At 40.0% G+C, this 288,358-nt stretch overlaps 2 protein-coding genes across 12 annotated transcripts in view; one reads left to right on the top strand and one right to left on the bottom strand.

Annotated features, from left to right (window-relative positions):
* Positions 1 to 85,898, top strand: part of LOC126161866 (DNA repair protein REV1) — a 117,357-nt gene extending 31,459 nt beyond the window's left edge. For both annotated transcript variants that reach the window (XM_049917982.1, XM_049917983.1), the window contains 9 exons: positions 2,648 to 2,768; positions 7,613 to 7,766; positions 10,120 to 10,442; positions 31,142 to 31,260; positions 31,415 to 31,982; positions 38,302 to 38,428; positions 45,413 to 45,507; positions 58,306 to 58,577; positions 85,159 to 85,898. In XM_049917982.1, coding sequence (XP_049773939.1) covers positions 2,648 to 2,768; positions 7,613 to 7,766; positions 10,120 to 10,442; positions 31,142 to 31,260; positions 31,415 to 31,982; positions 38,302 to 38,428; positions 45,413 to 45,507; positions 58,306 to 58,577; positions 85,159 to 85,321 — 1,942 coding nt within the window. In that variant the 3' untranslated portion in view covers positions 85,322 to 85,898. The remainder of the gene's footprint in view (positions 1 to 2,647; positions 2,769 to 7,612; positions 7,767 to 10,119; positions 10,443 to 31,141; positions 31,261 to 31,414; positions 31,983 to 38,301; positions 38,429 to 45,412; positions 45,508 to 58,305; positions 58,578 to 85,158) is intronic.
* Positions 85,899 to 111,763: 25,865 nt separating this feature from the next.
* Positions 111,764 to 263,164, bottom strand: LOC126161867 (GMP synthase [glutamine-hydrolyzing]). 10 transcript variants are annotated; one of them, XM_049917993.1, is made up of 16 exons: positions 263,055 to 263,119; positions 262,925 to 262,969; positions 242,420 to 242,593; positions 227,522 to 227,730; positions 223,897 to 223,991; positions 223,702 to 223,819; positions 207,633 to 207,786; positions 204,318 to 204,461; positions 204,054 to 204,219; positions 176,680 to 176,831; positions 158,619 to 158,834; positions 150,021 to 150,200; positions 138,814 to 138,939; positions 120,167 to 120,397; positions 117,729 to 117,917; positions 111,764 to 112,292 (listed from the first exon to the last, which is right to left on the bottom strand). In XM_049917993.1, the coding sequence occupies exons 4-16, from the start codon at positions 227,707 to 227,709 to the stop codon at positions 112,191 to 112,193; spliced, it is 2,061 nt and encodes a 686-aa protein (XP_049773950.1). In that variant the 5' UTR covers positions 227,710 to 227,730; positions 242,420 to 242,593; positions 262,925 to 262,969; positions 263,055 to 263,119; the 3' UTR covers positions 111,764 to 112,190. The 10 variants fall into 10 exon arrangements, with proteins under 10 accessions (XP_049773950.1, XP_049773947.1, XP_049773949.1 ...); XM_049917990.1 differs by lacking the exon at positions 242,420 to 242,593 and having other exon boundaries at positions 263,055 to 263,155; XM_049917992.1 differs by lacking the exon at positions 262,925 to 262,969 and having other exon boundaries at positions 263,055 to 263,139.
* Between the last annotated feature and the right edge of the window lie 25,194 nt (positions 263,165 to 288,358).

Raw genomic sequence — 288,358 nt, 5'->3', positions numbered from 1 at the left:
TTTTCTTATCATTCCGTACCACTCTCATCACACAGTACAGCCACTGTTCCCCAATCTCCCACGCTGCCTTCACCATTTCATGAGACATACTTCGTCCATACCGGGTGCCTTTGATATTGTCCAGAACCATTTCCATTTCTTCCTATGTCAGGTCGTCCTCCTTCCTCACCTCCCCCTCCCCCCCCCCCCCCCCACCTCCTAAGAGTTTACTTCTAGCACCTTAAGTTTCACAATTGCGAATATAGACAACCATCAACTGTATAATGGAATGGCGACAATGAAAGTTTTACCAGGCTGGGATTCGAGCCTGGATTACCTGTATATCATGAGCAATTGCTTACCATTAGGCTATCTGGTTATTACTCATGGCTAGACCCAAGTTTCCATATGTCGTGAACCATGTATCTGCAACATGCACTCTTGTATATTTCCATACATGGGAGGCTTTTAATTGAAAGTTGCTTGCCTAGTGTCGGCAGATAAATATATTGCAGAGCCTATGTTGTTCAGAAATATACAATGCAATGTTCCTTCAGGCATGCATGCATATCTGAAGGAACAGGCACTGTAGCAACTACAGCCATTATGAAATACATGAAATGTATTTGCAGTTGCGAATATGGACAACCATCAGCTGTATAATGGAATGATGTCAATGTAAATTTAAGCTGGACCGGGACTCAAATCCAGATTTCCTGTTTGTTGTGAGTGTCACCTTACCATTACAGTTTCCAAGTGTGACTCATAGCCATACCTAAGGTTCCATATGTCATCAACTATGTGTCTACAACCTGCACTTGTGCATACATTACATAAATTCCTGTACAGGAAAAACATTTTAATTGAAATTTCTTGCCCGGTGTCGGTGCATAAATACAGTATTGCAGTGCCTATGTTGTTCTGAAATACAGTGCAATGTCATATTTATCCACTGATACTTGGAAAGCGAGTTTCCATTAAAATGCTTCCCCTGTACAGGAATGTACATAATGGATATATGAGTGCAGGTGATAGACACTTGGTTGACAACATATACAAGTTTGGGTCTGACTGTGAATCATGCTCGGATAGCCTAGTGGTGAGGTGACCGCTCTCATTAAGTGGGAAATCTGGGTTTGAGTCCTGGTCTGGCACAAATTTTCATTGTCGTCATTCCATTACATAGTCGTCTGTATTTGCAACTGTGAATATGTTTTACGTACTATATAATGGCTGTAGTCATCGCAATGCTTGTTCCTTTGGACACACACGCATGTCCAAAGTAACATTGCATTGTAGTTCTGGACAACACAGGCACTGCAATATCTTATTGTATCCATCATTCTTGTCCATTCTTCCATCCACTTCTGTCTCTCCTCAGCCACTGTCTTATTTTCTTCTTTTTCTTATACTCGTCTGTTGCTATTTCCATACTTTCTTGGAACAACAATCTGATCCGCCACACACCGTCAGGTGGCTTGCGGAGTATGGATGTAGATGTAGATGTAGATGTAGATGTAGATGGTCTTGTTATTCATTCCCACTACTTCGAGTCTTGCATCCATCTTTGTCCCTCCTCCCATTGTTTTCTGCCACTTGTCCTTCCACATACAGCTACTGCAGCTTCCGCCATAGCACTTGTAAAATACTAACATGAATTATCTAAAGAAGAATGGAATGACTGCTAGAAACTAATTTGGGGGATGATCAGTCTGACTTCTGATGAAATACAGGAATACATAACCTACACATTTTCTGGGAACATAGGTTGAAGAAGGCAAATGCACATTGATAGTGTTTGTAGATTTAGGTAATGCTTCTGACAAAGTTGAATTTAAAATATTATTTGAAATTCTGAAATGAAAGATTATTTATAAGTGGTACAGAAGCAAAACTGCAGTTTTAAGAGCCAAATGACACAAAAGCTGGCAGTAACTGAGAATGGAGTGAGACAGAGCTGTAGCCTATCCCTCATGTTGTTCAGTCTGTACAGCAAGCAGTAAGGGAAACTAAGAAGAAATCTGGAAAGAGAATTAAAGCTCAGAAGTAACTGAGAAAGGAGTGAGACAGAACTGTAGCCTATCCCTCATGTTGTTCAGTCTGTACAGCAAGCAGTAAGGGAAACTAAGAAGAAATCTGGAAAGAGAATTAAAGCTCAGAAGAAAATAAAAACTTTATTTGCTGATGATACTGTAATTCACTCAAAGATGGCAAAGTAATTTAAAGATCAGCTGAACAGAATGGATAGAATCTTGAGAAATAGTAGACGATGAAGGCTTGATTGTAGTTAGATGTGTCAAGTGGACACAGGGTGCAGTATTTATGCGTATGTGAAAATACTTGCATGGGAAAGTCTAACATGGAGAGCTGCATCAGACCAGTCATCGGACTAACGACTACAGCCACATGTCTATAAAATATATGTATTGCTATTATATTTCATTTCCTTATCATTATTTTTTTAATGGTCATCCAATAGTCTCTCTCTCTCTCTCTCTCTCTCTGTGTGTGTGTGTGTGTGTGTGTGTGTGTGTGTGTGTGTGTGTGTGTGTGCACGTGCGCATGGGCGTGTGCGTGTGCGCGGAATCTATTGATACTGAAATTTGTGTCATGTTGCTGTGAGAACAGCATCATTAATTCATTGATATTATGCATCTCTTTTTTCCAGTTACACACTAAATATTGAAGCTGTGAGCTGTGATGAGATGTATGTAGACTGTACAGATATAATAAATGAGATGAATATAACACCATTGGAATTTGCAGATGTTTTGCGAAGAGAGATAAAGGTAGATCACTGTACTTAATATGTGCAAAATGCTTTGGATTAATAAAGATCATGATGTTCCCAATTTTTATAGTTACAGTGGCATAAGAAATGAGTTTTAATTAAATTTCCTTGTGTAAGTATGTTTTACATTTCTGACATGGGAGGGGAAAGAAAATTCTGAGACATGGCATGAAGTCTATAAGGTCACTTACAAATAGTGCAAGTACCTTGTGGAAGAATTTTCATTCAATATGTAACATATTAAAAACAAACATTGGTTGTTCTTTGATGTAATTACTACTGCAATACCTTCATGTGTGCTATCACATGACCATAGCTACATAGCATACTTTAGTAGTTTCAGTAGTTACTTATATGTACTATTGTGTATTTTGACATATCATCCTGAAAGGTTCTGTAAGGATTGGATATCTGGAACAAGTGAATGAATTAAGGTCCAGTCAAATTTTGCAGCTGTGGCACCTTCCAATTTCATGTAATTAATTAGTTACATTACAGATCAAACTATCAATTAGAGGGAGAAACAGTGCTCTTCCTGATACTAACGCCAATATAATTCAACTGTCTCTTCTTCCAAAATAAAACAAAGTGTTTCAATGTTGTAGGATGTTATATAAGTTTCTAATCAGATATACTCACAGAAAATTCATTTTACAGCTCATATATTTTAATTATAGCCCATTTACATTTTCTATATAAACTTTCAGTACAGTTACAAGTGATATATTATCATATTGGCTTTGTAAGTGTGCCCACCCACACAGCTTCAGATTTTGGCTTTTGCTTCTATATTAGAAGTACTTTTCAACGTTTGTAATTAGCTGATTCTATATTAGAAGTACTTTTCAACGTTTGTAATTAGCTGATGATGTGTGTTGTATTATAGGGTAGTATTGAGATGTTACTCATGTTTTGCTTATTATAAAAAAATATTAGGAAGACTAATCTCATTATATACTCACATGTTTTATATAATTATCAAGAGAAATGTGTAGAAATACTTTCCATCCCTACGTCTCTACGGTGGTTTAATGTCCACTAATTTTCACTATTTCTACATTTATTCAAGGATCCAGATGTATTTTCTACTAGTTGATGTAGTCAGAATGTAAAAAGTTCAAGAAACATGTGTGCCATTCCCCTTCCAATCTCCCTTACCCACCCCCATATTCATCCATGAGGATACTAATTGCACTAGAAACCAATATTTGCTCTGCTGTCAGATGAAGCATATTGTTCTAATGTATTTCAACATTACTTTTCCTCTCCTGTGAAATACATGCCGCAGTCTTGCCCTTGTCTGATTCCAAGCTCCACATTTTTCACTGTATTTCGTTTAGCCCATTTTGCCTTCCCTCCATTTCGTCATTATTCATTTGTCGTGCCCCATAGTCCCGTCAAAAAGGAGAAGTTTCAGGGATCTGAAATAAGTCAAAGATGGAACATATTACATACACATCCAATTTAGTTTTTATGCATTATGTTGTAAATATATCTGTAACCTCCACCCCTGATTCTTTAAAACATTGAAGTCCAATGTATAAAATGTCATATTTCCTGAACTATATGTTGTACAGTGATATAATTTTGTCGATACATTCAGGGTTACATGTGGATATTGTCTGCAAAATGTTTTTCAGATAGAGTTATTAATAAATAAGTAAGAAATTAAAACATCATACGTGATGCTGATTTTTTTCCCTTTCATTATTTTGTGTGTGTGGGGGGGGATTTACAGCAAAGAAAATATGTTTAAAGTTTATGGAAGCTGGTAAGTGCTCAATTTGTACGCTGTGTGTTAAGGTGCCTCAAGACATACCGTATTTACTCGAATCTAAACCGCACCTGAAAAATGAGACTCGAAATCAAGGAAAAAAAAATTTCCCGAATCTAAGCCGCACCTGAAATTTGAGACTCAAAATTCAAGGGGAGAGAAAAGTTTTAGGCTGCACCTCCAAATCGAAACATAAGTTGGTCCATTGTAATATGAGACACAATTTAGGTCAAATCAATGACGATACAGCTACAGTAGTTTGGTTCGAGTTGTAAGCTTAGCAGTTAAGCTTTACCAGATAGCCATTGCTTTTTCACATGCTTCATCTGGTTTGAATTGATTGCTTATTTTTCTTTGATCTGGTAAGTGCTCTTCTCTTTGTTATAGGTGTTTACGTCACTCTAAGCTGAAAATGCATTACTGTACTGTGTCATGCATTGTTTGTCGCATTCTGATAATGAGTGTTTACGGCTTGTCGCCGCTCGCAACATGGGTTGCTTTAGTGCGCGCTACCGCCGCTTACAATTTAAAAAAGAAAGAAAGAAAGAAAGAGAGGAATCGTCTCATTAGTGAAACGATAGCAAGAGACTGCTATTTGTTGTCACTTACACTGCTGCTTTCTTTGATAATGATCAACAAGAACCAAATAATAGACTGTGTATCATAGAAGATGTTCTGAATGAGAGTTTAGCGAAAATTTTTCCCCGTTTGAAAATCTTTGCAGGCGCCTCTTTAGTACATTACATTCTGCACAGAAATTAGAGTAATCTTAGATTTAAAAGTCTAGTCAATTGAGGTGCTTCTTTTCTGACTGTATCACTATTAGGCATGAGAATAATACGAATATAAAAATGACATGATATGTATTTTCCTCTGTGTCTGCTGTTGTCTCACTCTAGTTTCGTAGTTTATTAGGCAGACAGAATTTAAATGAGATAGCAGCAAACACGAAACAATACATGACAAAATGTTTATATTCGTATTATTCTTATGGTGAAGAGAATAATACATGTGATTGACAGTTCATAAAAGTTCCTATTAGCAACCATCTCTTCTCACAGGTAGGAAAAAATTCAGAATGTAGAGTTGGCCATATTGACAAACATCCCAAACAGTCTTGCCAGTCGGATTTTCGTTGTATATTGAAATGCTGCTACATTCGAAGATGAACAATACGGAATTTGTATTTACTTCATTGGATAATGTATGAAAATGCAGTGGTCAAAACTCGGGACAGAGAAAAAAGCTCGTCTTCCACCTTTTTTTTTTTTTTTAATTTATTTACTGACGCAGAGGTTTTGGCGCCAGTATTTATCTTTGTGCCTGCAAAGCATGCCTGTGTAGCGCAACATATATTTGATGGCAGAAGTTAGTTGTGGCGGCACCTACCAACATTTTTCAGAACTTCCGCTTGTTTGCACTCGATTCTAAGCTGCAGGCGGTTTTTTGGATTACAAAAACCGGAAAAAAAGTGCGGCTTAGATTCGAGTAAATATGGTAAACATAGTTTCTAACTTCTAGTTAGAATTTCGTTATTGTGGGGGTCCACAACAGCCTCCAAGTGCTAAATAAAAGGAAACATGCTCTGTAGCAGGTGATTGCCTAATTTCGATGATGTGCTATTATCAGGCACATTTGTAATATTACATATTATATATCATACAATGGAAAATCTAGGATAGAATGTAACAATATAATGAAAAGGATAGTTGCTACTAATCATACAGCAGAGGTGCTGAGTCGCAGGAAGGCACAACAAAAAAACTGTTGAAACGTTAGGTTTCAGGCAACAAGGCCTTTACTAAAAATAGACTACACACACACACACACACACACACACACACACACACACACACACACACACATATGACCAATCTCTGGCAGTGGGAGCCAGACTGTGAGTAGCAGTGCATTATGGTAGAGGCAACCATGTGGGGGTAAGGAGGAGATTGTGGTTGATGGGGGAGGGGGAGGGATAACAGTGTAGGGGTGGGGGACAGTGAAGTGCTGCTGGGAGCGTGCAGGGGTGAGGTGGAGAGTGGGCTAGCTAGGTGTAGATGAGAGGTTAGGTGGAGGGTGTGAGAGGGCAGGTGGATAGCGGAAAAGGAGAGAAGTAAAAAGACTGAGTACATTGGTGGAACAGAGGGCTGTGTAGTGCTGGAATGGGAACAGGGAAGAGGCTAGATGGGTAAGGACAAAGCCACAGAGGTGGAGGCGAGGAGGGTTACAGGAACCTAGGATGTATTACAGTGAGAGTTCCCATCTGGGCAATTCAGAAAAGCTGGTGTTGGCGGGCAGGACCCAGATGGCACAGGCTGTGAAGCCTCTCCCTGCAATATATCCTATGTTCCTGTAACCCTCCTAGCCTCAACCTTTGTTAATCATTGTTCGTACCCATCTAGCCTCTTCCCTGTTCCCATTCCAGCACTAAACAACCCTCTGTTCCACCAATGCACCCAGCCTTTTTACATCGATCCTTTTTCAATAACCCCCTCTCTCTCCTGCCCTCCCTTTAACCTCCTGTCTGCACCTAGCTGCCCTACTCTCCACCTTGTCCCTGCATGGTCCCAGCAGCACTTCACCATTCCTCTCACCTACTCTGCTATCCTATCCCCTTCCCATTACTCCATCTGGTTGCCTCTCACATAATGCGCTACTACTCACAGTCTGGCTCCAGCTGTCAGAGACTGTGGTTGTGTGTGTGTGTGTGTGTGTGTGTGTGTGTGTGTGTGTGTTTGTGTGTGTGTGTGTGTGTAAGGGGGGGGGGGGGGCAGAGCATGTCACGTGTTTGCATGTGAGAGATAGTTGCATTTGAGCGTGAACCTGTTTGTGTGTGTGTGTGTGTGTGTGTTGTCTATTTTGACAAAGGCCTTATTGACCAAAAAATTGTTAGGCAGCCTACAGCTGGACCCATGCAATGTTTTAGTCATTTAATAATACAGATTTTGTTATTAAGTGTTATGATTATATTTGTCACTGAAGATAAAAATAAAGTCAGCTAAAGAATTTCCCAATAAAATTTTTTTGTTCAATAAAGTAAGGACAGTTTATAGTATGAATGTTTGCAGGAAAAGACTGGGTGCCCAGCATCAGCAGGATTTGGTCCTAATCCATTGATGGCTCGTCTTGCAACAAAGAAAGCAAAGCCTGATGGACAGTATTTTATTGAGCCATCTCGTGTTTTGGAATTTGTGCAAGATATTAAAGTTGATGACCTACCAGGTATTTTGTTCAGAAATTCACAAGAGAAATTAAAATATAATCACTTGTTTAGAGATACTTACTGTCATGAAATTTTTGTTGCACATCCTAAAGAAATAAATTATGACAGAACGATGTTAAATGTATGCTGGAAACATTTTTGGCCCCAGTTTATTAAATCCAGTTAATTTTGAACAGGTTCCCAAGTGGAGTAAAGAAACAGAACATCCTTACAGCACTGTTGTTCTCAGAGAAACTTATCTGCAGTGACATTTTTCATTGAAAGAGACAGAAGGCTAAGGTTATTAGCTGAGTGTCATAACCTTAGTCAGGCATTCCGACTTTACTGATGGAATTCACACATTACAGTAACAACTCTGTTTATTAACCATGAACCAAACTCAGTACAGCTTCAGAAGATGAAAGTCCACACTCGAATATAACTGGAAAGTTCATCTTGATGATTTGTAGCAAGTGCCTACTATGAATATAACTGGAAAGTTCATCTTGATGATTTGTAGCAAGTGCCTACTATGAAAAAGTCCGTGATTGTCAGAAGTGGTGATGGGCCAGGAGGTACTGTACTATCAGTGGCACTGTACCTTGAGGCTGTGAGCTTGTGGGCCATTGATATGCAGGTCCAGATGCAGGAGCGACTGATGATGCCGGTGAAGGCATGAGGCAATGCGCTCTGATGGGTAGCAGCAGCAGGCATTGTGGTCTGAAACGTATACCCGAGGGCTGAGCAGTGCTCTAAGTACCCATCAGTGGAGGAATACAGGTGCACTGTCATGTGGACGCATGGCTGTGCAGATGCTGATAGGTGCCTTTGACTGCAGTGCTGATTACTGCAACCTGCGTGGCACATATCGATGCAGTTTGCACCCCCTGATGCTGTTTCGGCTGCAATAGGCTTGGCAGTAAACAGCACAGTGAATCTTCTTTGACAAACAACTTCCTAACATAAAGCAGGGACCGTACCTGGCCTGCAAAGCACATCTGTGAATGTGGTGGCTGAATATGTAGGGGCCCAGCCCTGCATGTACTACACTAAGTCCAACTCTGCCCTTTTATACTATGTTTTCCTATCAGAGAAAGTGAAAATGCCCTACGCCTTCAGACTAGGCCTTCACAACATGTTAAAAAAAGTGTACTGCTTGTATTACATCTCAGACTCCTAAATGTGATTGAAAGAAAGTAAACCATATTTCACAACTGTGCGTGTGTGGGTGAAAAACCTGAAACATCCAATATTGTGTGACTGCAGCGTTAACATTAAGTCAGAGGCTGTCACTACAGCCAGATAAATGTGGTCTGTATCAACTTGAGATGCAACAATCATGCAAATCTTGTTGAGAAAGTAGATTCTGTGCTGGTATTCATATAAAAATTGTATGTGGTCTCTGTATTATGTTGTACATATAAGGTCAATACATACAAAATAATGGAGATACTGAACTGTGAACAGCTGGAAAAAGCTCAACTTTAATACAATCCTTCATCTAAACTTTTAAAATACACACACACACACACACACACACACACACACACACACACACACACACACAAAAGTTAGGAATCATAGACAGATACGATTTCCATTTTTGTTTGAAGTTAAAAATGGAAACATCTCAAATCAAAACCATAAGCTTGAAGGCTATAGATCCAAAGAAAGCCACTCCAATCAATTTTTGTATCAGTCAGATATTGTGTTGGTTTCTGGAAGTGTAATATGAGTGAAAGCAGCTAGTAGTGTGTCATTAATCATTCTGGTATGAATTGCTAAACTGTTCTCTGTACCCTGATACCAATTGGCTTGTTTAAATCTCATCAACCCCACACAGATGCTCTAAATTATGGAGATGATAAATGGTTCTTCAATACATATTCTGTTCTCCACATCCAAATGTGCTTGACTGCATCACATCTTTCACATTACATTACTCCAGTATGTTCTTTTACACCAACAATAGTCATGAGCATATTAGATTGAGGTGAAAGGGATTTTGAAAAATTTGCGTTCATGTGACCATGGTAACTAGTATTTTAAAGCACAACTGCAACTTTATGGTAGGCTGTAGGTAACCTTGGAATCTCCACAACAACAGACAATAATTATATTAATTTAATTAAAATAGTTGCCTCCACATATTACTTCCATCAATTTCATATTTAAATTTTATAGATTGATAGATTGTTTGTCCAATGACAGGAATTTACACAAGGGTGGAGGGGGGGGGGGGGGGGGGTAGGGTGTCACAGAAGCCCACTGCTTTTATTTATTAAAAAAATACATTTTTCTATAGCTTTTTTCTCTGAAGAAGTACGAACAGCCTTTTATTATTTTCATTACTCCTATGTTCATTTTTTACAGGTGTGGGATACACACTTTCACACAGACTCCGTGCAATGGGAATCAGAACGTGTGGTGATCTCCAGACACAGTCTTTAGCAAATTTGAAGTCAGAATTTGGTGTTAAAACAGGAGAAACACTTTATAACCATTGCAGAGGTATTGACAACAGAGGATTGGATACTGAACATAAACGCAAATCTGTTTCGGCAGAAGTCAACTATGGCATTCGATTTACAAAACTAGAAGAGGCAGAAAAATTTCTGAAGCAGTTGTCCAATGAAGTAGCAATACGGCTTCAGAACACTGGGATGAAGGGAAGATGTGTCACACTTAAACTTTTGGTATGTATGAAGCAACGGCATTTGTAAGTTGCATGTTGATCTCGCATATTGTTCATACTTTTTGTAACACAAACCTTATTTATTATTTGTATTTTATGTGTGGTTTTCCATAAGCATCATGTTTGTTGATGAGTCGTGTTAGTAAAAATATTATTTTTTTTCCTGCCTTGGCATCCAGAAGTGTAGCAAGGGGGTGCAAGAGGTGCTGTGTGCACTGACTGCCAGATCCATGTGGGTGTTGAAACTTAATAGCTTCTATGGCATGAATTGAAAAATTTTTTCTCATCATTTCACTCCTAACACTTATGAGAGTGGTCGCGGCGGAGGTTCGAGTCCTCCCTCGGGCATGGGTGTATGTGTTTGTTCTTAGGATAATTTAGGTTAAGTAGTGTGTAAGCTTAGGGACTGATGACCTTAGCAGTTAAGTCCCATAAGATTTCACACACATTTGAACATTTTTGAACTTATGAGAGTGTGTGAGAGACTGGAGAGCATATTGACTGGACATCCATGCTTGCATTATACAGTGTGTAAACAAAAACAGTGTATTTTCTTTTAGAGTTTACATGTGTGGAATACTGTCAGTCATTTTTGTCTTATTATTTAACATTAAACTGCCATTATTGGGCATCTTATGTGGCACAAGTGTTGGCTTTCTTCTATTACTGTGCATGACCAGACGCAAGTGTTTTCTTCGGCAGTATACACCGTACAGAAAATCAAATGAAATACTTATTCATTTGTATGTAAGTAAATGAAATTATTTATGAAAATGTTTTATATATCTTTAGGAATAGAGAGATGACTCACTGGAAAGCAGAAGCAGTGCATTGTCTGTAGATACACAAAGGGAAGGTGCAGACCTTTGCTTTACTAGCTTTTGGAATAAAATTCCTTTCTCAAGCTGTAGGAGAAAAAAAAAAAAACACACACACACACACACACACACACACACACACACACACACACACACACCTGTCTATGAGCACAATGTTGGGAGACAAGTGTGCAAGCAGTGCGCGCAGTGCTTCTGCCATCTGGTGAGTCATCTCTTTATTCCTAAATAATGCGTTGTTCTCAACCAGAATTTTCAGTGCATTATTTTATAATTCTTTTATATTATTTTATATGTCTTCTTGCCTTAGTTATATGTCTTCTTGCCTTAGTTGTTTCTTGATGCAAAATTACATTGTGATGATGATTATGAATCTGTGGGATTTCCCACGCACTTCCAATGTCAGTGTCGAGACAGGTATTCCAAAATCACCAGACCAAATTGACATGGAAGGCAATGTCATGAAATTGTCTCAATGTGAGAGTGAATTTGTAGATGATGAAAAAAACTGACAGAAGTAGCAAAGTGAAGAACCAGTTAGAGAGGAGAATCACAAAGAAACTGAGGATATCAAACAAAATATCGAAAATCTTATAGTTACCTGTAATATAAACAAAAATAGATTGGAGGACAGTGCACCAGATGGAGGTGTGAATTAAGAAGGAATAAGTGAAAGTAGTAGTGATATTTTGTTCTGTTACATCTGTCAGTGGCATTTTCCTGTTCCAAAATGTGTAAGACTTGACTTAATTTAAATAAGGAATGAAGCATTTCAAAACAAATGTGGACACTTTTTTCTGTTAACAGACAAGGCAGTAAGGATAAGACTGAAGGTGCTAACTGACAGTTGATATCTGCTTGGTTCTGTATCAATCAACCATATGTTGAGAAAATTCTAAAGCCCTAGATGGGATACTCAACTAAAAACCAGAGTTGATAATGTTTTTGCTGTAGGCTCTTTAGCTCAGATGCAAGTTTGAATAATATCTAAATTTGCTGCTGATTTTGAAGCTTGGCGGAAACTTAGTCTGAAAGTTTACAACTATGAAATCTCACAGAATCATCAAGCTTGTTTTGAAAATTGGAAAACATTAAGAATGAGTTTAATTGCCAATAGACCAACTGATCATGTTACCCAGACACCATCTAAAACAGAAAAAAGAAAATGGAGATACATTTTCAAAAGCCTGATAAACGCCACTACATTTTTGGCTGAACTAAATCTTCCATTTGTGGTTATTGAAAGCATTTGCTGGTAGAAAACAAAAGAAATTTTCTGCTGCTGATTAGACTGTTATCTAAATATGACACTGGAATAAGAAAACACTTGACCAAACTAAAACAGTGCACCCAGGCACAGTGAGGCCAAATATTTACAAGTTTTTATCCCTCACTATACAAAATGAATTTGTCTCACTGCTGGGCAGAATTGTCAAGGAAAAGATTTTAAATAATATAAAGCATTTGAGGTGTTTTTGTATAACCTTTGACAGCACTCCGAACATCTCGCTCATAAATCAAATTAGTGAAATCATATGCTGCGTTGAGATGCAAAAAAGTAGAAGTAAAGGAGTAATTTTTACGTTAATCCAGCAAACTGAGAAGAAAGCTGTTTATTTCATGGAAGATATTTTACAAGTTATTGAACGGGATGGTTTGGATATGACAATGTGCCGAGCACAAGGATACAACAACACTTCTACAGCGGCTGGAGTGCATTCAGGAGTTCAAGCAAAAATTTATGAACTTGATCCTAAGGTGTTGTTCGTACCCTGTAAACCACTGATTCAATCTGTGTGGATTATATGCTGTTGCAGAAGTTTCATTATGTGTAACCTTTTCCAGAACCTTAAAATGTGTGTACTGGTTTTTACTCAAGTTCTACCCCCAGATGGACAATTTTTCCAAAAAACATTGAAGTTACAGTTAAGAGACTGTCAGATAAATTATGGAGTGCTCGCTGCGAAGTTGTTAAATTTGTGTTTCGGTGCATTAAGTTGTTAAATGTGTGTTTCGGTGCATTAAAAAGGTTATTGATGCTGCTGAGATACTGTCTCATTCTTCGGAAAGCACAGAAACCAGAGGAGCTGCTCTTACTCTGTTGCTTGCATTTTATGATTTCTCATTTTTGTGTTTATGGAATACTGCCTTAGAAGAAGAACCATGCTAGAAAGTGTTTAAAGATGCTTGGCATCAGCTTCACAATGTGAATTACTTACATGAGAAGCTTAAAGCTCATTTTGAAAGACAAGAAATTATCTTGTTGATGAAGCACTTTGATTTGCGAAGGACACATGTGAAAAGATAGGCATTCTTGTGGAAAAGTAGAAATATCAGTAGAAGGCTGCTGACAAGACACAGACTTGGCATCAGCAACTGTGTACATCAGTGTCAAATTGTCCTGACATTTTTCTACAAGAAGTTAATACATGGTACAAAACTATGGAAAGTATACCTGGCCTCTTGTTGTTTCAGAGCCCAGCAACCAGATTAAAACCTCAGAAAAGGAACTTCCCATGATTATAAAATATTTGACAGTTTGATGAGATTTCGGAAGATATAGCCTTGCAGAAATTCCATGACTGAGGAGATATCTGCAAGTTGCCAAAGTTCCAAAAGAAGAATCTTTTGGTTGGACATCTTTAAGATTCTTACAGTTCGTCATTGTGAATGTACTGAATCTGTTCCCGACCTCATTATGGTGTAAGATTTTCATTAACTTTGTATTTTTTAATCAATTTTGTCAATTGAAAATAGTTGTAGCTGAAGATATCAGTTTTGAAGGCGCAATTTCAAAATTTGCCGCAGAAAAAGTTAGAAAGAAGAAATTTGAAGCTGCATGTCAAACTCATCTGTCACTAAAATAATCTTCTCTTATTTTTTCTGCTTAATTAATAATCAATTAAACTATGTTATTTATACAGGGTGTACATAAATTCCAGGAACACTTTCAATTATTTATTGCACAAGAACAAAACATTGTACAGATGTCATACATATTGCATTTTGAAGAGAAACTCTGAAAGTTTTTTTACAAACATTCAATATGTGAACCATGAGTGACCCACTAGACGTCAATATAGTAATCGAATTCTTTCCATACTCATCCCAGCATGGCATCATCGACTGTGGCAGTCGCTTCCCATATTCTCTCCCGGAGCTCTACTACATCACATGGTAGAGGCGGTACACACACCAGATCTTTAATGTGTCCCCACAGAAAAAAGTCCCACAGAGTGAGATCTGGTGATCGGAGAGGCCATTTCATGAAACAGCTGTCCTCTTCTGTAGCACGGCTGATCCATCGATGCGGCAGCTCCATGTTCAGGTATCCATGAACTTCACGATGAAAATGAGGTGGAGCCCCATTCTGCTGAAAGATGAATGGAGAGTCCGATTGCATTTGAGGCATCAGCCACTGCTGGAACACATCCAAGTAGGCATATCCAGTGACAGTGCTCTTGGCGGAGAAGAATGGCCCATACAGTTTTCGACGTGACAAGGCACAAAAAACATTTACCTTCGAGAAATGGCGCTCAAATTAAATACATTTGTGAGGGTGCTTTGAACCCCAAATTCTACAATTATGCCTGTTCACTTTCCCAGTAGTGTGAAAAGTGGCTTTGTCGCTAAAAATTAAGCGATCAACAACGCCATCCCCATCGTCATTCAGTTGTTGCAACTTTGAACAAAACTCAAAGCGTTTGTCTTTGTCATCATCATTGAGCTTCTGCACTAGCTCCAGTTTGAATGGTTTCATAGACAGCTTCTGTCGCAGGACTTTCCATACTATCATTGGAGCCATTTCAGGTTCACAGGATGCACGACGCACTGATTTCTTTGGACTCCTTGTGAATGTGTCTCGTACGCACTGAACATTCACTTCACTCACACTGGGACGTCCGCTTCTCTTTGCTGGGCACAAGCAACCTGTCATAACGAATTTGTTGTGTCAGTGGTAAATGCCCTTCCTTATCGGTGGCTTTGTACCGTACTTGGTTCTAAACACCCGTTGAACAGATGTAGCACACTTGTTTTTGTCAAACTCCAACACACAAAAAGCTCGCTCCGCAGCTGAACTCTCCTTGTTAGCAACTAGCGCTGACTATCGGCAAATTACCAAACTACGCTGTGGCAGTATACATGAAAAAAATAACTTTCAATGTTTCTCTTCTAAATGACATATGTATGATATCTGTACAATGTCAGGAGATTGTGCTTCTGTATCCACTTGTCAAAAAAGTTCCCAATCCAGAAATCGCTATGTGATCAAAAGTATCCTGACACGTAGCTGAAAAAGACTTACAAGTTCGTGGCGCCCTCCAACGGTAATGCTGGAATTCAGTATGGAGTTGGCCCACTCTTAGCCTTGATGACAGCTTCCACTCTTGCAGGCATTTATTCAGTCAGGTGCTGGAAGGTTTCTATGGGAATGGCAGCCCATTCTTCATGGAGTGCTGCACTGAGGAGAGGTATTGATGTCGGTCAGTGAGGCCTGGCATGAAGTCGGCATTCCAAAACATTCCAAAGGCGTTCTATAGGGTTCAGGTCAGGACTCTGTGCAGGCCAGTCTATTACAGGTATGTTATTGTCATGTAACCACTCCACCACAGGCCATGCATTATGAACAGGTGCTCGATTGTGTTGAAAGATGCAGTCGCCATCCCTGAATTGCTCTTCAACAATGGGAAGCAAGAAGGTGCTTAAAACATCAGTCGAGACCTGTGCTGTGATAGTGACAGGCAAAACAACAAGGAGTGCAAGCCCCCTTCATGAAAAACACAACCACTCCATAACACAACTGCCTCCGAATTTTACTGTTGGCATTACACACGCTGACAGATGACATTCACAGGGCATTCGCCATACCCACACCCTGCCATTGAATTATCACACCGTGATTTGTCAATCCACACAACATTTTTCCACTGTTCAATTGTCCAATGTTTATGACCCTTACACCAAGTGAGGCATCGTTTGGCATTTACCGGCATGATGTGTGGCTTATGAGCAGCTGCTCGACCGTGAAATCCAAGTTTCCTCACCTCTCGCCTAACTGTCATAGTACTTGCAGTGGACCCTGATGCAGTTTGGAATCCCTGTGTGATGTTCTGAATAGATGTGTGCCTATTACACTTTATGACCCTCTTCAACTGTCGGCTGTCTCTGTCAATCAACAGACGAGGTCGGCCTGTACACTTTGGTGCTGTACGTGTCCCTTCACGTTTACACTTCACTATCACATCTGAAACAGTGGACCTAGGGATGTTTAGGAGAGTGGAAATCTCCTGTACAGACATATGACACAAGTGACACCCAATCACCTGACCACATTCGAAATCTGTGAGTTCCGCGGAGCACCCCATTCTACTCTCACAAAGTCTAATGACTACTGAGGTCGCTGATATGGAGTGCCTGGCAGTAGGTGGCAGTGCAAAGCACTTAATATGAAAATTGATCACATGGTGTGTTATTTAATGTTCTTGTTGGGTTCGTGGCGAGGTGGAGGGGAGGTTAAAAAGGGACCAAAATGTTCAAAATTTGTTCAACAGCAAACTGCTTGTCGCAGAATACTGCAGATAATTTTTTTATGTTTCAGTGTTCTGTGACATTTCAGGGCCCGTGAATTCTTTTATGTGCTTAAAGAACAAAATCAGGAAAACAATGCCTGTATTGAGATCTTCTACGAATAATGGAGAAATTGAGAAGTCTACCACCTTCATTGTGACCTTAAATTCTCCAACATTGCCTGACCATTATGGTTAGGCTGTCTGTACCTAACCCTATGCGGTACTACAAATGCCAGCAGTTTGGTCACACAACGCTAATTTGCGGGGGTGAAGCGACCTGTGGGAAATGTGGAAAGGCAGCCCATGAATCTGGGATTGACTGTCCATCTCCAGCAGTCTGCGTTAACTGCTCTTGCAGCCACCCAGTCTGGAACAAAGAGACTGCCCTGTTTTTGCAGAGAAACAAAAAATTCAAGAACTAAAAGTCACCAAGCAGATCCCCTATTCTGAAGCCAAAAAGGAATATAAGGCGATGAAACCTCCTGTCTCTACCACTTCTTATCCTTCCATGGCGCAGAAACCTGTCCTAAAGTCGATGCCTCGATGCAGAGGTCTTGCAGTGTACAACCATCCACCACCAGCACTTGTACTTTCACGTGTACATGCCAAGGCAAAACGTGTAAGGATAAAGCAATCCAAGGAGGCACCACAGAAAAGACCAGCAATGTTCCGTAGTGAGTGACAAGAAGGCACACGACAAGCAGAGTGCCTCTCAATGCACCCTTTCCCCCTCATCCTCAAAGGGACTGGATACAGGTAAAGGTTCACAACGTTCGGGTCAAAAGCTGTTCTGAGCGCCATCAGACATCATTCTTTCACATCTAACTGATGAGAAGGACATCATGGATTTAGATGCCTTGGATCCAGGCAGCCCCTCCACTTCCCCCCACTCTGCATATTCTTCTCCTCCACAGTGCAAAGATAAGGGTAAATTAAAACCACATTGATGAAAAGGCTCCCATCCACTTCAGTGTAGATCACTGTGTCTCTGTCTCCAGGAGACTCATTTCCATCAATCGTACACCCCTGAACTACGAGGCTATGTACTCCACAAAAAGGACAACCTAAGTGAAGAGGAGGCATGAGTATTTTTGTCAGTACCAACAACCACTCTTTTTCTCTCCCACTTACAATGACTTTGCAAGCGGATGCTATAGTAGTGCAGGTGCATCATCTGTTGACAATATGTTCCCTTTACTTCCCCACACATTGATGAAGTGGCCCTAACCGACCTTATTACACAGCTCCATTGCCCCTTCATCCTCTGTGGTGATTTTATTGCACACAATGTGCTTTGGGGCTCTGCAACTACCTGCCCCAGAGGTAGAGCAATTGAGAGGCTTCTTGTGTCATCATGCGCATACTTGCTAAATCTGGGACAGAGCACTCATTTTTGCACAGCAACTGGTTCGTTCTCTGTCATTGATCTCTCTCTTTGCTCTTCAGCTCTTGCTCACAGTGGTCAATGGGAAGTGGTTAATAACTTGCATGGACATGATTACTTCGCAGTCTGGATTCACCTGCCAGATGGGGTGGAACCTGAAAGGAAACCATCGTGATGGGTGCTCGGTAGAGCCGACTGGATACTTTATAGTCAGTTGACAAAGTTCGAACATTGTGTGTATGTTGGGGTGTGGGTGGATCATATTGCCAAAGTGATTCACCATGCCACTGCAGCATCCATTCCACAGTCCATTGGACAATAGAAGAGGCAACCTGTTCCTTGGTGGAGTGCCGAATGCCACTCTGCAATCAGGACCAGGCGAGCGGCTCTGCATAGGTTCAAGTGTTAGCCAACTGCAGAGAATGTTTCAGCCTTCTGAGTGATGAGGGCAAAGTGTTGCCAAATTATTCGAGTGAGCAAGAAGGTATCGTGGCAACAGTTTCTGAACACCATTAATCGTTCCACCAAAAGTTCCGTTGTGTGGGAGACCATCAGGAGAATTTCTGTGAGAGGAAGCAGGTGCCCCATGACTGCTGTAATGGAGAATGGCATTCTCCAAACTAGTCTGTGAGACATTGCCCAGACTATGGCGGCATATTGTGCCACAGCTATTGCAACAGCCAATCAGGATCCAGGTTTCCAGCACCATAACGCAGTTGCTGAGAGCTGTAGTTTGGACTTCCGGTCCACCTCTGATGAAGATTACAACTGCCCATTTTCCATGTGGGAGCTGGATTCTGCGTTGTATGCGGTTCGTGACATGGTTCATGACAAGATCCATTACAGTATGCTGTGGCACCTCACAAGGCGAAAAAAACTAACTTACTTGCACGTTTTAATATCATTTGGGTGTTAGGTCACTTTCCTGACTTGTGCCATGAGGCAATTTTAATTCCTCTTTTAAAATGTGGGAAAGGTCATACATTCCCAAGTAGTTACCATAGTGTTGCCCTCACTAGCTGCATGGGGAAAAGCGGATGGTCAACTGCCACCTTGTCTGGATCTTAGAATCTGGGCAACTCATTAGTCACTTTCAGTGTGGGTTCAGGAGGTATTGCTCTACCTTTGAAAACCTTGCCCTCCTGGAGGCAGCTATATAACAGGCTTTCCTACACCAGCATCACCTAGGTATATTTTTTGACATCAAAAGGCCTACGATACTACTTGGAGGCTCCTTATCCTGGAGCAGCTTCATGAATGGGGTTTCTGTGGTTGTCTTCCCATTTTTATTCAGTCCTTTCTCTTGCCACAATATTTTAGATACCGAGTCAGTGATGTCCTGTCTGATTGCTTTGAGCAGGAAAACAGTGTCCCTCAAGGTAGCATTTTAAGTGTAACTGTCTTTGGCATAGCTATTAATAGCATTACATCCATAGTGAAAAGTCCTGTCCAGTGTTCTTTGTTTGTGAATGATTTCTCTGTGTTTTGCTCTTCTTCAAGCCTTGCAGTGACAACACTTCAGTTGCAACTAACTCTTCGACGTTTGGATGAATGGGCACAGAAGTTTATTTTTTTGTTTTCCACTGAGAAGTCTGTGTGTTCTTTTTAACCATTCTTGTTCTATTTTAAACTTTCCTGAGTTGAGGATGAGGGACACTGTCCTTACTTTTTAAAGACACAGTAAGTTTTCTGGGCCTCATATTTGACGCCTAAGCTTATGTAGTTACCACTTCTTAAGGACATGAAAAACAGTCACTTAAGGCTTTAAGTATTTTAAAATGTCTTAGCCACAGTACATAGGGAGCAGACAGGACTTGTCTGCTCTGGTTTTACAGGGCATTTGTGCAGTCTTGGCTCAATTGTGGGTGCACAGCGTATGGGTCTGCGAGACCCTGTTATTTAAAGATGTTGGACATGGTGCACCATGAAGGAATGTGGTTGTAAACTGGGGCGTTCAGAACAAGCCCCATACCCAGCCTCTGGGCACAGGCTGGTGAACTGCCACTTCACGTCAGGCGACAGCTACTTATCAGGCATATAAAACACTGTCCATACCATACACACCCACCTACCATACCATTGCTCAGCCTCCAAAAAAAGGCTTTTTTGTAATCGACAACAGGCAGTGAGGCCTTATGGCATTCGTGCATAGGATCCCCTTCTAGAGATGGGTGTGGCTGGTTGTTATGTTTTACATTGCGGTGGGAGGAGATTTCCACCGTGGCTTCTCTGGAGATCTGGACTTATTTTAGACTTGATGAATCTTAAGAAAGATCGTAAGTCAGATTTTACATTTCAGTCTGTGTTTTCTTAACATTTTAGATATGCATCACGGTTTCACAATAGTGTAGACTGCTGGCTCCAAGCAAGGGAATTCCCTTGGCTGCTCTGTCACGTTCCCCGACCATGTCTCCAGGATTCGCCTTCCTGATGAGTATACTGTTTTCTTAGCAGAGCTCCGCACTATCCTTAAGGCACTGGAGCAGATGCATCGTATTCTGTTCAAATGGTTTTTCATTTGCGCAGATTCCCTTAGTGCCTTACAATCGTTACAGAACCTGTACCCAGCTAAGGGGTTGGTCCGGCTGGTAACTGTAATTGTTCCAACAGCAGGGTAAGCAGGTGTCATTGCGCTGGGTGCCACGTCATGTAGGGATGTGGGGAAATGAGCAGGCTGATTGGGCTGCCAAGGAGGCCTGCAGAGGACAGTATGTGTCACAGTGCTCTGTCCCTTGCAGGCTGTCGTTTCTGCACTACACAGGAAGTGTATGCAGTTGTGGGATGAGGAATGGCTGGTGGTGACGACCAATAAACTGCGTTTGGTGAAGTCAACAACCCAACCATGGCGTTCCTCCTGCCAGTTGCTCAGGCAAGATGAAGTGACCCTAATGTGTCTTAGAACTGGGCACTGCCCTCTCACACATAGCTTTTTACTATGGTGAGAGGATCCCCTGTTTTGTGATGCTTGTGGCATGCACATCTCTATCCTCCATATTTTAGCGAAGTGTATTTTATATTGTGATGCAAGGGCAGACGCAAATATGAGGGGATCTGCCCTCTATTTTAACTGATGACGAGATGAGTGTGACTAAGGTTTTAAAGTTGTGTGACGTGCCTGGACTCTGATCTAAACTTTTAGGCTGGAGGATTTAGTGTGTTGCAGAGTGGCTGGCCTCTCCTTTCTTTATTCTTGTGGTCAGGCAGCCACATCCATCTGCTGTATTGTTTTAGCTCCTTTTTCTTCCTGTGTTGTTAAAGTTTTACTACTGACACAATACTTCATTCCGCGGATCTGTGCTGGTGCGCAAGTAGTTTTCCAACTTTTGTTACCTGTGTTTTTCATGCTGTTTTATCTTTATGTTTTGTGTATTTTACTGACACTCATCTCAATCTGTTTTTGCATGGGCACTAAAGACCTTGCTGTTGTGCGCCCGTGCAAACATGTCCTTGTCACATGCCATGTTGAGTAGTGGTATGAACTGGAGGGGGCAGGATTTAATGTTGGAATTAGTGTGGTTGGAGGGATTGACGATAAAGAAGTGCTTCCACTGCAGGGATTGAGAGGAGGAGAGTAGGTCTTTGACAAGTCCAGCATGGTTAAGTTTGGGTGTAGCGCTAAGGGCGAGGCCTTTGGATAGGACTGAAACTTTCGTGGAGCTGACGGTATTGTTGAAAAGGTTAACAACAATGTTAAGGGAATGTTTTGGCTCTGGATTTTTTGGAGAGTTGGTAGGAAGTTATGGGGGATGTGGCAAGTTGAAAAGGTCAGATAGCCAGGGTTTAGCTGCTGTAAGGGATGGACAAGGAGGAACACTGTGGGTACGATAGGGGTTGGATGGTAGTGCCCTGAGATGGCAGTAGTAAGTCAGCCCATGGTCATGCCCATGACCTTACCTTTATTGAGCACTACCTTTCCCAAGTCCTTCAGACTCCAAACTCACTGCCTCATTCCTCATACACCCATCTAACTTTATCCTAGAGAACTTGCCCGCGAAAGGCAAAGGTCCCGAGTTCGAGTCTCGGTCCGGCACACAGTTTTAATCTGCCAGGAAGTTTCATATCAGCGCACACTCCGGTGTAGAGTGAAAATTTCATTCTAGAAACATCCCCCAAGCTGTGGCTAAGCCATGTCTCTGCAATATCCTTTCTTCCAGGAGTGCTAGTTCTGCAAGGTTTACAGGAGAGCTTCTGTGAAGTTTGGAAGGTAGGAGACGAGGTACTGGTGGAATTAAAGCTGTGAGGACGGGCCGTGAGTTGTGCTTGGGTAGCTCAGTCGGTAGAGCACTTGCCCGCGAAAGGCAAAGGTCCCGAGTTCAAGTCTCGGTCCGGCACACAGTTTTAATCTGTCAGGAAATTTCATACCAGCGCACACTCCGCTGTAGAGTGAAAATTTCATTCTAGTAACTTTATCCTATTCCACAACTACTTCCCCTTTGAAGTGAAGGTATATGAATGAAGTGGTGTTCCATCGCACAACCAACCTCCTCAACATCTCTATGCCACTCCTAATCACAACCCCGTGCCACAAGGTTAATATCCCTGTAGAAGATCCATGCGCAAGATCTGCCCAATCCACCTACCCAGCACTTCCTATTCCACTCCTGTCACAGGTTTATCCTACCCCATCAGGGGCCGAGCCACCTGTGAAAGCAGCCATGTCATTTACCAGCTCTGCTGCAACCATTGCACAGCTTTTTATATTGGTATGACTACCAACCAGCTGCCCACCAGGATAAACTCTGCCGTCAAACTGTGGCCAAGAGCAGAGTCGACCACCCTGTGGCACAATATGCAGCTGAGAATAACATGCTTGATTTCAATGGCTGCCTGATCCATCTGGACCCTGCCCTCCACCACCAGCTTTTCTGAACTGCGCAGATGGGAGCTATCCTTAAAACACAATCTTCACTCGTGTAATTTTCCCAGCCTCAACCTACGGTAACATACTGTTCCCTCACCCTCCACCCAACAGTTTCCACCCCCCTCAGTCCTATCATCTTCTCCCCATTCTCATCTCCCAGCCTCTTTGTTTGCCACCCTCTGTTAACATGTCTCTCCCTTTCTCTCATTTCCTCAGCCCACTGCCTAACAACTTCCTAATGCTGTGCCTGTTGGCATTCTAGTCCCTGCATGCTCCATCAGACAGCGTTCATCTGTTCCCCACCCGTACATTACTATCCCTTCCCCTTTCCTCCCCCTCCAGACTTCTGCTGCCATTCCATGTGATAGATACATTCTGGCCTGAGCTGTGGAAGTTGGCAGTAATGTGTGCATGAGGTGTGGTTGCTTGTGTGTATGAATGGTGAGTGTTTCTCTGTTTCTCTTTTGCTGGTGAAGGCTGTGGCCAAAAGCTTTGTGTAAATGCTTTTAATTGTGCCTGTCTGCAACTTAACATGTTCTCTTTATGGTAAGTAGCAGTCTATCTTTTTGCACATTGTTTGCTTTATATTCAGTCATTTTGAGCTGTCAATTTACTATCCTAGATGTTTTTAGCTTTTTAAATGTATAAACTGTGTGCCGGACCAGTCCGGCACACAGTTTTAATCTGCCAGGAAGTTTCATATCAGCGCACATTCCGCTGCAGAGTGAAAATCTCATTCTGGTAATTTAGATCACTTTGCAATAAAACAATCATATGGATAGTGGATTCATGCCACAGCTGCTCTTTTGGTAGTGAGAACTCCAGGCATAAGTAAACTTTTATTATTTACTGTTTCATGCAGTTTTTACAATACTTAGAGTGTTGAGGCAGTCTTCAAATGTGTAGGAGGTATCTAGTATATCTGCATCTGTACTCCCCATATTACTGTTTGCTGTGATAGGAGGGCAGTATACCAGAATAAATGCTCCCCTTCCCCCTTGTCCTCTTTATTCCTTGTTCCTTTCCCTGTTTTTCAAAGGAAGAATAATTATTAGTATATCCGTGTATCGGCTTTTCTGCTTATGGTATAACATTTTAACAGCTTTTCCGAAGTAAAATTTTTTTTGTTAAGTTTCTCTCTCTGTGAAGTTGTGTGAGTATATTTATTCCCTAACAAATTATGCCACTATGCTTTTTCAGATTTTTTATTTAATGTAATTTCCAGAATGTTTACACCTTATGCAACTATGAACTTTTAGCTTTTTTATTTATTGGAAGTTCCAGGATGTTGACACCTTATTTTTCCCCATATTAATATTCATTCTTCCTGTTACTAAATAATCAGGACTAAGATGTGTTTCTGAGCAACCACAAATTCTTTCTTATGTACCGTACAATTTTTTGTACTCTTGCAATGCAGTGAAGACAGCTGATTGTATAAAGAGTAACTTACAGTGTATCTGGTTATATTTATAAAATTTATTATTCTTATAACTCTGCAGATATCATTTTTGCTGCTGTCACTTTTGTTGACCCACATTAGCCAACAGTGTGTGTTTCATTTTTAAAAATTCTGTATTTGTTTGACATGCAAGTTATCAAAATAGCTGTCTACTAAATGATTGATGATTTGACCCAAAAGTGGAGTTCAAAAACGAAAATAGATGAGGAATCATTGTTGTGAAGTCAGTGGCCACTTGCGATAAATATACCATGAGATGTTGCTCAGCAAAATGTGTCAAATCAGTAGAGATTATGACCTGGTGGAATATCTTCTTCAAAGAAAATGGAGAAAACCATAAGATGATTTCCTCCAATGACTTTTCAACATTTATACTAAGGACCAGTCTTTTTCTGACAGTAGAAAGAAATTAATGTGTGCTGATGACTTACATCTAACAAAACCGTGTCCAAAATTCGAAGAAGTGGAAATATACTTTGTAATGTGTGAACAACCTAACTGAATACTGAAATAGAATCAAAATAAATGGCTGAGAGCTGGAGTATTGTTTTACCACAAAATATGTGGGTGTAACCCTACACTATACATTGGCCTGCAAGAGACACTGCCTTAATACCAAGAAACAGATTTCTGCGAGAAACAACCTTGTTCACAGGTTGTCAGGAGCTACCTATGAAAGTGATTGTCCTCAAACATTGAGAACTACAGTGTCGTCCTTGTGCTACACAGGAGATGAATATCTCAGTCCTTTGTAGTATTTGTTAGCACAGGCCCAAAGGCTGATGTATTGATTGATCCCTGCAGATGGATATTTGAAATTTATACTCATTTATAAGCTTTCTTTATTATAGGTGACTCATTGTTGAAAAATGTAGCCGTTCCAAACTCCAAAAGTGACGTTCGACTATGAATTAGGATGCATCAATTACATACACACCTAAACAGCATCTTAAACTCAAGAGAGAACGTGGCAGATAAGTGTAGCAGAAACCCAAAACGTGTTTTTGTCCATATGGGAACAAATTCGCTTTGAAACAACAGCAAAGAAGAAATTGTAAACCATGCAAGGAACCTTATCCGAACGGCCAGAAGATTCTACATGAATTCCAGGATAATAATCAGTGGCATTGTGTACAGATTGGTGAGTGACAGCTATGTGCCGAGAATAAACGGCAGTATTAGAGAACAGTGCAATAAACTAGGAGTCATTTTTATTGATCTCAACAAAGTTCTAAGTGCAAAGTGTCTTGCCAAAGAAAGACAAAACTAATCCATTATCTGGCAAGAAATGTGCCAAAGTCTATAAGTAATAGTCAAAGTGGATATGTTATCCACTAGAATATAAATGGTTTAAACTGATGCTTCAAATAATAAAAGCTCCAAAACAGACGAATTGGAAATCATTCTGTCAGAATGTGCAAATATTAGAGTTGTTTGTTTAAATGAACACTGTTTTACTGAGGTCACAATTAAATTTTTTAACGAAATAGGGAACTTCAGATTAGGAAGTAGCTTTTGCAGAAGAAAAAAGTCACGTGGAGGCTGATGTATACTCCTACATAGTGGTATAAATTATGAGACCAGAAATTGTTTTAATTATTTAAATGAAGAATGTGTGTTTGAGAGCTGTTGCATGGAAGTAGTGGACTCACTAACAAAGGTTATAATAATCTCAATATACAGAATTCCAGGGACGTCAATAACAGAACTATTCTTATGTAAGCCTCAAATTAAGCTATAAGACCTTTGTAGAGAAAAAAAGTAATAGCTGCTGATTTTAATATTGATATCACATGTGATACTAGCCGCACTTCAAGATTCACTGACTTAGTAAAGAAATATGGTTTCAAATTGAATTTCTTTGAATCTAACAGAGACAACGGCCAATCAGCAACCTGTATTGGCAATGTTCTAACTAATTATATGTATGAAGATGTGTATAAATTTTGTCTAGATCTAGGTATTTCAGACATTGTGCATTGTTCGTTGAGTTGCCACAAACAGATTGGAACATTTCACGTATAAGAACCCTTATGAGCAGGAACTTTAGCAAAGAAAACTTGCTAATATTTAGTAAGAAGCTAAAAGAGAAAACAAGGTCTTTTGATCATTGTGACTCAAATGATGAAAACTTTGAGAAGTTCCTAAATAGTGTTCTTGGCGTCTTTACTGAAACATTTCCATCTAGACTCTGCAGCAATAAAATGACAAATAAATTAAAGTGGATTACCTAGGGCATACAAATTACCAGTGTAAGGAAAAGGCAACTGCACAGAGAATTAAAATATAATAAAGATATTGATTTCATTGAATATGGTAGACTGTATAAAACCATATGTAAAAGAGTCATCAAGGCAGGAAAACAACTGGCAAATAACAGGCTAATATTAAATCATAAAAGTAAGACAACAGCTGTGTGGTCAATCATCAAATTTGAGCTAGGTGTTAAATCCTGTAACCAAGAAATTTCAAAAATATTAATTCTGCCATTCCTATACATGTAAGAGGTTATTACATTTTTGTACACCAGACATGAATTATTTGAGGGAAACCATTTTTTCCATTCACATAATACTAGAAACAAAGAAAATTGTATGCTCCCCTCCCACCGCCTCAGACTGTATGCCCTGGGACCACAATACATGGGAATGAAAATTTGTAATAAATTAAAAGGGAACAAGTTGATGCAGATGAATTTAGGTCCACTTAAAAGAAAGCTGTATGAGGCACTGACACTGAAATGTTATTACTCAGTAGATGAATTCATGGAGGACACACTGGAAATTTGAGTTTGATACAATGTGTTACATATTCCAAGAAATATCGTTATACTGTTACTATTTATTGTTGTGCTATTATTTATTAGTTTAAAAATCATTGTAGCTGTATTATAAATTTTTGACGTCTCCTGTATGCAAACCAAATGGATTGCAAATGTATGTATTGAGATGAATAAAACACAATTCAATTCACAATTCTTCATTATCTAGCTGGTATAGCATGACCATATATACAGCGGAACATTACAGTTCTGTGTGAATGAACAAGGGCAACCAAGAATGAATAGGGACAGGAAAAAATAATTTTATTTTATGGTCAAAATCGGTGTTGTTGTTTGTCAGATTCAGTTTAATGTTTTTGCAAAATTCATCTTTTTTTTTTTTTTTCAAAATTTGCTGCTGTTTATTTTACCAAATTTGGTTTGTTTGTCAAATCTGATATTATTTTTTTGTCAGATCTGGGTTCTTTTTGGAAAATTCCATGATATTTTTGCCAAATTTGGTATTGTAGTTTGCCTATTTCAGTGCTGTTTTCATCCTCTCTACAAAATTTGTTACGTGAGAAGTGCACTGTCATTTTAAGATTATACAAGGACCTCAGCCTTGAGGAAATTAGAAGTCAAATGCAGTTTTAACATTCAATAACCATCACTTAATAATATTAGTAACATACCACCCCCAGTGTATAACATTTTTATGCAACAAAATTACAATTTTCGTGCTATCTCGTAAAAACCACTGATTCCATATTATTTTGCTAAAAACCCCTAATCTATTGTTTCTGCAAAATATTCCAGTCCCTAGACATGAACCGCAAAATACATGGCTACTGATAGATGGGCTGTTAGTCTTGCTAACACAGTAGTTGCAGCCAAGTTAGCAGATTACTTGGATGCTTTTCCCGCCTTTATGAGGATAGGAAATACATGTGACAGACTGGAGTAGATGATAGTAGGCAGATGTTATGGTACAGGTCTTGCATCTAGGTCTTTCACAGGGAGTTGGGAGCAGGTGTGGATAAGGACTGACAAAGATATTGATAGATGATATTGCAGAGATGGGGTGGATGATGGGTTACCATTCTGGGAAGGATTATGCATGCCTGGATATGACACAATGTTGTAATTGTAGCAGAGAATGTGATTCAGTTGCTCCAGTCCTGGGTAGTCACAAGAGATACTCCTTTGTGGCCTGTCAGGGTGTATGTGAGAGGCGATTGGCAACTGGGGAGTCAAGACATGAGATATCTGTTTTTGGAGAGGCTGTCATTCTCCATCCTTTGTTAAATATTTTTTTGTGAGACAACTGTATTCTGAATTTTAAATCTGTAATAAGTCCTCTTGTTAGATATCTTATTGATATCTAATGCTGTACTTCCAGTTCTAGTTCGTTCCTCCCACACATCTGTATTTTCTGTTCTCTTCCTTGGCTCCTTCTCGTTTAAATTTTCAAGTCTCTGCTGTTGTTACCAGTTAATATTTGATTTTCTTCCCATTTTGCCTTGTACATTTCCTGTGCTGCAGGGTCCTTGTGTTGGCCCTACATAAGCAGTGAATAGACTCATTTAAAGATGGCGACATTGCATCAGCAATTTCAATATTTCATTTTAACAACATTACTGATGTTTACACATATATGCCAGTGTATCAATAATATTGATATATTCGCATGATATACCGGTACCAGTTTTTGTAATTCTACTTCCTACAATCTCTGCTATGTGTTGGAGGTAAGTAATTACAGTATTTCACACACCCTTTCAAATAAATGTCTCAAAACATATGTTCATTAAGTACTTGTAGTATCAGATTAAAATATGAAATTTAATATAGAATATTAGAGACATTGTTAAAGTCTTAATGTCGGTAAATACCAGATATCATTTGAGACAACATCAAAAAATTAGAGGAATTCTCAAAGGAAAAACATTGAAAATTGCATTAGATCTGAGGACACGTTGAAATTCCGCAGTCTACATGAAGAAATGGTATTTGTTTCATCAAACTTTGCTAGCAGCGTTCTTGTGTACTGGCCACAGTCTTCTCCCATGCTGACTTCCATGGAGCCGGAACTATTAAAGAAAAGAGCCGTTCTTTATTAGAGTGTTTGATAGAATTATCAGGCTGATCCTGTATCATAATGGATGCAGTGAATGTGCTATTAAACTGTTTCCGCCAGTCAGTATCTGCATACTCTCCAAAATTAAGCTTTACTGCCAACTCTGAAAGCTGCTATTCAGAAGCAATGTAACATTAACTTTAAAGACACATACAAATTGCTGTGCCTGTGTTTTTGGTTCCAAGGTTCAAAATTATTTTTTGACCCAAATTTATCACTGAAAGCTCTAAATAGATTAATAACATCACTGCAGAGCTTTCTGTTTCCTAAGATCGGATCTTGGTCTGAAACTGAGAATGCAAATGATTTGTCACCTGGTGTACTCCATTTTCCTCATTGGGTGCAAAAACTGAACCCTTGACCAATATCTAGAGAAAAGAATTGATATTTTTGAAGTGTACCTGTAATGTCTTCTCTTACGCATACCATGTGTGCTGAAAATTTCAAATGTAGTAGTTCATCATTGGGATGGAAAAAATACACATATATAGTGTGTGTGTGTGTGTGTGTGTGTGTGTGTGTGTGTGTGTGTGTTTTTGTATGTATGTGTATATGTGTGTGTGTCAATACTTTGCCTCAATATATTTTCAGCATCTATGTCACACAGATGATTTATTGAAGAAGAAAATTTTTCTATTAGGTCTACAACTTTGCTTCCGCCGTTTTGCAATAGACGGCAGCAGCGGCAAATGGTGTTCAGGTGGTTGATCATGTGTGTAATACAATAAGGTTAGGCATTTGTAAACATAATGCCATAAAAATATTAGTCGATTTGTGATTGCATCATAAGGTTATTCTCGATTAAGTACGTCAACTCATGTACCCATTTCTCGCCATTTGTGAGAAGTTTTAATGTTCTGCTTTAACATGAAGAAATGTGTGGTTGTGTCTCTTAAAATGCTGGGTAAGACCAATGCTATGAACGCCTTAAGAACAGTGATTTTGATGTCGAGGACTGGCTTGGCAGTGGAAGACAGAATGTTTTCGTAGCTACTGAAACAGATGAAGACAGTCACAGGACATCATTATCGAAAGCAATTGATGCATTCGAGCCCAGCACTGAAACACAAATGGCCGCAATACAGTGATAGACATGTAAAGGTAATTTTGTAGTAGGTCAGTGCTCAACCCCCATGTCGCAAAACCCATCAAAATATACATGGAAAAGTTGAAATGAGAAGTCCTGTCCCTCCCGCCATATTCTCCATACGTTGCTCTCTCTGACTACCACCTTTTCAGTCAGTGGCATACAGTCTGTCTGATCAGCACTTCCGATCATGTGAACAAGTGCAAAATTGAATCGATTCATGGATCCCGACAAAAGACGCCCAGTTCTTCTGCCACAGGATTCATATGCTATCCGAAAGATGAGAGAATGTAGTGGCCACCGATGGGCAATACTTTGAATCATAATTTTTTGTAACTTTTTCTCAATAAAAGCCCCAAACTTCGGGAAAAACTGGCGGAAGCAAAGTTGTAGACCTAGTATATGTAGTCCCATTTCTTCCAACTCATTTCCCTCTCCTGCCACATGAAGATACCTCTATTTTCAATAGCTATCATTTTTACCACATCTTGTTTTTGCATATTTCCTCTGTTGCTGGGTAAGAAGAAGTTTCTCTTGCCTACATTATCTACTGCAGCATTCTCAAAATGAGATAGACATTTATTAGTCTTGTATCATTTCAGATTCGAGCTAATGAAGCTCCTGTTGAAACAGCGAAGTTCATGGGACACGGTGTTTGTGACCATGTAACAAGATCGTCTACAGTACCAGTTCCTGTAGATGGTGGTGATGCAATTGCCAAGTGAGTGTCTTTGTAGTGCTTCTTTTTTATTTTCGTGCTGTATACGTTGTGTGTTCAGTGCAGTTCACACAAAATATGTCTTATATGTGGTTACAGTGTGCAGTTTTCATGGGAAATTTACTTACACAATTTGAAAAATCATTATTTCTTTCAGGGAGGTATTAAATATCTTCAGACAAATTCAAGCAAAACCAAATGATCTCAGAGGTGTCGGCATACAAATATCTCGACTGCAGAAAAGCTTGGGATCTAAATCTGTTGAGATTTCTAAATTTTTAGCTCCAAAATCAACAAGTAAAAATTCTATTAATGATCGCATGAAACAAATTTCTATCAATGACAGTAAACCAAACAAGAATTTGTCAGTTGTAGGAAGTCCTAATCTTAATGAAGAAAACGTGATGCAGGAAAATCTCAAAGACTGTGTGGGTAAAAGAGCAGTGACCGATGTGCCTGGTGGTAAAATTGACACATACTTTAAAGAAAAAAGTAAAGGAAGCATTATCAGAAGCAGTCCTGAAATTTGCAGCAGTCCCTCATCAATGTTGTCCAATGTCGACAAGAACGTTCTTGCAGAGCTACCAGAAGATATTCAACAAGAAATTTTGATGTATTCAAGGCACGTAACTGACGCAAAAACAAAAGAGAAGCATCATGTTTCTCCGAAACACTCTGCAGAAGGAAAACTAAAGGATTTATCTGTGAATGAAGAGGTGTATCAGGTACATATGGAAAACAAATTTTAGTAACCTGCTTTAATTACTGCCTTAAAATATTTGGTACGCGCGCGCGCGTGTGTGTGTGTGTGTGTGTGTGTGTGTGTGTGTGTGTGTGTGTGTGTGTGTCGGAGGAGGGACTGACTGACTGTAAGAAATAAATATACTGTTATTTAATTACTTTATAGAATCCAGTCCATTAAAAGTGCAAAAAGAAAATGAGAAGCAAACATTAATATTTGTGCCATATCAAATTATTGTCAGTTCTACTGTTAACATCAACTATATGTATTTAAGATAGTATATATGTTTTCAAAATTTTTGCAACTGGATGATAACTAACTCTTAACAGTTTGATCCCATACTCACAAACATAGTGACAGTGGATAGCATTCGAATACACTGTGCTCAGACTAGTATGGTGTAGTATGTCATTGTTGAATTTTTGTGCAGTAATTTTGTATGAAGCCTAGCATATTTTATGATCAGATTTGATATTGTGTTGTCCTTTAACTAACTGTTAATGCACTGACTTTTTCTTGCTTCTGTTTATCGGACTGCAGGAATTGTTTAACAGTACAACAAATAAATAAAGAATGACAGTTGCAGGTAGTATCAAATCATTTTAAAAAATTAACTGGATTTTCAGTCAGTGCTTGCCAGAGAATGATAATAGTTTTAAATAGGAAATATTTTCAAATGTGCCTCAAAATTTAACAGAACATTAGAAAGTGTTTCCTATGTAATACTGAAATCATTTAATATCACTTACATTTCCTCAATATATGATTATGTGCTTGACATGTCATGTGGTTTGCTGGATATGCTGTGCATGTTTCAGGCTGCAAGTCTCAAGATTTGGAGTTCAGTCCTCCTGTGTTACTAGGATTTTTTCCTGTCATTTATCACTTCTTTCATCTCTGACAATAATTTGTATAAGTGCAAAATTTCAAGTTTCACCATAGTAAACTGTAGGTACTTGTATGACTGGCAGTGTGTCATTTCAGAGGTCAAAGAAAGGCAAGGGCTTACCAACTCCAATAGAGAGTGCTTAGTAAAGCACTGTGGTGTTCAAATTAGCTTTTGAGGTGAGAACAGCTTTACTGTACCTTCACCTCTTCTAGTCTAGTACACTGCTTTTGGTATAACATAATAATCTTGTTATGGATGTATGAAATTACTACCATGTTGAAAAACCCCATGTTGATGGCACAACATTAAGAGAATTGTGTGGTATTGTACAATTTGCTTTAGAATTTTGGTTTAATGAACTGACACTGATTTATCAAGATATACCCATGAAAACAAGCCTACCCTGTTATGTTCTTTATTCATTAATGCACCTCTCAATTATCTGCCATTCTCTGGAAAACTTATATATGCCTAGCGTAGAAAGAAATGGAAGTGAATTATGTTCACTAACAAACATATAATGGTGTGTTAGTTGTCATCTTGACAACATAATCATAGACTTATATAACATCAGATTTGAATTTTTTTATACAATTGTAGATAAAGACTGTTCTATTAGGACAAATAGTGAAATATCATAATGTAACTCCTATTTCCAGTAATGTTTATTATTTATTACAATGTCTTATTGGCCATTCATAGGCCTTGTCAGCATCGATCTCCAGGTACAAAATTATTTGACTTAGACATTGACCATTTTTGCAATAAATGTAACTCTGTGGAAAATGAATTTAACGTCCAACTAACACTGTTTGCAACAAAATTCAGTGTCAGTATAAATTTTTCTTGCAAATCTAATATTGTTTTTTCTGCTGAGAGAAAGAAAATTTAAATATTAACTGTGTTTTTATTTCTTGTTACTTCTTTTACCTTGTGTTTTAGATTTTAGGAAGCTTTAATTTTCGAGTACTAGTAATAGTGTTCCATAGATTTTGTGTTTGTTTTGAATACAGTCCAGAGACAGTTAGTGCTTATTTTCGTTGTTTACAACAAGAAGTGTCTAGTAACCACTGTTTAGTCAGCTGTCAGCCGCCTTTAGTAAATAAGCAGTCTAGTTAAAAGTTGATTACTTATCTCTCTACAGTAAATTATTGATTTCTTAGAATGGATAGGATGTGTGACTGCTGTGTATGGATGCAGGAAGAGCTGGCTACTGTTCGCGAACAGCTGAACATGCTGATGGCCACGTTCAGCCATCTTCAGGCTGCTGCCTCGGAGTGTAGCGGCAGAGGGGAGTCTGGTGCATCGCATGGTACATCCCAGGTGTTACATGCTTCACCCACACTCCTTGCTGTCGAGACATCTTCGCGAGTACCGGGCATGGTTGGGCCACCCTCTCCCCAAGGTGATTTGCAGGTTCAACGGCGTTCGCGTCGCACGAGGTGGAAGGCAATGTGGAGGCTGGCCATGTGGCATCGCCCGCTCTGCCTGTGAGTGGACATGTGGCCGCTCCTTCAGCAAGATCTGAGCAGGCACACAGGGGGAGGGGTTTTTTTTAGTGATTGGGAGCTCCAGTGTTAGGCGGGTGATGGAGCCCCTTAGGGAAATAGCGGAATGGTCGGGGAAGAAGGCCAGTGTTCAATCTGTCTGCTTGCCGGGAGCTCTCATCCGAGATGTGGAGGAGGCCCTGCCAGCGGCGATAGAGAGCAGTGGGTGCACCCGACTGCAAATCGTTGCTCATGTCGGCATCAGTGACTCCTGCCGTCTGGCTTCAGAGGTCATCCTCAGTTCATACAGACGGTTGGCGGAGTTGGTGAAGGCGGAAAGCCTCGCTCACCAGCTGGAATCTGAGCTGACTATTTGTAGTGTCGTTCCCAGAACCAATTACGGTCCTCTGGTTTGGAGCTGAGTGGAAGGCGTAAACCAGAAGCTCAGACGATTCTGCAGAGATCTGGGGGTGAAAATTTCTCGACCTCCGCTATCGGATAGAGAAATGTAGGGTCTCCCTGAATAGGTCAGGCGTGTACTACATGCAGGAAGCGGCTACAAGGGTAGCGGAGTACGTGTGGAGTGCACATGTGGGGTTTTTTTTAGGTTAGAGAATTCCCTCCCTAGGCCTGACAAGACACCTCCTGAGACGCGACAACGTAGCAGTAGGCAAAACGCAACAGGGAATGACAATATTAATGTGTTAATAGTAAACTGCAGGAGTGTCTATAGAAAGGTCCAGAACTGCTGTCACAATGCCCACATAGTACTTGGGATGGAAAGTTGGCTGAAACTAGATGTAAACAGTAATGAAATTCTAAACTCAGATTGGAATGTATACCGCAGAGACAGGCTGGACAGTGAAGGGGGAGGCGTGTTTATAGTGATAAAAAGTGCAATAGTGTCGAAGGAAATTGACGGAGATTGGAAGTGTGAAATAATTTGGGTGAAGGTCACGGTTAAAGCAGGTTCAAACATGGTAATTGGATGTCTCCAAAGGCCCCCTGGCTCAGCAGCTGTTGTGGCAGAACACCTGAAGGAAAATTTGGAAAATATTTCGAGTAGATTTCCCGACCATGTTATAGTTTTGGGTGGAGATTCTAATTTACCAGATATAGACTGGAAGACTCAAACGTTTATAACGGGTGGCAGGGACAAAGAATCCAGTGAAATTTGTTTAAGTGCTTTATCTGAAAACTACCTTGAGCAGTTAAACAGAGAACCAACTCATGGCGATAACATATTAGACCTTTTTGGTGACAAACAGACCCAAACTATTTGAAACAGTTAACACAGAACAGGGCATTAGCAATCATAAAGCGGTTACAGCATCGGTGATCTCAGCCGTAAATAGAAATATTAAAAAAGGTAGGAAGATTTTTCTGTTTAGCAAAAGTGACAAAAAGCAGATTTCAGAGTACTTGACAGCTCAACACAAAAGTTTTATCTCAAGTACAGATAGTGTCGAGGATCAGTGGACAAAGTTCAAAACCATTGTGCAGTATGCATTAGATTAGTATGTGCCAAGCAAGATTGTAAGAGATGGAAAAGAGCCACCGTGGTACAACAACCGAGTTAGAAAACTGCTACAGAAGCAAAGGGACCATCACAGCAAACATAAACATAGCCAAAGCCTTGCAGACAAACAAAAATTATACGAAGCGAAATGTAGTGTGAGGAGGGCTATGTGAGAGCCATTCAATGAGTTCGAAAGTAAAGGTCAATGTGCTGACTTGGCAGAAAACCCTAAGAAATTTTGGTCTAATGTCAAAACGGTAGGTGGATCAAAACAAAATGTCCATACACTCTGTGACCAAAATGGTACTGAAACAGAGGATGACAGGCTAAAGGCCAAAATACTAAATGTCTTTTTCCAAAGCCATTTCACAGAGGAAGACTGCACTGTAGTTCCTTCTCTAGATTGTCGCACAAATGACAAAATGGTAGATATCAAAATAGATGACAGAGGGGTAGAAAAACAATTAAAATCGCTCTGAAGAGGAAAGGCCGCTGGACCTGATTAGATACCAGTTCAATTTTACACAAAATACGTGAAGGAACTTGACCCCCTTCTTGCAGCGGTGTACCGTAGGTCTCTAGAAGAGTGTAGTGTTCCAAAAGATTGGAAAAGGGCACAGGTCATTCCCGTCTTCAAGAAGGGATGTCGAACAGATGTGCAAAACTATAGACCTGTATCTGTAACGTTGATCAGTTGTAGAATTTTGGGACACACATTATGTTAGAGTACAATGACTTTTCTGGAGACTAGAAATCTATTCTGTAGGAATCAGTATGGGTTTCAAAAAAGACGATCGTATGAAACCCAGCTCGCACTATTCGTCCACGAGACTCAGAGGGCCATAGACACAGGTTCCCAGGTAGATGCTGTGTTTCTTGACTTCCGCAAGGCATTTGATACAGTTCCCCACAGTCGTTTAATGAACAAAGTAAGAGCATATGGACTATCAGACCAATTTTGTAATTGGATTGAAGAGTTCCTAGATAACAGAATGCAGCATGTCATTCTCAATGGAGAGAAGTCTTCCGAAGTAAGAGTTATTTCAGGTGTGCAGCAGGGGAGTGTCACAGGACCGTTGCTGTTCACAATATATATAAATGACCTTGTGGATAACATCGGAAGTTCACTGAGGCTATTTGTGGATGATGCTGTAGTATATCGAGAGGTTGTAACAATGGAAAATTATACTGAAATGCGGGAGGATCTGCAACGAATTGGTGCATGGTGCAGAGAATGGCAATTGAATCTCAATGTAGACAAGTGTAATATGCTGCGAACACATAGAAAGAAAGATCCTTTATCATTTAGCTACAATATAGCAGGTCAGCAACTGGAAGCAGTTAATTCCATAAATTATCTGGGAGTAGGCATTAGGAGTGATTTAAAATGGAATGGCCGTATAAAATTGTCGGTAAAGCAGATGCCAGTCGGAGATTCATTGGAAGAATCTTAAGGAAATGCAGGCCAAAAACAAAGGGAGTAGGTTACAGTACACTTGTTCACCCACTGCTTGAATACTGCTCACCGGTGTGGGATCTGTACCAGATTGGGTTGATAGAAGAGATAGAGAAGATCCACTGGAGAGCAGTGTGCTTCGTTACAGGCTCATTTAGTAATCACAAAAGTGTTACGGAGATGATAGATTAATTCCAGTGGAAAACTGCAAGAGAGATGCTCAGTAGCTCGGTATGGGCTTTTGTTGAAGTTTTGAGAACATACCTCCACAGAAGAGTCAAGCAGTATATTGCTCCCTCCTACATATATCTCGCGAAAAGACCATGAGGATAAAATCAGAGAGATTCGAGCCCACACAGAGGCATACTAACAATCTTCCTTTCCACGAACAATATGAGACTGGAATAGAAGAGAGAACCGATAGAGGTACTCAAGGTACCTTCCGCCACACACCATCAGGTGGCTTGCGGAGTATGGATGTAGATGTAGATGTAGATGTAGATGAGGAGCTAAAGTGAACAATCATTTTCTGCAGACCATATCACCAGGAAAAATGCTGACTGAATTCAGATAACCCCTCTCATTTCTCTCACTCACCTATAGTGTTCTCTCTTATTTTGGGATGAAATAATTACCTCATAAGTATCATTTCTCTGCTTTTAGAATAAAAAGTTTAATTTTTTTTTAAAGTTGGTATTTTGAAACAAACAGAATATATAAAAGTGCTCCTCTGCTGAATTAAGCACTGTCTAATTAGTTTCAGCTTGTGATATTAAGGTTCAGTCCAAAAAAATAATTTCACAATCGACAAAGGATTTAAAGTATTTCAATAAAATCATTTCTAGTGCAACATGCTTGGTTTGCAAATGCACTTTATTATTGTAAGTATATGTATTTGTAATTTTTATATGTTTTTATGAGCTGTAGTGTTGTTTTTTCTCTTTTCTTCAGGTCGATCCAAATTTTCTGTCCGCTCTTCCTGATGATGTTCGCATGGAGATAGAGGAAGATTTAAAGTATCAGAAGTGTCGGCAGCAGAAAATAGACCTTGTTATCCATCCAGTTAAGGGAAATAATGGTTTGTGAAGTTCTCTGTTTTTTTTTGTAGAAGTACACCAAAATTATTCCATCCAGTTTTTTAGGTTTTTTGTAGCAAGCAAACATTTGCTCTTAAATTTTTTTCTCTTGCTTGCTGTTGTCACAGAATTGCGATGATGATGATGATGATGATGATGATGATGATGATGATGATGATGAAAATAGTAATACAATATATTTGGTGGCAGCAACTTGTTATTTTTGGGAATTTGCTGGTCATCTCATATGACATTTTGTTTATTCATCATAGTTGTTATTATGACACTGTCTCATGGTACATTTCTAAGCTTGATAAATGTGAAATGTTCAGTTATTAGAATCCATAAATGTCAAAATCTCTTCTCAAACATTTTTATGTATTTTATTTTAAAATGTTTACCCCCAGAAAAATCTTGTGTAGCAAGGAATGTAGTTAGACTATAAGAAGTACTGTTGTGTACTACTTCATACACAATGGTAAGGAGAGGTGGGCTTCAGAGTGGTGCAGCGTCTGTCATCATATTGAAGCTGGAAAGGAGCAGACATGATTAACGGACACATAATATGAACAAACAGCAATACAGTCCAGCTATCAAAAGAACCAAACACAGGCGTCATGCTGTGTGAGGCTCCTATTACTAATGCACAAGCTAACTGTCAAAGACTGGCAAATACTGAAACTGTCAAAGACTGCGACAGAGGCTGGGGTCTGTAGCTGCTGCTGGCCATCCTATATTGCAGTGGCAGCAGGCACTTGTAGTCGGAGCATTAAAGACATGGCACAGTGAGCACACACCATTGGATCCACTGGGTTCCTGCACAATCTCTTATCAGTGTTTGTCAGAAACGTGCATTTCCTTTGCCAACTGTGAGACGCCAGTGGACGGTATCAATCTATGGTACCATATCCCTCCCACCCACCCTCCAACCTCCTGACCCTCACCATGTAATGTGGATGAAAGAACAACAATGGGAGGGGCGAGGGGGGGGGGGGGGAGGTGATGGCTGGATGCAACTGGCATTGAGGAGACTGCAGCCGAAGGCTGGTGCCAAGCTGCTACCCATGCTCCAGCATATGCCCTGAGCCCTCCCAAGAACACCAGCTGAAAATTGGGCAGAGGGCATGCATCCACAATCAGAGACGGAGGTGCAAATGAAGTTTGAGGTATCTTGATGACTGCAGAGAGATTCAAGGCAGCATGTGGGAAAACCACTAAGATGAGGAGTCCATCTCCATGCGATGATGGCTGTTGAGATGGCGATGACTGTGAAAGGGTGTCAACTTGCATTGGCTCCAGGTCCAGCATCAATGGCATGGGGCCCCTTGGAGCTGGATGCAGCGAGGCCTGCGACAGGATCATGCAATTAACATGGACGAATTTGATTCTGGTGGCATCTTAGCAGTCCTCTCAGTCCCTGCAGTAAAACCATAGTATGTTCAATAAGTTCTACAATAATGCCTCACTCCCAGCGCCTCCGTTTGCCCCATGCAATCTGTAAAAGACTGATTGCATGGAGCTAAATTTTGGAAGTGGGCTGGCCAATCCAAATTGCTCCTTATTGAGATCAGGTGCTCCAGGAAGTCTTCCCTTAAAACAGCCCTTGAAGTGTGCCTGTTGCTCCATCCTGTTGGAACCACATGTCTCCTAAGTCCAGTTCTTCAAGTCATGGAAAAAAAAGATTCTCCAGCATATTCACATACCAGTCTTAATTCACTGTCACTATTACCTCATATTCTTCAAAAACCCAGGGACCAACAATCACAGCTATGGAAACTACACACTACACTGTGACTTTAGATGATGGCAGAAGCCTTTGATGCAATTCTTGGGGACTGCTGTTGACCCAGTAGCACATTTTATGTTTGTTAACTTATCCAGCCAGGTGAAAATGGGCTTCATCACTGAAAAACACAATTGCGTCCTGAGGAATGTTTTCAAGAAGAGTGCCTCATGCGTACCTCCAAGAACTAAATTCATGTTTGGAGAGTTCCTGCCCAATCACCAACTTGTACAGATGGTAATGAAGATCGTTGTGAAGAATTTGTCTCACTGAATGATTGGAAAGTCCAAGATCACATGTATGTTTGCATGCAGAATGCCATTGGTATTGCAAGATTGAAGCTCTCACTGCTGCAGTGTTCTCACATGATATGGTGGGCTAATGGACTCAAGTTCTTCATCGTATTGTACTCATCGTTTGCCTGAACATAGTGACCCATGTAATCATTTATTTCTGGTCCAGGACATGGCCCATCGCGCTACATTGAAGAAATTTTGGAAGGCGTGGGTGGACTGTGATCACAGAGCACCTGCTTGCTCCTCGCTGTTCCAATGCATGATGGTGACTAATCTGGAAGAGAATAACACTTTAGAAATACCCCTGTCAAATGAGACCACTCCCAACCCACTACGACAGCTACAGCATGAATGGCATGCATGACAAACAAGGAAGTTATGTCGCTGTATCCAGGCATTTGAGAGGGGGGGGGGGGGGGGGCGTGCGTGCGTGCCCCCTACCTCAAATGACTTCAAAACTGTGTGAATCAAAACTTCAAACATGTAACTAAATTATTTTTTAAAAAAATCTGATTCATAAAATGGGTTTTATTTCGTTTTCAGATCAGGAAGTTATGCTGCCACACCCTGTACTTTAGAACCAACAGGATGAAAGTGACAGTGGCTGTATATGCAAAAATTGAAATTAACTGGCAGATCTTGTGGGGTAACTAATACTGTGTCCAACAACTCTGTGAAAGTTGTGCCACCAGTAGTGGTAGAAAAAACACAAATTAGTACTATTGACAGCTTACAGACTGCCAACAGGAAATCTCAGAAGCTTCGTAAAGTGTAAGACAGTTTTAATAAACAGAGAATCATTGTTTGTGGAGACTGTACTGATTGAGAACAGCTAGAGTAGAGTAGTTGTCATCCAGTTTTGGACTGTTTGCCACAGAAAAGTTCCCATCAAGGACTAAAAAATGAAGTGCAACAGCCATTGACAGTTTGTTTCTAGATCCAACTACCTTAAGTGATGTAGATGTAAAAGTGGTAGTCCATGCTTTATTTGACAATCATGGTGAAACATTAACAACAACATGTGGTGACCAATTAGCATCCATATCGTAGAAGTGAAGTATAGTGTAATATAACAGAATCATGAATAATGAAATTTTCTGTCCCAGCTGTTTCAGAATTACCGTTATTTACACCAGCCAAAATCAACTGATTATTGTGTAAGAAACAGTGATTCTAAAACAATCAAGGTGTCCTTCAATAAAACCTACCAAAGTGGGACAGTTGTTAGCAGACTAGTCTTGCATTCTGGTGGACGGCAGGTCAAATACGCATCCAGCCATCCTGGTTTAGGTTTCCATGATTTCTCTACATCACTCCAGGCAAATGCCAAGATAGTTCATTTGAAAGGGCACAGCTGACTTCCTTTATCACTGTTCCCTAATCCGAAGGGACCAGTGACCTCGTTGTTTGGTCCCCTTCCCGATATCAACCAACCTTCAATAAATTTGTGGTTGTGGCACCCAAAATGAAAAGCTTACATCAACAGTGCCTCAAGCACAGTTTTTATAGAGAAATTATAGGAAGAGATTGGCTGTTTTAGAATCACTGTTTCTTACACAATAATCAGTTGATTTTGGCTGGTGTGAATAACGGTAATTCTGTAACAGCTGGGACAGAAAATTTCATTGTTCATGATTCTGTTATATTACACTATACTTAACTTCACTTCACTTCTGTGTTCTGAGTTAATCATTAAAAATGTTTACTAAAGGAATTAATTAGAGCAGCAGTTTTCTAAGGAAAGATGAGAGTTCTGATAAAGAAAATTATTTGAATGAAAATCAAACTTCAAAATCAGCATATCTGGTTTTTGCAGTCAGTTAGGAGACAAGATCTCTCGCTAGAGAAACTAGAATTATTTGTTTCAACAGATAGTAGTTCCCAGTTGATGAACCACAGATAACTTTTACATAATTTTTTACTGCATTGCATCATTCTACCTGTGGAGTGATGGGGTGTCCAACTAATTTAGAAAAAAGGGATATTAGAAGATTTACACAGAGTACAGTGTAGGTTAAAAATTTAACAGTTTCTTAAACATATTTCTACGTAACTTTTGAGTCACATTTTCCCGTAAAAGAAACAAGAGTCATGTTGAACAGAAACGAGGACAAGGATGGATAATTCTAATGATCTTGTCTATCTAATTCAGATGACAATGTGTAGTCAGGAGATGAAATTCCAATAGCACTAGTTTTGCAAATTCCTCCCATCTGTTGTTAGAAGAATGAAACACATGGCTACAAACAATAAATAAAAGACTCCGAATATAAAGCAAAAATTATTTGGAAACATATTATACAGGAAACAAAGAGGAATATATTTGGCTCAGTCATCTGAGCTACGCGAGCACAACGCTTAACATGCCCTCACAGCTTTACTTCCACTGATATCTCGTCTCCTACCATCAAAACTTCACAGAAGTTCTGCAAAATTGCAGGACTAGCACATCTTGAAGAAATGATATTGCAGAGACTTGGCTTAGCCACAGCGTAGAGAATGTTTCCAGAATGATTTCTTCACTCTGAGCATGACTCACAACCCATCCTTACAGCTTTAATTCCACCAGTACCTCATCCTACCTTCCAAATTTCACACAAGTTCTCCTGCAAAGGTTGGGTATTGGTTTATTATGCATATTCTCACTCCCTGTTATCTTTTGGAATTATCTTCTATGACAACACACTTAACATAAACAAAGTATTTTGTTCTGGAAACGTTAACAGTAAGAATATTGTTTTCAGCAAGTAACCACTGTAAGCTCTCACTGCATAGATCTGACTGCAATTCTAATGGTTAGCTATTGCATTATAGGGTAAGACACTTACTTCAGCTATGTTCACGCAAAACATTAAACTACTCCCTGACTGTACTTGGCTCTGAGCTCTATGGGACTTAACTTCTGGGGTCATCAGTCCCCCTGAACACAACAAACTACTTAAACCTAACTAACCTAAGGACATCACACACATCCATGCCCGAGGCAGGATTCAAACCTGTGACCGTCATGGTCGCACATTTCCAGACTGTAGTGCCTTGAACCGCTCGGCCACTCCGGCCGGCGACTGTACTTGTCATAAGTGTAATTATTTACTACAAAATTAATCATAGGAGATGATAATGTTCCTCTGAACTAAAAGTTCGAAACAGGCCACTCTTAAAGGGAATAGAGGACAACTTAGGATTCTACACATGGAAAAGAAAGGAAGAAAACTCAACTTGCTGATTGGGTTAGAAATATCTATGCATAAAAATAAATATGATGATGTTTTTAACTTGCAAATGAGAGATAACAGAATGAGCTTTGTCTATTTTAATTCAGATACATACTTGTATTAAGTACTTTGTTGGTCTGGAGGTTGGCAGTATTTGGAAACAAGGCAAAGCAGGTGACCAATGGTATTGCATTATGGTTCATTCAGTAACTGCACATCCAATGATACCTAGAATATAACAGCTCACCTACACCCAGACACTAGAAAAAGATTCAGCTGAACACATTTAGTGTACACAGCTAATTAAGATGACATGTCTTGGTGCATGGTTGCTGTGTGTGATGGTGCAGTTAAGGATGGAAGCAGAAGATTTTAACATAAGACGAGGACCCATAGCCCAGTATGTTTTTACTGTATTTTATGAACACTGCAATTCAGTCATTAAAGGTTTGACTACATGTGCTGATTTTTGACAACCTGACGAGAGTATTATCTGTTGTAACACAGTTTGTAATAGTGTTAAGTATGCTGAAGTGGTTAAATGCTATCAGTTACTACTGGGCTGCATGACAAGCAGTAGTGTATTGTAGAGAGGCCTCTATTGTTACATATGTCAATAACTGCTGTGTTTTCTTTTAAATGTAAATGCAAATAAATTTTAGTCTACCAATAGAAGAGAAAGGAAACTATTTACATAACTGAGAAAATAGTAGTTTTTTTCTGGGGATAGTGGCTTTCCTTCCAAATTTGCTATTTAACATGAGGTGGCATAAGAAGTATACTGATAGTGTATTGTTAATACAATGCACATATTGAATCTATAAGAGTTTCTTATCTTTTGTTAATGTGCAATTTGACTCATTCCATGTCCGTGAAGATTCACTTTTCTCGATAGGATCTACAGTATTCAATGAATGAAGAATAAATGAGTGCTAAAAGCTACTCTGTTTTGCTTCAGAGTGGAACTTGATTAGCTATGCAACTGCAACAATAGTGAATTTGTAATGTGACAAAATTGATTTATACTTTATCCTATTACTCCATATCCTTGCTTTTTGCTGTCCATTTTATTTCCCCCTTGCTATTTTTTTCCCTCATCCTATTTGTTTCCTCATTACACTTGTCCCTAGCTTCACCATAACCTATTTTTTTCTTTACACCCTTCTTTTCCTTCTGTATCTGCTCCCTCTTAATACATTTGTATCACCATAATTACATCATCTACTCTTCTCTTCCACACTGTCTTCATTCTATTATTTGCACACTTCTTAACTCTTTCTCCATTTACAACCATCGCCGCACCTCCACATCCCCTCCCACTTCTAATCTGCTATCCTATTACTCCATGTCTCCTATTTGTGTATATCTTCTCTCCATTTCTCATTTACTCTTTGTCCTTGACCACATTGTTGCTTGTCATGCCGTCTGCCTCATGCTCTCCACCCCCTTCCTTCACCAGTCTGTCATACTCTCTCTCTTTCTGGCTCCACGTAGAGTTCTTTGCATTTCCCCTGCTACTCTGTATCTTGTACACACTGATTAATTTACTGTTTCCTCCATTTAGGACTCACAGTGAACTGTTCACCAAGAATTAGTTCTTTACACTTTTTTAGCATAAACGCAGTGCATTTGAGTAGTCAGTGTATAATTAAAAACTGTACAAAATCAAGTTACAATTATTTCTTCTTGTAGATTCTGGAAAGTCAACAGACAGAGTGCTTCCAGTTCCTGATTCCATTGCGCTTGTTGAGAGGGGATTCAATGATGAAAATCAGAATACACATAATGTAAGTATTTACCTAATTTGTCATTTACATAATTCGTCTATTCATTTTTTGTGGCTATTTAATGCTGAGACAATCACACATTAAATAACATATTTATTCCAGAATGTATGTTTACTCTGCAGTGGCGTGTGCACTGATTTGAAACTTCCTGGCAGATTAAAACTGTGTGCCTAGCTGGGACTCTAACCTGGGCCCTTTGCCTTTCACAGACAAGTATTGTACTTACTGAGTTATCAAAGCATTACTCATGACCTTCCTCACAGCGAGCTGAGGTACTGACAGAAGTAAAGCTGTGAATGCTGGTTGTGAGTTGCACTTTGTTAGCTCAGTCACTAGAGTACTTGCGTGTGAAAGGCAAAGGTATGAGTCCCGGTTCGGCACACAGTTTGTCTGCCGGGAAGTTTCAAATCAGTGCACGTTCCACTGCTGAGTGAAAATTCATCCCCCAGGTTCTGGTAAAGCCATTTCTCTGTAATATCCTTTCTTCCAGTAGTGCTAATCCCAAAAAGTATGCTGGAGAACTTCTGTGAAATTTTGAAGGTAGAAGACTGAGTGAGATGGCACAGTAGTTAGCACCCTGGACTCACACTTGGGAGGACGATGGCTCAAACCCGCATCCGGCCATTGAGATTTAGGTTTTCCATGATTTCCCTATATCGCTCCAGGCAAATGTCAGGATGGTTCCTTTGAAAGGGCACACAACTGGTTTTCTTCCCCATTGTTGACACTGTCTAAGCTAGTGCTCCATCTCTGATAACTTCGGTGTCAACAGGATGTTAAACCGAATCTTCCTTCCTTTAGAAGGTAGGAGACGTACAGGCAGAAGTAAAGCTGTGATGCATGTTGTGAGTCATGCTTTGATAGCTCTGTTGACAGAGCGTATGCTCTTGGAAAAATGTCGGGTTTGAGTCCCAGTTCAGCAAACAGTTACAATTTGCCAGGAAGTTTTAAAATCTTTATTTATCACAACATGTGGTTTTCCCTCTAATTTATTATTATTATTATTATTATTATTATTATTATTTGCTCAGACTGTATTTCAGTATCAGTTTAGGTCCTCCAACATCTGAGGATATTATCATAAACCATAATTTTACCTTGGAACTCTTCCATTTGGTCCGTGTTTGCATAGAATAACAATAATATCAGAAACTGAGTCTGCCTTGATGCAAAACACTCTCTGAATTCAGTATTCCCATTATTTTTATTTGCTCAGAAAGATTTTCAATGTGCGTCCAGGTCAGGGTTGCATGTAAATGCACTCTAAATAAAAACATTTCCACAGTAATATTTGTTTTTTAAATAAAAACTGCCTTTTCCTGCTGTATTGTATTTTATTTCTTTCAGGCTTAAAGGCATGTTCTGTGGAAACTGGAATGATAAAATTTCGTTTTGATACACAATCTTTCTAGATTATAAACCAGTTCACATAATATTTTTTACATAAATAAGTGATTACTTACAGTTCTTTGGTTTCTGGCCGGCACCTTCATTTCCTCTCACTTGGTCATATGTGGGAGGTCGCACTGTAATTTCACTTATGAAAGAGAAGCATGTTTTCATATTAAGAACTTTTTTCTATGCAGTTTTCTTATTGTTTGCAATGATTGCTGTGGAGCACCATTACTCTTCTCTCACTATTTCTAGATATTTTACCGATCATTGTGATTCAAAGTCATAACTATATCTACAACTAGCATCAGAAGACTAACGAGTGCTCCACAGCAGTTAGCACAAACAGTATGAAAATTGTAAAGAAAAAAGTTTGTAATGTGAAAACATGCCCATGTTTTTCAATTGAAGCTGTAGTGCTACCTCCAGCATATGAAAAGATAAGAGGAAACACAGATGCCAGTCAAAAACACAAGGAACTGTAAGTAATCACTTATTTATGTAAAAAATAAGATGTGAACTGTGTTATAATCTACAAATATTATATATTGAAACAAAACTGTATCATCCTAGATTCTGCTGAAGATGCCTTAAAGTAGAAGGTGAAATACGTCTAGAAGAAATAAAATACATTGCAGCAAAAAGGTGATTTTTATTTAAAAGATGAATATTTCTGAGCTTGCTGTGGATGAAGGCCACACAAACTTGTCACTTCCACAGTGTTTGTCCAGATAAATCTTGTATCACAGTTTCTTGAATTTCAGATAAACATATGAACTGTTTTTGGAATGTATGTTATTAGAGACACTATTCTTTCTCAGCTGTTATCTGAAACCTGCTTTCTTTGATGTCAGACAATAAATGAACATTTTCATCTTGTTGTTGCTGACTGTCAGCTAATACAGCATGGTGATCAGCACTGCAAAGCTCTGCATCACTCAAAAAGAACAGTAACGCTCTATCACACTCTTGTAAACTTGACTTGAAACAGAAACAAATTCATGTGATGATACTAAATTAAGCTAATTTGAACACATCATCACGATCGTCAGTTTTCTGCCATATTAGCAGGTCCTTTGTGTGTCTGTTCCTTCCTGCCATCCATTGCTTCCTTCTTAATGTTGCTGTGTATGTAGCCGTCCATCATATCATCCAGAATCAAAAGTCTCTTCCTACCTCACCTTGTTTTCTCTTCTGCGTACCTCTTTAAGACATCTTTCTATAATGCTCTCCTTTTTAGGATTCCATGCCTCAGTCAGTAAAATGGAACAGTTATAGGATTGCTTTGTTGGTCCTCGGTCTGTCTGACTGTTAAGAATCCTTTTTCTGAGGAATGAGTAGATGTATTAAGTTGAAATTTACGTACTAATGTTTCCCTTGTCAGTGTAAAACTTTGAGCTTCTGAGTCATTACAATCAAAAGATACAGTTATTTATGTCACATATTTTGATGCTCACAAACTCCCTCACTGAAACCTATAGTGTCTTCCTGTTGACCTAGAATCATGAAATTTGGCAAGAAGCAAAGTTTCACAGGACATATAAAGGGAAACAGCGAAAACTGCTGATTTGTTATTACATCATACAAGAAAAGTTTTTTTTTTTCACTTGTTGCCTGAATGTACAATTGTCCATCTGTTAAATGCCCCTTTTTCTCATGAATTACAATAGCAAATCTGAAATTACACAAAACATTTAAACTTAAATTAAAACATTACCAAAAGTCTAGGAATTTTCTATACTAATGTCTTGTCAGTGTCAACCTCGATAACTGGCAAAAATAGTTGAGAGTCTCGATTCACAGGATGGACGAATCATCTATACACATATTTAAGTTTATACAGAATCCTCACGGCATGAGTCATATTAGACTTGGCCAGTTTCTTCTCTTAATATATTTGCATTACAGTTTCTTTTCCTTCTTTTTGTTGTGTTCAGTAATTGTCTTTGCTCTCCTATTGTTCTTAGGACCTCTTGATTTTTCAATCTGTCAATCTAACTTATTCTTCCCATCCTCTGCCATGTCCAAATCTCAAGAGCCTCCAGCCTTATTCTATCTTTCTTCCTCAGAGTCAATCTTCAACACCATACAACAGGACATTCAATACAAAAATCTTATTAATATTTTCCTCAAAACATTGTCCACATTGTAGCAGAATACAAAGTGTGTGAAAAAAGTAATGTGACTGATTTTTTTTTATCTACCAAAGTTTTTGTCTCCAAATGAGAATACTGTCCCCTTCATAGTAGTTCCCTTCAGCCTGTAACGTGTCACATTATTTTGAGTGTTCTCCAGAGTCCCAAAATGACATCCTTTTAAGACCTTTTTCAGTTTTGGGACAAGAAAAAGGTCACAAGGACTCAGATCAGGTGAATAATGAGGGTCTGTGGATCGACAAAAGCAAAACGAGGATAATTGAATGTAATCGAATTAAGTCGGGTGATGCTGAGGGAATTAGATTAGGAAATGAGACACTTAAAGTAGTAAAGGAGTTTTGCTATTTGGGGAGCAAAATAACTGATGATGGTTGAAGTAGAGAAGATATAAAATGTAGACTGGCAATGTCAAGGAAAGTGTTTCTGAAGAAGAGAAATTTGTTAACATCGAATATAGATTTAAGTGTCAGGAAGTCATTTCTGAAAGTATTTGTATGGAGTGTAGCCATGTATGGAAGTGAAACATGGGCAATAAATAGTTTGGACAAGAAGAAAATAGAAGCTTTCAAAATGTGGTGCTACAGAAAAATGCTGAAGATTAGATGGGTAGATCACATAACTAATGAGGAGGTATTGAATAGAATTGGAGAGAAGAGGAGTTTGTGGCACAACTTGACAAGAAGAAGGGACCGGTTGGTAGGACATGTTCTGAGGCATCAGGAGGTCACAAATTTAGCATTGGAGGGCAGCGTGGAGGGTAAAAATCGTGGAGGGAGACCAAGAGATGAGTACACTAAGCAAATTCAGAAGGATGTAGGTTGCAGTAAGTACTGGGAAATGAGGAGGCTTGCACAGGATAGAGTAGCATGGAGAGCTGCATCAAACCAGTCTCAGGACTGATGACAACAACAATGTGGATTAACAGGAATGCCTTTTGAGGTTAAAAATTCCATGTTGGAAGCAGCTGTGTGACATGGGGCATTGTCATGATGAAGCATCCATTTGTTTGCAATGTCCGATCTCATTTGATCCACCCTTTTCCTGAGACTTCCAAGGACATCTTTGTAAAACAAGTGGTTGACAGTATGTCCTGGACAAACAAATTCTTTAAGCATTATATCCCTACTGCCAAAAGAGCAACTCAGCATTTCTTTTTATCTCTCTAAGTGAGATTCATCTTCAACATGTTCTGAGCCTTCCAAAAATAATTTGTGCAGACGAAAAACTTGTAAATGTTGATGAAGAATTTTGGTAAACATTTTTGGAAAACAGTGATCAATTAATTATTATATTTTGACTTAAGTTCAGTCTTGATCACACCATTTATGTTTTAATGATATAGGTAACCGGTTTCGGTTCTTTTTACAAAACCATCATCAGACCTGTGGATAAATTTTAGGAAATACTAGAAACCAATCTTTAAATAGAATGAAAGTGTCTAATGATGTCAATATTTAACAAGATAAAATAAAATTAATTATACCCATGGCTCCCTTAGGATGGTAGGTGGAGCTCTCCTCGCTGCTACGCAGTCAACTGATGGTTATGAGTGCTGAGCACTGTTTTTATCTAAAATATAAATAAGCTGTACACATACTAACTATCTGTTAATCATACATTTAATGAATCAATTTTAGGTTATTAGTGCATTTCCTACTTTTATACTTCGACGATGGCGTCATATTATGAACGCTGATTGGCAGTTGTGAAGTAGTGTGACAGGAAGTAGGCGGAGCCTCTGCATATTTAAGCTCGTGCTTAGCACTCATAACCATTAGTTGACTGCGTAGCAGCGAGGAGAGCTCCGCCTACCATCCTAAGGGAGCCATGGGTATAATTAATTTTATTTTATCTTGTTAATTTTACTTTTGTTTTCTTTGTATTGATTTTCGTTCCATAAATCTTTCATTTAGCTTCAGTGTACCCATGTTATCCTGTAGTTCTTTTTCATCATTTGCCAGAAGGACTATGTCATCTGCAAACCTCGAACACTATGTTCTTCCTCTAACTTTTACAGCTTGTAATTTTACTGGCAATCATATTTTGTAGGTAGAACTGGGAAGGGTAAGAGACAGACCGCAGCCTTGTCTTAATTGTTTTCCTGGTTCTAACCATTTTGCACTTTCTCCTCTCACTTTCACTGACACTTTTTGATTTAAATATTATTATTATTATTATTGTTGTTGTTGTTGTTGTTGTTGTTGCTACAGGATCAAATAATGGCATATAAGGATGGAATAATGACAATATTATCAAAAGGATAGATTGCTACCCACCATATACCGGTCCGCCGCTCGTGGTCTCGCGGTAGCGTTCTCGCTTCCCGAGCACGGGGTCCTGGGTTCGATTCCCGGCGGGGTCAGGGATTTTCACCTGCCTCGAGATGACTGGGTGTTTGTGTTGTCCTCATCATTTCATCATCATCCAGGAAAGTGGCAAAATTGGACTGAGCAATGATTGGGTAACTGTACGGGCGCTGATAACCACGCAGTTGAGCGCCCCACAAACCAAACATCATCATCATCATCATCCACCATATACCGGAAATGTCAAGTGGTAAACAGCAACAACAAAAAGACTACGAAACACATTAGCTTTCAGCCAGAAGGCCTTATTATGAAATTGACACCATACACATACACACATTCATGCAAACACAGCTCCCACATACACTACCACTGCCTCTGGCTGCTGAGACCAGATTTTGAGCAACTGCACACGTTGGGAGAAGCAATTCAGGTGGTGGGGGAAGGAGGAGGTTGCAATGAGGAGGGGAAGGACAACAGGGTAGGGGTGGAGGAAGTAAAATGCCTCTTGTGGCAGCTGTACAGTAATGAGGTGGAAAGAGTTTAGATCAGCTAGGTGCAGTCGGGAGGTTAGATGGTGGGCACGGGGTAGCGGGAAAGGAGACAAGTAAAAAGACTGTGGGTGCGCTTGTGGAACAAAAGGCTGTGTAGTGCTGGTGTGGGAACAGTGAAGGAGACAGGTGGCTGAAGGACAACAACCAACGAAGACTGAGGCCAGGAGGATTATGGGAATGTAGTTCCCAGCTGAGCAATTCATCAAAGCTGGTGTTGGTAGGAAGGATCCATACAGCACAGGCTGTGAAGCAGTCATTAAAATGAAGAACGTTGTTCTGGGTAGTATGCTTGGCAACTGGGTAGTTCAGCTGTTTCTTGGCCACAATTTTTTGGTGGCCATTCATGCAGACATAAGCTTGTGGGTTGTCAAAGCCCACATAGAATGAAGTACAATGTTTGCAGCTCAGCTTGCTGCTATCTAGAGGAATCCTTGCTAATCACCCGGAATCTCAAACCCGTCATCTGGTTCAGATTCATTGATGACATCTTCGTGATCTGGATTGATGGTGAGGATGCCCTATCCACATTCCTCCAGAACCTCAACACCTTCTCCCCCATTTGCTTCACCTGGTCCTCTTCAACCCAACAAGCCACCTTCTTCGATGTTGACCTTTACTACAAAGATGGCTACATCAGTACCTCTGAAATATCAAACATACCAACCATCAGCAATACCTCCATTTCGATAGGTGACATCTACTCCATACCAAGGAGTCCCTTCCATATAGTCTAGGCGCCCATGGCCGTCACATGTGTAGTGACAAGCAGTCCCTCTTGAAATATACTGTGGGTCTCACTAAGGCCTTCACAGATCGTAATTATCCTCCCAACCTTGTACAGAAACAGATCCCCCATCCCTAATCTCTCCAGTCACCCACCACCTCCCAAAGTCCCACTGTCCTGCCACAGAGGAACATTCACCTTGTGACTGAGTTCTACCCTGGACTGGAGCAACTTAATCCCATTCTCTGCCAGGGTTTCGAATGCCATTCATCGTGCCCTGAAATTAAGAATGTGCTACCCACTATCCTGCCCACCCATCCGACAGTGGTATTCCGCCACCCACCTACACAATATCTACGTCCATCCCTACACAATCCCTGCTGCCACCTTTTTGCCTCATGGGTCATATAACTGTAATAGACCTAGATGCAAGACAAAGACCTGTCCCATGTGACCTCTCACCACTACGTAGTCCAGACTGGTCACAACCATCGCCTATCCCATCAAAGCCAGGGCTACCTATGAAACCAATCATGTGGTCTACGAGCTAAGTTGCAGCCACTGTATTTCATTCTACATGGGCATGACAACCATCAACCTGACATCCACATGAATAGCCACTGACAAACTGTGGCCTAGAAACAACTGGACCACCAGTTACTCAGCACAGTGCCCAACACAACGTTCTTCATTTTAATCACTGCTTCACAGTTTGTTGCCATTTGGATCCTTCCTGCAAACACCAGCTTTTATGAATTGCTCAGTTGGGAACTCTCCCTGAAATATATCCTACATTCTCATAACCCTTGTTGTCTCACCCTTTGGTAAGCATTGTCCTTCAACCACCTATTCCCATCCCTGTCCCCACTCCAGCACTACACAGCCTTCTATCCACCCACCCCCACACCCCCTTCCCAGCCTCCATCCAACCTAAGGACTGCACCTAGCTGCCCTATCTTCTCTCCATCTTGTGTCTGTGTGCTCCCACAAGCAGTGCTTTACCATCCTGCTATCCCTTCCCCTCCTCACCTCAGCCTCCTCTGCACCCCCACCATCCAGATTGCTTCTCCCAACATGTGCAGTCGCTCACAGTCTGACCTTGGCAGCCAGAGACATTGGTCATATGTGTGTGAGGTGTGTTTGTGTGTGTGTGTGTGTGTGTGTGTGTGTGTGTGTGTGTGTGTGTGTGTCCATACACGTTACCTATTCCAGAAGAAGACATTCTGGCCGAAAGCTAATGTGTTTAGTAGTCTCTTTGTGCCTCTCTGCAACTCACCATCTCTCTATATGGTGGGTAGCAATCTATTTTTATTCTTAGATTAATTTATACAAAGATCACTTAATAATTACATTTTGCTGTATTCCTGTTATCTTCTGACGAACTTCTCTATTCAGTGCATCCTCCTTGTGTACACTTTGATGCTCCATTATTTCATTGTATATTTTTTCAAGAAATTTGTGTCTGTTGGAGTCAAATCTGCCAACAGCTTCCACTGAAAAATTTTCTTTGGTCACTATGGCCTGGCATTCTCAAGAAATAACCATATCACTCTTCTCCAGAACCTGCAAAACTTCTCCCCCATTTTCTTCACCTCGCCCTACTCAACCCAACAAGCCACCTTCCTAGATGTTGACCTCCACCCAAAGATGGCTACATTCGTACCTCCATCCATATCAAACCAACTAACCACCAGCAATACTTCCACTTCGACAGCTGCTACCCATTCCATACCAAGAAGTCCCTTCTATACAGCCTAGCCACCTGTGGTCATCGCATCTGCAGTGACGAGCAGTCCCTCTTGAAATATACTGAGGGTCTCACTGAATCCTTCACTGACCGTAATGATCCTCCCAACCTTGTACAAAAACAGATCTCCCGTGCCTTATCTTTCCAATCTCCCACCACCTCCCAAAGTCCTACCGTCTGGTTGCAGAGGAGCATTCCCATCGTAACTCAGTACCACCCAGGAAGGGAGCAACTGAATTACATTTTCCATTGGGGTTTCGATTACCTCTCATCATGCCCTGAAACGAGGAATGTCCTGCCCACTATCCTTCCCACCCCTCCTACCGTGGTATTCTGCCGTCTACCGAACCTACACCATATACTCGTCCATCCATACACAACCCCTGCTCCCAATCCCTTCCCTCATGGCTCATACCCCTGTTATAGACGTAGATCAAAGACCTGTCCCATACATCCTCCCACCACCACCTACTCCAGTCCATTCACAAACATCACCTATCCCATCAAAGGCAGGGCTATATGTGGAACCAGTCATGTGGCTACAAGCTGGGCTGCAACCACTGTGCTGTATTCTATTAGGCATGACAACCAACAAGCTGTCTGTCTGCATGAATGACCACCAACAAACTTTGACCAAGAAACAAATGGACCACCCTGTTGCTGAACATGGTACCAAACATAATATCCTTCAGTTCAATGACTGCTTCACACCCTGTGCCATGTGGATCATACCCAACAACACCAGCTTTTCTGAATTGCGCAGGTGGGAACTTCCGTGCACTATGTCCTGCGTTCCCGTTATCATCCTGGCCTCAGCCTTCTTTACTCACTGTCCTCACCCATCCAGCCCCTTCCCTGTTCCCATTCCACTACTATACAGCCATCATTTCACCACCACACCCAGTCTTTTTATTTCTCTCCTTTTCCGATACTTCCACACCCCCCACCCACACCCCCCCGCACCACTCCTCCTCTCCACCTTTACCCTGCCCTCTGTCTAACCCTCAGCACATAACTGTCTGGTACCCCAGCCATACCATCTTTCCCCCTCCCCGCCCCAGCCTCCTCCTTACCCCCACCCAGGTGCCACTCCCATTATGCACTGGTGCTGCTGCTCGCAGTGTGGATTCAGTTGCCTGAGACTGCAGTCGTGTGTGTGTGTGTGTGTGTGTGTGTGTGTGTGTGTGTGTGTGTGTATTGTTGACGAACGCCAGTGGCTGAAAGCTTTAATTGTGAGTGTCTTTTTGTTGTGCCTATCTGCAACTCAGCATCTCCGTTATGTTGAGTAGCAACTCTTCTCATAACATTGTTACATTCCATCCTGGATTTTCCATTGTTTCATTTGAATACATAGTTAAAAATATCAGTGTTTGCTTTGCTACCTTCAATTTCAATTCCTGTCTTATTTGCTGGGGTGTGGAGACTAACTTTAGTGCCACTAACAGCCTTTATATACAACCAGAATTTCTTTGGGTTTTGTGAAAGATCATTTCACAGTTTCACCCTACAGTAGTCATTGAAGGCTTCACACATTGTTCTCATGACAGTCAAACATATTTCATTCAGCATCTCTCTATCTATAGCCCTGTGCTTTGTATTACACCTATTATGCAGTAATATCTGTTTCTACAGAAGTATCTTTCCAGTGACTGTATACCATGGAGGGTGACTCCCATTACAAACAATTGTACTGGGTACATATTTGTCTAGCGTATCAACTATTCTTTTAAGCTTGAGTCATACTTTACATTCTCATGCCCTGCCTGAAAGTTTCAAGTTCCTCATTGAGATCTGAGAGTACTGATTTTTTTTATCTAATTTGCTGAACATATATTTTTCTGCATGTTTTAGTATTTTGGTAATCATTGTTGCCACAACCGTGTCATGGTCATTGATACCAGCTTCAATGTGGACATCTTCAAAGATGTCACATCTATTTTTTGCCTTTAGATCCAATATATTTCCATTGTAAATGGGCTTTCTAACTACCTGTTCTAGGTAGGTTTCAGAGAAGGCATTTAACAATGTTTCACAGGATGTCCCGTATCGTGCCCACCACAACCAAAACTAATTTTAGCAATTAATTGTTGGATGATTAAAGTCTCTTCCACAGATGCCAGTAAGATTGGGGAAATTATGTACAAATGAACTGAGGTTTTATCCAAAGTTTTCGATTACATCAGGAGATGAGTCTGGTGGGTTATAGAAGGATCCAGTTACCATTTTATGCCCATCTCTGACACTGAGTCTTACCAACACAGTCTCAATTGCAGCTTCACTTTCTGTCTCTGTGGATTTGAATTTCTTGTCTACTGCGACAAATACACTATCTCCATTGTGATCTACAATTAAATTTCCCCCCAAAATTTCTCTGCTATCAATTTCAGGGGCCAACCAGCCTTCTGTACCTAGTATTATATGTGAGCTTCCCTGCTTTTCAGGAGCACTTCAAACTCTGGCTCTTAGTTGCTTATGCATCAGCAGTTAACTAATAGAATTTTAATACTCTCATCAAGGGGTCACTATTCATTTCAGATTTTTGGTTTTTGCTAGACTCATTTGTCATATTCATGATATAAATATTGTTGAATCGTGAACTCAAAAGTCGTCTTGTTCTGGAATGGCTTGACCATCAACAAAACTTATAAAAGCACTTGTACATCATTAATAATTATTTTCATTTCTCCACAGCTGTTCTACTATCTTCAGAGAGCCACTTCTACGTATAAACTCAACAAGATGGGTGACATACTGCAACTTTGTCTCAGCCCTTTTGTGGCATTAATGGGTCTAGATAACTTTGACTCTGTCTTAATCCATACACCATCATCTATGTACATTTCAGTAATAATCTGTAAAAGATGGCCATCCATATCTATATCGTTTATGGCTTGCCTCAGTTTTGTTTCGGAACAGTGTCATCAGCTTTTGCTAAATCTACAAAAGGCAATGTGCAACTCTTCCCTACTGCTATAAATTTCTTCAACAGACATTGTATAATAGATTATCTGTACAAGATCTATTCTGTCTAAGCCTATGCTGGCCTTCCCCTATGTGGTGGCCAACATTCTGTCATATTGTCTTATATATGATTTTGCCAAATAAGAGCCTCATCGTGCAGTTCATGCTAATGGTTTATAGCAGTTAGTTTCTCTTCTATTCACTTTCTTGAAAATGGAAGTCGTTTATGATATTCTCTGTTCTGATGGAATTACAATCTATTGACAGCAGTTGTTTGTAAGATGTATTATTATTTTCTTCAGATGATTGACCATTCTACTTTTTAGATAATGCCATATTCAGTTCCTCTGTTGTAATGGTCATATTGCAAATAGTTTCTTCAGTCAGTTAGATCATCTGTATAATGTCTGTAATTGTCCACCACACTTCTGTAGTGTGTCATCTCTTATTAAACTCTCACTTTCAATGCATTTCTGTTCCCACATCTAGTTCTTCTCTGATTTAATCCTGTTCCTTAACTCCTGATTTATTGTTTGTTAATTTTATGAATCTTGAGATGATTTGGTTGATAACCACTTTTGTATAAATGTTTCGTTTTTCCAAATCAGCTTTTTAATGTCATCTGATATTCAGGTATCTCATTATGTATAGTGAAGCCAAGACTCCTAGGAGAGTAAAACCAGATGTCAAATGCTGGTCCGCCAGGTTGGGTCATTGAGTCAGCACCCCAATAGCCATTAAAGCTTTCTCAGTTTTGAAAAAATAAAGTGAAGCCCTAGAACTTGGGATTTAAATATAATGAGTTTTTAAGGTGTCTGCTTTAATATGAATACACTGAAACATAAAATTTTACATGTTTACCTTATGTTGTTCATGCAGGAAAGATACCAGTGTTACTGGCACTGTTTATACAAGTGTCAAACTCTGTCAGAATCTTACTAAGAAATTATCTTTCTAGGTATTACTGAAGTCGGAGATGGCACAGAAAACATCCTTAGAGAAAGAAGCAGAATCAGATGAAGAAAAACAGCAGATTTCACATGAAACCAAATGGGATATTTTTGATGTTACTTTAAATGTAAATGAGCTGAGAACATTGATACGTGAATGGGTAGCCACGGAGAGAGAGCCAAAGAGTATTGATATCAGACTGTTCACAGATCTTCTTTGCCAAATGGTCAAGGAGAAAAATATAGAAACTGTGGATTTGTTGTTCAGATGTTTGTACAGGTAAGTAAATATTGCAAGGAAAAGAACATTTCTTATCAAGTTACCTAATAATGAATCAGAATGAAAGACTAATTACACCCTAATGAACAACTAACTTTGTCTCCATAAGATGCACAGAACAGTTTGATTTTGCATGCAGCTGTATTATTGTGAGACTGGCTGGAGGATTTACGACACAAAGGATCGTAAGACATATACTGATGACCCAAAACATCTAACGTTTTTTGGACGACAAGAGACAGCTTTGTATTGAGTTTCAAGGCTCACACGTCTCTCAAATCAGTTAACTTTCACATTGTGTGTAGCGAATCCTCTTCTCTGGGCAGTCAGCTACGTTGATCTCCCAAATGCTTCTTCTCCGAAGACTATAGCTGGTTAAAGGAATTTGTTAAACTACTTCTCTATTCTAGAAATAATTTGGGTACTCATAGAATACATTTCAGTTCACTCACTTTATATTTTCAACTTTCACAGACAATAACTTCTGCAAGCTAACTTATCCCTTAAACATTAGACTCATTTACACATATTCAAATAGCATACATGTGTCTTGCTTCGTTCATAGCCAAGGCATGAAGTAATTCAAAAGTCTCTAGTCTCAAGCAAGTCCAATACATGAATGAACATAGAAATCTATATTCAATTGTTTGCTAGTCTTTTTACAATCAACACAGGCACTAAAGAGCACAGAATACTACCTAAACTTTCCTTGTTCTTCTCGGCCCATACACGGAAACTCTGTGGACCGTACAGCAGGTACTTGTCTGCCACCGTTCATCTTGTTTGAAACAGTGGAAGGCCGAGTGGTTTTAGAATTTACTCTGAAATTCTCGAAGCACTACATATCCCCCCCCCCCCCCCCCCCTTAAATTGAACACACGATATTTTATACAATCATTATGTAAATTGATACACACTGTTGCAACAGTATACATAGCAACCTAGATCTTTGTACTCATTTAGAATAAACTCTAGCTAATCTTTCATTTATTCTATTCTCCCTCTATTTTGACATCAAACTCAAATATTCAAAGGCGACCTGGTAAGTTTTCCTAATATTTAGGATTCGTTAGGACTCTGTCTCAATTTCCAACCGCAAACTCCAGGTATTCATGAGATTTGAGTACTTTATTCTTTATTTGGATTCTTTATTCTGCTTCTTTATTATGCAGTGGTCTTATTATTTATAAACTTTTTGTAGTCTGGAAGAACTCTGGGCAAAATAAAAGTGTTTCCATAGACACTCATAACACATAATAATGCTAGTGAAGTATAGAGTTCAAACGTACCAGAATAATTACTACAAAATTTTGTGACTTTTGTCACGATACTCCCCTTTCCCCTCTAGAAACAGTACCTATAACTCACACACGGGTTGATCCTATGAGTACCCTTTCTCCTTCCGTTTTGGTAGGTACACCCCATTTTTAATTCCTATTTTCCTATGGTACATGTCAATCTCCTTCTTGGTGTCGCTGTCCGCACAGTATAGGTCAGCCTTTCTTAGGTCTACCTATCTGCCCTTTTCATCCAATACATGCTGGGTGCAACCCCCCCACTCCTCCCCCCTTATCCTTCTTGAGTAGGCCTTAAGTTTCATTGCCCTAGTATACACCTTTGTGTACACTATAATTAAATATTACCTGGTAAAATTAAAATCTACTTCACAGTTCACACTTGCTTTTTCATACTTCTCTTTTATACCCTAGAGTTGTCCGCAGCTCGTGGTCGTGCGGTAGCGTTCTCGCTTCCCACGCCCGGGTTCCCGGGTTCAATTCCTGGCGGGGTCAGGGATTTTCTCTGCCTCGTGATGACTGGGTGTTGTGTGATGTCCTTAGGTTAGTTAGGTTTAAGTAGTTCTAAGTTCTAGGGGACTGATGACCATAGATGTTAAGTCCCATAGTGCTCAGAGCCATACCCTAGAGTCCTCCATTATTCATCCACTTCTACGTTTCCAGTATCTACTTTATGCCCGATTACGTTATTCAATATATAATATGCTTGCTTAAGTTATAAGAGTCCCACTACCCTACAAGTCATCAGAATATTTGTTAGACTGACCTCTCTGGCTTATGTTCTCTTTCCTTATTCACGCTTCCTACTTAGGTATACTAGATGTAAAATTATCATAGTTTTTATATCCTTATGTACCTAAGCAATATAGAATCGTCATTGTTCTTATGCATATATTTCTATGTATTCATATTAATAAATAGCTACAAGATAGTTTTTCCAAGTAACTAGTCAATGTGTTTCCAATATGTTGTTGTTGTTGTTGTTGTCTTCAGTCCTGAGACTGGTTTGATGCAGCTCTCCATGCTACTCTATCCTGTGCTAGCTTCTTCATTTCCCCATACTTACTGCAACCTACATCCTTCTGAATCTGCTTAGTGTATTCATCTCTTGGTCTCCCTCCACGATTTTTACCCTCCACGCTGCCCTCCAATGCTAAATTTGTGATCTCTTGATGCCTCAGAACATGTCCTACCAGCTGGTCCCTTCTTCTTGTCAAGTTGTGCCACAAACTCCTCTTCTCTTCAGTTCTATTCAATACCTCCTCATTAGTTATGTGATCTACCCATCTAATCTTCAGCATTCTTCTGTAGCACCACATGTCGAAAGCTTCTATTCTCTTCTTGTCCAAACTAGTTATCGTCCATGTTTCACTTCCATACATGGCTACACTCCATACAAATACTTTCAGAAACGACTTCCTGACACTTAAATCTATACTCGATGTTAACAAATTTCTCTTCTTCAGAAACACTTTCCTTCCCATTGCCAGTCTACATTTTATATCCTCTCTACTTCGATCATCATCTGTTATTTTGCTCCCCAAATAGCAAAACTCCCTTACTACTTTAAGTGTCTCATTTCCTAATCTAATTCCCTCAGCATCACCCAACTTAATTCGACTACATTCCATTATCCTCGTTTTGCTTTTGTTGATGTTCATCTTATATCCTCCTTTCAAGACACTGTCCATTCCGTTCAACAGCTCTTCCAAGTCCTTTGCTGTCTCTGACAGAATTACAATGTCATCGGCAAACCTCAACGTTTTTATTTCTTCTCCGTGGACTTTAATACCTACTCCGAATTTTTCTTTTGTTTCCTTTACTGCTTGCTCAATATACAGATTGAATAACATCGGGGAGAGGCTACAACCCTGTCTCACTCCCTTCCCAACCACTGCTTCCCTTTCATGCCCCTCGACTCTTATAACTGCCATCTGGTTTCTGTACAAATTGTAAATAGCCTTTCGCTCCCTGTATTTTACCCCTGCCACCTTTAGAATTTGAAAGAGAGTATTCCAGTCAGCACTGTCAAAAGCCTTCTCTAAGTCTACAAATGCTAGAAATGTAGGTTTGCCTTTCCTTAATCTACTTTCTAAGATAAGCCGTAGGGTCAGTATTGCCTCACGTGTTCCAACATTTCTGCGGAATCCAAACTGATCTTCGCTGAGGTCGGCTTCTACGAGTTTTTCCATTCGTCTGTAAAGAATTCGCGTTAGTATTTTGCAGCTGTGACTTATTAAACTGATTGTTCGGTAATTTTCACATCTGTCAACACCTGGTTTCTTTGGGATTGGAATTATTATATTCTTCTTGGAGTCTGAGGGTATTTCGCCTGTTTCATACATCTTGCTCACCAGATGGTAGAGTTTTGTCAGAAATGGCTCTCCCAAGGCCGTCAGTAGTTCTAATGGAATGTTGTCTACTCCAGGGGCCTTGTTTCGACTCAGGTCTTTCAGTGCTCTGTCAAACTCTTCACGCAGTATCATATCTCCCATTTCATCTTCATCTACATCCTGTTCCATTTCCATAATATTGTCCTCAAGGCCCTTGTATAGACCCTCTATATACTCCTTCCACCTTTTTGCTTTCCCTTCTTGGCTTAGAACTGGGTTTGCATCTGAGCTCTTGATATTCATACAAGTGGCTCTCTTTTCTCCAAAGGTCTCTTTAATTTTCCTGTAGGCAGTATCTATCTTACCCCTAGTGAGATAAGCCCCTACATCCTTATATTTATTATCTAGCCATCCCTGCTTAGCCATTTTGTACTTCGTGTCGATCTCATTTTTGAGACGTTTGTATTCCTTTTTGCCTGCTTCACTGCGTTTTTATATTTTCTCCTTTCATCAATTAAATTCAATATTTCGTTTCCTCTATATACGTATTAATAAATATCTACATGATAGTTTTTCCAAGTAACTAGGTGATGTAGAACCATCACAATAATCAACCATAACTGCATATTTCTCTATGTGCACATTCTTTGCCCCTACAACACTTGACAGTTCTCACGCCCTTTTAATCTGTACTTTCATTGTTTGCGCCTTCGTTTTATGGTGTGTGTGTACTTGGAAATGTGTTTGTGTAGCCTGATTCTTCAGCTTACTTATATGAAATAAGTTGAAAGTTATTGGAAACCATAGAAAATAAGGAGGATTTCAGTAAGAAATGAAAAATTAGAAATGATTGCTAAGATTGAAGGAGATAAATAAGATGGCCCCAAAGACAGGAAACCCTTCCCACCCTCTTTCCCGAGGTCCCCTACTTCTCTGGTACTTGAGTGAGATGCCGGAGGAGGTATGATCTTAAACGTCTCCTGCAGAACGGACATTCTCACCTTCACCTCTGAAGTCCCCGAAGAAAAATCTTAGCAACTAGTGTTAGTCATGCTTGTACTTACACTACCCACCCCTTCCAAAACTAATACAAACCCTCCCATCCACTTCACATCTCATAAAAGGTATAAAATGGTCTATAAAAATAGAAAATTATACACTATGATAACATAGTTGTTTGGTCATTCAGTTTTACTATACTTTTATACACACATAAACTCCTCTAGATTCATTTTATGTCGTCTCGACATCACTTGATTTAAATAGTACTATCATATTATACCTTTCACTCAAATAATATTTTATTCTTTTCATTTCATGTCTAGAGATCACTGTTCATCTGTGATTATCTTATGTTTTTTGCTTTACCATCATATCCAGTTTTCTACGTACTAAAATTATAGGATTGTTTAAGAATTCAAGAATGAATTACAGAATAGTTTAAGATTTGAAGGGAAAAAATTGCACAGAAGAAACACTGAAAACAACTAGGGATCCTACGGTCGTCACTCCACACATTACCACAGAACGTTAACATCCCTGGGAGGCGTACTATTTTTTGTCTTTTACATTGTATTTTCCTTTTTCTGGTTCTGTTATAGGGTCTACTAAACCTAAAGCTTTGGGATGTACCACTGTTTGCAATCGATACGGTCACTCATACTTTTGAAAAAAATTATGTGTTTCTCTCTTCAGGGCAGAGTTCTGAAGATGCTGTTTTACTTGAACTAGGTCATTAATGTTATACCGAGGTTCGACAGTCTTCTCATTATATTTACTCATTCGTTGTTGTGCTCTTTCAAACAAGTTCTTAGAAACTATTGTTTGATGAAGTTGGTAATCAACAGTAGGTTCTTCTGACCAAGTAAAACATTTAATAAGAGGTTATCCCACAAAATGTTTTCCTATTAACCTCCAAAGGGGTTAATCTAGTTGATAAATGTGGTAATTCATTTAGAATAAGCTCAAAGGCCTTAACTTTTGTTGCCCATGACATATGTTTTTCATGGCATTATGTATGACATAATTTCCCAATTTCTTTCATAACCCTTTCACTTGGGTTGGAAGACAGATTATAGATGGAGATTAATACTTGACGAATATCTTCCCACATTAAGATTTCTTTAAAGTTGTTACTAACAAATTGTGGCCTATTATCGGAGATTAATCGTTTTGGTTTGCTCACCTCGAGAAAATATTGTTGCAAACAGTGGATCACTGTTGGTGTATTTGCTTTCTTAATAGGATACAACTTAACATACTTAGACCAACACTATGGGGACAAAAATGTACGATACTCCTTCCTTCCCTTTCGGAATTGGTCTGAAGAAATCCGCTGCTGTAAGATCTTGTAATGCCTTAGGAATGATTGGATACATTTTGTATGTAACATGAGTGTTACTGTCTTTTACTTTCTGACAGTTTTCACAAGTTCTAATTAAAGATGCTACCTTATATCCTAGCTTTTTGAAATAATAGAACTTGTTCATGTGGCTATACACTTTTTGATTCCGAAGTGTCCATACCCTGTATGGACATACCAAGCAATTTCTTCCTCCATCAACTTCGGGATGCATAAACGCCACCATCGAGATTTTATACTGTCTCTCCAAAATAAATTATTCCCTATAACCTTCCATTTGTCTGCTTGATTGGAGGTAAAGACTTTCTAATAGACATAGCATATATTTCTGTTAAGTAGAGATTATGATGGATGTTGTCGGTTATTCTTTGAGCCATTTATTGTACCCTGTTGTGTGGATATTCTACCATCATAAAATTAATTGCAAAAATTATTATGTGTCCTTCTGTACGTTTTAACTCTTTCATATCCACAGGTAATCTAGACAAAGTGTCGGGTACAATATTTTCAGAACCTTTTACATACTGTAATTTAATGTCATATTCGTGTAGGAACAACATCCACTGCATTAATGTACTATGTAATAAGCGACTACTCATTAAAAAAGATAGCGTTTGTTGATGATCCATATATACATGGATCTCTGATCCCCATACTAATGTTTGGAATTTTTTGATACTCCATATATACTGCTAATAGTTCTCTCTTTGTGGCTGTATAGTTTAATTCATGTTTGTTAAGACTTCGGCTAGCAAAAGCTATAGATTAGTGATTTTTACTTTCCATACCTGGATGGTTGTAGTGTGGGTGGTTCTACCAGTGCTTTTTTCACATTTTCACGTGAATCATTGGTCTCTTGGTCCCAAACCCACAGTATTCCCTTCCTTAATAAACATAAGAGTCTTGGATCATTCAGCTCTCGACTTTGTATATATCTTCTATAGTATCCAGCCATGCCAATGAATTCCCTCAATTGTCTTATGTTTTTAGGTGGTGGACGCCTTCTATGCATTCTGGATCTGGTGTAACCCCTTGCACCCCTACAATATGCCATAAAAACTTAAGCTCTTACTTCACAAAGTGCGATTTGGATAGTTTTACTGTAATACCTTTTGCTTTAAACCTTTTCAAGGTTTTACACAAGGTCAGGCAATGCTCTTCCCAGGTAGATGAGATTACGAGTATGTCATCCACATATATTATTAAATCCTTTAACAACTCCCTTCCTAACACCTAGTCCAGCGCACGTATAAACACGGATACTGAGATATTTAGTCCGAATGGTAACACATTAAAATGATATGATTTCCCATAAAATAGAAACGCTGTACATTTCTTTGATTCAGGGTGTAACCTAATTTGCCAGTACCCAACAGCCAGGTCCATTGTGCTAAAATATCTTGCTTTCTCAAATTTAGACAATAATTCATCAATATTAATTGGTCTGTCTCAGTCTGTCTCTCTATTTATTCAAAGTACATGCTTCTAGCACTGATCACACACCTCCTGTAGCTTTTTTACTACTACTACTACTACTACTACCAAGGGATTATTCATGACACTAGAGCTATGTTCTATTATGTTATTGTTGATCATCTTGTCAATTTCTTCCTAAACAGCCTCTTTTAGACCTACCGGTATTGGATATGGCTTACAGAAAAATGGAGCACTATCCTTGATTTTAAATTTACGTATATAACCACTAATAGTGCCAGAACGATCGGAAAATACTTCATCATATTCCATTAGAATCTTATATAAATCTAGTTTTTGTTCACCGGTTAATATTGGTGATTCATTTACTTTGCCCTGTATGTCCACTCGATATGACACATGACTTACCTGGCGACAACTGTGCTGTCGCTGTTAATTGTAGACTTTGATTCTCAGCTGTGTGTTTACCAACATAGCTGTCCGTCGCAGACTGTACACAATATTTGTAGTCGCCTTTACGGAAAATAAAGAAGATTCTCCTCAAAATTCAATATGATATTAAATTCTGATAGCCAATCTAGGCCAAACAACACATCCCTATTGATATTTTCTACTACTAACAGTGTCTGATGAAATGGGATATTCTCATTATTGCAGTTCACCTGGCTCTCATGTTTTACGACTTTGCTCTTTGTTCCAGTAATACCGACAATGTATACTCCCATTACTGGTAATATTAGTAAGTGGTGTTTACTTCGTAATGTGCTAAAGAATGCTCTAGACGTCAGTGACACCTCACTCCTGGACTCTATTAATATGTTAACTTCAAAATCTTCCACGTTTCCTAGTATTATTGGTTGTGGATTAATGTTAGTTGAGCTTGGTTCTTCCAGTAACAACCATTCTTTGGTGGGCATTTTATGTGTGAAATTAAAATACTTATAAACTAGGTCTCCTAATGTATTTCTACGACCTGGGCCCTGGCCCTGGATCCAGATCACACTATGTTTTCCTCATTAATGGTAATCACTGGTTGGTTACCGAATCAGGGTATTACGTTACCACTTTGTACTCAATTACTGCTTGGAACAAATTCTTGTGACATTCCGGGGCCTATATTCGAAGTTGGATGCTTCTTTAGGTAATTTTCGTTACCCTTATTTCGGCTACACTGTTGTACTCTAGCTAAGTTGGCCTCATGTCTCTTAAAATTAATATTACTATTATTACTACCTCTTCTGTAATTCTGATTTTCACTTTGATGTACATTTTTGTTGCGGTGTTTGTTTAAGGCATCAGATATGTCTACAAAAGACAACAGTTCTTCTACTGTTTTCCACCCACTACACAGTATATCTTTCCTGGTGTAAATGGGTAAACATCTTATTAGAATTCAAACTAACCCTTCTTCCTCCAAGGGCTTATCTAAGTACTTCACACATGTTAAATGCCAGTCGAAATACTTTCTCATCGAACCCCATGTACTGTTATAATACTTAGGACCCCACAAATTAGATATTAATTTGTCTTGGGCACTAGCTGACCAATACTTCTCCTTAAACTTTTTCTGGAAATCTGCCAAAGATGAAAAGTTCTCGATGTTGACTGTGCCCCACTCTGAAGCTTCCCCTAAAAGGTACCCTACCACAAATTCAATATTCTTTGAATCTTCCCAGTTTTTGACAAGACCTGGTTAAACCGTTTCAGAAAATGAGTAGGATGTACTTCCCCGTCTGGCTTAAACTTCGGAAACTGTCTGGATAGTCCAGAATTTGCTCGCCATTGTAAACCTGTCATCTCTTCACTAGTTAATACTATGTTTGGAGTAGTCACTCTATTATCTACTTTGTCCTGCATAAGTTTGAATTCCTTCTGCAGTTCATCTACATCCTTCTTGGTATTACTAAGTGGACTGATGACCTCAGATGTTAAGTTCCATAGTGCTTAGAGCCATATGAGTATTACCAAGTTCGAAAGATAAGATTGGAGATATGTTGTTGGAGGTTACTCTCGCGGCAACGTTACTGTCTATCATCTCTTCTACCTGTTCTTCCAGATTACGGATATTTATTATGTCTGAAGTAGCTAGTTTCTCTTTAAAATTTCTTTCCACATTGTCAACTCACATGTTAATGCCTGCAATTTGCGATTGGACTATAGGAATTAGTTTGTCCTGCTTTTGAACATTTTCCTTTAAAATGTGTAGCCTTTGTTTTACAGCATCAAATGTAACATTAAATACACTTTGAAATGATCCTAGTTTTTTGCTCAATTCAGACTCTACACTATTACATTTATCTTCAATATCAAATTCTAGTCTCTTTGCCAAATCCTGAAATTGGTTACTCTGTGTCTGACTAAAGGCAGTGAACAACTGATTGACGTGACTACTTAAAGAGCTATTTAATTCACCTTTCAAATCTATCTTAAAATTTTCCACTTTAGTGATTAAAATATCAAATTCAGTCATTTCCCATACCTTCCCGCTACTGATGAATTCCTTATTTTGTTCATCTACTTTTGCACTTAACAACAGTCTTACTTTGAATGTCCAATTTATTATTTATTTGAATATTCACTGTGTTTATTTCTGTACTTAAATTAGCACTCTGTGCATCTAGCTTTTCACTTAAAGTCACCCTTTGTGCTTCTAGTTTTTCACTTAAATTCACATTCAGTTCCCCTCTCAAGGAAGCATTTTGAGCATTTAAATTTTTACTTAGAGCAGTAATTTGAGCATTTGATTCTGTTCGTACTGAGTCTAACTTTAGACTTAGTTCTTTGATTAAATTTGCTACTTCAGCCCAGTCTTGCATTTCCTTATTCACTGTCACAGCCATGGCTGGTTGTGCTAGTTAATGTTCTTGATGCATAACTTTGTTGATTTTAGGCCTAGTAATCTTCTAAAAGAAAATTCACCACTGAGTGCAATAACCACACTAACAGTTTATCATTCAGCAGTTCCTTCAACTTTACCAAACAGTTATTGTTTTTCGCTCACCCGACATAGAGTTCTAGCTGCGTTGGTGAGTGGATGTGTAATCAACACCGGTGAGCAGCAGATGGTGCAGTCAGTGTCGGCGTGATGTACATGTGTGAAAACTGCTTACTCTCCACACACAATCTTCTTTTTCGAAAAGCTGAGAGCTTCTCTCCAGGATTTTTTTTCTCCCCCCCACACTATTACTTTCTCACGTCTTTTACTGCATTGCACTCGCTACTTTCTTCCATAGGTTTATTGGACTCAATACAATTACTGGGGACAGTTCTTGTATGCTGTTAGGCCTGGTTGCTATGGCAACACCTAATATCTTCTTCCTGTTTGTCTTGAAATTCCTGTTTTCTTTGGGTCCTGTCACTTGGGTTGCCACGTTCTAACGTTTTTTGGATGGTAAGAGACAGTGTGGTATTGAGTTGCAAGGCTCATACATCTCTCAAATCAATTAACTTTCACATTGTGTGTAGCCAATCCTCTTCTCTGGGTAATCAGCTACGTCAATCTCCCAAAAGCTTCTTCTCCGAAGACTATAGCTGGTTAAAGGAATACATTAAACTTCTCTATTCTTGAAATAATTTGGGTACTCGTAGAATACTTTTCAGCTCAATCACTTTATATTTTCAACTTTCACAGACAATAACTTCAAGCTAACTTATTCCTTAAACATTATACTCATTTACACATATACACATAGCATATATGTGTCGTACTTCTTTCGTAGCCAATACGTGAAGTAATTCAAAAGTCTCTAGTCTCAAGCAGGTCCCACTGGACTCGCATTCGGGAGGACGACGGTTCAATCCCGTGTCCGGCCATCCTGAGTTAGGTTTTCCGTGATTTCCCTAAATCGCTCCAGGCAAATGCCGGGATGGTTCCTTTGAAAGGACATGGCCGACTTCCTTCCCCATCGTTCCCTAATCCGATGAGACCGATGACCTCACTGTCTGGTCTCCTTTCCCAAAACTAACCCTCTCAAGCTGGTCCAGTTCATGATTGAACATAGAAATCTATATTCAATTGTTCATCAGTCTTTTTACAATAAACACAGACACTAAAGATCACAAAATACTACATAAAGTTTCCTTGTCCTTCTAGACCCGTACACAGAAACTCTGTGTACCGTACAGAGGGTACTTGTCTGCCGCCGTTCGGCTGCCAGGTCCATCTTTTTCTCATAACTGTTTTTTGATCTGCACATACAAATAGGCGATGCGCAGTAGGGCATATTCGTTTATCCCACTCACCTCTAAAATATCAGGTGTTTGAAACGGTGGAAGGCCGAGTGGTTCTAGAATTTACTCCGAAATTCTCGAAGCACTACAAAGATTATGAGCACTTGATTAACAGTGTGTTGGTCCACTTTTGGAAGATAATACAACAGCAATTCTGCATAGCTTAGATTCAACAATTGCTTGATAGCTTTCTAAGGTATATGGTACCAGATGACTATGCATAGGTCACTCAGTTCACCTAAATTACGGGATTGTGGTTTGTAGGCGCAAAGGTGGAAACCAGTAGCATCCCAAATATGTTCTTTCGGGTTTACATCAAGCAAATTTGGTCATGAGTTCACTACCTTGCTCCTCAAACCACTGTAGTGTGATTCAGGTCTTGTGACCTGGACAGTTATCCTCCTGGAAGTTGCCATCACTTTCAGGTAGGACATCAAGCATTGAGGAATGCCACTGTCCTACAGTAATGTTCACATAGTCCACAGCTGTCATGGTGCCCTCAGTTGCTTCCACAGGTTCCTTGAAAGCCTAGGTAAACATCTCTCATAACATAATACCGCCCGTATTAGCCTGTGTCCGTCATTCATGGATCTCTCTATATGTAGTGAAGTCAATCCTTATAGTGGAGTAAACCCTGGTGGCAAATCATGGTCTTTCAGCTGTTCGCCTGGATTATGGTATATCCAGACATGACCATTAACCTAGTTTAACAAGAAATGTGATTCATCCAAGTAGGTGACAAGTTTCCATTGGTTCATGGTCCAATCTCAATGATCCCTTGCCCAGTGCAATTGCAGTTGATGAAGTGAACAGGGGACACTTGAGACTCATGGGATGTAGAGTAGCTTGCTTGATAATGTGTACTAAATGGTGTGCTTTGAAAATTTTGTTTCTTTATCAGCATTGTACTCAGTCATCAAATCTGCCACAAATTGCTGCCTATCTTGCTTTTCAGAGTGAGCAAGCCTCCAACTTCCACATTCTGTGATGAGGCATGGGCATCCAACATCTTGTCACCTACTCATGGTATCATCATTCTTCAGCCACTTTTCATGAATGCTCATGACAGTATTACACAAACAGCCAATCAGCTTTGCCATTTCCAAGGTGCTTATACTCAGGCACCAGACTGTGACAGTTTGCCCTTTGTCGAAGTTGCTTATTGCTGTGGATTTCCCCATTTGTGACCTGTATTGTCATTAGAATGATTTCCCATTTGCTTCTTTCCCTCTTATACATTTTCCTTGCCACATCAGGTGCCCACAACACCACTAATCGGCACTCGGTTTTGAGGTGGATAATAGTCATAACGTTTCGGCTCGTCAGTATAAGATCTCAGCAGCCAGAGCATTGAAGCAAACATAGTGTCAATTATTTATTTTTAATACATGAGTTTGGGTTAGCAGAGGGAACTGCCTTGGTTAATAAATCACTGTATAATTTTCAAACGCAGTGCCAAACAATATTAAGCTGGTAGTTACCACACCTTGCAGAAATATTTTCCCACTATGAGATACAGAAGCTCTGTCCAGTACTCGTACCTCAAAGGCAACTTGTATGCTGCACAGAATTTAGAACTGGTGTATGAATTGCACTATCACATTGACATATATAATCTAAAGACACTGTATGGTACATGGTAGAGAATACTTCATACTATTATTATTGGTTGTCTGTTCTATAGCATTCAGTTGTGGCATGGAGTGAAAACTCAGAGTTATATGTTCTAATCTGCCTTTATCTCATGCTCCCTATGTACTATATACAATGGTCTAAGCAGAATTGTTGTACAGTCTTCCTGGAATACCAGTTCTCTAAATTCACGCAACTGGATTTTCTGAGAACAGTATCACCTTTCTTTCAGAGATTACCACTGAGGTCCTCTGAGTGTGTGTGTTACATTTACACCTGAATGATACTGACCTGTTACAATCCTAGCAGCACATTTTTAAATTTGTTCCGTGTTTGTAAGATTGAACTTATGTAGATTCCTTGAGAGATAGTTATTTTCCTCCATGAATGTCATAATATTTAATCTTGGAATATTCTCCAGAACTCCATAGCAATGGAAATTGGTGATATACGTCTGAAATTCAGCTCACCTGTACATTTACCCTACTTTATAAACAGGAGTCACCTGCATTCTTTTCCAGTTACAGGACACTGTTTGCCACATGAGGGGTTCTCAAGTAACTTGAGCCACAAAAAGGCCTAATTCAGCTGCAAAATGGCACAGTTTTTCAACATATTCAATTTAAAACTAACAGTTATTATTATTTTTGATCTGTCTTAATTTTTTCTCAATTCTGGGAGTACTTATTTCAATACCTCCTTGTGTGTGTGTGTGTGTGTGTGTGTGTGTGTGTGTGTGTGTGTGTGTGTGTGTGTGTGTGAGCGCGCGTGTGTGTGTGTGCGTGTGTGTGTATGTGTGTGTGTGTGTGTGTGTGTTTTTACGTGTACACATGCGCAGTCGTTCTTAGGCATGCACAGGTATCTAAGCGGGGCGGGGGGGGGGGGGGGGGGGGGGGGGTTGGTGAGTCGTCTGTTGTCTTCAGCTTCAACACCGGACTGCCTCTTAAATGCAAAATTTAAGTTAACAGTTTAACAATTGAGGTGGGCACTTGGGTTTGGATACTGGGTTAGCATTCGAGAAGTGCACAATTCAAACTCCCATCCAGCCAATGAGATCTATATTTTTGTTGGTTTCCCAAAATCTCTTGCAAATGCTCCTTCTCTTGAAAAAGCATTCTGCTAATTTCCTCCTCATTTGTGTGCTAACTGAACTTGTGTGCCACCTCAAAAGACGTTTTTGTCAATAGGACATTACACGTTAACCTTTCTTTCTTCTTTGGATCGGAACTTTCTATGATTAAATTTTCTCTGTCAATTACCTTGCATTTTCTTTCACAACAAGGGCATAATAACCTCAGTCTTCACAGCCTTCAGCGAATGTTATCATTAAACCAGAGTTGGACTCTGCTATCTGTAATAAATTGCACTCTGTACAAACACATACCTGTTTAGATAATGGCATGTTTCAGTATCACGTACAACTACGAGGGCAGTTCAATAAGTAATGCAACACATTTTTTTTCTGAAACAGGGGTTGTTTTATTCAGCATTGAAATACACCAGGTTATTCCCCAATCTTTTAGCTACACAACACTATTTTTCAACGTAATCTCCATTCAATGCTACGGCCTTACGCCAACTTGAAATGAGGGCCTGTTTGCCTGCACGGTACCATTCCACTGGTCGATGTCGGAGCCAACGTCGTACTGCATCAATAACTTCTTCATCATCCGCGTAGTGCCTCCCACGGATTGCGTCCTTCATTGGGCCAAACATATGGAAATCCGACGGTGCGAGATCGGGGCTGTAGGGTGCATGAGGAAGAACAGTCCACTGAAGTTTTGTGAGCTCCTCTCGGGTGTGAAGACTTGTGTGAGGTCTTGCGTTGTCATGAAGGAGAAGTTCGTTCAGATTTTTGTGCCTACGAACACGCTGAAGTCATTTCTTCAATTTCTGAAGAGTAGCACAATACACTTCAGAACACATCTTGAACGAGTGTGTTCGCACGCTCCGCCATTGCAGGAGTCACAGCTGTGCACGGCCGGCCCGCACGTGGGAGATCAGACAGTCTTGCTTGACCTTGCGGCGATGATGACACACGCTTTGCCCAACGACTCACCGTGCTTTTGTTCACTGCCAGATCACCGTAGACATTCTGCAAGCGCCTATGAATATCTGAGATGCCCTGGTTTTCCGCCAAAAGAAACTCGATCACTGCCCGTTGTTTGCAACGCACATCCGTTACAGACGCCATTTTAACAGCTCCGTACAGCGCTGCCACCTGTCGGAAGTCAATGAAACTATATGAGACGAAGCGGGAATGTTTGAAAATATTCCACAAGAAATTTCCGGTTTTTTTCAACCAAAATTGGCCAAGAAAAGAAATGTGTTGCATTACTTATTGAACTGCCCTCGTATAACATCATTATCTCTGGTACCTGCCAGTTTGGTGACACTTTCAAAACTTCAGATTTGTTTATAGCCAAGAGATTTAAAATATTTTTCTTGCATGTGAATTGTCATAGTAGATGCTCAAATCAGTTTACTTATAAACCATTCAGTATTACTTTTCCTATCTGATATAAGGAGAATTAATATAATCCCCAAGTTTTACCATATGATCTAAGTGTTTCTGTGCTACCAAAATTTAGCCTGTCTTCAACTCTGTAAGTGATGTATCTGGATGTGACAGCCAGTATAAACATCTGATTACTAATAAAAGCCCACCATTGCAGGTTACTCTTTTCCATATGAGTGCCCCACTTGGATTCATTTAGGACATCACTAGACTTATTGTTTCTTTTTGTTGCTATAAACCTTCACTTTCTGCGGCACCAATCTATTTTTTGATATATGTTCCATGTTTTGTTGAAAATTTCTCTGCGTTTTACATATGGTTTCAACCAATGTCAGAGCTCAGTAATATGTTACAGTCACTGTTATCAACAGGATAGGTGGGGTAGGGGAATAATAAATAACTTAGTAAGTAGTGTTATAATGTTATCAGAATACACGCATGATAATTTTTAATAATTGGTTTCTCATGTGACAGGCATTTTGATATCTCCATCTGCATTCAAAGAAAGTTTCCCACCATATCAGGTGTTTCCAGTGTATAGGCACACCTGACCTATCCAGAGCAACTCTTTTGTACCATCACCGTGAAGCACTATTTGAGGGACCACTGTAGAACCAAAACCCCTGGTGTAGACCCTCCACTTCTTTTAATAGCAAACAACACTGATTAGTTCCCAGAATGTAAATCAATGGGCGTTCTGAACTTCCAACAAATGAGGTTAGCTGTCTTCACCACATTGGCTGGTATCCATAAAGTATTCTCTCAGACACCCAATGGCATCTGTCATTGGAGCTAGTATAAACAGTGATCTGCATATGACCTGTTGCACCTGGCAGACAAACCTGCCATGATACACAGGTAGTGCACAATGCGTTCGCTCCTGTCTTGTTCCGCTTGTACATCTCTCTTCCAATGCTATTCCATTCCAGTAACTTTTGATGTGAGTTTGGTCCCCTATTTTTGACAGGTTTGAAGGTGTCAAAGGATTTCAGGACTCACATCACTCTCAAACCATGGGCACTGATGACTGCACAGTTGAGCACCCAGCAAAACCAAACATCATCACCCTCAAACCTAAGGCCAAACCTAACTTTTGCTGTGCTTGGCCTCACCCTGAGATCAGCAGTTAAGGAGGAACTGAGTCATATGACGTGTTTCCACTGATCAGCCATCCAGGGCTTATGCTCCTGAAACCATGTTTTACACTTCTTTTTGTTGCTTATTGGCACTAATGGTTTCAGTATAGCAGCGCATCCATGAATATTCACTTTATGGAGTTCTCGGCAGACAGTATTGGTAGGATTGGGGTCTCAAAGTCACTTCAACCACAGTAGTTTTGTGTTGCTTTGACACTATTCGTATTAGCGTTTGATGATCTCTGCCATTTAGTTTTTATTTGCATCCAGTATTACGTTTATACAATGAGGTCTTTCCATGTTTTGTGTAGGCTGTCATGACTGTTGAAACAGTTGCTCTTGAAACATTCAATAAGTTGGCTGTCTTGGTTACTGATGCTCCAGCTAATCGAGCTCCCACAATCTACCCTCTTCGGAACTCTGTTAGGTCTTTCATTGCATGTCAGCCTCGGCCTCTGAATGCAAATACGAAGTGTGCACTACTCATGAACAACCTGCATTGATTCTTAATCCACACTGAACATTCACTGTTCAGCGTGACAAGTGCCTTACCCGCGTTGCTGACTGTCAAACACAACCATCCCGTTACTACCACTTTTCACATTATTTTGCCTATCCCCTTTACATCTGTACTCTGCAAATCACCATGAGGTGCATGGCAGAGGCTACGTCCCATTGCAGCAGTTATTTTTGGAATGTCTCTGTGCTTGCAGTAATTATTCTAATCTTATCCTCATGATCACAATGTGAGCGATACGTGGGGGGTTGTAGTATAGTCCCAGGGTAATCATTCAAAGCTGGTTCTTCAAATTTTGTTAATCAACTTTCTCGGGTAGTTTACGTCTATCTTCAAGAGTCTTCCAGGTCAATTCCTTCAGTATCTCTGTGACACTCTCCCACAGATTAAACAAACTTGTGACCATTTGTGCTGCCCTTCTCTGTACACATCCAGTATCTCGCATTAGTCCTATCTGCTATGGGTCCCACACACTTGAGTAATATTCTAGAATGGGTCATATGAGTGATTTGTAAGTAACCTCCTTTATAGATTGGTTACACCTCCCTAGTGTTCTACCAATAAGCCAAAGTCTGCCACCTGCTTTACCCGCAACTGAGCTTGTCTGATCATTCCATTTCATATTCCTACGAAGTGTTACATCCAGGTACTTGTAGAAGCTGGTCAATTTCAACAGTGACTCATTGATATTGTAGTCATAGGTTACTTTGTTTTTTATTTTGTGAAGTGAAAAATTTTACATTTATGAATATTTAGAGCAAGTTGCCAATCTCTTACCAAGATCTGACTGAATATTTATACAGCTTCTTTCATATAGTACTTCATTATAAATAACTGCATCATCTGCAAAAAGCCTGATTACACTATTAGTATTGTTTGCAAGGCCATTAATATGCAACATGAACAGCAAAGGCACACCCAAAATTACTTATACGTCTGATGATGACTCTCCATCCAAGAAGACATCCTTACTCCAGTCACAAATTTCACTTGATACCTCATATGATCATACTTCTGACAATAAGCGTAGGTGCGGTACTAGATCAAATGCTTCTTGAAAATCAAGAAGTACTGCATCTACCTGGTTGCTTTGATCCGAAGCTTTCAGTATGCCATGTGAGAAATGTGCGAGTTGGGTTTCATATGATCGTTTTTTTTCTAAATCCATGCTGGTTGGCATTGAGGTGGTCATTCTATTCAAGATACCTCATAGTGTTTGCGCCCAGAATATGTTCAAAGAGTCTGCAACAAATCGATGCCAAATGTATTGGACGGTAGTTTTGTGGACGACATCTACTACCCTTCTTCTCGGCGGGTGTGACCTGTGCGTTTTTTCTAAGAATGGGGCATGGTTTTTTTGTTTTTTTTTAAGGGTTATCTATGATAGATTATAACTAAAAGAGGGGCTAACTCAGCATAGAGTCTGACAGGGATTCCATCAGGGCCTTGAGCTTTGTTCAATTTTAACAATTTCAGCTGTTTCTCAACACCATTGATAGTAATACTCATTTCATTCATTGTCTTGGTGGTATGAGGATTAAATTGGGGCAATTGTCCTGGGTTTTCCTTTGTAATGGTACATTTGAAAATGGAGTAAAGCATTTCAGCTTTTGCTTTGGTACCATCAATTTCAGTTCCTCTCTTTCACTTGGTAATGGACACTAACTTTGGTGCCACTAACAGCCTTTTCGTATGAGCAGAATTTCTTTGGGTTCTGTAAAAGATTATTGCACAATATTTTGCTACAGTAGCCATTGAAGGCATCGCATATTGCTCTCTTGATGGCCAAACGCGTTTCATTCAGCGTCTCTCTCTCTCTCTCTCTGTTTACACCTATTATGCACTAACATCTGTTTAACATCTGTTTCTACAGAAGTTTCTTTACAGTGAGTGTATACCACAGAGGGTGCCTCTGATTATGAACTGTTCTGCTGGGTACATATCTATCTAGTGTAGGATCAACTATTTCTCTAAACTTGAGCCATATTTCCTCTACATATTCCTGTCCCGTGCTGAAAGTTTCAAGTTTCTCATTGAGATATGACACTGCTGATTTTTATCTAGTATATTTCTTTCTGGTTGATTCAATTGTCCCTTGTACTTTGGCAATCATTGTTGCCAGAACTGTGTCATTGTTACTGATACCATTTTCAATGTGGACATCCTGAAAGAGGTCAGGTCTTTTTGTTGCCAATAGATCCAATATATTTCCATCATGAGTGGGGTTCCTGACTATCCGTTCAGAGAAGGGATTTAGTCTAGTTTCACAAGATATCTTATCACGCCAGCTACTAACAAAACTATAATTTTCCCAATTGTTGGATGACTAAAGTCTCCACCATTGATTACAGTATGATCGAGGAACTTGCATGCGTATGAACTGAGGTTTTCTCTAAAGTTTTCTGTTACATCACAAGAAGAGTATGGTGGGCAATAGAATGATACAATTACCTCTTTATGCCCACCCCTGATACCGAGTCTTACCTTACCCCACCTTCATTTCCCGTTAGCCTAGCCTTTCGATATAAACTTCACTTTTCTACAAAAATCTCACTGCTGTTAATTTCTGGTTCTATCCAGCTTCGTGTACCTAGTACCATGCAAGCTGCACTGTTTTTTCATAAGCACTTCAAATTCTGGCACTTTGTCATTAATGCTTTGGCAGTTTACTACTAGGATTTTAATACTCTCACTTGTTGGAGGTATTTCTTTCGATCTTACACTGATACTTCTGGATTTCCTAAAGCTATCGTTATCTGGATTGGATGGAGAGTTGCCTAATCTAAAAATCGCTTTTGCAAACCCCACATACAGTCAGGTACCTATGTAGCAGCCTCTGATGGATAGTGCAAACCTGAGCTATTTTGGGGGACCCTACAGTTCTCAACCCTATGGCGAACGTCCAGGAAGTCGCAGCCTAGCTTGTCACAAAACCTATGAAGTCTCTGGTTCAGTCCTTCCACTCAACTCAGAACCAAAGGGCCAAGATCAGTTCTGGGGACAATGCTGCAAATTGTGAGTTTCGTTGAAACTCCATGCACAAGGCAGATCTTCTCAACCTTCTCTCTGTCAATGGTATGACCCAAGCATGAGCTCAGAGCCCAGATGACAGCCATAGTTTGTTCCAACGTGCACCACAATCTGCAGTCGGTTGTATCCTGTTCCCTCAGTGGCTGCTGGAGTAGCCTCTTCAACATGGTGAATGAGGACCCCAAGCATACATACAGAGTGCATCTGGTGTTCTTTCCTGTCCGTTACTGCCTTTTCCCTAAGGGATCATTTGCTGTACATTTGAATTGCCCACAATGAACAGATACCTACCCTTTTGCTTTTGCCCCCTCCTGACACCGGGCAAAACAGGTTTCTCCAAAACAGGTGAAGTGAGTCCCATTGGCTCAGTTTCAGTGAAAGGTAGCCCATCAGACTTGTTGATTAAGGGGAGTGATACAACACCCTGAGTCGCCATCCATCCTGTACTGGATGCCCAGATTTACCATTGACATGCCAGTCTCAGTCAACTGGATGGGTAATGACAAATCATGTGCTTTCTGCAGAGGAGACAGAATCCACAGGAGAGGACGGTACTTGAGGTACTTTTGCTGCAGGTGTCACACGTGATTCGCAGGCACTGCCAATTTTTTGACAGTAGTCAAATCAGGGCAATTTCCAGCTGCTTACGAACATCAACCAACTTATCCAATGTTTGAGAACAGCATACACAGTGGGTTGTATTTTGGCTGGTGCAATGTATTACAAGGCACTGAAAAAGTAACTTTAAGTCCACTGATTGTCTTTTAATCTGTTGAGCTAAAAAGTTGCTAATTCCCTATAAGAACTAAATCGGGTACACAGAGATTTCTATTAAGGCAACACAAAAACATATAGGAAAAATTACTAGTGTACTAAATATTTATGTTAATTATAGTTGTTAGCAAACTCGAAAACAGAGTTAATTTACAATAAAAGCAGATAACATATAGGGCAGCTCCTCTTTTAATCGAAAACTAGATGTAATAGAATATGTTAGTTAGAAAATCTTTTGCAGTAACTGATTTGCTAAAAGTTGCTCTTGGATTATGCAAAGAAAAGTCTCAAAAATGCACGTTTGTTTGTATTGATATTCAGGGTTGATTTATTGTGTGGCTGCACTGTGACCCATAAACAGTAATTTGCTACAAAATAAGTGACATATCCAAAACACTTGTACCAGTAACTTATGAAAATATACTTTTGTAAGCATCCAAAAATTCCCAAACTAACGTATTTCTCAGGTCCAGTTGCCTTTTGTAACATTAGAGGCAAAAAGTGCAAATGAAGATGTCCCTAATGTTATAGATAAACACCTTAAATCATGGTCTAATGAACAAAATTGGCTGTGACACAATAAATATGAATCAGTACAGCTGTGGTGGTTCACAATGATTGTTAGTTTTAGCATCAATCAACTGTGGAGCTCAAAATGATAAAGGTTGTTGATAGTTTATTATTAATACACTATACAGGTTAAGTTTCTATGATTTCCTTGTCTGTAGCTCAGTCAGTAGTGGACTTGCCCAAAATAGGTAAAGGTCCTGAGTTTGAGTCCCAGTCTGGCTCACAGTTTTAATTTGCCAGGAATTTTCATACCAGTGCACAGTCTGCTGCAGAATGAAAAATTCATTCTGAATGTGTAAAAATCTTTATCTCAATAAATATCCTACAAAAGTAGCTGATTAACGAATAACTTTATTGGTTTCTACTTAATCATTCATTCTACTGTATTAACTTTGATGATAAATTATATGAAGCTACTGTAACATCTGGGAGGCAAATTTGGTGAGAAAATAACATTCTCTTTTAAAAATTTTTATTTTTTGATAAAATCTGTCTCTCTATGGTCTGAAAACTTATGGCAAAACAGATACATCCTGAAGTACGTACTGTTTCTGTTTCTCATTTTTTGTAAACAATTTCTTAGAATTTATTATTTTCAGTTTAATAACTATGTGTAGATCGTTAATGATTTTTTTCATTTTCATGCCACTGTGAGGAACCTGTCTTAAAAATCTCATCAGTCAAGTCAAATCTGATAAAAATGGTCTTATTTTATTAGAAACAAAATATGCAATGCCATTATTAATAATTTCAGAGATTTGATAAGTTACTTGTATTCTTACTATATTTTCATCTGCCAGTTCTGCTTCACCCTTCAATGCATTGAGTGTTTTCATTTTTCTATTCAGAAGACTATAGGATCACAGGTGGCCAAAGCAACAGAATATGAGACAGGTGCCATAAAATATATATATATATTTTTTAGATTTGTAAAGCAACACCAAACACATGTCAAGCACAGCCTGGTGTGTATAAACTTTTGGAAGAACTGAAATTTTAAATATGGTACTTTAAGTTCAAATATACGGACAGAATCATGCTGCTACATACACAGTTAATGAGAAAATACAAATATGATAAACTACATTTTCTTCTTGTGGTGACGATAATTAAAATTCAGCATGGAACATAAATGTGTTCAAGTCATAAACATCTCTTTCACATTATAAGACAGTCTCTAGAGCATGGGAAGATACTGTGATATTGCTGTTCTTAAACTGTCTTGAAGAAATGAAGGATTTGAGATACATCAGTTTAATCTGAATATTCCTTGGCGTTATATGGAGTTTATCCAAATAGATTGCAAATGAAGAAATTTGCATTTTTCAAGAAGGGTGTAGGTTTTCAAAAAAATAAATATGAAAATGCTCCCATATTTGAGTTTCAGGTGCCAAAAGAAAGCACTGAAGTACAAATCGTTACAGGTACTGAAAGCTGGCTAAAGCCGGAGTTAAGAAGGTTGTTCAGAAACAATATATGAAATGCAGTTGGTGGTATGGTGGTTGTTGTTAGTAGTAGTCTAACTTGTAGTGAAATTGAAGTAGATAGTTCCTGTGAGTTAGTATGGGTAGAAGTTATACTCGACAACAGGAATACATTAATAACTATTTCCTTTTACTGATCCCCAACTTAACTGATACAGTTGCTGAAAAGTTTTTTGAACGCTTGAGTCTCATTTCAAATAGGTACCCTACTCATACGGTTGTAGTTGGTGATTATTTTGATCTACCCTCAATATATTACCAAAAATACATGTTTAAAACTGGCAGTACACATGAAATGCCATTCAACATTGTACTGAATGATTTCTCTGAAAATGATTTTGAATGATTAGTTCTGGAGCGAACTTTTAGTGTAAATGGTTGCAAAAACATACTTGACCTCTTTGCAACAAATAATCCTGAGCAAAGGGGAAGCATCATGTTGGATACAGTGATTAATGACCACATGGTCATTGTAGCGGGATTGAATAGCTTAACATCTAAATCTATCAAAATTAATGCAAAATATAGCTGTTTAAAAAAGCAGATAAAAATTCACATGATGCCTTCCTAAGAGACAGTCTCCAATCTGACTATGGAAGGGTTGACAGCAATCGAGAGAGATATACCAAATAAATAAATAAGAGATGGTAGTAATCCCACATGGTACACGAAACAGGTCAGAACGCTGTTGTGGAAACAACGAGGAAAACTATACCAATATTAAAAGAATGAAAAAATCTCCAAGATAGGTGACATTTTACTGAAGCTCAAAACCCAATGCGGACTTCAATGCGAGGTGCTCTATGATAGTTTTCTAAACAGAATTCATCTCTTGAAATCTTGTATGTAAAGTACACCAGTGGCAAGACAATCAATAAATTCAGTGTGCAATAGCCATGGTAATGTTACCGATGGCTGTGCTACTCATGCAGAGCTACTAAACAGGGTTTTCAAAAATCTGAATCAAGGGCAACCTCAAGGTAGTGAAGCAGCTTAAATCACTTAGTAAAGATGAGGGCCTCCACTCCAGATAGTATACCAGTTTGGTTTGTTTCAGAGTACACTGATACAATAGCTCCATACTTAACCATCAAATACAACCACTCGCTCGGAAAAAGGTCCATACCTAAAGATTGAAAAGTTGCACAGGTCACACCAGTACCCAATAAAGAAAATAGAAGTAATCTGCTGAATTACAGACCCAGATCATTAATTCTGATTTGCAGCAGGATTCTACAACACATGAAGTGTTAAAATATTGTGAATTACCTTGAAAAAAATTATTTGTTGACAAATAGCCCACACGGATTCAGAAAATAAGTGCTATCGACAGGGGATCTCAGATTGATTTCATATTTTTAGACTTCCAGAAGGCTTTTGACACCATAACTCACAAGTGACTTCAAATCAGATTGTTTGCATATGGAGTATTATTTCAGTTGTGTTACTGGATTCATGATTATCTGTCAAAAAAGTTGTAGTTCATAGTAATTGACAGAAAGTCATTGAGTAAAACAGAAGTAATATTTTGGGACCCCCAAGGAAATGTTGTAGGCCCTCTGATGTTCCTGGTCTATATGAACGAGTTAGGAGACAACTGGAGTAGCACTCAGACTGTTTGTAGATGATGCTGTCATTTACAGTCAAAACCAATTGCAAAATGATTGAGAGAAGATACGGTGAAAAAATGGCAGTAGACTCTAAATAATGAAAAGTGTGACTTCGTCCACTAAGTTTCAGTTACACAAATCTTACGGTCATCAGTTTAACTAAATATTTACAGCTCACAGTTACAAATAACTTAAACTGTAATGCTCACGTAGATAATGGTATGGGGAAAGCAAACCAAAGACTGCATTTTATTGGCAGAACAACTAAAGAATGCATCAGTTCTACTTAAGAGACAGCTGCACTACACTTGTCTACCCTCTGTTGGAGTGTTGATGTATGGTATGGGATCCGCATCTGCTAGGATTGATGAAGGACATCGAAAAACCTCAAAAGGACAGCTTGTTTTATATTATTGCGAAAGAGGGGAGAATGTACCACAGCCACCCCAATTTGTGTATCATTAAAATAGAAGTGTGTTATTTTTTTCCCAGCAGGATCTTCTCATGAAATATCAATAATGAACTCTCTCCCCCAAATGTGAAAATATTCTGTTAGTGCCTATCAGTGTAAGGAGAAATGTTCACTGTCATGTAGTTCTATGAACCATCTCCAAGGCCTTTTAATTGTGCACCAAATAGTAATCATGTAGACATAGACATACTAGCTCTGTAACCTTACTCACTTCAGTTAATGGTAACAGTAAATCTGCAGTTTATAAGAACACACCCACTTTCCCCAATGTTACAAACCATATGGAAAGTGCATTAGCCTGCAAATTTGTGGTCAAGGAGAATGCCAAGGATTGATATTGTCACTGATGATCCACAAGGCCAGTGCTGGGTCCATTCCACCATTGTGCCGATTAAAATGGTGACCACTTGAGGTAAATCTTTGTCAAGTTAAGGAGACTAAGAAGAGATTGTGGGGCAGTTATGATCTGATGTTCAGACCATTTTTATCTGCACATTTTTAAATGCAGTATTTACGAGTGGAAAAATGCTCCCATTTAAAAGGCTGACAGAAAAATAGAGTACCAGCTGCATCATTCTGGCTTCCTCAACGCCTTTAAAAACTTTCCCACACAAACATATTTGCACTCCTTTGAACATGCAGCTCACATCTCACTCCCAAGAGCTCTCGTAACTGTAACTTGCTCACACCCATTAGTCCATTACTGTAAGTTGCTCATGCCGAGGTATGAACTCCAGAAAAATTCCATTTTTGTGTGTGGAATTTTGGAACATATGCTGTACATTAACTTGTTGCATGCATACAGATTTAGATGTGTGATAATAAGTGCACTGTCATGTGCCCTTTGCTTTCCAATCTTTGACAGGTTGTTAAGTTTTGAAAATGAAAATACTATTGATAGAGTTTCAAACAATATTCATATTGAAACTGCTTTACAGGTTAAAACTATGTAGCAAGTCAGAACTTGACCTCATAGAATTGCATTTTACAGGCAGTGTTCTTACTCAAGACAGAATAGCCCTTGTGTGCATTTAGAAAGTAGGAAAAATTCCCTAGCAGGTGGTTACTTGAGAATTGTCCAAATAGGTCACTGCATAAGAATGTTGCCCAAGCTACAGCCCAAACAAGCATGTAATTTTAAGAACTTTGATTCACGTTGATATGGTGTTTATCTTTCTTTTCAGGTGCGTATCCAGGAAAAAAAATTGCATGTGGCAAAATGCCTATCTTGGTATTCTAAAAGGCGTGCAGAAAGTAATAATAGAAATATACAAAGTGAAACTGAAATTACCAAAGGATTTTGTGTGTGAAGATGGATGCACAAACAAAAGTAATAACCTGTCTTAATGCCAGTGTGAGGGGGATAGGGGTAGGAGGAGGTGGATCCATCCAATATGTATCAATGTCCTAGTCTGAATGCTTATTTTCACCCTTTGTTTTAAATAAAGATAATCTCTTTTAAATAGAATTTGGTGGCTCATTTTTTATACAAAAACTCAGTAACTACCAATTGAAGCAGTGCTCTGTTCGTTGCTTTATTTTGAAAATGGATCATCCAACCTGATGATAAAATCTTTCATATTGAAGAGTATGACCTGACATAAAAATTCAAAATTTTTACCATTTATGACAGATTGCTACAAAAGCCTGCTGACAAAAAGACTACTCTATTTACAAAATTATACTTTTGTAAAGGAAATTATTTTCCTATATAGGTTGTTCTTTCATTTTGAAATAAATATTATGTAATGATTTGAAGATGCAGACCCTGTCTCATGTGTTTCCGTTTCAGTAGTTATAGTGTCACATTTTAAGTTGGCACTTTTTCAGTTGTACATATGGACTTCGTATTTTGGATAGTTGTGCTTGCACTCACTATGGTTAGGTGAAATTCTAATGAGAAGCACTATCATGTGTTGCTTCCCCCTTCCCCACGGATGTGTGGAATATAACATGGTGTAAGCATAACAATTTTTATTGATATTACCCAATGGGGTGAAATTTCCAAATAATGAAGTAAAGTGTTTATTTCAAAATAAAAGAACAACCTATGCAGGAAAATGATTTCCTTCAAGAATTTTACAATGGCTGTGAACCAATACAATTCATATTAATTTTAGTAAACAATAATTCTCAAAGTTGGATGAAATTTGCTGCTAGTTTAATCATTCACTTTTCTTGTCCAGTTTATCCCATGTACCAGTGATATATGTGGAATTTACTAAAAGAGAAGAAAACTTACATTTCATAGCATAATACCTCAATAAGATTCTTGATGTTTATAGTGTCATCAAACACATCGAAACGACTATTCTTTGGAAAGGGGGGAGAGAGGGGGTGAAGGAAAGGTTTTTGTAGAATAAAAATGAGAAAAATATGAAGGATTTGGACAACCAAATAGGCAGAAAAAGGTCAGAAATAAAATCTTAAAAATGATTGAGTAAGCTATTTTCAAATGCAGGCATCAAAACAAATACATGGGATCATCATTAATGAGAGATTAAAACCTAATATTTCTTCCCTTCTTTTGTAATGTCTTCCTCAAGCAGATACAGCAATAATGTGGGAAAATGGAACTAAGAATTTCAAATCACTATTAGAGCTACAGTTCATGAAAAAAAAATTATATTAAAAACTTGAATACACAGTATTAATGTTCCACAACAATATTTATTTAATATTGGAACATTAATATTATTCAAGCTTTTTATATGTTTATATTCCTCCAATAACTGATGGAATATTCCATAAATATTGCCAAAATATTACTTGTAGAAGACTGCAAAAGCAGTTCTGCACTGTCACCTAGTATATTTACTTGCAGAAAGTCGTGAATGTGAAGACTTCTTGGGAGATGAAACCCAATACTGTTATTCTTAATGTGGCAATACAATAATGCGCGGAAAAATTATCATCATTGCACATCGAAAGATCGAATGCACCTTGTGCTATTGTGGGCATGTGGAACAGCAAGGGAAATATGTAAATTGAGTTGAGCAGAGATGAATGGGGAATTATTCTAGCCACAAAATGAAAAATCTACTGACATAAGCAACTCTGGCAAAGGGCAGATTGTTATGGTCATGTGCCAGGGAACAAATGTCTCAGAAACAGCAAAGCTGTTCTTACGCTACTGTCTACCACCTATGTAAAATAGTCAAAGGATGGTGAAACCATGAGTAGGGGACAATATTTTGCGCATTCATGCCCCATCACATTATGTGGAGACTTGCCTGCTATGTAAAGGTGGTAGATGTAGATTTGGGCGGATCTGATGATGGAGTACAGTGATTGTGCAGGTACAACTGTTTTGCAGCTCATATTCAGTGCACATTGTTGAACATGGAGCTCAACAGTAGACAACCCACATGTGTTTTAATATTGGTCCAAAGAGTTTGCCAATTATGATCGCAGTGGGCGCAGAATCGTGGATCAATGAAAACATGTTGCCTAGTTGGAAGAATCCGGTTTCTTGTTACATAAGTTTGATGGTTGTGTCCAGATATGCTGTCAACCAGGCGAACAGCTGTTCGAAACATGCATCAGGCTATGAGAGACAATGTACTGTGCTTTCAGAGGATCTGCAGCAGTAATCAAAGACACACCTGTGGACTACATGAACATTATTAGAGATCACCTGCATCTCTTCATGCTAGATATCTTTTGCAGCAGTGCTGACATCATTCAGCAAGATTATTATTATTATTATCATCTTTATTATTATTATTATTATTATTATTGATTTAAGCCCACTAAGGAGCACTTATGACTAGTTCTTCTTCAATGCTCTCTCCATTCCCAATATCTCTTGAGCCCTGCTGATAATTTCTCCTTCCTCTCCTATGAAAGCAGCTTCCGGTGTTTAGGGGCTCTAGGTGGTGGGGTCCAAGACTCTACCATAGCACAAAATTTGGAACGATCTTCTACCTCAAGATCAGAGATCTCAGCCGAATCCAAGTTCTTTAGTACTTCATTAAGCCACAGGCTTCCAGTCTTGTAGCTTTCAACCAATTAGATCTTCTTGGTAAGCCTATTGTTGTTCATTCGTTGTAGGTGCCCATAGAACTTGAGCCTCCCACGTCTCACACAGGTGTTGGCTGATTCTAACTGTTGATACAATTCAGAATTAGACTTCAATCAGTGGGTTCCATCTTGAAGCAATCTCGGGCCATGAATTTTTCTGAGAATACGTCTTTCAGCTTTCTCCAGGTCATTCATTGTACATTTTCTGTTCGTCAAGAGGGTCTCTGCAGCATACAGAAACTGTGGTCTGGCAGCAGTTCTGCAATTACAGACCTTAGCATTCTTCGAAATGCACTTGTTGTACAGATGATTTGCTGCGTTGTGTTTGTTACGCCTTTCTAAGATGGAGGAGCCGCCTCTACCATTGGGGTGGATCCATTCATCAAGATAACAAAAGTGATTGACCCTCCCAATTATTCCATGTTTAGTCGTCAAATGGGTGTTGCTGGAGTGCTGGTTCTCAAAGTATTTGGTCTTGTCATACGATATTTGTAACCCTCACTTTACTGCTATCTCATGCAGGGCTTGGACAGCAATGACAGCATTTTGGTTAAGACTGCAATGTCATTTGCAAAAGTAACACACCTTCTCTCTATTCTTAGGGTCCCAGCTCCAATGGCAACTGGTTTGATTCCTAATTTCCTCAGTGTACATTCCCAGGGTTTCATGATTTTATCAAGTACCAGATTAAACAGAATGGGTGATAGACCATCACCCTGCCATACTCCCGTTTTGATGTTCTAACTCTGAGATAGTTCTCTGAACTTCATCTTAGAGGTTGTATCTGTGAGTGTCTGTTTGATGAGGCTGTGTGTGTCATAATCCACACCTCGTTCTTGGAGTAATAAGAAGAATGTTTGGCAGTTGATGGAATCATAAGCTTTCGTAAAGTCGACGAAAACCACTGTTATGTTCATAATCCTTTTTTATTTTAGTTGGAGAAAGGTTTTCAGATTGAAGATCTACTCGGTACAGGACCTCCCATGTCGAAATCCTCCTTAATATTCACCAATTGTTTGATCACATTAACTTTCTATATTGCCCAGTCAAATCTTTGAGAGCACTTTGTGTCCTATTGGCAGCAGAGAAATCCCCTGATAGTCACTGACATCGCTCGATTGCCTTTCTTATGTCAAGGGTGTATGATAACTGATTTCCAGTCATGAGGGATCCTGCCAGTCTCCCAACATTCGAGCAAGATCCTGTGTAGGGCCCCTGTGATCTTATTTCCACCTGCTTTCAGAGCTTCTGTAATGATGCCATCTTCCCCACTGCCTTGCAGTTCCTAAGATGGTTGATGGCATTACCAACTTGTATAGTTGGTGGGTTGGATGGTAGGTGGATCTCTTGAGGATCTTCAGCAGGCAGTCTTTCTGTGGGCTCTTCACAATTAAGCAATTGCTCAAAATAGTTTGCAAAAGGTTCCACGTTCTCACAGTTATTAGTGACCAGCTCCCAGGCCATATTCTTAAAGTGAAGGCATTGTGGTTTATACCCTGAGTGTTCTTCTTTGAAGGCCTGATACAAGTTTCTGGTGTTGTACATTTTAAATTCTTCACCAAACTTTTCCAGTCTTGATCAGTCATAAGATCTCTTCACATGCCTGATGGTCTTGCTTGTCAGTTTCCGCACCATTGTGAAACTCCCCCAGTCTTCTTGTCATTTAATCACTTTCCACTTCCTGCAGCGTGTGGCACAATCATCGACTGCAAGGTCACATTCAGAATTCCACCATCTATGACGCCGCTTCCTTCGACATTGTCCCAGATTATTGGGACCTCAGTGGGTTCCAGTCTTCCATTTCTTTTTGCACGATGTCAGTTTTAAAGTGTTCTTTATTCTCTGTAAGGAATTGAGGATCAATACTTGGTGGAATCGTGGTAGGAGGTACCTTACGATTGGGTAGTAGTCTGGTCTTTATTTGTGAGAAGAAATGGTCCAAGTCAACACTCCAATCTTTGCGTACTCTGACATTCATTCATGATCTCTCTCCTACTTTTTACGCTGATTGCAACATGATCAATTTGAAATGACAGCCAAGTGGTCTGGTATCTTGCCTTTCTAGGGAATACTGTGGACATGATCTTCAACTGATACAACCTACCTACACAGTTCAATTAAGTGTTTGCCATTAGCATTTGTTCGTCTATCTGCTGTGTAAGGCCCCAGTATGTCTTAGTACTGTCATTCTTTCCCCAGTTGAGCGTTGAAGTTGCTTGCTAGTAGTTTGATGTGGTAGTCGGAGATCTTACTGATCTTGTCTTCTAGCATCTGCCAAAACTTTGGACTTTTTCAGGGTTCTTCTCGATGTCATCATTAACTGAAGCACATGCATTTACAATAGAGTTGCCCTTGTCGCCGCGTCTTAGGGATAACACAGAGGTGCGTTCGCTAGATGATGTGAATCCGATGATAGAATCCACCATATCACGTCTTATTAAAAAGGCTGTTCCAAAAACACTGGAGCCATGGGTTTTCTTAGACGCCGGCTTCCTTTTAATTATCCTGTAACCTTCAGACTCAAAAGCCATACCGTCAGTGAATCTGGTTTTTTGGATACCCGTTATTGACATTTTGTGTTTATGGATATTAGTCAATTGCATGAGTTTTCCGGTCTTACAGAGGGTTTGAATTTTGATAGTTTCAAAGTGTGTAGTGGTTTTGGGGAACTCAACTTTCCCCACACGATGAGTAAGATAATTGTATGCCACAAGGCCAGAAAGCACTGGCCCACAAATTGCAGGGATTGCATGAACTGTGCAAAGATGTGTGGTGCCACATAACTGTCTCCCTTTCCAATACGTAAGTTCAAAATTTGCCTGGCTTACGGCCTTCCTCTGTAATTGTGCAAAAGCATGGCACCCTGCAAACTCACCCTCTGACTCAGCAATGCCTCACACAGCAAGGTATCAACAAATGCTTTAAAAAAAAGACATAGAAGTTCATGTGAGCTTTAAGGTGGGTTAGTGATGTGCATTGGCACCTAATTCCACCATAATTCTTCCGAATGTCAGCTTGGTCCTCTCACATATTGAATTCATGTTGTTTGCTGTTTGAAGCATCACTGAGTCTGAGGTCGTCATGTTTTTGCACGATTACAAAGGGAAGTTGTTGGCATCTTTGAGCCAAATTTCAAACTTTTGTGTCTCAATGGGAGACAGCTATGAAGTTCCAAAGAAATGATTCTTTAATTTTGTTGCACACTGAATGTTGTTGTGGTCTTCCATCCAGAGACTGGTTTGATGCAGCTCTCCATGCTACTCGATCCTGTGCGAGCCTCTTCATCTCCCCGTACTTACTGCAACGTACATCCTTCTGAATCTGTTTAGTGTATTCATCTCTTGGTCTCCCTCTACGATTTTTACCCTCCAATACTAAGTTGGTGATCCCTTGATGACTCAGAATATGCCCTACCAACGGATCCCTTCTTCTAGTCAAGTTGCGCCACCAACTTCTCTTCTCTCCAATTCTGTTCAATACCTCCTCATTACTTATGTGATCTAGCCTTCAGCATTCTTCTGTAGCACCACATTTTGAAAGCTTCCATACATGGCTACACTCCATACAAATACTTTCAGAAATGCTTTCCTTGCCAGTGCCAGTCTACATTTCATATCCACTCTACTTCGACTATCATCAGTTATTTTGCCCCCCAAACAGCAAAACTCATTTACTACATTAAACGTCTCATTTCCTAATCTAATTCAAGGCAGCATCACCCGATTTAATTCGACTACATTCCATTATCCTTGTTTTGCCTTTGTTCATGTTCATCTTATATCCTCCTTTAAAGACACTGTCCATTCCGTTCAGCTGCTCTTCCTGGTCCTTTGCTATCTCTCTCAGAATTACAATGTCATCGGCGAACCTCAAAGTTTTTAATTCCTCCTCTGAATTTTTCTTTTGTTTGCTTTACTGCTTGCTCAATATACAGATTGAATAGCATCAGGGAGAGGCTACAACCCTGTCTCACTCCCTTCCCAATCACTGCTTCCCTTTCATGCCCCTCGACTGCCATCTGGTTTCTGTACAAATTGTAAATAGCCTTTCGCTCCCTGTATTTTACCCCTGCCACCTTCAGAATTTGAAAGAGAGTATTCCAGTCAACATTGTCAAAAGCTTTCTCTAAAACTACAAATGCTAGATATGTAGGTTTGCCTTTCCTTAATCTATTTTCTAAGATAAGTTGTAGGGTCAGTACTGCCTCACATGTTCCAACATTTCTACGGAATCCAAAATGATCGTCCCCGAGGTCAGCTTCTACCAGTTTTTCCATTCGTCTGTAAAGAATTCGTGTTAGTATTTTGCAGCCGTGGCCTATTAAACTGATAGATTGGTAATTTTCACATCTGTCAACGCCTGCTTTCTTTGGGGTTGGGATTATTATATTCTTCTTGAAGTCTGAGGGTATTTTGCCTGCCTCATACATCTTGCTCACTAAATGGTAGAGTTCTGTTAGGCCTGGCTCTCCCACGGTTGTCGGTAGTTCTAATGGAATGTTGTCTATTACCGGGGCCTTGTTTCGAGTTAGGTCTTTCAGTGCTCTGTCAAACTCTTCACACAGTATCATATCTCCCATTTCATCTTTATCTACATCCTCTTCCATTTCCATAATATTGTCCTCACGTACATCATTCTTGTATAGACCCTCTATATGCTCCTTCCACCTTTCTGCTTTCCCTTCTTTGTTTAGAACTGGGTTTCCATCTGAGCTCTTGATATTCATGCAGGTGGTTCTCTTTTCTCCAAAGGTCTCCTTAATTTTCCTGTAGGTAGTATCTATCTTACCCGTAGTGATATGCGGACATCCTTACATTTGTCCTCTAGCCATCCCTGCTTAGGCATTTTGCACTTCCTATCCATCTCATTTTTGAGACGTTTGTATTCCTTTTTGCCTGCTTCATTTACTGCAATTTTGTATTTTCTCCTTTCATCAATTAAATTCAATATCTCTTCTCTTACCCAAGGATTTCTCTTAGTCCTCATCTCTTTTCCTACTTGATCCTCTGCTGCCTTCACTATTTCATCCCTCAAAGCTACCCATTCTTCTTCTACTGTGTTTCTTTCCCCCATTCTTGTCAGTTGTTCCCTTATGCTCTCCCTGAAGCTCTCTACAACCTCTGGTTCTTTCAGTTTATCCAGGTCCCATCTCCTCAAATTCCGAACTTTTTGCAGTTTCTTCAGTTTTAATCTACAGGTCATAACCAATAGATTGTGGTCTGAGTCCACATCTGCCCCCGGAAATGTCTACAGTTTAAAACCTGGTTGCTGAATCTGTGTCTTACCATTATATAATCTATCTGAGAACTTCCAGTATCTCCAGGCTGCTTCTATGTATACAACCTTCTTTTATGATTCTTGAACTAGCTATGATTAAGTTACATTCTGTGCAAAATTCTAACAGGCGGCTTCCTCTTTCATTCACACTGTATATAATCATTAGCATTCATAGATGTCGCCAATTGCAGTAAAATATTCTGTTACACATGGCTTGGTGGCAGTTTGGCACTGTCCTATGATTAAGATGGATACAGGCCTTTGCAGAATATTGTCAATATACAGTTTCCAGACTTTTCCTCTGCATTTTTCATGTGTGAGGATCAATTTATCTGCAGAAAACACCATCCTAATACCCTGCTGCTTGATGTCTGTCACCAATTCCGATGACTCTCGTCCTCACCAAACCAACAAACATGGCTCCAATATAGATAGCCATAATCTCATGCCGATTCCTTGAAGGATATACCCTAACCTTCCTTGCTTAATTTAATAATACACATTTTGTTTGTGCTTAAGCTAAACTTGTGTCAACTTTCTGAAACAACAATTTATCTTACATGGCAAATTCATTGTAATAGAATACAGCCATGTTACACAGTAGATGTGCTCTTCTGTGCTTCGTTGTAGACCCAGATGCATCTCTTGGAAACTGAACATGTTTCCTCTGTTAAAAGTGAAAAATAAAACAGCATGTAAAGCAGAATTACAATTTTTTCAATCCACAAACCTAGCTGTACATTAATGTTAAAATGCGGATACAAGGAATGCAGGTTGTTAAAGTTGGTTCTTTTTCTATTATCAGTCTTCTCACTGGTTTGATGTGATCTGCCACAAATTCCTCTCCTGCGCTAATCTCATCGTCTCAGAGTAGCACTTGCATGTTCTCAGTTATTTGTTGGGTGCATTCCAATCCGTCTTCCCTACAGTTTTTACCCTCTACCATTCCCTCTAGTACCATGGAGATTATTCCCTGTCAAGACACATGGTTCTACATGTCAATTTTAAATTGGGTCTTGGGATATTTACTGTATGTAGATGAATGCTGGGTCTGGGTCACACTCACACAAAAATGATCTTAAACATGTACCTTATAACACACATTCATTAAAGTTCAATTGTGAAATTCATCATTAGAATATGAAGATGTGGAAGTGTGTGACCTCAGCTGCCGGAGACTGCAGTCATGTGTGAGAGGTGTGTGTGTGCGTGTGTGTGTGTGTGTGTGTGTTTTGTCCATTTTGACAAAGGCTTTATTGGCCGAAAGCTCACTTTCTGACAGTCCTTTTGTTGTGCCTGTCTGCGACCCAGCATCTCTGCTATATGGCGAGTAGCAACTATCCTTTTCATAATATTGCTACATTCAATCCTGGGTTTTCCCTTGTTTGAAGATGTGGAAGTATTGCATAACCAAATGTGATGTTTTGTAAGCAAGCAAAGTATCAAAGAAATAAGTTCATATAAAGATGCTTCCAAAATTTCTTTATTTTTGAGTTATTGATTAAGCTTCTGCCACATCCTAAGGTCAGAAACTGATAGATGACCCAAATGTCCTCCACTTGCTTTTAGACATGCGTGCACTAGTGGACTACAGCACACTTTCAGATGCCCTTGGATGCTGTCAAATGGTTCAGAGTCTTCTTTGGCACATTGATTAAGAGTGTGTGCATCATGAAAGACAGCTTGATAAAACAATTGTCTTTGGTGGCCTTTCATGGAATGAACAATTTGACTTAAAAGTGCACTTCATATACAACCACATTTTTAAGGATGGCTCCTGTAGCTTGACTGGAAGACTGTAGAGATTGAACAGTATTGAGAGCTTGCGTCTATGCAACACTGAGACTGTAGCCGTTAACCTGGCTGAAGTTCTTGCACATTGTAATTTTTACTGCTTCTGTAATAACAAAATCTCTGTATCTAGAAGTGTAGCTAGATTTATTATTCTGTATTTATTTCTGAACAGGTGTTCAGATAATTAATAATTATTAGAAGAATAATTTCTTAATTTTTAACATGTCGTCAGTTGTCTGCACAGCAGTTGATAAGGGTACAGAGAGACAGACAGATTTAGTTGCTTCTGCACTTGTGAATCACAGTGAATGAGACATCGCACATCTCCTTTATCTTCTTGAGTGATCAAAAAATCGCTCTCATGCTGCTACTTCCAAGGACCCTACCTATTTTTTGTTATGTAGCACCTCAGACACAGGTAGATCGTCAACCCAACAGCCATTCTTTCGCAACATGAACTTCACAATTAATCTTGGAATCTGGTTGGTACTTTTCACAAACAGTTTTAACTCTATATACAAATCTATTTAAATCAGCTCTCTTATGGACTGAGTCATGAAAACTCTGCGTGTTGAGATATTTGTCATTGCACATCAGCATGCAGTAGACAAGAGTGGTCGAGCCCCCCCCCCCCCCCTCCCCCATTTCCCCCTCAAACAAAGCTTCGAAAACTGGAAGCTTCCTTTCTATCTCTGCCTCAACAGTAAACCAAATGTTCAAGTGCTTGATGGTGTGCTCCAGAGCTTTGGCACAATGCAGCCAGACCATAAATTTGTCATCAGTGTATTGATAAAAACAAAGAGGGGTAAAATGAAGACAAATTTAATGTGCATTCCGCAGAAGGTCTCATAAGGAAGTTGGTCATTGGAGATTCTGGAGACCTGTGTCACATGCAATAGAGCTCTGTTGTGTGTCTTTACCTAGATCTTCTCCCATAGGCAGCAAAATGTGTTCTGCTTGGTCAGGCGTACAAGCAAATCATATTCTAATACATCAATTATTTGTGGTGCTACAGAGCCTGCCTCACAAATGTTAAGTTCAGTGACAACAGTTGGATGACTGCTGCTTCACGTCTATTAATATTCCATGTGATGTAATATAGTTATGTAATAAAGTTCACATGTGCCTCCTCAGAAATTGAATATCCTACCACAATTAAACAGGACACTTATCAGATAACTGACTGCAACTATATGTGTGACAAAATGGTCAGCATGTCTGATTGCTAAGCAGAGTATCTGGGTTCAGTTCCCAGTACTCCCAGGGGATTTTTTCCTTAGTGGTAGGACTGGGATAGGGTGCACTGCCTCATGATGCCAAACTGAGAAACTACTTGAATGAGAAGCAGCGACTCCGACATCTGCAAAGCCAGGAGAGTGGTCTGCTGACTACATGCCCCTCCTTACCACGACCGAATGATGACATCAGTAGAGGAATGACTCAGTGGCTAGTCACCATTGAAAGACTTGACAGAGCTTTAGCTACATATGTGACCGACTTACAATGTTGAGCATAAAAATGTCTCCTTAGCAACACATTGCCAACAAGGATATAATGAGTGCATAAGCTGTTTGAGTTACGTCAATATTATTGCTCAATTATGAAACAAAATGGATCTTAATTATTACTTGATACATATGAATGATATCAAATGGCAGATATTCAAAAGGCTGCTCTCTGAAGCTGGCAGAATGTATATCAACATGAGGAAGTGGGGATATGCTTGTGACTACATTATGTGAATGTGGTGAAGAAGAGACAATGAACCATCTGCTTGTCTGCAAGTTGTGGCCAACTATGTGTTCTTCCCAGAGCATGAAGATGCCATGCCACCAAGGAAGCATGGGAATTAGCTGCATATTGGTCACACCATACCTGCATAATATGTACACTCCTGGAAATTGAAATAAGAACACCGTGAATTCATTGTCCCAGGAAGGGGAAACTTTATTGACACATTCCTGGGGTCAGATACATCACATGATCACACTGACAGAACCACAGGCACATAGACACAGGCAACAGAGCATGCACAATGTCGGCACTAGTACAGTGTATACCCACCTTTCGCAGCAATGCAGGCTGCTATTCTCCCATGGAGACGATCGTAGAGATGCTGGATGTAGTCCTGTGGAACGGCTTGCCATGCCATTTCCACCTGGCGCCTCAGTTGGACCAGCGTTCGTGCTGGACGTGCAGACCGCTTGAGACGACGCTTCATCCAGTCCCAAACATGCTCAATGGGGGACAGATCCGGAGATCTTGCTGGCCAGGGTAGTTGACTTACACCTTCTAGAGCACGTTGGGTGGCACGGGATACATGCGGACGTGCATTGTCCTGTTGGAACAGCAAGTTCCCTTGCCGGTCTAGGAATGGTAGAACGATGGGTTCGATGACGGTTTGGATGTACCGTGCACTATTCAGTGTCCCCTCGACGATCACCAGTGGTGTACGGCCAGTGTAGGAGATCGCTCCCCACACCATGATGCCGGGTGTTGGCCCTGTGTGCCTCGGTCGTATGCAGTCCTGATTGTGGCACTCACCTGCACGGCGCCAAACACGCATACGACCATCATTGGCACCAAGGCAGAAGTGACTCTCATCGCTGAAGACGACACGTCTCCATTCGTCCCTCCATTCACGCCTGTCGCGACACCACTGGAGGCGGGCTGCACGATGTTGGGGCGTGAGCGGAAGACGGCCTAACGGTGTGCGGGACCGTAGCCCAGCTTCATGGAGACGGTTGCGAATGGTCCTCGCCGATACCCCAGGAGCAACAGTGTCCCTAATTTGCTGGGAAGTGGCGGTGCGGTCCCCTACGGCACTGCGTAGGATCCTACGGTCTTGGCGTGCATCCGTGCGTCGCTGCGGTCCGGTCCCAGGTCGACGGGCACGTGCACCTTCCGCCGACCACTGGCGACAACATCGATGTACTGTGGAGACCTCACGCCCCACGTGTTGAGCAATTCGGCAGTACGTCCACCCGGCCTCCCGCATGCCCACTATACGCCCTCGCTCAAAGTCCGTCAACGGCACATACGGTTCACGTCCACGCTGTCGCGGCATGCTACCAGTGTTAAAGACTGCGATGGAGCTCCGTATGCCACGGCAAACTGGCTGACACTGACGGCGGCGGTGCTCAAATGCTGCGCAGCTAGCGCCATTCGACGGCCAACACCGCGGTTCCTGGTGTGTCCGCTGTGCCGTGCGTGTGATCATTGCTTGTACAGCCCTCTCGCAATGTCCGGAGCAAGTATGGTGGGTCTGACATACCGGTGTCAATGTGTTCTTTTTTCCATTTCCAGGAGAGTATTTGTGCAGCAATAATTAGCAATGCCGTTAATTGTGTGTAGAAAAGATAACTCTTACAGTTACGATCCATAAGCAATATGCTAGTAATATTCTGTAAATTATAGTGTATGTTTTTACCATAAATAAAAATGTGTACCTTCAGGTAATCTGCCTACAAAAAATACTGAGTTATTAACTATCAATCCTTTGGCATGTTATAAGTTTTGTATATTTCTTTTGATGCCTCCATCAACAGATATACAATCCAAGGCTTTATGGTTGAGTATTTCACTCCTTTCTGTGTTGTATTAAAGTTGCATAAACATGTAGAGTAAGTAATTTCGACTAGGAAGATGTCTGGAAGCATATTGTCAATATTAAGTGAGTCGTAAAATATCGAAGAGTATACAACAAGAGTGAAGTCATAACGTTGATAAAAAAAAAAATAATATAATAAAATAAAATAAAACGGGGGTGGGGGGGGGGGGGGGGGGGCTGGCGGTGTGGGGCTACAGAGACAGACAGAACATAACCTACTCCAATGGGAGCTGTTACCAAAAACTTCGCAATCTTATGGGGATCATACACAAGGGTAATAACACAAAAGTTTAAATCTCGAGGTGAACTGTCTGAACCCAGTAAATGATTCAATGAAAATACTGGTACTGAATGGAAGATGACAAAGAGAAGACTGAAATAATGAATTTAACCTCCAAAATTATTTCACTGCAGTACACTTCTATACAGTTCCTCCTTTCATTCTTTGCATAATGGCCAAAATGGACACACCCTGAGAAGGTATTGATGAACAGAAATTCAATTAACCAATAAATAGAGGAAGGGCATCTGCGCATGATGATATAACTGTGCAATTCCATATAGATTATGGGGAAGAACTTTCTTCCCTTCTAAAAGCAGTTTATGACAGGTTAATGTAGCAACAGAAGAGTTCGAAGTGATTGGAAAAATATGCAGATCACTTTACTTTTCAAGAAGTTCTTCGGACATATGCACATATACACCTTATTGCTAATACTGGATAAAATATTAAGATGCAGCAGAAGAAGCAAGGCAAATTGAAGAGACACATCTAAAAACTTGTATTGAAAGAAAGTGAAAACTGGCAAATTGGGGAATGCTTGAGGAGAAATATATAGCTGTATTAGTATGCATGATTACAAGAATGATAGACACAGCATATAGGAAAACTGAAAACAGAAATAAAAATAAACCTTTTAAGAGATGAGAAGAGGGAGAAAGGTGGAACAAATAAAGGGAAGAAAATCTTGGACACTATTATGGAAAGCAAAGAGGAAGGATAGGAAGACAAGACTGTAATTTGACAATGCAGATCCTAAATTAAGAGAATGCACCTGGAGTTAACAACTTTCACCCAAAATTAAGATCTTTGAGAGAACCAAACATGATAAAACTATTCCCCGGGGTGTGTAAGATGTGAAACAGGCAAAATACTACTGATTTCATAAAGGACATAACAATTTCAATTCCACAGCTGGCAGGTGCGAATATTATTGAAGTACCGGTTTTGCGAGTCGTAGTAGTAGTAGTAGTAGTAGTAACAACACAACATTTCATATGGCTCAACAGCATGGTGAAAGTCTTTCAATTTTACACCAGTTCGTTGACTTGCATGTCCCTAATCTACAAGGTGTGATTGGAAAGTTTTAAGAATGGATCCGCTACTGCTTACAGGTTTGGCGGGCAGGTATACGGAGGGTGGGGAGCAAGTCACTGCCTTGTCCTTGAACACCATCTAACAGGAAACTGTGTTTCCTTTATCCAGTTCGTTGTGGTAGCTGGTTGAGTGCGGGTCTGTTAAGAGCTTGTTGTCAGATTCTGACTGCATGAAAATGGACATAAAAATGGAGCAACGAGTTTGTGTGAAATTTTGTTTTAAAACCGGGAAATCAGCTTTTGGAAATAATTGCATGAGCCAGTCAAATGTTTTTGTCTGCTTCAACAGATTTAAAAATGACCGCAAATCATTTGAAGATGAACCACAGTCCGGCCGTCCTCCCCCTCAAAAACAAATGAAAATGTTGTGAAAGTTTGTGACTTAGAGCGCTGTGATCGTAGACTTACAATTAGGGAGATGGCTGATTAACTTAAGTTTCCATGTAGTTCAATCAATTTTAACTGAAGATCTGAACATGCATAGTGTGTCCGCAAAATTCATTCCAAAAGTGTTGTCAAGTGACCAGAGAAAATACCGACTTGAAGTGTGCCAAGAACTGAGTAATCAGACTAAAAATGACCCAGATTTGTTAAATAGGGTAATTACAAGTGACAAATTGTGGGTACATGGATATGATCCTGAAACGGAAGTGCAGTCTTCGCAGTGGAAGACCCCAGGTTCACCAGGACCGAAAAAAGCATGCAAGGTTGGTTGAAGGTGAAGACAATGTTGGTGACTTTTTTGAATTCTACCGGTATTGTGCATCATGAATTTACCCCTGGAGGACATACAATTAACCAGGAATACTACAAATGTGTCCTTGAGCATTTGCGCGAAAAGGTTTGGAAGAAAAGGTCAACATTGTGGAAAGACAGGAGTTGGGTGCTACACCATGACAATGCTCCGGCTCATCGTGCCTTCTCCATCGTTGAATGTTTGACAATATTCCTGTGCTTCCACAACCACCATATTCCTCTGATTTGGCCCCTGCGGACTTCTACCCGTTTCCTAAACTGAAATTTTCAGTGAAAGGAAAGCGATTTGACTCGACTGAAACATCCAGGCAAATACGGAGTGTCCTTAACACACTTCAGGAAAAAAATTTCCAGGAATTTTTACAAAAGTGGAAACACCGTTGTAGTCTGTGTGTTTAGCCAGAAGGGGACTATTTTGAAGGAGATGCATCACAGTAGCATGTAAGTACCACCACTGTACAATTACAAGCCCATTCTTAAAACTTTCCAATCACACCCACATTCCATTAATCCCATTGGGAATAGGGAACCTACAGTTCAACATACAATGTGACCCGTGTGTCATTCCTGGCAAATCTTCACATCACTTAGACATGAAGACTGTGTTATAGGGAGACTGAAACAGCACTGGGGTTCAATCCCACAAACTTCTGGTTTCTTGACAGGCTCTTTACTGCTAGACTACCAGGCCTGACATAAGCTATGTCAGTATTCTGCAGTAATTATAAGCTGTGGTTTCAAAATACTAATGTGAAGTATTACAGAGGAATAGAAATAGTGATATAATTTAACCTCAGAAGACGTAAATTCAGGTCCCACACAATTGCAGAAACATGCAAGATAATACAGACATCTCAACTTATCATAGATAATTGGCTGAAGTGAGGGAAACTTATATTGGAGTATTTGCAAGTTTAGATAAAGCTTTTACCTGCGTTGACTGGAATACACTCTTTGAAATCCTAAAGGTATCAGGTATAAAATACACGGAACAAAAGCTTATCTAAAACTTCTACTGAAACTGGATTGCAATGAAAGTGTGGACAGACATGAAAGAGGCAGTAATTGAGAAGAGAGTGAGACAGGTTTGCAACCTATTCCCAAACTTCTTCTACTGTACACTGAGCAAGCAGTAACGCAAGCCAAATTTCGAAGGACGATTAGGCTAATTTCACACCGCACTTAAAAATGAAAACAAATATGGCCCATCATATGATGGTAAAGTATAACATGGCCTCATCTCTCAGGGATTTGCAGGAAACTTGAAATTATTGTTAACATCACAAACTCTAATGGCCATGAGAATTCGCAATCAAAATATTCTGGACCTACACAGAGGTGAATTGTGATGTCACAGGCGAGCTCACTGCATTGCAAACCAGAATATAGACGGGATTACTTTTCATGATAGGTGAAACGATAGTATAAAGCCTCCTAAGGACATCAACCTCTTTCACCATCTATGTGTCCCCCTACCCTCACATCCCCGCCCCCCGAGGCTCACACAGTCTTCGACTGTGCTATGGAGGAACTCCCAATAATGAGGAAAACAAGAATACATATTTCCAACACACAACAGAACAAAACGACGTAAATAACAACTACATAAACACGTACATAAGAAACTGATTTGATACTGTCACATATCTACAAAGAAAAGACTTAGAAATGAAAAGCGAAAGTACAAAATAGAAATTACAAAAAATAAAAGTACAAAATGAAATTTTATTGAACTATCATAAATGCATGCGTACTGGTTTTAATCATTAGCCAGATGATTCTTAACTCTTAGTGACTTGAGTCACTGTCGCTATTTTCATAGAGTGCATTGTCCTCTGTGCCATCACACACATTAGAAACACAGCATTTTTTTAAATGTGTGATGGAGAGCTTTACTAATGATATATTTCCACAATTGATCACTCCACTTGCACACTTAACATGTCATGTAGGCGTTAACAACCTATCTTCTTTAGTTAGACATTGGGTGTACGTACTTTGAAGCTTGTCTTTAAATGGTCTGTTTACACAAACACCTAATCGCTGTCTAATTAAGGACATCCCTCCTGGAATTACAACCAAGCCCGTTCCAACTTATATTAATTTTTTCTATATAGCTAGAGTAAGTACAACCTGCATACAAATCTAATACATGCATGTTTGGCAACCCTAGCAAGGCACCAGGATGATGATGCCATATAAGGCTGACCCACTCTAATACCATGTCCTCTGTGAATCAGCCATTTTAGTTAGCAAGTATAATAACTTTGTTCAGAAATACCTTTGACTTCAGTAACATCTCCCACTTAAGAATAAATGGTGGCAGTTTATGGCCATCAGCTGTGCACGCATGACAGACATGCACTGTTTTTCACCATCTGTGGAAGTTATCCCAATGTCTTTCTCCCATTTTGCCTCTATTGTGTAAATACACAGGAGTTTGATCCCCAGTACCTGTCTGATCACAAAGATCATTATTTTCAATGTGCAATATGAAGCACTGAAATTCGATAGGTTTTTCCCCATAGTTTTCTGGCACGTGCTACGCAACTAAAGTGCACCTACAAACAGAAAATGCCCAACATTTCATGAAGTGGGCAAGCTAACAGCAGCTTCCATTGAAATCTTATATTTTCTGCTGTAGATCAACATCCTGCGCTTTGACTTGTATAATTTCTGCACTCATGGGTAAGCACTGCTGTTGCCACTCATTAATAAAATCTTTCAGCATGACTTCTAAGGTGTAGTAGCGGCCACGTTTTGGCCCAGAAAATATTTTTTTTTTTTTAGCTGGAACAAGATAAACATTGTTCCTTTTGTCGTGTCCATAATCTCACGTTATTCTCGCTGATCCCATATCACTGCCCTGCAGCACAATTTGATTTTGTCTCAGCAAGAGAAATCACTTCTTTTTTCAACTTTGAGGCATAGTGAAAACACTTCATCATGACAGACTACAACCTGGCACTTCACGAAACTTCAGAAATATGAGGGTCATCCAAAAATTAAGTTCCGTTTCTATTTCTATCAGTGGCAGCACTACGATCGCAGTTCCGAGCATGCGCGGCATTTACTCTGACTCAAGGAGAAGACGTACCCCATTTTCAGATCCTGCTGCCGACGTGTGCTTTGTAGTGCTTCTTTACGATGTCAGCCGTAACTGAAAATGCCACTGTGTGTAAAATCAGATCTGTGATTCATTTTCTAAATGCAAAAAAAGTTAAACCACAGGAAATTCATCAGCAAATTTGCGATGTTTATGGACAAAATGCTATGAGTGATTCAATGGTTAGAAGATGGGTCAGACTGTTCAATGAATGCCCGACCTCACACTGTGAATGTGACCAAACAACTCTTACGGGAATTTCACTGGGACAATTTTGATCATCCTCAATACAGCCCGGACCACGCTACTATCGACTTTAATCTCTTCTTACACCTAAAATCTGTCCTTGGTGGTCAACACTTCAATGATGATGATGAGCTGAAAGAACAGTCACCACATGGTTGAATACACAAGCGGCAACCTTCTATGAAGAAGGCATACAAAAACTTGTGCCACACTATGACAAATGCCTACAAAATTTCGGAAGCTATGTAGAAAAGTAGTTTAACAGATTTAGATTTTTGTACATTAAATATTTTTTCTGTATCTGTACATGTTTGTTTTACATAACCAAATGACACTTACTTTAAGGACATACCTCGTATACTGAAACGAAAGATCAAATGTTTTTGGCAGCATTGCTCTCATTGGCTGGAGCTGTCAAAATGTTAAACCAAACTTGCTCAATTCTGCAAGTTTCTTAAAAATATGCATATTTATTGCTATGAATATTTGAAAAATAGTTAAATTCAAAGATAAACACTATTAAATTTGAATTTACCCATGATAAAAAATAATTAACATTCAATACTTGAAATACTAACACAATGGCTTCTGGACAAAATACCTACTTGTGGCAGCTTCTAGTGGCATTTTTCAGAACTTCCTTAGGCTTTGCCCCTGAATCTAAGCTGCAGGCATATTTTTAGACCATGAAAATTGGGGAAAAAAGGTTCTTTTGCATTCGGGTAAATGCATAGTTGCCTTCACATGTGGCCCTACCTCTGACTGTATAAGAAATGCTTATGACTAACGTAGTGTAGGCGACGACGAGGTGTGCGGGAAGGGAGTAACAGCTGTCATTCAACAACATCTTTGCCTCTGCACTTCCGCCTCGACTGACATCTCTGCCCAAACCTTTTGCCTCTGTATATGTCTGCTTGTGTCTGTATATGTGTGGATGGATATGTGTGTGTGTGTGTGTGTGTGTGTGTGTGTGTGTGTGTGTGTGTGTGTGTGTGTGTGCGCGCGCGCGAGTGTATACCCGTCCTTTTTTCCCCCTAAGATACGTCTTTCCACTCCCGGAATTGGAATGACTCCTTACCCTCTCCCTTAAAACCCAAATCCTTTCATCTTTCCCTCTCCTTCCTTCTTTCCTGACGAGGCAACCGTTGGTTGCGAAAGCTAGAATTTTGTGTGTATGTTTGTGTGTCTATCGACTGCCAGTGCTTTTGTTTGGTAAGTCTCATTATCTTTCTTTATATATATATATATATATATATATATAGTTAGTTATCGCGAATGGACCCAGAAGGATCACGCAAAGCTTTCTGACGTCGTTTCTTCCATACTTCTTTCATCTGTTCTCCATGTTTTCTTTTTCTTTCTTCTGTCCATTTTGTTCCTGGTCTCTTTAGTGCTTCCTTCTCCGACAATACAATCCACTTTTCCACCTTATTTCTAAAAGTTTTTCTGTCTTTGACATCTTTAAGTTCAATATTTGCTTTTTGTAAATCTAATTTTACTTGGCTAATCCATGGTGTTGTTGATTTGACTTTTTCTATGTAAGTGAGAATTCTGTTGGTGAGTCGTGTGGGGGGAAGTCTAGTGACATGTCCATAAAATTTTAATCTTCGCCTTCTTATGTCTGCTGCCAGGTTTGATATAGTTTCTGTGGTTCTTCTTGATTGTATCCGATATCCTTCTTCTGTTAATTTTGGACCTAAAATCTTTCTCATAATTTTGCGTTCTTCTTTTAGTATTTTTTCTAAATCACATTTTGTGTGGAGTGTGAGCGTTTCACTAGCATATAGTGCTGCTGGCTTAATTACTGCGCAGTAGTGTCTGATTTTTGTGTTCGAGGAGATGCATTTTTTATTGTATATTTCATGTGTCATACCATATGCTCTCTTCATTTTCTGTTGTCTGATCTTCTGTGCAACTTTCTCTCCTCCGGTTGGCTCCAAAATTTCACCTAGGTATTTAAAATGTTTTACTCTATTTATTTTTCCATATTTTGTGTTCAAACTGTGTATATGGAATTTTGTACAGAAAAATTCTGTCTTTTGAAACGAAATTTGTAAACCTACTTTATCCGCGCATTCCTTAAGGATCTCTATTTGTTTGGTGGCGATTTCTTCATCATCTGCAAGTATGGCCAAGTCGTCCGCGAATGCTAAACAAGATATCTCCACGTTGTCTTTGGTTCTACCAAGATGGATTGGTTTCCAGTAGGATTGATTTTTTAATTCTTTTTCCCATTCCTTAATGACTTTATCCAGGACTATATTAAACAGAAGTGGAGATAGCCCGTCACCTTGACGTACTCCAGTTTTTATGAGAAAAGGTTCAGAGATTTCTCCCCTGAATTTAACTTTAGATACAGTGTCTGTCAGTGATTCTTTGATAAGCCTTAGTGTTTTGGAGTCAAGTCCAAGTTCCTCTAAAATGTTAAACAAAGATTGCCGGTCTATTGAGTCATAGGCTTTCTTAAAATCTACAAATGTACAAATTATGGGGGCATTTCTAATTGCTTTGTGTTTTAATATTGTCTTTAAATTAAATATTTGTTCTATGCATGAGCGACCGGGGCGGAAGCCTGCTTGATAATCACCAATTTGGCGTTCCAGCTGCTCTTGTGTTCTTTTCAGCAGGCATGTTGAGAGAATTTTGTAGGTGACTTGTAAAAGTGAGATTCCCCTGTAGTTATTGACATTTGTTCTGTCTCCTTTTTTATGTAACGGGTGAATAAGGGCACATTTCCAATCCTCTGGTAATTTTTCTGTTTCCCATATTTTTGTTATTATTTTTGTGAGCTCTTGCAACGTCTTTGGTCCTAGGTTTTTTAATAGCTCTGCAACAATGCCATCTTCGCCAGATGTTCTATTATTTTTTAAGTTTTTAATGTGACATTTGATTTCTTCCTGTGTTGGTGGTAATGAATCCGGTTGAGCGTTGGCACTGATTTCTTTGGGAAACCTTAAACTAGGTTCTGGGCAATTTAGTAGGTTAGAAAAATATTGAGCCAATACTTGACAGTTTTCCTGGTTTGTTAGGGCTAATTTACCATCTGGTTTTCTGAAACATAAATTTTGAGGGATATATCCTCGTATTTTATCTGCGAAAGTTCTGTAGAAGTCTCTTGTATTATAGTTTTGGAAATTTTCTTCTATGGCATCCAGTTGTGCCTTTGTGTACTTCCTTTTTGCTTGCCTAATAGATTTTGAAACCTGTTTTCTAACCTCGTTAAATAACTGTAGACTTTCTTGTGATTTTTTACTGTTATATTCTTGAAATGCCTTTTTTCTCCTTTCCAATGCATTTTCACAGTCTGAATCCCACCAAGGGTGTTTGAATATCTTATATATATATATATATATATATATATATATATATATATATATATATATATATATAAGATATTCAAACACCCTTGGTGGGATTCAGACTGTGAAAATGCATTGGAAAGGAGGATGGATATGTGTGTGTGTGCGAGTGTATACCTGTCCTTTTTTCCTCCTTTTTTCCTTTTTTCCCCCTAAGGTAAGTCTTTCCGCTCCCGGGATTGGGATGACTCCTTACCCTCTCCCTTAAAACCCAAATCCTTTTGTCTTTCCCTCTCCTTCCCTCTTTCCTGACGAGGCAACCATTGGTTGCGAAAGCTAGATTTTGTGTGTATGTTTGTGTTTGTTTGTGTGTCTATCGACCTGCCAGCGCTTTTGTTTGGTAAGTCTCATCATCTTTCTTTTTAAATATATTTTTCCCACGTGGAATGTTTCCCTCTATTATATTCATATTATATATATATATATATATATATATATATACATATGAATATAATAGAGGGAAACATTCCACGTGGGAAAAATATTTAAAAAGAAAGATGATGAGACTTACCCAACAAAAGCGCTGGCAGGTCGATAGACACACAAATAAACACAAACATACACACAAAACTCTAGCTTTCGCAACCAATGGTTGCCTCGTCAGGAAAGAGGGAAGGAGAGGGAAAGACAAAAGGATTTGGGTTTTAAGGGAGAGGGTAAGGAGTCATTCCAATCCCGGGAGCGGAAAGACTTACCTTAGGGGGAAAAAAGGACAGGTATACACTCGCACACACACACATATATGTCTGCTTGTGTCTGTGTATATGAGGATGGATATGTGTGTGTGTGCGCGAGTGTATACCTGTCCTTTTTTCCCCCTAAGGTAAGTCTTTCCGCTCCCGGGATTGGAATGACTCCTTACCCTCTCCCTTAAAACCCAAATCCTTTTGTCTTTCCCTCTCCTTCCCTCTTTCCTGACGAGGCAACCATTGGTTGCGAAAGCTAGAGTTTTGTGTGTATGTTTGTGTTTATTTGTGTGTCTATCGACCTGCCAGCGCTTTTGTTGGGTAAGTCTCATCATCTTTCTTTTTATATATATATATATATATATATATATATATATATATATATATATATATATATATATATATATATATGGTTATAATAGAAGGAAACATTCCATGAAGGAAAAATATACCTAAAAACAAAGATGATGTGACTTACCAAATGAAAGTGCTGGCAGGTCGACAGACACACAAACGAACACAAACATACACACAAAATTCAAGCTTACGCAACAAACTGTTGCCTCATCAGGAAAGAGGGAAGGAGAGGGAAAGACGAAAGGATGTGGGTTTTAAGGGAGAGGGTAAGGAGTCATTCCAGTCCCGGGAGCGGAAAGACTTACCTTATGGGGAAAAAAGGATGGGTATACACTCGCACACACACACATATCCATCCACACATATACAGACACAAGCAGACATATTTTCCGTTTGGTAAGTATATATATATATATATATATACCTAAAAACAAAGATGATGTGACTTACCAAATGAAAGTGCTGGCAGGTCGACAGACACACAAACGAACACAAACATACACACAAAATTCAAGCTTACGCAACAAACTGTTGCCTCATCAGGAAAGAGGGAAGGAGAGGGAAAGATGAAAGGATGTGGGTTTTAAGGGAGAGGGTAAGGAGTCATTCCAATCCCAGGAGCGGAAAGACTTACCTTAGGGGGGAAAAAAGGACGGGTATACACTCGCACACACACATATCCATCCGCACATACACAGACACAAGCAGACATTTGTAAAGGCATTTGCCTTTACAATACCCATATGTGTGGATGGATATATGTGTGTGTGTGTGTGTGTGTGTGTGTGTGTGTGTGTGTGTGTGTGTGTGTGCGCGCGCGAGTGTATACCCGTCCTCTTTTCCTACTAAGGTAAGTCTTTCCACTCCCGGGATTGGAATGACTCCTTACCCTCTCCCTTAAAACCCACATCCTTTCATCTTTCCCTCTCCTTCCCTCTTTCCTGACGAAGCAACCGTGGGTTGCGAAAGCTTGAAATTTTGTGTGTGTGTTTGTGTGGTTTTTTTTATTGTGCCTGTCTACCAGCGCTTTCCCGTTTGGTAAGTCATGGAATCTTTGTTTTTAATATATTTTTCCCATGTGGAATTTTTTTTTTCTATTTTATTTATATATACAGCTAGGGGCTAAGATATACTACGTCTCCATGCAGAATGAGATGTAAGGCTTGTACTGATAGTACTGCATTTGTTTACATTTTCAACAAGTCTTTTAGTGTCAAGAGAAGGTATGATGTGAAGAATGCTCTTCTGAATAACTCTTGCTTCCCATTGCAATTGTGGTGCTCGCAGGAGGAGTGGATCCTTTGGGCGTGGAATGAGTGATAGCTGTCAAAATGAATGTACCCTTGGAAGTTGGTGCATGAGAGGTTGTTTGATGGGCTATAGTACTCCCAGGAGTGTCTAAAGAAATTATCTAATTAAACAATTTTCTGGTATAAGTGTTACAGATGTTGAAGTGCAAGTCTTGAACTCAGAAATGGAATGCAGGAAGTTAAAGAATGCCTTACCATGATAAATGCTGATTTGCAGAGCATCCAAGTAACCCCAGGCCATAGCAAACAAGCAACTTGGCTGTGAACATCATCAGATGAGGTATGGTGAAATAATAATTGTGTCTCAAGTCACATATTTCTGGGATAAAGGTTTCTACTGAGATTAGACTGGCAGAAACTGTCATTAATATAGAGGCAGGAAACCAGTTCCGCAAGTTTGAGATAGATCCTATACACAGCCTATTAGGGGAGCAGAGTTGCAGGTGCAACAGCACGGGAATTAACACAGAAGGGACCATCTACTCATCTCTCACCAGCAGCGACAGTACTCAAGAGCAGTATGATTGGGATGACCTTTTATTTTTCCTCTGCAGTTGAGTGTGCACCAAGATGAAACTTCCTGGCAGATTAAAACTGTGGAGGGATGCAGACGGAACAGTCAACAGCTGGGGAGTGGACTCCCAATACACTTGAGGCAGGAGCAGATCAACATTTGTATACAACTCAGAAACATCTGAGTAGAACATACACATATTATCACAACATATGGAAACATACAATAGGTGTCACTATGAGAACAAACTATGAGGGGACGGTCACAGACATCTAAGACGGGACCAAATGCAGAACACATTGAACTGATGGATAACCACTGTACACAGGCAAGGAGTACATTGTTAACACACGTAGCACCCCTGACAGCATGCCTGGAAATTTGTTTTCCCACAACTTGTTTCTTAATCCACTTGGCCAACCACATTCCAAATTTATTTCTTCTTTGAAGACCATCTCTACTAGAATAAGGAGTAAACAGGGCATGGTAGGGGAAAAAATTAAATAAATAGAAAAATGCAAGAGAAATAAACTTGGGAAAACATGTTGCCAAAAGATAAAAAACAAAGGCAGTGGAGTGAACACTTTGAGGTAACAGGGCAGGAAGTAAAAGTTTTAGAGAAACAATCACCTGTGTACATTAGTGGCATCTGTCGTGGGAGCTAGGGTTCAGATGAACATGATATGTGAGGTCTCCTGTGCTGAGCAGACTGTTCTGAACTAGGGGCAGAACTTGTCCTTGGCTATAGGTTGTTGCTGTGTCTTTTTGCATTTCCACACAACTCAGCTTTATGTCATATGATACTGTGGTTTTACATCCACATAAATCATACTCTACGTGCCACTGTGCACTGAAAAGTTGCCGTAAATTTGGCGTAAGATATAGGTGCTTTACTTGTTTTAGGGTCAAGGCATGGGTGTAATAGGTGTAGGTGGTGTATGGGGCAGATACCCACCTCTTGGGAAGTATACCTGTGAAAACAAAGAGTACACACTTAACAATTAGCCACCTCAGCATTTTATGTGACAATTACCACTTGCAACTTAAAAAACTAAGTTGCACATATCTTTCCATTCTCGCAGTATGTTTGCCTTGCTCAGCAACTGCTTAATATAAATGCTTACTCAAGAAATTAACTGTTTTATGGAACACTATTGTCAATTCCTTTTATAAAACTGTCTACTATTGAAGTATTTAATAATGTGGACTACTGAATGGTAGCCTTAATGAAGACGGCAGAGGTTTAATACTACTTACAAAAAATTAGGAATATGTAAAAATTCCTACTGTGCACTTATTACGAAGGCTGTTTGTGTCAGCAGAAATGCATGGCTCAACAAAACCTAAGGACCAAAGAATTAACAGGCTTGCAAACACAAGACAATACAAATTTATAATGCTTCTTTGTATTACACTGATAAAAGCTGTCAGATAAAAAATTCTTCAGTCATAATTATTTATAACAAATGATATCCTGAACAGTCACACTATCACATTCACAATCTCAATTAAGTTTCGCTTAAAAATTACAACTTCAACAATCAGGCCCAGGAAATCATTATCTCTGCTTATCTATTTGAAATATGTACATAGCTTGTGCATGGCATAGATCACTTTTTCCTTCCTGATTTATACGGGAGCAAATGTCTGAACACTGTTATCCACCAAAAAAAAAAAAAAAAACTGTCACATGAACACATATTTACAAGCACTTGTGACTCCAAATGTTAACAGTTATTGCAATAACACTGTGCATATGATGCACCATGGTACAACACAAACACAACCAATGTAACAGAAATCATTCCCATTCAGTTGTTCCAGGAGGTTTCGTTGTCAAATCGTAGAGCACTCTTGAAATGCCAGGCACTGTAAGAATTTCTGTTATCATTCTTGCTACAACCTAGAGAGAGAGAAAAACTGGTATTATAATGCAGTAATTGATTTTAATAGAGGGAAACATTCCACGTGGGAAAAATACATATAAAAAACAAAGATGCTGTGACTTACCAAACGAGAAAGTGCTGGTAGATAGACACAATAAAAATACACAAACACACACACAAATTTCAAGCTTTCGCAACCCAAGGTTGCTTCATCAGGAAAGAGGGAAAGACTAAAGGATGTGGGTTTTAAGGGAGAGGGTAAGGAGTCATTCCAATCCCGGGAGCAGAAAGACTTACCTTAGGGGGAAGAAAGGACAGGTATACACTGGCGCGCGTATACAGACACAGGCAGACATGTGTAAATGCAAAGAGGTTGGGCAGAGATGTCAGTCGTGGCGGAAGTACGCAGGTAAAGATGTTGTTGAATGACAGGTGATGTACAAGGGGCGGCAACTTGAAATTAGCGGAGGTTGAGGCCTGGTGGGTAACGGGAAGAGAGAATATACTGAAGGGCAAGTTCCCAGAAAATAGCCATACCACAATGGAGGGGCATGGCATAGACCACACAAATGTGAGGTTTCTAAGGAGGGAAACAGCTTTTTCTGTAGTTGCAGGGCAACAGTCTGAATGGCTGACTGATCTTGCCTTGTAACATCAGCCAAAATGACCTTGCTGTGCTTGCACAGCAGACAACTGAAAGAAAGGGGAAAGTTCAGCTATAATTTTTCATGAGGACATGTAGCTCTACTGTATGGTTAAATGGTGATGGCATCTCCTTGGGTAAAATATTCCGGAGATAAAATAGTCCCCCCATTTTGATCTCAGTGCAGGAACTACTCACGAGGGTGTCACCATCAAGAGAAGCAAGATGGAAATTCTACAGGTTGTAACATGGAATGTTAGACCCCTTAATTGAGCAGCTAGGTTAGAAAATTTAAAAAGTGAAACACATAGGTTGAAGTTAGATATAGTGGGTATTGGCAAAGTTCGACAGCTCGAGGAACGGGACTTCTGCTCCAATAAGTACAGTGTTATAAACACAAAATCAAATGAGGTAACCCGGGAGTTGGTCTAATAACGAATAAGAAAATACTAATGCAGGTAAGCCATTATAAACAGCCTAGTGAACCCTCTGCCATAGCCAAGACAGACACAAAGCCAACACCCACCGCAGTAGTACAAGTTCTTATGTTAGCTTTGCAGATGAATTTTAGGACAAGATGAAAGAAGGTATTCAGACAGTTAGGGAAGACAAAAATTTAATTGTTTTGGGAGCTTGAATTCAATAGTAGGAGAAGGAAAATTAGGTGAATTTGGACTGGGAGAAAGGAATGAAAGAGAAAGCCACCAGCTAGCATTTTGCACAGAGCATAATTTAATCATCATTAATACTTTCTTAATGAATCGTGAAAGAAGGCTGTGTATGTGGACAAGACCTGGAGACACCGGAAGATTTCGAATTGATTACACAGGGTGGTGAGAAACAGTGAAAAGCTGGTAAGAGTGCTGAAGAGAAGGTTGTGCTGAGAAATAATTGTTAAGAAAATGATTCGATATGCTGCACTGTTTCCAAGTTATTTGGCTTCAAAGTTTGCCAATCACATCGTTGCACATACAAATTCAAGCACTTGCACAGTGGTAATGGTGGTAATGCACAGACGTCTGTGGGTCCATGGGTTACCACTTACTGAAATGCTCATTACCAGTTAAATTGTGCCTTTTTTGGAAGAGATAAATTTAAGCTACGTGAGCAAAAGCTATGTTTGTTCTGATTGAGGAAACCCAGGGAAGAGCACATTCGGGGACATCACCTCTGATAGGCTGCTTGAATGGGCAAACGCAACAATCTGATTGGTTATCTTCAATGCTAAATGACTGAAATGGCACAACACATCAGTTTTTTTTAATTTTAACAATTATTTCTCAGCACAACCTTACCTGCAACACCCTTACAATCTTTTCATGCTATTTCTAACAACTCTGTATAATGGTTAAGACAGATTTTGGAACCAGATTTTCACTCTAAGACATTTCCATGGGCAGATGTGGAGTCTGACCAAAGTTGGTTGTTTATGAACTGTAGATTAAAACTGATGAAAGTACAAAAAAGTAGGAAATTAAGGACATGGGACTTATTTAAGTTGAAGGTATTTGAGAGTTTCAGAGGGAACATTAGGTAACAACTGACAACAACAAGGGAAAGGAATACAGTAGGAGACTAATGAGTAGCTTTGAGAGATGAAATAGTGAAAGCAGCAGTGGACTGAATACATGAAAGACAAAGCATAGGAGAAATCCTTGGATATCACGGGAGATAGTGAATTTAATAGATGAATGTAGAAAATAAAAAATGCAGCTAATGAAGCAGGTGAAAAGTTTGTACTAATTTCTAAAAAATGAGACTAGACAGAAAGTGCAAAATGACTAAACAGGAATGACTAGTGGACAAATTAAACACTTTGGAACCCAACCACTTAGAAGAATATTGGGCCTAGAACACAGGCCATTTATGATGTTATTTACAGCCTTACTGGAATGTATATAACTGATGTATCTTGAAGATAAGAGTCTAGCTTCAATTTTCATTTTTCATGTCCACTTTAGTTCTCTGATAGATCACAAATTTGAAAATAATGCTAAAAGAAAGTATAACTGTCCTCGCAAGAAAAAAGTGCAAGGTGAATTACTGCCACAGTCTTTTTAACACAAAGTTGCTGCCCCAGCTATGGTCGGGCTTGGTCTCCGAAGTGTTAAGGATACATAAGCATATAAAACTAGACGAAAAGTAGAGACTGCCTATAGGAAAATTAAAGATGCTTTTGGAGAAAAGAGAAGCAGCTGTGTGAATATCAGGAGCTCAGATGGAGTATCAGTAAGCAAAGAAGGGAAAGCAGAAAAAGGGACCAAATATATAAAGGGGTTATACAAGGGAAATAAGATTAAAGGCAAGATTAGGAAGGGAAGAGTATATGATACTGTACGAAGAATTTGACACACCACTGAAAGACCTAAGTTGAAATAAGGATCCTGGAGTACAGCACATTCTGTCAGAACTGCTGACGTCCTTGGGAGAGCCAGTCATGACAAAACTATTGCATCTGGTGTACAAGATTTACGAGAGAGGCAAAATACTCTCGTACTTCAAAAGAATGCAATAATTCCAACTTCAAAGAAAGCATGCGCTGATGCATGCAATTCCAATTACAAAATTATCTAGAGAGAATTTCTGTATGGTGCGAAAAGTGGCAATTGGCACAAAACAAAGAAAAGTGCGAGGTCATCCACATGGGTACTAAAAGAAATCCGATAAGTGTTGGGTATACGATAAATCGCAAAATCTAAGGGCTGTCAATTCAACTAAATACCTAGGAATTACAATTATGAGCAACTTAAATTGGAAAGACCACATAGGTAATATTGCGGAGAAGGCGAAACAAAGGCTGCGCTTTGGTGGAAGAACACTTAGAAGATGTGACAAATCCACTAAAGAGACAGCCTACATTACACTTGTCCGTCCTCTGCTGGAATGTTGCTGCGCATTGTGGGATCCTTACCAGATAGGATTGACAGAGGACATCGAAAAAGTGCAAAGAAAGGCAGCTTGTTTTGTGGTACTGCACAATAGGAGTGAGAGTGTCACTGATATGATATACGAGTTTGGGTAGCAGTCACTGAAACAAAGGCGGTTTTCTTTCCGGCGAGATCTATTTATGAAATTTCAATCACAAACTTCCTCTTCTGAATGCGAAAATATTTTGTTGGCACCACCTATGTAGGGAGAAATGATCATCATAATAAAATAAGAGAAATCAGAGCTTGAACGGAAAGATTTAGGTGTTCCTTTTTCCCACACGCCATTCGAGAGTGGAACGGTAGAGAAGTAGTATGAAAATGGTTCGATGAACCCTCTGCCAGGCACTTAAGTGTGAATTGCAGAGTAACCATATAGATGTAGATGAAGAATATTATGGACTATAAGTTTAATAAGTCATGGAACAACAGAATGGAAAATCTACTATAAGATGACTTCAGATAAGATAATTTGGGTTCGCAGAAATGTAGAACACATGATGCAATACTGACACCATGAAATATCTTAGAAGATAGATTAAGGAGAGGCACACCTACATTTCTAGCATTTGTAGACTTACAGAAATCTTATAACAACGTTGACTGGAATACATTATTTGGAATTCTGAAGATAGCAGCAGTAAAACACATAGAGCGAAAGGCTATTTACAAATTGTACACAAACCGGACGGCAGCTGTAAAAATTTGAGTGGCATGAAAGGGAAGCAGTGGTTGAGAAGGGAGTGAGACAGGGCTGTAACCTATCCCCAATGCTATTCAATCAGTACACTGAGGAAGGAGGAAGGGAAACCAAAGAAAATTTTTGTGAAAAGTCCAGTGAGAAGAAATTATAACTTCGAGGTTTGCCAATTATGGCAGAGACAGCAAAGGGCTTGGAAGAGCAGTTGAATGGAATGGACAGTGTCTTGAAACGACAATATAGGGTTAACATCAACAGAAGCAAAAACAGGGGTAATGGAATGTAGTAGAATTAAATAAGGTGATGCTGAAGGAATTAGATTAGGAAACAAGACACTACAAGTAGCAAATGAGTTTTGCTATTTAGGGAGCTTAACAACTTATGATGCCTTAAGTAGAGAGAATCTAAAATACAGACTGGCAATGGCAAGAAAATGTTTCTGAAAACGAGATTTATTGACATCGAATACGAATCTGTGTGTTAGGAAGTCTTTTCTTAAGTTATCTGTACGGAGTATAGCCTTTTATGGAAATGAAATGTTGTCGATAAGGCAAGATGAGTAGAGAAGCTTTTGAAGTGTGGTCCTATAGCAGAATGCTGAAGATTAGATGGGTAGATTGTGTATCTAGTGAGGCGGCACTGAATGGAATTGGGAAGGACAAAAATTTGTAGCATGATTTGACTAGAAGTAGTAATAGGTTGACAGGACTCAATCATAAGTTGACAGGACTCGATCTGAGCCATCAAGGTATCACCAATTTAGTACTGGAGCGAAGGGTGTTGGGTAAAAATTGTTGAGGGGGATAAAGAGATGAATACAGCAAGCAAGTTCAAGGTTGCAGTACCTATTTGGAGATGAAGAGCCAAGAGGATTGAGTAGCCCTGAGGGCTGCATCAAACCAGTCTTTGGACAGATGACGATGATGACCACCACCAACACCAACATCAACATCAACAACAACAACATTGGATTTGCAGTCTGGCACTTACACACTGAGCAATGCTTATCAGTTTATAAGCACTCATTAATTACTGTAGTTGTTAAGATTGTAAACAGACATACTGTAAAAACTCTGACTATAGTAACAACAAACTCCACACATTGAAGACTATCTGTTCAGTATAGAAATAGTTATTGCAACACATCTAAAAGTATCTCAACGTGATTTCAGCACTAACTCACATCAAGAGGTAGATCTCTTCCAGGAATAGCAGGAACACCTGTCATGAAGTCGTGGGTACAGAATGGCCTCAGAACAACAGAACGCTGACATGATGGAATCCGAGATACTTGGTCTCTGTCGAAATGTATGGGTATTAACACCACTGGCATTTGGCTGATGGCATTGGTGTACCCTGATGCTGCAAGAACCTGGAAACAGTGAATACTTTAAGTGAATGGTTAATGCCGAGTTCTTGCATATGATAATACTTCCATATTTTAGAAACCAAGTATAATATTATTACAATATTACAAAATACTGAAAAACTGTGGAAAAAATATAATGGTATCATAACACAATATTTTGGCAGAAGTAGCACACCTACTAAAGGAAATTTTAGCCATGATAATACATAGTAACTAATGGGGATGTGTGTTCTAACACCACTGGTACTAAATTGAATACTACCATCATTAGTTCAGATAATGAGAAATCCGTGAACAGGTGACCACACAATTTGAACACACAAATACATATATAAGAAAGCTAAAGTGAAATGAGTGCAGACGTGTTTGTTCTAGAGTGTCTCTGTGGGTGGTCTGCATTTGAACATCCACAATGGCACTTTTCTGGCCCTGATTAAAGATATGATACTTGTCACTCCACCGAGACAGCACTTAGTTCTTAAAGTGGCCAAAGGTCTGAGAACCACATCTGTATAGTGATCCACCAAATCTTTGACTCTGTCCTGGTGTCTGGGAATAGCTAATAGCTAAGAATGACCCTGAAGCAATGCTGAAATCATCAGTACTTTATCAATACTGAGGATGCACAATGGTTTGGACTGGTCGATACTCTTAACAAGTAGAACTGCATCTAGGAAGCAGGGGACTGCAGATAGCTGGCACTCTGAGGGAGTGTGGGTAGGCCAGGAGGCATGCCGAGATAGTCAACGCAATTGTGACAAACTCTGTGTCCAGATGGTGCAGTGGTTACTGCAACTGCCCTGCTTCCCAGTTCAGCAAACATTTTCACTTGTCACTGCTGATTCCACATAAAGTCCTGACACAGCTGACAGCAGTAATTCCTGCCCTTTCCTCCCCCCCCCCCCCCCCCGGCCCCCTCTCCACCTGCAATTTACATAATACGTATCACAACTGCGGTTTCAATGTGGTGTCTGTTCCTTTGGAAATGTCTGAAAGAACTGACACCATGCATTCATATTATACTCTCACAGCAACTGCTTCCAAATCCACAATAAGAAAAACAGCTGAGGCATTCTATTTGTGTCTGCTGTAAACTGTCATCTTCCTCCGTCCTTCTTGTTGAGGTTGTAATACTCTAATACTGATGTATCACGAGAGTAAGAGTGCATCTTGAACACACTGGTACAAATATTATGTCATCGTTTTATGAGATTAATCCCTCCGTGTGAGCTCTGAACTCCAAATATCAACTGTTTTGCCTCACCAACGATCAATCTTATTAGCATGTAGCTCACCTTGAAATTATGAGTTCCTTGTTTTTATTCTTGTTTTCTAATTATTAGTTTGTTAGTTTGTACCACTCTTGGAATCCAACCACTAACCCAAGATGATCTTTCTGAAGCAGACAAAATTCCACCATCACAGGTGGTCACTGGTGTATCTCAAGACAATTGGCAGCATTGACCAGTTCCTGAAGTTTGGGAACCTTAGGTTTATCGAACCTGTTGACAGGACTCTGAACCCCGATCTTCCTTCCTTCTTCCTTTCTTTCACTTCTTTATGCAAATGGAACCATAAAGAGCACCTCAACATGCACATTATTTAGAACAATCAAAATAAGTCATTTAGTACCTTAAATAACTACAACTCTCTGCAGACACCTCTAAACAAGTGTCCATGACTTTCAAATCCATACTGAAGATTTAATGGGCACGAATTCTTACCTCACAGGCAAAGTGACTAAATATGAGGACTTTTCATAGTGAGACTAACAAATGAAAATATCACATTGTATACTGTATGTGGTTTTTTTTTCTAAAGAAATAAACATAATTAAAACAAGGATGCAGAACTCACCAAAAAAGCATACACATAACTGAGAAAAAACACAAGAAGGATCAAGGAGGAAATCTGGCACAGAAAATTTATATAATAGTGATAGGAATTGTGAACCGCTCCTTGCATGTTAATAATCAGAATTGCTGCTGCTGGTATTTCATTTTCACAATGAATTACTTTTCGATTTCAATTAAAATTTAGTTTTCTTTTCTGAATTTTATTTATTTCTCATTCGAATAAAGAGGAATTCCAATGCAAATCTACCCCATTATTTCATGACAGAGTGTTTTAAGTTTTAATATTAACTGGAATCTGGAATTACCATATGAAAATTTTCATAAAATACCTCATGGCTGTGATCTCTTCCCATATAACTTACTTAAAAATGAAAAAGTAAATATACATTTACATACCTGGTGTGCCACATAATCTGCCTGACGTAATGTACTCAGTACATTTGACGTAAGGAAAGTTGGCGTTATATCAAGTACTTGATCACGCACTAAGCCGCTAAATATGTAACAAACTCTATTTACATTATGACACACTCTAGGAATAAGTCTTGCAAGAAATAGTAAATCATCCCAATCTGGCTCTTTCTCACTAGAGAGTCCAACAACATAGCTATAGCTACGACAGTCTCCCTGGAAAAAAAGAAAAAAGAAACACAAAATAAAATATTTTTTTACTAATTAATGTATTTTGTTAAAATACAATGAGATCATAATGAATGATTAAATCCTTGTCTGTTTGACAAATTATATCGCACACGCTATTATAACAGGCTTAACTATCTCTCCAACTTCTGTTGGACGACAGTGACAAGACTACTACTTACAAATTGCAGTTCTTGCAATTTGCAACAACTATTTATAGGCACAAAAAGAACCAGAGCACAACACAGTTACAAAGCTGTTCTCCATGATATTTTAACACACAGAAAATGAAAGAATGAGGAGACATTGTCAATTCAAGGCAGATATTAGATGAGAGCTATCCTCCAACATAAGAGGGCTGATGAAATTTATCCCAAATGTGCTGCCACAGAACTTAGTATGTTGCAAGCAAGAGTTAACCTGTTGCCCAACTCAGAACTCAAAATCTGCATTAGCAAATGAGGCTGAGGTGTACAGTTTCACAGACATGTTATTGTTTGCTGTGATGAGTAAGGCATAACAAAATGGTTACTGTTTTACATTTCTTCTTGAGGCAATAGTATTAGATGCCACACACTGAATAACAAAATGTTGAAGTTATTGTTGCTTCCTCATTAAAAGTTCTTATCATTATTACACAGCAAGTAGGACACTCATAAGATTGGTAGAGATAAATGTAATTGTTTACATGTGATCAAACACTGAATGGCACAATGCTGCACATTTTCCTACCAACTGTTTCCCCCTGCAGTTAAAGAGCCTGGCATTCAACAGTGGATACTGTAGTGTCTTCAGAAAATTGTTTAAAGACTGTACTTCGAAAGGACCGAACAGTCAGAGTACCAAATAGGTTGATTCAATAGAGGACAAGACTGAGAAGAGTGGATATATCAGAAATAAGAGGACCTAAATGTTCGGAAAAACATGCAAAAAGGCAACTGGCCGCACAAGGTATTATCACCTTCCTTCAATAATCCCCATATCACTCCTCTCTCTCCACCTTTAGTTCACTTCTGAATACAATACTCCAACTACCATAACTGACGTAGCTGCCTGTTTCCTCCTACTGAAGTTATAATTTCAAATATTTGAATTATCGACAAGGCACTTGCAGAGATTTGCTTTTATGGTATTGTTACTATGGTAGTGCGATGCAAATCCATCCTTCAACCCTGCTGCAGCTACAAACCACCTAAAGAGAGGTCAATTCTTGTTTACAAATGACAGTGTTGCAATAGCTTTATGGGATAAAATGATCTTTACATCAACTGGCATCATAATATCAATTACAGTCTGTCACACAATTACATCAAATCCTTTGGTTATAGACTTTGCATTACACAAGGTGGAAATGATATAGTAAAAAGTTATACAAAGGTGGCATTTTTTTATTCCTTCAACAAAAATTGGTTACAGATGACTTTTTAACATAGGTTTAGATTATAACTCGTAATTTCCTACACCCTCACTACAGGCGTCCCCACTCAACACTTCGCCCATGTAATCCTAATTGAGTTAGTTTACGGTGCCTAGTTCTTGGCAGTGACTGTCATCACGTCTGCAAGAGCTCCACAAGTCAATTTACTCCACTTACTTCTTCTGGATTAATTTTTCCCTGATGAAATTATGCCTGATATAAATGCTCTTAGTGTGACATTTACAGCCATTTGCCTTTGATAGGACAACTGCACTTTTGTTGCTGTTGCTGTTGTTGTTGTTGTTTTACAACAATTTAACTGGCAACTCTTTTGGCAAAGGTGATATTGCATACTGCCGACAATATATCACAATGTTTTCTGGCAACACTGCAGATAGAAGCATTGCAGCCACATGGATTAACAGCCAATATTGCCCAGCAATGTCTGCGGCAATACATTTCCAGGCTCAAAGTATTTAAAAGGGGCCATAGTCCCCCACCCAATTAGTCTTCTCATTGGTTTGATGCAGCCCAACACAAATTATTCTCCTGCGCCAACCTATTCGTCTCAGAGTAGCACTTGTACTGTACATCCTCAATTATTTGCTGAATGTATTCCAATTGTTGGCTTCCATTACCATTTTTACCCTTTACAGTTCTCTATAGTAACATAGTGGTTAACTCCTGATGCCTTAATATTGGGTTGGTGCAGAAGTTCATAGAGTTTTTTCAGAAGTTTAATAAGCACAACAGATACACATAACAGAGAGTTTAGTCATCAATAATACGAGGTCTGTTCACAAAATTCTGGAAGTTTGATCACAACATTTTTCTACACTTATCTTTCACTTATTGTACATGGTCTCCTTCGAAATACTCTCCTTCACAATTAATACACTGCTCCAATGCCATTTCAACTTCTGGAAGCAGTCTTGGTACACCTCTTGCTGGATTGCACGAAGCGCCACCTGCGAATTTTTCTTTTATCTCGTCTATTGTTGCAAACTTTCATCTTTTCAATGGGGTTTCCAATTCTGGAATTAAAAAAAAGTCCTTGTGGGCCTTATCTGGAATATGGCGCATGAGGCAGCAGATTGATTTCATTTTTTGTGCATCAGTCACTCACTAACAGGGACGAATATGCGGGTGGGTTGTCATGGTGCAAAAGCCATGAATATTCTCACCACATTTCAGGCTGTTTCCTTCTCACATTTTTTTTTTTTTTTTTTTTTTTTGCAGGCATTGCAAACATCCCGACAGTACCATTGATTAACAGTTTGCCTCTGTGGCATGAATTTATGGTGAGCTAAGCCTTCAAACTCAAAGAAAACTATCAGCATAGCTTTGACATTTGACCATGATAACCATATACCCACGTCTCATCACCAGTTACAGTTCTCTTAAAGAACATCTCATTCTCCTTTGCCCAATCCAAAATCTCTTCACTGAATGCAAGACGAATGTCTTTCTGATCTTGACTTATGAGGCGTGGGATAATGCAAGATGCTGTGTCAGGATTTCATGGCATGATCCAACTGAAATATTCCATTCTTCTGCAATGTCTCCGATGGTCAGTCATTGACTGGCATGCACAATTTTGTTGATGTTCCTGACATGAGCACCATCGATAGACATGGAAGGGTATCCTGAAGAAGAATCATCTTTAACTTACGTCTGCCCATTTTTAAACCATGTGACCCATTCATAACACTGAGTACAGCTTACGCACTCATCACCGTAGGCTTCCTGCATCATTTGGTGTCTGTAAAGGTTAAGTGAAACATGGACGATAAATAGTTTGGACAAGAAGAGAATAGAAGCTTGCGAAATGTGGTGCTACAGAAGAATGCTGAAGATTAGATGGGTAGATCACATAACTAATGATGAAGTATTGAATAGAATTGGGGAGAAGAGGAGTTTGTGGCACAACTTGACAAAAAGAAGGGACCGGTTAGTAGGACATGTTCTGAGGCATCAAGGGATCACAAATTTAGCATTGGAGGGCAGTGTGAAGGGTAAAAATCTCAGAGGGAGACCAAGAGATGAATACACTAAGCAGATTCAGAAGGATGTAGGTTGCAGTAAGTACTGGGAGATGAAGAAGCTTGCACAGGATAGAGAAGCATGGAGAGTTGCATCAAACTAGTCTCAGGACTGAAGACCACAACAACAACAAAAAGGTTTCCTCGAGTTTCATGCAAAATTTAATGCAGATGCATTGCTCTTCTAACTCTGTCTTCTCTAAATTCACAAACTGTGCAACAACATTCTACTCCCTGCCGCCGTTGGATAAGCAGCTGCAGCAGCAAGTCATATACTCCTAGTTCACTCATTTGTTACATAGTTTAATTCTTAATTCCTTTGCGTGTTTTTGGTACTTGCATTGTTTAATTCATAAATTTCGGGCGTATTGTAGTATTTGATAGTTGTAGCATCGCGTTTTAGTACCTGAATAGTGTAAAATCGCGTAGTCCCCTTCCGCCACCGAGCAGTGTGTCAGCAGTGCGCAAGTAGCAGCATTACTGCTTTTACTAGGCAACCTTGTATTTTAATAACCGTTTCAATTTTGTGTAGATTTGTTTGCGCTCTCTGTAGATTAGTTCAGACGTTCTTTGCACAACAGTTTTTAGCATGGATAGGGACTGCAACTGCTGTGTTCGGATGCAGGCTGAGTTGGCATCCCTTCGCTCCCAGCTTCAGGCAGTGTTGGCTTCGGTCACACAGCTTGAGGCTGTTGCCAATGGGCATCACTGTAGGGGTCCGGATGGGGGTTTGTCGGGGACGGCCAGCTCGTCCCACGCATCCCCCGATCAAACTACGACTGTGGTTACCCGGGATACTGCCCGCATTGAGGCTGATCCCTCACCTGTGGTAGAGTGGGAGGTCGTCTCGAGGTGTGGCAGATGGCGAAAGACATTCCGGAGGGCTGAACGGAAGGCCTCTCCAGTTTGTCTGACGAACCAGTTTCAGGCTCTGTCTCAGGCTGATACTGATCTTCGGCCTGACATGGCTGCTTGTCCTGTTCCAGGGGTTGCCCCTCAGTCTGCAAGATCCGGGCAGTCGCAGAGGGTGGGCTTACTGGTAGTTGGGAGCTCCAACGTCAGGCGCGTAATGGGGCCCCTTAGGGATATGGCAGCAAGAGAGGGGAAGAAAACCAAGGTGCACTCCGTGTGCATACCGGGGGGAGTCATTCCAGATGTGGAAAGGGTCCTTCCGGATGCCATGAAGGGTACAGGGTGCACCCATCTGCAGGTGGTCACTCATGTCGGCACCAATGATGTGTGTCGCTATGGATCGGAGGAAATCCTCTCTGGCTTCCGGCGGCTATCTGATTTGGTGAAAACTGCCAGTCTCGCTAGTGGGATGAAAGCAGAGCTCACCATCTGCAGCATCGTCGACAGGACTGACTGTGGACCTTTGGTACAGAGCCGAGTGGAGGGTCTGAATCAGAGGCTGAGACGGTTCTGCGACCGTGTGAGCTGCAGATTCCTCGACTTGCGCCATAGGGTGGTGGGGTTTCGAGTTCCGCTGGATAGGTCAGGAGTCCACTACACACAACAAGCGGCTACACGGGTATCAGGGGTTGTGTGGCGTGGGCTGGGCAGTTTTTTAGGTTAGATGGCCTTGGGCAAGTACAGAAAGGGCAACAGCCTCAACGGGTGCGGGGCAAAGTCAGGACATGCGGGGACCAAGCAGCAATCGGTATTGTAATTGTAAACTGTCGAAGCTGCGTTGGTACAGTACCGGAACTTCAAGCACTGATAGAAAGCACCGAAGCTGAAATCGTTATAGGTACAGAAAGCTGGCTGAAGCCAGAGGTAAATTCTGCCGAAATTTTTACAAAGGTACAGACGGTGTTTAGAAAGGATAGATTGCATGCAACCGGTGGTGGAGTGTTCGTCGCTGTTAGTAGTAGTTTATCCTGTAGTGAAGTAGAAGTGGATAGTTCCTGTGAATTATTATGGGTGGAGGTTACACTCAACAACCGAGCTAGGTTAATAATTGGCTCCTTTTACCGACCTCCCGACTCAGCAGCATTAGTGGCAGAACAACTGAGAGAAAATTTGGAATACATCTCACATAAATTTTCTCAGCATGTTATAGTCTTAGGTGGAGATTTCAATTTACCAGATATTGACTGGGACACTCAGATGTTTAGGATGGGTGGTAGGGACAGAGCATCGAGTGACATTATACTGAGTGCACTATCCGAAAATTACCTCGAGCAATTAAACAGAGAACCGACTCGTGGAGATAACATCTTGGACCTACTGATAACAAACAGACCCGAACTTTTCGACTCTGTAAGTGCAGAACAGGGAATCAGTGATCATAAGGCCGTTGCAGCATCCCTGAATATGGAAGTTAATAGGAATATAAAAAAAGGGAGGAAGGTTTATCTGTTTAGCAAGAGTAATAGAAGGCAGATTTCAGACTACCTAACAGATCAAAACGAAAATTTCTGTTCCGACACTGACAATGTTGAGTGTTTATGGAAAAAGTTCAAGGCAATCGTAAAATGCGTTTTAGACAGGTACGTGCCGAGTAAAACTGTGAGGGATGGGAAAAACCCACCGTGGTACAACAACAAAGTTAGGAAACTACTGCGAAAGCAAAGAGAGCTTCACTCCAAGTTTAAACGCAGCCAAAACCTCTCAGACAAACAGAAGCTAAACGATGTCAAAATTAGCATAAGGAGGGCTATGCAAGAAGCGTTCAGTGAATTCGAAAGTAAAATTCTATGTACCGACTTGGCAGAAAATCCTAGGAAGTTCTGGTCTTACGTTAAATCAGTAAGTGGCTCGAAACAGCATATCCAGACACTCCGGGATGATGAAGGCATTGAAACAGAGGACGACATGCGTAAAGCTGAAATACTAAACACCTTTTTCCAAAGCTGTTTCACAGAGGAAGACCACACTGCAGTTCCTTCTCTAGATCCTCGCACAAACGAAAAAATGGCTGACATCGAAATAAGTGTCCAAGGAATAGAAAAGCAACTGGAATCACTCAACAGAGGAAAGTCCACTGGACCTGACGGGATACCAATTTGATTCTACACAGAGTATGCGAAAGAACTTGCCCCCCTTCTAACAGCCGTGTACCGCAAGTCTCTAGAGGAACGGAAGGTTCCAAATGATAGGAAAAGAGCACAGGTAGTCCCAGTCTTCAAGAAGGGTCGTCGAGCAGATGCGCAAAACTATAGATCTATATCTCTGACGTCGATCTGTTGTAGGATTTTAGAACATGTTTTTTGCTCGAGTATCATGTCGTTTTTTGAAACCCAGAATCTACTATATAGGAATCAACATGGATTCCGGAAACAGCGATCGTGAGAGACCCAACTCGCTTTATTTGTTCATGAGACCCAGAAAATATTAGATACAGGCTCCCAGGTAGATGCTATTTTTCTTGACTTCCGGAAGGCGTTCGATACAGTTCCGCACTGTCGCCTGATAAACAAAGTAAGAGCCTACGGAATATCAGACCAGCTGTGTGACTGGATTGAAGAGTTTTTAGTAAACAGAACACAGCATGTTGTTATCAATGGAGAGACGTCTACAGACGTTAAAGTAACCTCTGGCATGCCACAGGGGAGTGTTATGGGACCATTGCTTTTCACAATATATATAAATGACCTAGTCGATAGTGTCGGAAGTTCCATGCGGCTTTTCATGGATGATGCTGTAGTATACAGAGAAGTTGCAGCATTAGAAAATTGTAGCGAAATGCAGGAAGATCTGCAGCGAATAGGCACTTGGTGCAGGGAGTGGCAACTGACCCTTAACATAGACAAATGTAATGTATTGCGAATACATAGAAAGAAGGATCCTTTATTGTATGATTATATGATAGCGGAACAAACACTGGTAGCAGTTACTTCTGTAAAATATCTGGGAGTATGCGTGCGGAACGATTTGAAGTGGAATGATCATATAAAATTAATTGTTGGTAAGGTGGGTACCAGGTTGAGATTCATTGGGAGAGTCCTTAGAAAATGAAGTCCATCAACAAAGGAGGTGGCTTACAAAACACTCGTTCGACCTATACTTGAGTATTGCTCATCAGTGTGGGATCCGTACCAGATCGGGTTGACGGAGGAGATAGAGAAGATCCAAAGAAGAGCGGCGCGTTTCGTCACAGGGTTATTTGGTAACCATGATAGCGTTACGAAGATGTTTAACAAACTCAAGTGGCAGACTCTGCAAGACAGGCGCTCTGCATCGCGGTGTAGCTTGCTCACCAGGTTTCGAGAGGGTGCGTTTCTGGATGAGGTATCAAATATATTGCTTCCCCCTACTTATACCTCCCGAGCAGATCACGAATGTAAAATTAGAGAGATTAGAGCGCGCACGGAGGCTTTCAGGCAGTCGTTCTTCCCGCAAACCATACGCGACTGGAACAGGAAAGGGAGGTAATGACAGTGGCACGTAAAGAGTGCCCTCCGCCACACACCGTTTGGTGGCTTGCGGAGTATAAATGTAGATGTAGATGTAGAATACAGCACTGAACAATAATTAGCAGACGGACAACTATGAAACTTCTGGCAGTTACACACTAAATACTGGCACATGCAGGGATATTAACACATTTTGCTCCAACTCACCATTGGCGCGAAATTACGAATTTTCTGGAATTTTTTGAACAGATCGTGTATATTATCCTTCACTATTCACAACAGTCTGCCAACAATGGGGTAACTTTTCAACTCCATGACAGTAGGAATCACGTGGTTTTTAGGCAAGGAACTCTTTGTACCACGTTTGGAGCACATTTCTATCCAGAAAGAAAGTTCCTTGAGGGTTGTTTGATAGAGGGCGAAAAAGGTAAAAATCTGAGGGCGCAAGAGCACACAAATAAGGTGGGTGCAGAATGACTTCCAAACCCGACTCCTGCATAGTGTTTCTCGTCCGTCTAGCAGAATGTGGGCAGGCGTTATAGTGTAGCATCACTTCACGCAGTCTTCCTGGTCACTATTCCTGAACTGAGTCTGCAAGACATCTTAGTTATTGACAATAAATGTCTGCAGTGATGGTTACACATCTAGGGAAGCAATGCATAGTACATCACACCATCACTGTTCCACCGGATGCATAAAATTATCTTTCGTAGTCACACGCAGACCTTTGTACAGGGAGTTGCTGCTTTCTTTGGGCTCAACCATACTTTTCTTTCTCTTGTGTTAGGGTAAATACATCATTTTCCTCATTTCTCATCAACAGCAACAATACATGATAGGAATGGTCAGTGTTGTTTACGAGCCAATTGATGACAAGCAAGCAGAGATGCGCATATGACCGTCCACTGGTTTTTGTGATTTTGGCATAGAGCATGCAGTACCATACACCTAATTTTTGGACCTTCCCCATTGCATGCAAATGTCACATGGTGGTGGAATGATCACACTTCATCACATTCGCCAGTTCTCGAGTGCACCGACATGGATCGTTTTGGATTAACATGTTTAAACAATCTTCATCAAAACCCCCGACGGTCTTCGTGAACATGGGGAGCACTAATGTCAAAACGATCCTCCTTGAAATGAGAGAACGATTTTCTTGGTCTGTTATGCCCAATGGCATTTTCCCCATACACAGTACAAACATTTCTGGCTGCCACCACCGCTGTCACCCCTCTATTAAACTGAAACAGAAGAATATGTGAGAAATGTTTGGATTTCTACACTTGGCACTTCATTTTCTAGCATCCATGGCTTCACTCACAACCTCCAGATGACAAAATGACAATATGTAAACTCAAATAGCAAGAAGTGAATTACAAATAAAAAATGACAATTGATAAAGAAACCCATAGCAACTGGAACAGCGACAGTCAAAACAAAAATGCTTGCGGAGAACTTCCTCATTCCCTATTTTAACAGCCCAGCTGATTTTTGACATTCCTCTGTAGCACCGCATCTCAAACATTTTGATCCTCTTCTGCTCAGTTTTCACACTGTCGCTGATTCACTACTATACAATACTGTGCTTCATATGTGCATTACCAGAAATTTCTCTCTTAGATTAAAGCGGATGTTTGATACTAATTGATTTCTTTTTGCAAGGAATGCCCTCTTCGCTTGTTTTTGTCTGCTTTTTATGTCATTCTTACGTCATATATCATGGGTTATTTTGCTTCCATGGTAGCAGAATTCCTTAACTTTGTCTGCTTTGTAACCATCTATTTTGAAATTTCTCCCTATTCTCATTTCTGATACTTCTCATTACTTTCGTCCTTTTCCGGTTTACAATCAGTCCATATTCTGTACACAATAGACTTCACTCCATTCAACAGATCCTGTAATTATTCTTCATTTTCACTGAGAATAGTAATGTCATCATCATTGACATCCTTTCACATTTTAATCCCACTCTTGAACCTTTCTTTTATGTCCCTCATCGCTCCTTCATTGAATGAACTGAACAGTAGAAGAGAAATACTACATTCCTGTCTCGCGTACTTTATAATCTGAAACATCATTCTTGGTCTTCCAACCTTATTGTTCCCTCTTGGTTCTAGGACATGCTGTATATCAGCTATCTTTCCATGTATCTTATTCCCATTTTTCTCACATTATTTCCACAAAATGGATGAATAGAAGCTAGCAGAAGTGAGTGCAGCTCCGCTACTTTTAAATCACACAAGGAATAAAATTAGAAAGAACAATATAAGCCGGGCCTTTTTTTTTTCTAAAATAGAATTTTACCAGCATATCTAAACATGATTTTGAATATTTTGAGCAAGCAATTGGCCTGATAATTGCTAAAACTGATACAAATATGGGAGTGTGTAGCAGTCACAACCACTACTGGTTGCATATTCATCTATACGCCTCTTTGTATCGAAGTATGTAACGCTTTGGTACAATGCCTAAAGGATTTCATTAACATATGTTTGAAGTTAAGAACATAGCCTGTGTGTGTGTGTCTGGTACTGCCTCCTAAACTCCTGGATCAATTTTAGCAAGATTTGGCACAGAAACAGTAGGCCTCAAGTATCAGCACTGCGAAGTTTATAACATCCTAGCTCTAATAGGAGCAGAGATACAGGTAAAAGCTTGTCTTTTTATCCAGCCCCTGGCATTTAGGCTGCCTGCACAACAGGTATCTTGTGTGGAAACAGTATCAGCCTGCCAAATAAACCTGCTTTGCAGGGAAGCCTATGTATCAGGGGCAAGAAAAGGTTCTTCTGGACCCTGTCATGTACAGGTGTTGTGTTGTGGTAGTGTCGATCTGCTCTGTCTACCTACTCTGCATGGCGGCCTATACATCAGGGGCAAATAAATGATTTTTCAAGCTCCTGATGAGTAGTTTGCATTGCATGACAGGTATGTTGTGAGAGTAGAATTGGCCTGCTTTATTGAACTGTACTACACGCGCCAATGAGCATGGCTGGGGACAAGTTGAGATGGATAGAGGAGGGGATGGAGAGAAAGAGGGTATGGAGGAAATGGACATAAAGAGGAGGGGGAGTTTTATGAGGCTGGTGGGAGGTGCAGAGGGGGAGGTGGAGATGGTTAAAGGGAAGGGAGGAGGGAAAGAAATGGTCCGAGAGATTGGGTGGACTGGTTGGTTTGGGGTATAAAGGGACCAAACTACAAGGTTGTATTTCCTGAAGCAAGCAACACCCAAGGTAAAAAAAGGAGGGGGGAGTGGAAAATACACCACAAGGAGGAGGAGGAGGAGGAGGAGGAGGAGGAGGAGAAGAAGAAGAAGAAGAAGGTATTAAAACCATAGAGCCAATAGTCGGGGCTGGCTGATCACAATAATAGAATAGAATGAGCCAGCCACTCTGCAACACATTAATAGTCCACCCCAAAGGGACAAGGCGAGAGGAACACATGTAGGGAAAATATGGCCACCAAGACAAACAAATGCAAAAAAGTGCGACAGAGTTAAAAATGGAGGGAGGGTGGCGGCCTCAGCGAGAATGCTAAATGCCCACCCTTATATGGTACGATAAAAAAAACCTTCATGAATAAAACATAAAACTAAATCTCCTGTTGAGGCATTGTCGCCCAACACCAAAGGTACAGTGCTGGGAAGCTTAAAAGTGTGTTAGCCACATATGGCCGATGCAGAGAACCACAGAGTCCCTGCGAGAGGCCCGCATGGAGATCTTCCAGACATTTGTAGTCTCCTTAATGGCACTCCAGTTAGTTGTGTGCACTGAGATTATGCCATTCCGTTTCCCTAAGCTGAAAAACCTTGCAGCGTAATAACGATTGCAGGTCAGTTACAGGGATGCCGATCTCCAGAAGCGGTTTCCATGTAGCTTGTTGGAAAGTTCATTTCCTGGGATTCTGATGTGGCCTGGTGCCCACACAAACACCACGGAACGACTGGACTGTTCCAGAGAATGGGTGGACTCCTAGATGGTTGCTACCATAGGATGGCGGGGGTAGTACTGGTTGATAGCTTGTAGGCTGCTCAAGGAGTCAGTACAGAGAAGAGCACAAGAAATGGCCGCCAGCTCTTCAGTGAAAACACTGCAGTCATCAAGCAGAGGAGTGCTGTTCAATATGTCCTCCGTGAACATATACGAAACCAACATGACCATCAGCCATCGAGCTGCCTGTGTAAACCAAGTCATGGTCCCGGTACATGTCAAGAATTGAGAGGAAGTGACAGCAGAGAGCTGCGGGGTTAACTGAGACCTCGGGAACGGTCCAGGCAAAGCTTAGGCCTAGGTGTACACCATGGAGGTGTACGTGAACGGACCTCAAGTATAGGTGATAAAGGCAAGGACTCCACTTCAGCCAGAAGAGATAGGACATGCTGCTTGTGTCTGTATGTGCGGTTGGATATGGGTGTGTGTGTGTGTGTGTGTGTGTGTGTGTGTGTGTGAGTGTATATCTGTCCTTTTTTCCCCCCTAAGGCAAGTCTTTCCGCTCCCGGGATTGGAATGACTCCTTACCCTCTCCCTTAAAACCCACATCCTTTCGTCTCTCCCTCTCCTTCCCTCTTTCCTGATGAAGCAAACGTTGGTTGCGAAAGATTGAATTTTGTGTGTGTGTTTGTGTGTCTATCGACCTGCCAGCGCTTTCTTTTGGTAAGTCACATCATCTTTGCTTTTAGATATATTTTTCCCACGTGGAATGTTTCCCTCTATTATATATATATATATAGTAGGAAAAATATATCTAAAAACAAAGATGATGAGACTTACCAAACAAAAGCGCTGGCAGGTCGATAGACACACACAAACACAAACATACACAAACATACAGACAAAATTCTAGCCTTCCTTATATATATCCCCTAGAACTTCGAACTACTTAAACCTAACTAACCTAAGGACATCACACACATCCATGCCCGAGGCAGGATTCGAACCTGCGACCGTAGTGGTCGCGCGGTTCCAGACTGAAGCACCTAGAACTACTAGGCCACCAGCAGCCGGCATTTTCCAGTTAAAACCATGATCTTTCTAATGAGCCCAGTTTGGAAAGTTTAGACAGTTTTTATCTTTTTAATAAAATCTTCAACTTTGCACTTAATTTATTCAGTATTGGAAAGTGATACATAAATGAAACTTTACGTTTGAGAGCTTTTGTTATGTTACTACAAGCCAAGTCTCACATTTGTCATACATCTAGTTTCCAAGAAATAAGAAGTCGAACTTTGAAATTTTTCAGGCAATTTTGCTAAATATGTACTGGCTGAATACGGCTTATAAAATTTTCATTGTTATTCTTCAGAATATGCATTAAGTTCTCTGTTGAGAGAGAAATGAGCTATGTAGTAAGAATCTTTGCTTTGCTCTCCGAGCTGTTTACATCAAGTTTGGTTATACAAGTAGTTGTATTTGAGAGTTCGGAGTTTATATAATTTCTAGGGGAGAAAGGACATCTGTGGATAATTGTAAAGATGTAAGTTTATATATTTGTCAATTAGAATACATATAATATTGAAAAATCTGTTTGTGACACATGTGGCCCAAATGCATTATTGGTAGCATAGAGTAAAACATTCATCATAACCTAACTTTCATACTAAAATATATCTTTTCTTTTCAGCTGTGTTAGTGCAATGAATGTAAAAAAAACTTTTACTCTGCCACAATAAGAGTTATTGAGGATGGAAATGTTAGTGAAGACCCAGATATGTCAAATAGTGAAACATTTTCTGCAGAGCAATATTTTCAAAATGAAGATGTGCTTTGTTCAGTCAGAAAGTGATGATAACAAAGAAATGAACTGTGATGCCAGAATCGGAATCAGAGTAAAAAGATTACAAGTGAGATGAGGCTTACTGCTGAGTTAACCCTGATGATAACTGTGTTGCAGATAGGGTTATAGCAAAGCAACAAATTTCAAAACTTCCTACTAAGGCGGAGAAACCTATAATACAGTGGAAAGTAGGACACTGGATTAGAAAAGAAGAAAAGATAAAATTCACCAGTAATACTAATCTTACTGAGGGAATATTGGATCTTGACACTCCTGCGGAATATTTTTAAGTATTTCTTTACTGAAGACATACTGCATTACATAACCAAACAAAGTAATTTGTATTTTGTACAATGCCAACCCAATAAAAGTGTAAATGTTGATGTAGAAGAAATGGAACAATTTATTGGTGCAACCATGCTTATGACCATTATTCAACTCCCAGCAATAGGGTGTTACTGGCCTCAACATCTGAGCCACCCTGCTGTAAGTGATATAATGAGCTGCAACTGATGGGAAGACATAAAATGCTTCATGCACTTCTGTGATAACAGTAATCTAGTCCCTGCTAGTGACCTCAACCATGACAAACTTCTCACAATTCACCCACTGCTAGATCAGTTGCGTGAAAGACTGTTACAAGTACCGTGCCAGAAGAGCAATTTTTAGCTGTGAATGAACAGATTATTCCAATGAAGTGCAGATCTTCACGATAACAATACAGTCTTAGTAAACCACATAAATGGGAGTTCAAAGCTTTTGTACTTAGTGGGGTGTCAGGATTCAGTTACGATTATGAAATTTTTGCTGGAGCTCAGAATAATGTTATAATACCTGGTGCCATAGAACTAGGAGCAATGTTGTTGTGCATCTCACACAAACAGTCCCACAACACGTGAACCACAAGTGTTTTTTTTTTGACAATTGGTTCACTAGTATACCTTTGGAAGTGTATTTGCATAAGGAAGGAATACACTCATAATGAACAGTCCACACCAATCGTGTACCTGGTTGCATTTTTCCTAAAGAGGCAAAGATGAAGAAGAATGGCCAAGGTAGCATGAAGGAAAAGGTAGCAACAGTAGATGGTATACAATTCCCAGTAGTATCCTGATTTGACAACAGAGTAGTCAACAATTTGTCCACATATGTTGGATCCAAGCCAGAGGCTTTTCAGAAAGGAAAAGAAATACAAAATGATACCTTGTCCGCGCTCTGTGATGATCCACAATGACTACATGGCTTGTGTCGATCTGTTAAGATTCTATGCTTGGATATTACAGAATTCAAATCAGATCCAAAAAATGGTACCTGGAAATATTCTCCCATCGAACCGATCTAGCTTGTGTTAATAGCTGGCTACTATGGAGAAGAAGAAATACAGACTACCTGCCCCTAGTGGATTTCAAGGTAGCAGTTGCAGATGCAGATGTCCTCTGCAAAAAGGGCAAAACATTATCCAAGAAACAAGGTAGGTCAAGCAACGAAGTCCAAAAACAGCTGGACAGTAAGAAGAAGGAAGGTCCTGTGTCAGATCTTCCACAGCATCAGGTACAACAGGGGGGCATAGATCACATGCCAGTCTGGCTCGAAAACTGTGGTTTATGCAAGTATCCATATTGCAATGGAAAATCCTACATAGCATGTCTTAAGTACAGTGCATCTTTATGTTTGAATATGGAGGGAAACTGTTTCATGAAATTTCATAAGGAATAGACTAAATGATAAATAATTTTGTTTGATTTCTGATAAACATGTACATTAATCAACATAAAGTGTAATTATTTAAAAAATAAACTTAGTTCTGCTAATGTCTGTTCATATCTTCTTGTATATTTTCGATGAGTTTTCTCATCCAGCCTGAAACTAGTACCACAAAATGTTAGCCGTAACTGCATATATGCCATATATGGCCCAAATACTTAAATCAAAGCTAATGGACTACACATAAGAGATATAATTTTTTAAGTATTTTTCCGGACATCAGGACACTGAAATTAATATGTGACATTTTTTCGCAACAATAAAAAAATTCATGCATTAATTTCATAAAAACTTGAAGACTGCTGATATGAAAAATCTTTAATACCAAGCACTCAACACAGTACACACCAATTTTCTATCACTAACCATATGTAATTTCATCTCACAGCATCATAAAGTAAGTCAATTGTGCAATTTCACTGGATAATTTCAATAGTGTTCAGCTTCAAAGGAATATGGGATGATTTTAACTAATATGTTGTACCTTACATCCTGGATGATGGTTAATAACCACAACCGATAGATGACTAATGGGACAAATAAACAGTTGATGGTTAAAATGCATATTATAAAATACTTTATGGCTGTTGAGCTTCACCTTATGAAAACATTACAAATATGTTATGAAGTTTGACCTTCAATGGAACAACAGGGCTGTCATAAAATTGATAGTGTCATTCGTGTGGAGGATTCCCATGTGTTTTAGGTCTTCATTACTAAGAAATTAAAAGCATTCCTCCACCATCTGTCAGCCATAAATCAGATCATACATACTACTAACAAGTGCAAAATCGCTCACTCATCTTTCAAATTATCATCACATTTTTCGGATTCCTAATGGACTCATTTTCATACAAACAATTCCTATAGTAATAACACTATGTACACTAATTTAAGGAGATGGAACCTGGATAAACTGAAAGAAGCAGAGGTTTTAAAGATTTTCAGGGAGAGCATAAGGGAACAATTGACAGGAATGAGGGAATCAAATACAGTAGAAGAAAAATGGGTAGCTCTGAGGGATGAAATAGTGAAGGCAGCAGAGGATCAAGTAGGTAAAAAGACGAAAGCTAGTAGAAATCCTTGCGTAACAGAAGAGATGCTGAATTTAATTGATGAAAGGAGAAAATACAAAAATGCAGTAAATGAAGCAGGCAAAAAGGAATACAAACGTCTCAAAAATGAGATCGACAAGAAGTGCAAAATGGCTAAGCAGGGATGGCTAGAGGACAAATGTAAGGGTGTAGAGGCTTATCTCACTAGGGGTAAGATAGATACTGCCGACAGGAAAATTAAAGAAACCTTTGGAGAAAAGAAGAACCACTTGCATGAATATCAAGAGCTCAGATGGAAACCCAGTTCTAAGTAAAGAAGGGAAAGCAGAAAGGTGGAAGGAGTATATAGAGGGTCTATACAAAGGTGATGTTCTTGAGGACAATATTATGGAAATGGAAGAGGATGTAGATGAAGATGAAATGGGAGATATGATACTGCGTGAACAGTTTGACAGAGCACTGAAAGACCTAAGTCGAAACAAGGCCCCAGGAGTAGACAGCATTCCATTAGAACTACGGGAGAGCCAGTCCTGACAAAACTCTACCATTTGGTGAGCAAGAGGTATGAGACAGGCGAAATTCCCTCACGCTTCAAGAAGAATATAGTAATGCCAATCCCAATGAAAGCAGATGTTGACACATTCGAAAATTACCGAACTATCAGTTTAATAAGTCACAGCTGCAAAATACTAACACAAATTCTTTACAGACTAATGGAAAAACTGGTAGAAGCCAACCTCGGCGAAGATCAGCTTAGAATCTGTAGAAATGTTGGAACACGTGAGGCAATACTGACTCTACGACTTATCTTAGAAGAAAGCTTAAGGAAAGGTAAACCTACGTTTCTAGCATTTGTAGACTTAGAGAAAGCTTTTGACAATGCTGACTGGAATACTCTCTTTCAATTTCTAAAGGTGGCAGGGGTAAAATACAGGGAGCGAAAGGCTATTTACAATTTGTACAGAAAGCAGATGGCAGTTATAAGAGTCGAGGGACATGAAAGGGAAGCAGTGGTTGGGAAGGGAGTGAGACAGGGTTATAGCCTCTCCCCGATGTTATTCAATCTGTATATTGAGCAAGCAGCAAAGGAAACAAAAGAAAAGTTCGGACTAGGTATTAAAATCCATGGAGAAGAAATAAAAACTTTGAAGTTTGCCGACGACATTGTAATTCTGTCAGAGACAGCAAAGGATTTGGAACAGCAGTTGAACAGAATGGACGGTGTCTTGAAAGGAGGGTATAAGATGAACATCAACAAAAGCAAAACGAGGATAATGGAATGTAATTGAATTAAGTTGGGTGATGCTGAGGGAATTAGATTAGGAAATGAGACACTCAAAGTAGTAACGGAGTTTTGCTATTTGGGGAACAAAATAACTGATGATGGTCGAAGTAGAGAGGATATAAAATGTACACTGGCAATGGCAAGGAAAGCGTTTCTGAAGAAGAGAAATTTGTTAACATAGAGTATTGCTTTAAGTGTCAGGAAATAATTTCTGAAAGTATTTGTATGGAGTGGAGCCATGTATGGAAGTGAAACATGGACGATAAATAGTTCAGACAAGAAGAGAATAAAAGCTTTCGAAATGTGGGGCTACAAAAGAATGCTGAAGATTAGATGGGTAGATCACATAACTAATGAGGAGGTATTGAATAGAATTGGGGAGGTAGGACATGTTCTGAGGCATGAAGGGATCACCAATTTAGTACTGGAGGGCAGCGTGGAGGGTAAAAATCATAGAGGGAGACCAAGAGATGAATACACTAAGCAGATTCAGAAGGATGTAGACTGCAGTAGGCACTGGGAGATGAAGAAGCTTGCACAGGATAGAGTAGCATGGAGAGCTGCTTCAAACCAGTCTCAGGACTGAAGACCCCAACAACAACAACAACAACAACAACAACAACAACTCAATACTGCAGCTAATAAAAAATTATCATCATAAATTAAATATTTAATTCACTGAATTTATAATTTTTGAAGATGTTAACCTACCTGCACTCCAACACTTCTGATGGGTAGGAGTGTTGCAGCAAGATGTTGTTTACTTGAAACTTTACAAAGTTCAGATCTTTCATCATCACTAGTTACACTTTCAACTCTATTGAGCAAAGCATGTTTCTGAAAGAAAGAAAAAATAATAAAAGCAACCTTACTTTCACATTTATAAATTTATACAAAAAACAACCACATTCATAAAAATTATAGAAAAATCATATCAAATAATCTTCACACTTTTCTCCTAATCAATATTTGCTTTTACATTACTTTCACCAGAATGCTACAATATATTTACATACACACAACCAAATATTTTATTTTGTGCTACTTCTGTAAAAATTTGCTGTTTGATTGGAATGACTCCTTACCCTCTCCCTTAAAACCCACATCCTTTCGTCTTTCCCTCTCCTTCCCTCTTTCCTGACGAAGCAGCCGTTGGCTGCGAAAGCTAGAATTTAGTGTGTATGTTTGTGTTTGTTTGTGTGTCTATCGACGTGCCAGCGCTTTCGTTTGGTAAGTCACATCATCTTTGTTTTTAGATATATTTATAAATATGTTGTTTTACCAAGAAGCAAAGAATGAATCAGTTAACATGCTATTTATTTACACAAATAGCACCATTACCGTTTGTGAACTGGCAAGGCCATCTTCAGAGAGCTGTTCACGTTCATAATAAATTTGATGTTTACATTATGTTCTGGCTGTTTTCCACCCTTTGTGGTGAAAATTCATAGAAGTGATGGCACCCCATACAAAAAAACAATACACGAAAGAAACAATACGAGAAATGGCCTATTGATTGTGATCATATCTAATAACAAATTAAAACAATGTAAGAGATCTGTTTACACTGTTTTCATTCGTTATTAGTTACAGCTACAGTTAAATAAGCAAGTTTTAAATCACTTTCTGTGGTAAGTAAGTAAAGTCTTATGCCATGAATGGCTGGGAGACCCTAAGGGGGAGGTGGAACCGTCTAGCCAAACCCCCAGGCACCTTTCGTCTGCGAAGTATTAGAGTTGTGTGGGTAAGTGTATCTGTTAAGTATAGGTGACTGTAATGTTTGTGTGTGGAGTGCAACATCATGTTCATGTTCCAGTAAGACACCTTCACCCCATGGAATTTTCGTCACACGGGTTGCAGAACAGCCAACAAGTAATGTTTACAGTGACAAACCTAACATAAAAGTGAACAAACAACTGAAGGCGAACCTGTCAGTTTGAAATTGGTAATGGCACTGTGTGTGCACATAAACAGCATTATCAACAATGGCTGGTTCCTGCTCTCTTCTTTTCAAGCACTGTATTTTGTATTTGTCATGGTTAAGAACCTCACTTTTCCAGATGGTGCAAACACAATTTTGTAAGTTACTGCTTGTTAATATGGAGTGACCATAGTGTTTATGTTGCCATCCAAATAAGACTAGAGCTAGTGTTTTATTCAGTGTTTGTGCAAGTTAACAATATCACATTACTTGTCTGAACATGATGCATATCAATGGTTTGTCACTTAATTAATGCAGAACAAATAAATAATTCTAAAGGATACGAAACTTCCTGACAGATTGAAACTGTGTGTCAGGCCGGGACTTAAACTCAGGACATTTGCCTTTCATGGCCAAGTGCTCTACCAGCTGAGCTACACAAGCACGACTCACGATTCATCCTCACGAACGAAAGGTCATGAGTTGCGCTCAGGTAGCTCAGCTGGTAGAGCACTTGCCCATGAAAGGCAAAGGTCCAATGTTCAAGTCCCAATATGGCACGCCTTTTTAATCTGCCAGGCTATTTCACATTAGGGCACGTACCACTGCAAAGTGAAAAACTCATTCTGGACTTCCGAAAGGAGCTTTCGATCTCCATGTTAAGATCTCTTTTCAGAGGCATGTGGAAATCAAGATGTCTGCTCAGATAAGGATAAATATTTTTGAAAACAATCTCTCAATGCTAATAATTTAATTTTCTAGTACATTTAAGTGATTTGCAAATTATTGGAATATCAATGCTACAAATAATTTTGTTGACTACTTAGGTAGTTTTGCGAATCTGATAAGTGTCAAACATCATAATGTACAAAACAACATTCCCCAGTTGAGCACTGTTGTGCACACGTGCACACACAACCACACGAGCGCTTGTGCCACACTTCAGTCAACTACAGGCGAGTGGTTGCCTTTCCTTTATTTTAAGTATTATTCCATCCAGTAACTTCCATTGCTGCTATTAATTATTGATTGTATGTCTGCAAAAAGCATGTGCCATTGGAGCAGACAACTCTGTGAACTTTTGAATTTGAGCTTTATCATTTTTCGATTAAAACTGGATGGCTTTGAAGTATTAGGATACAAATGATCTAACTGAATGTGACGAAAGTAATTTGCTGTAGTTGTAGGTTTTCATGCTTTAGTGACATTGTGGCTGCTACAAATGATGATTCATAAGCATCTCTGACGTATCTAAAGCATCTGCACTCACTTCACTTACTGCTAAATTCTGCGTTTTGTCAAAAGATAATTTTTTGGCTACACTAGTAACTGTACTAAATCAGATATCATCATCACCATCATCTCATCAGTGATGGCATGATTCAGGAGTAAGAGCCCATGCCACTAATTTCACAACTCAACATAGTCACAAGCAATTGCTAAGAATTGTAAATTAATACAACACATGAGTGGCTTGCATTCTTGTTTCCTTTTCCCCAATCCCTCTATTACTAGTGTGCTTTCTTGCACATGCAAAAAATGATGAAAGATACTTCGACATATTATATGGAACCACTTATAGCATAGGTTTTTCACATGGTTTCCTGCATCATCTCTGAAGGAAATCAAACTCTTCACTACACTATAGCCAGCACAGTGTACTCTCTATGGTTTAAGTTGCTAACTCACCGTATTATAGCCTAAACTAACTAATAATCAAGCAGCATAAAGGATAATTTTCAAGCAGACATGAAACTAAATCTACATCTATTGAAATGAAATCTAAAATACTTGCTCTTACACACCAGTGATCGAATGGGAATGAAATGTGTGGGCTTCACTAAACCTAGGAATGCATTTTTAATCGTCTTCATAAAGTAATGATCAATAGTAAATATAAAAACATCAATACCACAAAATCAGGAAATACAGACAATAGATAAATGAAACCTATCAGCAAATTATGCAAGGTTAATCATATCCTCATATCAAAAAATCTGTAGAACACCAACAACAAAAATTGCTAAGAACTTTTTATGAAGGCAAAAACAGATCAATAATGAAGTATATATGAACTGTAATGAGAGAAATATTCAACAAATTGTAACCCATTATTAATCGAACAAAGTTGTGGACGAGTGTGTTGTTGCATTACTCACCCACTGTCAACAGCACTTAGGTCTTCAGTTAAGAGGTATTGTTAATACGATCATGTGCCTCAAACTAAAATAGCAGCAATAAGGGGACTCTAAACACATCTGCTGCTTACCAAATCAAAAACTTAATAAAAACGTCATGTTTCAGTCAGTGGACTACACTCTGCCTCTGCTTCCTCTTCTTTCTTCTTTCATTTTTCTCATTTTCTCTACATAAAACAATAAAGCAACAAAGCTCTTATTTCTCTCTCTCTCTCTCTCTCTCTCTCTCTTTCTCTCCTCTTTCTCTCCTGCCTGTGATACAACAAAACTGTTGCTTCAACCAATAAGGTGTTGTGCATAGTCTTTTAAACTATTTTGGTGGGCTAATGCACTCAAGTACATTTTGGACTGCATATTGTCACATTATTCATGCCCAACAAACTTTATGTTACTTCCATGTTTTAATGGCTGAAAAGTCCACCGGATTATTTGAGCCCACTGGTGTTCTTGGCAACAGGAATGACAACAAAATACCTGCAATGAAGGCAATTACTATGCTTGTTAAATCTACTTTTTAGCCTGATCTCTCAATAAGAAAGATAAAATTTTAAGATTTTTAATCACTTGTAAATAAAAATTTATCCATCTCAATAGTGATTTTTAAGTTATGAATAAAAATCTAAATTTTGTTGTTCCATAATGGCTCCTGCAGTAGTCTCGAGAACATGTTTCAAATTTACAGCAGAGAGAAATCTGTAGAGAATACAATAACATCACATTTGAATGCACCATATGATTCTTAAGTAGATACCTTTTAATCAGAAGGGTGTAACAACTAGTAACTGACTTCACACCTCCACCATTTACTCTCCACTTTATCACAAGCGACTGACACAGTTTTAGGTTGCAATCATTTAAGTGCTGCACATGGATCACTCAAATTAGGATAACAGTCCTCATAAATTAAAAGCAGCATGCCAAATCAGCCTCTGAAATGGATCTTAGCCGTTCTGGGATAATATCTTAGGAGCAGAGCTATTTGAGAAAGTTTTATGTGCTGATTGACAGATTCACTCTGCTTTGAACACTGGCCTATTTTGCTCTTTTGGTAACCACATGCTAATGATCCTCCTGGGGCGAGATGTGGTGGACACAGCATTTTCACATGCTAGCTGTTGGCTATATAATGAAATTCAGATCAAATTGGACCAAAATTAAATTTGTTTCAGATTAAAGCTGTTTTTATAACCAGTGGCTGATACAGTCCTCCTCTTTTCACAGGTCTTCCCTATTTCTTCCTGCTTTTACATCTTTTACTTTTCATTTTACTATCTTCTCTCATTAGTCCAATTTCCTTCACCTTCTTTAGCAACTACAGGTTTTGTACACTACTAAGCAAAAGTTCCACATAATTAAGAAATGAGGGCATGAGGTGGGCATATGAACGGTTACAAAGAAAAGCGAAGTTCAATCTCAAAACATTTAGCATACAACAGTATCCAAAACATGTTAATCAGAATAGTTCTGAAACTGAAGATAGAAAAAAAAAAAGAACTCCACAGAAAGAAAACAGTTAATAGCAGATATGGTGGCAGCTGACTGGCCACAATTTCTTTTCCCGATGCATCCTATATATGCTCTATATGCTTCAGTTCAGCAGATATCACTGCCTGCCCCTCCCATTTTTTGAGATGGATGTTTCCAGCTGGGAGAAATCCACACACCAGAACTGCTCTCCATGGATGGAGCTTATTGTTAACACAGAGGATGTCTAGCCAAAATGTGCATTTGAAAAGTCACATGTTGTTGTGATACCTAGTCTCTGTGGCTCTGAGTGCCAAAAATATGACACTGACCACAAACAAAGATCTGATCATTTCTCGTTTTCAATCTAAGCAGTCATGTTTTTACCATGCTGTTAAACAAAAAGTGATTAAGCATCTTTATATGTGAGTGTGAGATACTGCGAAATTAGTGGTCTTTAATATTCAAAATTGAGACTGTTGCTCTCGCATCCATGTGCTGAAATGGCAGACTTGAAACACTACATACCAACTGCCATGCCATGGTTATTGTTGCAGTTCCTGGCAATTTTCGTTAAGACGCGTGTGAAATGGGTGTGCCTTCCTTATTTGAACGTAGCTAACTTGCCAGTGTCTGATGCTGATGAAACTTGGCTGACATGTTTGTTTGATGATTTAATATTCCTGAAAGGTGTGATACCTCGAGAAATACATGCCTTTATGTAACAGTACTTTACAAAATTGGCAGAAGTATCTAGTTCCACTTCTTTCACAGTTCACTGCGCAAACTCTGCAATGTCATGCAAGATATTTCTTTTTTCCACTTCCCACAATAATTCGAACAGTATGCACATTCATGTTCCCCGACAATCAACCAGGTGTATCCTTATCAGGTGCTTGCTTTGCATGTTGGAGTGCTTCTCTTTCCTCCACAGTTTCTGCACCAACTTGTTGATCACTTGTCCAGGGTCTTGCAACTTCTTTTCACAAATGTTTTATATTCTTTTCATATATCTGGGTTTAGGTTTCTGTACATTTTATACATGTTAAACGAAGCACAATTTATTAGAAAGAAAACTACTTTCTTTGTCCATTTATTGGTTTTCTGCTTTATCCCACAATACAAAAGATATTGATCAGCCCTGTCCAGATCTTTCATAAATTTATTGTATATCACAATGTTATGATTCACACATCCCTTTTATTTTTCCATACGTGAAGGAAAATGTCACCTTGTCTTCAAAATGTAATATCACCTTTCTTTAGAGGTTTTGCTTCTGTTTGTAGACATTGAGGGAGACCTCTACTATTTCAAATTGTACCACAAACTCTTGTTTTCCTTTCTAGAAGTGTATGGGCAATAGCCGTACTGTTGTAATAATTGTTTTGAAAAACGTGGTGCCACATGCCAAGGTGAGATGAATGTATAGAGAGAATAGTATCTTTAAGCTTTTTCCTCCCACAGTGTATATTTCTAGACTGGATATTTATCCACTTAACACTTTTGCCAATGATACAAACAAGCAAATCACATCAGATAAGGTTTCCAGTATTGTGAGTCCAGAAACAAAGCTGCCCTCTCCACAGTGTCATTGCTTCATCAAGAGGAAGCTCCTGTTCAGGTTTGTATACTGTTTGAAATATATCTTGGAGATACTTTAGCACAGGTTCAATTTTGTAGAGTGTTTTTCTAACCACTCTGTAATTAATTGTTATTAAAATGCCACAATTTCCATATCTGATCAAATCGATTTTTGCTCATTAGCTTGCCAAAAATAGGTGTGTGTATTAGAGGATCTGTTGACCAATAGTCCGTCAAATAGTATTTTTTTATTTGCTCCATTAAGATAGTCATGCCCAGAAATTTCTTCAGTTCAACAGCAGTGATATTCATAAATTTGGGAGACTGGAGATTCATTATAATGGTTTTTGTTTTGTTCGTAATACAAGTTTGATTGTGCTGACATCTAACTGAACAATTCATCCCCAACAAATAATTCCACAGCGTTTATAATGCTATTGATTTCACTGGGAAGGGTTTTCACAACTGGAATTCCTCTAAACATTTCCAAAATAATGATATTGTCCTTCTTCAGCCAACTTTTACTGTCAGAAGCTTTGTCCTCTCAATCGTTTGTAATTATCTCACTTTGGTGATTATAGCCTTGTTGTTTTCCAGTAACACCATCCGAATCACTTGGAACATCAGAACAATTGTCCGCAAACAGTTCAGCAAGACATTCTCTCTCTGACAACTGTTTTTGTGACATACCACACGAGGCAACAACTACAGTACTGACTATAGCGTGGTACTGATTGTTGGTGGTAAAACAAAAGATAAAAATAAGTTCATACTGTTGTTCATTGCACTGAACCCTCCAGTTCATATATAACCTTTGTTAAATTGAAACAGTAACTGCTACGATGAACAGGTCTCAGAATATATGCAATGAACTCACACAGTTGGACCTGGAAACTCACAAATCTACATGAGCCAAACAGAATGTGTTAAATAACATAAATGTCATAGTATGGCTAATGACTGGCCAGCTGCAATATGGCTACCACACCATATTTATATATGATGATGCTACACAGATGTCAACACTACACAAATGCATGATTCTACAAATACGCACCACAAAAAATTTTATCACTGAAAAAGTCATCAGTATTGCATGTGATTTTGCAGGTGACTAACAGAAACCATTTTCCACCTGCACACAAGAACTAAAATGAGAAAATACAACTAATAAAAGCTAACATTTCAAAATCATAACCTCCCAGTCTATGTCCAACTGGTAAATTGATGGTACAGAATGAGGATCGACTGCAAACATGAGAGAGTACGACAGCACTCCACACTTACGTCCATCATAATGCTTCCCCACATACAGGTCTCATTTCCCAAACTGGTCTCTTTCTTATAAGTTTCTTTGATTGTAACAGCTAACATATTTCCTCTAGAGCAGCGGCTCTCAAACTGTGGGGCACAACCTGCAGAGGTAGGGTGTGCGGTTGGGAGCAAATGGCATGCAAGGGGTGCATGGTATACTAAAAGAGGAAAAAATATTTCTTAGTAACAAACAATTATATTAATCTCTTCCTCCGAACAAACAAGGTGCCACTGATCTGTACTCAATTTCACCTGACGGTGTTATGCCAGACACGGTCAGTGACAATGAAACTGCGGTTATATTTTTAGAGATTGGGGTGGCTGGATGACACTGGCCATCGGCAGAATCATCTGTTGTTGGTTGAACTGTGACTGTATCCTTAACTATCACACACTGTGCAAGCTTTTGCTCAACCATCTCGACACCCCCTTACAGTATTTCAGACTTTGCAGGCAAAGTCTGCCTGCAATGTGAAGTGATCCCTGGTTAGTGACAGGCATGAAGACACAAGTCATCCAAGTCACCAGTGGCCCATCCACTGGAGGTGGGGACAGAGACAATCGAAAGATGGAAACAAGAACTAATGATGGAAACTATTTATTGCTAGGCTTCACAAAAACTGCAATCAATGGTAAAGAACATCTGGAGTGTGTAATTTGTTCAACCATTTTAGCTGCTGATAGCTTAAAGTCTAACAAGTTAGAGAGACATCTTGAAACCAAACAGCCTGAATTAACACAAAGACAAAGCATTTTTTGTCAAGAAACTGCACTGAAGTATGCACAGATGGAGCTCATTCAATGACTGGATTTCATGGTGAATCACACACGAAACTTAAAGCTGTAGCTCAATATGGACACACTGTATGACACATCAGGAGATTCTGGCCACTAAAGAACGTATCCCAACCATTCATGAAGTGCTCCAAACATTTAATATCACAATGGCAAAATCTATAAATTTAAGGCATTTTAAAGTATTATGAGAAGATGGGTGCTAAACAAACTAAACTGCTGTTATTAGTAATAATCAACAGCTTTCAACTGATAAAGAACTAAAAAGAATGTTTGAACCGAGGACTGACGTATTGTATTTTTTAAAGGAGGAGAGTCACACACTGCCAGAGTGTTTCAAGCAAGGGTGATTTTCTACTGAAAATGGCTTACCTCACTACATTTTTGAGAAAATAAATATTCTTCAAGGTAATCAGGCAACTCTACTATCTTGGTATGAAAAAGTGAAGGCATTCATAAAGAAATTAGAATAGTGGAAAAACAATATGTAAAATGGCATGTTAAACATGTTCCCTGATTCAGTGTCCTGTTGGAGGACACAGGTAATCCAATACTTCCAATAGTGAGAAAAGCCTGCCTTTGTTCTTTATTTTCATTATAGTTATGCACGTAGTTTTGGTTTCTGTTGCATAAAAGCTTTCTAAATTGAATTTGGAGAAACAGATAAGCCAAATAAAATACAAAAAAAATTACTATTTTTCTTAATAAAATGGTCAGGGGTGGGGCTGACACTAATTTTCCTTGTGGAGGGGGTGGCAGGGCAGAAGAAAAATGTTTGAGAACCAGTACTCTAGAGAAATGTGTGAAAAGAATGCTCTGCAGACTTTCGGAATTTATTTGTAAAAAATACATTCCTTCCCTATCCATAGACGGTTTATGTTACTGACATCAAAATAAAAATGCCCGTCTCTGTAACAGCCACGAGTGGGTCCCATTCCGTCAGATGTCTGCATACAGAGGAATTGTTCAAGGCCTCTTTTTTCGAAAACTAACTCCTGAGGCAATTGTAATCTTTTAAGAAAATCATGCTACATACATAACTAGATTCTGTTGTGGAGTTACAATGAGGTGACTAAAGTCACGGCGTATCTCCTAATATACCTTGTGTGCAAAATATTACTGCCATCTGTGTTTGTGCATATCACTATCACACAACTTTGTCACCTCAGTGTAAGGCCAGGATATCTTTTGCAAGTCGTAGGCAGCAACTTGATGTGGCATGGGTTCCAGAAGCTGTTGGCAGTCCCTTGCAGAAATATTGAGCCACACTGCCTCTATAGCTGTCCATAACTCCAGAAGTGTTGCCGGTGCAGGATTTTGTGCACAAAGTGACCCTTTGATTATATCCCGTAAATGTTCAATGGCATTCATGTTGGGCAATCTGGATGGTCAAACCATTCACTCTTAATTGTCCAGCTCTTACCATCTGAAATCAGTCTCATCTGACCAGGCTATTGTTTTCCAGTCATCCAGGGTACAACTGATATAGTCATCTGCCCAGGAGAGGTGCTGCAGGTGATGTTATGCTGTTAGCAAAGGCACTTGTGTTTGCCACCTGCTGCCACAGCCCATTAACACCAAATTTTGCTGCAGTGTCCTAATGGATACATTCATCATAAATCTCACACTGATTTCTGTGTTTATTTTATGCAGTGTTGCTTGTCTGTTAGCACTGACAACTCTACCAAACACCGCTGTTCTTGGTTGTCAAGTGATGTGTCAGTCACTGCACTGTCTGTGAAGAGAGGTAATGTCTGAAATTTGGTATTCTTGGCATATTCTTGACACTGTGGATCTCAGAATACTGAATTCTTTAATGATTTCGAAAATGGAATATCCCACGTGTCTAGCTCCAACTAACATTCTGAGTTCACAGTCTTATTTCCTGTTGTGCAGTCATAATGATGTTGGAAACCTTTTCACATGAATCACCAAAGTACCAACGGCAGCTCCGCCAGTGCACTGCGCTTTTATATCTTGCATAATCGGTATTACCGCCATTTATATATGGGCTTATCACTATGCCATGACTTTGTCACTTCAGTGTAAGACCAGATAATCTTGCAGAGTAGTTAGTGGCAGTTAATTTTACATTAACCTCTTAGTAGTAAGATGTAAGAGGCATCAGAAGATTTCATTAGGTGCACACCAAATCAATAAACATGACAAGCATTACAGATCTAAGCAAATACTTTTCTTTCTTTCTTAGCTCACACGCCTATTCAAAACAGGGAATATTATTTCACAAAATTTTGTAAAACTACCACATGTATGTAGCTTGCCACAACAATATTTTGGTACAGTGCTTTTGAATATCTGAGGTATGAGATGCAACCACAATGAACTGGTTTTATAAATGCAAGTAGTTCCTATATTCCTGTAGATCTGAATCCTTTGTACATATTTTCCACAGTCCGTGTTACATTTTCCAGTAAGCAAGTTCAGACTAGTGATGCAGACCGACTTAATGTATCAATACAAACAAACAAACAAGTAATTCAAATAATCAAAAATTTAATAACTGATGGATCAGGAATGATAAACTAAGATCTAACCGGAAGTGCTTGTACTGTATGAAGAAAGGTAAGCAGAAAAAGAAAATTCTATAAAACTAAATAGTGTATTACATGTTTAAGATAGCTCACCTTTTGTAACATTTGATCATATTCAGCTATTATTTTTACAAGAACCTGGGTTTCCGAGAAGTCTCGTTTCATGTATGCCTCTTCAGCACAAAGTATGCGAATAGCAAGGCCAGGACCAGGAAAGGGATGTCTCATTACCAAATCAACAGGAAGACCCAGTTCTTTTCCAAGAATGCGCACCTGTTAAACATCACACAACTAATAACATTCATATACATTTTTGTGAGCAAGAAAAAAATTTAAAATGTCACAAGATTACGTGAAAATATTACTTTGTTCTGGCCTTAAAATGGTGATTCCTTGGCAGATTGTACTTGTTCATAACAATGGTAATTATAATTAACCAGCTGCAACAGCACGTAACCTATATCATCTTTTATAGTTCTACAAGCATGGGTGTACGGGGTTTTGAATCTACTCTCCTGTACAATTCCAATGTTGTGATCGCCTCATTCTGTCTGTTCCCACATGCAGCATACAAATTTATTTTGCACAAAGGCTATACTAATAATATGACAGACGTAATACTCAAATTATATATTTAAAAAAAACTGAAGACTTTTTCATACCACTATTCAAAGATCAGATGTTCAATGGTAACTGAGGTTACTATGTGATGTAAAGAAAAGTAATGTGATCAAATGATCCTTAACAATACATTCACTCTTGACAGTAAGTACCACTGGCAATGGCTGTTCCAATACTAAGCCAAGAACATATACATATACGGCTTAGATATAATGATAAATATTATTTGATTTTCCTACACTCTCCTTATTGATTGACATACCCTGACCAATGATTGAAGCTCTTTTAGAGGATTCTATGATCAAGTATAGTGTTTAACAGAACTGTTAACTGAAATTAATTTCTTGCAACTCTTGTAAAAGTCAAAGTAATAGATTTAAAATGTTGTCCAGTTGTTATTTTCTTTTTGCAGTACATTTTGTCAACTACTCTAGTTGCTTTCAGTGGATGTTGACAGCAACTCACTGTTTGGATACCAAACAAATTGAACAAGTACACAATATCCACTACCCTGGCAATCAGTCTTGGTGCTATTAAACAATAAAACAGTTAACAGAAATTCGGATCCAACAGGATAGCCATTGGGGCGGGGGAGGGGGGGGGGGGGGGGAGAGAGAGAGAGAAAAGGAAAAAAAGATTAAGCAGGGAAAATTAAACAGGATCAATCACTTCAATGAAATTAAAATGTCTAGTATGTCGTGCGAAACAAAATCTAGGGCTCCGAAAAAGGGGGCGTACATTACATACTTGCAAATGTGGAGGTTAAATGTTGGAAAGGTTCTAAGGATTACCGTACGAAGATGGTAACAATGCAAGCATCACATCCAATTCAAGTAATTAACTAAATCAGCTGTTGCTTAACACTGTCCCACGTGTGAGCATAAAACAATGTACGAAGATATCGGCAATGTGAAACAAGTGACAAATTTCTTAAATACTGAATTAAAAGACATAATTAAGATGAGAGCTATGAGTAATTCAATAAACAGTGACAGAATTAACTTTTAACAATGTAGGAAAAGACAGAGTGCTACTTATCGTGAAGAGGACACATCAAGTTGCAGACAGGCACAATTAAAAGACACTTCCATAAAACTTTCAGCCATAGCCTTCATCAGTAAAAGAGAGACACACACCATTCACACAAACAAGCAAGCACACCTCATGCACACACGACCACCACCTCCCACAGCTCGGGCCAGTATGCAACTATCACGTGGGATGCAAGCAGCAGTCTGGAGTGGGCAGGGAAGGCGAAGGGGAAGGGGAAGTGATAGTAATGTACAGGTGGGGAGAAAGACAAACACTGTCTGGTAGATTGTGCAGGGACTAGAATGCCAACAAGCACACCATCAGGAGATTGTGGGACAGGGAGGTAGGGAAAAAAAGGAGCAAAAACAGAGAGGAGCAGGGAAAGATGGGCGGATGCGTTGGCAGAAGGCTGCAAATAAACATGGGGAGGAGATGATACAACAGAGGGGCTGGAAACTGTTGGATGGAGGGTTTGGGGCCAGTATGTTACCATAGCTTGAAGTTTCGGTGGGAGGCACTGTCCCCAAGACCCAGACCACAAACAGATCTCCCATACCATTTCCCCTCACCCCCAAGTACCAGCGACAAAGTGGTGTCGTCTTCATCACCCCCGACTGGAACAAATGAACCACACCCTTTGCCAGGTCTTTGATTGCCTATCACCATGCCTTGAAATAGGGGACATCCTACCTAAGATACTTCTCACTCCTAAACTGGCACTCTGTCACCCTCCCAACCTCCACAACACCCCAGTACTTTCCTATGCCAGTCCCAATCCCAGCCCCTTGCCACAACGATCATATCCCTGTGGAAGACCAAGGTGTAAAACCTGCACCAGTTACCCAACCAGCACTTCCTATTCCAGTTCTGCCCCATCAGGGCTGGGCCACCTCTGAAAGTAGTCTGTCTTTTAACAGCTATGCTGCTATCATTGCACAGCTTTTTATGTCAGTATGACTAACAACCACCTGCCCACCAGGATGAACAGCCACCACCAAACTATGGCCAGGACCAAAGTAGACCACGACATGCAGCTGAACACAATACATTGATTTCAATGGCTGCTTCACTATCCAAGCCATCTGGATCCTTCCATCCACCACCAGCTTTCTTGAACGGCACAGGTGGGAGGTATACTTACAACACAATCTCCACTCCAATAATTATCCCAACCTCAACCTATAGTAACATGCTGCCCCTACCCTCCATCCTACAGCTTCCATCCCCTCTCCCCTACTATCTCCTCCCCATTCTTATTTCCCAACATGTTTATTTGCAGCCCTCTGCCAATGCATCCGCCCACCTTTCCTTGCTCCTCTCCTGTTTTCCTCCAGTTTTCCCCCACCTGCCTGCCCAACAACTTCTTGATGCTGCACCTGTTGGCATTCTAGTCCCTGCACAATCCACCAGAGAGCATTCATCTCTCCCCCAACTGGAAAATACTATCCCTCCCCCTCCCCGGCACCTCCAAACTGCTTCTTGCATTCCACATAATAGCTGCATTCTGATCTGAGATATTGGAGTTTGCAGTTGTGTGCACATGAGGCGTGCTTTTTGTGTGTGTGTGTGTGTGTGTGTGTGTGTGTGTGTGTGTGTTCACTGATGAAGGCTGTGGCCGAAAGCTTTATGTAAGTGTCTTTTAATCGTACCTATGTGCAACTTAACATTTCTCCTTTACGGTAAGTAGCAATCTCTTTCCCTACAGTGTTGACATTTCTACCTAGAGTTAGCTTTTGTGATGTATGGAATTCAGCACCCTGTTTATTTAAACCACATAAATTTATTGTACATCACAATAATATGATTCACAGATCCCTTTTATTTTTCCATACGTGAAGGAAATTCTCTCTCTCTCTCTCTCTGTCCATAAATTCTCTCTCTCTGTCCATAAATAAATGCATGTCAAGAGATTATTAGTGAAAGGTTTTGTCTTTCGGCATTTCGCCCCCCCCCCCTTTTTTTCATTCCCCTTCTATTGAGTTTGAATTTCTGTTAACTGTTTTATCATCTTATGGCACCAAGATACAATTGATAGAGGGGAACACAGTGTGTACTGTACAGTCTGGTTGCGTTCCAAACAGCAAGCAATGTAATCTGCACTTGACATCTGATAAAGACAACTGTTGAGTGGCCGAGCGGTTCTGGCGCTTCAGTCTGGAACCGCGCGACCGCTACAGTCGCACGTTTGAATACTGCCTCGGACATGGATGTGTGTGATGTCCTTAGGTTAATTAGGTTTAAGTAGTTCTGAGTTCTAGGGGACTGATGACCTCAGGTGTTAAGTCCCGTAGTGCTCAGAGCCATTTGAAGCCAACTGGTGAGGCAAACATCAAAGTAGGCGGCTCAAGGTCATGCTCGCTGCGTGATGTCTTCATATGCAAAGCACTGTGATTTGTCCATTTGACAGCTTTGTGCCACATACACTGTAGCAGTGAAGGGATTGATACTACTGTACGTTCAGCACTCCCGTGTGGTATCATGTGTTCACATGAGGTTTCACTATTCCATGAAAAGGTGCACTGACCTGTTTTTAGTAGCGAGCATAAAGGGTGAAAAAGACACTTGAAAATGAACTAAAATGTCATATGAAACATATTGAAGCTTTTTTTTCTTTTACTGCTGTGGCAAATAATGAAGAAACCAGGTATAATATATCTTTTGTGCAAATACATAAACTGAAAGCAAAAGCTTGTGGTATTTTGGAATCGACTGTATGCTGTATTAACAGCCCCATAACATCGGCAGAATCTCCAGATGTGACCATGTGTTTTGACTCTCCAAGAAAGGTATATAAAAGAGAGCAGAAATATACACCATTTGAAAATTTTAGCCTAACGTTAGTGCGCAGAATTGCAATATTTCATTATTATGGCAGAGGAAAGAAATCCAATGGCTAGAAGAATACCAAATGATCTCTGTGAAAAAATTAATTATTCTGGCTGAGTGATCTTTGTTGCTCATCTGCTTAACTCACTTAATTTTCAATTCTGAAGGTGTGATGATGGACAATTTTTTTAAGCAAATGCAGAGATATTGCAGTAGCAAGACTGAAGCTTTTGCATACAATGCACTTATTGGGTGCTGAGGAGAACAGGCCTGTAGTATCCTTACAAGGTGAGGCCACATATGGATCATGCATTTACTTCCAACTTTGTACACTCTTTAATAGTCCATTACCACAACACAATATGGAAGTAATAAGGCAGACTACATAGGTGATTCTGAGATAATTGAAAGAGAAGTTTTACGTGTCAGTGATGTATCTGTACATTGCAAACCTGAACAAGAGCTGGCGGCAGTCCATAATCGGTGGACCACTGGCTCCCTGCAACCCAACCCCTCCCCATTAGTCATATTGTTTCATATATATTACATCTGAAAGGTAATGTGATGAAAAGATGTGTGTATTTACATGAACTTTCTTTGAATTTCCAATGCTATTTGACTGTTAATTAATTTTTATTATTATAACAAATATTATGCGACTTTTATTTCTATAGACACATTAAAAACTTTATCAAGCACCTTGTACATATTTGGCTAACAACGAATGAGAAATTTCTTTCATGAAGCTGCTACTGAAGTACTTTTGATCATACATCACTGATTTTTGGCAGTGATATTTATGAAAATTTTGCATTATGTGTGGTTTGCATCTAAATTTTTGGAAGAAAGAGAAATTTTTCCAAATGTCAATGGGTTTTGTTTATCCTTAGAAATCTGAAGATCCCTTCTGCATGACAGCAAACTGCATTCATCTGATGTAGTAGCTGTCATTTTAATTTCTGTTTTCTGTGTCTGTATGAAAAATATAATTGTGAAACTTGTAATGTTGTAAATTACTCTCATATTCTGGCTTACTGTATATTATTATATGATTGAATCAAGTTATTTACACCTTTATTTATAGTCTTGAATTGGGTTTTCCAAGACTGTCCCTTGCCCTTAAAACTTGTGTCTGCAGATCAAAACATCCAGGTGCAAAAGAAGTTCTCTGTACCTTTCCCAACTTAAGGTATAAGAGATTTCGGAAATCACAACAGGCTTACATTTACAGAAAAACTTCACGTGTTTGGTCATTTATTTGTTGATAATTATACATATACTTGTTGTGATTATAAAAATTAGCAAACAACCAAATGACATTGCAAAATCAATAAAAGTTCATGCAAATACATGTGTCTTTTCATCATATTACCTTTCAAATGTAACTTACCGGTATATGAAACAACACAACTATTGTTGAGGAGGGGAAAAGAACTCTCATGAGCAAGACTACCCAGCAACCCACATGACAACTGCCATCTCAAACTCAGGGTCATAATGTACTGGTACATCACAGATGTGTAAAACTTCTCTTGTGATTTTCTCAAAATTACGTCAGTAGTACGAGTCATTACTAACTTATGTCGTGCCAATGGACTACAAAAAGAGTACAATGGCTGAAGCCAATCTGTGATTCAAATGTCATGGCCTCCCCTTTTGGATAAAACTTGGGTTCCTAAAAACCATATGAACAGAACATCAGTCTTTGTTCCAGTACCTGTAGTTACTTTTCTACAACTTATATCGGCATTTTGTGTAATGGGTGCAATGATAAGGCATCTGTGATAGCTGCAAATAAAAGTTTTTAGGGTATTAGGGAATATTCTTGGTCTTACTAATGCGAGCTGTCAGAATAAAAATCCTGGTGGTGGCACACAAGTACTCCCATGTTGTCGTGCACAGATTCTATGATAAATAAATCTGCATTCATAGGTGACAAAATACAATAATGGTATCTTATATGCTTCCAAAATTAATTTTACAGTTTCCTTACTGATTTTCTCACTGGAAGTTTCTATAAGGTCCAACAGAATGCAAATTCATCAATTGCGAAATTTTTCATTACACTAGTGGAACAGGTAAAAGCAAAATATTGTTATTATGATTTCTAGTGAAATAATCAATATTCCCATTAATTCACAATGCTTTATGTGATTTACTGCTGATAACAGAATTGTTTATGAACAGGTATGTGTTTGACACCCAAGTACATCTGAGAATATGCTGTCACCTCAGATGTGTTCAATGACATATTAATATAGGATATGTGCAAGGGAAGGCTCCTTACTATGAATGAGCTTTCATTTAGCACTATCCAGTGAATTATCATGGGGAAGGAGGAAAATGTTAAATGTACAATCGAAATAGTAAGTAAATATAGCTTTCAAGGTGTGGCTATAAAATAAATGAACTGATGATGTCACAGCGTATGTTTACATGCAAAGAATAGCTGTGAAGTGTGAAGCCTTCTTGTTCAAATGCAGCACCTCTGATGTCTAAACAAATCAGTGCAGTCACAGCCTTCATTTGTGTCAGAGCTGTTATTTTGTTTTGTCAGAAAAATGATAAGTGTAATAACAGAGCAACAAATTATCATGGAGTTTCATCTGAAACTTGGAAAAACTGCAACCAAAACTTGATCTTTTACTATAAAGTGTATCATGAAGACACTTTATCATGTATGTGAGTTTTTGAGTGATTCAAGTGTTTCCCAGATGGTCAGGGACACATTGAAGATGACTCATGCCTGCGACACCATTCAACATCATAAACGGATTAAAATATTGAAAAAGTAGGTAGCCTGATTTGATCTGATCATCAGTTGCGTATTTGGAAGATTGCTAAAACTGTAAGAATTGACAAACAATGTATAAGGCAAATTTTACAGATCTAATTTCGTATGAGAAAATAATGTGTTACACTGGTGCCAAAAATTCTCATGACCTATATATAAAAAAAGAAACTTGTGAAAATGTTTGTACTGACACTTTGAATACCACTCAAAATGGTCCTAATGTCTTGGAAAGAGTGAAAAATTGTGACAAATCTTGGTTTTTCACTCATGATTCAACTAATCACCAACCCATTCATTGGAAGGGCCCAACTTCACTGAGAGTGAAGAAAGCTCAAATGAACAAATGAAGGTTCAAAGCAATGATTATTGTTTGTTTGTTTCTTTTTCTATTTTTTTAAATTTATGGAGCTGTGTTTATTCCCTGGGTTTCTGAAAGCCAGACTATTATCCAACATTACTACCTTGAGGTTCTTGTTCAGTTCTGTGGGAAAATAAGACAAAAACAATCCGAATTGTGAGTAGTCAAAACAATGCACTGGCTCATATCGCATTGTCTGTTAAGAGGTTTCTAGCAAAGTGCAGCATCCCAGTGTTACACCACCCACCTTATTCGCATGACCTAGCGCCACGTGACTAATCTATTCCCCAAGGTCAAGTCTGCATTAAAAGGAACAAGATTTCAGTCTGCTGAAGCAGTGTAAGGAAAAGCAGCATGTATCATCAAGAAGCGAACAGAAAGAGATTCCAGTATTGTTTCCATCTATGGAAAATTCTCATGGAGCATTGTACAGATAGAGGACAAGGCTGAAAGTAACTAAATATGTATGTTTTTGAAAAGCATAAAGTTTTGCAGCAACAGTTCTGTTATTTTACAGCCACACCTCAGACATTGGGAAAAACAGGCACTGGCACTCTATGGCTACATTATATTTAGTTCTAAAATATTACAATTTGTGTGAATATCATTCATTAAAATTAATTTTATGTTGAAATCTGGCAAGAAACTATACAGATTTATTTGTTACCTGTGCAATTCATGTAAAGTCATGACACTTCAAATGGATGCCTTCAGGAACACATTAATGTATGGATTAAGATGAAACAAAAGAGGTCAATAATTAAAAGTCAAACAGAACAAGTTTTTCAAGATTTTAGGGTGGCGACATCCTTGAGCAGTTATGAAGCTTAAGTGCCCCATAAATTACTCAATTTTCTTCACACAAACACTTTTCAACGCAATGTCTTGCATATGACACACACACACACACACACACACACACACACACACACACACACACACACACACACACACACAGAGAGAGAGACAGAGAGAGAGAGAGAGAGAGAGAGAGAGAGAGAGAGAGAGAGGAGGGGGGGGCGGTAGTAATGGTTTTGTTCTTATAACATAGATACAGTACCTCATCTTTATGAAAATCTCTCAGTGGCTCAACAACTCTTCCTTCTTCCCTTAACTGTCGTATAAGCTCACTGTCGTTGTGATGTGTTTTTATTGTATCAGCTTTTGAGCTGACTAAATGTGAGGCAGATTCAATCAGATCTGGTCTAAGTGTGCCTTGACCCAGGAAAACCTCCTCTGGTTTTAAGTTTAGTTCAGAGATAACATCATTCGCAACCTACAGCATAAAACAGTATGAATAAAAATAAAGAATAAATTAGCTTTACTACAAATTCGAGATATAATTTAATTAACAACTACATGTAATAACAAATGTTTAAGACTTACTGTGTATACCTTTCAAAACTCTCACATCTTGATTACTGTTTGTGTGTGTGTGTGTGTGTGTGTGTGTGTGTGTGTGTGTTTGGGGGGCAGAGGGCAGGGTGGGCCATTGTGTAAGTATAACTTACCATAATTACACATAATTACATTTTAACTTACCATGGTTACACTGCATTACCTGTCTCCTGTTACCTCTCTCTGTCCATTTCAAGGTAAGTGGGACTTATTTACATTTATCTAACCTATACCACCGTTTATCTCTCTGTGACAAGCAAGCAACAACAAAAATCTCTAGATATTTTATGTTCCTCTTTCGGAGGTTGTGAAGATAAATTTTGTTTACAGCTATAATACGCATAAATAGTAATTCATCATTAAAAAAGAGCATAGTAACTTTAAATGACAAAGCTTGGAAGGGAAGCAGGAGGGAAGGCAGAGTGTGCCAGCAGAAATTTTTGAAAATCTTCAATTTGCCAGTGCATCACATCACAGACCAGAAGAGTGCTCCATTCAGTTAATAGAAGCTGTATCCATGGGGCCAAGGTAGGAAACAGAACTTTCTGTATATGTGTCACTACGGATAAATGTTCACCTATGATATAGTCATAAATCTGAGTCTGGCTGGAGAAAGCGATATTACTAAGGGTCTAATTTTGAAAGTTACCAGGGACTCCCAAATCAAGGTGGGAACCAACAAGCTGAGATAAAAATTAAGAATGAAATGTCAGCAACAAACGATATTTTTAGAAATTGAAAGAGGTATGGAAAAGCCATAAGGGAAAGTTTGACACTGACTTGACAACTGCCCTTGCTGCAGTACCCAACTTAACATGTTTTCAAATGTTTCCTGTTTCTGGCACACTGGAAAATCACGAAAGAGGACAATACAAAAATAAAGTCATTCTGTAACCCGTTACAAAATAACCCCGTTTTCTGCAGACCTTTCACTCATGCTGGATGGCGAGAATTCCGAACCTGAAATTATGCCTGAACCTCTCCATCTTTGTGTAACTGTTCTTACATCTCTTTGAACCTACTTACTGTAGTAGAACCTTGCTGTCGTTGTCCCTCCCTCCTACATTTTCCTCCATCACCTAGTTGTTAATTCCTTGACACTTCAGGATGTGTCCTAACAGCTGATCCTTTCATATATAAGGGGCGTTCAAAATGAAACGAGCCGGAGGCACAATTACAGAAACCAGTGCCTGTATGTTAGAAGTATTGACCCTGGCTGTTGAGACACTTGTCCCAATGTGACACAAGGCGGTAAACAGCTGTCTCATAAAATTCCTGGGGCTACGATGTTAACCAGTTCCGCACGTACAGCTGGACATCGTCATCGGAGGTGAATCGTTTGCCCCTCAGAGCCTTTTAAGGGGAGCAAAAATGGCCTAATCACAGGGAGAGAGGTCCAGACTGTATAGAGGGTGGCTGAGAACCTCCCATTGAATTTCAGCAGGAGTGCTGTGACTGTGTTGGCCGTATGAGGCTTTGCATTGTCATGGAGCAGAATGACCCCACAAGTGAGATTGTCTGGTCGTTTTGACTTGATCGCTTGGTGAAGGGTGGTCAAGGTTTGCGAGTAACGCTGAGCATTCACTGTTGTCCCATGCTGCAGGAAGTGAATCAGAAGGGGGCCATCCTGTCAAAGAAGAATGTCAGCATAACCTTTCCTGCACTTCCTAGGACGACGACATCCAGCTGTAAGTGTGGAACTTGTTAACATTGCAGCCCCCAGAATTTTATGAGACAGTCATTCACCACCTTGTGTCACGGTGGGACAAGGGTCTCAACGGCCAGGGTCAGTACTTCTAACATACAAGTACTGGTTTCTGTAATTATGCCTCCGGCTCGTTTCTTTTTGAACGCCCCTTATAATACTCAAGTTGTGTAATAAATTTATTTTCTCCCATGCTTGATTCAGTACATCTTTGTTAGTTATTCAATGTAGCTATGTAATCTTCAGCAGGTTTCTGCAGCACCAAGACTCAAAAGTTTATATTCTCTTCCTGTCTAAACAGTTTATCAACCATGTTCCAGTTCCATAAAAGATTACACCCCAGAAAAATACAATAAGAAAAGAAATCCTCTCTTTTTCAGCAACACTTTTCTTGTTATTACTCAGCTTTTTGAATCTGTTATACTTTGGCCACTGTCAGTTGTTTTCATTCATAAATAGTTTAACACACATACTACTACCTTTAGTGTCTCATTTCCTCATAAAACCCTGTTAGCTTTGTTTGATTTAATTCAACCACATTCCAATACTCTTGTATCGCTTTCATTGATATCCATGTTATAACCTCTTTCAAAGGCACTATCCAATCTGTTCCACTAATCTTCCAAGACCTACATCTCTGAGGTTTGCCAATGGCATTCTCATTCTGTCAAAGTTTATATTTCTTTATCCCTAAACATTAACTGGTTTTTTTATTTACTGTTTGATCATTGTACAGACTGAATAACACCAGTGATAAGTTAAAACAAAGTCTCACTGTAAAGACTGAATAACACCAGAGATAAGTTGAAACCAAGTCTCACTCCCATCTCGACTACTGCTTCCCTTTCACACATCTTTTGGTTCTTATCACCACATTCTGGTTTCTGTAAAAGTTGTGGATTACCTTTCCCACTCTGTATCTTACCCTACGACCTAAATGATTTAAAAAGTGTATTGCAAAACAGTCAAGAGCTTTCTCTAAATCTACATTTGCCTGTCTTCTAAGATAAGTCACAGAATCAGTGTTACCACATATATTCCTACATCTCTCTGAAATTCAAACTGATCTTCCCAGAGATCAGCTTCCACCAGTCTTTCCATTCTTCTGCAAATAATCCATGCCAGTATCTTGCAGTCAGGATTTCTCGAACTGCTGGGTCTGTAATATTCACAATTTTTAGTAATAACTTTACTTGGAATTGGGATTACATTTTTCATGACATTTCAGGGTACTTCGTCAGTCTCGTATTTTGCATACTAAATGGAGTAGTTTTGTCATTGTTAGTTCTCCCATGGATTCAAGTAATTTTGAGAGAATGTCACCTATTCCACAAGCCTTGTTTCGACTTAAGTCTTCCTTTCAGCGTATAGAATTGCTTCTCCCACATAATCAATTTTGTCTTCCTTTAACAATATTACTGTCTTCCAATTTATTCCTTTATGTAGCACTCCATCTTAGCTCTTTCTATTCTGTCCTCTTAAAGCACACTTATATATTCAAACAACGGAAAGTTCATATTATGAAAAAGATAGCTGCTACTCACCATCTAGCAGAGATGCTGGGTCACAGATATGCACGGCAAAAGACTGTCAGAAAGTGAGCTTTCGGTCAGAAAACAAATACACATATGCATGCGTGCGCAAACATTTTGTTTGTGTGTGTTTTCGTTGAAGGACTTGTTGGCTGAAAGCTCACTTTCTGACAGTCTTTTTGTTGTGCCTATCTGTGACTCAGCATCTCTGCTATAGGGCGAGTAACAATTACCCTTCTCCTGACATTGTTATACTTACATATCAGTGTATATGTAATTTTTGAGCTATTTATTTTCATTTTATTAAGGTGACAAATTCCATACCATTGTTAGGCAATCACTGTATGAATGAATGAGCAAATACATAAATAAAACACTTGCATATATTGTTTCCGCCTTTCAGCTACCCTTCTCTACTTAGTTCCCACATGAAAACTGAGCTCTTGATATACAATCAACTGCTTCTCTTTTATCCAAAGATTTCTTCATTTTCCTACAGGTAGCATCTATCTTTCTCACACTCATGCTAACTTTTAGAGTTTTGCATTTCTTGTCTAACCATTTTTGCTTTGCCACTCTGCACGTTATGTCAGTCTCATTTTTTTAAACATTTGTATTCCCTTTTGCCTCCTTCATTAGCTGGATTGTTATATTTTCTTCTTTAATCAGTTAAGTTTCAATATCTTGTGTGTTATTAAAGTATTCATACTGGCATTGTATTGTTGCCCATTTGGTCCTTCACTGTCTCCATTACTTCATCTCCCATAGCTATTGTATTCCTTTCCCCCACGTCAGTCAATTGTTACCTAAAGCTCCCTCAAATTCTCAACTTTTGATTCTCAATTTATCAAAGTACCACCACCTTAATTTCCTATCTTTCTTCAATTTCAATTAGTTCAAACCAATGAATTATGGTCACCGTCCACAGAGTCCCCTGGTAATGTTTTGCAGTTTAAAATTTTATTTAGAAACCTGTTTTTATCATTATGTGATCTATCTGAAACCACCCAGAGTCTCCAGATTCCCTCCATGTATTCTTCAAATGGGCGTTAGCATTACTAAAATTGATCTGTTCAAAATACTACCAGGTGGCTTCACAGTCATTCCTTTCCCCCAACCCATTGAGGTGTAGCAGTATGCATCACCAATAAAGATTCCCACAGAAGCTATCTTGCTCCACACAAAGATCATGGCACCAGAGAATTAATTCAGACACCCACAATAACATATGTTAGGTCTGAATGGACCGGATCTTCAAGCCATGCAGTGTGCATGGTCAGAACACAGATCAAATGTTATGTACACTCAACAACAGAAAAACTGGGCCACTGTAGACAAAATGGCAGAAAAACTGGACCATCTGGCAACAGTAGGATCATCTGGCAACAGTAGCATAAACAGGCCAGAGCATGATGCCAGATAGATGAAGTGAGTCATTGATTCAGGAAATGAGATATATAATGTTCACTCTGTATTCACCTAAGCCCCATGCAGTAAGGATTGCTTACTTTACAACACAAGTTAATGGGGGCCGAACCATACAATAACCCTGGGTTCGGTGTGAGGCGGTGGTGATGGTGTGGGTGGACTGCTGTGGCCTGTTGTGGGGTTGTGAACCACAGAGGGCTCTCTATCATTTCTAGATCCCCGGTTCAATACACAATACACATATCCTTCACCATAATTTGTACCTCGTGGTCGGTAATCCATTCCTTGACACTCATTGCATGTGGAAAACATTACTCAATAGTGAAAATTGTTTTCCCATGCCACATTCATATGGAGCTCTGGTATAAAACATTTTTCCCTCCGAGTTCCTTTTTCTGAGGATATCTTAGCATGTGCTATCCCACTTTCCTCATTCGTCAGTGTACTGTGTCACTGGGGCTGGGCAAGTTGGTAACAGCTTTGCGTTTAGGAATGGAAGCTGTTGGGTCTTAGTTCCAAGCTGTGTGCTGTCCTGCCTGAGCTAGGAACTCTGTTGGTAGTGTCCATTTCAACAGCATTCCTCCAACATCTCTTTGTAGCAGCAACTGACATGCCATACCTGCTGCCTACATCTCTAATTGACAACATGCCTTCTTCAATCACAGCGACAACTCTGTCTCTAACTGAAGGCTCCTAATGAGCCATTGCAGCTGGGATGCAATTCCCACTTGCTATTCTTCTACTGATGTCTAGGGAGGAAGCAAGCATATTTCCTTTAAAAGGTGCGGCAGTGGTGACACAGACGTTATGTCTCGCATACGTGTTCACTTATGCGTGTCTGTGTGTCCCTGAATAAATATTTGTTAACAAATTCTTATGAAACTTGCGTGAATTTGGGATAAAAAATTAACTGGTAGCTGTACTGTAAAGTTAGAAAATTCCAGTAATCACTGTCTACAGCATGCCGATTTCTTTGAGACATATAATTGTAAGCAGAGATGAAAAGCAGCAAGCCATTTGGCCCATCTCTTTTCACAATTATTCACCCTTCGTAATTCTTCAGTTGCATAATGAGATCAGAAAGCAGGAGATCATATAGACGCAGATATGAGATTAACTATTAGAAATATTTATTTGCATTACAGTGGTTGATCAAATCTATTTCTGTTTTTCAGTTAACACTCGTATCTTTTCCTTCTTAATCTGGAAGCAAGCAATGAGCTGGTTGGGCCCTGAGGACAGGCAAAGGGTAAGGCTCAGAGAGCTTCACAGAGGCAAGCCCCTAATGTCCCTCTGGGAACGGCAGCCCAGAGAATAGGCCAGTGACTGTAGCCACACCACGTAACAGCCTTCGATTCAGGAAACAATACATTGGTTCGTCTGAAGTAGGCATCCATGATGTGCCGAATCTGTCTCTGTGACAATATCTGCTGACTGTGGGTATTCTTCCAAAAACAGTCAACACAGTGGAGAACTGTTGGAAGTGCTGGGAGCTTGAGAAACTAGCCTCTTGCCCAGCCTTTCTGCTTTCTTGCAGACTCTGTACCAATGAGAGCTATTTAACTGAAGGTACAGACATTAGTCAAGAGCTCTATGACATCATATGAATGTTGGAGATGTGTTTAACACATCATGTTCTTAAAACTTTTTGAAGGTAAAATAATGCTTAGAGAGCTTTGAAAAGGCAGAATACCGAGGCAATTCTGTGGCACCTGAGAGGACCACAACTAGGCAGATCATAAATGACAGTGCTGGGTCCTCCTCCATCGGCAGTCCTGAGTAACAGATCATTACAAATGCTGTACTGGTACATAGCCTGTCACCTTGACACCACTCAACTCACATCGCAAGATGGATTATCGTGAGCATGAATGTCGCATCAGTATGTTAGGTTGTCAGATATGAGAATCCCCGTAAGTAGTTAGGATATGTACTTGCAGTCTATTGGCAGATGCTCAGATCCAGGGCTCATTTATTACTCCATCTAACAAACAATCGGCTACCTTAGGTAATTAATAGGTGAAACAACCATTTGGTACTATGTTAGAACACACGAGCAGTTAATTTCATTCTCTTCCTGGAACTCCGTCTGATGTGCAGTAGCTTCTAGTGAAACTATGTTCAACATTGTAAAGCAACATTTTTAATTTATTTATATTTTGTGATCAATTAAGATACCATAAGTTTATTTTTATGGTAATAATCCAGTTAGTTAGAATTTGTGCCTACCTTATTCCATTAGTGAATTTTCATTTGCAAGAAATTCAATAGTTAAATTGGGATACCCCACCATAAGTTCCAGTGCTTAGGCCACAATATTTTTTGTGTTTTTCTTTTTTTTAATCTGCTGTGCATATCTCATCACCACTGAATATTAAGATTGTGTTTGCATTAGGACCAGGAGGTTTTGCAAAGAGAAAACGTCTGTCTGGCAAACTACCTGTTGCAAATGGAACTAAAGTGCTAAGCTTCCTGTTCCCAAGGCAAGGTGACTTTCATACAGGGTTTATGTTGTCGTTTTGTATAATTAGTGAGTAATAATGATGACAGTAAAACACAGTGAATATTTGTTTGGTCTAATTATTGAATGCCATTTCGAGAATATGAACCATTATACCACTCAAGTCTCCAACATTGAATTCATAAACAAAGGGAAAAAGAGAAATGTACTGGAAATAGGTACAGTTCCAAATACACAGGTACCTCCTGTTTCAATGATCATCCTTGGGGTGAATGTTGATAGCCTTTGAGAATAAACGTTACTGCTCCTTAATTACTGTAGTGCAAGTGCATTATACCAAAAACCTCATAAATTTGCCAGATATGTGATACACATTTACATCAAATCATTAATCTACAGAGTATGTTTGTTGAATCTTGTTCAGCTGCAACTTGGCTCACATTGGAAAACAAACCTAGTGATTAAAGAAAATTATCAGGGTTGCCAAAAGTTTCCCCAAGCAAAATTCCCTGATTTCCAGACGTGTTTCAGCAGTTTTCCCTGACAAATTTTGAGATCTCAAGGGTAAATTAAGACGCAAGTTGACAATCTGTCTTTACAGCTATGGTACAAGAAACAATAGTGTAAACGAGGAAATATCTATGTTTAAAAAACACCTTGCAAGCAGGTGGCATTTCCTGATGTGAGAAAAACATCTTTTGTAATGAACTGTTTTTAGATGGAGAAAGCAATCCAAATGGTATGTGTGTTTCGTTAAGACCATTATTTCAATAAAACAAAACACATTTGGTGGAAAAAACACACATTTCCTCGGAGTCACAAGACATATTTAAAATACCTTCACTGATTTCAGAAATAACCTCAGAAAAAAGCAGGCCTCTTGAAAGAAGTGTATAACGCAGGGAAGAATTGTGTAAACCAACACTGTAGGTGACCACCAATAAAATTTTGGTTCTATTTTGTTATTGTTGTTGTTGTTGTTACCCACTGTGTTATGTCTATTATTTTACAGGTATTTTGTGATTTTTCTTTTGAGAAATATATGAGTACATAGCATACAAACCGCCAGCGACTGAATTTTTTTTCTTCTTATTGTCTATACCTTCTAACATATAAACTACTTTTTAAGTGCCAAAATGTGCTAGAACAAATAAAATGCCTATAGAACACCACACTGTGTAACATTCTTGTGGTGAGACAGTTGCAATTCCTGAAATCCATAGCCTATGGCCTGCTCAGGAGCACTGCAGTCCTGGGTCTATGGATAAACCATGAAAATTCACTTCATTATGCCTCACACAAACAAATTTGGACTGCAGGCAGATCAGTGAGGCCACATCCAATGTGTAGGGCCTGTACATTAGTGGGAACCGAATGGCTTCAGATCGGCAAGCCTGATCCATCTGCAGAAATGGTCTGTGGTTTTGGCCCATTATGGAAATCCACTCGTGTGGCCAGCTAATCATGAGCCACAGACAGCATGTTGATGAAATGAGAACAAGGTGATCAATCCATGCAACAGATAACTTGTTCAAATATTCTGAGAATAAATAATAATGAGGATAGGTAGCAAATCACCATAAAGATGATTGCTGAGCCGCAGATAGGCACGCAGAAAAACAATCACACTCTCACGACTCAATTTTCATCCATAGCTTTTGTTAGAAAACAAGAGCACACACATTCACACAACCACTCAGACACAACTCATGAACACACGACTGCTGTCCCTGGCAGCTGCGTCTATGGTCTTTCAGAATAAGATAGGAAAAAAACTACTACTCATGGCTCCCTGACTCTTGTCAGCAGCTGCTAGGCTAGTGGCAAGAAGTGGTGGCAGCACTAACTGCAAGGCGAGAGGAATGGTAGGAAAGGGAGAAGCAGTAGCAATGAGTAAGCATGCAAGTGGTGTACTCAGCTGCACCCAGCCAACGATGATGCACACCACCTCAGTAAACAAACAATTTCATCTACTGAGACAAAAATTAGATTATTCCAATTTTATTTTTTCAAATTCCCCTGATATTTCCCTGATTTGCTTGGCGTGGGTTCCCTGATTTTCAGAACCTGTGGCAACCCTGACCATTTTAAACACCTTCACAAGCATGACGAGAGCGAAATCAACATCAGCTCAATATGCGATGTCTTTTGTAAGTCATAAACCTCTTTGACATCTCTAACCTGGGCATTAGTAATGACATCCAGTGGTGAGTTCGTTCGTTTGTCTATGTTTATCTGTTATGTTTCATGCTAGTAACTATTTCTCCACTACTTTTTGAAGGCCTCTCTTTATTTCCTCCACTGTTCTGAGTCACATACTACTGTTGCCTTGGTGATTCACCACACAATTACAGCTCATCTTGCCATCTTATTCCTCATTTTCTCCTTCTGGTTTTTCCTTTTAGGGGGAGTAACTATTCTGTTAATTTGTTTCTGAATAATCATAGATACAGTCACACGATATACATCCAAAAATAACTGGGTATGATGCAAACATCAATATTATTATGAACCTCATGAAGAAACAATTATTCTTTTTTTGCATAGAGAGGATTGTGGAACTGTATTCCACAGTGGCACCATTGTACTAGATCCTGTTGTTGTGGTCTCCAGTCCAGAGACTGGTTTGATGCAGCTCTCCATGCTACTCGATCCTGTGCAAGCTTCTTCATCTCCCAGTACCTACTGCAACCTACATCCTTCTGAATCTGCTTAGTGTATTCATCTACTGGCCTCCCTCTACGATTTTTACCCTCCACGCTGCCCTCCAATACTAAATTGGTGATCTCTTGATGCCTCAGAACATGCCCTACCAATCGATCCCGTTTTCTAGTCAAGTTGTGCCACAAATTTCTCTTCTCCCCAATTCTATTCAATACTTCCTCATTAGTTATGTGATCTACCCACATAATCTTCAGCATTCTTCTGAAACACCACATTTCAAAAGCTTCTATTCTCTTCTTGTCCAAACTACTTATCGCTCATGTTTCACTTCCATACATGACTACACTCCATACAAATACTTTCAGGAAAGACTTCCTGACACTTAAATCTATACTCGATGTTAACAAATTTCTCTTCTTCAGAAACACTTTCCTTGCCACTGCCAGTCTACATTTTATATCCTCCCTACTTCGACCATCATCAGTTATTTTGCTCCCCAAATAGCAAAACTCATTTACTACTTTAAGTGTCTCATTTTCTAATCTAATTCCCTCAGCATCACCTGATTCAATTCGAATACATTCCACTATCTTTGTTTTGCTTTTATTGATGTTCATGTTACATTTTCCTTTCAAGACACTGTCCATTCCGTTCAGCTGCTCTTCCAGGTCCTTTGCTGTCTCTGACAAAATTATAATGTCACTGGCGAACCTTAAAGTTTTTATTTCTTCTCCATAGATTTTAATATCTACTCTGAATTTTTCTTTTGTTTCCTTTACTGCTTGCTAAATATACAGATTGAATAACATTGTGGGATAGGCTACAACCCTGTCTCACTCCCTTCCCAACCACTGCTTCCTTTTCATACCCCTCGACCCTTATAACTGCCATCTGGTCTCTGTACAAATTGTAAACAGCCTTTCACTCCCTGTATTTTACCCCTGCCACCTTTAGAATTTGAAAGAGAGTATTCCAGTCAACATTGTCAAAAGCTTTCTCTGAGTTTACAAATGCTAGAAACGTAGGTTAGCCATTACTTAATCTATTTTCTAAGGTAAGCCGTAGGGTCAGTATTGCCTCACGTGTTCCAACATATTTACGGAATCCAAACTGATCCATTTATTTGTGAAGTATTCGCGTTAGTATTTTGCAGCCATGACTAATTAAACTGATAGTTTGGTAATTTTCACACCTGTCAACACCTGTTTTCTTTGGGATTGGAATTATTATATTCTTCTTGAAGTCTGAGGGTATTTTGCCTGTCTCGTACATCTTGCTCACCAAATGTTAGAGTTTTGTTAGGCCTGGCTTGCCCAAGGCTATCAGTAGTTCTAATGGAATGTTCTATACTCCTGAGGCCTTAGGTCAACTTAGGTCTTTCAGTGCTCTGTCAAACTATTTGCGCAGTACCATATCTCCCATTTCATCTTCATCTCTTCCATTTGCATTATATTGTCCTCAAGTACATCGCCCTTGTATAGACCCTCTATATACTCCTTCCACCTTTCTGCTTTCCCTTCTTTGCTTAGAACTGGGTTTCCATTTGAACTTTTGATATTCATACAAGTGGTGCTCTTTTCTCCAAAGGTCTCTTTAATTTTCCTGCAGGCAGTATCTATCTTACCCCTAATGATATGTGCAACTCTACATCCTTACATTTGTCCTCTAGCCATACCTGCTTAGCCATTTTGCACTTCCTGTCAGTCTCATTTTGGAGACATTAGTATTCCTTTTTACCTGCTTCATTTACTGCATTTTTGTATTTTCTCCTTTCATCAATTAAATTCAATATATCTTCTGTTACCCAAGGATTTCTATTAGCCCTCATCTTTTTACCTACTTGATCCTCTGCTGCCTTCACTATTCCATCCCTCAGAGCAACCCATTCTTCTTCTACTGTATTTCTTTCCCGCATTCCTCTCAATCATTCCCTAATGCTCTCCCTGAAACACTATAAAACCTCTGATTCTGTCAGTTTATCCAGGTCCCATGTCCATAAATTCCCACCTTTTTGCAGTTTCTTCAGTTTTAATCTGCAGTTCATAACCAATAGATTGCAGTCAGAGTCCACATCTGCCTCTCGAAATGTCTTACAATTTAAAACCTGGTTCCTAAATCTCTGTCTTACCATTATATAATCTATCTGAGACCTTCCAGTATCTCCCGGCTTCTTCCATCTATACAACCTTCTTTTATGATTCTTGAACCAAGTGTTAGCTATGATTAAGTTATGCTCTATGCAAAATTCTACCAGACGGCTTCCTCTTTCATTTCTTACCCCCCATTCCATATTCACCTACTATGTTTCCTTCTCTTCCTTTTCCTACTATCGAATTTCGGTCACCCATGACTATCAAATTTTCGTTTCCCTTCACTATCTGAATAATTTCTTTTATCTCATCATATATTTCATCAATCTCTTCGTCATCTGCAGAGCTAGTTGGAATATAAACTTGTACTACTCTGGTAGGTGTGGGCTTCGTGTCTATCTTGGCCACAATAATGTGTTTACTAGGCTGTTTGTAGTAGCTTACCCGCACTCCTATTTTTTTATTCATTATTAAACCTACTCTGCATTACTCCTATTTGATTTTGTATTTATAACCCTGTATTCACCTAACCAGAAGTCTCATTCCTCCTGCCACCAAGCTTCACTAATTCCCACTATATCTAACTTTAACCAATTCATTTCCCTTTTTAAATTTTCTAACCTACCTGCCCAATTAAGGGATCTGACATTCCACGCTCCCATCCGTAGAAAGTCAGTTTTCTTTGTATTGATAATGATGTCCTCCTGAGTAGCCCTGCCCGGAGATGTGAATGGGGGACTACCTCCGGAATATTTTATCCAAGAGAACACGATCATCATTTAACCGTACAGTACAGGTGCATGCCCTCGGGAAAAATTACGGCTGTAGTTTCCCCTTGCTTTCAGCTGTTCGCAGTACCAGCACAGCAAGGCTGTTTTTGTTAGTGTTACAAGACCAGATCAGACTATCATCCAGACTGTTGCCCCCGCAACTACTGAAAAGGCTGCTGCCCCTCTTCAGGAACCATGTTTTTCTGGCTTCTCAACAGATACCCCTCGGTTGTGGTTGGACCTATGGTACGGCTCTCTGCATCACTGAGGCACACAAGCCTCCCCACCAATGGCAAGGTCCGTGGTTCATGGGGGGTGGGGAGGGGGGGGGGGTGGAGATTGTACTTTTTCCTACGCAAGCATTTTGGTCATGAGAATGGAAAATGGAATAATATCTCGGAACATACGACGGATGAGATTTCTAGGCTATTAATAGTGCCTTCCGTTACATCATTTTGCCTAACTAGAACTGGGACAGGAAGACACAGCAAATCAAGATATTTTAACTGTTTTCCTGCTTTTACCATGATGTTTTGTTTGTATTTAACAAAATATACCAAATTAAATACCCAAAAATTGCACTTATCTTCTTAATCAAGATGTGGAAGTATGAATTCCTTTGAATTGTGGACATAATTTATTTCCAGATGTCCGCAATTGACTTCATATATTCCAGTTATTATTTTCTGACATGTAGGTGATCCAGTAATGTTGTGTTACTAATCTGACAATACTGTCCATTCATGAGAGCTTTAGTTGCTGTTAGTAGGCAGTCATCATTGCTGCTAAGCTTAGGGATAATAACTATTAGCTGTAGCTACACAAATTTGTAGAACTTCTTATGCTGAACTGGCAAAGGTTTCATGTTTAGTTCTAATTTTTGAGAGTGGCTCTCCAAAATTGCTTTTGTGGTATGATATTTTCTCTAACATAATGCACCATATTTCTTGCAAATTTAACTACCTAAAGAAAAATATTTGAAATCCAGTGAAGCCAATATGCAGTGAGGCCTGCTATTTCATTACTCTCATGTTCAGTTTCCTAACTTGGGTAAACACTGTCCGAAATTTTGCTGCCACTTCCATTTTAGTGAATTCGTACAGAGCGAAATACAGAATGAAGAAGGAAACAGAAAAGATATTGTTGCCCTAGCATTGGAACTTATGGTGGGGAACCACAATTTTATGGAAGGTAATTATGTGGCTTTTATATTAATTCAAAATAAGCAATGTTACCATTTGAAGTTGCAAAAGATGAATATGAGCAATTTTAGAAAAAAAAAGAAAGAAAAAAACTTGTAAAATAAGTCTTTCATTCAGTTAAGTATGAATGGTGGATAGTGAGCCCTTGTAAGAACATTCTTAAACATTTTATAGCCTCTGGGACTCATTTGTTGCTGCGATTCGAACATTCATTTATGACCATAACTTGTGTTATAAAGTTAGCAATGTTTAGCACATGGGCATAGGTGAAAACAAATTAAGTGTTGAATATCTCTTATTTTCTGAATCAATGACCCACTTCATTTGTGTGACATCACGCCTTGCTCTGGTTTTTATGCTCCTACTGTCACATGGCCTTACTTTCCTGTTTTGTCTACAGTGGCCCAGGTTTTTTTAACTGTTGAGTCTACATTATTAAGCATTACTGAAGAAACTACTCGTAACCCAACTGCTGTAAAGTTGGTATAACCTTCTGTAATGATACTAGCAAACACTGAATTTCAACAGTAACTTTTGACATCCAAAATTTGCCTGAAATGCAAAATTTATGATTTTCTGTTATAAACAGCTTCCTGGCACATTAATATGCTTTGAGTGAAAGTTGGTACAGAACTTTTAACTACATACCTGATCATTAAACAATGGAATAAATAATTTTTTTATGAACTCTTAAAATTTACACAGTAATGTTATTTACAGACTGCTGGCTGATATTGTTTTCATTTGCTGTGTTGTTTGAGTGAACAAGTGAATTAATGTGACGTATGAATCATTGAAATTGTGAAAAACTAAGTTTGAAAGAATGGGAATCAAACTGTGCTGGCTTTGTGCGACACGTACATGGGGAAAAATGATAATTGTAAAGCAGCAACCCATTTTTGTGAGATTTAGAAATATAATACTTACTTCAGTCAATTAAATATGGGGTAATTGGACTGAGCTTTGTGAATGCATTATTTGGTAAGTACACTGTAAACTGATTTTGGAACTGGGGTTGGTCTAAACAGGCAGAGTACGAGTTTATGTGAATCTGAAGATGAAGCTGATTGGCTACTGTGTTATTTGGCCAATCAGAAAAAAGAAATATTTCACAAGTTTTGGGTACTGGGAGCAGAATTTCATGCATATCAGCAGGAATCTGTGGTTTGTTCCTATGACGTGGTCCAGTATCACGGAGCTCTACATGTTTTCATTAAAACTGTGTAACAGATAATTTATTAATGACATCTAGAGAAATTTCCAGTTCTTTTGTGAGAATCGAGATGTTATTTCATTGGGTATAAATTCCACATGGCATATTATGCAGTCACAGTTGTAAAAATTTTTTGAACTAGAAGTGATGATCTGCACAGTATTTTAGCAAGCATTCTAAACTGTTAAGCAATGACTTTTTGCGAACTACTTACTAATTGATGAAAAGTTTAGATTTTTCAGTACAAACCTGAGTTCAAATCCTAAACATCACATATTTCAATATATTCAATGTGCATACAACTGGAAAAAAGTGAAAAGTGCATGCAATTCTCAATATAACATGAATATTGTAACTGTTGTAAGTTTCTGTGTCATATTTTGGAATGGAAACCTCTGGAAGCAGCTCATGCAAAAATATGAAACACACATGACAAGTTGTTCTGTCTCTAAACATTCTAAATCATCACAATTACAGAGAAAAGCTTTCTCTACAGTGTTACAAAAATATTATGCAATTTTTCTCTGTTATGAAATTCTTACTTTGTGAAATTTTTTGATAACTGAAGACCAATTTCATGCTTTGTTCACATTTGTCACTAAAAGTTAACAGATTGGATACTATGAAATCATACCTAAGCTATGCAAACCAGAAAATATATTCTCAGTCCAGATACATTTTGTGACACTGTAAATGTCCTATGAACTCAAACAAAACATCATGCTTGACGAAACCACACTACCTTTCAGATGAAAAACACTAAAACAATAGAAATGTTTGAAAATTTTAATGGATGGTTACTTATGTCAACAATATACAAAAGACAACATGGTAATGATCTTTAAATATTTCTGGTATTCACATCAGATAATTTCTAAAACATTTGCACTGATTTTAAAAATGACAATGGCATCTGTTACGAAGAGCATTAATATGGAGCCATGGTAAATGATGACCAAGTAAAGCAAGGCCATGTTGACCATCTATCCTATCCTCATAGACCACCTGTCGTATCCTCACAAAGCATGTTATGGACTCTGTACTGGGTTAGCCTAAAGATTTGTCTGGTTTGAAAGAACTATTTATTGGAAAGTATATGACACACTAAGACAGGTGATAAATTAAAAGATAGATCCACCCACCAAATTTAAAAAGCCTGCCTCTTGGGTCACATGCACGTTTGATTGTAAGCCTGTGACAGCACTCTACAAGACGGTGGCCACGCAGGAGAAGAATTTCTGTGTGTCAGAATATGTGATGTGGCCATTGGTTACGAGTGTTCAGCATGCATTCACACACAAATACGAGAGAGCTGCATTGCGTCACCAGAGCATTTTGTATTGGTTTTGCTAGTTTCATGACACTGGTTGTCTGTGTAAAGGGAAACTGCATGCCTCAGAGAAAATCATTGAGTACTGAGACAGAACTTTTTGCCCAAATGACGAAAATGAACCTTTTGTGCTAGTTGTGAATAGCACATTCCACAGGAAAGTGTGTGGAGTGTTTTGCAGCAGCATATACATTTGAAACCCTACCATTTGCCACTGTTACAACATCTGATGCCAAATGTTTATGCCCTCTGATTGGAATTTTGCCTGAATGCTGCAAGCTATGGAAGATCATGATGATGTTCACGATGACGACGACAACTTTGCGCAGACATTGATATTCAATGATGAGATGACTTTCCATGTGTTGGGAAACACGAATTGCCACAATGTGAGACTGTGAATTACTGAATTGCAACATTTCCTTGTGGAATTTAAAAGGGATTCACCAAATGTAAATGTCTTTTATGCCATATCGAAGATGAAGGTGTAAGGCCCCTTTTTCTTCATCAAGTGGGCAGTGACAAGTTCTGTGGCCCTGGATATGTTGCAGTGTGGTTGTTGCCACAGCTCACTGGAGCTGACTTCACAACTTCCTGTCTGAACAAGGTGAAGGTCCTCCTCTGGAGCACAATTCTCTGCACTTTTCACAACAGTGAACTGCCACATCACTGGATACGGTGTATTGGTCCAGTGGAAGTTCCTGTGTTGCCATGGTCCCCTCAGGTAACTAGACCTCGTGCCATGAGATTTCTTCCTGTAAAGTGTATGTACCCCCAATCCCAACAATGCTACAACTGCAGCAATGCATTATTGTTGCTGTGGTGGACACTGATGGTAACATCTCAGTGAACATACTGACAGAAATGGGATTTCAGTTTGGATGTATGCCGGGTGACCAAGGGTGCACACACACAACATTTGTTAAATGTTCAGAAACATGGTGAGTGTATACACATGTAAACAGTGCTTTTAAATCTGATGAATCATTTCACCAACCCCTGAACCTTGACAATTCAGATAACGTTGTGAAATGATCCATGAATGATTGAAGACTAATTAATTAATTAATTAATTAACTAATTTCAGATAGTTTCAAGTGCTAATGTTTTAGCTCCATGTCTAAAATAATAATATAAAACACCAAACATCACACAAGCTCTCTCAATAAACTAACAATAAACCCAAATATATGCTAATTAACTTAAAGCAGGATACTTTATGAAATTTAAAAGAAGACAACAGAACCAGGAGTTGCAGGACAAAACAAGGAAGACTTTCACGTTATGCCGAAGGCATTAATAGAACAAAGATAAAAATTGAAACTCACTTTCACAAAAATATCACCAATGATTTTTCTTTTCTCTTCAGGGTTTGAGGTCATGCAAAGCATTTTTGTAATTCGAGTTCTTGATGTAGGATCCTTCTTATCCATTGGAATTGTAGTTGTCCCATGTAGAAACTGATGGCTAGCATTGATGACTGAAAAGCAATTAGAGCATATCTGTTATATTTAGAATTTAAGCAGTGTTTGTGAATGTAGACTAATTACAAAAATTGACTTGCTTAGGTGACAGTGACAGTTTACTTGTCTCCATTCAGAAAAATTAAACATTTGTAGAAACAATTTAAATTAATTTAAGTCAGTACTTTCAACTTTCTCGTGCTTTTTTAAATGTCATTCACTTTTCATCAAGTACATTATTTCTACAATCTTCCAAATTTCGCATTCACCGCACTGTTCCGATGTTGCAACAAAATTCAGTTTGTAGAACCATCACAATGTAATCACTCTGATTCTTCCACTGCCCACTGTACAGTTGTCAAGCAGATGCACAATAGTACATTTATTGCAATTATTATGTCACTGTAGTTTTATCTTTGAGTATATAAATTGAAGTACACTGCTCAGTTCTTTTTGTATATTCAGGCTAATCTCAGGAACTAATGTGTAGATTTTGATACTATTTTTATTGACAGGTAGCATGATTGATAAGGAAAATTTGTGTTTATAATTTATAAATATTTTTTGGCAGATTGCCAGAACTATGAAGAGATAGTCAACTGAAAACGATGTCATTGCAATCTAGTGGTGAGCAGCAGAAATCACTAGACCCACAGCTCTGTGTGGCACACAACTCCTACTTTCATGTACCAACAACTGGCAGAATGTGTTCCATGCAGTGCGCTTAGTGTAAGTACACCGTAATGTATTCAGATATTATTTGCAACGACACTTTCAAATCATACAGAAGACTGATAAATGAATCTCCAATGGTGAGAAAGATATTTACGCCTTATAAAAAATCATAAAGAGATGGGCATGATAATCTTCATTTCTTGGAGGTGATTTCAAAATACTGAGGCTGAGGAATGCATTTCAAAATATGACAACAATTTCAGACTACCAATTTCTGCTCCCCCATAGATTAATAATCACACTTCACACTCTTAACCATCCTGTTACATTCACTTTTACTATACAAATGTACTGTTTGGGTCAATATCACACATATTAGTAGTAAGCCATCAACACTTTTGTTGTATTACATTATATTATTAATAATATTGGCAGTGATGGTGGGGTGGTGGTGGTGGTGGTGGTGGTGGTGGTGGTGGTGGTGACGATGACGATGATGATGATGATGATAATGATAATAATAATAACAACAACACATAGAGCCTCACCAAAGAAAATGTATTATTTTAATATACACACAGTGCAAATTCAAAACGACAGACAGTTCCATCAAAAAGTCATTCCCAACATCCACCCATATGACACTCTTTGCTTCTTACTCACTGCAATTTGGACCAGAAGTTGATAATGTGTGTTTTGCATATATGTTTATTATGCTTTCCACACAACACATTTGTTTTATGTGTGTATTACACTTTCCACACAACATACTTGTTTTATTGTCTTTGCTTGAAGGACAGAACTTACAGCATGCTTGTTTAATAGGGTTTCTTGTTGTTAATGATATGAGCACACCTGCCACTCATTCAGGGTCTAGGATGCTCCTGACCATTCTTATAGAATCTTCTGCTCTTGGAAAATGCTTCCTTGATGCTATGTGTTCTATTACCAGTGCCTTTTCAAGTTCCTCCAAAAATATTCTCCTTCTAGTCCATTTTCTTGCATTCCAATTAGGGAGAATCAAATTCCACAACACTTATTCCTTATAAGCAGCAACATCAAGAACACTGCAGAAAAATATCACGGACAATCTACTGGTTTTTCATTTGCATGAACCATGGACCTTGCCGTTGGCGGGGAGGCTTCCATGCCTCAGTGATGCAGAGAGCCGTACCATAGGTGCAACCGCAATGGAGGGGTATCTGTTGAGAGGCCAGACAAACGCATGGTTCCTGAAGATGGACAGCAGCCTTTTCAGTAGGTGTAAGGGCAATATTCTAGATAATTGACTGATCTGGCCTTGTAACATCAACCAAAGCAGCCTTGCTGTGCTGCTACTGCAAATAGCTAAAAGCAGGTGTGACGTATAATTTTATATATATAAATTTTCAGTGCCTACAGTGTCACGTCTTTCAGTGTCACAAAAATTTTCATTTTTAAATGGGATCACTTAAGACTATTTCCCTGGGTTCGCCCCCCAAATTTCTCCCTCATATCACAAAACTGTCATCTGATGTAGTACAAACTGAAAAAATAAATTCCTTGTAAAGCACAGTTTCGCATATAATTTATATTCAAAACCTTACACCTGTGTCACAGAACAAATTCTACATCGAGAATACTATACACAAGTTTAAGGGAAGAAATGCTTCCCATAATTATTACAGTATTTAAAGAACATCAAAATATGAAGAGGCTGAAATGAATGAAAAGTGCATGAGACTATGTTAATCAAATCAACTGTAAAAAGCTAAGGATCATATTATTAGCAAAATGAGAAATATGCAAAAGTGAAATGCCAAAATGAGCATTTCTCAATTGGAAGTAAATCAAAACAATCAGAATGGCTGAAAGAGAGCACAATAACATGAGCCATAAACAAATAAGAGCTAAGCAATCAAGCAACTAAGAGACTAGGCAAAAATGAGATGCTAACAAAATGAGAGCTGGCCGAACTCCGTCAGCGCTTATATACGGTTGCGCTCGTGGCGGCACCTTGCGCCCCGTATGCAACACGCACGCGCACGGCATCTAGCGGCCCGTACGTAGGTTGTGCGATTGCTGTCGCAGGTCAACCCTTAATCTATGATGTTACACAGGGCAAACTACAGTTGTAATTTATCCTGAGGTCATGCAGCTCTACTGTAGGGTTAAATGATGATGATGTACTCTTGGGTAAAATATTCTAGAGATAAAATAGTCCCTCATTCAGATCTCTGCATGGGGACTATTCAGGAGGACATCATTATCAGGAGAAACAAAACTGGTGTTCCACAGATCAAAGCGTGAAATGTCAGATCCCATAATCGCGTAGGTAGGGGCCGAATGACACAATAACCTAGAACAGAAAGAGGGGGTCGGAGGGGTGAAATGGACTGTGGTTGTTGTCATCGGGTTGTGGACCACTGATGTTGCAGCGGGGACGGAGCCTCTCCATCGTTTCTAGGCCCCCAGTTAACATAAAATACAATACAATACAATACAGTAAATACAATACAATACAGTAAATACAATACAAATCAGTAAATACAATACAATCTGCATGAATAACAAGAGTTCAGATGGAAAACCAGTTCTAAGCAAAGAACAGAAAGTATAAATGTGAAAAAAGTATATAGAGGATTTATACAAGGGAGATGTAGTTGAGAGCAATATTATGGAAATGGAAGAGGGCTTAGATGAAGATGAAATGGGAGACACGGTACTGCACAACGAATTTGACAGAGCACTGAAAGACTTAAATCGAAATAAGACGCTGGGAGTAGGTGACATTCAATTGGAACTACTGATGGCCTTGGGAGAGCCAACCATGACTCAACTATTCCAGCTGGCGTGCAAGATGTATGAGACACGCAAAATACCCTCAGACTTCAAGAAGAATATAATAATTCCAGTGGCAAAGAAAGCAGGTGCTGACAGGTGTGAAAATTACCGAACTATCAATTTAATAAGTCGTGGTTGCAAAATACTAACACAAATCCTTTACAGAAGAGTGGAAAAACTGTTAAAGCCGACCTCAGGGAAGATTAGTTTGGATTCCAGAGAAATGTAGGAACATGTGAGGCAATACTGGCCCTACGACTTCTAACAGAAGATAGGTTAAGGAAGGACAAACCTACGTTTCTAGCATTTGTAGACTTTCAGAAATGCTTTTGACAATGTTGACTGGAATACTCTCTTTCAAATTCAAAAGGAGGCAGGGGACAAATATAGAGAGTGAAAGGCAATTTACAATTCGTACAGAAACCAGATGGCAGTTATAATGAGTCAAGAGGCATGAACCAGAAGCAGTGATTGTGAAGGGAATGTGGCAGGGTTGTAGCCTATCCCCGATGTTATTCAATCTGTATATTGAGCAAGTAGTAAAGGAAACAAAAGAAAAAGAAAAATTCAGAGTAGGAATTAAAGTAAAGGGAGATGAAATGAAAATTGAGGTTTGCCGATTAAATTGTAATTCTGTCACAGACAGCAAAGGACTTGGAAGAGCAGGTGAACAGAATGGACAGTGCCTCAAGAGGAGGATATAAGAGGAACATCAACAAAAGCAAAATGAGGATAATTGAATGTAGTCAAATTATATCAGGGAATAAGATTAGGAAATGAGACACTTAAAGCAGAAGATGAGTTTTGTTATTTGGGAAGCAAAATAACTAATGATGGTCGAAGCAGGGAGGATATAAAACGTAGACTAGCAATGGCAAGAAAAGCATTTATGAAGAAGAGAAATTTGTTAACACAGAGATTTAAGTGTCAGGAAGTCCTTTCTGAAAGTATTTGTGTGGAGTGTAGCCATGTATGAAAGTGAAACATGGACAATAAACAGTTTAGACAAGAAGAGAAGAGAAGCCTTTGAAATGTGGTGCTAAAGAAGAATGCTGCAGATCAGGTGGGTAGACATGCAACTAATAAGATGGTACTGAATGTAATAGAGAAGAAGATAATTTTGTAGCACAATCTGACTAGAAGAAGGGATCAGTTGGTAGGAGACATTCTGAGGCATCAAGGGATCACCAGTTTACTACTGGAGGGAAGCGTAGGGGATAAAAGTCACAGAGGGAGACCAGTAAGTAAGAACAGAGTAAGCAGGTTCAAAAGGATGTAGGTTGCAGTTGTTACTCGGAGAGGAAGAGGTTTGCACAGGATAAATCATCATGAAGAGCTGTATCAAATCAGTCTTTGGACTGAAGACAAGAACAAAAACAACAACAACAACATATATGTACATGTTATCTGATCAGGTGTACTATAGATCCTTTGACTGAATTATAGCCTAAAATCGTTTTTGGTTTCTTATCAGCCCTGTCACTGATTTCCATATCATTGTTGAGAGTGCTCATAAGTACAACATTCTCATTTCCCTCAGGAATATAATTGACCACTGTAGAGTCATTTGAGAAATAAAATCAAAAGTTTTGAACCTTCTTGTTGGTCATATTTTGTGCAAGCTCTGGTTTATTTTTCCATATGGTTTCTAACATTGTCAGTTTCCTCTTCAAGAGCAGCTGTCCCAAATTTTATTATTGTAAAGTTGCCACATGTTACCTTCTGATCTTGCAAATCAGAGAGGAGCTCATCAACTATTCTCATTCCCAGATTTTTTTCTGGTACCGCTCTGCTCTGTATAAACTGGGCTTTCAGAACATATGAAGATTTGCTGTTACACAGAGTCCATACTTTGATCCAGTATTTTGTCAGTTTGCGTGGGATGTATTGCTTATATGGACAGCAGCCTATGAATGCTACTAACTGCTTATCGATGGTCACATTTTCTCCTGTGTAATACAGTTTAGGAAGGACTTCAAACCACTTCTCCCAGATACTACAAACTGCAGCAAGTTTATCAGTATGTCATCATCTTATCGAATCGCAAAACACACAGTATTTTACAGATTGTTTCTAGGGACATGGTTGCTTGAAATATGTTCTGCCCAATTCCCTTACCCACAAATTTTTTTGTGGACTCCCCATGTGATTATTATACACACTCAAGGAATAAGTGTCCTACATATGTGTGAAAAACAGAATCATCGATGTTTGTTCATTCTTGACCATAAACTCATTGGCCCTTAATATTTGAAACCTCTAACTATTTCATTCTTAAGTGTTGTACAAAATACTACTTCAAATGAACATCAATTATTCTGCTGCTTGAATATCTGGTAACTCCCGGGGTAATCTCAATGATGTTCAAAGCAGGTGAGAGGTTGTGTTAAGCTGTTGGTTGCAACTGTCATTCTGAATTCCCATTTTTCGAAACAGAAGATTGCACACTGATATCAAACAAGCCGTGGACTGTTGTCACTGTCACAAGAACACTCACTTTCAGCTGCATTACTGACATGATCCTACGCTTGTTAAGGTATTTACTAATTCTTCCAACTCAGCATCAGTGAACGGTGTAATCGCCATAATGTCGCAATTCAGACTGATCACAAATGACAGATAATTCAAATTTCAATTCAAACTGAGCAGAAACAATGGATAACTAACAGTTTACAAGTGCTAACGACAAGTCCATTACTGTAGACACAGAGCCTCTGTTGAATGCCAAGAATAAGTACGAACAATGAAAGTCATTATTAGTACAAAATATAATAGAAAATCAGAAAGTATTTGATGTTACAGTAATCATATTTATGTCAGGTCACTGTGAAACAAATGATACATATGCAACTATTAAAGTTTATGATGAAATAGCTTATAATATTTTAAAACTTTTCTAAACACATACTGCTCTTGCATTTTCAGACAAGGTCACGAAATTTCATAAAGTTATATTGATATTTATATAACAAGAAGGAAAACCATTTTGGGTCGTATAGACCTGAACAGAACAGCACGATTAATTCAACGCAAATTCTTCAAACAATGGGTAGTGAGTTACTCAACTTTCAGGTATTGTAAAAAATATGACCAATAACAAAATAAATACCATCAGGCAATACATATAATTTGAATGAATCAAATTTGTTTAACCAATAGTTTCCCTGCCTTCGCATAAGAACAACTGCATACAAAGAAAAAAAACATACAAATCGAAAATACATGATATATCATTTTTTATGCTACAAATAAAACGTTTTTCGAAAAACTACTTCAGGAGCTTAACCCATTACATGCCAAAACTTTATTATCTCTTCAACATTTTTTGACTTTTTTTATTTGCAGTATGCACATCTCTTCTGTGTTTCACTAGACACAATAATGTGGTTTCCTGGATCTAGTCATAGATCTCTGTTCACCAGACATCACATCAGTTTGCTTGCTTGAGATCCTCTATATTTCAGCATTGATCCCGTTTTCTTTGAAATTTACATCTCTATTCTCCTTTGAACATTCAAAAGTGAGAGCTTCTGATTTGGGTTATCAATTTGATATGCACACAATGTGTTTACTATGTGGATATCAGTCCTCTGGATGAATAATGTCCACCACTACTTCTTTTATTTTGTCGTCTTCCTATAAAATGATATCTATTTGTCCAGTAGATCAACACTTGTTCGCAGTACATACTCTCATGGGAAAGCTTATGATACCTACTCAGAAGCAGTAAGCCTACAAAGGACTTTAGCTCTTCTTTGGCTAGAAGAAAATGTATGTTGTTCTGTTGGCAAACAAAGATTTTGCTTTGTTCTGTAATAATATTCACTAGCTCCACGGGGGAAAATTCCTCAACACCTGACACACTGTCATATTTGGTAGACATTCTGCAACAATTTTAGTTGCTCTAATTTGAGTCATTAGTGTTTGCGTATGTTGGTTCACATTTATACAACGTACATTAGTGCTTTTCCCCCCTTTCTTTGTTTAGCTTCTGGAGGTAAATTGGTAACTTCAGCTTCATTCCTTCTGGTTAGAAGTACCTGCTATATCTTGTACAATATAATCATTGTTCAAGTGCATGCTCTTCAATGTCTTCTTATGTTATTTCATATACATTGAGGAGAATAATCACCAATTTTAAGTCATAAGCATCATCTTTACTTTACTCACTCTTTGGATCACCAGTTCTGCTAGTACTTCTTCAATTGTAAGGCCATGCAGCATGTCTTTATCCAATTGGCATCTTAAAACGTGAGAGGGAATATTTCATTATACTACCTACCCTGGAGAAACACTCATACAATGAAGAGAGAGCAGATCTCAACATGTGTGTACAGATAGGCACACCTACAAAGGAGTGATCATGTAGCCTGCCATTGCCCCACTATTGGCATGCGTAAAATAAACTGATATTACGCTTACTTCAGGAAATCTGAAATATACCAAATCTTGCATGGGTATCAGTTTATGTTCATAGCACACACACTCAGACAACTAAATCACATTCATTGTTGTAAAGAAATTACTGTCAGGCATGTAGTTCAGCAAAAAGCGAAAATAGAAAATAGGCAAATTAGTTCCTTTCCTAAATTAAGCTTATTAGGGAAAAATTATTTCTTTTCAATTTGCAGCCACTGAGCCATTTGAGCCTTTAGGTACAACAATCAAAGCTAAAAGTTTTATTGCTTATGTAGAAATAAATAAAATATTTGTGTCCCAAAAAATGAACAATTGTAAATAATGGTTTAAGCAACTTTGCTTCGCTTACATGCAGTATGTTCCTTTAGCTGTGCAGAAGATTGACTATTTTTCAGCTTTCTGCTTTCCTTGAATAAAACTTGGATGTGGACACAGTTCTTCACATGACATTTAGAAGTAGTCCGCCACACAGTTTCCACAACAACAAATTGTGGCAATGAGTCAACAAAGCATCAGTGTTTACTAACCTTCACAAGAGGAGTGCTATAGCCCAAGCTAAACATGTAGAATATGCATGGATTTTCTTTTTTTTTACACTTTGTTTGTGCCACCTCAGCCAATCTCCAATACGTGCCCAGTCTCTCTCTCTCTCTCTCTCTCTCTCTCTCTCTCTCTCTCACACACACACACACACACACACACACAAACACACACACACACATCCATGATCAGCACATAATAATAATGATGATGATGATGATGACAATGATGATGATTATGCATTTAAGGGACTAAACAATGGGGTCGTCAGTCCCTTTTTATCATGTCAAAATGTAAATAGCGAAAACAATGGAGACTAAGCAGCTCAAACAATACAGGCATGTCAAAGGATTTAAAAGGGTGTGACAGTAGTTGTACCACAATAGGTAAAAGAAAAAGAGATAATTAGGCAGCATCTGCCATAAACGGGGAGGGGGGGGGGGCTAAAGGCATGATAAGGTGAGAGGGGAAGAAAGGAACCTGTAGTTGCTTGGTGGGTATCCGCCACATGGGGAGGCTCTCACCCTCACAATCACCCCTAACAATGGAAGTGGAAGAGTGTTATAGGTTAGGGTAAAGTCTGCTCCCCCTCAGGAAATCCAGTGCTTTGGTAGTGGCTCTTACACATCATCCGCAAGCACCTGAGGTAGTGAGGTAGGCAAGCTCAGAGTGTGCTAGTAGGGCACACTCAACAAGAGGCCTGCAAAGATGTATGACCCTTTAAGTGCTCTTAACTTCTTTTGGGTTGTAGTAGCACGCCACACCAACTTCCAGAGACTCAAAATATTGCACCAGAGTTGTAATCATAAGTCTGGGGCCGGTATCCCAATGTCATTTTGTTCTACTGTAGTTGCATCTTTAGCTAGTCGGTTGGCGAGTTCATTTACTGGAATGCCTATATGGCTCAGTGTCCAGAGCTGTAGAGGTCAGCCAGTAGATCCTGGATTTTTGTGAGAAAAACATTTTTGGGATAGCACAGGCCTATGCCTTTTAAGTGACTCCTAGAATCACTACAGATCAGAAAGTTCATCATGGCCTGGGATTTGACATACTGCAAAGCCTGAGAGATGGCAACCAACTCTGCAATGTACACTCCTGGAAATGGAAAAAAGAACACATTGACACCGGTGTGTCAGACCCACCATACTTGCTCCGGACACTGTGAGAGGGCTGTACAAGCAATGATCACACGCACGGCACAGCGGACACACCAGGAACCGCGGTGTTGGCCGTCGAATGGCGCTAGCTGCGCAGCATTTGTGCACCGCCGCCATCAGTGTCAGCCAGTTTGCCGTGGCATACGGAGCTCCATCACAGTCTTTAACACTGGTAGCATGCCGCGACAGTGTGGACGTGAACCGTATGTGCAGTTGACGGACTTTGAGCGAGGGCGTATAGTGGGCATGCGGGAGGCCGGGTGGACGTACCGCCGAATTGCTCAACACGTGGGGCGTGAGGTCTCCACAGTACATCGATGTTGTCGCCAGTGGTCGGCGGAAGGTGCACGTGCCCGTCGACCTGGGACCGGACCGCAGCGACGCACGGATGCACGCCAAGACCGTAGGATCCTACGCAGTGCCGTAGGGGACCGCACCGCCACTTCCCAGCAAATTAGGGACACTGTTGCTCCTGGGGTATCGGCGAGGACCATTCGCAACCGTCTCCATGAAGCTGGGCTACGGTCCCACACACCGTTAGGCCATCTTCCGCTCACACCCCAACATCGTGCAGCCCGCCTCCAGTGGTGTCGCGACAGGCGTGAATGGAGGGACGAATGGAGACGTGTCGTCTTCAGCGATGAGAGTCGCTTCTGCCTTGGTGCCAATGATGGTCGTATGCGTGTTTGGCGCCGTGCAGGTGAGCGCCACAATCAGGACTGCATACGACCGAAGCACACAGGGCCAACACCCGGCATCATGGTGTGGGGAGCGATCTCCTACACTGGCCGTACACCACTGGTGATCATCGAGGGGACACTGAATAGTGCACGGTACATCCAAACCGTCATCGAACCCATCGTTCTATCATTCCTAGACCGGCAAGGGAACTTGCTGTTCCAACAGAACAATGCATGTCCGCATGTATCCCGTGCCACCCAACGTGCTCTAGAAGGTGTAAGTCAACTACCCTGGCCAGCAAGATCTCCAGATCTGTCCCCCATTGAGCATGTTTGGGACTGGATGAAGCGTCGTCTCACGCGGTCTGCACGTCCAGCACGAACGCTGGTCCAACTGAGGCGCCAGGTGGAAATGGCATGGCAACCCGTTCCACAGGACTACATCCAGCATCTCTACGATCGTCTCCATGGGAGAATAGCAGCCTGCATTGCTGCGAAAGGTGGATATACACTGTACTAGTGCCGACATTGTGCATGCTCTGTTGCCTGTGTCTATGTGCCTGTGGTTCTGTCAGTGTGATCATGTGATGTATCTGACCCCAGGAATGTGTCAATAAAGTTTCCCCTTCCTGGGACAATGAATTCACGGTGTTCTTATTTCAATTTCCAGGAGTGTATATACTGCAGGCACTTGGCAGAGAGTGCTTCTCATGTCCCCTTGAATGTGCAAAAGCGTAACAGACCCTGTCGCTGACTTTCGACCCATCTGTGTAGATGCATATTGAATAAAAGCAATCATGAAGGATTGAAAGAAACAGGTGTCAGAGAAGGATAGGATAAGCCTCCTTTTTGGGGCCACAAGAAAGGTCCATCCTTATGATACGATATGCATGGTACAGCCCATAGGAGATGTCGAGAGGGAACTCTAGGCACACAGACTAACAGAGCCTGTTGGAGGTCCTTCAGTAGAAAATCGAGTCAGACCCTAGCTGGTCTTCCCAGTTCTGGGCAATGCGCAAACAGTCTGAACTGCTTGTTGTGGAAGTGTTGAGCGACGTAGGTGGGTACGCATCTAACATACTGTGACTGGATAACTTACCGGAAGCTGCCGTCATCTAACCCGCAGCAGGGAGAGACAGGATTACGCCAGAAGGCTGTCAACAGAGCCGAGGTCCCCATCGGCAACCGCACACCAATGCGACGAACAGTGTCCAGCACGCTCAGTATGGACGGTGCTGCCAACACATATGCAATGCCAACCCATAGGCAACACATCTATAGTCAAAGCAGGATAAAATAAGCCCTCTGTAAAATCTCAGAAGAACTATGCGGTTCATGCCCCATGAGGAGTGGCTAAGAAAATGGAGAGCATTTAGCTTCTTCATGTAAGCTACCTTGAGCCAATGGACATGCAGCAGGCAAGTTAGCTTGTGGTCAAATAAAATACCGAAAAACTGGAAAGTGTCATTGACTTCAAGTAACTGGTCACCAAGATAAATGTCTGGTTGCAGGTGCAAAGTTCGGAGTAGGCAAAAAATGCATAACTTGTGATTTTGCAGAGGAAAATTGATAGCCATGGTTCAAGGCCCAGTCACAGACTCTCCAGACAACCTCCTGAAGCTGGCATTCAGCATTGTGCAGTGATGAAGAGGCATAATACAGGCAGAGATCATCCACATACCATGACAGAGAGACTGTGGGAACCACTGCATTTACGAAACCATTGATGGCGATAACAAACAGCGTTACGCTCAGAACCAATCCCTGAGGGACTCCAGTTTCCTGTACAAAGTGGTTGTTGAGAGTTGAAACTATCCGCATCCAAAAAAACTGGAGAGATAGGAATTTCTGGATAAAAATAGATAAACTGCCCCGAAAACCCCACTCATGCAGTGTAGAGAGGATGTGATGTCACCAGGTAGTATTGTATGCCTTCTGTAGGTCAAGGAACACAGCAATCGGATGTTGGCGATGCACAAAAGCACTGCGCACTTCAAACGAATCAGGTAACTTGTGGTCGACCGGAAAGCCCGAAAGCTGCATTGGAATATTGATATCTGCCCTCCGGTTTCAAGTCATAAACAACATCTATGAATTATCCTAGTCCTTTCTTATTAATTAATTAAGTCATAGGTAAAAGAGTATATATTCCTAGATAATATTGTGGGAGTTCAGTTCAGTAAATAGGAGGAGAATGCAATAGTGCAGGATTCAAAGATACCATTTTGAGGATGTGACTAAGAGAGCATCTGTAGACATGAAATTTACAGGAGTTGGAGTGAGCAAACTCTAGAGCGGACCCCACTTAGTAGCAGAGCCCAGCGTCAACCACCTCCTGGTATAAGTCAGTTGGATATGATGGCACTACTGAATTCAGCAAATGAAATCACAAAGGACAGTAAAGAGAAAACCATAGGAATTAAAGGAGGGCATTATAACACAAGTAAAAGAGAGTCACGAAAAAAAAACCACACTAGAATTTTAACTATTTGAAGAAATAAAGAGAATTTAATTGGAAACTTTCAAGAAAATCAACAATTGGTAATCATGGAGCTCAGGCAGAAACAGGAAACGGAAAAGAAAAACACAGCCATGAGACAAAAGGTTACTGAAGTCAATGGCTCTCATAATGTGTGTATATGTAAGGTACAATTAGACATGGAAAGATATGCCAAAAAAGTAGCTGAGAATGGATGTACATTTGAAAATCAGGAAGTAGTAGTTCTACAGGTAAATGATATGATAGGAAAAGCAGATACACCGATCATTGCAGATCAAAGGAAGTACAACAAAATAGCGACAGCAGTCTTGAGCAAACAATTAGCAATAAGACAAATTCATCTTTAACTGTGGTAAAATCAATCCAAGTCGCAAACCACGCCCAATTTCTTTCATACTCAATTTTTGTGGAAAATAAGATCAAAATCATTTATGCTGTAATGAGATGAACAATGAAGATTTTGACTTATAGCTATACGGCCAATACCATATAAAATCAATACCTTCAATCACCCTAAACAAAAAAAATACTAATTTCAGAAAATTATTGCAACACACAGGATCTGACCGCATTTTCAAAAATTTCAACAAATTTTACGGAATTGTATCATAGCACTCTGATTTTTGGGTAGACTAATGATATACGAGGGGGAATAAAATATAAACTGGAATTTTTGTTTTACACTTTTTTTAATGGAGATTGGCATGACCTCTGCTCATTGTTTCTTTCATTTCCGCAGAAGTTAAACTGAAGTCCAGAAAATGAGTTTGAAAGGCAAGAAACAAAATGCTTGGGGCACGTAATTACGCCAGAAGGTGTGAAAGTGGGCCGTTCATGGTTTTCCAACATCTAGTTGCAAGAAAAAAACTTAAGGGCTTTATGGCTTTTGCAGCTCCTATCGCTAAATCAAAGACAGCTGGGTAGTATACAATAAATACTTGCACAACCTACTTAAGAAAAATAGAGTGTAGTCACAGAAAGGATAGAAGATTAAAATATCATTTATCGAAATGCTGATATTGTCCCACCCACATACCAAGAAAATCTAATTATCCTGTGATGGATATGATAACGATGTGGGATTGCATCTGTATGAAGCACTGGCAACCCTATATGAATTCCTAAAATTTCGCTTTTATCTACATGGTTGATAATCTGCAGTGGTAATGGATCACTGGGCTTTGTCATTCCTATTAACAAGTTAACTACGACATGGTAGATTAGCAAGACCGGCTTTAGTTCTACAAGAATTTGATTTTGAAGTAGAGTATGTTCCAGCAGAACAGTATTTGGTCGCTAATGCGCACTTGCACTTACCGGTGGGCCTGAAAAGGCAAAAGCACAACTACAGACACCGGAAGACAGAATACTAAGGAACAAAAAGGACATACACCACAAATAAAACACTGGTGCATATGGGAATAGGTGAATTGCTGAAACGAAGTATAGGTGCCATGGGGAAGAGAAAATCTGAACCTGTTACTTAGTGTATGAAAGGGCATGGTACCACAGAATGACTACAGACAAAGTGTAGTGGAAATTGTGCATACCAGAACACAAAATAGATGATCTCGTATGGTACACACATTTTAGATACCAACTCTTTGGACCCAGAAGTATGGGGAAAAATAGACAGAACTGTTTATTTTTCAATATAACAAAGAAGATATGACATTTATTGACAACATGTAAAATTTGACAGAAAAACAAGACTACTGGCATTAAGCACTAAGGTTTCATGCACCCTGTGCTGACGAAATGGTTTAAAGGGACAGTAGCAGTCTATCTACTAGTTCCTTTAGTTAGGTCAACAGGAAGAGCAACCCACATTTTTTAAACTATCAAGCTTTTCTTGAAATACGTAAAAATGTTCCCAATGAAAAATGCCACTGGCAGTAAAGTAACTGAAAAATGGAAAGAGATTTTGAAAATATATAGACTGAACCAAGTTATGAGTGGCAACGGAAGTCAGTTTGCATGCAAGAAATGGGCAGAGACTGTAACAGAGGTTTATTTCACGTTAAAGACCCACCTCGCACCCGAGGAAAGACAAAAATTGCACATGTTGGGTGTTGTGCCATAACGGACATGGAAAATGGGATTAGTTAATAGGCAATTTTGAGGATGTAACCAATAATATATCACAATTCCACAGGGTACACAACAGCAGAAATTTCATTTAACAGGAAACCTGACTGTCTGGTCAGAGAACTCCTAAAGAACCTGCCTGATGAAGACACGTGGGAGGAGAAGGTCGTTGAGATGAAACAAACACTAGTCAAAAAGATCAATGCCAGAAAGATGCAGATGAAAGATGATGATCTGTTGTCCCTGATTGCATGTAGGAAGGAAGATCTCATTTTGGTCATGATATACATTCAATCCAAGAAGGCTACAGTAACCACAATATTAAGAAATTCCATCATCCTTACAATACTGTTGAAATTAGGCACAGATAGACAGGGCAGGGAGGGGGGGGGGGGGCGAAAAAACTGTGTAATGCTGTAGTGGGAACAAGGAAGGAGAGATACGTGGGTGAAGAACAGTCAGCTTGTTGCCAAGAGGGTTCCAGGGACATGAAATATATTACAGGGAGAGTTCCCACCTGCACAATTCTGAAAAACTGGTGTTGGTAGGAAGAAGCCAAATGACAAAGGTAGTGAAGTAGTCATTGAAATGAAAAACTTTGTATTGGGCATCCAGCTTCTGAGCTTGCTGCCCAACATGCCATTCTTAATTTCAGTGACTGCTTCACACACTGTGCCATCTGGATCCTATTTAAAATCAGTTTTTCTGAATCACGCAAGTGGGAACTCTCCCTACATTCTCGTAACCCTCCGGGCCTCAATCTCTGTTGCTCACTGTCTTTCAGTCACCTATCCCCTTCTATTCCAGCACTACACAGCCTTCTATTCCACCACTGCACCCAAAGTCATTTTACTTCTCTCCTTTCCCACACGCCACACAGCCTTCTATTCCACCACTGCACCCAAAGTCATTTTACTTCTCTCCTTCCCCACACTCCCACACTCTGTCAAATCTCCCGACTGCACCTAGCCGTCCTATACTCTCCCCACCTAATCTTCGTCAGACGAACGCTTACTTGTTTAACATACGCTCTTTTTGTGTCTGCAACTCAACATCCCTACTATATGGTAAGTGGTTATGTTGTTGTTGTTGTTGTTGTTGTTGTTGTTGTCTTCACTCCGGAGACTGGTTTGATGTAGCCCTCCATGCTACTCTATCCTGTGCAAGCTTCTTCATCTCTAAGTAATTATTGCAACCTACATCCTTCTGAATCTGCTTAGTGTATTCATCTCTTGGTCTCCCTCTACGATTTTTACCCTCCACGCTCCAATACTAAATTGGTGATCTCTTGATGCCTCAGAACATGTCCTACCAACTGATCCCTTCTAGTCAAGTTGTGCCACAAATTCCTCTTCTCCCCAAGTGTATTCGGTACCTCCTCATCAGTTACAGGATCTACCCATCTAATCTTCAGCATTCTTCTGTAGCACCATATTTCGAAAGCTTCTATTCTCTTCTTGTCTAAACTAGTTATCATCCATGTTTCACTTCCATACATGGCTACATTCCATACAAATACTAATGGTAAGTAGTAATCTATCCTTTTTATAATAAGGTACAGTGGAAAAAAAGAGACAGAGGAAGACAGTGATAATGTCTACAATGGTAGTTGAGGACAATATAGACCAGCAAGAAGACTGAATACAGACCAAAAAAGGAAAGGAACTATCAATTTTAAGAACAGTTATTTATATAGCTTTTTAGTGTTTTTATTAATATACTGCATGTGTAGTGCTTTCTCCAACGTAGACACTTTCGTGCACAATGGACGTCTCCCCTCCCCCTTGGTATTTGGCACTGCAATACTTAAGCTTACAGCAATGAAGATTATAGGAGCATTACCAAACTGCACTTACTTAGTTCTTTGTTGCGCATACAGATTCCTAACTGTTCTGCTGTTTGCTACAGCAGCAAAAGAGTGGGCCTACACAGTTCCCCCTCCACTTTGCCACATTCGCTGCTAGTGACGGTGGAGCTGGAGGTATGCTTCAACGAGGCTGATACTAGTAGGGCCACGGAGAACCAATGCACAGTAGGGCTGCACAGTCATCCTGTTTCACTTTCCATGTGTCATCTACATCACTTGCACAACTGACCATAAAGCTGACTGCTGGGAGCCTGCTTGCCATGCTGCAGTGGAGCACCCAAACCAACGCACACTAGCCCAAGTTATCTCAAAAGGTAGCCGATCAACATCTGTTAGGCACATCTGTCACTGTGTGTGTGTGTGTGTGTGTGTGTGTGTGTGTGTGTTTGGTTTAAAATACTGTGTGGCCAAAAAAAACGTGTTTTATTTCAGGAGACTAATCTTACAAGGTTTACTAACTATGAATGCTTTTTTTTTGTCTGTCTTACATTACTTATATATAGTTTATTCATCAGGTACATATTTTCACTTTTGCTTGTGTGCCATTAGGTATAGCAATCAACAGTAGAATTTTTCATCTCTTTGAGTGGAAGTACTGAGCTAGGATAGTAAATTTGTCTTGTGCTTTGTTTTCTATTTTATCCCTTGACATACAAATAAATTGATTTCATTTTCAAAAGAGAAAGAATATTTTACTATGTTAGGTGATAATTAATTAGCTTCCTGTTTGATGAAATGTAATGTTTCGCCTTTAAACTGCTCCAAAATACTAAAAGAAAATTAACAAGAGAGGTAGTTTTAACATTTTATTATTGTTTAGTTTAAATATAGAACCAGATAAATTCCTTGTGTCACACGTCTACACATCGCATATACAACAAAATGGTAAACAGAACATACCCTCAAAAATAGGGCTAAGAAAATGCAGAGTACATACCCTCAAAAATAGGGCTAAGAAAATGCAGAGTACACTTGATATTTTTCTTGTATTACAGTTTTGATGACTTACAAGGAGGGCGCCATTGTTGGGTTGTTTGTTAAAGTACAGTTATTTATTTTTCTGGGGATCCTGTTGTTGGACCAAGAACTTTTGGCGAGTTTTCTGGTTTCTTTTTGGGATTTCAAAAAACTTTTGGCATTTAAAAAGAAAACCTGTAATGGGGCACTACTATTGATAGTGGTATGATGTAGTAACTCTCCCATGAGACACAGACTTATAGAAGGCACCTTCAGTGCCAGGCAAGAGGGTTTGCATGCTCCAGTGAAGTCTAGGGCGATGCTGACTAGGGCAGCATAGCTGCTGGCAGGGTCACACAAAACAGACAGGCCTCAACAGAGCAGTCAGAGGAATTGTGTCTCATAATGCATTGGAGGGGGGGGGGGGGGGGGGGGTCTCTCTAAGGCAAAGGAAAGCCAACATTCCAAAGTAGTAAAACCCTGGGAAAATCCTGGTCCTCCAGGTTGGGATTGGGCATGGGGCTAACAACTCCACCTCCTAAAATGGAATTGTTGCAGATAGCACACACTAGCACATATAAATTACAGGATAATGACAAGGCAAAGAAAAGGGTTAACAAGAAGGAAAATGGATAATACGATAGTCGTATTGAGGAAAAGAGGGCTTACAGATCAGGAGGAGCACCTCAAAGCAATGGGCATCAGGAATTGGAGAAGGAAAGTGACGAAGAGAGAAAAATGGAGGCAGGTGACAAAGGAGGCTAAGGTTCAGCATTATTTGAACAGTTATAAAAAGGCTACATGGTCAGTTATAACATATACGATTAATTCAGAAAGCAATACAGCAAAGGCAAATGTGAAAGTGGAATACATTTAACTGTTAACACAAGAATGGTTGTGTCTAGGCATTGTCAGGAAGTGTGCTACTTGCAAAAAGTCAAACGAAATAAAATAATCAGAGCTCTTATCCTTTCAAAGCAAATTTTTTCCAACTACAATCTTGAGGAACTGTACTACTCATAAAGCAAAAAAAGACATTTTTGTACTGGGCAATATAGTCAAATTTAGGTTACAATGAAGCATGTTCTCCCTGTTTACCTATTAAATTCATTCTTATGTGACTTAGCTTGCTGTGTATGTTTCTTTTCCTGAAGGTGTATTTTCTTCTTTCCTCAATCAGTTGATATATTTCTCCTGTTATCCAAGATTTCTTTGTAGTTACTTTCCTTGTACCTACATTTGTTTGTCTGTAATGCTTCTACAACTGCCCTTTTTAATACTTTCTATCACTGTTCAAATTAACTGCTTTGTGTCCATTACCACAGTATCTGCAGCATTGTAAAACTTAAAACATACAACTATTACATATACTAAGGAGCCAAAACATGATGACCACCTGCTTAATAGCTTGTTTGTCTGTCTTTGGAACGAAATACACCCCTGATTCTGCATATCACGGATCCGACAGTTTGTTGATAGGTTAGTGCAGGAATGTGGCATTAGACGTCTAAGCACAGGTCACGCAATTCACATAAATAGCAGGCCACTGATTAGCATACATGGTGATGGCGCCCAACAGTGACCCAATAGGATTTACATCAGGTGGATTTTTATGCCAAGACCTCAATGTGTGTTCACTATAATGCTCCTCAAACCACTGTAGGATGGTTCTGTCTACAAGACATGGACAATTATACTGCTGAAGAATGACATCACCACTGGGGAACGCATCAAGCATAAAGGGATGCAGTTGGTTCACAGTTTCAGCGTGTCTTCGATTACTATCACAGGTCCCATGCAAGTGCAGAAGAATGTCTCCCATAACATAAAACCATTCCCAGCAGCCTGCGTCCGTGGCGTGCTCCACGTTTCAAGCTGCCACTCACCTTGGTTGGTTGGTTTGTGGGATTGAAGGGACCAGACTGCTACGGACATCGGTCACTTTTTCCAAAACTTCAAACACCCACACAAAATTAAAAACGAACAATGGATATGACAACAGACGACACAGGACAAGAAAGACGCAGACAGAGACCAGACAAAAGGAATTACAAAAAAATGACAAACACTCATATTAAGTGATAAAAACCCCCTGCCCAAATAAAACCCAAAACTAAGCCTGCCATGGCAGTGTCATCTGTTAAAAGGGCAGGGAGCATACCAGGCAGCGCAAACGTCTGCCTGAGCACAGCTAAAAGGGGACACTCCAACAAAATGTGGACCACTGTCAAAACAGATCCGCAGTGACTCAGAGGTGGGTCCTCACAGCGCAATAAGTGGCCGTGTGTCATCCAGGTGTGCTCAATGCGCAGCCGGCAGACGGCAACAGACTCCTTGCAAGAGACCCACAAGGAGGAACGCCACGCACCGGTAGCCTCCTTGATGACCCAAAGTTTGTGTCGTGAAGGCAGGGTGCGTCATTCTTCACCCCCAGGTGCGAAGTACATTCTGCCGCAAAACTGCCCGAGGTCACTCTCCGAAAGCCCAATCGCTAAGGCTGGTGCACTGACAGCCTGTTTGGCCAGCATGTCAACACGTTCATTGCCTTGGATGCCGACACGACCAGGGGTCCACACAAAGACCACGGGGTGGCCGCAACGGGCAAGAGTATGGAGGGACTCCTCGACAGCCATCACCAGACGAGAGCAAGGGAAACACTGGTCGATAGCTCGTAAACCGCTCAGGGAGTCACTACAGATAACGAAGGACTCACCTGAGCAGAAGCGGATATACTCTAGGCCACAAGAGATGGCGACCAGCTCAGCAGTGAAAACGCTGCAGCCAGCCGGCAATGAGTGTTGTTTGTAATGGTCCCCTAGAGTGAGAGCATAACCGGCACGACCAGCAACCATCGAACCATCAGTGTAGACAACACCAGAGCCCTGATACGTGGCAAGGATGGAAAGAAAGTGGCGGCAGAAGGTCTCAGGAGGGACCAAGTCCTTCGGGCCCTGTGCCAATTTGAGCCGAAGGCATGGGCGGGGCACACACCACGGGGGTGTACGCAGAGGGGCCCGGAAAAGAGGTGGAAGAGGGAAAACCACAAGCCTGGAGAGAAGCTCTCTGACACGAACTACAATTGTACAACCCGACCGGGGCCGACGTTCTGGGAGATGGACGACAGACTGAGGGAACAGGAGATGATAGTTGGGATGCTCAGGCAAGCTACAAACGTGTGTAGCATAAGCGGCCAGTAAACGTTGGTGCTGTAACCGCAGTGGAGGGACACCTGCCTCCACAAGTATGCTGTTCACAGGGCTGGTCCGGAAAGCTCCAGTGGCAAGTCTGATCCTGCTGTGAAGGATGGGGTCCAGCACCCGCAATGCAGAAGGGGATGCTGAACCATAAGCCAGGCTCCGATAATCCAGACGGGACTGAATTAACGCCTGGGAGAGCCGTAAGAGGGTAGACTGGTTGGCTCCCCAGCTGGTGCGGCTCAAGCAACGCAGAGCATTAAGATATCGCCAACAAATCTGTTTAAGCTGCCGAACGTGAGGGAGCCAAGTCAATCGGGAATCAAAAACCACACCCAAAAACCGTTGGGTCTCCACCACAGCAAGAGGTTCGCTGGCAAGATAAAGCCTTGGCTCAGGGTGAACAGTGCATCGCCGGAAGAAATGCATAACGCAGCTCTTGGCAGCCAAAAACTGGAAGCCATGCGCTACAGCCCAAGACTGCGCCTTGCGGATAGTGCCCTGCAGCTGACATTCAGCAGCTGCAATGCCAATAGAGCTAAAGTAGAGGCAGAAGTCGTCAGCATACAAGGACACTGAGACAGACGCTCCCACCGCCACAGCGAGCCCATTAATTGCAATTAAAAACAGGCAGACACTTAAAACAGATCCCTGCAGTACCCCGTTCTCCTGAACTCGGGGGGAACTATAGGAGGCCGCAACTTGCATGGAAGGTACAATGCGACAGAAAATTTCATATGAAAATCGGCAGCGGACCCCGAAGACCCCAACCATGAAGCGTAGAGAGGATGTGATGTCGCCATGTCGTATCGTATGCCTTCCGCATGTCAAAAAAGACAGCGACAAGGTGCTGACGGCGGGCAAAGGCTGTACGGATGTCAGACTCCAGGCTCACCAGATTATCGGCGGCACAGCGGCCCTTACGGAACCCAGCCTGAGACAGAGCCAGAAGGCCCCGAGACTCGAGTACCCAACCCAGCCGCAGCTCACCATGCATTCGAACAACTTGCAAAGAACGTAGGTGAGGCTAATGGGGCGGTAGCTGTCCACCTCCTGTGGGTTCTTGCCAGGTTTCAAAACGGGGATTACGATGCTTTCCTGCCATTGTGGAGGGAACTCACCCTCGACCCAGATACTGTTGTAAAGGTCTAGGAGGCGTCGCTGGCAGTCTGCAGAGACGTGTTTGAGCATCTGACAGTGGATGTTATCTGGCCGGGGAGCCATATCAGGGCAAGCTGCTAGGGCACTTTCGAATTCCCACTCACTGAATGGAACATTGTAGGATTCAGGTTGGCGTGTGTGAAAGGAAAGGCTCCGACGTTCCAACCGCTCCTTCAGGGAGCAGAAGGCCAGTGGGTAATTTCCAGAAGCGGAACTCAGAGCAAAATGCTCTGCCAAGCAGTTTGCAATTATGCCGGAGTCAGTACAAACTGCTCCATTCAGTGCGAGCGCAGGGACGCTGACAGGGGTCCTGTAGCCATAGAGGGACCTAATCTTGGCCCAAACCTGCGATGGAGAGATATGGAGGCCAATGGTTGAGACACACCTTTCCCAGAACTCCTGCCTGTGTTGGCGAATGATGCGGCAGGCCCGCGCACGCAGCAGTTTAAAGGCGATGAGGTGTTCTAATGAGGGATGTCAAGGCGGCAGGTGTGGTCATCTGGCTCTGAGAGCTGTTGGTATGTGGTGCTGCTATGGGAACTGTAGCAGGAGTGACAGTGGTGGCATAAGATGATGTCATGCGTACTGGATGAAGTCATTCAAATTTCTGCTTAGCCTCAGTGTAGGTCAGTCGGTCCAGGGTCTTGTATTCCATTATTTTACGTTCCTTCTGTAGAATCTTACAGTCCGGCAAGCAAGGGGTATGGTGCTCTCCGCAGTTGACACAGATGGGAGGTGGGGCACATGGAGTATCAGGATGGGATGGACGACCACAATCGCGACATATGAGGCTGGAAGCACAGCGGGAGGACATAAGGCTGAACTTCCAACACTTAAAGCACTGCCTCGGGAGAGGGATATATGGCTTGACATGACAGTGGAAGACCATCACCTTGACCTTCTCAGGTAATGTGTCACTCTCTAAGGCCAAGATGAAGGCACCGGTGGCAACTTGCTAATCCCTCGGACCCCGGTGGACGCGCCGGACGAAATGGACACCTCGTCGGTCTAAGTTGGCGCGCAGATCGTCATCGGACTTTAAAAGAAGATCCCTGTGGAAAATAATGCCCTGGACCATACTTAAGCTTTTATGGGGGGTGACAGTGACAGAAACATCCCCCAGCTTCTTACAAGCGAGCAAGGCTCATGACTGGGCAGAGGATGCTGTTTTTATCAAGACTGACCCTGACCGCATTTTGGACAAGCCTTCCACCTCCCTGAACTTGTCCTCTAAATGCTCTACAAAGAACTGAGGCTTCACGGACACAAAAGATTCCCCGTCAGCTCTGGTAAAGATGAGATACCGGGGCGAATACGTTTCGCTGTCATTCATAGCCTTTTGTTCCTCCCATGGTGTGGCCAGGGTGGGGAACGATTTGGGGTCATACACGTTAGCTTTAAAGTGAGCCCTCGAATGCTTAGAGACTGCTGGTGGCTGGCCACCAGCAAGAGATGATGTGCCACGCTTCATTGCATGTCATCCACCATGATGCCACCTACTCCCACCAAGGGCCCTCCCCACGAGTGCCACCCAGCCACAGCAAGAGCCACCTGGCAGGATGGGCACTGCTGGGAGTCCTGATGCCCCTGGGAGATGGGCATCTACTCCTTGGCACACGTGGGGAGTTAACGGCGCAGGCAACAGTAGAGCGATCCCTGTGTTGTCAGGGGGCTACAACCAACAGGGTACATGGCGGCCCCACAACAACGGACTGACTACCATGCTGGATATTAGGTGCAATAAATTCCATGGTCGTCGCCTACGCAAAAAGCAACACTGCACAGTGCATAGTGTAAATTGCACCCAGGAACGTATCCTTGCCCAAGAGATGGAGAACGAGCGGGACAGCAATGCAACGACGCTAAAGCCGGCTAGAGGTCTCAATGCACGATGGACAAAATGCACCACGTAAGGTGCCCTTCCCCAATTGGCTCGCTCTGCAGAAGAATTTGGAAAGATGGAGGTCAAACCAGAGAGGGGACCATCATATATAGGCCAAAACATTTGAGACTCCTTTTAGTCGCCTCTTAAAACAGGCAGGAATACTGCGGGCCTATTCTAACCTCCGAACCCGCAGGGGTCCACTCACCTTGGTGACGACATATGTGGAGATGACCAGCAACCTAGTGTAGCAAAAATTTAATTCACCCAAAGTTCTGACATGTTTCCACTGATTGACGGCTGAATCCCAATGGTCCTGTACCCACTGCAATCGTAATTGATGATGTTGGTCAGCATGTGAACACGTAGAAGTATTATGTAGTGGAGCTCCATGTTAAACAATGCATTTATACCAGAAATATTGTTATTTGCAATGGATTGTTGTTGGTTCTGATGAGAATAATCCTATCACTAAACTGTCCACAGTAATCCACTCTGTCTTAGCTTCACATTCAAAACAAATCCTACCCTTGTTGTATCATTTTATGCTGCTGCTGCTGCTATCGACCTATATTTATATGACCAAAAATCCTGATCATCTTACCATTTCTCTTCACTGATTCCTAATGTATCTAGACTGCCTCTGCACTTCTTTTCAGACTTCTGACATTCCACACCCCCAACAATGTTACAGTGGCACAAATTTTTCCATCTTTTCCTCATGGTCATAACCCCCTTGGCAGCCCTTCTGGATATCTGAAGGACCACTAATGCGTAATCTTTTGCCAATGGGCAGATCATCACGATACCTTCCCAATTAAAGCCACATTTCCTGTAGATACACAATGTGTTATTGATCCAGTTGTTGCCATTGCCTTCTGCATCCTCTTGTTTATTATTGCCGATTCTTCCGCCTTTGGAGGAAGTTTTCCATCTCAATGACAAGATGCCGTCATGAGTATTTATCCATTCCTCTGCCATCTTTTATTTGCAGAATGAAGGCTACTCCTTAAACCCTATCTCAATGACCACCACTGCTACGATTTTTATTGAGAATCTAGTCAGTTGGAATCAAACCTGGACTCGTTAAGTTTTGATTAGCAGTCAACCATGCTATATCTAGATACTGCACTGTGCTGTGCTGTGCTATGCTATGCTATGCTATGCTATGCTATACTATAGAATATCATACCATACCACAGCAGTGAATTGTTACCCACACTCCTTCCATTATCCATATTCTGCCTTTTTTTTATTCTTTAATACTTAAGTTTTTTGAATGAATGAAACTGGATTTGTGTGTAATAAGGTTAATTTTTTCTACCCTAGTGTCCAGTTTTACTGTGCATCTTACTAGTCTGTGACCATTAGAAATCCTGTTCCGATTTAAAGCTGAAATATCTTGCATAAATTGTTTATTATTTGGCAGCAAGTAACTAGTCTCATTTTTAATTCTGCTTGCTTCTTTCCATGTCTATTTCCAGCCTACATTTTCCCCTGAAAAAAATCATTTACTATGTATGTTCAGTTTTTTCCTCATAAAATTCCAGTATCATATGTCTCTTCTTGTTCCTCATATCATAACAGATGTTCTCTAACAAACAGTAATTTTTTCGCTTTGTTCCCACTTTCGCATTAAAGTCATCCATTAATCTTGTTTAGGATGTCTTGCAATTCCTCATAAATGCCCGAGTGCCAGAGATAGTGGTTATGTATGAGATAGTTGTAAGCCAAAAGCTTAAATGTACAGCAGTCTTTTCTTTGACACAAGGTCTTCTGTATATGGCGAGTGGCAATCTACCCTTTCATAATACTGTTACTCGATCCTGGATTTTCCACTGTTCATTGAATCTTTGGTAGTTATAATCACTGTCACACAATACTGGTCTTGCCTTGCAACAGTTATGTACGCCATTGTCAGCTTAGACACAACTACTCTTGATACTGTTAACAAACAAGCTGCCTTCAATTAATTCATTCTAAGAAACTGCACTTCAATCTATAGCACTCATAAGTACTATCTTATCACAGTTTTCTCCAAGTGATAAACTGCAACAAACAATTAATTCATTGCCTGAAAGAAAAAGTGAAACAACCAGAAGATATGGTCAGATGTCATATAACTTTGTGCATATACACATCACCAACAGAAATTTAAACAATTAAGAGTTGTAATTCTCCGTGGCAGGTAGAATAATCACCAGATTGCATTACTGCTGTTCATGTTTAGTGTTGTTACTAAGCCTGGTAGGCTATATGTAATTGGCATGAACAGAGTGAGATGTTAAGTGAACATTGTGACTGACATGGAGATGCCACTTGTAAGAAGCAACATTATCAATAGTGTCTTTGACAACTGGTCAAATCTACAATATCCAGATTTGTGGGCCATTTGGAGGTGCCAATGGTATGGTGATGGACTGCATGGGACGTAAGAGCACGCAGATTCTGGTCAACCACGTCTGACCACCATAACGAAGGATTGCTGCACTGTGCACCAAGCACGTAGTGCATAATGCTGCACCCTTGGTCTGAGACTAGCAGTAGTTTGGTCAAACTAGAGAATTACTGCCCAATGTATAAGCTGCAGTTAGCACCACCAAACAGCTCCTTTTAGAGTAGTGCCATGACAGAAGCATGGGCTGCCAATGAATGGCGTCACATTGCGTTCAGTGATGAATCGCGGTTCTATACTACCACGGATGATCATCGTGAGTGATAACTGGGTAAGTAGTCTCATTCTTCCAATGTTCTGGAGAGGAACTCTGACAGTACAACAATAAGTCGAGGAAATCCTGAATCTTCATTTGTTACCTCTCATGTAAAAGTACCTTTGTGCCATTTTTTCCACATTGCATATTTCTCTATCAACTGTCTGTGTGACATTAAGGTACCCCCTTGGACGGCAGTATCCTCGGATCTGACGCCACAGCACATGGGCCCAGCTCAGACATCAACTTCACTCCAGTACCAGTATCTAGGACATGAAGGACCGGTTACAACAGTTGTGGGTCAACATGCCTCAGGAGATGATCAAATGGCTTTATGACATCATTTCCAACCAAATCAGTGCAAGCATCCAAGCCAGATGGGTTGTAGTGTCACACTGATAAGTGGGCTGATATTGCCATGTTCTTTATAAATCTGACTCCATATTGTAATCCCTGCAATAACATCACTACCCTCTCAAGCCATGAAGTTTTATTTCATTTCCTCCTTCCCTTCCAGGTGCTTAATTTGTCCGGCAGTATAAATTACGATGTATAAATACAAGTATGAAAATGAGTGGTGATTACCTTTCAATCTCAGGCCCAGTTTTTCTAACGACTGCTCAACTCTCTGGCTTTCATTCTTCCTCATAAACCCATTATCAATATGAACAGCAATGACTTGATCTTCGTGCAATGCTTTATGAAGCAGAGCAGCACATACTGTAGAGTCCACACCACCACTGACTAACAACTGTAAAAGGATGTGCATCAATTACTAATACTAAATAATTTATCACACACACACACACACACACACACACACACACACACACACACACACACACTTACCAGTACTTTGTTGTTTCCCACAGTTTCTTTTATGTACTTAATGCATTCTATTTCTCTTCCTTGTAGAGTGTAGTTGCCAGTACAACCCGTAATATCAAACAGAAAATTTTTCAACATTACATTTCCATTTGGTGTGAGATCTACCTATAATAATGATAATTGTAATCAACAACATGAGAAGAAGTTTCAGTTTCTAACATGCTAACTAAAAATATGTACATTCAGACAAACAACTCAAACAATTCGAGGTGCATAAGTAGGAAAATGAGTCACAAGAAGTAAAAAAAGATGGTGAGGAAGAGGGGGGAGGGGGAGAGAGGGGGAGGGGAGAGAGACACAGAGAGAGGGAGGAGGGGAGAGGGGGGAGGGGGAGAGAGCGGGGAGGGGGACAGAGGGAGAAGGGGGAGAGAGGGAGGAGGGGGAGGGGAGAGGGGGGGGGGGAGAGACAGCCCAGACACAAGCATTACCTATCCCATCAGAAGGCACAGCTACTTGTGAAAGTAGTTATGTAATCTACAAACTAAGCTGCAACCACTGTGCTGCTTTCTACGTGGGCAGTCTGTCCGCATGAAGACCCATTTACAAACTGTGGCCAAAAGACAGCTGGACCACCCAGTTGCTGAAGATGCTGCCCAGCACAATGTGCTTCCCTTCAACAAATGCTTCACAGCCTGTGCCATCTGGATCGTTCCTAACACCACCAGCTTTTCTGAATTGCGCAAATGAAAACTCTCCCTGCAATATGTCCTATGTTACTCTAACACCCTTGGCGCGCGTGTGTGTGTGTGTGTGTGTGTGTGTGTGTGTGTGTGTGTCCTACTTCTAGAAGAAAGCCTTTTGTCCAAAAGCTCAAATATATTGCAGTCTTCTTGTTGTGCCTGTCTGCAACTCAACATATCTATATGAAGAGTAGCAATCTAACTTTTTCATAATACAGTGGAACTTCAATTTCATGTTCTCCAATTTTATATTTTGTCTGATTCTAGGCTATAAATTCACAGCCCCTGTGAAAAACACGTGCGACCAATGCTAAAAATTCACATATTCTCGATTTCTTCCTAGTCAGCTTTACCTCGATTCTATGTTCTTACTCAACATCTCACTTGACTTCTTCATACTTTCGTCTTACTGATGTTTAATGTGACTGAACGAGTTATAGGTGGCACAAAAGACAGACGGTTCACACTGCAGGTGATAGCGGAGTTAAAGGAATATTTTAGGCCTCTTGTGGGGGGGAAGGGGCGGGGGGGGGGGGGGGGCGGTGGCAAAGGTTACAGGAAATACTGACTGAATCCACAAACAGCGTCACCAACACAAGTTGCAACATTTAGCTTCACTGCACAATTATACATTTATGAAACAACTACTGCTAGGTTGGAGCAGCAATTTAAAAACAGGACATTCGACGCAAAGTGTTCTGGACCGAGGCAATACGTGCAATATGTGATGAACGGGCCCAGCTGCCACATCATCTTGTGCTGCTTATAGCTCTGTCTTGTCTTCTTTAATATATTTCCGATGTACAGTATTAAGCAGCAATATCAATCATCACTCTTTTAAATTCAAACAACAAGTCTCAAAAACTCATGCTTGGTCAGAATACAAGAAATGTCGGCCATTTCCGGCTAGTGAGCTCTTACTGGCTGGCAATTTGTTACATCACCCAATAGCCAGCGCAGCCACTACACCACACTAACACATGTAAAATGAGCTCACCTGCTGAATGTGTGGAGTGGACAGGGGTAGTGGCCCTTGAACAATGGTAGTGGCAGGTAGGGTGAAAACATTTTGTGAAGTGCTGAAAATATACTTTTTGTGCAGGTCAAGTGCCACGGCAGAGATGTCACACAGAAATAGAACAATGGTTCTGCAACAGCACGTTTTAAAAGACTTTTTTTTTTACAAATCAGTTATAGCAACTGTATACACTACTCACAAATACATTTTGCACCACACACTGTAGACTGTAAAGATTCACAGCAATGACAGATGGCATGAAGAGAAACTGTGGTGCTTGAGCTTTCTTTTAAATTTACACTTTACACAGTGTAGAGAAACGCACATCTCTGTTTCTCTCATCGACAGAACCCACCCCACACATTAGATTCCGACGCCATTCACCGTACTTCACAGTTTTTGATTTAATTCACCATGTTCATCAATTTTTGCTTTTTTCTGGATGAGCACAAATGAAACCTCTTTCAAAAAACACATGTTTTGACATATAATTTGTGGTCATAGTATGTCAGAAAACAGCTCCATTACCTTGTATCCAGATACCAATTTCAATTTTTTGACAAGTTTTTACTTGCTGTTACACACCTGCGATTTTTTAAGAACTGATGAAATTAATTACCACAAATTACTGTATAAACATTGCACTGTACATTAAATTTCCTTCTTTTTCACAGATTTTATACGATGTACTGGAGAGGATTACGAATTTTAATCACATACACCAATTACATACATTATTGCTCGTATTTGGGAGGTTTCAATGGTTTCCTCGACACTGCATTTTTCTCGATTTTGCATTTTTTAAAGTCTGAACTGTTCAATAACATAAATAGGGGTTTCACTGTATTGTGAGCTGCACAAACAGCATCATAAATAGGGATGGGAGTTACAGAAAAATTGGGATAAAAGAACAAACACCCATGTTAAAGTATTTAACCCATAGACAAGTGAACAATACATAACTGGAAAACTTCAACAAAGAATTAAATCCAACAAGGAAACCACAGTACAATATAGATTATAAAAAAAGTGCTATCGGATGCAGGTGCACTAACTTTACTAACTTTCACAGACAGAGCAGTCAACATACTGCAAATAAGGTGAAAATACAACTGGACATAACTGGGTAAAAAAGGAAAATTCGTCATAGAAACACATCTGAATCTAAATAGAATTCTGGATAATCTTGAAAAGCTCTTCATTTTTATTTTATAATGAAAGATAAATTCCCAATCAAACATCTGACCTTACAGATTATACTAAGCTAGTACACATTTCAAATTTAAATGGACCACTGTAATTTAATGGGGGCTTACATCTAATATATTAAATTCCTGTTGTAAGACTAATAACATTCTTCTCGGTATAAGAATCTTTGAATGTAAAAATGATACCAAAAATGTGAAGGGGTACATAATGTAGTTAAGTCGGCCCACAAAGCAGTGCTTGTGAAAAAAAATGTTTTTAAAATTTTTTTGTTGTCCATTTTTCAGAACCATTTGAAAAACATTCAGCTCAAGAGGCAACTAATATCAACTGATAAGTATGCTAATCACATTATGAATATTAATTTATTACCTCAGGATGAAATTGCACACCATACAGTCGCATTTTGTCATTAGCTATTGCTGCTGTACAAACACTTGAAGCAGCAACTATTCTGAAGCTCTCAGCCACTTTTTCTATACTATCACCATGAGTTAAGAGAACTTTTTGGACTTTTTCTAAGCCTCTGAAACAAAATAACAACTGTAATACATAAAGTACTAGCATACTGGGTCCAACAATTTAAATATTCAGCCGAAATTTGCTAACATTGCATATAAAGTGAAGTTGACACACTTAAGACAAAACCACACTCATTTGTAACAGATAAATTAATGGGAGAACAGTTATCTGCACAGTGGAAAGACAGATAATCATTAATAAACAAGTCACTGTTGAAATCAGTCAACTCACACAGCACCTGGGTGTGACAATTTGTAGGTACATGAAATGGAATCATTACATTGACTTAACCATAGATAAAACTGGTGGCAGACTTCATTTAATTGTTAAGAGTGTAATCAGTCCACAAAGGGAACTGCTTAAAAAACACTTGTGCGCTTCATCCCAGAATATTGTTCAAGTGGATGGTATCTGTACCAAATAGGACTAATAGGAGATACTGAATTTATACAGAGAAGGGAAGCATGAATGGTCACAAGATTTGTTTGACCCATCGGGGAATGTCATGTAGGTGCTGAAAAAACTAAACTGGCAAGCAGCTGAAGGCAGACACAGATTATCCCATGAAAGTCATGCTTAGAGTGTTCCAAAACCCGAATGTATGTCAGTAATCTAGGAATATCCCCTACAAAATTGCTCCCATAGAAATAGCAAAGACAAGTGTAGACTACCGTATTTACTCGAATCTAAGCCGCACATGAAAAATGAGACTTGAAATCCAGGAAAAAAAATTTCCCGAATCCAAGCCGCACCTGAAATTTGAAACTCTAAATTCAAGGGGAGAGAAAAGTTTTAGGCCGCACCTCCAAATCGAAACAAAGTTGGTCCATCGTAATACGAGACACAATTTAGGTTGAATGAATGACGATACAGCTACAGTAGTTTGGTTCGAGTCGTAAGCTTAGCAGTTAAGCTTTACCAGGTAGCCATTACTATGCGTCAGGCGCTCCATCCGTATTTATATGGGTACCCTTCCTTTTTCCCGTGCTTCGTCTGGTTTGAATTGATTGCTTATTTTTCTTTGATCTGATAAGTGCCGTTCTTTTTGTTATAGGTGTTTACATCACTCTAAGCTAAAATGCATTATTGTACTGTGTCATGCATTGTTTGTCACATTCTGATAATGAGTGTTTATGGCCTGTCGCCGCTCGCGGCATGGCTTGCTTTTGTGCATGCTACCGCCACTTACAATTAAAAAAAAGAAGAAGAAGAAGAAGAAGAAGAAGAAGAAAGAGAGAGAGAGAGAGAGAGAGAGAGAGAGAGAGAAATCATCTCATTAGCGAAACAATGGCAAGAGACTGCTATTTGTTGTTACTTACACTGCTGCTTTCTTTGCTAATGATCAACAAGAGCTAAATAATAGACTGCGTATGATAGCAGATGTTCTGAACAAGAGTTTAGCGAAAAATTTTCTCAGTTTCAAAATCTTTGCCGGCGCCTCCTTAGTACATTAGATTCTGCACAGAAATTAAGAGTCATCTTAGATTTAAAAAGCTAGTCAATTGCTGTGCTTCATTTCTGACTGTATCTCTATTAGGCATAAGAATAATACAGATATAAACATGACATGATACGTATATTCTTCCGTGTTTGCCGTTGTCTCACTCTAGTTTCGTAGCTTATTAGGCAGACAGGATTTAAATGAGATAGCACCAAACATGAAAGAATACATGGCAAAATGTTTATATTCGTATTCTTCTTATGGTGAAGAGAATACTGCATGTGATTCACATTTCATCAGGTTCCTATTAGCAACCATCTCTTCTCACAGGTACGAAAAAATTCAGAACGTAGAGTTGGCCGTACTCACAAACATCCCGAACAGTCCTGCCAGTCGGATTTTCATAGTACATTGAAACGCTGCTACATTCGAAGATGAACAATACGGAATTTGTATTTACTTCGTTGGATTATGTATGAAAATGTAACAGTTGAAACTCGGGGCGGAGAAAAAAGCTCGTCTTCCACCTTTTTTTTTTTTTAATTCGTTTACTGACGCAGAGGTTTTGGCGCCAGTATTTATCATTGTGCCTGCAAAACATGCTTGTGTAGCGCTACATATATTCGACGGCAGAAGTTAGTTGTGGCGGCATCTACCAACATTTTTCAGAACTTCCGCTTACTTTGCACTCGATTCTAAGCCTCAGGCTTACAAAAACTGGATTACAAAAACTGGAAAAAAAAGTGCGGCTTAGCTTCGAGTAAATACGGTAATTACAGAGCACACAGAGCATTTAAGCAATCATTATTTCTACACACCACACTTGAATGGAATGGAATGGAAAGCAGCCCTAATAACTGGTTCAGTGGAAGTAACCTCTGCCATGCACTTCATAGTTTGCAGGGTATAGATATGAGAAATGTAAATGAGACAATCTGCATTGTCAGTCTAGGCAAGAGAACCAAGAGTGTGACTGATTTGGATATGGTGTAGTATCGAGAGAGAGAAAACAAGAGAAGAGGCAAGCTCTAGGGAGAGGAAGTGATGGAATGAGAATTAGAATGAGGGAGGGGGGGGGGGGGAGAGAGAGAGAGAGAGAGAGAGAGAGAGAGAGAGAGAGAACCAGTGAGCAGTGGAATGGAGGGGGCAGGGGAGGGAGGAAAATTAGAATTTTGGGTTTGGGTGTCTAATGCATTGTGTAGGGGGGGGGGGGAGTGGGGGGGGGGGGGGGAGTAAGGAGAGGAGTAGAAGTTTTTTCAATAGCATAAAGCTGCAATAAGATATGGGATCTTAGGATAAGAAAAGTCTGAGTAGTGAAATTCCAGGCACTGAGAAAGTTACTGACAAAAGAGGGTTAACAGCTTTGATAACTAAAAACGATTTTCAAACAACACAGAACTTCACACAACCAAAGACAAGGATAATTATCCCATTGCTTAAAACATGTTTGCCTCTCAAAGATAAATTCAAAAACAATTCGAATTAATTCCTGCCCCCCATCCAATTATTCCAAAAAGGTTTGCAACAGAGCTTTTGTGAAGTTTGGCAAGCAAGAGAGGTAACCAGATAAAGTGAAGCTATGAGGGTGGGTAGTGCCTCATTCCTTGATCACTCAGTCTGTATTAATAATGCCACAAAAAGCAACATGCAGAGTTTGACTTGTTCAGCAACACAGTTTTGAATCTTTCAAGTTATTTCAAACCAGAGTACACACAGCTGACGAATGTAAAAGCATTGTGGAGACATAGGAATAGTCTGTCACATCATTATAAACTTATCTCACAAGCATCTTTAGGAGAGTGGACTTTTGTGTCAAGTGAAAACTTTACATTACACTACGAGTTAAGTACAGATGATGGTTTTGCAGATACCAGTATTTCTCTATTCACAGATTTCTTTTGAAAAGAAATATGGTACAATGACATCATTGGTCACTTCAATGCATTACAGGAAGTTTATGGTAAGATGTTTTGAAATATTGAAGAACTCAACTCATTGCAGTTTCCTTCTTTCAATATTTTTAATTCCAGTCTGACGTGCTGAAACTAATTTTTTAAATGTTGACATGTGGCTAGTCAAGATTTGTATTAGAATGATGCCTTAAACACAAATCAACGTTCTGCTCTAGGAAGCAGCACAAATGCCTCTTCATATGTTGTGCCAGTAGCACATGGATATATTTAAGTTGTGGAGAATCCAAACTATGGAGTCCACAATTATTCAGAAGTTATGTAACATAATGGAGCTTCTTTGTGTAAATTATTGTTTCTCCAATGAAACTAAACAATTTCAAAACACCAGCTGTTTTGACAGGGGCATTGGGGTCAATCCTTATGAAATCACTCAATTAAAAAATAAATAAAAAAATTGACAATTTAGAATTTTGCAATTCTTTTTCATTTTATTTTACCTATCAAAATTATGTAAAATATAAAATTATACATCTTTTGGAATTTCACTTTGTAATTTTAATTTTTAAAGTTTTTGCCATGTCTGAAATGTTTAAGTGATCATACATCAAAAACTATTTGACATACAGACCTAAATTTTATAGCATTTTATTCAGCTTATTATAGGCTTTAAAATATCTTCTACTTGGCACAATTCATTAAAACGTTAAAATTTACCAAATCACACCTTTTTTTAATTTTGAAAATTTCATTTTTTTTTTCAAACAAAAATTCTAACATATGTTAGTCATAAACTATTTGTTAATGTACGTGACAAATTTCACGATGGTATTAATAAGGGAACACATTGAAATCATTATATTTTACTGCAATTCCCAATGCTAACTATGCCTCGACTGCACCAAATTTGCAGGCTGGTTCATGAAACTAATCGTTAAAAGGAAATTATTGATTACTAATTAAGTACACTTCAGTTTATCATTTTAAAATTTTACTTAGCCATTATTTACAAAACCACTAAACCATAAATTAACACAAATAATCTAAGCAATAGTATGCATTTTCCATTTTATATGCCTTTTTATTTCTAATTAAGATATAGTTTATATTTTTAGAACAGATATTTATATTACCACTATAGAGGATGTCCATAATTAATCCCTAGTTTCAAAATGCTGGAGAAAGAGAATCACTGCTCAGAGGAATGACTTCGAAATTGAATAGCATATTATTGACAAAGGGGAAAATGTCATGGATGTAAGAAAATGTACGAGTTTCAACATAAATGTGGTCAGGTGTAAGTGACAGATGAATCCCAATACAGTGGCTATGATTCGAATTGCACATACACCGTCCATACTGTTCAACATGCCTGATTGCACAAGTTCGGCAGTCAACAGTTGTTGCGCTGTTGGTTAGGTGAGCCCACACACCATGGCAAGGTCATACCACACTGGATGGGAAAAATCTGTTTTTAACTGTCCTGGGGCCAAGAACTGGATAAAAAGCAAAATGACATCAATTTCTAATTGTTGTAAGACAGACAGAAGCCATGTTCAATATGCTGTCATTTTCTGCCACAAGCTGAAATAGAGAAACAGCACATTCCACAACAGATCAGAGTGCCTTGGGGGTCACATTCACAATGTATTGTGCAATGTATGCCTTCAATTCAGCTACATATGTAACTGGAGCACAGAACACATCTTACAAGTAACCCAATAGTCAGAAGTCACACACATTAAGATAAGGTGATCTGGATGATCAGGCTGTGTAAGGAAATGATGGCTGATAATTCTAGCATTTCCAAAATGTCTCTACAACAGCTGCTTCACTGGCTGTGTGGAGGGTTACCATCTTGCACAAAAATGATCCCCCAAACACGCGTGCAGCAGCTCCCCCCCCCCCCCCCCCCCCCCCCCACATACACATGTGCAATTGGAGGGATGGAATGATGGTGTGCAAAAGACTCTCACAGTGTTTTATCAGTGGCGGTATGGGTAACAGGCACCACAGGACTCGTCTCCAGAAAGAATACAGTCCTATGATAAATAATGCAATCAGCCTGCACCTTATTCACCTTTTCAGAATGATGTGATAGCAGCTGGTGTGCATGCGGATTCTCTATTGCCTGTATTCTGCAATTTTTTGTACTGACATGTACCTGGAGATGGAAATGGGCTTCGACTGACCACAGAATATTCCATGGCCATTCGCTGCCTATTTCCGTAAGAGCAAGGAATTCCAGAATGAATATCTTGCTGAAGGGTCAGCAGGAAGCAACTCCTGTACTGGTGGACTTCATATGGATAGCAGTTGCAGGACGTTTCATAGGATTTTATGCACTCTGCTTGGAGACACATCAATGTTCGGGCAATTTCCCGTGCACTGAATGTTTGCTGTTTGCACACCACCACTCAATTTCTCCTTCTATGCTGTGGCTACATCTTCAACAGACATTGGATCTACTGCTTTCCTCCCTCTGCCACAATGCACTTCAAATGAACCTGTCTTTTCAGATTTCGTATCTTTTTTTCCAGACCCTTAACAGATATCCTATCAACGCTTTTTTTCATATCCTTGAGTACGCAGGGCTACTGGTGCACAGTCACCACTCTTGTTAAAGAATGTTAACAACAGCTTGCAATCCTTCATGGAGATATTCATGGTGGGCATTTTGGTTGCAAACTGAAGAACTGCCATGTGCTGTACATCTGTTGGTGTGCATATTCTGACACTTATAGCACCATCTATTGGTCAAATTTTCATTACACTTTTGTTGTTCCATGATGTTTCTCCCTGCATTAATAATATGCTGTTCAAATTTGACATCATTCTGAGCAGTGATTCTCTTTCTACAGAATTTTGAAACTGGAATTTTTGTTATGGACACCCTATCTAATTAAACAAAAACATTCATTTCTATTGACACTAAATCGCTTCAGTAGATATGAACTTCTGAGATAAAATTAGCAAAGCACTCATGATGGAAAAAGGAGCACATTGGTGCATGCATGTAAAGAAGTGGGATATTGTATTTCTGTATTCGAACATTTGCCTTCCAATGTTTTATTATGAAATTAAGTATTTTAAATAATGACAGTGGCACATTTTTGTCACTTATTCACTTGAGGATGTTCATACAGAATGAAACAACTGCCTTAATAAATGCACCTAAAATAAAAGTCACGGTAGTTTACTTAACGTTCATATTAATCAATTGTGGAAGCACAATGTTATAAACAGTAACTTACTTCCAATTGTTTCAGTGGGATAGAGCATATATCCCATCAGTCTGTATTCCTACAGCATATAAAGGAGCATTCCACAATGTTTTTGGAAAGACATAGCACTTGCAGGGAATAAGAAGTAAGAGACATAATGTTTCCAATTTTACAGATTTTGATGTCTGTAACATTTAAGTGTGTCCAGATGCACAAAATACTCTTTTGAACAGATTGTGTGCTATCAAGATATCACAAATAAATAAAAACCTACCTTTGTACATTAAATCCCACAACTGTCACTGGAAAAATATATAGACTATCAGACAAAGAGCTGCAAAGAGCCTCACAGACTACATTGGAAAAGAAAGTGTTGTTACATCAATAATATGTCATTACTGCTTGGGAAAAGTAGGTTATGTATCTTTAAAAAAATACTTTAATATATAGTCTTATACGTCAGTAAGACTTTTACTGGACCACCATTATGTCTTTCTTGTGGAAGGCGAGTAAAAAGTTACTCATTACAAAGCACTTGAACAACACATTGTTAACCCTTTTAGTGCCAAATACGATCTGATCGCGATCCAGATTTTCGGCGAAAAATGCCAGTAACGATCTGATCGTGATGCCCTTCTCATTCATTTTTTCCGCGCTTGAAGGCAAAGTTGTTAGTATTTCCTAGCCAAGAAGCAGAAGGAAGGTCGAAGGCACAGCATATCGATCTTCTTTTCGATTGTCAGTGCGATATTTCGAGTAAAATAAACTTCTCTGGTGGTGTTTGTTTACCGACTATTTCGCGGCAGCATGGCGTCGTCGAGTAAGAAGTTGCGGTTCGATACAAGTGATTTAGACAATAATATGATAAGTAGTGGAAGTGAAGATGAATTTGCAGGATTTGCAGAAAGTGAATCGGATTATGAGATGTCGGGTGGAGAAGAGGACTCGTCGTTTTCTTCTTCAAGTGACGATTGTGCGTCAGCAAATGACGACGACGACGACCAAACGCAACTAAATTGCAGTGCAAATACTTTTGTTGAAGTAATGGATGAGGCATCAGATAATCCACCTCCTCCAAGCTTTGTGTATGCAGAAGTACCAGGCCCTAAACATATACCAGCAAACGCCACACCAATTGATTTTTTCAATTTGTTCTTCTCACTGCAGCTTTTTACGATTATGGTGACAGAGACTAACAGATACGCTCGCCAGGTGATTCAGTCTACGCATTTATCGCCAAATTCGAGAATCAAACAGTGGCAACCAACAACTGTTGCAGAAATGAGGGCTTTTATAGGAGTAATTTTGAATATGGGACTGATAAAAAAACCGACGATTTTTAGTTATTGGTCAACTGATGCAAACCTGTTGACACCGTGGTTTTCACAAATGTTTTCACGCAACAGGGTTCAGTTGTTGCTGCGGTTTTTCCATTTTGTAGACAATTCGAAACTTCACCCTCCTGGTCACCCATTATATGATCCAACAGCTAAGTTTCAAGTGTTGGTGGATATTGCCAACAATGCTTTCCGTCGCTACTACACTCCACACCAGCAACTGAGTGTCGATGAAAGCCTTGTTGGGACAAAGGCGCACTCACAGCTAATCCAGTACCTTCCCAATAAACATCATCACAGATGGGGAGTCAAATTTTGGATGCTGTGTGATTCAGTCGTAAATTACTGCCTGGGGTTTTATGCATACCGTGGTGCAAAAAGTGATGATGACAAAAACGAAATAAAAGAGAATGGCCTGGGATATGTAGTTGTCATGAAACTACTAGCTCTTGGGAGCTACATGCAAAAAGGTTACCATGTGTTTTGCGATAACTTTTTTACATCTATTCCTCTAGCAGAAAAGCTGTATTCAGTTGGCACTTATCTAACAGGAACAATTAGAAGAAACAGAAAATTCCTGCCACGTGGTCTTCTGTCAAATTATGCTGTAGGTCAGCTAAAGTTTTTCAAGAAATCTGTTATACTTCTCTGTGGCTTCAGACAGAAGAAATCACAGAGAAATCCAGTCCTCCTTGTGAGTACATCATCCTCTGCTACATCATCAGAAAAGACAATTCGCAATAGACAGTCGGTCAAGAAACCGGATGTTATTTTTGATTATAATAAGTATATGGGTGGCATTGACTCATCTGATATGATGGCATACTGCTATTTAGATGAGAGGAGGACTGTCAAGATGTGGAAGAAGGTAGTGTTCAGCATAATTGCCAGGATGTTGCTGAATGCGTATGTTTTGTATAAGGAAAGCCTAAACCCCAGCGACAAACCACTGACACGGCTAAAGTTTAACAGCATAATCATTTGCAAACTATCTAAACAATGGTTTCAGGCAAGGACTGCAACCACAAGTGCAATAGATATAAATGTGCCTGCTCCAACAGTATATGGTGTAGAGACTCTTCCAGGGAGAAAGGAACGCTACTGTAGTGTTTGTTCTACGAAGGATAAGAAGCGGCGTTCACGAACAGTGTGTGTGTGTTGCAAGAAAGGACTGCATCCTTCATGTGTTGGTCAGCATGTGTGCAAGTAGTTGTCATAACTGCAACCTCACATTTGTCAGTGATTTATGACTGAAGAACTGAGAACATGTTTGGAGCAAAACAATTTTTTTTGTAATGTTATGTTCTTTTTGATTTTTTCCTTAGTGAAATAAAAAAATTTTGTATTCCTTTATGGTGTTTTTGTTAAGGAAACTACAGAGATTCTATATATACCTGAAATTTTTGAGTATATCGTCATTTGATGGGTCTCAGAGTAAATTGAAATCAAAGTTTTAATTTTTTTCGATAAACCCCATCATGAAAATAATTTTTTTCTCTGAAAATATGTTCTTTGACAATGTGTCTTGCACATATTACTGTAGGCAGCAGCATTCCCTAAAAATTAAAAAAAAAATTACATTCCTTTATGCATTAGTTAAGATTTTATTGCAAGTATGGCAGAGGTCTGCATTTTACTGTAAAATCGCATGGCACTTTTAACATGATATTTTGAGAAAACGTCTGGCACTAAAAGGGTTAAACAATAACAGCTGCATCACTATTTAATTAATAATATTAGTTAATACCGATGTATTTTTAAAATAAAAATATAGAAAGTAAATTATTCAGACTTTTTTTTTTTTTTTAGCATGTGTTGTTATGGTGTATGTTAAAATATCTTCACAGTTAACATGAAAAAGCCAAATATGAATTCCAATTTAACTCTACATGGAGGTGACAAAAGTCATGGGATAGAGATATTCACATAAAGGGAACAATTATTGAACTATATGAAATAAAATTTCATAACTCCTGAATGGTTTGCATTACGATGTTCATACTGCATGGTCGGCTGCAGGGCATGGTGGTAATTAGTATGCGCATTATTGTTTGGTTTAGCAACGAAGCCCATTTTCATTTGGATGGGTCTGTCATTAAGCAAAGTTGGCACATGTGGGGGATTGAGAATCTACATATTGCGTTTGAGATGTCTCTTCACCCTCAACAGGTGACTGTGTGGTGTGTAATGTCCAGTCACGGAATAATCGGTGCGATATTTCTTGATGGCATGGTGACTACCAAATGGCACATGAAGGTTTTGGAAGTTGGTTTCATTCCCATTATTCAAAGTTACCCCGATTTTGACAAGACAAGGTTCGTGCAAGATGGAACTAACCCCATCAAAGCAGGAGAGTGTTTGATGTTCTGGAGAAGTACTTTGGGGACTGCATTCTGTCTCTGGGGTATGCGGAGGCCACTGGCATGGGCCTCAACTGGCCGCCAAACTCTGTATCTGTAAACAAGCGACTCCTTTTTGTGGGAGCTATATTAAAGACAAGATGTGCAGCAATAATTCCAAAATCAGTGCTGGGCTGAAAACAGCCATTCGGGAGGTCATTAACAGCATTGATGTTCTGACATTTCAGCAGAACATATAGAATTTTGCTATTCATCTGTGCCATATCATCACCAATGATGGCAGGTATATCAAACATGTCATAACTTACATCCGAATTCTTGTAGTGACGTTTACAAGTTGAATAAACTTTGTGCAAACTGAAGTTTGTAACTAATTTACATTTTTTTCTCATATAGTTCAGTAATTGTCACCCTGTATATAAATGGTGGTAGTACTGTGTACACAAGGTATAAAAGGTCAGTGCATTCACAGAGCTGTCATTTGTACTCAGATGATTCATGTGAAAAGGTTTTCGTTACGATTGTGGCCGAGTGATAGGAATTGACACAGTTTGAATGTAGAGTGGTAGTTGGAGCTACATGCATGCGACATTCCATTTTGGAAATCATTAGGGAATTCGGTATTCCTAGATCCACAGTGTCAACAGTGTGCCGAGAATACCATATTTCCAGCATTATCTCTCACCATGGACAACACAGTGGCTGATGGCCTTTACTTAACAACCTAGAGTACTGTGTTTTCATGGAGTTATCAGTGTTAATAGACAAGCAACACTGTATGAAATAACCACAGAAATCAGTGTGGGATGTACATCAAATGTATCCATTAGGACAGTGGGGGAAAATCTGGTGTTAATGGGCTATGGCAGCAGAAGACCAAAGCAAGTGCCTTTGCGAACAGCACATCAGCTGCAGCACCTCTTCTGGGCTCATGACCTTATCAGTTGGACCCCAAATGACTGGAGAACTGGGACCCTGGTCAGATGAATCCCAATTTCAGTTGGTAAGAGCCGACAGTTAAGTTCGAGTGTGGCGCAGACCCCACGAAGCCATGGACCCAAGTTGTCAACAAGGCACTGTGCAAGCTGTGTGGGCTGTGTTTACATGGAATAGACTGGGTCCCCTGGTCCAAGTGAACAGATCACTGACTGGAAATCGTTATTTCAGCTATTTGGAGACTGTCTGCAGCCATTCATGGACTTCATGTTCCCAAACAACAATGGAATTTTTATGGATGGCAATGCACGTCACCGGGTGACAATTATCCATTACTGGTTTGAAGAACATTCTGGACAAGTCAAGAGAATAATATTCCCACTCAGATCGCCAGACATGAATCTCACTTAACAATGATGGGATATAATCAAGAGATCAGTTTGTGCACGAAATCCTGCACCACCAACACTTTCGCAATTATGGTCAGCTATGGGAGCAGCATGGCTCAATATTTCTGTGGGAGAATTCCAACGACTTGTGCAGTACATGCAATGTCGAGTTGCTACACTACGCCATGTGAAAGGAGGTCCAACACAATATTTGGGCGTATCCCATGACTTTTTTCATGTGATGAACATAATGCTGAAGGTGGCTGAGCTAAAACAACATGAAGCTTCAATGGGCATTCTCAGAATACGAGCACATTGAACAAAAATATTATGTAGAGCACTTCTCAATAAATGATTGGCAGTTGCTTCATACCAATTATAACACTTCCAATCACATCGCCTAACTTTGAGTAAGAGCATATAACAAATGGAAATAAATATGGCAGCAAAGGCCACCAGTACTATGAACTACAAATTACTTTACTGAGATCACGGCTTACACAAGATCATGGCTTACACCTTACATCCATCCTAAGGATGAATTTCCATCATGGCAATTTCTCTGCAGCATAGGAGGATGAGTATCCCCAATTCATTCATCCTACTCAAAATCAGTTTAAATCACCTATTCTTTTTGTGTGGGTAGCAGTGTGACAAGCAAACCACTTTATGTGAGAGACTACTAAATTTGAAACTCTAATTTCCCTCAAATACCACCACAATCCTAGCATCAGAAAATACAGTCTACACAATCATCAGGGACTTTAAAACAGAACTTAAGCTGCATATACATAATTAAACATCCATTCATGCTGACATCATCTGTTATCTTCCCAGAGACTGATATACCATCTTATGAAATTCTTCATATAACCACAAGACCAGGTGGCAATTGCGCTGCAGAACAAATTAGAATATCTTAACTATTTTCTCAGTGACCTAAAAGAATTTTCTTTGCTGCCAGTTATCAAGAGGTGCTACAATGATTTGTTATCTATTATTAGGTGCTCAGTAGGTTCTCATACAGCTTTCTCTGTATCACCTGTACAATAAAGAAGTTTGTGGTATGTACGCAAAATGTCTAGACTTAAAACTAAATAAAACGTTTCAAACTTTTCTGTCTTTACAGGAGCATCAATATGTGTTTCCAGTTTAAGTTTGATAAAAGCAAAATCTGGGACAAAATCAAAAATGAAATAACTATAAAGAAGCATAGGAACCGATAGGCAAGGCATAGTACTTTAAGGCATGCAGATTACTTTAAATTTGATTTTGCAGTCCTGAACAACTCAAATTTTGGCGTATTATGAAATACAATTAACAGCAGGAAGACAATTACCAACACGCCAGTGGCAACTCTTTTGACTTGTCATATTATACATTTTTATTTTGGCTTCCATAGCTCTTTATCAGGTAAAGACTAAATTTCTTAAATTTAATTAAAATTACATTTTTAATCATGCCCCTATAACACAGAGGATTGTATGACACTACCACAGGCAAGTTCATGAGACACCTATATTCTGGCCTGGGTAAAAGAAGACTGAACTCTTGACAGCAAAATTAATAATAGCAAGCCACACTGCACAACCCAACATTCGAACTAACGAAACTTCAGGAAACAAAAATGAAATGTGCTTCAAAACATGTATTGGTGAAAAAAAACTTAACAACATTTTATCACAGGTGACAGAGGTTTTTTAAAACTAAATTTAATTCACAAACAGACTAAAAAAAAAGAAACAGGAGCTTCTTGCTTCAGCATGATAGCCGTTTTCAGACGAGGAAAAAAATTCCTTGAATACAATAATTATTAGAGTTTATAAGAGAAGAGAAACACAAGAAACAATTATAGACTTATCACCCTCTTCTCCATACACGACAGTTGTTAAGATTTTAATGAGGTAAAGTAAAAAGATGACTTTAGAAAGGGATCTACCACAATGGAAAATTTGCAAGCTGTGAATGAAATTACAGCACTGAACAATGAGTATGAATTACTTTGTGTCTGGTATTCAATCACAGGAGAGCTTTCAACTTGTTTCCAACAAAAGCAGTTTAAGTGGCCTCACATTCCCTTTCTTTCTAAGAGAAAACGAGAACCCTCTGCCCTAGTTTGGCTTGGTTCGTGATTGAGCGTATACTGTTGCTAAAGTGTCATTTCTGCCACACATACCATTAATAAAATATCATAGAAAAAGATGACTACTGAAAACATATCATTAACAGTGTTACTATGCTAAGATTGTGCTTCATTCATGGTGCCACCGACACAACTCTGCAATAGCTGCCAGATTCAGTTCCGTAAGTGTGGGCCAAAGGCTTCAGACTTGTGATGACTGAACTGTAATGCAGGAACACTATGGGGAAAGTGTGCAAAAAAAGGTGTAGGTGGGTCCTTCTATACTTGTCCCTCCAGTCACCAGTTTTGTTGTGTAATCACTTTACAAACACAGCAACCAATCAACTTATGTTAGTATGCTGACAAATGCATATGTAACTGCAACAGCTTCTATTAACTATCATCATCAAAGTGGGAAATCCACAATTTAAAGACGGGTCATGAAAGGGGATTCCATACTCCTGAACTATTCTATAAGGGGCATTTAAAAAGAAACGAGCCGGAGGCATAATTACTGAAACCAGTACCTGTACTTTAGAAGTACTGACCCTGGCTGTTGAGACACTTGTACCACTGTGACACATGGCGGTGAATGGCTGTCCCATAAAATACCCGGGGCTGCAATGTTAACCAGTTCTGCACATACAGCTGGACATCGTCGTCCAAGGTGAATCTTTGCCCCTCAGAGCCTTTTTAAGGGGTCCAAAAATGGTGTAATCACAGGGAGAGAGGTCCAGACTGTATGGAGGGTGGCCGAGAATCTCCCATTTGAATTTCTGCAGGAGTGCCGTGACTGTGTTGGCCATATGAGGCTTTGAATTGTCGTGCAGCAGAATGACCCCACGGGCGAGATTGCTTGGCCGTTTTGATTTGATCACTCAGCGAAAGGTTGTCAAGGTTTGCAAGCAATGCTGGGCATTCACTGTTTTCCCGTGCTGCAGGAAGTTAATCAGAAGGGGGCTGTCTTCTTCAAAAAAGAATGTCAGGATAACTTTTCCTGCATGCGTGTGGATGGCCTTGACTTTTTTTTTGGTGGTGGTAACCCTAGACGCTTCCACTGGAGACTTTTTTCGTCATTTTGATTCTGGTTTGAAGTGATGATAACATGACTCATCTCCAGCCACCACTCGTGCCAGGAATGCATTCCCTTCCCGAGCATGGTGCTACAGATGACCAAGACAGTGGGCCATTCAACATGCTTCGTGGTGTGGTTGAAGACTGTGGGGCACCCACTGGGCACACACTTTACACATGTGCAGTTGTTCCCTCGTGATGGTGTGAACACTTCCAATGCTCAATCCAACCACGGCAGCTATGGCTTTTGCTGTCACTCAGCAGTCCTGGGTAATGAGTACATATTCACCAACTGGACAATGTCATGGGTTATGCAGTGTGGTGCTCCAGACCATTCATTATCGGTTAATGACACCTGTCCTTCCCTGAAGCGCTTGTGCCATGCCTTGACCCTTGCAAGGGACATGCAGTATTCAGCATACACTTGTGATATTCGTCGATGAATGTCCATTCCTCCTACTCCCTCCGCTGTCAGAAATCGAACAACACCTCTTTGCTTTTCTGTTAACGCCTCCATGTCACTGCTTGCAATGCTACTGGCAGCGTTGGACAATTGATGCATGCTGCTGCTAGCTCTGTATAGTCACATGATGTGCATGTGTGCCCTCTAGCGACAGGCTGTGAACTTCCACAGCTTTGTTCGGAACCACCCCTCACTACACACACCATATCACCCCCCCCCCCCCCCCCCAGTGACCGGTCTGCGCATTCCAGACTCCGGATTTTTTTTTTAACACAACTTATAAGCAGTCTTAAAGGGAGTTTTCAGTAATAAAGTCAAACTTTTGTGAATCACCAGTAGCATAATCATTCTGATCAGAAACATTGTGTGGATGTTTTTACACTGCTTAAATAATAAGTTATCTATAGATACTCAATGGAGTGTCACAAAAATGGCCATCACAGATGGTTTGGCAAAAATAACTTTTCATTAATATTCACAATTACCACAGAGCATTTTACCAAAGTAACAAGTTTCCTAGTGTAATAATATTCATTATACGGTAAATGTCAATCTTGTTATGGAATACACACAAATGTGTCAAGTTTTCCCCAACACTAAAAACTACAAATCAAAGAGGCAACAGGCCAAAGTTGAAAAACCTTATTTAGTACTATCACTAACTTGAATAATAAGCATTTATTGTCGACATCAATGCTAAACTGCCCATCTTCTCTGCTATCCTTTCGAATAACTTGTCCACCAAATTCTTTGTTCATCATCTGCATTCCATAACATATTCCTGTAAAAAAGGCAAATTCAATTTACTTTATGTAAATTCAAATCTTAAATGTATTTATTAACTAGAACACTACTTACCAAGAACAGGAATTCCTATCCTAAATATGTCTGCATCATACCGAGGAGCATCTTCAGCATATACAGAGTTTGGACCACCAGATATTATGACTGCCCTGAAATCAGATGTAGATTTTACTGGCAACAAGAATTCAAAGAGCAATATTTCAATGAAATTTGACATTATCCATTTTAAGCAAGACATCTATTTGAAATACACTATTTATTCACAAACGTTTTTATCACTTTTGGTAATATATTTTAGTTGACCAGTTTCGACTCTTCATGAGTCCTCATCAGAACTGAAAATCTACAAAAGACAAAAATGCAAAATGGCTATTAAATATCTACAGTTATCGAAATATCAATAGTACTTTTTTGTTTTTCTCTTCTGAAGAATTTTAGTTCTGATGATGACTCACCTGAGTCGGAACTGGTTAACGGTAACGTATCTATCTAATGATATTAACATACATCTAAAAACAAAGATGATGTGACTTGCCAAACGAAAGCGCTGGCAGGTCGATAGACACACAAACAAACACAAACATACACACAAAATTCAAGCTTTCGCAACCAACGGTTGCTTCGTCAGTAAAGAGGGAAGGAGAGGGAAAGACGAAAGGATGTGGGTTTTAAGGGAGAGGGTAAGGAGTCATTCCAATCCCGGGAGTGGAAAGACTTACCTTAGGGGAAAAAAAGGACGGGTATACACTCGCGCGCGCGCACACACACACATATCCATCCACACATATACGGACACAAGCAGACTTTCTGCTTGTGTCTGTATATGTGTAGATGGATGTGTGTGTGTGTGTGTGTGTGTGTGTGTGTGTGTGTGTGTGTGTGTGTGTGTGTGTGTGTGTGTGCCCGCGCGCGCGTGCCGTCCTTTTTTCACCCTAAGGTAAGTCTTTCCGCTCCCGGGATTGGAATGACTCCTTACCCTCTCCCTTGAGGGGCTTGAATTTGGTGTGTATGTTTGTGTGTATCGACCTGCCAGCGCTTTCGTTTGGTAAGTCACATCATCTTTGTGTTTAGATATATTTTTCCCACGTGGAATGTTTCCCTCTATTATATTCATAATGATATTAACACATTTGTGAGCAAAAGAGGGGTATTTCAGAAATATCAAGAAGAATTATAAGTTTTCTTATTGTTTAACAGAAGCAAATATCATAAAATGTTACACAAATCACATCCAGACAAAAGTGCAATGTGTCCTTCATAATATGAACTTTCATGGATGGTAGGGAGGACTGACAGGTGTTGGTGAAAGCCCACTACACAGCAACTATACTTGAATCAGAATAATGCAAAATGATTGCTGTCCAGCTGTTTATGGTGCTGTTACCATAGCTACAACCTGAGAATGATTTTGGTTACACATCCTGTTCCATTCAACATTGTCAAATCAGGTCCCGAGTTCAAGTCTTGGTCCGGCACACATTTTTAATCTGCCAGGAAGTTTCACTGTCAAATCACTTTACGACTGCAAGCAGAAGCTGCAGATGGTGCTTTCAGCTGGTAAGTTAACAGGTGCTAACCATTTTTGTCGTGAGCTTTGTTCCTCAGAGTGGCGAGTTTACTCTGTGCTACAGAATGTCTCAAGCTTGCAGCAGAAGTGAGCAGAAAAGTATGGTTACTGAATGAAGTTTCAGTGATATGTTCAAGTTTTGCATGGTCAGACACATTAGCTTGCGTGCTCAATGTGCAAATATTTTGAGGAGATACAATGGCGTGGCTGTACTGCCTCCAATGAAGGTAATCACAAAAGAACTCCGCATGCCTTGAAGATAGAAACATGTCATGAATGTTTGTGACAATAAAAACTGCACAGAACAATAAGGGGCTGTTTCGTCCACGGTACAGACACCTGGCAAAAGCAGGAAGACAGGACAATGACTAATGAAATGGACTCGCTGTTTGTCATCACGTATGTAGATATTACAAGAGAAAAGAATATACAACCATAAAAAACTGAGTTATACTTCACGAGGTAGAATTCAGTGGCAGCAAGATTTATTTATTAATAACTGTCAGAGCCCTTGGTCCCAGGCACAAAAAAATAACGGACACAATACTGTAATGGAGTGAAGCGATATCGTAGCATGGCACTGTCAATTTTTAAGTGAAATTGTTAAGCAACCATTTAAAGAAATTGTGTGGCTTGAAGAAACTTGGATAAATGTTGTACATTCTGTAAGAAAAAGACTGGACAGACGGCAGTATATGTGGAAGTACTGCTTCCCTTGGAAAACGACACAAAGCATTACTGTCTTGCAAGCTGGTTTGTGTTTCAGGTTTTCTGTGAGTGGTGACTATCCTACTTCCATAAATCTTGTTAACGGATACCCCTCCGCACAAGTATGACATACTGTATGTACAATGAAGTGATTTGTAGTTACTTATGGAATTTATATTATTTTAATGTTGTTAGTTACTGCATTCTGAGGAAGGAAACACCCATTTGAGCACCCCTTTCATATCCAACAGGCCAACTAAACATGAAGCATACAGATAATTGTAAAAGACAGTGCACACCCAGTTACTTCTGTCAAGATATACAAATAACAGGAAAACAGTGTTATTTTATAAGCAAGAAGGATATTATAATCCTTTATACTGCATGTCAACAGGGTGTGTGAGAAGATAGTACAGAACCGCACACCTGTTGCTGCTAGAGCCACACTACACACTCACACACCAGCAAACATCACCCCCTTCCACGTTCAGTTGTGCTTAATCACTTTGTAATTCTGATCCAGGTATAGAACTTCTATGTGGATGATGCCATGTATGATGGGCACATTTGTCACCAAATAACAAGAGAATATCAACTGAAATTTCAAATTAAGTTCATAAGCAACAAGACATGTTTGGTATCAAATAATATTTACTTAACATTTCTGCTAGTTAATAAAAATGAAGATTGCAAAATTATGACTATAAACTAAAGTTTGTAAGCAAATACCATTTCATTTGGTCTTTCAAAATAGACAATTGAAATGAAATGTCGTGTGGCGAGGGCCTCCCGTCGGGTAGACCGTTCATCTGGTGCAAGTCTTTCGATTTGACGCCATTTCGGCGACTTGCACGTCGATGGGGATGAAATGATGATGATGAGGACAACACAACACCCAGTCCCTGAGCGGAGAAAATCTCCGACCCAGCCGGGAATCGAATCCGGGCCCTTTGGATTGACAGTCTGTCGCGCTGACGACTCAGCTACCGGGGGCGGACAAAATAGACAATTCATACACCCACATCATTATTTACGTAAGAGAACCATTGACGTCAAAAAGAGACTAATATACAAAGTTAGCAGCCATTTTATTCATTGCCACTCGCTTGCTCCTACTTTTCCTTCAAGAACTCAATAACTTACTCGAAATAAAGGCATCACAATTTTGTTTATGGCACTTGGCCTAAGTGAGCAATTAAAAATTCTGATAATGCAGCCCTTCTTAGAGCTGTGTATTTTAAGGAGTATATTTTTCAGTTATACAACTTCAGGAACTACCTGGCTGAATGACTGTGGAAATAAATAATTGTATTTTGATTATATCTGCATTATTTCTATGTCACATTTCTTGATAGTTACTCTAATTTTTCACCCTTTTAACAATATGCTCTAAGTTAATATTACTTGTATCCTTTTTCTTTCAGTGTGAATGCTGGTGTGTCCAATGGCAATATTTCACTCTCAACACAAAGTTCTCGCACTTTACGATCTATCACTTTTCCATATTGTGCTCCTGCATCCAAAATAGCAACACGTTCTTGATTATGGGTCCCATTGGCACGGTAGTGCCCCTCTGGACTTGTGTTGTGCATTTCACTTGATGTCCAGCAGCACTGTGGAAAAATTCAAAGCCATTAGTCCCAGGAAACAAAACACTGAAAATTGGTTGCAAAATAATGACAAAAGGTTCTTTCATTGCCACTCAATTAAGTTAGATTCAATTAAAAATGAGATTCAAAGTAACAACAGAGGTACATGTCAGAATCATTCAATTTAGTTAAAGTCATCTTCCCTGCTACGCATGTGAATAGGAAAGCACAACAATAGAACTAAACACATTAGAAAACTATATTTTAAAATTAAGAAACTACAACTCTGAAGAATAATGTTTCCACTGAAATCTTACATGCATACACACTTCATTCTTCCTAAGACTGCAGTTGGCAGGTAAACTGATCATGAAATAGTGCTAGACTCCAAGCCACACTATTTTATAAAAATTATTTTACACACACACACATACTCACAAATTGCATTAGCTAGGGCTGTTTTATAAAATTTGTATCTAACACCACTGCCTACACATACTGCCATCAGGCCTACTGAGTGCCAAGCACTTGCTGTGTGTGTGTGCGCACACACTGAACTATATTTAGACCAATGAAGGAAGGGAGAGGGTGGAGGGGGAGGGAGGGGTGGAGGGTGGAGGGGGAGGAAGGGTGGAGGGTGGAGGGGGAGGGAGGGAGGGGGGAGAGGAGAGAGGGAGAGAGAGAGAGAGAGAGAGAGAGAGAGAGAGAGAGAGAGAGAGAGAGAGGTGCTGTCTTTGGTACAGCTGAGCCCCATGTTTTCTCCATGTGGTGGTGCGATGGGATCAAATATCAAATTAGTGCGTTTAGTGTTTCCGTACAATTGGTAGCTTCAAGTGACTCATGTTGTCTTCATTCCAAAACATGTTCATAGTGTTATGTTACATAAAAGCCATTGTATCATTGTTATTGTTTAGTAGGAAGATTCATTTGCAGCTGCATTCCCCTTCTCTAAGTGAAGCCCAACAATTATACTGTATAAATTTACTGTCTATATTAAACCAGATTGCAACCTATTCCCACTTACTTCAACTACCTCATGTTTTACGTGATTGAGAGCCACAAAACTACTCAGGTACAATTTCACTGGCATAATTAATTCACATCACTATGAAACTGTTGCAAATGCAGGCAAACCTGTAGAACACCAAAAGGCAAGAACCAACAGATGACCCTCATCAGAACCAACTGTAAAACACTCCTCACAAATCAGCGGAAAGACCCATTAATGTTTGATTATAGCAAAGAACATCACTAAAAATAGTTACAATCATTAGCAACTGGGATTGTGTATCTAGAAAAGTGTAAGATGAAATGATCACATGACTAGTAGTAAAAAAGGCATAAGCCAGATCTGTTGCAAGAACCAAAACAAAATGTGATTCATCCTGGAAGGACGCAGCTTTCTATACTAGATCTACCAGTGTATATCATCAGCTGGGGACCTCTATCGAGTAAGATAAATAGAAGAGTTAAAAATAATTTGCACACAAATCACATCCTACACATACAGAAGCTCTTTCAGTCAAGGTCTCACTTACAGAAACAATATGAAATCATTTTAGGTAAGACCATAACTATGGGGTCAAAAACTATGAACTTTGAAGCCTACAGCTGCTAAATTAGCTTTAGAAACTTTTGGTGGATGTGATGTAGAGCTGCCATGATGAAGAAAGGAACTGCCACATCTTGGTCTTGGGCATATAGTTTAGAAGGGATCCTTATATCCCATGCTACAACACTGCAACCAAGAGTCTCAGCCTGTAACAGGAGCAGTACCACTCTCATACACACATTTCTTATTTTGTAGCTCTGAGGGGAAATCACAGAACTGAGCCAAGGTTCCATATTTCTAAAAGTGAGAAGCACTAGTTTTGAAGGGCAGGAAAACAGTGGCCCAGTACCTGAGTAGTTTTGTGGCTCTCAATCACGTACAACACACACACACACACACACACACACACACACACACACACTTCTATGCAGCCCATTCATCTGCACCTTTGTCAAGAACTGGTGTACCCACAACCAACTTCTCCCACTATCATGGAGACTCACAGAATTATATAGTTATCTAGTAATATGCCACAGACTAATAACCTTCCACCACTTTCTGTGCTGCAACTACCTTCCTTTCAGTGACCACTGACTGTTGTTGTCACAGAACATCTTGGAGGCGCACTTTAATCCTCAGAAGCTCATGCACACGGTACAAAGAAATGTGCATAATTTTCTCCAAGCACTCCTGATATTTCTCAAAATCAATTATACCCTTTCCACACTGAAGAGAAATTGTGCTGCTTGGCTGCTTTCCACAATTTTTCTTCTACTGGGACACATCAGACAGCAAATGATCAAGATCTGTATTATAACTTAAATGAACTTCAGCTTGAGGCTACAACGTATATATAGGGTGCCCGAGAAGAAACAGTCAATATTCAGGGATTTGACAGGAACAATCATTCAAACCAAAGTGTGCTCTAAAATGTACACCTAAGGAACTATGAGTACTTTCTCAGTAAAAATGACATGTTACACAGTAACGAGGATGAACAAGTCCTCACAGCACCTAAGGTATGCATTTTAGAGTCCATGTTACTAGACTTCTATGCTCTGTATGATTGTTTCTATCATATCCCTACATACTGACCATTCCTCCTGGAACACCCTCTATAGACAGAACTAAACAAACCTAAATTACGATCATCCATATGGGGATCTAACTGCCAAATATTCCCTCCCTTCACATTTAATATTAAAAATTACCAATAGATAAATTGCACAACAAACTGCTGCCATGCTTTTTCTGTTGCTGTTGGTTTGGAATCATACTTTACTGTCAGCTTGTTCCAAAGAGATTTCATTTTGTAAACAGTCTTTTGTGCTTTTGTCTTGTTTCAAAATATCCCCAAGAAACTGCTAAACCACTGATAGTTCTTTTTTTCACTAAACTTCTCTTTATATTTTTAGAAAGTTTAGATACGTTTTTGGTTCTCCCAAAACATTGGAGTTCTTACTTCTTGTGTGTTAAATTCTGAAGGTATTCTTGTACTGTTTGTGATATCGAATGCCACATATACATAACTGCTAACTAATGTAAATTATTCCAATGAAATGCACCGAAGTGTGATTGGAAACATTGTGAAAGCTTTTACTTGTTTTGCTGATGTAACAGGCAGGGCAGCATTGCAACACTCTCTAAATATGCCATTGTTTACTTGGGCAGTAGCTGTAACCCGTGATCTAGGGAGTAGCATCTTTGATTAGTAATCAAAATGTCTCGGGTCCTCAATTCGTCCCAGCCAAAGCATAAATTTTGAATAAAATCATCAGCAAAAGTGGAAAAGGGCTTTCGGCATGAAGAGCCACCCTCATTCCGCCCATGGTCTTGTCAAAGAGAGTGGGTGTGCGGACAGTGTTTCAGGTCAACTTCTTGCCACTGGGGTGGGAAACTGATGCTTAAAGATGGAAGAATCACCAATGATCAACAGCATGAAGATGCAGAAGGCATTACAAACTACTGCATTGAAAGTACAAAATTTGCATCCACAGGACATGTGACAATCTCGACGCTGGCAAAAAAACTCCACATTAGTCACCCATTCAGATCTCTGAGGGTAACTGCCAAGGAGGAGTGACCACAAGAACATGACTGAGTAGCCAGCAAATGAGTCAGCGCATGGAATGTCAATGGTGGGTAGCTAGAAAATCTTAAATGGGATATGCAAAGGCTCAATCTAGATATAGTGGGGGCCACTGAAGTGAAATGGAAAGATAAGGCACAGTAAATGCTACAACAGGAATAGGATTCATTGTGAACAGGACAGTAGTGCAGAGAGTGAGCTACTGTGAACAGTATTATTCTCCTCAGACACAGCAGGAAACCAATGTCAACAACAATGGTTCAGGTATACATGCCGACATCACAAGCAGAAGATGAAGAAATAGCGAACATGTATGACAATATCTAATGCATAATCCACTACATAAAGGGAGATAAAAATCTAATAAACTTGGATGACGATCATGGTAATATGAGAAGGAAAAGAGGTGGTGCTATACTAGGAAAATGCCTGGAGACATGGGTAGATTCCAGATGGATTATATCATGGTCAGATAGAAAATTCCAAACAGATACTGACACTACATGGGCTGCAATAACAAATACTACAGTGGACAGTTCGATTGAAGAGGAATGGACACCTATAAAATGACAATCACTAAAGTTGGACATTCAAATGTAGGTTCAAGAAAGATACTGGCAAAAAAACCTTGGGTAACAGAAGAATTACTCTAAGGCACCTTTCAGTGTACCTCATACAGGGGAACCGCCCTCATCGCAGGGAGGGCGACAGGTTTTGTTGCATTCATGATGTTCCAGGCAGAGTGTCAACTTGGAGGCTGGCCATCTGGCCTCGCCCTTTCATTCTGTGTATGGTAGGTGACCATTCATGCAGCAGGGTCCGAGCACAAGATGGGGACAGAAGTTTGATAGGTATCAGGAGCTCAAGTGTTAGGCATGTTATGAAGCCCCTTAAGGAAATAGCATTATGGGCTGGAAAGAAGTCCAATGTGTGCTCAGTACATCTACCAAAAGGCCTCATCTGAAACATGGAGAAGGCCTTGCCTACGGCTCTTGAAGGTGCAGGGTGCAGTCTTCCGCAAGTTGTGACTCATGTCGGCACCAATGACATCTGTTGCTTTGGTTCTCAGGCCTCACTCAAGGGGAAAAAGCCGAGCTTACAATCTGTAGCATTGTATCAGGGTTGATTGGGGACCCAAAACAGAAAGCTCTGAAATATTTAGCAATGCATAGCAATGTCATAGGAAAAGGAGTTCACTGCAGTTGACAAAAACATTGTCTATCGAGTTCAATGCTGACTAAACCTGTGAAGCTATATGGACATGACTAACAAGCCTAGATGAACTCAAGTTAATTATTCAATGTTTTTACCAACCACCTGATTTTGCATGACAGTTCTGGAGTCATTTAAAGAAAGTCTATGCTCAATAGCGAGCTCATGCAATATTAGTTGGAGGCAACTTTAACCCAATGAGTATAGAACAGGACGTCTACGGAATCATTGCAGGTGATATGGACAGAGTCTTGTGAATACTGTCTTGAGTAGCTAGGTCAACATCCCACACACAATGGAAATACTTTAGACCTTGTAACTACAAACAAGACTAACTTTATTGATTAGTGATCATGATGATATTGCGATGATGGTTAAAAACTCCATCAAGAAGGCTAATGAGTATTTTTGCTAGTAAGTGCAGACAGGCAGTTGTTACTATCCCACTGAAGACAATGAATGGACATTATTTAGTTATAATATGACGGGTGTAGAACAATTACCAAGTTTAAACTAATTGTGAAGTGCAGTCTGGAGAAGTAAGTGCTGGGTAACTAAATTAAGGGCAGAAATGACATCATTAATTGATCATAAAATTCTGAAAATGGTGAGGAAGCAGAGACTGTTGCATTCTTCACTTAAAAAATAAATAAAATAAATAAAAAAATGCACAAATGATGGCAGGCACGATAGTAGAATTTTGTGAGCCAATAAAAAGATTTATGTATAAAGCGTACAACAACTTCCACCATCATACCTTAGAAAAACATGTTGCCGAGAACACAAGAAAAGTCTGGTCCTACATACAATCGCCAAGCAGATCAAACAAAGGCTCCTATCGAGTCAAACATTGACCACAACAGAGGACAGCAAAAGGAAAGCAGATTTTTTTTAAGTTTCACCTTTAAGAAATTACTTGCAAACAGGGTTCATACTAACGAACTGTTGTTCGACTGCTGCACAGACTCCTGTATGAATCACTCCTGGCTTAGAGAAGCAACTCAAAGAAAGTCACTAGGTCCAGAAAGAAACCCAATTCAGTTTTAGAGACAGTACTCTAGGGTATTGGCCCCTTACTTAGTTTACATTTACCATGAATCTCTCATCCAAAATGAAGTTCCAAGTTACCAGAAAATAGAGCAGGTGACTCCAGTATATAAGAAGGGTAAAAGAATGCAAAATTACAGATCAACACCCTTCACATCATTCAAAATTCTTTAACATACTGTGAATTCTAATACATTAAATTCCCTTGGGAGAGAAAAGAAGATTATGATGATGATGTGGTGAGGGTGCACAACATCAATGTCTTTAGTGCAAGCCTAACAAGATGAATGTGAGTGAAGGTCATAAAATTATTAAACTAGGAACTGCATACAGAAAGAGTGCCCCAAAAACTTAAGTATGCACATAAGCTCGTGCTCTCTCCCACCCACACACACACACACACACACACACACACACACACACACAAAAGTCACATCGTCAGATGTAATACACAGTAATAATGGGGGGAAAAAAAAGAAAAAGAAAATGAAAATTACAGAGGATGACAGAAACCTACAGCTGGCTGGTCACTGGAATAAAAAGGTATGAGCCATCCACTCTACAACACACAAATCTCCAGCCTGAAAACTCTGGTCAGAATCCAGACTCATCACAAAATTACAAAAGCTTGAACACAGTTGTCTTGTTATCCGCTAAAATATATGTACATCCCACCTAAACTGGCTTCTGCCTGTTTATCACAAAACAAAATGCACTCAGTTAAAATTTGACCTACAGTGTTTCACAATTCGAATATAATGAATTTCACTGGAATGTAAAAGCTTAAGTCCACAAATCAGCACGGATTTATAAAGTCTCACTTGTGCGAAATTCAGCTTGTCCTTTTCTCACATATCCTGGGAACCATGGATGAAGGGCAACAGGCAGGTTTTGTATTCCTAGAATTGAAGAAAGCATTTGATACAATGCCCCACTGCAGACTAACAGAGGTCTTAGCATACAGATTATGTTTCCTGACCGGCAAGTGGCTCAAATGCTTAATAAGTAATACAACCCAGAACATTGACTTCAATGGTGAATGCTCATCAGAGATTAGGGTATCACCAGGAGTGACAAAAGAAAGTGTTGTAGGACCGCTTTTTATTTGCTGTATTGATTGGACAGCATGAGCAGCAGTGTGTGGTTGCGAACTGATGAAGTAGTGGTGTATGGTAAAGTGTTGTCATTAAGGCCGGTATTACACTATCAAATTTCTTTGTCAAAGATTTGATCAAAGATGTGATCCAATATTCCGTCCAATATATTTGACAAAGATCTTTGACGTAGCGCTAGAGGGGGTATTACACTGTCATCAAATTTTTCGTCAAAGTCCAAGATGGCTGACAACAACTTGTTATTAACCGCAGCAGTTCTACGTACTCCAATTGCATTGTGTGCACATGCGGAAAAGAAGTGGGGGAAAAAATGGAACCATACATACGAGGTTGACAGTCTTAAAAGTCCTGGGATTACAACTTGATAATAAATTCAGTTGGGAGGAGCACACCACAGAACTGCAGAAAGGCCTTAACAAATCTGTATTTGCAATTCGAGTGTTAGCAGACATAGACAACATAAAAATGAAAAAGCTTGCATACTTTCATTCCATAATGTCATATGGGATAATATTTTGGGGTAAATCTTGAAGTCAAACAAGTTTTCAAGGTCCAAAAGCGTGTAATACGTATTATTTGTGGAGTAAATTCACGGACCTCCTGCAGAAACCTCTTCAAAGAACTGGGTATACTAACTACTGCCTCTCAGTATATTTACTTCTTAATGAAATTTGTCGTAAATAATATATCTCTTTTTCCAACAAACAACTCAGTTCACACATACAATACCAGGAACAAAAATGATCTGCACAAGGACTTAAAAGCACTTACTTTAGTTCAAAAAGGGGTCCACTACTCAGGAACACTCATCTTCAATAATTTGCCAGGAAACATAAAAAATTTAGTTAGAAGTAAAGATCAGTTTGAAAGGAGCCTGAAAGACTTACTACTGGCTAACTCTACTCCATTGGCGAAATTTTTAATAGAAACAAATGATGTATTGTATTTATTCATACTATTAGTATTGTTATTTCAGCTTTAAAAAAAATCGACATGTTCCATATCCACGAGGCTCTCCTCAGCACGGATCTATGGAACAAAAAAGTAATCTAATCTGGGTGAAGCCGTGGGTTTTACGACGACACGATAAAAGCATTCAACAAAACTTGTTACGTGAGCTTACAGTGGAAGACGTCAAATCGTACATCAATTACTTAAGAATGGATGAGCATACATTTCTGTATGTGCTCAATGAAGTGTATCCTCATATCACAAAGCACAATATTCACTTAAGAACTGCTACATCTTCAGAAGACAGGCTCACTATAACACTCCGACTCCTTGCTACAGGAGAGGGTTATGTTATGTTAGGTTAGGTTAGGTTAGGTTAGGTTAGGTTAGGTCTCCAATCTTCTTAATCTATTTTTGTATTCAGGGTGCCTCACGTTGTAAAGCGCCTCATCAGCTTCAGACATCTCTATTAATTTTGTAGTTGTCGGCACACACCAATTGTATTTACCGGCAATGGTTATAAAAACACTACACACGACAGTACGCTGCAGCGATGCTAGCGCTCCATGTGGTAACATGTCACATTGCAGTGAACAGAAGACAAGCGGTTTCTTTGATCAAATATACGGCGAGGCCCTAGATTTGATCAAATATTGGACGACATTTGACAAAGTCCCTATTACACTATCAAATATCTTTGACAAAGATATTGGACAAAATGGTTCAAACGGCTCTGAGCACTATGGGACTTAACATCTATGGTCATCAGTCCCCTAGAACTTAGAACTACTTAAACCTAACTAACCTAAGGACATCACACAACACCCAGCCATAACGAGGCAGAGAAAATCCCAAGAAATTTGATAGTGTAATACCGGCCTAAGCAACAACAGGATGAGACAAGATGACAGACAAAATTTCTAGTTGGTGTGTTGAATGGTTGCTTGCTGTATATATAGGAAAAATGTAGGGTAATACAAATAATAAGAAAAACAATATCATAGTATTCAAATACAGCATTAATAGTATGCTGTCTCACAGTCTGATTAATTAGATATCTAAGTGTAATGTTGTGAAGTAATATGAAATGGAAAGAGCACATAAGAACAGTAGTGGGGAAGACAGATGTTTGGCTTTGGTTCATTAGGAGAATGTCAGGAAAGTGTAGCTAATCCAGAAAAGACATACCATACAGAACACTCGTGCAACCCATTCTTGAGTACTGCTGATGTGTATGGGATTCCCACCAAGTCAGATTAAAGGAAAACATCCAAGCCATTCTGAGGTGTGATGCTAAATTTGTTACCGGTAGGTTCAATCAGCAAATAAGTATTACAGAGATGCTTCGCGAACTCAAATGGGAATCCCTAGAGGGAAAATCACATTCCTGTCGCAGAACACTGTTGAGAAAATGCAAAGAACTAGTATTTAAAGCTGACTGAAGAATGATTCTACTATCACCAAGATATATTTTGTGTATGGATCAAGAGAGATTAGGGCTCATACAGAGGCACATAGGTAGTCTCTTTTCCCTTACTCTGTTTGTGAGCAGAACAAGAAAGGAAGTGACTAGCAACGGCACAAAGTACCTTCTGGCACGCATCGGCTGGTGGCCTGGAGAGTACATATGTAGATGAGGATAACCGACAAACAACTGAAGTACAAAAATGCTCAGGGAAATTCAAGAAAAACAGAAATACATCACTTAGAAATGAAATAAACAGGAAGTGCAGGGGAAGCCAAAGCAACATGGCTGCAGGAAAATGTGAAGAAATCTAAACAGAAATAGTCATCAGAAGAGCTGATTCAGAGTATAGAAAAGTCAAAACAGCTTTTGATGAAATGAAAAGCAAGGGTGTCAACACTGAAAGTGCAATGGGGATGCCACTCTTCAACATAGCAGGGAGATCAGATATGACATGATTAACGAAGAAATTAGAGTCAGAGTTAAATGAGCTTTGGAAGACAATTTCTGAAATCGTTGGAGAAAGCGGAAACCAAACAACTGTTCAAGTTGGTGTTTAGAATCCATAGGTCTTGGAACATACCATCAGGCTTGGAAATACGTCATCGACACATTCTTGAAGATAGCAAGGGCAGATAAGTGCAACAACTATTGCACTATCAACCTAACAGCTCATGCATCTATGTTGCTGGTGGGTGGGGGGTGGGGGGGAACCACTATACACACGAATAAAAAAGAAAACTGAGGAGTTGTTAGATGATCAGTTTGGCTTAGGAGATGTAAAGGCATCAAAGGTGGTTCTGACATTGCAAAGGACTTTTTGACAATGTTGACTGGTGCAAGATGTTCGAAATCCTGAGAAAAATAGGAGGAAGCCGCAAAGAAATACGTACAAGAACCAAGAGGAGGCAATAAGATGGGGAAAATGAAGAATAAATTGCTCAGATTAAAAAAGGTGTAAGGCAAGGAAGCATTCTTTCACCCCTAATGTTCAGTCTATACACAGAAGAAGCAATGGCAGAAATAAAAGAAAGGCTCAAAAGTACAATTAAAACTCAGGGTGAAAGGGTATCAACAATAAAACTGGCTGGTGGCATTGCTATTCTCAATGAAAGTGAAGAACAATTACAAAACCTGTTGAATGGAATTAAGTTCAATGAGCACAGAGTATGGATTGAGAGAAACCAAACACGAAAGTAATGAGAATTAGCAGAAATGAGATGGCAATAAACTTAACAACAAAATTTGTGACCACAGAGTACAGGAAATTAAGGAATTCTGCTAGCTTTGAAGCAAAACAGCACATACTGGTGGAAGCATGGATGACATAAAAGCACACTAGCACAAGAAAAGAGGACATTTCTTCCCAAGAAAAGTCTTCTACTATTAAACATTCGCATTAATTTGAGGAAGGATTTTCTAATAATGTACATTTGGGACTCAATTTTGTATGGTAGTGCATCATGGACAATGGGAAACCTACAACAGAAGAGAATCGAAGCATTTGAGACGCAGTGGTGTGGCAGAAGAATGTTGAAAATCAGGTGGAGTAATAAGATAAGGAATGAGGTGGTTCTCTGCAGAATTGCCCAGTCAGATGATGTAATTTTTTTTCTTTTAAAAAAGAACCTCCGCATATCAAATATGTGCATTCATACATGTGGTAGTGATAATTAACTCTGTTTATACAAGAACTGCATCAATGATTTATCAGGATAGAAACAGTAGCCCATTTCCTCGCACTGTTTTAATCCATATTCCATTTCTGGCATGAAACAGATAGTCCCACATCTCATCCATAGTAATGAACTGGCACATAAAAATAGTTGTATTATTTTTCAAATGGCCTAAAAATGTTGGGGAATTCATTTTCACATTTACTTTTGATCAGAAAAATAATTCAGAATGTATCTTGCACACAGCATTCTCACAGTCGATTCGTCAACTAAAATATGGCATCCACTTTTTTTTCTGTTGTACAGATAGCATCAACTGTTCGACATACCTGTAATTCAATACTATACTGTGCACTCTCTTTGTTTTATTTATGGTTATTGTATGATGACAATGATGATGATGACTGATGAGGTTTTCAAGGGCTTTCATAATAATAGGCCAACAGAAGAAATTTGTGAGGAATGTGAACAGAGTGCTGCTTTTGCAAGAAATGACTTTTGGAGAACAGTGAACAGAATCAATAAAAGAAGATGCAGAACACGCCCAGGTGGAGGTATAGCAGTGAGAGGGACTGTGCAGCCAAAGGTTTTTCCAGAATAAGAGACGCATCCCGAAACTCCCTTTCTGTCTCTCCATTTGCACTGACACTAGGAGAGAATATCATAAAAAAGAGAAGTCATCAGTACAATGTGAGTGGTAAGATCAAACAACAGAGATTTCATGTATAGGAGAGGGCGGGAGAGAGATTTGGACTTCAGATGTGCCTCCCCCCCCCCCCCCCCACTTGCAAAACAAGGAGGATGTGTCACCTCCCCACTCCACCCCGTGAGTCATCTACTAAAGTGGATTCTTTAAATCAAATGGAAATACTCATTTTCCCTTACGAAGATTGAAACACAAGCTGCTTTTGTTATACTGTCAGACAGGATCTGTTGCAATTCAGTGTTATATGTGGATACTTTCTGAAAATGTGTTGTGAATAGAGATAGTGGTAAACAAGTCATAAAATAAAATGTCATGCCTGATGCTGTAGTTTTGCTGCATGAACAGCAAAAACATAGTAAGCAATGAACTTTTTTTTTCTTTCATCATTTTGCGTTTGGAAGCGGTGGGGTGGGGAGGGGGTTACTGAGAAAAACTTTCAAAAAGCTTTAAAATTACATGTAAAGCTTCTTGAAAGCTGTTAAGTGCTCTCATTCTCAAATACTGAATGAATAGTGTGGGCAATTTGCACACCATGAGTTATGCTCCTCAAAAAATGTACACGGGTTCTAACTTTAATACTATCTGTATTGTGTTAAATCTTTTAACATAAGACTGTACCTCTTTTCTTGTGAAGGTCACATAAAAGTTCTTGAAAGCTGGGCGCCACAGGGTAAGTCGATGAGTAATTTTGTCCCCTTCAAACTACTGTGGAGGTTACTGCACAGGAGAATATCTGCGATAGGTTGAGGCTTTACATGTGTGAGAGCTCTGTGTACTGCTATTAACGCCACTGTGTACATGCTGCATACAGTAGAATGAGAAACTTTTTCATAAACATTTTTGTAGAAAAATGTACATCCTACTTTCTCATTATTTATGGAGCCATTGGTACTACACGATCAGCAGTGTTAATGTCAACCACACATAATGCTGTCATCGTGCCACACCGACATCAGCTGGATATAGTAACTTCAGGCTTGCTGCCATAGGACACTTTGCTGGGTGCAGAATCTCCATCACTCGCTGCGAGATTGACAGGTGGCACTAAGTATGCAAACAGCGGTGGCTGCTAAAGGCCACACTCCTAACATAGCAAAAGGTATTCATCCATGCCTCATTAGTTTGTGCATGTGGAAAACTGGGGAGGGGGTGGGGGAGGTGGATGGGGGAAGACACAGCATCGAGATAGTCATACTTGCTCGCAATCATCACTATACCAGAAGCTACAAATCAGTAAGCCAAGAATATTATACAGTTAGATGTACAACAGACAGTTCAGTAGAGAAACATAAGTATTTTCTGGTACAGCTTTAGAGGAGTAAGTTTCCCAACTGATTTTTCACAGGGACCATCTAGGTAGAATGCCAATGGGCATTGAATACAGTACTGATAACATAACTGGTTACGGTCACTGTCAGGAAAATCACTGATGGGCACACCATTTAAATGGTGTAACAATTCTTCCATCTCCTGGTAGGAGGCAGCTCTGTCTAGCAGGAGGTGTAAGTTTCAAATCATTACTAGTGTACACAGTTGGATTTCAACAGCTACAGCCTCGAGTATTGTGTTCAGAAGTACCTGCTCACTGAAAGTAACAATGTGCAAATGCCTCCTGAATCCCTCATTGCCTTAGTTTGACTGTTACTAAAACATGATAGTTTCTCACTGTAGGCAGGTGACGTCCAATCACCATGATTTTTGCAGTTAAACACATATGGATGAAAATAAGAGTATCACCTGAACTGAGTTCAGCAAGGAGACTGTAATAGTCATTACAATTTCATTCTATCATCATTAAAGGAGGAAGTTTAAGGGCAGCAGAAGTTAAAAGGGTTTTGTTTAAGCCACTATTCCTTCCCCGGTTTCCTGTACCAATAGTGTAATTATTACTTACAGCTACACTAGTCATTCTGCAGGAAGAAGATTCAACTTTGGCAGTGCAATCAAGGGAAGTTTTTCATTTGCGTCTCGTCTTTTTCTCCTGTTTCTTTAGATGATTTTAGTTCTTGTGGGGACCTGTTGGGTGTGCATTTGAATAGGAGGATGATTGGGCTGTTTAAAGTCCAATGCTCTTACTCCTTTCTCCCACTGACTGTTATTTGTGTGCGTCAGTTAAAATACAGGATGTCCCAGGGGCTGTCCCACTCCAGCAACATTGTACATGGATGGAAAAATCATGGCTGCATCCCACAGTATAGGTTGTGTTGCTCCAAATTTTTTTCCAGCCTTTGAAGTACGACAGATGATCAAATGTCATATTTCTGTGTGTACCTTTCCTTTTTAAAGAAAGTCAGGCAAACTTGCAACAAGAGACTCTGGTGGTCTAAGCAGTTTGCGCGCAGTGAAGGTAGTTCCAAAGAGCAACCACAGTGCCAAAGAGCAACCACAGTGCAGAGTTCTGTCATTGTTAGCAAAAACATGTTCCAAAGTACAATGTGACCTATCAGAAACTTCAGAAGCACCTTGTGGGTGGTGGGAAGTAAGTCTTGACTTCAGACAAGAAGTCTGAAGTCAAGACAACCTGCCACCATCATAGTTCAGTTGAGCATCATGTGTGTTCCGTGTTAGACCTGTTGGATGACGTGGTTGTTTAGTGTGTTGGTTCTGAACTGAGAACAGGAAAATGAACTAGCAAAGGATCAATTTAGAGTTTTGTTTTAAGTTTGGCAAGACACTGAAAGAAACACACACAATGCTAGTACATGTTTGTGGGGATCAAGCACTGTCCGTGAAGTGTGTGTACGAGTGGTTCATCCCCGTAGCAGATGACCAGTGACTGCCATAAGTGATGAAAACATTGAGAAAGTGAGGACATTAATCATGAATAACCACCGATTAACTGTGTGCTTGACAGCGGATGAACTGCAGATTAACCGTGAATCTGTGCAAGAGATCCTTACCCAGTAGTTAGGGAAGAGACAAACGTGTTGTATTGTGCCACATCACTTGACTGACGGTCAGAAGCATGCACGTTTAGAGGCTTCACAGGATTTTGTCGAAAACGGTGGATGCTACACCCAATTTCTCGAATCGTATTGTCACTGAGGATGAAACCTGGTGTCTCTGGTACAGCCCTGAAACAAAACGGCAAAGCATGGAATGGCGTTCTCCGACATCACCTCGTCGGAAAAATGTCAAAGCCGAAAAATCATGCATCAAAACAATGCTCATCACGTTTTTTGATATTCAAGGCATTATCCACAAGGAATTTCTACCTCAGGGAACAACATTGAGCATTGCACGATAAGTTGAAATTCTGACCAGTTTCATGCAACATCCATGCAGAGCACGACCCTAGTACCCACAACAAGGTTTCCGTGTTTTTTGCTAACGACAATGCTCGCCCACACACAGCCAATATCGTCAAACATTTCCTGGCAAAAGACAGGGTGGTGCAACTTGAGCATCCACCATATTCGCCAGATCTCAACCCTCCAGACTTCTCCCTATACCCTTGACTTAAACTTGCTTTGAAAGGAAAGAGATTTGACGATATTCCTGGCATCCAACGAAATGTGACACGGCTTTTGAACACCATCTCAAAGGAAGACTTTTTGCGAAGTTTCTAGGCCACGTATCGCAGAACTCAGCAATGCATAGTTATGGGAGGTGACTATTTCAATGTACAGCAAGGTAACTAGTTCATAGTTCATCTACGTTAATGTTACAGGGCTATTCACCAAACTTTGTCAGAGGTTGTATTCAGGCATTTATAAGGGGTAATGCTTAGAAGAAGCTCAGAGTGTTTGAGCTTGTGTTTTAGTTACTGCTTTCATCAATAAGGATCTATTTCACATTTTTTTCTATAACAGCTGCTTTGCCAAACTTATCTCTGATGTCCTCCCCCCCCCCCCCCCAATCCCCAAAAAAAAGCCATATATTTCACTGTCATGAAGGAATCACCATCTCTCCTAGTGTAAACTACATATTGAGCAAACTGTCTGATTCCTCTTTTCCTAAAGTGTCCCTTGTCCCACAGTGTGGCTATGGAAACTGAAGGCTGAGGCATCCCGAGCAGTTCTACAAGCCCATTATATGGTGAAGTTGAATCCTTTTAATTTGTTATGCGTCCACCATGACACCACTACTCTTCAGCTTATGTGGGGAGGTGACAGTTCAGGCATCATTCATGTGAGCCCTGCAGTGTCAGGGGGCTACAGTAGAAAGAGTGCATGATGACCCCCCACCATATTGGACTGACTACTGCATTAGATTTTTGGCGTTGAGTATTGTCCTTGTTCTAGGGATACATACCACCTCAATGGTAGACTGAGAAGTTTCTCCACTATCTACTTTTCCTGCCTTGACGCTTCAGAAGACATTTCCTTTACCATGTTTATTATTCTGTTAACTGCCCCTCTCATTTTTGTACGTCTCTCTAAAACCTGCCAAACTGGCTAAGATGGGGTGTGAGATCCACAATGTATGACAAATTTAAGAATTCTGATATAAAAATGATTATGTATTTACTATACCTGACAGCACAAAAACTTTAAAATCTGGCACACAATACAATGAGGATTGCAAGAATATTCTATAATAGAAATAATATGGAGAAAGGGAGACTCATGAATATAAAAGTGGAAGACATCTTTAACATAATCCCCACCCTATCCATCCCCTCCTCTTAATCCCGGAATTGACACTGAATCCTATAATAATAATGTTCAGGACATTAATTTTTGTAAAAATCTTAAACCTGGCTGTGAAACAGCAACTGTGTAACTCAAAATACATTGAAAAATCAGCCAACCAGTTGCAAATAAAGGTTTATTATCCTCTGACCATGGTTTCGATATTTGTAAAAGTATCTTCTTCAGAAGTATTGGCCTTATTACATCCTGTGATGCAACAGGGATCACAAGATAAAATATTTGCATAAGTTACATGTACATTATGTCAGAGACTGAGGCTTACTGTCAAAGGCACATCAGGTGATGTAATGAGGCCAATACTTTCGAAGAAGATATTTTTACAAATATCGAAAATATAGTCAAGGGATAATAAACCTTTATTTGTAGCTGGTTGGCTGATTTTTCAATCTATTATTAATTTTTGTGCCTGACAGCCTAAATACATGAACATGATTCTGACAGGATTTACAAAGTGGTTTCAAACAGGTTTTTGGTGTGGCCCTTACTTCTTACTCAACACTTCCTCCACTGCCCTTCTGGTAATCAACATATACCTACTCACAGGTTTATAGTTCTTTTTTGTGTGTGTGTGTGTGTGTGTGTGTGTGTGTGTGTGTGTGTGTGTGTGTGTGTGTGCGCGCGCGCGTGCGCAGGAGGGGGGGGGGGAGGCAGGGCAGCAAGCGATCATGCATGTGTGCAGGATAGATACGTTACTCAGTTCTCAGTATTATGAAGAGGTATTTCTACCCAAGTTATTCATCACTTAGTATGCTTAGTTACACAAAAAGTACACAATCTGAGGTGGTTAGTTGACCGTGTATCAACAGTTTTCCTTGCACCTGTATTATTTATTGTTATTTTAACTTCATATTGCTATTGATTTTGATATATTCAAAATGAAAATTGTTTGTAAAGGGTAATTATTCTTGTTCTTCCCTGAGAAATTACGCTGTCTATCATCACACTTTTCTACTTATTTGTGTTGCCCTCCACACTTTGGTGACCATACCTGCTACAACTGCATCACAATCACAAATTATAATCTATGCAAACATCCTTAATGGGAGCCAGAACGATCCATCTCCTTCATGTTAATTTTAGCAAATAGAAGGAACATTTTTTCTAATACCATTAAACATATTGCTCTGAAATTTGAACCCCAATTTTTTTAAACGGACGCTTTTTTTTCCTCTAAAATTTTGTACTTATAATGTTTCCTTCATTATGTGTTGCCGCTGCATCATACACTCCAAAATGCAATGTTTTTATCTGTACAAACACTCTTTTGGGAACCCTAATCCAAATTAAATTATTTTCACTTTCATTTGGATTTTGTGTTTCCTCATATAAACACTTTTCCAATAAACTTGGCTGTGACAAATCTCTGAATATGGGCTTAATTAAATCCATTATAGCATTTGGCAAACTGTTTTTATGGGCATATTTCTTTCCTGATAGGTACTTACACCAAGAGTCATCACCTATGGGGCACAGTGCAAGTTGTGGGTGCTCATTTGTTGATACAGTATGAAAAAATAATGCCCATACTGCTCTCCTCATATGCTCAATGCTTCTTGTATTTTGCCTAATTGTACACCCATAATACACCTGCAATCTATCAATTGCTTCATCGGTCAATCTTCCTCTTCCTCCAAGGGTCTTACCACCACTAAGCTTCTGAGATCCTAATGTCTGCTTTAGTTTGCGCAAGCGAGCCCCCATGCATTCCTGCATATGTCCAATGCACTCCTGTTTTTTAATGTGAATTTCATTGCCATAAGGTTTGAGTTCCTCTACAGCTTTATATCCCTTAGAATCACCATCTCCTAGATAGTTAGCGTATCATACATTATACCACTCCTGTGATCTGGAAAAAATTGTTTTCACTCCCTCTACTTCCATCACTCCACTCGTGTCATGAAAATTTGCTTCACAACTTTCACTATGTTCGTCCTCGGTATTGCCCTTACATCTAAAATGTTTTGAGAGAATAGCAACAGCAATTACTTTGCAACTGTCTCCACCGGTAGCTGTCACAACTACATTTAGAAATTTATGACCTCTATGTTGCCATGATCCATCTAAAGCAACAGTTAAATCTCTACAATTCCCATTATCTGTCACAGCTTCTTCAACTGCTTTCTTCATTGTTGCTCGAGCAATATCTTCAGCAGAAGATCCCACGAATTCATTATAAAATCTAAACTTGGTTGGTGGTTTTGGCAAGTTCATAATTCCACATAACATTGTCCCATACAAGCCATACACTAGCCTAACATTTATATCATACACCCTCTTTCCACTATTACCACTACAAGGAATACTGTTAGAATTAGAAAACGACTTCTGCAGCACATTTGTTACACTTCAATAACATTTTACATGCCAAACCAGTGTATGAAGTTATTTTCAATTCCAGTCCTCTTTCTTTGCAAATTTGGCATAATACGTTATGTTTCAAAATATTAGAGAGCAAGGAAATGTTAATTATTTCACTCACATCATTACTGTCACTTTCATAGTTTTCAAATTTTTCTTTGCTGTCACAAAGTTTCTTGCTGGAAGTAGTTCTATCAGATTGATCTGGAGTAGACAGTGAAGCAGCCTGAGCAGCATCTCCCTTCGAAACAAAATATTTCTTCTTCCACTCATTGTGACTTTTCTTAAACACTCGATTGCTGAAATGGGCATACTGATACCCACAAACCAAATACGTAAAATAGGTATGAGCAAAATTCGTCAAATATGCAAAATTGAACAGCTAAACAACACAAAGCAAACTCCACAAGTCAACACACACGGTATAGCATTAATGTTTACTGATATGAACAGTCACTTGTCACAGAGATAAAGCCATACAATGTTGGAAAACAAAAAACTGTATAATTCCAGAAAGATACCCTGCTTGCAACCAGTGAGTTGTGCCGTCAAGAGGTGACAAACTAAGTCGCTACAACCGTTTAAGCGGCGCGTCAACTTTGCAGCGATAAAAAACACATTTAGAATTCACTTAGAAGGGTGAAACTTTATTTGTTTTATTCAGAAAACTCCAAATAATTTTAAAATGAAAAACCAAAAAACGTTAATTTTTGTCATTTTCATCGTTCCGGCTCCCCTTAAAGACGCCAAAGTCCTCATCAACAATAAATCTAATATAAACCTGGGCAGACTACCGAATTACCAGTTTTCAAAAAAGTTTAACAGATCCTTCAAAAGTTTAGTCTCTACTGCAGATTAAATTATGATTTTCTTTATTTACTATGAGGTGGCCAAAATCTGTGCCTGTTAATAGCATGACAGAGAAACACACATACTAGACGATTGAGGTATCTTCTGAAGTTGTCAGTTACTTCTGCAGATGATTCAGTGCTTGGTGCAAGAATTCAACAACACCTTTCAGCCAGTTGTTTGTAGTTAATGTGTCCCAAATCATTTTTATGCTCTTTAATAAAGATCACAGTTTATACAAATTCCTTGTACACTGTCACAAATATGTTACTTAACTCCCGTGTGACTGTGATTTTGGTGAACACTTAGATTTATTTCAAATATGTCACTGTTGTCAATTTCTGGTTTTAACAACCTCTAAATACTAAGTATTATGTGATCCCACCACTTTCCGTCAGTTCTTCAAACTACACAGCAGATTAATACCACCAAACACCTTGGGGTTCTTATACCATTACAATGGACCCATATGCTGTTGTATAACAGGCATTCAATAAGTAGCACAACACCTTTTTTCTGAAAGGTTGGTTTGTTTTATTAAGAATTCCAGTGCACCATATTATCTCTCTCTTTTTTGGATACAAAACGCTAATTATCATCCTAATCTCCGTTCAATGTGATGGCCTTATGCCCCCTTACTGGGAGGACCTGTATGCCCACACAGTACCACTCTACTTGTCTACGTCGGAGCCGACGTCTTGCTGCATCAATAATCTCCCAATCATTCACGTACAGATTCCCACGGAGCGCATGTTTCATTGGGCCAAACAGATGGGAGTCTGAAGGTGTGATATCCAGGCTATAGGGTGAATGATGAACAATCCAACGAAGTGTGGGGCTTGCATTATCATGGAGAAGAACAGTTCATTTGCACTTTTTGTGGCAACGAACAAGCTGAAGTTGTTTCTTCAGTTCCCTGAAGGTAGCACAATACACTTCAGAGTTCGTCATTGCACCATGAAGGAGGACATTGAACAGAATAAACTCTTCAGTCCCACAAAACTGGCGCCATGACTTTACTAGCTGAATATGTGGACTTGAACTGTCCTTCATTGTGTGGCACCATTCCACGGATTACCATTTTGTTTTCGGCTCGAAGTCATGAACCTATGTTTCATCACCTGTGATGGTGTTTGACAGAAAAATTGTCACAATTAGCCTCGTAAAGTGCATGTAATTCCCCACAGATGGTCCTTCGTTGTTCTTCAAGGTCTTCTGTTAGGTGGCAGAGAGCCAGTGGGCAACACATTTGAGCACCCCAACTAGTGGACAAATGTGTCAACCCTACCAACAGATACTTCCAGAAGAGCAGCTAGGTGTCTGTCTGTGATCCACGGATCATCTCGAATGAGTGTGTCTGCATATTCCAACATTGCAGGAGTCACAGCTGTGTGCAGCTGGCTGGCACACAGGAGGCAGGACAGGTTTGCATGACCTTGTTGCGATGTGACAGATGCCTCGCCTAACAACTCACCATGCTTTTGTTCACAGGCAGACATTCTGCACGTGCCTATGACTATCTGCAACATCCTGGTTTTCTGCCAAAAGAAACTCAGCAACAGCTCTCTGCTTGGAACATACCTCCATTACAGACATCATTTTGGAGGCTACGTACAGCACCGCCAGCTGTTGGTATCTTATGGAACTATAGGGGCTGAAGTGCTCCAAAGCCGGTTCACCGACAGCATGTTTGGCCAGTGTGTAGAGAAGTTTATTACCCGGGATGCCGACAGGACACGGGGTTCACATAAAAACCATGGAGACACAACGGGCAAGAGTATGGATGGACTCCTGAATAACCATCACCAGATGAGAGCAAGGAAAACATAGGTCGATAGCTTGTAAACCACTCAGGGAGTGACTACAGATAACAAAGGACTCATCTGAGCTGGAGCAGATATACTCTAGGGCGCGAGAGATGGCAACCAGCTCAGCAGCCGGCAATGAGCGTTGTTCAGAATTATCTCCAAGAGTAAGAGCATAACCAACTTGACCAGCAACCTTCGAACCATCGGTACAGACCATGTCAGAGCTGTGAAACACAGCAAGGATGGAAAGAAAGCGGCGTCGGAGGGCCTCAGGAGGGACCGAGCCCTTCGGGCCCTGTGCCAAATCCAGCCCAAGGCATAGACGGCGCACACACCATGGGGGTATATGTATATGGGCTCGGAAAATAGATGGGAGAGGGAAAAACTCAAGCCCAGAAAGAAGAGCCCAGACGCGAACCGCGATCGTACACCCTGACCGGGGCCACCGTTCTGGAAGATGGACAACTGAGTTGGGGAACAGGAGATGGTAATTTGAATGCCCAGGCAAATTACAAACACCCAGCACAAGCTGCCAGTAGTCATTGGCACCGGATCTGCAATGGAGGGACATCAGCCTCCACAAGTAGGCTATTTACAGGGCTTGTGCGGAAAGCTCCAGTTGCAAGTTGGATCCCGCAGTGAAGTATGGGTCACGCAACCGCAATACGGAAGGCGATGCCGAACCATACACCAGGCTCCCATAATCGAGGTGAGACTGAATCAATGCCTGATACAGTTGTAGAAGTGTCGACCAATCAGCACACCAGCTGGTGTGACTCAAGCAATGAAGAACGTTAAGATGGTGCCAAAACGTTTGTTTAAGCTGCCGAATATGAGGAAGCCAAGTCAACCAGGCATCAAAAAGCAAGCACCTCCACCAAGGAAAGAGGTTCGCCGTCAAGATAAAGCTGTGGCTCAGGGTGAACAGTGCAACGCTGGCAGAAATGCACGACGCAGGTCTTGGCAGCCGAGAACTGGAAGCCGTGCACGACGGCCCAAGACTGTGCCCTGCAGGTAGTGACCTGTAGCCACCATTCAGCAACCGCAATGCCAGTGGAGCTATAGTACAGGCACAAGTCATCAGCATACAAAGAAGCCGATATGGACGTTCCCACAGCTGCAGCTAGCCCATTTACAGCAACTAAAAAGAGGCAGACACTCAAGACAGAGCCTTGCAGGATCCTGTTCTCCTGGACTCAGGAGGAGCTATGGGAGGAACCAACTCGCACGCGCAAGGAACGAATCGACAGATAATTTTGAATAAAAAGCGGGAGCGGGCCCCTAAGACCCCACCCATGAAGCGTGGTGAGGATGTGATGTCGCCATGTCGTATTGTACGCCTTCCGCATGTCAAAGAAGATGGCAACCAGATGCTGACGGTTGGCAAATGCCATGCGGATGGCAAATGCCGTGTGAATGGCAGACCAGATTATTGGTGGCAGAGCGGCCCTCACAGAACCTACCCTGGGACAGAGCCAAAAGGCCCTGAGATTCAAGTAGCCAACTCAACCTCCAGCTCACCATGCGTACGAGCAACTTGCACATAACGTTGGTGAGGCAAATGGGACGGTAGCTGTCCAGCTCCAGGGGGTTCTTGCCTACTTGCAATACTGGGGTGATAATGCTTTCTCACCACTGAGAGGGGAACTCACTCCATCCAGATACGGTTGAAAAGGTCGAGGAGGTGTCGCTGGAGAGGTGTTTGAGCATCTGATAGTGGATGCGATTCGGCCCGGGAGATGTATCAGAGCAAGCGGCTAGGGCACTGCAGAATTCCCACTCACTGAATGGAGCATTGTACGATTCGGGATGGCGCGTATGGAGTGAAAGGCTCCGACTTTCCAACAGCTCTTGCAGGTAGCAGAAGGCCAGTGGGTAATTCGTAGAAGCGGAACGCTGAGCATAATGCTCTGCTAAAAGTTCTGCAATCATATCTGATTTCGTACAGACTGCTCCATTCAGGGAAAGCCTAGGTATGCTGACGGGTGTCTGATACCCATAGAGTTGCCTAATCGTGCACCAAATCTGCGATGGAGAGGTACGGATGCCAATGGTGGAGACATGCTGTTCCCAGCACTCCTGCTTCCGTCGGCGAATAAGGCGTCGGGCTCAGGCACAGAGCTATTTAAAGGTAATGAGGTGTTCCAATCATGGGTGCCACTTATGATGCTGGAGGGACCACCTGCAATCTCTAATCGCCTCAGAGATCTCCGGTGACCACCAAGGCCGAAGGGACCCAGAAGAACAGGTAATTGCAGATTCCGCAGCAGAAACGATGCCTGTGGTGATCGTGTGAACCACCATATCAATGGTGCTATGAGAAAGAGGTTCAAGAGTGGCAACAGAGGCGAACGAGTCCCGGTCAGCCTTATTCAAAGCCCATCTGGGGAGGCGCCCAGGTGAGCGACACTGGGGCAGTGACAAAAAGATCGGAAAGTGGTCACTACCGCACAAGTCATCATGCACACTCCATTGGACAAATGGTAGAAGGCCAGGGCTGCAGACCGAAAGGTCGATGTCTGAGTATGTGCCAACACTTGCTCAACGACAATGCCTCGGCCTGTTTCCACCAATCCACCTCACAAAGGGTTATGGGTGTTAAAGACGGCCAGTAACAGAAAAGGTGGCGGCAATTGGGTTATCAGTGCAACCAATACATGCTGCGGGACATCACCATCGAGTGGAAGATAGAGACTGCAGAAAGTAACAGCCTGAGTCATCCACACCTGAACAGCGATAGCCTCTAAAGGTGTTTGAAGAGGGACACACTTGATGTAAAGAGAGTTAAGGACGTAGGCCCAGACGCCACCAGATACCCTCTCATAAGATGCCCGATTCTTATAAAAACCCTGATAGTCAGGGAGAGCAGGGGTTCGCATCTTCGGAAACCAAATTTCCTGGAGAGCAATGCAGAAGGAAGAGTGAAGGCTGAGAAGTTGTCAGAGCCCAGCAAGGTGGTGGAAAAAACCGCTGCAGTTCAACTGGAGGAAGGCATTGTCCGCAGCCAAAAATGCCGTGAAGGGACCGAGGAGGCAGATTATGCTGCTGGATCACCTGCTGCCACCGACTGAGTGCCTGTGCGATCGACTTCCATGGTGTCTGAAGGTCTGGCGAGATCTAGGTCCTCAGCAGAGGCCAGAATCTCCATCCCATCCTCAGATGCAGAGCTTGTAGGTTGCGGTGGTGCCCACCCCACCGCAAGTTCCTTGGTCTTAGAGATCTTCTTCTTGGATTTTTATCGCTGCCCCTGGGTTTCACTGACTGAGAGGGCTTCATTGACTCAGTCTCTGGGACTGAGGAGGATCGCAAAGCCCTACGACGAGCTGCTTGTGGGCACATACACCACTGGTGGGCATCATCCTTCCCACTGGTGGAAACCTGGTAAGGGAGGGACCCAAGAAACCCTTACTGAGAAGAGGAGAAGTTGGACGCTTCTCTGGCTTAGAAGTGGGGCCGAACGTCCCCAATGGTTGGGGGGGGGGGGGGCCTGTTGCTCCCGAAGTAGGTGACACAGGAGCAACAGGTAGGGTAGTGCCTCCCCACAGTCAAGGAGGCAGGCGTAGTCTTACGGCTCGCGGAGCCGAATGGAATTCGCTGAATTGATGGGGCTATCACTGTTCTCATAGCGGCGGCGTAAGAGGAAGTCATTCGCACAGGACGGAGTTGTTCATATTTCTTCTTAGTCTCAGTGTAGGTCAGTCAGTCCAGGGTCTTATCTTCCATGATTTTCCGCTCTTTCTGACACAAATGATTGCCCATCAGCTCTTGTACATACTAGGTAGCGGACAAATAAGCTTTGCTGCCATTCTTAGCCTTTCATTCCTCCCATGGTGTGGCCAGAGAGGGAAACGATTTGGGGTCATATGAGTTTGCAATAAATTGAGCCCTGGAACGCTTAGAGACTGCTGGCGGCTGGCCACCACCAAGAGAAGATGTGCCATGCTTCCTTGCGTGTCATCCACCCTGATGGTACCCACTCGGACCAGAGGCCCTCCCCACGGGTGCCACCCAGCCGCAGCAAGGGCCACCTGGCAGGATGGCCATTGCCAGGAGTCCCAACGCCCCAGGGAGATAGGAATCTACTCCTTGGCATGTGCGGGGAGTTAACGGGGCAGGCGTTAGCAGAGTGATCCCTGTGTTGCCAGTGGGCTACAACCAACAGGGTACATGGCGACCCCACCACAATGGACTGGCTACCGTGCTGGATATCAGGTGCAAAGAAGTCCATGGTCGTCGACGGCGCAAAAAGCGACACAGCATAGTGGATGGTGGAAACTGCACCAAGGAATGTATCCTCGCCCACGAGAGGGAGAGAGAGCGGGACTGCAATACAATGACAAGAAAGCGGGCTAAAGATCTCAATGCACTATGGGCACGATGCACCATGTAAGGTGCCCTTCCCCAATTGGCTCGCTCTTTGGAAAAATTTGGAACTATGGAGGTCAAACCCTATAGGGGACCACAACATAAAGGCTGAAATGTGTGAGACTCCTTTTAGTTGCCTCTTATGACAGGCAGGAATACCACGGGCCTATTCTAACCCCCAGACCCACAGGGGGTTATGGAGTGCTACGAACTGCTTCCCCGAGGGATAGCCATCACAGCTAACATTTACAACAACCGGCATGTCTTGCAGACACAATCCAACATCAACAACCAGGAAGACTATGTAAAGCAATGATTCTCTATGATAATGACCCCTAGCATGCTACTAGATTGAAAAAAGAAAAAAAACACTATACAAGTCATTCCACACCCACCTTATTCACCTGCTCTTGTGCCCTCAGATTTCCACCTTTTCCACTCTCTATCGACCAACATTCAAGGAACTTCCTTTCCGGATGAAGACACGCGAAACACATGACTCAACAACTTCTCTGTCTCAAAATCAAATGATTTCTACAGTTGCGGAATTGGAAAGTTACCTCAGTGTTGGCAGACTGCTGTAAATAGTGAAGGAGAATACATTACTGATAGCTAAAGCCTGTGTTATGTGCCTTAGCTGTATTTGTTAAACTTATGGAAAAATTAAGTTTATACATTAGTGATGTTTTAGAACTCTTGACTGTTAATTGAATGTAAATACATAAAACTGCAACCAGTCACTTTTTTGAATAGTTAGTTATTATTCCATGGACCAGTTTTTGAACCTTTTCACATTCATCTCCAGATGGTTTTCTGGAAATTACACATCTGTTTCTAGTGTTAACACTGGGTGCTGGCTCTGTGACAAGAAGATGGAACATGCTTCAATGTATCGCCACGAGTACTGTTTATCTGTCAATATGGATGCAAAATTTTAGTTCTGCACTTACTGCAACAGCATGGGCTCTTTTTTCTGTTAGTGCCCATCTGCCTTCTTCCGTTCTGATGGCCAGATGGTACATCACTTCACACACTTTTACACAATCCGTATGCATTTGCACTGTGGTAGTGAAACTCTGCCAGCATCCGGCATGTACTATACAATTGCTGCTTGCTACAAAGATCTTGACAGAAAGGTATGACATAGGCGTACTTTGCTCAGTTCCTTTGTTTGCATGTATTAAAGTCGATATTATGGGCAAGTACTTTAATCAGACTGGTGTTAACATGAGAGTGCACAATAAAATAAATAAATAAATTAATTAATTACTGCAAGAACAAACTTCAAATGATCTGATGTCTTATTTCAATTCGTATATTAACATATAAAGCAGAGCCAGCACCCAGCATTATTCTAGAAATAGGTACATAACTTCCGGTAAACCATCTGAAGATGAACCTGAAAAGGCTCGTAAACTGATTCTTGGAATAATAAATAACTATTTAAAGTAGTGACTGGTTGCAGTTTTACGTATTTACATTATGGAAAAATGCCATAAACTTATGTATCAACCCAAAATTATTCACAAATGCAGCTTGACCACTTTTCCCTGACACCTTAAAATTATCCCAATTTTGTGCAGCTGTTGCCCCTTGGCACATGTTCACAAATGTATTAAAAATGTGTCTGCATAAATACAGAACCTACTGATATTTCACTGAACTGTGGGGTCAATTTTATTGGCGAGGTTTCTCTTTATTTTTATATAAACTTTCAAAGGCTTGGTATATAATGATGTATTCTCATGGCTGAAAAGCCACTGAGATTGCAAAAGATTAATAAAGCAACAGACCTCGAAAGTCTCATCTCTCTGAAAACGGTCTCAAATCATTGGAAAATAGTTCAGTCACTCACATGTTGGGACTAATATCATTAATGTCTATACGTTGCACAACAGCTTCTTGATAATAATATGGTGGAATACCTTAAACAGAAAATCTTTCTAATTGAAGCTCCAAAGCTTTTCACATTATGGTGCATGTAATGTATTTAGGTGAACAGGTAGTTTCCATACTACCATATTTCTGGAAGGTTTTTAAAATTGTGAGAATCGTGACTGATAGAGAGTACACGGCAGCTTCACACACCTGCAACTGGCTTGAACTTTTCACTGATGGAATTCATTATATTATCCAGTACAACAAGTGTTCATTAGAAACAAATATTGTCAGTGAGCATGTGTGTACTAAATACGCACGGCCAATTGGGTGGTTTGCCACAGTAAGACATGGCACAGCTCTGTACATGAAAGTAACTACACCTGCATCAGCACTCAAAAAGCCATGCCATACGATACATGGTGGAGGGTACCTTGGACTACTAATAGTCACTTCCTTTCCTCTCCCACCTGCAAAAAGAGCAAGGGAAAAAACAACTGCTGACATGCCTCTGTACAAGCTCTAATTTCTCTTACCTCTGACATCCTTTAGTGAAATGTACACTGGTGGCAGTGAAATTGTTCTGCAGGCACCTTCAAATACTCAACAGTGTTTCACGAAAAGAATGAACTCTTCCCTCCAGGTGGTCCCACACAACTTCACAAAGCATCTCTAATACTCACATGTTGATTGAAATCTACCACTAACAAAGTATCAAATTGCTTTGATGTCACCCTTTGATCAGACCTGGTGGGGATCCCAAACACTTCAGCAGTACCCAAGAAAAAGGTTACAATAATAGTGCCATTTCTAGATGAGCTACATTTCTGTAAAATTCTCAATAAACCAAAGTCTACCATTTGTCTTCCCTACTATCTATCCTTCTGTTCTTGTTCCCACTTCACATGGCTATGCAATATTACATTTAGACATTTAATCAACATGACTGTATCAAGCAGCGCACTACTAATGCTATATTCGAACATCATGAGATTCTTTTTCCTCCTCACCTGGATTAACTTACACTCTTCTACATTAAGAGTAAGCAGCTATCCATCACATAAATTATAAATTTTGACCAAGTAATCTTGCATCCTCCTACAATCACTCCATAACATCACCTTACTGTACACGTCATCAATAAATACCAACAGATTGCTGTTCATCTTGTCCATCAAATCATCTATGTATACAAAATACGAGCACTCCTATCACACTTCCTTGGGGCACTCCCGACAATATTCTTGTCTCTGTCAAACACTCACCATAAATAACAGTGCACTGGATTCTATTACTTAAGAAGTTGTTAAACCACTGTCATATCTGGGAACATAATCTCTATGCTTGGACCTCCGTTAACTGTCTGCAATGGGCACTGTGTAAAACACTTTTCCAGAAGTCTAGGAATATGGAATCTGCCCATTGCCCTACATCCATGGTTTGAAGGATATCATGTAAGAAAAGGAGAAGCCGAGTTTCGTACAAGCTATGCTTTCTAAATCCATGCTGTAGCCAGAAGCTTGTGACTCAAGAAAACCTTGTTACATTCAGACACAAACTCAGAATATGTTCCAGAATTCTGCAGCAAACAGATGTTAAGGATAGTGATATGTAATTTTGTGTTCTTTTACCTTTCTTCCATACATGAGCCGCATAAGCTTTTTTCCAGTCACTTGGGACTTTGCACCGTGTGAGAGATTCACAGCGAGTTAAAGCTAGGTAAGGGGCCAATGCCACAGAGTACTTCTAAATGCTGCAACCATTTTGAAAACCACCACAGGCTGTCAGTTTTATTACGCAAGATGCCTTTATTGCACCACATACAGATATAATATACTGTAAGTTTTAGCCTTCGGCACAAACTAAAAACAGTTAGCTTCCTGGTCCCTGCAGAATAATTTGTCTGTAGCATAAAGGGTAGGTAGATGGGTGAAGAAAAGAGATCAGTTTTTATTGTCAAAAAGTAACAACACCTTCACTCTTAATCATACGAGCATAGGCACCGCCAACATATACGCATGGGTGGCCAATTGCAAACTTCAGTTCAGTCAAGTGGACATTAATTTTTTTTCTTCTCACATTTCAACATTCCGTTGACTATACAGAGGGGTCCAAAAAAATGTATCAACTTAAAAGTCCATAACTGGCAAACTAATTGACGGGGTTGGCTCATCTTTGGTAGCATAGTAGTTTGTAGTTCCGGCAATCGCCACACAAGCATTTTATTGTGTTGTTTTGTTTTGTCAGATGACAGTCGCCAGATAGTCAGTGTTTTGTTCTTAGTTGCACCTAGTTACTCGAGTAAACATGGCCTGCACAAGACTTACATTCGATGAAAGGAAGTCAGTTTTGAAGTGCTATTTTAAGTACAAAAACATTAATGGGGTTCAATGGCAATGGCGAAATGAGTATCAAACAGAGCCACCGACATGTTTAACGATTCGTCGCATTCGAGACAAATTTGAAGCCGAAGGCTGTGTTAAAGATGTACACAAACAATGATCTGGACGACCTGTAACAGTAACAAGTCCAGCTAACTCCCGTCATGTGTTACAACAATTCACTCGCTCACTACAGAAGTCCGTGAGACAGTGTGCCTGTGAAACAACTGGAGTGAGTCGCTCAGGTGTTCGGCGAATTTTGAAGACAGCAAAGTGGAAGAGCTACATCTCACGACTGCTACACACAATGAACGAGGACGACCCAGATCGTAGAATGGAGTACTGTGAGTGGTTTACTAACATGGTGTGCAACGATGAAGAGTTTGCAGAAATGATTGTGTGATCTGATGAGGCACAGTTCAAACTCAATGGTACAGTAAATCGCCACAATTGCATCTACTGGACCACCGAAAATTCGAAAGCCCATGTAGACAAAGCCGTGAATTTGCCAGGAATAAATGTGTGGTGTGGGTTGTCTTACCGGGGCTTGATTGGGCCATTATTTTTGACGGCACAGTTACCAGTGAGGTGTACCTTCAGAAGCTTCAGACATACATTTTACCTGCCATCCGAGACTTGCATGCAGACTGAAGAGTTTACTTTCAACAAGACGGTGCTCCAGCCCATTACGTGTTGGGGCATAAAGTCTATCAGGAAGATGAACAGGCCGTAGAGGTGCTGTGGAGTATCCATCACATTCCCCAGACCTAACTCCTCTAGACTTTTACCTGTGGGGAACACTAAAGGACGTCGTTTATCGACAAAAGCCACGCACATTGGATGAACTTTGAGAATCCATCGTACATTCAAGTGCAAATATCCAACAGAACACGTTTCAGTCAGTAGTTTGTGCTGCAGTTTTGCGGCATCGTTTGTGTATGATGAAGCTAGTTATGACACTAAGACAGCAAAACCCACAAAATGAAATATTTGAAACTTTAATACAAATTTGGCCCCTAGATGAGACTATCTGACACAACAAAGGAAAAGTTTAGAAGTTAGAAACCCATTGCAGTTTTGTACTATAGTTTATGTACGATACAGGAACACAATACACATCAAATACTCACTGAACACTTGCCCATTATCTAATACATATGATTTCTGGATTTATCTTGCAGTTTTTAGTTTCGATGTGAAAAAGTGTGCTGAATATGGCGTGGATGTAACCATTACACCACATTACAGCATACTCTGTCAGCACACTTATTTCACTCTGATTAGTTGGCTTCACCAACTCAACCAAATTATCACCTGCCACGCAAACCAAGAACTTGGGCTACACTACAGGTCAGTGTCACCAAACAACTTCTCAGGAGGAGTCCACTACCACACTCTAGCCCAAACATTGGATACTATATCACAACTTGACTTGGACCTTCCTGGGAGCCAAGAAATCCGTGAGTCATGTGACTTCGGGCTGGTATGGAATGCTTCCACTTGTTGGCAATCTCAACTACCAACCAATACAGCACATCCTGAGCTGCAACAGGCACTGGGCATGCAATGTCGATTCCAGCAGTGTAGCTTGTTTTGCCTTCACCTCTGCCCCTCTCGCAGCAGTCCACATGCTAGTTGGCGATTTGAGTCAACTGAAGAATGGGATACAACCCGTCGGTAATGACCAAAGGCATCATAGGTTACTCATAGATAATGTCTTTACTTTAGAGCCATAGATTATAAATCGATTGTCTGCTGTGGATAAGCGCTATCATTGTAAAATGAACGTGTTTCTAAAAGACAGCGCTAGACGTTGCAAAGGATTCTTTTCGTTTGCACTGACTTACATAATTGGTTCTTTCCAATTCATTCGGTTCTTAATTTCATTCTTAGTGAGTTTGAGATAAATTGGGAGAATAGCTTTTCATTTAGAAGAATTTTTAGTTTTTGATTTTCGTTTGTAGGTATGGATTTATCTATTCCCATGAATAAGGAAGACTTAAAGCAGGCTTTGAGCTTAGACATGATGGCAACCATTCAATTTTTGCAAATGTCTGGTCTTATTGCTGATTATATTCAATGTCGTGAGTGCGGCGAACATTCACGCCTGTAAATGTGTGTGGTGGTTGTACTCATGATTTATTCATATGGAGGTGCAGCAAAGATCGACTATGGCATTCAATTAGACGAGGAACATGGTTTGAGAAATCAAAGCTGGTCACGAGGGATATAATAAAAATTAAATACTGTTGTTGTCTGAGGTACCCTGTGTGGTTGTGTGTGCAAGAACGTCATGTAAGTGAGCGCAGTTTTAGACTGGTATTCATTTTGAATGGAAGTTTGTGGCGAATATACAAAGTACAGGTGGTGTTTGGGGGGGGGGGGGGTTACAGTCAAAATCGATGAGTCTTATTTTGGCAAAACCAAATACAACAGGGAGGCTACCTGCGGTGAGATGATTTAGGGGGACTGTAATTTCAGGTCCATAATGTGATGACGTAGTTTTTAAAGTAGTTCCTAATCGAACGAAGAACCTGTTGGTGAAATTAATTGAAGATCATGTTGCACAGGGTTTGCTTCATATATGGAATTTGGGGAATAGGGGTTTCCACCATCTTGCCGTCACTCACAATATTGAATTCAGATCTTCATCAACTGGGACTTGCGCAAATAGTACAGGTTACTGGTCAGCCATAAAATCTGTTGTAGGGAGGGGGAAATAATGCATTTCGACACTACAGAGCAGTTTAGATGAATATCCATGGAGGCATAGTGTACCCAATACATACTGCCTGTTTAAGTGTTTCCTTAAATGTGTTAGGCAAATGCATCCTCCAAAATTTGCTGGTTAACTTCAGGTTGTAATGCAGAGGGGGCTAACTGATAGGTCAACTGAAGAACAGGAAACAAATATTACGTATGTTCCATTTTTCGTGTTACTAGTAATAGTATCCTATTCTTCAGTTGACCTATACAGGTCAACTGAAGTACGTGATACACGTTATAAAAGTCGTCATACTCTATTCGCTAGTACTAGTAATCTGCTCTTCAGTTGACCTACATAGCTCAACTGAAGAATGGGATACAAATTTTACTGATGTCCATTTTTTTGTCATCGCCAGCAAGACTATATTATTATTATCAGTCGTTATTATTAGTATCAAAGACAAATATTATATTTAGATCTTTCCACCTTCGCTAGTAATACTATCAACGTAAGAATATAATGCTAGTAGCAGCGGAAGCGAAAGAAGCAACTTCTGTAAAATTTGTATCCCGTATAGGTATATAGGTCAACTGAAGACTAGGATACTAATGCTAACAAAAACGAAGAAATCAACATGCATTAAATTTGTATCCCATACTGCAGGTAACCTATATAGATTGACTGAAGTTCGAGATACAACACGCACACACACACACACACACACACACACACACACACACACACACAGACTCTGAGGTATTCCATGCTAACATTACTTTTTTTTATTTTTTACAGAAGCGCCATCCTTAACATTATGTTTGAAATATTAATGGATGTGTCATTTGTCTACCATCTGTTTTCTCTCCTGCATTCCTTTTTTTTTATGAGCACTCGTCTTTGCTGTGTAATAAATCATCTCTGCCAAATTCTAATGTCAATGGTCAAAGCCGACAGGTAGTATCCCATTCTTCAGTAGCAAAACTAAGTTAACTAAATAATTGTTTCTATTTATAAATTCTGTTTTGCACTTACAATTTATTGTAAGTTGAAAGAAATACCTAGGCCATTATATCATAAAAGTGCACATTCTCACCACAATTTAAGGTATTGTACTTTTTGATAACTGCAAACAAAAACATTCTTCAATATCCAGGACATTCAGATTTTTTAAAAATTGCTGCAATGAAAATTAAAATGCTAATCAGCTAGACAACATAACATGTACACACTTCCCCTATAGCATAGTAAGGGGATTAAAAAGCTAAAAAACTATGACTAAATTTTATTGCCATTTATGTGCCTCTAGTATTAGTGACGGATATTTGGATTTTGTTCACCATACAGCAATTTTCTTCTGTCGGTAGAGTAAGAACTGCACGAATTTTGACTACATTCAAATTTCACAGTGTATCATAACCACAGTTTCGTCATAATTTACAAATCTCCTGTACTAAAAGACTACAACAATAGCAAGTGTTTTTGAAAAATGTATCTGTGAGTAAGTGCAGTGGGTAGCATAAATGAAAGTTTAACATGATAATCATAGGAAAAAAATACTATAAACAGATTTCATGACAACATACGATATTTCCTCCTATATCCCTCTTTCTACAGTGGAGTGCATACCGTTAGTATCATTGCTAACAGAGTAAAAGCAGTAACAAAACCAAAATCCGACCTATACATACTACAATACGTGGTTAACGTTTGTCAGGAATGCTCAAGTTATGAGTTCAACGAGTGCTGCTATAGGCAATGTAAACAAAATAAGGTGAAACCAAATTATAACACTGCGTTAGTGATGGTTCCGTTTCGCATGTAATACTTAATGACGATTTTCGTTGCCATAATCGGTATATGAACAAACAGCACTCATAAAATAATACAAAACATGGAAAAATTACATGGCACCACTTCATACAGAGAAACAAGTGTTGGATACCAATCACACACGTTTGTGTTTCAACAAGGACCTCCCCACAGAAACAAAACGCCCGCAGTAGAAAAGACAATCCTTTCTAAAGTGCGGGACGTAAGCCTCGTGTGGTTAGATAATGTAATAAAAACAAAAAATCCCTAGTTCATTACGTAACGCTGCGACTTGACCGATTCATGACAGTTTTTTTGGTGCTGTATTTCGCATTTCGAAACACGCCATACGTCATTCCGTATATAATTAAACATGCCGCTGATATGCGCCCTATCAACAATTCTATCAAATCTAGACTATGAAATAAAACTAAAATACCGGGTGCCTTGCTGAGCATCACTTATATGTTTCAGAAGACACATTTCAGTAACAGAAACGGCTGTAGCCAAAAGAAACATTCACAATCAATAATAAACATTGCAGAGGATGATAAATACTCGAGACAGACGAAGTGTATATATTTTTCATGCAAACCTTAAATTCAAATCGCCACGTTTCACGCAACGGACGGCGCCGCAACTGCAATGATCCCATGAGAACACAATAACAATAACAACAAAAACGGCTGCACTCATTTATCACAAAAAACTACTACATTACTCACCAAATACAGCGAGATTTTACAACAGATTATCAAATACAACACTCAAATACGGCTCTATGACATCGACCATCGACCACATACAACCACAGACACAACTCTCGCTATCAGAGATTATATTGACGAAAGTACTATCACCAGCATTTGAAGAAACTAATTTAAATCAGTTAGCGTTATTTGACTGTACGTGCAATAAATTGAAAATCTGAAATGCAACAAACTTCATATCATTTGACATAGTAGATTATAATTTTTTATTAGAAGGTATTATTGAGGCACTACTTATACAAAACGGTAATATCAGACAATGCAACAATTAAGAAACAGAGCACTATGTCTGTACCTGTTTAATCCTCCATCAGGCGAAAATCTGGGACTCCTATGTTCGGGGCAACGAACTTGCCAGATACAGACTTTCAGATCACCTATTATCTCATATTTTCAACTTTAGTGTCCTATACGTAATAAGCAGCTTTCATGGGAAAGTGTAGAAAAAGAACAGATGAAAACGGAAGCTAAAAAACCTTTAGTTAAACAGAAAAGATACATAAAGAACGGAAATTTTGAAATTATCACCGCAAAGCTACAGTTTTCAGTATATAAATTTTATTAAACACTAAAATTACCTAAGCAATCCAATTTTAAGCCACAATTTTGGCGCTAGTGTCTTTCACACTCACTCAGAAGTGCGAGAAGAAACACAATGGTGCACAGAGAAGCAAAGCTGGCAGAACATATGTGCATGGGATAAGCAGACTGTGCTATTTCAGTTTCTACGTTCATTGTTTGACATCCTTCTGCGACCCACTTTTGTAGTGTAGGCGGTGCATCTACGTCTTTTGGTATGCGGAAATGTGGTATTTTCTCTCTGTCTCCTCTGGAGATAAATCGTTTCAGTCGACATAGGTAGCTGGAGGGGATTCCAAACATCTTCATATTTCTTCTGTGTAGCTCTCCAGAAAAAGTTGATGCACCAGCGATTTTAGATACACTTCTCTACACAGTTTCTTCTGTTGATTTTCAAGGAAAATAATCAGGGAGTTGACACTGTTAAAGGATTGTAAATAATATTAGAAGTTCATATTTGTTTCTGCTATATGTGTGCAAGTATCTTTGATGCAAGTTAGTTAGTTAGTTGGTTGCATGTTCCATTGATCAATCACACAGTATGGTAGCCGTTATGAGGTGGAACGTGTCAAGTGTACAAGAAATGCACATATGAAAATAGATTTTTTAATTTAAAGATTAATATTTCTATTATTTACCCCATTCCCTTAATTGGCACAAAATGCATGTACTATATTTATAGATTTATTTATTCCTATTCAAGAATTCACCTATAGTATAGAAGTAGTTGTCAAGGAGATATGATTTCAATTTATTTTTGAAACTATTACTGCTGTCTGTCAGACATTTTATTTCATCTGGTAATTTGTCGAAAATTTTAATAGCAACATATTTTACCCCTTTCTGTGCCAAAGAAGTAAAGGATAGTGTAAGTCTTTCTTTTTTCTGGTATTATAATCATGAATGTCACTGTTGTTTTTAAATTGGTCCATGTTGTTCAGAACAAATTTCATTAGTGAATAAATGTACTGTGAGGATGTTCTAAGAATTCCGAATCTTTTAAAAAGATGCCTACAAGATGTGTGACTATGAACCCCACACATTACTCTAACCACTTTCTTTTGAGCAGAGGATACTTTTTGTCTAAGTGTAGAGTTACCCCAAAATATTATTCCGTATGACTACAGAAAGTGAAAGTATGCGAAGTATGTTAGCTTACTAATTTCTATATCCTCTAAATTGACGATTATTTTGATTGCAAAAGTTGCTGAACCTAGTCGCTTTAGAAGATCCAGAAGATGAATTTTCCAATTAAGATTCTCATCTATGTGCACACTCAAAAACTTAGTATGCTCTACCCTGTCTACTGACTTTTGTTTATGTGTTATATTTATTGAAGGAACTGTACTTTTTGCAGCAGAAAATTGGATGTACTGTGTTTTTTCAAATCTGCAGCAAACCAATGAATGACTTTTCCAAAGACCATATTTGTATTATTTTCAATTGGAATTTCTTTTACTGGGTTAATAATGATGCTGGTATCATCAGCAAACAGTGTCACTTCAGCTCCCTGTTTCAGATAGGAATGGAGATCGTTCGAGAAGAGAAGGGGACCCATGATTGAACCCTGTGGAACACCTAATGTAATTTCACCCCAGTTAGATGAAGTGGCAAACTTACTTAAATCACTTGACCCATATAAGGAAACTTTTTGCTTCCTGTTCTGTAGGTATGACTTAAACCAATCATATGGTATTCCATTTATACCATAGAACTGTAATATCTGTAATATAATGCCATGGGGCACACAATCCAATGGTTTGGAAAAGTCACAGAAAATTCCTATTGGTGACATTCTACCATTTAAAGACTCTATTATGTGGACAGTGAAATTGTATATTGCTGTCTCAGTGGAACAGCATTTTTGAAATCCGAACTGTGATTTACTAAGTGTCACATTACTGTTGAAATGGCTAACCACTCTTGAGTACAGTACTTTCTCGAAGATTTGAAAATAGTATAAGCAACTATACTGGCTGATAATTATCGACATCTGTGGTGTCCCCCTTTTTGTAGAGCGGCCTGACAATGGCATATTTTAACCTGTCTGGGAAAATACCTTGAATTAGTGATGCATTATATATGTGACTCAGAACATCAGCTGTAATTGCTCCACATTGTTTTAATATCTTATTAGAGATGTCATCTACTCCAACAGAACATTTATTTTTCAAAGATTTAATAATTTTACTTTTTTCATTAGGGGTTGTTAGCTGAAACTTAATCTGACTAATATTTTTTAAAACAGTCTCTTCCATGTAATGCCTGGATGTCAATTTTTGGTGTATTTGTTCTTTGTATTAGTCATCTGTGAAGTTTTTTTTTTAAATTTATAGTTGTTCTGTTGTTGATCTTAGGTTAAGTTCTGGCACTTTAATAAATCTTTTGGCAATCGTTTAGCGGTTGAATATACCGGGTGATCAAAAAGTCAGTTTAAATTTGAAAACTGAATAAATTACGGAATAATGTAGATAGAGAGGTACAAATTGACACACATGCTTGGAATGACCTGGAGTTTTATTAGAACCAAAAAGATACAAACGTTCAAAAAATGTCCGACAGATGGCGCTTCATCTGATCAGAATAGCAGTAATTAGAATAACAAAGTAAGACAAAGCAAAGATGATATTCTTCACAGGAAATGCTCAATATGTCCACCATCATTCCTCAACAATAGCTGTCGTCGGGGAATAATGTTGTGAACAGCACTGTAAAGCATGTCCGGGGTTATGGTGAGGCATTGGCGTTGGATGTTGTCTTTCAGCATCCCTAGAGATGTCGGTCGATCATGGTGCACTTGCGACTTCAGGTAACCCCAAAGCCAATAATTGCACGGACTGAGGTCTGGGGACCTGGGAGGCCAACCATGACGAAAGTGGCGGCTGAGCACACGATCATCACCAAACGACGCGTGCAAGAGATCTTTCACGTGTCTAGCAATATGGGGTGGAGCACCGTCCTGCGTAAACATCGTATGTTCCACAGGTGTTAATCAGCCAGTTTGGGGATGGTGCGGCTCTGTAACATATCGGCGTACTCATCTGTCACGGTAGCAGTTACAAAGCCAGAATCACGCATTTCCTCAAAGAAAAAAGGCCCGATAACGGCAGATGTGGTAAATCCTACCCATACCATGACTTTCTCGTCGTGCACTGGAGTTTCCACGACAGTTCTAGGATTTTCGGTAGCCCAAATTCTGCATGTATGGGCGTTGACGGACCCTCGGAGTGTGAAATGAGCTTCGTCGGTCCACAACACTTTACTATACCAATCTTCATCTTCCGCCATCTTTTGAAATGGCCACACCGCAAATGCCCTCCGCTTCACTAAATCGCCAGGTAACAGTTCATGATGCCGATGGATTTTGTACGGATAGCATTGGAGGGTATGCCTCAGTGCCAACCAAATATATATATATATATATATATATATATATATATATATATATATATATATATATATATATATATAACAAATATTTTAAAAATGTTGCCTGCACCTGTCTGAATGTTTATTAGATTATTGTGTAAAAATCTATTGTAAATCACTCAAGAACTCTACGAGAATTTTACTAAGATTTTCCCTATGTACAGTATATTCACTGAAGGGCCAAAGAAACTGGTATAGACATGCGTATTCAAATACAAATATTTGTAAACAAGCAGAATACGGTGCTAAGGTCGGCAACTCCTAAATAAGACAACAAGTGTCTCACGCAGTTATTAGATCACTTACTGCAACAACAATGGCAGGTTATCAAGATTTAAGTGAGTTTGAACGTCGTGTTATAGTCGGTACATGAGCAATAGGACACAGCATCTCCGAGGTAGTGACAAAGTGCAGATTTTCCGATACGACCGTTTCACAAGTATACTATGAATATCAGGAATCCCATAAAACATCAAATCTCTGACACCACTGCAGCTGGAAAAAGAATGGGAGCAACGACGACTGAAGAGAATCGTTCAACATGACAGAAGTGTAACCCTTCCACAAATTGCTGCAGATTTCAATATTGGGCCATCAACAAGTGTCTCGTTTCAAATTGTATAGAGCAGATGAACGAGTATGGGTATGGAGACAACCTCATGAATCCATGGGCTCTGCATGTCAGCAAGGGACTGTTCAAACTGGTAGAGCCTCTGTAATTGTATGGGGCATGTGCAGTTGGACTGATATGGGACCCTTGATACGTCTAGATATAACTGTGACAGGTGAAACGAACATAAACATCCTGTTTGATCACCAGTATCCATTCACGTCCATTGTGAATTCCGACGGACTTGGGCAATTCCAGCAGGACAATTTGACAGCCCACACGTCCAGAATAGCTAGAGTGGCTCCAGGAACACTTTTCTGAGTTTAAACACTTCCACTGGCCATCAAATTCCCCAGAAATGAACATTATTGAGCATATGAGAGATGCCTTGCAACATGTTATTCAGAAGAGATCTCCAGCCCCTTGTCCTCTTACGGTTTTATGGATAGCCCTGCTGGATTCATAGTGTCAATTCCCTCCAGCACTATTTCAGACATTAGCCGAGTCCATGCCACTTCATGTTGCGGCACTTCTGGCTGCACGCGGGGGCCCTGCACGATATTAGGCAGGGGTACCAGTTTCTTTGGTTCTTCAGTGTATATTTATATACCATATGTGTATTCTAACTCAAGAAACGACTCACTACAGAGTTATACAAATTAGTCACAAATTTATATCCATACAGGTATCGATGGAAAAGGAAAAACTGTAAACTTTGATCGATCATAGATGAAACTGTGACGCTGCAGTACAATTTCTCCATGCAGCTGACAAGGATAGTAAACAGAGGACATTTTGATACAAGGAAACAAAGTTTCTGCGAATTTCGTTCTGAGTACTCAGTTGGACAGTAAATATGTCTTGCAGACAAGCACTTGAACACTATATGTTGATGTTAGCATTTGAAAGAGGAAGTGTAGTTGGGCTCAAAGAAGCCAGTTGGAGTAATTGGGGAATCCCTCAACATTTGAATAGGAGCATGCCGCTATTCGACAGTGTTGGCAGTGATGTGTGAACCATGAGCGAACACAGCCTAAAGCAGGACGCAGTCGACCTAGAGAGACGACAGAATGTGAGAACCGAGCAGTCGTCAGAGAGGCATTCTTAGCCCCAGATTCATCATTATCGTCAATCCGACTTGCAATTGTTGCATCAGTGACAATAAGGTCCATTAATAGGCTTCCCACCAAGAAGAGACTAAGCTCATGGTGCTCCTTGCACCTACTGTCATTGACCTCTGTACACCGATAAGCCCATTTTCATTGTTGTCAGACACATTCAGCTTGGGATATGTGTGTGTGTGTGAGTGGAAGTATGTATGTATATAAGGCAAAAGCTTGTAAGAAGAAAATCTCGGAAAGTTGTTGACTAATATACAGATATAAACAACATATTTTTAATACACTCTAAGACACTCTAATACACACACACACACACACACACACACACACACACACACACACACACACACACACACACACACACACACACACACACACACATATATATATATATGTGTGTGTGTGTGTGTGTGTGTGTGTGTGTGTGTGTGTGTGTGTGTGTATGTGTGTGTGTGTGTGTGTGTGTGTGTGTATATCTGTGTGTGTGTGTGTGAATTTTTTGAGATATTTGCCAACAAAATTTCTTCTTTACGTATTATTATATACTTATTTACATAACATACATATTAAAAACATATTTTCGACACACTATTTGGTAAATAAAGCTTACATGCAGAAACGAGTACCATCACACTGACAGCTGTCCAGTTTGTAGCTGCCAGTGATCGAAAAGGAGTAAGCACATATTTCCAAAGAAAAAAATATTTCAAAAGGAAGCTGGAAAATTTCAGGAACGAATAATGGAAATCAAACTGACCCTGTATTGATATCCAAAAGATAGACAAATGACTGTAGATGGACACACGTTTTCGGGAGCAAACTCAGACTTTGGCTACTACCTTGCAGCTACAAAAACGAGGCAAAGGATCGCTGTGGCATATAAAGGGAAAATGGAGGAATTCTCAAATTTAATATAGACAAATTGTAAGGTAGAGATACACCTTTTTAATATCAGATTAAATTGAAACAGAGATTACAGTTAGTGGATTGGAGTAATAACATAGATAAGGAATGGAACTGTATTAATAATAATATCACTACTTTGGCATAGGACATATTACGGGTTTCCAAAAGGCCTAGGAATGAGAAGTGGTATGATGATGAATACAGACAGGTGGTGAAACTGAAGAAAAGAGCAAGACTAAAATGTTTCCAACGAAATACGAGAATTAACTGTTCTACATATAACGAAAAGAGGATAGAAGCGCAAGTGTATACAGCAGAAAGAAAAGAGAAGTCTTAAAAAGAGAGACAGAAGATATGAAAGAGCGATATAATATGAGTGAGTGTAGACAGTTTTATAATAAATTAAAAGAAGGAAAACGAGGGTACAGACATAAAATAATAGGCTGCAAGGATAAGGATGTAAACCTGAAAAAAGAGGGTGAAATGATGAATAGACGGAGGAAATATTTTAAAGAAATGCTAGAGGGTGATCGCAACGATGTAGAGCAACAGTTAGACCATAAAGTAGAATCAAAAATAGAAGAGCCTACACTTGCAGAAGTACAGAAGGTCGTGAACTGTCAACATTATGACAAATCTCTAGGAAATGATGGTATAGTTGCCAAGCTTCTAAAGAGAGGGGACTTTACTTAGACAAACGGATATGTAAACTTATCTTTTCAATCTGGAATAAATAAATAATTCCAGATGAATGGGCTATAGGTATAGCACATCTCATACATAATAGGTATCACTATGTAAATGTGGCAAAAAAGTTTTATCCAAATTCCTACATAATAGACTAAGTCGATATTTGGAAGATATATTAGGTGATTATCAGTGTGGTTTTAAGCCAGTAGAGTAAATTTTGACCAAATATTCATACTGAAAAAATACAGGAAAAAGAATATGAATATAATGTAGAACTCAGTTATATCTATGTAGACACCAAGCAGAGCTTAAGTAATCTAATAGGGAAAGATTTGTTAGAAGCTATAAAACTGCTTGGCATGCCCTCCAAATATATTGTGGTTGTTAAGGCAAGCTTGGCTGGTTCCAATGCAACATTGAGAGTGGATGGCGAATTAATGGACTGTCTTTAACATCAATAAAGGTAATGCTCTTTCCACAATGCTTTTCAATTTGATCTCGCTAGCAGTTACTCGAAAACTGCAAATATTTGGGCACATAGGTATAAGGGCCTTGCGGTTCGCTGCATATGCTGATGATGTTGCAGTTATTGGTAGATGAAAGACGTCATTGTAGAGAGTACTTGTGGAGCTGAAGAAATGGTAATACACAAAGAACTGGGAATTAACAACCAAAGACTAAATATATGAGACTCCATTGAACAGGTGATAATAATCTGGATAGCTGGTCAGCAGAAGATTTTAATTTACAGCATGTAGATTATTTTGTGTACTAGGGGATAGTACTAATAAAGCGAATTCCATGTCCACTGAAATAAAAGTCCTCATTTTAAGTGGTAATAGGTGTCATCACACATTTAAAAGGCTAACAACATCTAGGATGGTAAACCAACTGCTCAAAACGACTATATACAGTATAAGGTTATGATTAGACTGTTGGTTACTTAAGGATGGGGAGCATGGACGGTAACTGGCATTGATGAACATTAACTCAGAATAAGTTAATGAAGAACACTATGGAACATCTGTAGAGGGATTCGAAATAACGATGGTACCTGGACTGCAAGGACCATGTTTGGATCATCTCATAAAAACTGATATTCAAGGCTAATTAAAAGTAAAAGAATAGCCTGGCTGGAGAATGTCCTAAGGATGGACGACGCAAGAACTACAAAGAAAATCTTCAAATGAAAACCGAAAGGAAGAAGAATAAAAGGAAGACCATATAAATGATGGCTTGACATCGTGGAAGAAAACATCAGAGTCTTGGAAATCAGAGTATGGGGATGTTAAGTAAATGAGAGGGCAGAATGAAAGTGCGTTCTCGCTTCCCACACCCGGGTTCCCGGGTTCGATTCCTGGTGGGGTCAGGGATTTTCTCTGCCTCGTGATGGCTGGGTGTTGTGTGCTGTCCTTAGGTTAGTTAGGTTTAAGTAGTTCTAAGTTCTAGGGGACTGATGACCATAGATGTTAAGTCCCATAGTGCTCAGAGCCATTATTTTGTAAAGAAATTATTAGGAAAGCAAAGGTTCATGCAGGGTTGTGAAGCCACAAGGAGAATATGTATGTCTTTATGTACCACATAAGTTAAAAATACCTTGCCTGTGTCCATCTGAACGTTTAGTAGAGTATTGTGTAAAAATTTGAAGAAAATTGATTCAGCACTTTTCGAAATTTTTTCTAACAGTTTATCCCTGTTATATGACACATATATTTGTATACCACATATGTTAAAAATACCTGTACTCAGTGTCTACACAAATGTTTATTTGAGAATTGTAAAGTAAATCAGTCAAGAACTTCTTGAGATTTCTGCTAACAACTTTTCTTGTTTATACATTGGATAAATTCTAGTGTCCGATACCACCCACTGGCTTTGACCAATGACGTCATACGTAAGGCAAAGATGCTGCAATGGACAATCTATGAATGGAACGGATCATACTCTTAAACAAACGAATGTAGAATGCCGTAAAATAATACATTTAACGCGACTATTATTTACGCGCGAATTTCATTAAAACGAGTTGAAGATTACTGAAATAAATAAGAACATGAGAGCAATTACGAGCGCATATATTATATTTTACACGCGTACTGCAAAAAATATCTAAATAATGAACCGTCATATAGTTGGAATCGGTAACTAGAAGCAACCTATGAAGGAGGTCGTTTCTAATTACTATAATTCGTATATATACTTGTATACCACATGTATTAAAATATGTAAACGACATCTCTCCAAATGTTTGTTAGAGTATCAGGTAAATATTTGATTAGCTCAGTGATTTATCCTGCGTGGTCCATCTCAGTAATGGTTTTTCAATAATATTTACAGATTTATCATTTAATGTACACTAAATATGTTACTGAAAACTTAATGTTTATCAGATCTCATAAAATTTTCGTTTACATCACTATGATACATTTACAGGATTACCATATGTGTGGCACTCTTTCCTACAGTTACGTTGCATAGCAACCCTCTTTATAGGTGTACTCATACACTTTCTAAGCTATTATCCACCATAGATGATAAAGGAACCCAACGCAGACCGTGTGTCGTAACTATAATGTAGAGCATGTGAGGAGTGCCAGTATTGCAAAAAACAGGGCAACGACCATATCTCAATACTAAATAGGAAGCAGAGCTATAGCAAGGAGTGCAAATGCTGCAGTACAACAGCTCCCAGAATGTCGTTCTGTAAGCTCTACAGTACAGAGTAATACGAGTAACATGTAATGTCCAGGCTCCAACACCCAAAGCCATGCAAGTACTAATCGTAAATGCAGAAGCAGAGAAAACTGTCCATATATTAGACACCATGGTGTCAACAGGATCGCTGACACCTCTCTTCAAACGAGAGCAAATGGCCCCCTTATCCACAACAATGACAACGATATTTGACTTTAGATACCTCTGTACCAGACAGCATGTTCTCAGTGTGTCTATTCATTCCATCTGCATTATCATACCGCAAGGAATGAGAGTTTCGCTAGTTACATGTTAGTGCTGCAAACAAACCACGATATGCCACGTCCTGCTTTTCTGAACAGTTCATTTACGAGGCTGCAGCCTGCCAGCTGTGGGTGGATTTTGTCGCTCCATGTAGTCGCTCCTGATATTTCGTAGCCATGAATGACACAAGATACAGATCTAGGGGATCTGTGGTGAAGGGCCTACATCTTTTTTATGTCCTTTATTTTATAGTGCTATAATGTCTCTCCTTTTACTTCTCACGTGATACCTATGGAACCACTCTACTTGTTTGTTTCTTTTCTGTATTCAAACACTCTGATAACTTTTTGTACTTATTGTTGAACTAAATTCATATATCTTACTATCTTCATTCGTATGGTGTGTTCTTAACTGTTGTCTTTTTGTTGGATGTAACTTAGACTATACCCTTTTATGTATTTTAATTCTGAATTTTTTCTTGCAATATAGAAGTTAAGTTCAATATAATCATAACAAATTTTGGCGATTCGCTCTACCACATATCACTTTCTCTAACGTTTTTGAATTAATCGTCTGAGAGGACTTTCTCACTATCAACATTTTGCATTTCTGGATATTTTCGATATTATATAGACCTTTGTATTCTTCTGTAAGCAGATCCTTTAGTGTTACTGTCTTATGATGTTTAACTGCCATGACTTCCCAAGCTCCATGGTTTCTTGAGTAAAAATGTTTAATTTTGACACTACTTCCTGTGCTCACACCATTGCTATGTCTCCAAACTTCAGTACCTTCACTACCTTGTTATGCGCTTTTACTCGTTTCTGTGCACTTTGTTTCAATCGTTGTTAAATTACATCGTGAGTAATAGCTATCTCTCTTTTACATTGGGATGGCAAATTTAAATTGTTTACTAAAGCCTCCCCTGTTGTATGACTGGCCAAGATTTTTATTGGTGCTAATACTGTACTCCCATGTATCACCGCCTTAAGTAAAATCTCGAACTCTTTAAGTTCATTTACTATACCTATACCTGTTGTTGTTGTGGTCTTCAGTCCAGAGACTGGTTTGACGCAGCTCTCCATGCTACTCTATACTGTGCAAGCTTCTTCATCTCCCAGTACCTACTGCAACCTACATCCTTCTTAATCTGTTTAGTGTATTCATCTCTCGGTCTCCCTCTACGATTTTTACCCTCCATGCTGCCCTCAAATACTAAATTGGTGATCCCTTGATGCCTCAGAATATGCCCTACCAACCGATCCCTTCTTCTAGTCAAGTTGTGTTACAAATTTCTCCTCTCCCCAATTCTATTCAATACCTCCTCATTAGTTATGTGATTTACCCTCTTTCAGCATCTTTCTGTACCACCACATTTCGAAAGCTTCTATTCTCTTTTTGTCTAAACTATTTGTCGTCCACGTTTCACATCCATACATGGCAATACTCCATACAAATACCTTCAGAAAAGACTTCCTGACCCCTAAACCTATACCCGATGTTAACAAATTTCTCTTCTTCAGAAACGCCTTCCTTGCCATTGCGAGTCTACATTTTATATCCTCTCTACTTCGACCATCATCTGTTATTTTGCTCCCCAAATAGCAAAACTCCTTTACTACTTTAAGTGTCTCATTTCCTAATCTAATCACCTCAGCATCACCCGATTTAATTCGACTACATTCCATTATCCTCGTTTTGCTTTTGTTGATGTTCATCTTATATCTTCCTTTCAAGACACCATCCATTCCGTTCAACTGCTCTTCCATGTCCTTTGCTGTCTCTGACAGAATTACAATGTCATCGGCAAACTTCAAAGTTTTTATTTCTTCTCCATGGATTTTAATACCTACTCCGAATTTTTCTTTTGTTTCCACCACTGCTTGCTCAATATACAGATTGAATAACATCTGGGAGAGGCTACAACCCTGTCTCACTCCCTTTCCAACCACTGCTTCCCTTTTGTGTACCTCGACTCTTATAACTGCCATCTGGTTTCTGTACAAATTGTAAATAGCCTTTCGCTCCCTGTATTTTACCCCTGCCACCTTCCGAATGTGAAAGAGAGTATTCCAGTCAACAATGTCAAAAGCTTTCTCTAAGTCTACAAAAGCTAGAAACGTGGGTTTGCCTTTCCTTAATCCAAGTTCACATACCTTCTACCAGTTACTTTTCAAGTCACTTCTCCAGTATAATATGTTGTGGAATCCTAGCCAATGACCACTTTTCTCTCTTGATTAACGGTAATTCTCCAAAGTTTGAAACACCTGGAGTAAATGAGGACCTGTACTTTGCACACTCATTATCGCTTTTGCTAGGGTTTTTTCATTACTATGTTTCATAAAATATTTTAAAAAATAAATATACAATAGTTCTCCTTCTTGGGTAATAAGCAGGACACCATGCACACCTATCCATAATCGTGAGAGTGTGTCTCCAATTATGTTCTGTTTTCCTTGGATGTACACAACCAAAAATCAAAATCTGCAGAGAGAGTATCTATCACTTCAGTCGCTTCTGTAACAATTTGATGTTCATAAACAGTAACAGAACTGTTTTATGCATATAAATAATCGTTGTTTACCCAGCTAGGAGATGATAGAACTATTTGAGACTCGAAATGATGACGAGAGCCTCCTTCTCAGTCATTGTATAGTTATATCCATGCTTGTTCAACATGTAACTTGCAAAGCAATGCTTCCAAGGTTCCTAGGAACCTCGAAATCTCCCTATAAAATTTCACAAGAAAACTTGTAACACAATGCATTAGAAGCCATTTTGAATACCTCATTAAAGTTTGGATGATGTGAAACGCTACGAATAATAATAATGTTCTGTGGTACACCAGCCTGGTGCAAGTCTTTAAATTGGACAGCACTTTGGCGACTTGCATGTCCGTCAGCCAATGTCACCTGGATTTCACGTGGCAAAGGCGTTGGCATGTGAAGCACTGACATTTATTAATTCCGTTTTTACATTGACAAAAACCTCCTTTTCTCGCTCACCCCATATACACTTATTGTTTTTATCTCAATTAATGTACCATCTCTGGTTGTACTGTGGTAATACCCATTAGATATCGCCAATAGAATGCTACTATGCTGAGAAACGATTTTAAATGTTTTTTTGCTTCAGATAAGGACAATTAACAATAGCTTCAATCCTTTTCAGGTGAGATCTTATACCTGCTCTGCTGACAATATAGCCTAAATATTTAACATCTTGGACTTCAAATGAAGATTTGCTCAATTTTATAGCAACACCTCTTTCGAAAAATCTGCCCATTGTTTCTTCCAGTCTTTCTTTGTGCTCTTACCACAGCACCAATCATAATATCATCTATGTATGTGGGGAGATTTTGCGCTAAATGTGAACCCTAAGAACTCTCTTAAATGTACCTACTGAGACATTCAGGCCGAATGATGAAATGGTGTATTGATATGATCTACCTTTAAAGAAGACACCTGCTATAGATCTAGATCTTGGATAGTACAGAACCTGAAAATATCCGTCAGTGAAACCCATACAGTTCACTTCTAATTTTGCCAAAATTCTTCTATCAGTATATTGTATATTGGTTTAGAGTATGTGCCTTGAGAACTAGATGAATATGTCCATAGTGTCTTTTTTACCACTAAAAGAGCTTTGTCTGAACTTTTCAGCGTTTGATTACTCTTTGTATTAGCATCATACTAATTTTCTTGGTGGTAGGTTCGTTCAGTGCAAAGGGTATTGGATAAAGCTTCACAAAAATATTTTCTCTCTTTAATTTTAAATTGACATTCATAACCAGGCTGATGTGAGAATACTTTAGTACATCACTTAAGTAGATCTGAACCTCTCCCATTTTCTTAGCCACCTAAGAGCTCACTATATCGAACCTTCTTTGTTATTTTCTGGCCAAGTTCTTTATCCTCACTCTCTATTACCTTATTTTCTGTAGTTCTACCCACAGTCTCCTTTTCACAGCAGTTTGAGAAAATCACCTTCCTGTTTTTCCTTGTTTCTCATTTCGTTCCACTTCCAACAAACTGAGTTTTAATTACATGGCCTGGATTTTTCAGAATGAACTTCTTATAGGTAAAATCCAATACTGATGTGTACCTTTCTAACCTATCGAGTCCACTGATACTTTAAGGCAAGGAACTACTAAGATGTTTTGATCACATTTGAGTGGTTCGTTTAAGATAAATAATGATACCTCCTCACTTAAAGGCTTCACCTGAACACCCATAACTCTGATAACGTGTGCTCTCTCTGTTTGGTAAGACAGATAACGCGATTTGCTCTGCAGTTTTTCAAAAAAACTCCTTACTTATGACACGAAACTCGCTGTCTGCTCTAGAATCACATTCACACTGTATCCCCTCAATTTTCCTACTATTGTATGTTTCGTAGGTTCATTTTCTGGGTCAACTTCTCCTTCTTCTAATAATTCCTCTCTTAATTGTCATTCTTGGCCTAAGGTGAGATTCTTAGCTTCTTGGGCTTATAATTCATAAGTCTTGGTCCTGAGGAATGGCCCCTCCTTTAGGACCATCTTCATTTTCTATGTACTCAGTTACTGCAATTATGATTTGCTGCTGATTGTTGACATGCTACAAGAATTCTGACCTTGATAGTTATAATTAGTCTAGTTTCTAGTTCCTCAGTTATTTAATTTCATTGTTTGTTTCGCAAAACTGACTACAAACTATTTCCGCCTCTCTCTTCGAATGTCCTCGGTTATCTGAAAACCGATTCTTATTTCTACAGGTCCATTCCTTTTCTTCCTTTTCATGGAGAGTGTCTAACTGTCCTAAACAATCTAACTGTTTGTTAATTTTGGTACAGCCCTTCGCAAATAACTTGGGCTGCATTGAGATATCCAGGTAATTAGTTAATACACGAATCAAATGTTCTCCATCTGCTGGTTTATCTAGGAATTTCGCTCTGGCTAAATGCTACTTAAAATAGCACATACAGGATGTTTCGGGTGGAACGGTAAATATTTTAGAGATGGTACTAAAAACAATTGCAATAAATATGTCATATAGCATGTATCCAGTTTTTATTGAGTACAGAGATACAGCTGAGTTTAATACATTTTCGTTTCATGTGTTGGTACACCGGCTGATAGGGTCGTGTTTAACGAATATTAGCAATAGAGTGTTGATGTTCATGCTGTGAAGTTGTGCTTTAGTTTACATTGAAGTTTTCATTGTGACTTGTTGGTCAAGTCTACTGCTCTGTAGCGTGTAAACATGCCACACATGTTTACACATAGTGAGTATGCCGATATGGTATTTGTGTATGTGGCTGACTGTAGAGAATACAGCATACAATTTCCTAACTTCAGAATATCAGATTCAAAAATGTTTACTTGTGTGTTCAATACTCTGTGTGACACTGGTACAGTGCCCTACAATCATATTGCATATGAACGTGTAAATGAACAGACTGTGGATGAAGAAGAGGACATTATTCAGTCGGTAGAACACAGTCCTTCAACAATCTCAGGTAGAATTTCTGCACGTATTGGTGTTCCACATACAAGAGTATGGCGGACATTACTTATACATGGGTTCCATCCGTATCATTTACAGTTCATTCAGCACCTTCGAGCAGGAGATAAAGATAGGTGAGTGAGGAGGAGGAGGAGGAGATTAGTGTTTAACGTCCCGTCGACGACGTGGTCATTAGAGACGGAGCACAGGCTCGGATTAGGGAAGGATGGGGAAGAAAATCGGCCGTGCCCTTTCAAAGGAACCATCCCGGAATTTGCCTGGAGCGATTTAGGGAAATCACGGAAAACCTAAATCAGGATGGCCGGATGCGGGAGTGAACCGTCGTCCTCCCGAATGCGAGTCCAGTGTGCTAACCACTACGCCAACTCGCTCGGTAGGCGAGTGAAATTTTGTTACTGGATACTTGGAGATTGCCGGGTAATCCCATTTTTACTCTTCACAGACGAAGCCATTTTCACTCGTGACAGCAGTGGTTTGGTAGACAATCAGTTTGTTGAGCCTGTTGTGTTACCGCATTGTCTTACAGGGCTCTGTCATTTACACTTTCTTGAAAAGTGATTTCTTTGTCTACAAGAATGCGTATTTTCATCCAGCGTGACGGGGCTCCTGCACATTGTAGTCGTCAGATGACATATCATCTAAACCTGACATTCCCCAGAAGATGGATCAGTACATACGGGCACGTTTCTTGGTCGCCAAGGTCCCTGGATCTTACCCCTTTCGATTTTGTTTGTGGTGACTGTTGAAAGGCGAAGTCTACAAAGAGAAAGTAACTTTAAGAGCCGATTTGATCGTTCGGATTGTGAGTAGTGCAGCCCTCATAAAAAAGCTAAACGACAACCTCAGAAGAGCTACACACGGTGATATCAGGAGAAGTCAAAAGTGCATTGAAGTTGGCGATGGAATTTTTGAAATTCAGCTGCCTTTGCTTTAAGTTTGTTTGGGTCTCATACTAACATCTCTACTTCTGCACTATAAAAATTGGACACATTTTATATGACATATTGTGGTGTCACTGCCAGACACCACACTTGCTAGGTGGTAGCCTTTAAATCGGCCGCGGTCCGTTAGTATACGTCGGACCCATGTGTCCTCACTATCAGTGATTGCAGACCGAGCGGCGCCACACGGCAGGTCTAGAGAGACTTCCTAGCACTCGCCCCAGTTGTACAACCGACTTTGCTAGCGATGGTTCACTGACAAAATATGCTCTCATTTGCCGAGACGATAGTTAGCATAGCCTTCACCTACGTCATTTGCTATGACCTAGCAAGGCGCCATGTTCAGTTACTATTGATATTGTGAATAATGTACAGTCAAGAGCGACGTTCACCAGTTATGGATTAAAGTTAAGTATTCCACCAGCTACGTCCGTTTTTTCTAAAGTCTAATTTCCTTGTCCTGTTGCAGACCTCACACCAGCCTGAGTGAGCTAAAACGCGTGCCTTTCGGCTTCCTCTAGTAACCCGGTGTTGGCTCTCCTGCCATCCCACAACATTGGCGACGAGGCAACACCGCGTTCGTAACTATACTGCCCTGATTTACTTGTGTAATGGCTTCGCCACCATCTCCAGATGTACTGTCCGAATTTTATCGCTTACAGAATCAGCAGACGCACGCCTTACTGGATGCCCTTGGACAGCTCATCCAGGGTCAACGTGCAATGCAAAACGACACGGCAGCCGCCGCTCCACCGCTAACGCAGCCACAACATGCAGTTGCACCAACTTTTCGTCCTTTTGATGCTGCACTGGAAAGCTGGACGGAGTGGTCACGCCAATTTGGATTCGATCTCGCCGCCTACAGAATTCAAGGTAACGAGCGGCAGGCCTTTTTGTTATCTTCCGTCGGGGTGACCACATACCGTGTGATAGTGAAATTATTTCCCCGACGCGACGTAGCAACTCTGTCCTATGACGAAATTTTGCCTGCATTAGATGCATATTTCAAAGAATCAGTCAATGTAGTTGCCAAACAGTATACCTTCTTTCGTACAAAACGTACGGCAGGTCAGACTAATAGGGAGTGGGTTGCAACCTTGCAAGGCCTTACTAGGGATTGTGCTTTTGAGTGTCAATGTGGACTCCCTTATTCAGATACTATGGTGCATGATGCAATTGCACAGAACGTTTCTGATGTTTGTATAAGGGAACAGATTTTGAAACTAGTCAATCCCTCCCTTCAACAAGTGATGGACATATTGGATCGGCAGGACACACTTGACTTTGCTCAGGAATCATTTGAAACTTCGCCACCCGTGTGTCAGGTTAACCGGCCCGCTGGGCGAGCTGCACGGAACAGTAAACAGTTCTCGCGCCCCGCTGCTGCCAGGCTCTCAGCCACGTGTACCGCGCCGGCAAGCAAATGCAGTGCTAAAATCATGCCTGCGGTGTGCTACTAGACATTCGCATGAGAATTGCCCGTCACGCTAAGCTATTTACTTTTACTGTAATAAAAAGGACGTGTTCAAAGTGTTTGCCAGAAAAAGCTCAGAACGGAAGCTCAAAACCATTCCAGGCCCTTTGCTTCGCGCCAGAATCGGAATCGAACCAAGGATACTCGGGCTCACAAAACTTCGCCCATGGAAATTCATATAGTTCATGCCACTCCGCCCAGTGCCACTCTCTCTAACAGTGACTGTGTTCGTCTCACACATAGTGTGCGTCGACATTGCCGGAACTCCCGTCCAGTCGCAAGTGATTTTGTACCTGTGTCAGTTCACGTTGCACGAGACAGTCGCTCCTGTCGTCAGCAGGGCAATAAACTATTTGTGGACTTGGACATTAACGGCAAAGTGATACCATTCCAGCTCGATACCGGGGCTGCAGTTTCACTGATCAATCAAGACACTTACAAACTGCTGGGCACACCTCCGTTGTGTGCCACAACTGTTAAGTTAACTAGCTATTCGGCTCACAAGATCCCTGTGTTAGGACAGTGCAGCCTTCCTGCAACATACAAAGGACAAACAGAACTTGTGTAATTTTACGTCCTTCGTTCTTCTTCTGCAGTGAACTTGTTTGGTTTCGATTTATTTCAGTCTATAGTAAATCAGGTCCTATCAGTGAACCAGACTGTGCCTTCCGACAGTGTTTCTCGTCTATGTGAAGAATTTGCAGATATTTTTGCACCGGGCCTCGGTTGCGCTAAGAACTATAAAGCACATTTGGAACTGAAAGTCAATGCGCAACCGACATTTTTCAGAGCGCGCAATGTTCCCCACGCATTGCGTGATGAGGTCGCAAAAACATTACACGATTTCGAATCACAAGGTATAATTGAACGTGCGCAAGCTTCTCTCTGGGCATCACCCTTAGTAATTTTGCCAAAACCTTCAGGAAAATTGAGACTTTGTGTGGACTTCAAGGCAACAGTGAATCCACAACTAGTGACTGCAACTTTTCCTTTACCCCGCCCGGTAGATCTTTTTGACAAACTGTGCCCGGGTAAATATTTTTTGAAGTTGGACCTAGCAGATGCGTACTTGCAAATACCGGTGGACGAAGAATCCCAGCGCGCTTTGGTGGTTAACACGCATCTTCGTTTGTATCGATTCAAACGACTGCCATTCGGGTGTGCATTCGCCCCTGCATTGTTTCAGCAATATCTGCAAACTGTTTGTGCGTCAGTCCCTACTGCAGCAAACTATCTGGACGAGATTGTGATCTCCGTAAAGACGGAAGAAGAACATTTCACCAATCTCAGAACATTATTTCAGGTCTTGCGACAAAATGGTCTTCGCTTGCGGAAGGACGAATGTGTGTTTTTTGCTCGTGACTTACCCTACCTGAGCCATGTACTCAATGCCCAAGGCATACATCCCAGTCCCGAGCACCTCCGTGCCATCCAAGACTTGCCTTCGCCGCAGAATTTGAAGCAGCTACAGAGTGTGCTGGGTAAAATTAACTATTAACATCGCTATGTTCCACAGGCCTCTTCCATTTCAGCTCCGCTTCATCGCTTACGCCGTAAAGGTGTTCCGTTCGTCTGGACGACGGAATGCGAACGCGCCTTTCGCCAGTTGAAATCGGCGTTGCTTTCCAATACTAGCCTTACGCCATTCGATCCCCGGAAGCCCCTTTTGTTGATGGTGGATGCATCGGACTTCGGGATCAGTGCTGTGCTTGCGCACAAAGATGGTTCGCACAATCTCCTTTTCGTCTAAATTGCTCGCGTCTGCGCAAAGAAATTATTCACAGATCGAGAAAGAAGCATTGGCTCTCGTATTTGGTGTTACAAAGTTTCATGACTTCTTGTATGGTCGTCACTTTACCATCGTCACAGACCACAAACCTTCGACATCGCTTTTTCATCCGAACAAGCCTGTACCTCCACGTACAGCGCAGAAATTCATTCGCTGGTCTATTTTCCTCTCGCAGTACCGGTACGATATCTTGTATCGGTCCACTGCTAAGCACGGAAACGCCGATGCGATGTCCCGTTTGCCTGTTGCTGAGGATAGAGCATTCGATTCCTCCGAACTTGCTTACATGTTCATTGATTCGGAAACCGATGACGTGGTCGAATCGTTTCCGATTGATTTTCGTCGTGTAGCTACAGCCACAGTTGCCGACCCTGTCCTTGCTACCGTTCTGCGTTTTGTTGCTATGCAATGGCCCTTGTCAAAGTCACGGATCGGGGATCCGTTGGTTCGCCGATTTTTTGCTCACCAGGAGAGGCTTTTTGTACGACGTGGTGTTTTGCTGTTGCGTTCTGATAACTATCAGTCCAGGGTCGTGGTCCCAAGTTCGTTACAGTCCTCTGTCTTACAGCTTCTCCACCAAGGACATTGGGGTATAGTGAGAACGAAACAACTTCCTCGTCAGCATTGTACTTGGTTCGGAATCGATGCTGCGATTACGAATATGTGCTCTTCTTGCATGGTGTCTGCCGAACAACAGTCAGCACCACCGCGGAAATTCTTTGCATGGCCAAAAGCCACTTCCCCTTGGCAACGCTTACACACCGATTTTGCTGGTCCATTCTGGAATGCTCGATGGTTGGTTGTGGTAGATTCATTCAGTAATTTTCATTTTGTTGTCCGGATGTCTTCCACGACGTCAGCTGCCACCATCCAAGCGTTATCTGCTGTCTTTTGCATTGAAGGTCTTCCACAGACTATTGTTTCCGACAATGGCCCACAATTCATGTCCGCAGAATTTCAGTCATTCTGCAAGGCCAATGGTATTCAGCATCTGACGTCTGCGCCGTTTTCGCCACAGTCAAACGGTGCCGCTGAACGATTGGTCAGGACTTTCAAGTCACAGATGTTGAAGTTGAAAGAGTCGCATTCTCGGGAGGACGCGTTATTGCTCTTTTTGTCCTCGTATAGCTCTCAGCCCCGCGATGGTCGCTCGCCAGCTGAGTTGCTTCACGGTCGCCCTCATCGCACCTTGATGTCTTTGCTACATCCGCCGCATCAGGTTCCTGTGCAGCGGAAGACGCCTGCTTTTGCCCCAGGCGACGTTGTCTACTACCGCCACTATCGAGGTTCACGGCGTTGCCTCGAAGGGCGCATACTTCGCTGCCTCGGCCGCGCTATGTACCTGGTTCTGGGGGCCTCTGGTGAGGTGCGTCGGCATCTCAATCAGCTGCGCCTCTGTCGTCGCACGGGATCTGCCGCTCCCCGTCTGCTTTCAGCGACGGTGCCGTCCGGTCAGCGCCCTGGGGACCCATCTACTGGCTCACCTCAGCCCCAGGTGTTACTGACGCTGCCTTCCATTTTGCCCCATGGCGACGCGCCGCCGCCGCCTGTTCTCTCGCCGGCGATGCTCGCAGTGGACGCGTCGCTGCAACCGCCGGGCGCCGATTTGCGGGGGAGGAATGTGGTGTCACTGCCAGACACCACACTTGCTAGGTGGTAGCCTTTAAATCGGCCGCGGTCCGTTAGTATACGTCGGACCCGAGTGTCACCACTATGAGTGATTGCAGACCGAGCGGCGCCACACGGCAGGTCTAGAGAGACTTCCTAGCACTCGCCCCAGTTGTACAACCGACTTTGCTAGCGATGGTTCACTGACAAAATACGCTCTCATTTGCCGAGACGATAGTTAGCATAGCCTTCACCTACGTCATTTGCTACGACCTAGCAAGGCGCCATGTTCAGTTACTATTGATATTGTGAATAATGTACAGTCAAGAGCGACGTTCACCAGTTATGGATTAAAGTTAAGTATTCCACCAGCTACGTCCGTTTTTTCTAAAGTCTAATTTCCTTGTCCTGTTCCAGACCTCACGCCAGCCTGCGTGAGCTAAAACGCGTGCCTTTCGGCTTCCTCTAGTAACCCGGTGTTGGCTCTCCTGCCAACCCACAACACATATTTATTGTAATTCGTCTATACTACCACCTCTTAAAATATTTACCATTTTCCAGAAACATGCCATATATCCTCCCCATTTTCTCCCATATGGTTTATGATCTTAACGCTCCAAAGCAAGTTTCTTCTGGTCCCCAGCATTCCAATATTCCTTTTTAAATAATATGTATAATTTTCTACAGTGAATAAAATCCTTCATATTCAAGATACTACACGCTTACATACCCTCCTCCAGTTTACGCATGGCAAACTCTAGCTTTTTGTAGTCACTTCATGAGGAAGGTAACCCCCACCAAATGATTCAACAGCAGGACCAGGCGCAATCCATTCCCTGATTTAAACGATGAGATCTTTTTATACTATCCCATCTCACTCTCAAATCTGCATTCATCTGAGAAGTATTTGATTGAACTGAAGGATTCTTTCTTCCCTTCAATCATTTCATTTCATTTTCTTGGAACCTCTCACCAGAGCTGTCTGTGCTACGATGCTAACTGTTACCATGATTGTCTCCTAGTCCCTTCATGGGTGAACTCTCCATAGTTGACTTATCTGTGTCCCTCGCTATTCCTTTCCGAAGAATATAAACTTTCAATCGACTGTATCATTTACCTTGCTCCTGAGAAAGATATAGGCTATTAACCTGAGTTCTTATATTCTCTAGATCAATTCTGTCGCTTTCATTTTATAGTTTTATGCTATCCACTTGCCACTGTAAATAATCTAGGGCATTTCCTATTTTTTCCATGCTGTTCTCTTTTAGCTAAGCATGATCAGCTTTAATATTATTCAATGACGTATTGATTTCGTTTCTAAGACCTTGTATCTTATTATCAATTTGTTGTTGGACCTCCTTAAGCTTCTCTCTGAGATTTGCACTAGACATAAACTAAAAGCTACTCAACTCTTCAGCTAACTTATCTATTTTCTTATTCATTACGTCCTTTTCTAGTTTGGATTGCCCCAATATGATGGTCCAGCCTTGCAGCATTGTCATCTATCTTCCCTGAAAGCTCTCCCTTAAATTGTTTTATCTGTGTTTTAATAGCTTCCTTTTCTATTCATATTTCATTAATATGAACACTTAACTCTTTGCTTACAGTCAATACTCTATAATTCATCTCTTTTAAACTACTGTCCATATGACCATTCACTACATTTAAATTACCGTCCATATTTGCATCATTTGAAGCTAAACTATCATTCATCTCTTTTAAAGTATGGTCCATGTTAGCATTAGTTAGGACTAGGCTATCATTCATCTCGGTTAAACTATGGTCCAACTTAGTATTCACTTCTTTTCCAGACTTTTAAGTTATGAAACATATTAACATTACTTCAAGTTAAACTATCACTCATCTCTCTTAAACTGGGTCCATGTTAGCGTTAATTAGGGCTAAGTGATCATTCATGTCTTTTACACTATGGTCCATGTTAGCATTACTTGAAGCTAAACTATCATTCATCTCTTTTATACTTGTATGCACTGGTCCCAGACTTGTGGTTAATAATTCCTCCACGTCCTTCACAATGCGTTCATACTCACGCAAGACCCTGTAGTCTCCATGATAAACGTTTAATTATTACCGATATGAGATCTACCTTTCCTTTACAAGTTCATCCAAGCAGGCCTCAGAAGGCCCAACAATACTGACCAACTGTAGTGCAAATTGACCGACGACTTTGCTGTTTGGTGCTTTCCCCCAAATCAACCAACCAACCAACCAGTGTCATTCTGAGCCTATTGGCGTCACTGGATGCGGATATCGAGGGACATGTGGTCAGCACACTGCTCTCCAGACTGTCGTTAGTTATCGTGAGCAGAGACGTTACTTCTTGATCAAGTAGCTCGTCAACTTACCTCACAGGGCTGAGTGCACCCAGGTCGCCAACAGTGCTCGGAAGACCACACGGTCAGCCATCTGAGTGCTAGCCAAGCGCCACAGCGCTCAACTTTGGTGATCTGAAGGGAATCGGTATTACCATTGATGCGAGGCCTTTGGCATTTTCTTTACAACTATTATTTGTAAATACTGAAATAAAGAATGTGGCTCTTGAGAAACTTCCTTTAGCAGTCATGAATTATTATTATTATTCATCAAATTTCTTTAATTCTCATCAACACTAGTCGCTTTTACAATCACAGAGTTTTCTTGTTAAAACACAAGTTTCAGCAATTGATCGAATTCATCCCAACTGTTATAAACTAAGGTTATTTCTCCATCTACAGACGACATTAAATGCTGTGGAAATATCCTGTCGATTTGAGGCAGCTACTGTAACTCACTCTATAAGAAAGGGAGGGGAGGTAGAGATGGAAGCTATAATGATTTCTATTTTTTCATGGATTGACAAATTTAATGATGTAGCATTCTTCCAAATCTTAATAGTTCGGTTGTCAGGATGAGTCACAACGAGCATCACAGGAATTTGAAGAAGTCACGGATTTTACATGAAGTTCCTCGTGTTTAATTCATTTTTTTTTACACTCTATCAGGTCAGATAAATGTTGTGATATGTAGATTTGCAATGACTCATAAACATCTAGACAATGAATACGCATATATTTTCTCTTCTGTATGTCACGAACTTCATTTCTTAAATTCTTATTATAACTGTAGCTTGCCATCGCAGTGTACTTAGGGATTAACTTACAAGTGTAGAAGGTTCTTGTCACAGCTGAGTGGTATAGGAACAAGGGATGCATTCTTCACAATTGACAGAGCGAGCCGTGGACACTGGCCTGACGGATTGCTGGAAAGCGGCCACCCATCCATCCATGGCACTGAGAATGAATGGGACACAACTTCTTGCTCCTTGACTAACAATTGGTTTCAGAGCATGAGAAACATAGAAAGGCTCCCCTCTATCTACACAGGGAAGACAACTCTGTCAGCAGATTGGAATCTCCAAAGTATGGACACATGGAAGAATATCGTCAACCACCCACTTCTAAATTGTTTTTCTTTTTTGGGTCGCAGCATTAGATTAGATTAGATTTACTTTCATTCCAATTGATCTGTAGTGAGGAGGTCCTCCAGGATGTGGAACATGTCAGAAAAACAACAATACATGACAAATATTTACAACTAAAACAAATAAGCTAATGTACCATCCCACAGGTCCCAAGTGGAATGATCGT

This window comes from Schistocerca cancellata, chromosome 2, assembly GCF_023864275.1.
Source record: "Schistocerca cancellata isolate TAMUIC-IGC-003103 chromosome 2, iqSchCanc2.1, whole genome shotgun sequence".
Classification (NCBI taxonomy): domain Eukaryota; kingdom Metazoa; phylum Arthropoda; class Insecta; order Orthoptera; family Acrididae; genus Schistocerca; species Schistocerca cancellata.
Note: the sequence above shows the minus strand (reverse complement) of the source record. Positions and strands in the feature narration are given on the sequence as shown.

Coding starts and splice junctions, on each gene's coding strand:
- LOC126161867 (XM_049917985.1), bottom strand. CDS start 254,051: ATGTGTTTCGCGTGTCTTCATCCGGAAAGGAAGTTCCTTGAATGTTGG. Junction 223,820..223,896: donor GATAGGAATTCCTGTTCTTG/GTAAGTAGTGTT, acceptor CCTTTTTTACAG/GAATATGTTATGGAATGCAG. Junction 138,940..150,020: donor ATGATCAAATGTTACAAAAG/GTGAGCTATCTT, acceptor TCTTTCTTTCAG/AAACATGCTTTGCTCAATAG.